At 38.1% G+C, this 288,358-nt stretch overlaps 11 protein-coding genes, 3 long non-coding RNA genes and 1 other non-coding gene across 23 annotated transcripts in view; 7 read left to right on the top strand and 8 right to left on the bottom strand.

Moving 5' to 3' along the window:
• Positions 1 to 49,873: 49,873 nt before the first annotated feature.
• On the bottom strand, positions 49,874 to 60,925 carry LOC105389366 (calpain-7). 2 transcript variants are annotated; one of them, XM_048622418.1, is made up of 16 exons: positions 60,631 to 60,925; positions 60,062 to 60,204; positions 59,652 to 59,787; positions 59,095 to 59,420; positions 58,733 to 58,909; positions 58,270 to 58,416; positions 57,746 to 57,973; positions 55,043 to 55,176; positions 54,265 to 54,375; positions 53,418 to 53,620; positions 52,964 to 53,058; positions 52,771 to 52,800; positions 51,956 to 52,030; positions 51,653 to 51,775; positions 51,296 to 51,396; positions 49,874 to 50,897 (listed from the first exon to the last, which is right to left on the bottom strand). In XM_048622418.1, the coding sequence occupies exons 1-16, from the start codon at positions 60,839 to 60,841 to the stop codon at positions 50,753 to 50,755; spliced, it is 2,385 nt and encodes a 794-aa protein (XP_048478375.1). In that variant the 5' UTR covers positions 60,842 to 60,925; the 3' UTR covers positions 49,874 to 50,752. The 2 variants fall into 2 exon arrangements, with proteins under 2 accessions (XP_048478375.1, XP_048478374.1); XM_048622417.1 differs by lacking the exons at positions 51,956 to 52,030; positions 52,771 to 52,800 and having other exon boundaries at positions 52,859 to 53,058; positions 60,631 to 60,924.
• A 262-nt stretch (positions 60,926 to 61,187) lies between these two features.
• On the top strand, positions 61,188 to 66,283 carry LOC105389365 (peroxisomal membrane protein PEX14). 2 transcript variants are annotated; one of them, XM_011560463.3, is made up of 5 exons: positions 61,188 to 61,351; positions 61,877 to 62,143; positions 64,316 to 64,539; positions 65,096 to 65,299; positions 65,592 to 66,283. In XM_011560463.3, the coding sequence occupies exons 1-5, from the start codon at positions 61,295 to 61,297 to the stop codon at positions 65,596 to 65,598; spliced, it is 759 nt and encodes a 252-aa protein (XP_011558765.3). In that variant the 5' UTR covers positions 61,188 to 61,294; the 3' UTR covers positions 65,599 to 66,283. The 2 variants fall into 2 exon arrangements, with proteins under 2 accessions (XP_011558765.3, XP_037971384.2); XM_038115456.2 differs by lacking the exon at positions 65,592 to 66,283 and having other exon boundaries at positions 65,096 to 65,303.
• A 2,679-nt stretch (positions 66,284 to 68,962) lies between these two features.
• Positions 68,963 to 72,872, bottom strand: LOC105389364. Its single transcript, XM_011560462.3, has 6 exons — positions 72,576 to 72,872; positions 72,108 to 72,327; positions 71,586 to 71,816; positions 71,071 to 71,400; positions 70,619 to 70,753; positions 68,963 to 70,433 (listed from the first exon to the last, which is right to left on the bottom strand). Exons 1-6 carry the CDS (start codon positions 72,684 to 72,686, stop codon positions 69,814 to 69,816), a joined length of 1,647 nt encoding a protein of 548 aa, XP_011558764.3. The 5' UTR covers positions 72,687 to 72,872; the 3' UTR covers positions 68,963 to 69,813.
• Positions 72,873 to 74,275: 1,403 nt separating this feature from the next.
• LOC105389362 (glycoprotein-N-acetylgalactosamine 3-beta-galactosyltransferase 1) lies at positions 74,276 to 84,888 on the top strand. The gene is made up of 8 exons (XM_048622422.1): positions 74,276 to 74,435; positions 76,452 to 76,649; positions 77,982 to 78,202; positions 78,754 to 78,892; positions 81,157 to 81,253; positions 81,910 to 82,036; positions 83,278 to 83,432; positions 83,754 to 84,888. The coding sequence occupies exons 2-8, from the start codon at positions 76,486 to 76,488 to the stop codon at positions 83,976 to 83,978; spliced, it is 1,128 nt and encodes a 375-aa protein (XP_048478379.1). The 5' UTR covers positions 74,276 to 74,435; positions 76,452 to 76,485; the 3' UTR covers positions 83,979 to 84,888.
• Positions 84,889 to 85,719: 831 nt separating this feature from the next.
• Positions 85,720 to 91,240, bottom strand: LOC119693040. Its single transcript, XR_007266527.1, has 2 exons — positions 90,625 to 91,240; positions 85,720 to 86,374 (listed from the first exon to the last, which is right to left on the bottom strand). It is a non-coding gene; the product is annotated as an uncharacterized LOC119693040 (transcript).
• A 1,692-nt stretch (positions 91,241 to 92,932) lies between these two features.
• On the top strand, positions 92,933 to 94,243 carry LOC125488841. Its single transcript, XR_007266529.1, has 2 exons — positions 92,933 to 93,626; positions 93,872 to 94,243. It is a non-coding gene; the product is annotated as an uncharacterized LOC125488841 (long non-coding RNA).
• Positions 94,244 to 97,324: 3,081 nt separating this feature from the next.
• Positions 97,325 to 97,773, top strand: LOC125488842. Its single transcript, XR_007266530.1, has 2 exons — positions 97,325 to 97,356; positions 97,626 to 97,773. It is a non-coding gene; the product is annotated as an uncharacterized LOC125488842 (long non-coding RNA).
• Positions 97,774 to 98,498: 725 nt separating this feature from the next.
• Positions 98,499 to 151,575, top strand: LOC105389374. 2 transcript variants are annotated; one of them, XM_048622419.1, is made up of 21 exons: positions 98,499 to 98,713; positions 99,136 to 99,262; positions 99,611 to 99,711; positions 104,694 to 104,865; positions 104,988 to 105,101; positions 105,407 to 105,506; positions 105,849 to 105,972; positions 106,376 to 106,492; positions 106,919 to 107,065; positions 107,517 to 107,612; positions 108,526 to 108,604; positions 108,738 to 108,780; positions 108,870 to 108,944; positions 109,244 to 109,355; positions 109,574 to 109,630; positions 109,780 to 110,148; positions 134,343 to 134,348; positions 138,777 to 138,841; positions 148,994 to 149,096; positions 149,441 to 149,649; positions 151,383 to 151,575. In XM_048622419.1, exons 1-21 carry the CDS (start codon positions 98,645 to 98,647, stop codon positions 151,480 to 151,482), a joined length of 2,385 nt encoding a protein of 794 aa, XP_048478376.1. In that variant the 5' UTR covers positions 98,499 to 98,644; the 3' UTR covers positions 151,483 to 151,575. The 2 variants fall into 2 exon arrangements, with proteins under 2 accessions (XP_048478376.1, XP_048478377.1); XM_048622420.1 differs by lacking the exon at positions 134,343 to 134,348 and having other exon boundaries at positions 138,774 to 138,841.
• On the bottom strand, positions 110,583 to 134,529 carry LOC105389361 (transforming growth factor beta-1-induced transcript 1 protein). Its single transcript, XM_048622424.1, has 6 exons — positions 134,382 to 134,529; positions 128,203 to 128,262; positions 124,722 to 124,895; positions 112,416 to 112,511; positions 111,686 to 111,820; positions 110,583 to 110,747 (listed from the first exon to the last, which is right to left on the bottom strand). The coding sequence occupies exons 1-6, from the start codon at positions 134,382 to 134,384 to the stop codon at positions 110,673 to 110,675; spliced, it is 543 nt and encodes a 180-aa protein (XP_048478381.1). The 5' UTR covers positions 134,385 to 134,529; the 3' UTR covers positions 110,583 to 110,672.
• Positions 151,576 to 151,764: 189 nt separating the features above from the next.
• Positions 151,765 to 167,588, bottom strand: LOC105397545 (cationic amino acid transporter 3). Of its 2 annotated transcripts, none has more exons than XM_048622416.1 (15): positions 167,450 to 167,588; positions 166,213 to 166,338; positions 165,606 to 165,757; positions 164,532 to 164,660; positions 163,143 to 163,298; positions 162,540 to 162,644; positions 161,932 to 162,089; positions 158,025 to 158,141; positions 157,566 to 157,663; positions 157,060 to 157,199; positions 156,570 to 156,672; positions 154,460 to 154,584; positions 154,023 to 154,165; positions 153,557 to 153,665; positions 151,765 to 153,474 (listed from the first exon to the last, which is right to left on the bottom strand). In XM_048622416.1, the coding sequence occupies exons 2-15, from the start codon at positions 166,305 to 166,307 to the stop codon at positions 151,889 to 151,891; spliced, it is 3,216 nt and encodes a 1,071-aa protein (XP_048478373.1). In that variant the 5' UTR covers positions 166,308 to 166,338; positions 167,450 to 167,588; the 3' UTR covers positions 151,765 to 151,888. The 2 variants fall into 2 exon arrangements, with proteins under 2 accessions (XP_048478373.1, XP_048478372.1); XM_048622415.1 differs by having other exon boundaries at positions 167,328 to 167,586.
• A 1,140-nt stretch (positions 167,589 to 168,728) lies between these two features.
• Positions 168,729 to 173,237, bottom strand: LOC125488839. Its single transcript, XM_048622423.1, has 2 exons — positions 172,339 to 173,237; positions 168,729 to 169,498 (listed from the first exon to the last, which is right to left on the bottom strand). The coding sequence occupies exons 1-2, from the start codon at positions 173,144 to 173,146 to the stop codon at positions 169,485 to 169,487; spliced, it is 822 nt and encodes a 273-aa protein (XP_048478380.1). The 5' UTR covers positions 173,147 to 173,237; the 3' UTR covers positions 168,729 to 169,484.
• Positions 173,238 to 174,982: 1,745 nt separating this feature from the next.
• LOC105389360 (cationic amino acid transporter 3) lies at positions 174,983 to 211,477 on the top strand. Its single transcript, XM_011560458.3, has 11 exons — positions 174,983 to 175,212; positions 187,414 to 187,645; positions 188,516 to 188,800; positions 193,596 to 193,700; positions 204,996 to 205,282; positions 206,441 to 206,678; positions 206,983 to 207,085; positions 207,417 to 207,568; positions 208,076 to 208,230; positions 210,688 to 210,796; positions 211,214 to 211,477. The coding sequence occupies exons 2-11, from the start codon at positions 187,414 to 187,416 to the stop codon at positions 211,330 to 211,332; spliced, it is 1,785 nt and encodes a 594-aa protein (XP_011558760.3). The 5' UTR covers positions 174,983 to 175,212; the 3' UTR covers positions 211,333 to 211,477.
• Positions 211,478 to 212,397: 920 nt separating this feature from the next.
• Positions 212,398 to 227,444, bottom strand: LOC105389359 (cationic amino acid transporter 2). The gene is made up of 15 exons (XM_048622421.1): positions 227,108 to 227,444; positions 223,988 to 224,236; positions 223,533 to 223,661; positions 221,762 to 221,917; positions 220,621 to 220,725; positions 220,052 to 220,058; positions 219,500 to 219,630; positions 218,850 to 218,998; positions 218,178 to 218,275; positions 216,535 to 216,674; positions 215,931 to 216,033; positions 215,446 to 215,594; positions 214,481 to 214,647; positions 213,922 to 214,030; positions 212,398 to 213,586 (listed from the first exon to the last, which is right to left on the bottom strand). Exons 1-15 carry the CDS (start codon positions 227,205 to 227,207, stop codon positions 213,447 to 213,449), a joined length of 1,932 nt encoding a protein of 643 aa, XP_048478378.1. The 5' UTR covers positions 227,208 to 227,444; the 3' UTR covers positions 212,398 to 213,446.
• Positions 227,445 to 257,282: 29,838 nt separating this feature from the next.
• LOC105389358 (unconventional myosin ID) overlaps positions 257,283 to 288,358 on the bottom strand; it is a 74,513-nt gene continuing 43,437 nt past the window's right edge. Inside the window, exons 9-19 of one of the 5 annotated variants that reach the window (XM_048622412.1) lie at positions 287,549 to 287,670; positions 286,948 to 287,098; positions 286,329 to 286,475; positions 285,171 to 285,397; positions 284,439 to 284,588; positions 283,862 to 284,033; positions 282,539 to 282,662; positions 281,799 to 282,056; positions 261,014 to 261,204; positions 260,607 to 260,752; positions 257,283 to 259,390 (exon numbers count right to left, since the gene is read on the bottom strand). In XM_048622412.1, coding sequence (XP_048478369.1) covers positions 259,216 to 259,390; positions 260,607 to 260,752; positions 261,014 to 261,204; positions 281,799 to 282,056; positions 282,539 to 282,662; positions 283,862 to 284,033; positions 284,439 to 284,588; positions 285,171 to 285,397; positions 286,329 to 286,475; positions 286,948 to 287,098; positions 287,549 to 287,670 — 1,863 coding nt within the window. In that variant the 3' untranslated portion in view covers positions 257,283 to 259,215. Of the gene's footprint in view, positions 259,391 to 260,606; positions 260,753 to 261,013; positions 261,205 to 261,251; positions 261,826 to 281,798; positions 282,060 to 282,538; positions 282,663 to 283,861; positions 284,034 to 284,438; positions 284,589 to 285,170; positions 285,398 to 286,328; positions 286,476 to 286,947; positions 287,099 to 287,548; positions 287,671 to 288,358 lie in introns of those variants that run through there. The other 4 variants (XM_048622411.1, XM_048622413.1, XM_048622414.1 and 1 more) reach the window with 4 other exon arrangements.
• LOC125488840 lies at positions 265,976 to 267,421 on the top strand. The gene is made up of 2 exons (XR_007266528.1): positions 265,976 to 266,553; positions 267,303 to 267,421. It is a non-coding gene; the product is annotated as an uncharacterized LOC125488840 (long non-coding RNA).

Genomic DNA, 288,358 nt, shown 5'->3' on the forward strand with positions numbered 1-288,358 from the left:
TTTGGTGTTATTTCGTGTTGGCATTTTGTGAGTGGAACTTTTTCATTGCCCGTGAGTGTATATACCTATTCATGAGGATCATCAAGACGAAAATACCCACTGAACAATTGGTGCCTTCCTCCTATGTATTGTGTCTACGCGTGCATTTATCCAAACAGCATACGTACCTACATAGTTGCAGACAGTCCCACAAGATAAGGCTTCGTTCCTCGAGGCCTTAGATTAAACATACGAACTAGATGGTTTGTCACATACAAAAACAAAGCAAAAAACAACAACTACAAACATTAAAGGTCAAGATGTTTTAAGTCCAACAAATTATAACCATTGTACCAATGAATAGTCACAAATCTTTTAACTGAACTAATGCAAAATAAGAGCTCAATGGTCGACATTGTGGCTGACGGCCGACTGGTGAGTGGTTAGTGGCCCTGACTGCTGAGCCGAAGGTCCCGGGTTCGATTCCCGGCTGGGACAGATATTTGTTTAAATACAGATATTTATACTCGGGTCTTGGGTGTTGATATTTATATTTAATATGTATTTGTGTGTATATATCTGCTGTCCGATACCCATAACACAGGCTCTGCCTAACTTGGGGTCGGATGGCCGCGTGTGAGATGTCCCCACTATTCTATTCTATTCTATTCTATTCTCATAGGGGGTAAAGTTCCTGTACGTGGCTCTCTCGAGTGGAACCTTTGTACATATCCCCTTGATTTCAGCTCAGCCAGCCTAGCTCCCGAGTAAACTGGAGTAGCAGGCCTGAGTGTGAGATGTCCCCACATATTTATTTATTTATTATTTGTCGTGACACTTATTTTGCACTAACACTCCATCTCGTTCGTATTAACAGATCGTTCCTCGAGGCACCTGATCGTTGCTGGAACACACACGAGCCGTTCCGGTGAGCCGTTACGGTTGGGGAGTTTTGTCAATTGCTTCTTCCTCACTTTATGCACACTCGATGTCTCTTTCGTTATGCGTAATTTATGTGACGATAAGACGTAGGTAGTTCCTAATTATAAAACTATTAAAGTTCTGTTCGCTTAGAAACCATAAAAAAGAAACGTTTTTCCGCAGGTTATAAATAATAATATGTGGGGACATCTCACACACGGCCATCCGACTCCAAGCTAGGCAGAACCTGTGTTATGGGTGTCGGACAGCTGATATATCTACACAAATACATAGATAGATAGATACTAAATATAAATATCAAGACCCAAGACCCGAGTACAAATACCTGTGTTTAAACAAATATTTGCCCCAGCCGGGAATCGAACCCGGGACCTTCGGCTCAGTAGTCAGGGTTACTAACCACTACGCCATTCGGGAATAACTAAGTTTTTCCACTATCTTATATTTTCTACAAACAAAATTAACGCAAAACTATATTTAATTATCTGTTGATGAGAATTTATTGCCTCAATGCTTAGCATAAACGATTTATTATCTGCATGTTTTTCAAACTAACTTGTCCGAGTTCTTTACACCCTCTTTGAATAAGGCAGCAACAGTACAGATCAGAACAAGATAACAACAGCCGTCCGGTTACAGTAGGCACAACCGGGCCGGTAGCTCGATCCACCCGGCCCGGACAAACAGCTGACCACAGCCCGGACAGAGCTGAGGCAGCAGTGATGACCCTGGCACAGTGAGGGTGGGGGAACAGTAGTGGTTGTTCATTTAAGTTTTAGATTCAATTTTGAGGCGCAAGAAGGATCCTCAAGTGACATAATTATACCTTTTCTTGCCCTGAAAAAATGTCTGACGAAGACAAATATCAAGTAAAAGTATAAATATCAATGTACTTTTGCATATAAAATGTGATGCATTAGAAGAATATTATGGAAGACATGTTTTGTATTTTTAATTTTAAACTAAACTGTCTAGCACTTTTGAAATTGATCCGCAAGACCGCAGCTTTTATACTGCAAAGAAAAATTAAGTTTTGTCTCAATCAATGCCTAAAATAATCCTCTACTGCACCTTAGCTGTGCCAGTGTTGCCATGTACTAGACAAATACACATAAAGGGGGATGCAGCGGTGATTAATCATGTCTTCATTCGGCGTGCGGTGGACACCAGAGAATGTTGTCTTCATCCTGTACTTACTGCGTTTGTTTACCTCGCGCACGAACTAGGGGTGTTCTATGATTGATATGTGTGTCTACAAGATTAATCCTATACTTATATCATAGCAATAAGACTGCCTTTTTTTGTACTATTTTATATACTTATAAGTTTTGAAATTGTAATGTTTTCTTTAATGGTTCAAAATAAAGAATATTCTATTCTATTCTATATTATAAACGTAACAGAAGTATGGTTGGATTGATGGATGTTTGAGGGTGTTACTTTATTATAAAACGGCTAGAGCAATTTGGCATGTAAGACGATATCCTGGATTAACCAATGCTACTTTATATTCCGTACTTACCTACCACGGGTTTTTTTTTATGGCGAAGCAAAACCGTGGATAACCTAGTTTGTAAACCTAGTATGTATAGTTTGTATACTAGTTTATATTTATTTATTTATTTATAGACACTTTATTGTATACACAAAACAAAGACAAAAACATGAAGACAGAAAAAGTAAGAAGTACACAAAGGCGGGCTTATTGCCAAGAAGCAATTTCTTCCAGCCAACCCTTATATTTAATACGTGCAGTCCTAATACAGCTACTGTATTATTCATTTAAAGCATAAACATATTTTATTCATTGAGTCAATAAAAACATCGATATTATTTAATGCTCTCCAAATTACATGTTTCATTGCATTTCCAATTGCATGAGTAGGGTTGAATAAATACAATTATACCTATTAGCTTGCTTACAGCTTCAATTAATTTTAATAAACTACTTGAAACAATAACAATCAAAGATTCATATCGGCTACAGAACTCTGTTAATCAAACGAATAAGTTAATTAAAAAAGGAAGTGGCTATATTTAGCTTCATTAATTTATTCATAGTTTAAGGGCGCGCTAACTAGTAATCTGTAAAACGTGTTTTCAAAAATTGCCAAGAAAATTTGTTCATCATACTAACTGCAATGTTTAGAACCTACATCCTAACCAGTTGTACCTAGAGTCTAGAGGTTAATTTAATGAAATAACTGCAAAAACTTTAAAAAAAAATTACTGTTACAATATTTACACTCAGAATCTACCAGGGATAATTTTTTTATTTAACTTTAAATACCTAGTTTCACGAGAAATGGTCATTAGTACAGGTTCAAGAGGGTTCCGCTCATCTGGCATAATCTTTGTTGACCAAAACTCATTTCGCATAACTCGTATGGTCTAAACTTTTTTGGCCGAACCATCACTTTGCCAAGACTTATGTGGCATAAGGCTCGTTTCGTCTAAAACTCTTAAGGCACAATCTTTAAACACCTAAGTTTCGTTTGCTCAAATTTATGTTCGTCTATACCTATGTATAATCTTGTTTCTCCTAATGTTATCTTAATAAATAATATATTAAGTATGTAGTAAATGTACAAATTGTGGTATTTTTCTCCTACATCCCGAAAATCACGATATTGTATGATAAAAAAATCGAAAGTTAACGACCAATATAATTATTACAAACCCCATGAGAGCGAAACCTAAAAATAGGTGCGACGACGAGCAAAGCGAGGAGGAGCGTGTTAGGTGCACATGTTCATCAAAATCAAAGCGGAGCGCAGCGAAGCGGAGCGGAGCGTTTTCCAAACAGCGGAAACAATACAAGGCACCAGTTTGCGCTATGTAGGGAGACGCTCCGTCAAAGTTAAAGCCAAACGAATATTATTACTTTGTATAAACCTATGCCATAGCATTATTAGGCTATTCAAGATTTGGCCATACCATTATTAGGCTAAACAATGTTATGCGAAATAACTTTTTACTAAACGAGATTTATGCCATACAATTTTCGGCGTAACGAGACTTTGACCAAACGTTACTATGCAATACGAGATTAGGCAAAAAAATCTTATGCCAAAAAAGGTAGAACCGGTTCAAGATCTAGCCACAAGACGGATGCTGTACCTAGATCAGTGGAGACTTCCGCCCGGATGTCCAATCACTCAGGCATTGTGCAGGAGTCCTATATAGTCTAGACTCTAGACTTGAAGCTAGTACATAGATATGTAGAAATGTAGCCTACTTTGTGCTCCCAAACAACTTATGTACTTACCAAAAGTGCAGTGATACCGTTATTACTGCTATTAAGATAGTATCTATGTTAAACCTTAAAATTGTGCTGTAAGTTTTCCTAAAATAAATAAATAAATAAATGTATACACGTAGCGTAGGTACCTATATACTTATATGTAGTACTCTGTGTAAAAAGCAGAGTGTATGTAAAGTGTGAAGGTGATAAAGGTGCAATTAAGCCACGCTCCGTCCTGAAATGTATTACGTTTGCACTTGACCAATCAGCAACCAATATCAAGATTCTGACCAATGGCGGCTCCATATTCGTCAAAATATGGATATCGGAATCAACCAATTACAAGCCAATATGCCTATCAGCTTACGCTTCACTTTTAGTGGAAAATGACATTCGGAGGTCTGCCTTGGATTTGATTTTGAATATGCTTCCACAGTTTATTTATTTGTATGATTGGTTCTTTACCTAAATCAGGACTGCCAATATAAACTGCAGTTGCAAGCAGGTATACTTCTTCAATGTAATATTATTTAATACAGGTCACATTTTTTATTACATGCCTCCCGGCCGTGTCCGCACCGCGAATATTTTTCCGCGCGGAATTAATTCGCAATTCTGTAACACATCGAATACTATAGGAGTATCCGCACTTGCGGAAAAAAAATCGCAAAACATGATAAATACACATGTTGTTTTTCTATCTGCATGTCTTATAATAATGTTTTGTGTTTTATGTAATCTAAAAAATTTATGTTATAAATCTTGCTGTGTAACCTGTGTATGTGTTGTGTTAAGTAAATAAATAACTTATCTATCTATCTATCTATCAAAATTCTCGCGGATCACGGAATTTAATTCGCGCGAATTAATTACGCGTTATGTCTGGTAAGTAAAGATGATTTTTCTTTGCAGTCGTCAAATATGTATGGGATTTTGAATGTCAAAAAACCAATAATATAATGGACTGAGTATAATGGCGGGACGTCATACACGTACGGTCTGCTGCATAAGTAGCTATACACTTTTGTTCCTTATCAAACTAGCTACATAACAAACTGTCAATGTTTTAATAGGCAGTTTGTGAGTTTTACAAGGTACAAAAGTGTACAGCTACTTATGCAGCTGACTGTACATTCGCGAACAGAAGCGCTTATTCGATTCTCATCGATTCATTTCAATCTGTGGCTCCCGATTCGTTGCGACTCGTTAAAGCTCTGTCCCGGCGGCCTCGTGATGTATTCAGATGGATTCAACTATTGAGTAATGTATTGCGGTTGGTTAAGGCGCAGCTCTTCTGGTTACGCATAAAAAATATTAAAACTAAGTTTAAGTAAATAAAATTTGGTACCCACAGTTTTATGCAATTATAGGTTGTTTTCTATTAAAAAAAACATAATAGGGAATATGCATGTGATTCAAATAAAGGTCAAATATTATTTTTAATAAACTTTTTTATTTCAGAATTTTGCCTCCATCAATATTTTTGATTATAATTAATTTTTGAGCAAGTAAAAATAGTTGAAAAGTACAAAAAAAAATTGGTAACTTTAAATTTTTGAAACGTGACGGATTTTCTTAGAGCGGATGTGACGATATGTCAATCTCAGAATAATCTACGCCCTTAGAACTGAGCGTCGGCGCGACTGGCGAGACTCATTATTCTGAGCCGTGAAACGAAATTAATGACGTCACACCTCTTTACACAAACTTTTGGTGGGCGTGTTGGTTATAAATTTTTAACTTTCTTTAAAATACCTTAAATTACTTTTTAGGCGTTGAATTTTTTTACTATAATAAAGCGATGTAAAACTATCCAATAAGAATATAAAAAAATACATGCATATTCCCTATTGCCCGACAGGGAGGGTGTAAACGTAAGCTAAAACTCATGGTCGTTTATTCAGTTCAAAACTTCGCTTTGCTTGCTCATATTTATGCCGAAACCTTTGTATAGCAATACGTAGCTCCTTCACCTATGTTTTTACATAAACAAATAACGCTTCCCCTTAAAACCTGTGGTAATGTCAATCTATTTGGTTTACTGAATTGTACTATATTCGCATTTACACACACGGGTGACATCAGCGAAATGAAATTCATTTTTGGCTAATGAAAAATATTGGAATTTTGACATCCCATTTGTTATTTTATTCAGCAGCCGCGGTCACCGCGAGCGGGACTTCATAATGCATTCATTTATTTAGAGGTTTGTTCATAAAATTGTGCTAATACATACAAAATAATGTCACGGTGTTCTAACTAATATTATGACCTAATGGTGTTGTGGTTAGTGACCCTGACTGCTATGCCGTAGGTCCCGGGTTCGATCCTCATTTGGGTTACTAGTTAAAAATATTATGTATCTATCTATGCATCAGATATTATTGCTATGTACGGTGGCCTGCGCCTATAAGTATACAGGCGGAGTTTTTAAAATAGCGATCCCTGATGATGAAGGGACCAGCTTCATCTGTTATAAATCCGGGGACGTGTTGTGTGCGATGTGTGTAGCAGTGGTGTTTATGTGGATGTGCTTGAGCAGCATGTGAGCTTGAGATCGCTATTTTAAAAACTCCGCCTGTATACTTTTAGGCGCAGGCCACCGTACATAATTTTTAAGTTCTATCTATATAGTAGACATTTAATAAAATTTTAAGATAAAAAAACCACTGTTAAAATAATCATTGTTTAGTATACTGAAAAATAAGCTCAGCTAGCACGGATTCAACCATCACTAGACTCGAATCAGTTCTTGCAAGAAGCTAGTACATCGTTCCTACCGCACTAGAGGTGAATACCAAACACACAGGTTGACGTATATCGAATCCGTATCCTTTAACAAAGTCAGAAGCCAACCCGGAACTTAGGAATAAGATGATCAACCCGATCGCTACGTGCCTCTTTGTATAGTGCTTTTAGCATTAAAGGCAAAGTCAAAGTCAAATGTTTTTATTCATTGTATAAATCTTCGATCATTATGTAAATATAAAATTTTCTGATGAACGTAAATTTTTACAAACTACTCTACGTTCGGATAAGGGGGGGCTCTTTAAGTCCACGTCATTGTACATTTACTCTTTGTAAATTGTGCTATAAAAGTATTAATCAATAAATAAATCGGAGACACAATTTTTAAGTTAAAATATTGTCTTGTACTGTCTTAATTAAATATTTTTTTGCTATTTCAAGGCTTTTTTTATTCACCTTTGGGAAGTCGTTTAAATTCGAAGCTCATGGGAATAGCAAAAGTTTGACATGCAAATATCTCCATTTCCCTTTTTAGATACTTTAATGTACAAAATATATTGGGTCAGTAAGGGTGTCAGACCCCTACCTATGTAATTAATTTAGATAAATTTGATATTGATAAGATGCAACCTCTCTACCTACACATAGGTTTAGTACAGGCAGTACAGGTTTGATAGTTTGTCGAAAACTATAAAAGTTAACGTTTCCTCGCATACTAAGTGGCTCATCTAATGGAAACTTTCATGAAACTTTTGACAGATAAGGTATGCAGATGACAGGAGAAAACGTAAACTTTATTCGTTTTCATAAATAGCAAAATCCGTACTAGAGGCCCTGTCGTACTTTGTGAATTTTCTATAACTATAATCTAAACAGCGGAATAATATAGAGAGGTTAGATATCTACATGGCAAAGTGTACGTAGATCACAGACCCATGAAGACATCCTCTATTTCAATGTTCCAGGCAACGGAGGCTAATTCATCATTTATGAAGTACGGGGAAAGATCAAAGATCAATTTTCTCCAATACATTATGTATGTCGGACGGGTTCATGTAAATAGATCGTGATTTATCATTTAGAACGCAGCTACTAAAGTATATAAAGCTCTTACGTTAACTGTGCAGGAATTTCTTCAGGTAAGTAAATATACAGGATGAGTCTTTCGTAGGTGCATATCCGGAAGTATGTTACAGAGCTCTTCATTCTGAACAACTTTAGTTATAATGACCTTGGGATATTCTCGAAAAAAAAAAGTTGCTTCCCCATACAAAAATTGGTTGTTTACGTGACACTGTGTATGGGGAGTACATATTTTTTTCGAGAATATCCCAGTTGTTCAGAATCAAGAGCTCTGTAACATACTTCCAGATATGCACCTACGAAAGAATCACCCTGTATATTGTGCAGAGAGTTTAGCTCACGTATCCAAAGTGAACCTTGCGACAAAAAATAAAAAATAACGTATAAATAATCGTTACTTTGTTTGTCTTCAGAATTAGGTAGGTACTTAATAGAACTAGCATTCCATTCGAATAGCAAAAGAAATCGTCAAGACGGGAAGACATTTCAATTAAAAAACTTTCAAGTCATAAATTAATAACGGTTGTGGAGGCCTCGAGGCCGAGAAGTGAAGTCGGCGTGAGGTCGGCCGGTGATCTATGGTCCAAACTTGGTCCAAACTTTCAATGGGAGATTTTCAACCATAGACAAAAAACGATTATAGATGACGCTAGTAAAACTTCATACTCAACAGCACTGCATTTTCTAGCCGACATGGATTCCAGTCTTTTCAGCCAATACATAAACCCGATTAATGTGAAATCAACCATATGCGATAACTAGCTGTTATAATTATTATGCATAATATTAAGTGTTAACTAGTTTAAGACAGCTTTGTACCATTTATGACATCTTCCGTCCCTTCAGAAGAATGCAGCTCATAAAAAACGACAGGCCGGATGCCATCTATCGGAAGATTGTGGAACTTTTAAACATCAAAAGAAAATCTCCCATTGTGCTGGAGTTGCGGGGAGGTCAGACTGAGGTTGGGCCCGCTGGAATCAAAAACTTATATAAATCATTTGCCAATAGTCATCCAACGATGGAACACTGACCTTTGATTGACCTCTAGTAAAGGCTTCAACTAAGTAAATTAAATACATTATACGAGAGTGACACTGTAGGTTTTTAGAACTAAACACTACACACACAAACCATTGTTTTTTTTAAACAATTGCATTTTGAAGAAACCATTTATTTTTTTATCAAATACTTACCCCCTTATTCATAGAGAAGTTACAGAACGTTTTAACTAATAAACTGTTTTGTCCCTCTCTGTCAAAGAACAAATTGTTCTTTGTCGGAGAGGGACAAAACAGTGTATTAGTTAAAACGTCTTGTAACTTTTCTATGAATAAGGGGGTTAGTTTGTATTTAGGTCTTAGTTCTAAAAAATGTTAGTGTCACAACAATAAAATAAAAAGTAGTGAGTTTACGTTCCTATAGGTGATAGAGATAATATGATTACACGATAACTTTTATTTTTACAGAAATACCTACTTCGTGAATGTCATTGAAAGAAATCAATAAGATCTATGACATAAAATTACAGAAAATTACTGGACCTTGAAATACAATTCACAAACTGACCATAATGATACCCATCGACTATCGAGACCAATTTACTATTGGGACATACTCTACAATACGTGGTAAGTATACATCAAAGTTGAAAATTATTTCCTTTGTTATTGTTGATACCAAGTTAATTGATGTAAAAACCTTCGCGCGCCTCTATTTAGGTTTCACATTGTCGTCACTTAGATTCGTTAGCACGGGGTGCAAGAAGCGCACGTCAAGAGGTGATAAAAATTATACAACGCGCTCAAGCTCAAGGCCGCGTGATATGAGTGAGCGCAATGCAAAAATTTACACGTCTTGATGTGCGCGTCTTGCGCCTCGTGCTAAGCTAGCAGTTCAAAACAAAAAACGAATCTAAGTGACGACAGTGTGAAACCTAAATAGAGGCGCGCGAAGGTTTTAACATCAATCGCGTGATATGAGTGAGCGCAATGCAAAAATTTACACGTCTTGATGTGCGCGTCTTGCGCCTCGTGCTAGTCCTTCTGTGCATATCTTCTATACATACCGAGATAGGTACACAAGCAATGCAAGCAACGTTCTAACACGCATAAACGCAACATACAACGTGTTTGCAGGACATATTCCTAATGATATGATTTAGTTATTGATCAAAACGATAAATAATGTAGACTGAGGGAGCTGGAGTTGAGTTGAGTTCTGATTAGAGTTGTAGTTGAAAACACGACTTTTGAGTATTATTAAGAACTGTTTATTGGTTTCACACACACACATATTATAGTTTGCAAAAGGATGGAAGAAGAGAAAGCAGGAAACGGAAAAATATATTATGTTTTTAAATATTAGTGTTGGTATTCCCAACAGTTATAATCTCCACGCTTGGCAAACGAATAGAAGTTATACTTACACACTAGCATTACCTTTAAAAATGCTATGTTCATCTCTCGCTTGCACAAATAGTAATAAAGTAAATATAGTGGGCGGCTCGTGCTCTATCACCCTGTGACGGCGACATTCGGAATTTATTAAATAAACTGCAGTGGCCCGCGCAGATAACACTGTGTGATGATGGCGACTGGTTTTTTCCAACGATATTTTATTCATTGGCACAATGGTTGTCATTAGATTGAACTTAAAACGGTTTGACAGTAAACAATAAGCGGATAGTTTAATTATTTTTTTATATTTGACATATCATCTTGTGCGTATAGTGCCACAAACTTATTTGTTTCGGTGACAGCTCACATAAATGTCTAATATTTCATAATTCTATAAGATTTTATACAATGCTCACATGAAACCGGAGCTGGTCGCCGTTGGTGAGGCAACAATCGAAGTTGTGCAAGAATATGTCTACCTCGGGCAGACTATTCGGCTAGGCAGAAGCAGCTTCGACAAGGAGGCTGCAAGGCGCATCCAACTGGGTTGGGCTGCATTCGGGAAACTTCGTCACATATTCTCCTCGGCCATTCCTCAGAGCCTGAAGACAAAAGTCTTCAACCAGTGCGTCCTGCCAGTGATGATGTATGGTGCAGAGACGTGGACACTGACGGTAGGACTGGTCCACCGATTTAAAGTCGCTCAGCGTGCTATGGAGAGAGCTATGCTTGGGGTTTCTCTGATGGATCGTATCAGAAATGAGGTTATCCGTCAGAGGACTAAGGTTACCGACATAGCTGTCAAAATATGCAAGCTGAAGTGGCAGTGGGCTGGTCATATCTGCCGAAGAACCGATAACCGTTGGGGTAGACGAGTTCTCGAGTGGCGACCACGAACAGGCAAACGCAGCGTGGGACGCCCTCCTGCCCGCTGGACTGACGACCTTAGGCGGGTGGCGGGTAGTGGTTGGATGAGGAAGGCCGAGGACCGAGTGTTGTGGCGCTCCTTGGGAGAGGCCTATGTCCAGCAGTGGATGATTATTGGCTGATGATGATAAGATTTTATGTTTGCTCGTATTGTTAATTCGCTCTTGCGGTGTTAATAAACCCATCTAATCTTTTATAATATACAATTCATTAGTAAGTAATGAGATATGGATCAATTTAGTTCGCTCTCACCGGAACAGATAAGTTTGTGGCACTGTATATCGTTAATCTAAGGTTTATATTATGACGGTAAAACATTGTGACATTTGATAGATTATTATGCTTACTATACCTCCAATCGGTGTTTCATCTACACTACTATTACTTACGTATTAATTGCTCTGCTAAAAAAAACGTTGCTTACTTTTATTCACAAAACGTAAAGTTAACCAAGAAAATAAGGAAACAAGTATTCTCGGTAACAGATGAAATGGAATTCACTTTCTGCCCGGAGTTATCGCTATCAAACAACTCCGCAGATGCAGCTGCAACATTTTTGTTTAGCGTGGACTTGGGTCTACTCTGACTTGAGACTTCTTCTCCTAAGACAGAAAGAGCCCCTTATCCGAACGGAGAGTAGTTTGTAAAAAATGACGTTCATCAGAAAAAACATACAAACATTTATTAAAAAGTATTAAAAACTTTGCATGGCTTGCTGCTTTGCTTTGTGTTGCTTCCCGGTGCTGAAATGGGCTGGGCTCTTTTTTATAAAGAGGCCCCTTCTAAATTTAGAACTCTCTGCTATGTTCCATTGAAACTTCAAACGTAAAAAAACTATCAAATAGAATTTTCGTTCACTAGTTAATGTTCCAATTTAAGTCTTTTAAATAAAGCTTTATTCGCTATAAAACCCGGAGTAAACCACTTTCAAAGTTTAAATATGTAGCAGAAACTGTAATTGTAGTTGTTGCCTGGAAACTGAAACGTAAAACTAAGTCAGGAAACTATGTATACAGGGTGTCGCATAATTTAAAGTAATCCCGTTTAGAGCTGAAATAAAAATATCGACGGTGGAAAGGCAGAATGTTTTATCCGCCACTTTTGGCGAATATGAGTTATATACACCGTTGGAATCGCCTGATTTTTCTCTTTCGAATGGTGCGGGTCTCGTTTCGATCTGAGCACTTTTTTGGCGCTTAAGACATCGGTGATTTTGGCAATCTTAATACTTTTTTCTTGTATTAAGAGCCACTTTTTTAGTCATTTGTATGTTCAAACATACATGATCGATAATAATGTTATATAAAACATTTTACCCTTACTAGAACAGTAAAACACTGTGACTAAATTCATTTTGAATGAATGTGAATTTGTATCATTAGTTACTTAAGCGACCTACCTGATTGCGAAATAAAACATAATGGATATAAAACTAAATGCCTTCTTGTCAAAAATAACATAAAAGCACTTAATATATTTTACGTAATTGTAATTTAAGCCTCACTGGCACTTAAACCATTTTACCGGTCAGTCTTACTCGCGGCGTTTGGCGGTTAATACAACTTTACCTAAATCTGTTTAATGGTACAATTGGCACTTAAGCTGTTTTTTGCGATTTGTAGATAATTGATATAAGTGATATAAAACAATACAAAAGAATCGCAATGAAGCGGTTTATGGTGTTTAAGCTGTTATTTATTATTATTATATCCAGAAGGATATTGCGTGAAAACGCCAATATATAAATAGGACCGGTTGGAAAGGTGTCGCTTCAGTACCTCGCCGGGACGTTTATTCGGAGAGGACGTGCGTCTATGCGACAGTTGGCGCCGCGTGCGCAGCGTAATTACGTAGGTACAAACTCAGATTCGTTCGCCAGTATAAAACTATAAATATTTTTTTATTATATCACCAGATAACTACATTAAATTATAATATCTATTATATTACGGTTCTAAATAATAGTGTTGCTATGATTAATATTTATTGAGTTATTAATAAAAATATGCACTTGGATCCTTTCTCCTAAATTGCTGTTTCTATGCAAGTAGGGAATTTTTACGTTTCTCTAAAATGATCAAACCAAATATTTATTTTTTATAAAATATTTTTTCTATGACAATATGGTTCTTCATGTAAATTATTTTAATGTATTAACATGACATTACTTTTTATACCAAATAAAAATTATATATCAAAAATAAACTTATTCTTAAATAATTTACCTATATCGAAATCTAGTCAGAAAAAGCATTTCTTGTCTATATAAAAATCCAACCGAAAATGTGTTCCCAAGCGCAAAACTCTGGATCAACTTAACCGATTTTGATAATTGTTAGGTAATTATACGAAATAGAAGACCACGTTTTAAGTGAGAATTTTCAGAATAAAATATTTTAACGAAAAGCAAACCTTATAGGAAAAAGTTGGACATGAATTAAATTAACTTTTACTCTAACTTCACTTCATCATCCTCCATCGCTGAAGAGTGCAATATCTGGCATCTCTTTTTATGCCTCCGTAGGAAATCCATCGTTCCCTGTTACTTTGCCACTCTTCAGCGATCGTATGGTCCGTATCAATTCGTCTTATTTGGGGGTTGGATATTTAAGCTTCTGTCAAGATGCAGGATAGTCATAAATCTCATCATTAAACATCATCACGACCCATTACGTCCCCACTGCTGGGGCACGGGTCTCCTTCCGTGCTTCCGTGCGGGTTGGTGGACTCCAACACAAGCAATCTTGTGCTGAGAGAGTTGTCGGGTAAGTGGGCAACCCAACTGTCAGACGTTTTTAAGCGGCCCGAAGGCCTCTGACTAGCCTTAGCGATCTGCCGATTTTATTAATCATAATGATTACGATTATGCATCAAGATACAAGATGATCCTGGTATATTTGCATCTGCATCCGACTCCTCAGGTGGTGGTTAGGATCATTAAAAACTTCGGCAATGTGGCCATACCATCTTGAAAGTCAAGCTTCCATAGTAATAAGGAGATATCCTGGGTTTTGTTGCAATGTTCTTCAAGATGCTTTGTATAGATCCTTCGTGTTTTCTATGGCAGCCGATGGTTGTGGTCTCATTTTTAGGGTTCCGTAGCCAAAATGGCAAAAACGGAACCCTTATAGTTTCGTCATGTCCGTCTGTCCGTCTGTCCGTCTGTCCGTCTGTCACAGCCGATTTACTCGGAAACTATAAGTACTACAGTGATGAAATTTGATGGGAATATGTGTTGTATGAACCGCTACAAAAATATGACACTAAATAGTAAAAAAAAGAATTGGGGGTGGGGCCCCCCATACATGTAACTGAGGGATGAAATTTTTTTTTTCGATGTACATACCCGTGTGGGGTATCAATGGAAAGGTCTTTTAAAATGATATAAAGTTTTCTAAAAAACATTTTTCTTAAAGTGAACGGTTTTTGAGATATCAGCTCTCAAAGTCGTAAAAAGTATGTCCCCCCCCCTCTATTTTTATAACTACGGGGTATAAAATTCTAAAAAAAATAGAGGTGATGCATGCTAATTAACTCTTTCAACGATTTTTGGTTTGATCAAAGTATCTCTTATAGTTTTTGAGATAGGTTGATTTAACTGTAATTTTGCTGCTACGGAACCCTTTGTGCGCGAGCCCGACTCGCACTTGGCCGGTTTTTTCGGACATAGAGTCACCCCTAGCAGCGTTTGTCTTTTTAAATTTCGTTTGATACCTATTAAGTTCACAAAGAAAATACTCGTACGCAAGTGCTTCTTTAGAATGGTCGTTTAGTTCGACGTTAAGTCTTTCTTGATGGTGGATCATATCCCATGTTTCTTTAGAGATACCATTCATTCTTTAAGTGTTCCTTGTACCTTATTATTTTTATTTTTTTTAAATAGTCTATTTATTTTCCCACTGCTGGGCAAAGACCTCCCCTTTAATTTTCCACTCATCCTGTGTGCCTTATTATTTCTTCGCAAATTTTTAACAACACGTCTTTGATGCCAGACCTTTGATCTTTGAATGAGACCTCGTCCAGACTTAGTAAATGGTATTTGTTGTCGATCTGGATACTAAGTTATCTTCTAACTTGTGGGTCCTGCAGCTTATTTACATGACACGACACCTTTGGCAGATCTTGTGGCCTGCTCCTAAACTCCCACTATCTTCAAGCAGATTTTTTGACATCAGCAACCCTCTTATTCCTAACATCTAGAAGTGTCTCCATTTTGGACTAATCGTCGGTCGATTTGGTTCTCGGTCCGGCTGTCGGGTGAGACCTAACTCACATTGTGATAGTCCTTTGGGGTTACCTCCACTAAACATTAGCCATTAACAATCCTAAAGCATCGTCGCTTGCTTATCAAATCTAGCGTATCTTGTATGAATCTGACAGATAGTTTAAAGCGAGGAAGGAAACCAGGAAACTGTGCACCTAATCAGAGTTGCACAGAGAGCTATGGAGCGATCCATGTTAAGCATTTTGCTTACAGACCGTATTCCCAGCGTGGTAATTCGCCAAAATCTTCGACGTCGGTATGCAGGTCACTGAACTGAAATGGGAGTCGGCAGAACACTTGGCTCGAAGGCAGGACGGAAGGTGGACAAAGGCGGTGACAGAATGGTGGCATAGAGACGGACGAAGAAATGTCGGTTGGATTATGATTATTAATTGATGAATAAGTAAACCTTATCACTTGGATCTCAATCTCAAAATGATTTCGTGGTGATATTATGAAATTTTTGTTTTCAATCTAGCTGACCCTTCTTACCTTTTATACCTTCCCTGGACTTCCACAAATATTTCTAGACCAAAATCGGTTCAACCGTTCTCGAGTTCTGAGGTCCAATTATAAGTTCATTTATTCTTTAAGTCATTCATCTTAGATATAAATTGCCTTAGTTTGGCGGTTAATTCATTCTTATGGAATGTTTAAAGTAACATAAATTATTATAAAACATTATACTGGTGTGATGGTTAAATCTCCTTGGTCTTTAAATTGTTTTTACTTGTATTTTATTAAAATGTTAATGTCGTTTAAGCCAATTTTACCTGACTGAGATTTCAGATGCCTATGTCTTATGTCCCTTATTACAGTAAATAGAATATGTACATTCATTTTATATACAGAATTACATAGAAAACTATTTCAATTTTACGTATTTTAATTTTCAAAGCCATAGCTAGAATAATTACAGAGATATGATTTTTTTTCGAAAATTTCAAACTTTAAATCGCTCTGGTGAACATTTTAGGTCATGGCGCTTCAAACATTCTGCCTTTCCACCGTCGATATTATAAAAAGATAAATCGTCATCGTTACCTATTGAGAAAATTTTGAAATTCGCGGTTTTTTTTTTGGTTCTCCTTACAAATTATATTGGTTGTGTCTTTTTAGCATGGGGACTAGGGAGTTTAATTTTTTTCGCGAATTTAGCTTTTTACTGTACAGTAAAAGTTACTTAGTATGACAATCTGTATTACCTACCTAACGGGATAATTTATTTATTTAATACTTTGTTGCACAAATATGAGATAAGTGTACAAAAGTGGACAATGTTAACTTATGGGACACCCTATAGATAGATATGTATCTCGGTACCGTTCGGATATAAAAACAATGTTATATAACTTAAAGAAAGAAAGAAAGAAAAAAGTTTATTGCTTGCGCAAATTGCATTGTGGCTGAATGGTGCAATAGTTACCTAAACGCAGTTTATACTGAAAATCTGGTTTTCAAATCCCGACCGGTACGACTGAACCAAATGCGATTTAACAATGCTTATGGTTATATCTATTTATATCGCCTATTAACAGCCGTGTTAGCTAATGATGATGCTTTATTTATTTAAAGATAAATTGGACCAAATGAGAATGGCCAAATCTGACCCGCTTTGCAGCCACTAACCAAACCTATTTTTTAACCGACTTCAAAAAAAGGAGGAGGTTCTCAATTCGTCGGGATCTTTTTTTTTTATATTTTTTTTTATGTATGTTCACCGATTACTCCGCCGTTTATGAACCGATTTTGAAAATTCTTTTTTTGTTGTATTGGGTTGAGCTCCCAGGTGGTCCCTTTTTTTTTCAGAATTTTATCTCACCCCCAAGGGTGGGTAAAGGGGTAAAAACAGGGTATGAATTTCCATTTTGGGCACATATTAACCGATTCTAATGAAATTAAGAACGTAAATATAGTTCTTATAACAAAAAAATATGATGGTGACCTTGAGCTGATCTGATGATGGAAACGGAAGGCAGTCAGGGGAACTCCTCAACGGTATATAGCAACTACTTCGTGTTTAGGCTTGAATGATTCGTATTGATTAGTAGGACTTTTTGGTATCATTTGCACCTTACTTTTGATTGAAAATTATTAAAATAAACTAAAAACTATTAAATAAAATAATAATTAAAAAAATTAAAAAACCGACTTCAAAAAACCACTAAAATGTAAGAAATAATTTAAGGTTTACACAAATTCTACTCGTATGAGACAGTACAAATATACCTAAGCAGGAACTGTTCTTTTTTGAAGTTGGTGCCATATTTCTTCAGATTACTTTGTCACCGCACCAACATCAAAAAAGAACAGTTCCTGCTTAGGTATATTTGTACTGTCTCATACGAGTAGAATTTGTGTAAACCTTAAATTATTTCTTACATTTTAGTGGTTTTTTGAAGTCGGTTTTTTAATTTTTTTAATTATTATTTTATATTCAATAATAAAATTGTTCTAAATGAGGAAAAAATATTTTTAAAAATCTAAACTACTCGTAAAAAACTTAGTATGAGAGAAACATCTAGTTAGTACAAAGACTTGATCTTTCAGCACCTATATATGCGTTCTCCCTTGCCTAATAATAATAAAATTTACACCAGGATATACTGTAGTCATGGGTCAGTATATGTTTCATCAATTTCTGCTCTGGCGGGTCATGGCGCCATAGAGAAATGGCTATTCTCCTTTATTAGAGTGTATAAGTTATAGTAGTTATATGAAACAATACAGCAATCGAATACTCAAGTCAGGTACAACTTTCACCTCCAGACAGAATAGAGCATAATTATTCAAAAAAGTCATAAATCAAATTTAAGTAACAGAATCTTTAAATCTATATTTATTAAGGTTTTATCTCTGAAATTAATTTCCAAGTCACAGAGACAAATTCTTACTTCATTAAAACAATAGACTCAAATGAACTTACGTAATCCTATTAAAATGTTAAGTAAAGTCAATAAGGCTAAGTTAAGTCGGAAAGTCGTCTCGAAATCCGGATCATAACATTCATAACGTCACATTATACACGAAGATTATACTAATTAGAGTCGAGACATTACACACGCACGTCCCCTGTATTACAAGGGAGAATTATCTTAATTGCTCACGAGATTTGGTTCAGAGTCGCACAAACATTAAGAAATGAGTTAGGAAAATTGTCTGAAGGATTTTTTGGGTAGGTATTTTACATTTTTCCGCTTTCTTTTTTCATTTACCGACAAACTATTGAATCACACTAAGGATGACTTGCACCAAACTTTTGAACGTGATTAAATCTATTGCTGGCAGCCTTGGCAATATTGTATAGTGTGGGAAAGACAGCAATAGATTTGATTACATTTAAATGTTTGGTGCAAATCACCTTAAACATAACAAACAGGGCCGCAAGTCTGCTAAATTTTATAGATGTGAATAGCATGTCCAAATATGTGGAAATGGCATATTTACTATTTAGATACAATTTAAATCAATAAATTTTAGTAGAATTGCGGAACAGTTGGCCCGAAATTCTACTAAAATTTCACTCAAAGGTCGAAGATCAAAGACTAAGAAGAAATCACAGACTATTATTGTAACGATACAAATGTATTGTACAATATCTTATAATGATTAAATCTTTTTCATGTTACGCTATCCAGACCGTAAAATTTAATTAGTAGTGCAGGTTGAGTGGCAGAAAATACTTTTAGCTTTAAGTCCACCTCATTGTACATTATAACTGTAGTAAATTGTGCAATATAGTATAAATAAATAAATTAAGTTGGTGCGTGCGGTAGGGGTCTATATCTCTATATCTCTTTTGCCGACTATTCCTACAGTGTAAGCCAGCTTTTCCCGCTACTGACAATATAATCAACAATAGATAGCCGTGCGCCCGCGAAGGTGTTATAGAATGCACAAAGTTGAGTGTGCAAAGCTTGATGAGAGTTTCTGCGAACAAATATGGCCGCTCGATCCCTGGGGGAAGCCCGAGGGACACACGAGAAATGCTCATTGCTCAGTCAGACTGAGTCTGTAGACTCCACACTCTACCCTGAGAATCACAAAGACACACCCTGTATATGCGTAAATGAACCAGCGGTTTCTACAGGAAAGGTATTGCAAAAAGGGTATAATGCTTTAGGTAAGTATGTAAATATCTAGCTAAATATAGGTAGGTATACCTATTTACAAAATAAACGAAAACATTTTGTTAATTTCGATTTCACAAGGAAGAAGGTATACTTACGTACTTTTGAGTGCAAAACAACATTGCCTTTATAGCACTTACACTTACCATAGAACATAATGGCACATCTATTCGTTCCTATTATATTCAATATGGCTATTCAATATTGCTAATGTGCGCGTAACAACGCAATTGCCTTACAAACGTTAAATATACTAAACGTTATATAATATAGGTATAGGTACAATATTATAGTTCTGAGTACAATTGTTGTTGTGCCTCAGTGTACAGTCAACAAAAATAAACTTATAACCTTCAGTTTAAACAGATCAACCACACAAGTCACGGCTGAAATTGAAATGAGTTTAGGATAAATTCTCGATACATTCTAAGTCTCTATCATTCGACAGTAGGTAGATTTTATTATTAAAATATAAGCGCTCGGGATGTATGTCTATCTCTTTTGCCAACTGTAGCTCCTAAACAGTCATTTCTATATCCGAACTGTACATAGTTTTAATTAGCATTATGTACCGTATTTTCAGTTCTATACATAAACACTTTGTTGTAAAACTGAGTTCTCTTGAACCTTAAAGACGGTGTGAGTTTTGTTAGTCATCAGACACGTTTGAATGATCTTGTAGACTGTTTGTTACTTATATGAAATGTTACTTATATGAACACAAATTAATAAACGCGAAGGAGTTTCTTAAAATATTGCGCTGAAATAGACATGACAACCATTTAGCGTTTGGTGAAATTTCCACCTCACAGTTATAAGACGTGTATGAGTTAATTAGTTAAATCGGTTACATCACATGACATCGTCGCGTATGTTATTATTATTTCTGTTACAATCCCCTACGCAGTATTAATAGTTTTTTTAAATAATAAGAACTCAAAGCAATTCAATCTTACTGTGGAAATGGATATCATACACATAGTGCCAACAGCGAAGACGCTCCAGATACAATATTATTTTTGCTTTGATTTTTTTACATGTTTTTTCATCTATAACTATAGTTATTTCTAAACTGACAGTGATGGCTACATAGTATATTATAGTAGCAGAAATTCTAATTTTAACGCCGTCATACTATAAATTTTGCTCATAAAGTCGAATTAGAATTTCTGCCTTCAGAATTAACATCAGTATGTAAGTATACTGTATTCATTCATATTTGGCACAAAAGGTAAACAATATTTTTAATCAAAATACCTACTATTAAATTTATTCCAATTGTATGTACAGTTACGATACAGTTTTACTAGTGCGGGGCCCGCTGTTAAAATGTAAATTGTGATATGTTTTGGTTCAATAAATATTTTTGAATTTTGATTTGAATGTATACACTTTACTATTCCTTTGCTACATGATTAGATACATTTAACTAACTTATAAAGTAATAATAGTAATAAAATACAAAATTTATCAAACATTTAACATACAATCCACCCTCGCTTCGTCATAAATAAAATACAAAAGAAATAAAACAAACAAACAAAACACAACTTACTTAGCTAAACCATAAACTATAAACCACCCCAGGACGCACCCGACTCAAAAGTCCCCATAACGCTAGCTGCGTTGCCGCGCTGCACGGCGAGGGAAATCCTCAGTGCCAGGTACGCCCCAGAGCGGTAGTCAAAGCCGCGGCTCCTTAAGCGTCGCCTAATCAAATTCAAATTCAAATTCAAAAGGTATTTATTTCCACTAAATGCACACCGAAATACAATAATACAAAATTAAATTAGGTTACTTAACTAATTAGTAATCTAGGCATATAGTGACAAAAGGAACAGTCTCAGACATGTTGCGAGTTGTGTAACAACAACACAACGCTGGTTTTCAGACTGCCCCTAATACTTAACTAATCTTAATTAAACTTAACTAAACTTAAAAGCTACTGGGTTTTTACTTTTTAATTAGAGTGGAGATCATGCATCAAAGAAACGATTAATGTTGTATAGTAATATAGTGTGTGTGTATTGGTACTGGTGGTATTGGTACAAACAATATTCAATACCATTCATTTATAAAAGCAGAAAAATAACTGTGTTCGAATCAAAGATAAACTATTATATTTATTGTGTTCTATGTATATTATTATCATTCATTATATATATATTACCAGAAAAAAAAAACATTTATAGATAAGTAAAATCTTGCTGTTGCTTCATTAGTAAGAAAGAACGTAATTTAGTTTTGAATGTGTTTGGGGATTTTATTTGTCTTAAGGGCGGAGGCAAATCATTCCATATTTTAGATGCTGCGTAACTGAAACTTCCTTTATATCCGACAGTTTTATGTACAGGTATTTTTAGTTTATTATTAAATCTGTTTCTTGTGTTATATAACAGAATATCACTTTTCCAAATAATTTTTTCGTAAAGATATTCCGGTACTTGCTTATGCACAACTTTATGCAATAGATTCGCCAAATGTAAATGACGTCGTGCTGTCATTTTAAGAATACCTTTTTCATTGAGGAATGGTGTAATATGTGCTCGCCTGGGTATTGTAAAACAGAAGCGGGCGCATGCATTTTGCACGCGTTGGATAGCTCGCTCTGTCTTAGAAAATAGTCTTGGCCCATACACGACATCCCCGAAATTGAACAGTGATAAAACTAGGGTTTCCGTTAGTGTAACTCGGACTTCCTCGGATAGAAATTCTCGATATCCATATAGTACTTTGAGTCTATAAAAAGCATTTCTAATCTTAGAGTTTACATGATCTATGAATCTTAATTCACTGTCCATAATTAGACCCAAGTTTCTAGCGGATTTTACCATATCTATATTTTTGTTATCAATTTTGAGAATAGGTATTTGTTTTGTGATTGCGCCAGATTGGTGTTTGGTACCTAGAACTAAAAATTTGGATTTTTCAGGATTAATTACGAGAGAATTATCTTTTGACCAACTTGTTATCACGTTGAGATCTTCATGAATTTTTTGTATATTTTCATCTATATGTAGCGGGGGAAAAGAGCGGTATATTTGGGTGTCGTCCGCGTATAGGTGCACTTTACAATTTTTAAGATGTTTAGGCAGATCAGCAGTATATATAATAAACAAAAGCGGACTTAAAATAGAACCCTGAGGACAGCCACGTGGTATGTCAAGGATTCTTGACTGTTTCATGTTTCCGTTCTCATCAACAGTTTCAACGTATTGTTGTCTATCATTTAAATATGACTGAAACCACGAGCAAGCTGTCTGTGATATACCGTAGTACCTCAGTTTTGCTAAAAGTAACTGCGTATTAAGGCAGTCAAATGCTCGGGAGAAATCTAGCAGCACAAGAATACTACCTTGGCCCTTATCCGAAGCTGTCAGAATGTCATCAGTGACGTGAGCCAGTGATGTGTCTGTTCCTCGTCCGCTGCGAAAGCCAGATTGCAAGATGGGAAGTATTTTCTCTTTCTCTAAATACTTAGTTAGCTGCACACTAACCACTCTTTCAATAATTTTTGAAAGTACTGGTAGTAAACTGATAGCTCTTAGGTCTTTGACCTGCTCCACTACGTTAGTTTTTGGCAAAGGTTTTACCTTAGCTAACTTCCACGATTTGGGAACGGTAGTTGTCTCTAAAGACTTATTAATTATTGATGTTATTATTGGCAATGTACAAGGGAGAGTCATGCGTATCATTTCTATAGATATTGTGTCAAATCCATAAGCGTTTGTACTAATTGAGTGAATGATTTTATTTACCAATTCCTCCGAACAGAAATCTTAATTAAATTCATTGTCCGTGTACCTATTTTGTGCATAATAAAGAAGATTATCCGAATGAGCATCTGAGATTCCAGGTATATCTAAAAAGAAGTTGTTTATGTCGTCCGGACAATTTAAATGCCTAGGTATGTTTGGCTGATCGGGTTTATGGGTTACCGATGAACGCTTTAAATACTTCCACATTTTTTGTGGTTTTTTGATATTTTTATTGACATAGTAATTGAAAAAAGCAGCTTTTTCTCTTTTCAAAGAGCTATTAACTAAGTTTTTTAGTTCTCTATAATATTGACGGTGGGTATCTAATTTAGTCTTATTAGCTCGCTTCAGTGCTTCATCCCGGTGTACCATCTCCCTGACGAACTGCCTCCCCTGTTCCCCCCAAACCCCAGTGGTCTCAATGGCAAGAGGCCCAAAAATATAGCCGCCCGCAATCAACTGGCCGTATTTGACGCACTTCTATCGTGCAGCCGCCTCGGCAGCCGCACCCACCGTGCCAGCAGTGTGCCCCACGTGGGACGGGGCAAATGTGCAGACGCATGTGGCGTCCCAGAGCAGGCACCGACCTTTCTCCCACGGTATCAAGGGGAGACCGTCCGGACGCCTCCCATCACTGCGACTCTAAACTAAACTAATTGTTCCTGTTTAACTATAATGTAAGCTAGGTATATATAAATGTGCATATGTGCTACTAAGCTATGATAAATTTGTTATGTAGTGCGACTCCTTACCCACAGTCAAACCATATTAACATTTGGTTTTGTGGGATGTATGTAATAGCATAAGTTGTTTTCTTTGAATAAAGATTGATTCTATTCTATTCTATTCTATTCTATTCTATCTCAACCCCGGCGGCTCACACGACTGCGGGCCGATGATGTATATTGTAGTAAACGACTACATACTAAATAGTTGTCTCGTCTTCTTGAATTACTTTATCTACTTACAAGATCATAAATACGATGCGGTTCACCTTTCGTTCCTTGTTTTATAAATGTGTAGGCAGTTCTATTTTGAGTACAGTTTTTTTTATAATTTATTACGAGGTAGACCACAAACACGCTAACGTATATTAAATAAATTAAGAGTAAGGTTATCTAGTGGAAAGTATAAAACATAGAACAATTTTGTACTAGGTATTTGAATTTTCCGATAGAAATATAAAAGCTTCCATATTGATAATGAGTGTATTAATTATGAATTACTTGACTATTTCTATTTTTCTGACTATTTCTCTGGTAGGGACTGCCTTTTTGTACTGTTTTTATTTACAAGTTTACTCTTTATTGTATTTCTTTAGTGCAATTAAAGAGTATTATAATTATTATTATTATTGTAGAAACTTTTGGTTATTATGAGTACATCATATTTATATCGTACTATTTGTAACATTATGTTGTACCTACTTTAGTTCGTGTATCCTGCATTTTTTATTCATTTATTAGCCCTATTAAACATCATTTAAGTTAGTCAAACACATCAAGTTACATATTATAAAAGTTTTGTTTTTATGTTTTCCCTAGCTATGTACATAATATTCACAGAATTACACACACTACGCCACCGGTTTAATAAGTTACTCTATGTACTACGCCGTCGCTGCTACGAGCTATCTACTACGCCGTGCCGTAGCAAATATTGCTACGAAGTGCTTGCTACGAAATGGTAAGGAAATTCCAATACTTTACTACGAAGAAATTGCATCGTATTATAATCAAAGTAGATATGTTTTAAAATATCTTCTTTGTAATAAAAGTATGATATAATTATCGTGTCAATGATGTTGATTCTGAAGGCAGAAATTCTAATTTTAACGCTGTCAAACTAAAAAAATTGCTAGCATAAAATGTCATTTACGGAAACAATCATAGAGTCGAATTTTAAACAAAGAAATTAAGGTATTGACGTCTCTAAATTTAAAATTTCCGCCTTCAGAATCGATATCATTGTTGCAATATAATTGTGTTGCGTTTCAGAATAAGTATCGCTGATTTGGGTCAGCCCGCAGCTGGTACAAATGAGATTTTTTTGTCATAAAAGGTTACGCTCTTTTTTAACGAAAATATTTTTTACGATAATGACTAAACGTAAGCTTTTCTTTTAACTTGCTACCGCATATAGATTCAGAAGTTTTATAACAAGCGCCCTTCATTTGTCTGCCAAACCGACTTTGTTACCAATTTGGTTTAAAATTTAAAACTTGTTGGCTTTTTAAACAAATTATTTTCAACAACTACTACATCATACTGTTATTTAAAATAAGGACACAAAACCCAAAATAAGTTACGTCTATACTGCTGAATATCTAACGGCATCATGCCAAACCAACCCCCAGGGGGGTTACAGAGATCATGGGTCTCCTGATAACAGTTAAGAAGTGCTTTGTTTTATAGTCACAACACTGCCAAAAATAATAATCATAAAAGATTTTATCAGTGTCATAGATATCACAATCTGCACAGTATTTGTTATTGTGCAATATAATTGACCGTTTCGATTCAAAACGCAATTCAATCTTATTGTACACACAATGAAATATATTGTAAATTGTTATTGTAGGTCTAGGGGCCGCCTTATATTCTACCCAGTTTCTAGCTATGCAACTTATGATGAAGCTATCACAAACGTCACATTCTCTTAATTACTGCCTCTCGCTAGCACTATAGATTGGCAAGTTGCTTGGCGACCCTCCTTGCGGGGTGACAGACGCGGAGGGGACGAGGTACCCAAGACGACAGCGGGTAGCGGGAGGGTAGCGGTGGAGGGGAACGCGTGCACTGCATGTCATTGTTACGGCAGTATCGGCCGCGCAGCCGAGGCGGCCACATGTCTTATATAGTCTGTCATAATTTGAGTGCGACCCACATGAGATCATTGATCCTGAGACCATTAGTCTTAGGATGAGTGTTGAGGCCTTTTTAATATTATCATTATATTATTATTAGGTATCTATAATTCGTCAACAAAATAACGTTAAAAACAACAAATCGTATAATGTCTCAATATAGGGGCTTCTTGTAGAACAGCGTACCGGATCAGTCATGCTACGCGGCTAAAGGTTGGTACTGCGCAGTCAGATACGAAAAAGTAAACAACAAAGACGAAGAGTCCATATGACAGTGCGTCAGTTGTCAGTTCTTGTAACTAGGAAAGCAACCAAAATTTATGTGATTTAATGAAAGTAATTAATGAGCAAAACACAGAAAAAAATTACAAAATTGATGAAATTTTGAAAGAAAATGGTCATATCGTGCTTCGCCTACCCCCATACCACCTGGAATTAAATCCTGTTGAACTTGTGTGGCGGTACGTGAAGGGCGAGCTCGCAAGAACGTCGATTGACTCTAACTTATATAAAGAGATAAAAGACTTTGAGTTGCTTTTCTCTAATTATTCGCCTGAAAAGTGGAGAAATTGTGACGACCATGTCATAAAAAATTAAGACGAATATTATAAATCTGATAGAGTATTTGACGATGTATTGGACAGGTATGTTATTGTTTATTTATAATTTAATGTAAATTAAACATAAAATATTATAGGTGTACACTGAACTAATATGACTGGCGTACTCTAGTACATTATACTTCAAAGTAGGTATAATGTTTTTTGGTTTTTGTCTTAGATTTATAATTGAAGTTAATGAAAACGATGATGAAGATGAGGATGACGACGACGATGAACAAGTTCAAACAGAGAGTGAACATGAAAGTGACATGGAAATTGATTTATAAAATAAAACACTTTTACATAAATAAATTCAAATTGGTAGATATTCTGAAGGTAAACATCCAAATTTTAATGCTGTCAAACTATAAATTTTAAGCTAAATATGACATTTACGGGAACACTCATAGAATAAAATTTTACTTACGTCAGAAATAGTTACAAGCTATCGCGAGATTAATCCGGGCACACTTTTCTACGTGTGTAGCATGTCGTGCTACCTCGCCCCCGCCACTTCTTTCACCCCGCAAGGAGGGTCGCCAAGTAACTTGCCACATTATAGATAAATGCCTGAACCTTTGTTTGCTTTCTATTGCTGTGTTTTAGTTAGTTTTATGACTCGTTTTGCACATTTTTATTGTTTATATAATGTTTTTTGGTTTTTGTCTTAGATTTATAATTGAAGTTAATGAAAACGATGATGAAGATGAGGATGACGACGACGATGAACAAGTTCAAACAGAGAGTGAACATGAAAGTGACATGGAAATTGATTTATAAAATAAAACACTTTTACATAAATAAATTCAAATTGGTAGATATTCTGAAGGTAAACATCCAAATTTTAATGCTGTCAAACTATAAATTTTAAGCTAAATATGACATTTACGGGAACACTCATAGAATAAAATTTTACTTACGTCAGAAATAGTTACAAGCTATCGCGAGATTAATCCGGGCACACTTTTCTACGTGTGTAGCATGTCGTGCTACCTCGCCCCCGCCACTTCTTTCACCCCGCAAGGAGGGTCGCCAAGTAACTTGCCACATTATAGATAAATGCCTGAACCTTTGTTTGCTTTCTATTGCTGTGTTTTAGTTAGTTTTATGACTCGTTTTGCACATTTTTATTGCACAAATTACATTATAGCAAACTCTGTTTTATTCAATGGGGGGAAATATTTTTAATTGACATATTTAGTGTACGCGTAAATAGAGATTAGAAAAAAATCCTTTTTTTGTTGAGAATCGGTTACATTTATGTTTATAAATGTAAAACCCGAAACACTTATGACGTGTGTTTCTATGCTATCGACAGACTGACAATCACCCTCCGCACTACCTCGACTCCTCCACACTAGTCGAGTCCCTCCACACACTCGTCGATCTCAGGCCTCATTCATTGGCTCAAGAAGCGTCGTTAGTGAGTGCAGAGGAAGTCGTACTGGTGCCTAGGAAATCACATGATTAAACTAGGATTACCGTAACGTTAGCTGCTAGAAGGCTGTTACCTACTTACGTATAACGCGGCAAGCTAAAAGTTAGATTTTTGATGTCGCAACTTTTTTAAACTTAAAGTAAAGTAAAGTAAAGTAAAGTATTGTTTATTTGCATGAATATAGGTGTTACATAAGATGTTACATTAAAATGTCAATAAATTAAAAATAAATCACTATATTCTACCATGCAGGCATGCAAATATTATTATCTAATTACAATTATGTCACTATCAGTATAAAATTAAGATCATCAAATATTATTTATTATATATTATATTATTTCTAGTCAAAATTGTCGTCTAGGAACTCTTGCAAACTATAGTAGCATTTGCCTATTAGTAATTTCCTTAATGTTAGTTTGTACAAATGTGTATTATCTATATTTCTAATGCATTTAGGTAGCTTATTATATATTTTCGGAGCCATACCAAATATGCTCTTGCTAAACAGGGTTGTTGAGCGGACCGGAGCACACAATTTAGTGTCTCTTTTACTTTTAAGTTTATTGAACAGGTTTAAATTAGACCTAACGAATACGGCAGTTTCAAAGATATAAAGTGATGGTAGGGTCAACACATTATATTTTTTAAAGTGTGGCACACAGCTGTCTGTTTGCTTTAGTTTACATATTGCCCTTATGCAACGTTTCTGCGCTTTAAATGCCATCTCTTTGTGAGTCGAGTTTCCCCAGAATATTATGCCATATCTTAGTGTAGAGGCCACAAATGCATGATATACTGCTAATAGGGCAGATAGACTGGCTATTTTAGCAAGCATGTATAGAGCATAGGAAAACTGACTAACTTTTTTGCAAATTTGTTCTATCTGTGGCTTCCATGTTAAATGAGCGTCAATGTTTAGTCCTAAGAATTTTGTTTCATTTACTTCGTTAATTTTTTCATTATTATATTGAATGTCAAGTTTCTTATGTATTTTATTGTAATTGTTGGTAAATGTCATAATATGTGTTTTACTAAGATTGATAACAAGATTATTATGTTCAAGCCAATCGATAATAGTTCGTAGAGAGTTATTTATTTCAGTTTCATAGTTGTTTGGGTTTTGACATTCAGCAATCAAGGTGCTGTCATCCGCAAATAGGACCATAGGATGTGACACTGATTTAGGTAGTTCATTTATATAAATGAGGAACAGTAATGGCCCTAATACACTACCTTGCGGTACACCATATTGCACTGTTCTAGGTTGTGAAGAATAATGAATTTCTGTTTTAGTTTTATGACATATTTTTGAGACCTGCGTTAGTTGTTGTCTGTTGTTTAGATAGCTTTTAATGAGTTCATGTGCATTACCTCGGATGCCATACATATAAAGCTTTTTCATTAGTATATTGTGGTCAACAAAGTCGAATGCTTTGGTCATATCCATATACATGGCCGTCACTGGGATTTTCTTATCTAAATTCGTTACTACTTTTACCAGAAAATCATATATAGCTAGGTCAATTGTCATATTTTGTCTAAAGCCCTTCTGTTCTTCAGTAAATAAATTCTTTTTCTCAAAGTATTGGTTTAGGTTCCTATAAATTACTTTTTCAAAAACTTTTGAGAGTATAGGTATTAACGCAACTGGTCTATAGAAATTCATGTTTTTCCGATCACTCTTCTTAAATACTGGCTTAATAATAGAGATTTAAAGCTTTTCTGGGAATATCCCCTTCTCGATAGAAAGGTTTATAAGGTAGCTTAAAACAGGCGATATGACTTCTGCTACATATTTTAATACCTTCGTGCAAATTTTGTCATGACCAGTGCTATTAGTATTTTTTAAGTACTTTATTATTAAATACACTTCATAAGGGGTGGTAGGATTCAAGAACAAAGAATTAGGATTAAAAGTGATTCCTACTGGGTTAATTTGATTAGTTTTCTTAGTACATTGTTGATTTACCTGATCAATGTAAAAATCATTGAAGGCTTGTGCAATCTCTTGTGGGTCAGTAATAAGGTGTTCGTCAATTTTAATTTGTTCAATGTAATTTTTATGGTTATTGTTATTATTATTTTTTGTGTTATCATTTATTATTTTCCATGTAGCTTTAGATTTGTTTGTTGATGTTTTTATATTGTAATCATTTTGTGATTTTTTAGTCATAGTAATAATTTTTTTAAGTCTTTTAGTGTAGTTTTTAAATATTTGTTTGTTTTCTTGACTGGGTGACTGTCTATATTGCCATAGTAGCTGTCTCTTTCTTTTAGTGCATAGTTTTATGCCCTTTGAGATCCATTGTGGTCGCCTATGGCTCGATATTTTTACTCTTATAGTCGGAAAACACAAATCATACAACATTTTAAATAAGTCATAAAACTCATTGAATGCAGCATTGACGTCATTGCTACTGTATATCTCACTAAAACTGAGCCTTGATAAGTGTTCCTTAAACTTATTCAGGTTATCAATATTGTAATCTTGTTTTTGAGAATACCAATAATTAAGGACAGAGTAGTTTCTGACAGGGCACCTCAGTATCTGTCCAGTATGATCCGAGAGTGCCAGTTCTACAACTTCACTCTTGCATCCCCTAATATTGTGTGCGAAGTTGTCCAAGCAAGTACCGCTGCTAATACGTGTGGGAGTATTGAAAGTTAGTTTTAAGTTGTAGCTCATTAAAAGATCTTCAAAGTCATTTGAAAATCTATTACTTTTTAGTCGGTCTATGTTAAAATCTCCACATATAATAGTTTGCCTTTTGCCGTAGCAGAGTTTCCTTAGTAGTTTGTCTAAATTTTTAAAGAAAATGTCATAAGTCTTAATGTCATATTTTGCTTTTCTGTATACACAAATTATATTTATGTTGTGTTCAGGGAGGGTAATTCCACAACATTCTATTGCATTTATAACATTACATTCGTCTAAATCAATAACCTTGAACTTATGACCATTTCTGACAAGAATAGCAGCTCCTCCACTTCGTGTATTCCTAACAGAATATGTTGCCAATTCGTAATTTATTACATTTAAAGAGTAAATATCAGATTCTATCATATTATGTTCCGTGATTCCTATTATGTCAATTACAGTTCCTTTATTACTTAGCTTCTCTAAATTTACAGTTAACAAGTCTGCTTTACTAATAAGTCCGTCAATATTTTGATGAAAGATATTTACATGCTTATTCACGAAAAAAGTCTTTCCGAATACAATTTTCATTTGCTACATCATTGAGAGAAACATTAGATACATTATTATTGTCATTCATTTCTGTCTGAACAGTATTACAAGTAAAATCTGTTTGAGTAAACTTGTCCTCGCTCTTACTACAATCATGGATCTGTTTTGCTTCCCCGACATATTCATCATATTTAATTCTATAGTTAATTCTTAATAAATCACGAAGAATCGATCGACATAAGAAAAGAGGACTTCTTTGAGTATTGTTCCTAAATTTTACATCCACAAACGTTGAATTAAGAAATTCATTCAAGACAAATTTGACTTCGTAATTTAGCTTGTCTTCATTTAAATGTCGGCTATATGCCACTTTCGGAATTATAACATTAGTATTCTGAACCTTACGTAGCCAAGTCCTAAGTTCAAAAAGAAATTCATTTGGGTTTCTGTCATTTGCCCCACATATTAATATTACGAAATCATTTTTAGATAGCTTCGCGATTTCTTCTATTTCAGCATTGACAACGTCAATTATCTTTGCTTGTGGCTTTAGTGAGCAAGTCACAAGAAAATCTTGGCCTAGAAGCTTTTGTAGTATCCCTTGTGTATGTCTACCCTGTTGGTCAGCTAGGATTATGACCTTGCGTTTAGGCTTTGTTTCCGCTGGACTATTCATTGTAATGTGTTCGCTATTCGATTCTGTTCTTGATTTTTTTGTATGTATTTCGCTATCATTTGTAGGTTTCGAGCAGCCCATTATCGCTTGAGAAGTCTGTGGTATCATAGTTCGTTCTGGTTTGCTTGTAGTCATATCGTCTTCTTGATGTACATTTATAGACATTGATGTACTCTGGTTAGGTAGGCAACGCTGTATCGGTGTGTCTCTGGAGGCGTCCAATAGGTGTCGCCGCCGTCTACTTCGCCGGGGTGTAGAATGTGGTAGTGTTTTCAATTTTACTTCTTTGTTATAATTTTTTGGAGTGTGTATCTTTGCTGGTGTCCCTGGATTTATCGTGACAATTTTTTTCAATACCTCAATTTCTCTATTTTTTTCTTCAAGTAGACTTTTCATACCATGATTTTCTAATAGTAATTATTCTATTTCCAAATTTGCGCTATCTAGGCTATGTTTTAATATTTTCATTTGCTCTTGTAGCTCATTTAATTGAGATGTATCCATCATGGCTGTTGGCAAGCTATGTGCGCTCGAGTCAAACATTGTTGAGTTCCATAATGTGTCATTGTGCATAGTAGAATTCATATCAGGATCAGAATTGGACTTTTGTATTTTATTTCTTATTGTTACGTTATCCATATTGTATTTAATTCTCAGAATAAGTCACACTCAATATTTTTTTTGTATTATATAGGTAGTATTCGTGGATTGGAACGTAACATAGCGTTTTTATCATTCGCCGATGTAGTGGGAGTTTTATTTCAATTTTATTTCTGGCAACACTGGACAGCTGTCAGTTTATGAACAGCTGATTGGCCTAGTTTGTTGCTTGTTTACCAAATAATTAATACAAATACCGTTTTTTGGCAGTTTATGCATTATTTAAATTCAAAAGCACCCATAATCGATAACAATGGGCCAAATTCGTGTACCTTAATTTCAAGATGTTGTCCAAAAACGAGATTGAATCTCAAGTGCACTTGTTGAACTTGTTGAGGTGAGGTTATATCTTGAACTATAATGTGGCAAGTTACTTGGCGACCCTCCTTGCGGGGTGAAAGAAGTGGCGGGGGCGAGGTAGCACGACATGCTACACACGTAGAAAAGTGTGCCCGGATTAATCTCGCGATAGCTTGTAACTATTTCTGACGTAAGTAAAATTTTATTCTATGAGTGTTCCCGTAAATGTCATATTTAGCTTAAAATTTATAGTTTGACAGCATTAAAATTTGGATGTTTACCTTCAGAATATCTACCTACCAATTTGAATTTATTTATGTAAAAGTGTTTTATTTTATAAATCAATTTCCATGTCACTTTCATGTTCACTCTCTGTTTGAACTTGTTCATCGTCGTCGTCATCCTCATCTTCATCATCGTTTTCATTAACTTCAATTATAAATCTAAGACAAAAACCAAAAAACATTATACCTACTATGTACTAGAGTACGCCAGTCATATTAGTTCAGTGTACACCTATAATATTTTATGTTTAATTTACATTAAATTATAAATAAACAATAACATACCTGTCCAATACATCGTCAAATACTCTATCAGATTTATAATAATTAATTTTTTCTTTCGTCTTTTCGTCTTAATTTTTTATGACATGGTCGTCACAATTTCTCCACTTTTCAGGCGAATAATTAGAGAAAAGCAACTCGTCTTTTATCTCTTTATCTAAGTTAGAGTCAATCGACGTTCTTGCGAGCTCGCCTTTCACGTACCGCCACACAAGTTCAATAGGATTTAATTCCGGGTGGTATGGGGGTAGGTGAAGCACGATATGACCATTTTCTTTCAAAATTTCATCAATTTTGTAATTTTTCTCTGTGTTTTGCTCATTAATTACTTTCATTAAATCACATAAATTTTGGTTACTTTCCTAGTTACAAGAACTGACAACTGACGCACTGTCATATGGACTCTTCGTCTTTGTTGTTTACTTTTTCGTATCTGACTGCGCAGTACCAACCTTTAGCCGCGTAGCATGACTGATCCGGTGTTCTACAAGAAGCCCCTATATTGAGACATTATACGATTTGTTGTTTTTAACGTTATTTTGTTGACGGATTATAGATACCTAATAATAATATAATGATAATATTAAAAAGGCCTCAACACTCATCCTAAGACTAATGGTCTCAGGATCAATGATCTCATGTGGGTCGCACTCAAATTATGACAGACTATATAAGACATGTGGCCGCCTCGGCTGCGCGGCCGAGACTGCCGTAACAATGACATGCAGTGCACGCGTTGCCCTTCCCCGCTACCCTCCCGCTACCCGCTGTCGTCCTGGGTACCTCGTCCCCTCCGCGTCTTTCACCCCGCAAGGAGGGTCGCCAAGCAACTTGCCAATCTATAGTTTATGTTTTGGTGGATACTAGGCACTGTTTAACTTATTTTATTTGATTTAATTATAGGAGCACTATTATTTCAATGTTTACAATCACACGGTAACGTTCCGATATCTACTTCTTTAGGAATATGGTAAGTTGCAGTAATACTGACCCATTGTTGAATCTGAACATTAAAAGATTAAAAACATAACTGTAGTCAGTACAACTACACAGTATTAATATAAATAAATAAAATATGCTTCCAGCAACAAAACCTATATAATAATATAATAATAATTCACTTACACATTGCAAAAGTTCCATTTACAAAAAGTTACACCCATTTTTTAAAACATTAAGCTAGTATGTTTAGGAGTAATTTGCTGCTATTATTCACTGGAACTTTTTCATTTCTCGTGAGTGTAATAATAATCAACAGTGGCCATCGCTAAATGCAGGCGTGAAATTGTCCAATATTCCAGTTTTAGACAATAGATGGCGGTGGCGGCGCAGAGTGCAGAATATTGCATTAGCGGAACCCGCCCCGCTCCTGCGGACATCGGGGCGACACGACAGGAGGAGGGTGACCACACTTTTACTCACTTAATAAAAAAGGTTGTCTTGAAAAAAATGCTTTTAGTGATAAGACCGTCTTTTTGTACTTACCTATGTGTTTGTACATGAGCTTTGTAAAACCTGTTCTTGTGTACAAATAAAGAATATTCTATCTATTTCTCTAAGAATATATTTTGGCATAAGAAGGTATTGCGCTTTGGAAAGAGAAGTAGGTCCAGTAGAAGTAGGTTAGATCCAGAATTAGTACCAAACTTCCCTTTTTCATAGAAAGCAGTAAGCACAGGCAGTAACAATGAGAGAGCATGAAACTTGTACATGTGGCGTTCCCGGAGCGTTGCACATAGGGAACACATAGATTAGTTTATCATTTCACGGTGACAAATCCTAGGCGTTAACTTTGACGTTCATAGATATACGGTATACGAGGCTATACTTGCGTTTTATTTCATCTAGCGATTATAGGATTCATCGGTTCCAGCAGTCTCAAACTATTCATCGTCAAGATTTGTCGATGATCACTCGATATGTCACATAATTTAGTTCAACAATAGGTATAAAAGCCATTCACATAATTGTATTCCGCGATCATGGTCGCCCGCAGCCGGTGGCGGCACTACAAATTGCAAATACCGGTTTAGCGCCAAGCTCTTTCACCCCGGAATTAGCCAACAATTTATGTTAATACTGCTCCAGACTCAAATTAATCTCAACCGTAATAGATCTTCGCATTTTATTAAACTTTCAAGAAGACTTTCTGTAGCGGGAAGTTTTATCATTAGCCTCTTCAAACGAATTATGACTACGGCCGGCACTAATTCTTGGTACTGTGGATTAGCTGCCACGCTTCAAATTGGTTTGCTTACCGTTTAATTTTGTAGACTGTCAAGTCAGGTCCTCCATTCAAGTGAGGGGGAGTTACTTTCTTTTTCCACTGTATCGGTCCTATTCTGAGAGCGTAGGTTTCAGACACAGTAAAGAACTCATCTGGTTTAGCCAACGATATTTTTATACGAACTAGATGGAGTGTCAGTGCCAGAGGAAAACATTTATTTATTTATTTTATTTATTTATATTTTGGCAACAAACAGTCATTTACAATAAATTTTACACATATATAGTGGTATTATTATAGACCTATAGTGCCGACAATAATCACAAACAATTGATTAACTTATAGCTAGTTGAAGTTGGGTGAGGTAGGTAACTACAGTCCATTAGCAGCCAGAGTACACTCGAGAGCAGCTAATCGAGTTCATACAGACTGATAATCATAAAAAGTATTTCGGCCGCCAAGCACACTCATACCGTCAACGAACTGCAGATATCTATGCGTTATTCATAATAGTAATAGGTATTATTATTACTTACAATATTTTGGTCAGTCTTGTTGAATGAGCGCAAGTGGTTAAGGTGATAAACAAGTTTTCATACTAAGTAGGTATTTATAAAGTTATTACAATAGGTAAGTAAATTATGTATTAAATAGGATATAAAAATGGGTATTTATACACGGCAAACTAGATTACCTGCCTATAATCCTAGCGTGAACAAACATGGGTTAGTAGTTGGTACCCAGTACCGAGTCACAATTAAGTGTTTGAGAATAATTATCATGATTCATCCTTATCACAAAGTCCCCTATATAATTATTAGATGTTTAAACCTGCCATAGGCATTACTAAATATATCAATATCGGATGTTACATCCATTAAGTTACAGAAATTGACATTATAAGTTTGTTGGCTCCTTATAAGAAAGCGGTTACGGGTATAGTTTTTGTTCGCATTAGGTGGCACAAACACATGTAGGTATTGATTATTTAGTTTAGCAACGCGAGAGGGGCGCGTTATGAATTTAGATTTCGAAATAAAGTTGATCTTTTGCAGTAGGTCTGGGCAGTCTATAGTATTGTTGAGAATTTTGTAAAGGTAACAGAGGTCAAAATAAGAGCGTCGCTTATACAGAGATGATAAGTTATAGTGTTTCAATGATTGCATATAGTCTGAAGAGTACTCATTACCCCTATGATTGAGTAGGTTAAGAAATTTCATTTGAACCTTTTCTATTCTGTCGATGTGTATTTGGTATACTGGACTCCAAATGACACATCCAAAGTCTCAGGGTATGTGTGTTCTTAAAAGGTTTACTAACTCTATTAATAAAACCAAGCATTTTAAACGACTGTGCTACGATTTTATCAATGTGAAGGTTGAAGGAGAGTTTGTCATCCATAACTATTCCTAGTTCTCGAATACTTTTCACTCGTATAAGAGAGTATTCATTAAGGCAATATCGGAAATGCATTGGCTTATTTTTACGAGTATAACTGATTATGAAACACTTTTCTATATTCAAGAATAAACATCTTTAGCACATCTACATATGTATGTGAGTGAAAACATATACACAGTATCCAGTGGACGAGCTTGGTGGGAAATAGTTGCAGTATTGGCGAATGATAAAATTTTGAGACAGATTAAACTTCATAAATCCTATATGTATAAGATACCTACCTACATACCCAATAAATAATTATTTTGATGCAATGTTAAAATCCATGTACAATGTACATAATGCATGTATGTTCTAGCTCATGTGTTTATGTAGATGTAAGTAAAAATGAGTCACATAATACATCACCCAGTTCTGTAAAGATCACGAATCGTTAGGCAAAGGCAGCACTTTATGCAAAGAACCCGTGGGGTTTCTACGGCAAACACTTAACAAACTTTGCAAAAAACATATTTTTAAATATGTTTATGAAATTTGCTGGGAAAATACCTAAGCTGACTGATGAGAAACTTTCGATACAATTTGAGCCCTTATACGTTACATAATAATATGCCGAGTTGCACAGATGAACATTAAACTAATGTCGTCGTTAAATGTATGTCTGTCTCTTTCTGTCCGTAACTTACCCTGTCAAAGCAAGGCAGCAATAGATTTAAAGCCGACATTAGTTTAAAGTTCCGTTGTGAAACTCAGCCAAACCACTAATCGACAAGCTAGGAAGACTGTAATTTTTTTCCCATTTCTTATCTTATAAGTAGGTACGTATTGTATTTTTTCTTATTCTTTGTTACAATGTACAATTGAGCAATTAGGGTATCAAGATGCGATAACAACATTTAATTCGATGTTTTTTACTGGTATCTTTGTAAACAATTCTAACAATGACAAAATCGTAAAACATTAACAACAAGAAAACTGTAAGTAATAATTTAAAAAGCAGCTACGAAACAAATAACAAAAATATCTAAGCAATTTATTAGCAAAGCTCCAACAAAAGATATCGACTTATACCATCAATAATCTTTAATCCCACAACAAAAGAATAAAACGACAATACAGGGTGCACCTTTATTGCGGTGTGGCGGAGAGACTGCATAAACCAGACCGCATGCATAAAATGACCTATCAACCTGTATTCAGTGTTGCTAGAAGATGCTTGACCGAAGTACTCATTGCTTGACGGAAGTATTTTTTAGATAATAATTACTTAAATTAAACTATATTCCTTGAGTAAGTACACTGTACCCCTTTTTATATCTCTAGTCCATTCATCCAAAGGTTGTCTGGAAGAGATCGCTATAAGCGATAGGACCGCCTTTTGTACCCTAGTTAAGTGTCTATGTAAAATTGTTAATTATTTCTTGGTGTACAAATAAAGAGTACTCTATCTATCTATCTATTTTTAACAAACTTTAGCAGAGTAGATAGAACTGCTAAAACTAAGCTGTACCTAAGAACCTACCGACTTACCTTCCGCTGAATCCTCCTTCGTTGATAAATTATTATTGGTCAAGTTAATAACTTAAATAAAATTAGGTTAATCTTTCTGAAAATATATTTCAGTTTGTAATAATCGCTTAAAATAACGTTATTGACAATAAAGAATGTACCTACACATGAGGTTATAATCCTTTATTTTGAAAAGACCTAGATTGGTATTTCCTCTCCGATCGTTTCCGAAATGGTTCATAATATTTTGAAACCAATAAAGAATTGACAAATCATTACATAGAAAAAAAAACAGTTTTTATTTTATTAAGAAAATAAATTTTAATTTTATTTTTTTTCAGATTTTCCGGCAGTTCCCTGCATCGTGGCAACTCAGCTCATATTGGGTCTTAGAAGAGCTTAGAGCCGCTTCCTCTTTTGCATTTCTTAAGCGTCTTAATGGCGGCGGGCACCGCAGACTTCGACTTTCGATCCCACTTTGATTGCAGTTTGTCTTCTGACAGTAATGAAAATGGTCTAGTTTCAGGGTCCCGGAGGGAGCTTTCAATGTTTTTTATTAATATTTATTAAGAAGGGCACTAGTGTAGAAATCAAACAAACGAACGAAATCTGTCATACAAGAATAGAATAGAATAGAATATTTTTTTATTGGACGTAAAATTTTACAATTATTTTTCCATTGACATAATATAATATTACTCTACCACCATTTTACAAAGGCTCCGTCATTAAGGAGGAAAGAAATGGCGAAAGGGTAATACAATGGGTACAGCATATCAGCATAGAGTTTTTCGATTTACCTAGTGACCCCCTGTAGCTGCTGTTGTAGCACGGTCCTATCGCGAAGTCAAAACGAAGTAACATTTACGAAGTAATTACTGTCAAATTCAATATAATTTGAATCTAATAATCGTTGTCAAAACAAGTTCGCGTTATGGATTTTGATTCCTGATGGGTAGACACTACTACTAAACTAACACAGGCTGTAGCCATCAAATCAGAATCTTAACGTGGAAGAACAAGAATGTTAACGTGATACTCGTAATAAAAACAATAACAAAATATGTCAAACATTCTTCGTTCTTTAATCTGTAACTATTAACGCTTCGCGTTTCCTACGCCATGGTTAGTCCTTGGCGTAGGAAACGCTTATAAATAAAAATTTAAACTTGGTCATATTTTAACACCTCTACTGCACTAACGATGAAGTTAAATTAAGGGTACAGAATTCAACATGATGTAAACCTTAATTACCAGCGTAAATAATAAAGCCCCACATAACCGTGGCCGGGAAAAGCTCGTTAGAAAGTGATTTTCATAGAAATGAATAGAATATTAGTTAATCCATTACACCGGGATCTCTACACCGCCACCGCAAGTGTGACGTCATCGCAGCGGCTGAGGCGGACCCGTGTGGAATAGCGGGTTGAACTGTTGTTGTTTATTAGATTTTTAACCCCCGACGAAAAAGAGGGGTTCTATAAGGTTAATATGTCTGTTTATCTGTGTTTGTGTATCTTTCTGTAATAGCGTAGCTCACAAGCGGTTGAACCGATTTTTAATTGGTTTTTTTAGGTCTTAGTTTATGTTTTGTGCTCTTATACTTAATAAAAATCGGCTAAGCCGTTCAAAAGCTATGCGACTTTTAGAATGTCGGGAGTTTTTTTAACGTTGGTTTGGTTAGGTTATACCTACCGCATGGTTCCTGTCAGCTCTGTTTTGCGTTCCGCTTAGTCTTCCGTAAGTTGAAATAAGTAAGATAAGTAGAAACCACCTTGTAACCAGCCTCACTGTAGCGACTAGTCTGGGCACCCTCAATAAACTCGGAACTAGTTCGCAAAGCAAGGACTTCCGATTTCGCACAGCGCATTCCTGTGATTATGTTACACAAACGTGAGCACAGCAGTATATATATATATATATCCTCCTAGCCGTATTCGGCCATGGCGACTGCGTTCAAACTCCGTGTTTTATAGTTGCTGAGGGTTCCGCTGGTGTGCCCTCAAGTGACTTATATAGCCAATCTTGGCTTGGAACGTTCGTGCACACTGGGCACACGTTAAGACACCGTTTACATAATTATAGTTTATGGCCGCTGGTGGTCGGGCCTTTAACTCGTCCCGTTTCGTATCGAGATCGAGTATCCTCTTGTCTTCAAAGTCGTTTGTCTTGACTTGGATTATTTGTCTCCACAGTGGACGATTTTGTGCCTGACTTTCCCATTGAGAGGTTTCGATATTGCACCTCTTCATGTGCCTCTTTTGGACATCTTTGTATCTTAGGAACTGGCCGCCTTGTTTCCGCTTGCCGTCCTGAAGCTCAGAGTAAAAGATGCGTTTGGCAATTCTCTCTTCACTCATCCGGGAGACATGTCCGCTCCATCTTAACTGTCGTCGCATAAGGTAAGCCTCTATTCCGCTGACCTTGGCTCGTCTCAGCACCTCCGTGTTGCGAACATAGTCCGACCACTTGATGTTCATAATCTGTCGTAGGCATCTAAGATGGAATTGGTCCAGCATACGGATGTGTTTTCGGTATGGGCACCACGTCTCTGACGAGTATAAAAGGTTTGGGAGAACGATCATAGGAGTAGGAACATACCGTCAATGGCCACCTGAATCAGCCCGAACTATCGCTTTGTAGCACAAGTTCGCGTCGTGGGTGCGTAGCTGAATTTCGATCGAAATTGAAAAGTCGGGAAGTAGAGGGTTTGAAGGCACATCAACCAATAATTTTGAATACACGCACGAGCAATGTAAACATTCCACCTTTCATCGACGTTTGATTGCGATTGAACGACACGAATTGATCGACCGATTGAAATAAAATAGGCAACTAGGTAAATTATGTACCTACTTACCTACCTATATTTGTAAAATTGGCATCATTTGTAATAAATACAAAAAACTTATGTAGAGTTTTAATGTAAAAACTCTATCTTCACGAACATTGTTTAAGAATGTACCTTAGTGTTAATAGATAGTCAAACAGGGGCGCACCCGGCCAGCGGCAAATAGATTAGACTAACCTATGTAGGCCTCGCCTGCCAATACGAAGATTGGCACATGAAGGGTAGCGCTGATTATATTATTTTTAGACGTTCACCCCTGCGTTCGCGTACAAAGTCAAGGTTAGCGTGAAGCGTCAGGTGGCGTAAACATCACCATCATCAGTAAATCATAAATGTTGGACTTAGGCCTCTTCTTTCAAACGAAATAATTCCTTACTAGCTGTTCCCGCGAACTTCGCTTCGCCTTAAAAAGTTTTCCCGTGGGAATTCCGGGATAAAAAGTAGCCTATGTTCTTTCTCAGGGTCTAGACCATATATATACCAAATTTCATTCAAATCCGTTCAGTAGTTTTGGCGTGAAAGAGTAGGTAACAGACAGACACAGTTACTTTCGCATTTATAATATTAGTTAGAATTAGAATTAATAGGATTGTTGAAACTTATAATTGTTGAAACATTCCGTCGTCGGTCGTCCTCTTAAAACCAAATTGACTGCCCTATCTGGATGTTTGTCTGTCGGTAATGTCTATTCCATCGTTTCTCCAATAGTCGTATCTTCGTCGTAGAATTAATTAAGAAACCCGCATATCTGCCTATCGCCTTGTGGGTAAAATTTGCTTACAATCAAGCTACTGAATACCAAAATAGTGTAAATAAAGCTCTTTGTACATATTCGTACAGTATGTAAATCACCTTGATGTCTTACTTACTTCGTGGCTTCGTTTCCACTATTATTCCATTTGAATTTTGCGTATAGTTATTTTGGTACTTAGTAGGTAGGTACTGTCGGAAATCGACAACGAGAATCCTAACTAATATTATAAATGCGAAAGTAACTGTGTCTGTCTGTCTGTCTGTCTGTCTGTTACTCTTTCACGTCAAAACTACTGAACGGATTTGAATGAAATTTGGTATACATACGGTCTAGACCCTGGGAAAGAACATAGGCTACTTTTTATCCCGGAATTCCCACGGGAAAACTTTTTAAGGCGAAGCGAAGCGCGCGGGAACAGCTAGTATTTTATAAAATCTAGTACGAAAAGCCTCCAGGAGTGATCCTAGAAAGTCAGCAGCAATTAGGTAGGTATTTGTCGCTAATCTAGAAGTCAACGATTGTAATCTACCTCGCTAATCCTATTCCTATCACCGCCGCGAAAATGCTAGACCAGTTTTAGACTAGTGTTTATCATTGACACGAGAAAAAGAGAATTTATCAGGTAGATCAGATACTTGCATGTATAGATATAGATGTTTACGGTCCACTGTATTTTTACATAGGAAACCCCTTTTAAATAATTTCAAAGAACACTACTGCGGACAAAGTTCACACAAAACTGTTCACTATTCAGCTTTATTAGGTGCACACATACATAACCTTATGTAAATTCTTAGGTACCAACCCAAATCTTATCGAACGAACAGCACACAGACAATGGATTGGAAATATGCAAATACAGAACAATGGAAGTGGCAACGTTGCATCACGACGGAGATCTAGATCCGCTTTAAGTAGGGGATTACTATTCATTAGCACAAAGCTCAGAGACGTATGTACATACGTAGGTACAAGGCAGAGAAGGGTTGCTCTAGATCATAGAAGTAAGTAAACTGATCACTAGTGCGGTAGGGTTAGTAGCGCTGTAGGTAAATTATTCGATGGCCATTATGTCGTCTTTTCAGATGTGTACAAATATACCTACTATATTATTATATTAAGATTAATACTACTTGTTATGCTTAATAAAAAGCCAACAAAGAGTTATACTTAGGTATTTTTAAACTCACCCCAAATGTCCGCTAGCACACTTTAACAGTCAAAACTTCTCATACACGCCACACTGCTGCTATAGTTTAGTCTGTATTGTACCTACATGAATCCGTATTCTCAATTTCTCACTGTCCGCACAAATAGTCACCAAACAAAATAATAAGTAGTCCACATGTATTTACACGCCGCACTTTACTTAATTTAAAATTGTATTATTCGGCAATCTTTAAAATTTTCAACATTTTCCGATGCTGCTAAAACCAGATCTTTCTTTGTTTCTTTTTTTTTCTTCCGCACCGCGACTACGTGACAAAGGTTTGTGGCTCATGCAGCCTGTATTCTCCATAATAGCAAAATATACATAATAGTATACCTACAAAATAAATACTTTTTATAGATGGTGATGTGAGACTGTGTAATGAATGTGCAGTTTTTATTGGTGTGTATCTGTGTGTGTGGCGGATAGGCCGAGCGCAACGAGGTAGAGTCGCGGCGGCGGCGCAGCAGGTTTTTAAACTTAGAACTAAGTGTTGTGTAAGCTGGATTGAACCCCGAGAGAAGAAACTTGGATTTGTATCAAAAGTATTCAGCTGTGAAGGTACTTTTATACAGGGTGATTGGTAAGTCAAACTTTATAAACAAATTAACTCTGAAACAGACTCTCAGCTACTGCAGAATGATTTGGACAACATAAACAACTGGTGCACCATTAACCGAATGAAATTGAATGCAAGCAAATGCTTCCATATAAAATTTACTCGCAAAAGACTCCCTTTGCTATCTAATTATACTCTGGATGCCACTGTTTTACAAGAAGTAAATACGATAAGGGATTTGGGCATCATTCTTGATTCGAAATTGAACTTTATCAGCCATATAGAGCATGTTGCTAAGTCAAGCAACAAAATGTTAGGCTTCATTAAGCGCATGGCTAAAGGATTTAAAAGGATTCAAAGTTTTAAAACACTTTACAATGCTTTAGTTCTATCACGTCTCGAGTACGGCTGCCAGATCTGGAACCCTTCATACCAGGTGCACATCGATCGACTAGAAAGAGTACAAAGATCATTCACTAGGTTTCTAGCATTTAAATCAAATAATTCTGATATTAATACTCGCTGCTCCTACGGGGATAGACTGAGCTACTTCAAAATGCATTCTCTTAAACATAGACGAGACTACCATGACCTTAACTGTCTGCATAAATTGCTGAGTGGTACTATGTCTGAGCCCAACTTACTGATGGAAATTAATTTCACAGTGCCCAAACATAATCAACGAAAGTGCAGGGAAACAAAAACATTTACTCCTTCTTTCTCTCGAACCCAACTTGGTAAATTTTCCCCGATAAACCGGTTTGAAAGGTGCTACAATGAGTTAGAATCGAAATATAACTTAGATATTTATAATGACTCCCCTATTGTTTGGAAGAAGAAACTGCTGCAACCATAATATCACCATTAATTTTCAAATAATAACTTATGCAACATAATTTTTCATATTTGATTTAATTTTAATTTTAATTTGATTTGATTTAATTTTATTTTAGACATTTTGTTTCTAAGACAGATTTTATTTGTATATATTCTTAATTTATTTTCAATTTCATGTGTGATTCATTTAAGTAATTTAGGTTTGTAAATATAGGTATATTATAATTCTATTGTAGGTACATGGCTTTAAATATTGTATATTTTAGTTTAGATTTTGCATGTTAATAATAATTTTATTTAAATTTTAAATTACTGTTTACGATAGTCCTTTTGAATGCTGTTGCACGCCTGTAATTGGTGCATAGATAGAATAATAATACCTTTAATTATGTCTTGATAATGTATGATCATATGTGCTGTTGGCGTGTCTATTTTTGTAAAATAAAAAATAAAAATAAAGTCGATGTATTCCTTTAAATGGGTTGTAGTCGAAGGCATTTCCAGTCAATTGAACCCCATAATGCATTATCCGAAAGTCAACCATTTCTAAGTTATTTAAGTTTTAAGTTTTTTAGGAATTTTGCCAAAATTTATGTTTAAAAGCAAAATATTTCAAAAACTAAGGATTTTTTAATTACTTTTTTGATTGTTTTGCATTGGTGACACCTAAGTCAACTAATTATAATCATTAAATGCGCAATATTTTAATTTAGACACAGTGCTTCAAAATAGTTGAAACGTTAAGAAAATGTTAAGAAAGGTGAAAACAAAAAAGCTAAATTAAAAAAGAATTTTATCTGACAATTTTTCAGGCACTACAGCTTAAAAACATAATCAATTTATAAGCTTTAAAATGACATATTCCAATCTAAAATCGATCAAGGTATGACCAAGTTATAGCCAAAAAAACCGCATAGGCGGACAAATCTCAGTAGGGAAACAATCAAGATTTTGTTCCAATTTTAAGGTAAAAAGTATTGTTACTGGACTTATATAGTGCGCTTCCTCAAATGCACACATCTAGGACAAGGTTGTTTCACCGAAATAATGCTTGTCCGACAACACGGTAAGTCGATTGTAATTTTCAATTATGATTGGTTAAACAAAATAATTCTTCACAACCCGGTTCCATAAAACTACTGTTCGACGACGGTTAATTCGCCGAAAACATGATTGGCCAATGCTACTTCACGTGACAATAGCACTGTTTGACAATTAGGGTGGGTTGCACCATTTAACTTTAACTATTACAAACGTCAAATCTCTTGAAGATTGATCTCTCTCGTCAAGGGATTTGACGTTTGTAATAGTTAAAGTTAAATGGTGCAACCCACCCTAATTGTCAAACAGTGCTATTGTCACGTGAAGTAGCATTGGCCAAATATTTTAGCTGAAAAGTTTCACCGAATAGTGTTATAGGAGATGCAATTTGGTGGTTAAACAATTTGACAAACTGGGCAGTCGAAAAAGCATTCTATCGTTGAACCTATCGTCATCGAAAAGTACTTTCGGCTAACCGTGTTATCGGACAAGCAATATTTCGGTGAAGCAACCTTGTAGTCGATCTGTGCTTTTGAGGAATCGCGCTACCGGAGAACAATAATTATTAGCAAACGGTTCGGAGCTTTAGAAAGTCCAGTTATAAGACATTTTACCTTAAAATTTAAACAAAATGTTGTTCGTTTCCCTACTGAGATTTGTCCGCCTATGCGGTTGTTTTGGCTATATCTTGGTCATACCTTAATTGATTTTAGATTGGAATATGTCATTTTAAAGCTTATAAATATATTATGTTTTTAAGCTGTAGTGCCTGAAAAATTTTCAGATAAAATTCTTTTTTAAATTAGCTTTTTTGTTTTCATCTTTCGTAACATTTTCTTAATGTTTCATCTATTTTGAAGCACTGTGTCTAAATTAAGTTAAATATTGCGCAATTAATGATTATGATTAGTTTACTAAGGTGTCACCAATGCGAAACAATCAAAAAGTTATTAAAAAAATCGTTAGTCTTTGAAATATTTTGCATTTAAACATACATTTTGGCTAAATTCTTTAAAAAACTTAAAACTTATATAACTCAGAAATGGTTGACTTTCGCATAATGCATTATGGGGTTTAATCGACTGGAAATGCCTTCGTCTACAACCCATTTAAAGGTATAAATCGACTTTCCAATCACCCTGTATGTATTTCAGTAAATTAATCAATGGTTTTAGTCTCATTCAAATAATATTTTTATGTAAGTACGTACAGTGAACCACTAGAACGAAAGTGACCATTTTAAAAAAACGTATTACTTTCGAAATGTATTCTTTGGTTTACGGAAGACGAAATGGCGCAATAATATTGCCTATATAGCAACACATGAGAACTGAAAAACAACAGTTTAGGCACATAAAAAGCCCCTAGAATATACATGAACCGAACTCCAACTGTCGATGCTAATAATTTTTTCATCCCTCCCAGTAATTTCAGCGAGCTTATCTACCTTCGATGGTTTCGTTTTTAATTTCCCCCCCTAATCCCTGATGTATCGCCCCTATCCACCTGAAACGATTGTTTGAGCCCAATTCACCCGTGAGACTTGCTACTCTTGAAACTAATAGGATACGAGTGTCAGGATATAGAATAGGCCCGCCCCCTATTACATTGGGACTAACATAACACTCTGGCGAAAAGTGGGTGCAGCAATGCACCTCTGCCTACCCTGCAAGGGAGTACATTAGTACAAGGCGTGAGTGCGTGATTTTTTTTTGTGTGTTTTTTTTTTGAGTGTCGGGAATCAGGATCGATTCAAGTGTCAAGACAAACATATCTGGTTTAATTGCATTTTTATATAGCTTATCAATAAATGTATTGTATTATAAATAAATAAAATAATAATAAATAATTAAAATAATGTAAACTGTAGTTAAGTACCTACTTACTTACCCCCGAATTTATAGAGCTTTTTACCTGACTGCCGAAGGAGGAGAATAATGTTTTTGTCACTTAAAAAAAGGTCTTCTTAGTTACTAAAAAAACGTGTGATATCGTTACTTACGAATTTCGAGTTTCTAGTCATTTATGTAAACCTTCTCTTAACTTAAAACACGGTCTTGAAGTTTGGGGATTACCTATAATTTAAATAATTATTTATAGGTACACAAGTTTTGTGGTAGTTAGGTAGGTATGTATAACGTGTATTGACCCGATACCTGAAGATAGGTTCGCCGTGGTTAGAGCAAACTAAACATACAGGACCTACTTATTTATAACAAATTACGGAAATTACTAGTTAAGAAAATTGCTGCATAATAAACAATTTTCATATTAGGATGTCGGCACTAGTTTCGAAAATCACATTCTTATATATTGAGATTAAAAATTGATTTGCGAGTACACCGTCAATGGATTTGTGAGTTCTGTGCAGAGCCGACTTAATTATTATTTTGCGCTTTTAATCCTGATGAGTTATGTGCTTATACGCTATAATGAGTAAATATTGGGCAACCAAATGAATATTTTAAATACTTACATAGGTAAGTAATAATTTTTATCTAACAACTATGTTTTACTGCGTTTTTTGAAAATAGTAGTCAGATAAAATGTCGTAAAGCCTAAAAATATAGTTATTATCCTTACTTCCTTACTAATATTATAAATGCGAAAGTAACTGTGTCTGTCTGTCTGTCTGTTACGCTTTCACGCCAAAACTACTGAACGGATTTGAATGAAATTTGGTATACATATGGTCTAGCTAGACCCTGGGAAAGAACATAGGCTACTTTTTATCCCGGAATTCCCACGGGAAAACTTTTTAAGGCGAAACGAAGCTCGCGGGAACAGCTATATGATATAAAAGCGGTGACCACTATCAGAACTTTGCAGATATTCTGCAAGGGACTGCTTACAAAAAACTATGTTTCAGAGCGCTCCTGCGCTAATCACAACTAATCTCTCGTTTACGTTAGGTTGAGGGACGTAGTAGGCAAGTGAATCGATTCAATTGAATTCGATTGATCTACACAAGCTGTTAGATACTCGTATAATAAGAAATAGATAATCCTAACTAATATTATAAATGCGAAAGTAACTGTGTCTGTCTGTCTGTTACTCTTTCACGCCAAAACTACTGAACGGATTTGAATGAAATTTGGTATACACATGTTCAAGACCCTGAGAAAGAACATAAGCTACGTTTTATCCCGGAATTCCCACGGGAAAACTTTTTAAGGCGAAGCGAAGCTCGCAGGAACAGCTAGTAAATAATAATATGATAGGCTCACGTACCTAGTCAGGTCGAACGTACAGGTCCCGGCGTGGGGGCCCCCTCGATGTAGAAATCCGAAGGAATCTTGATGTGCACTCACAAAATTCACTTGACTATTTATAGTAAACAAATATAATGGAGCTGGTGATTTGAACTGATATTTCCCAAATTCACAATTATTCCGATAATCGCGACCGCGCCGAATTACAAAAGCACAACAACCAGTCGAGACTGAAATCTTGCCTATGAAAATTTACCTTACAAAAGGAGTAGTTTGATTTCAATCTACCCACATAAAAATATTTAAAGTGTTCGACCGAACACAAGCCTTCGTAGCACATAGCACTTTTTAGCGCTAAGTACTACTACGGTATAAGCTCTGACCCTGCTTAGTTTTTTTTTTATATAATTTATTTCTACTTTTATGCCTCTACTGTGTTTTATATTCACTGATGAATGAATTACAGACCTATTAGGTAGAAAGATAAAAACTCTAAATTCCATAGCAAAATACTTTATTTATAAACATTTATCATAATTTAACTACGTTTATATTTCATTATAGATTTCAGATATATTATTATTATGAACAACACGCTATTATAACGAAGGATCACTTAAAAAGCTAGTAAATATCACAGTTAAATGCAAAACAACTCTTACATAATTTGACTGTAGAACATAGCAACTAAATCAAGAGCAAATCGCTAAAATATAGATTTTTCATATATAAATACAGATCTTTTGATACCAAATTAACAAAAATATTATTCTCAAACAACACTGACTCGAAGTTACATTAATTTTTAATATTTGTTCTACTGACACCGACATGATTAATTTGTAAATACATGGTTAATTCATTGTTTTTATGTTAGATTATTACTTTGTCACAAACAAATATATTTATATAATTAAACTATTGAAGTATCTCCACGAAGTGCACAGTTTTAAGATATTACAATAAGTATACATAATATTTCACTATGATTCATCAAACGGCGACTCTCTCCCCTGTAATATAACCTGTGTTTTCGTTGATAACGCTATACCAGCCATGATTCAAACCAATCTAATTTTTATTTTATTTTAAATATCATTGTAATTATCCATCGTATAACACAATTTCATAGTTTAATTCTCTATAATATGGATGTTAAGAGAATGCGTTTTTGATATACAAAATCCCATAGATATCGGATGACTGTAAAGGAAAACCCAGTTTATTGACCAGGCATAAGCGAACGTCAAAATCGCATTATCTCAACGGTATAAGTACAGTCAAAATGGCCGAAAAATCTAAAAATATCTTCATTTTTATCCGCACTATGTCAAACGATTCTTTGTCTTTCTTGGCCTTCTAGCGAAAGCTCTTGGCTAGTTGCTATGGTCCAACTTGACTGGACAGGTGGACCGCGCGGTGAGGAAGTATGGACCTTCCTGCCCTGGCGAGAAGGTTGAAACTGTCACGTTGTACTTTCCCGCTGGTAATGATGGCAGCTCTAGGACGACGAAGCCGGATCTATAAACGAAGTAAAGTTCACTATCTGTATAACCTAACCAACGTTAACAACCCCCGAAATTCAACACTAAAAGTTTCATAACTTTTGAATGGCCGAACCGATTTTGATAAAATATGGTTTAGAAAACTCCAGGTAACATCCTAAAAAACAAAATGAAAATCGGTTCAGCCGTTTGGGAGATAAACTACGACAGAGAGATACACACATACACAGACATGCTAAACTTATAACACCCATCTTATTACGTCGGTTGTTTAAAAATACAATTTGGCTTGCAATAAAATAAAATGAAAACTTTTTTTGATTTTCTATGATCAACAAAAAGAATTAAATGAATGAACGATTAAAATGACGACTGAATGAAAGCAAAGTGACATCACTAATATATCTCCAGTACCTGAAAGCGCCGCTAGTCTTGGTGTGGAAGGGCGCCGTCACGGTGGGGTCGTCCAGAGACGTTACACGGACGTCGAAGCCTAGCTGGTACTGCTTGGGGCCCTTGGAGGAGAACAGAGAAGATAATGACATTTATTTATTATACAATCATTTTCTTAACAACATTAAAGCTTGACTATTATTCATAATTTCTTTGATTATCAGCAGTGCCGAACTAAATTAGTGAACGGCATACCCGCAATGCGCGCAGTCTCATTTAGCTACCATCGACACGATTAAAAACTTTTTTTTATATGAGAAAGAAGAATACTTAATTTTAATGGCTTCTTCATTCATTCGTTCATTCGTTCACTCGTACCTTCAGCTCCAGCACGAGCCAGGCGGGCGCGGGCAGCGTGACTTCGTGCGACGGGTTCAGGTGGTACGTCTCCGGATGGTTCTCGCATCCGCCCGCCGTCCGGGACGTCCATTCGCCGCTCACCTAGTGTCAGAAAAATCAATATTTTTAAATTTAAATATAGAACGAATGTTCTCTTCTTTATGTATTCTGAATGGGATACAACAAGAGTGTAGAGCGTTGCTTCAGACGCCATCTTGTTTCAGATGTAATTGTTTGACATACAGCTGTGAGATTGAGAACGCTAGCGGGAAAATTACTCACAGTAGCACTATACGGGCAAGTCTTCGCCTCGTTAAGCGTGAACGGGCAAGTCGCATACGCCCGCAGCGTGTAATACGTAGGTGGTCTGAAAAGTTTCCAACCTCAACGTGAAGATGGCAGCTCACATCAATTAAAGTCAGGGAATGTAACAGTGCATCATTTGACAGCAACACTTCAAAATTTCAGCCATTTTTGACGCGTGTTTTTTATTTTACAGACGTTTGAGTGAGTCGATGTGAGCATTTCTGTGAAAATTGAAAAAAAACGAGTATCGAGCTGTCTTAAAATATTGGTTTTTGAAAGGGAATACCCCTACGCAAATCAAAGATGAGTTAGATTCTGTGTACTGGGACTCTTCACCGTCATTTACCACTGTAAAATTTTGGGCAGCCGAATTTAAACGTGGCTGTAAGAGCTTCGGAGATGATGAACGTTCGGGACGTCCAAAAACTGTAACTACTGACGATAACATCGCTAAAGTTCTCCAAATGGTGTTAGACGACCGCCGAATTAAAGTGAGAGAGATAGCAGAGGCAATGAAAATGTCCAGAAAACGTGTTTATCACATATTAAATCAAGATTTAGGCATGAGAAGGCTGTCCGCGTGTTGGCTGCCGCGTTTGCTAACGTCAGACCAACGACGTGTTCGAATGAACCTTTCCAATGCTCTGTTGGCGCAGTTTAGGCGCAATAAATCCGTGTTTTTGCGCCGCCTAATTACTGTTTTACAGGCTATGTAGAAGAATAAAAATAAATTTTAAGAAAAAAAAACTTGTATCTATGTTAGGTCGGAAACTTTTCAGACCACCCACGTATATCGTGCGACTCTTCTCGTACTGTGACACCTTGTTTCAGCTGCCATCATTTGACACATAGTGACATACAAACAGGCTTTATACTCACAGTGGCGCTATACGGGCAAGTCTTAGCCTCGTTAAGCGTGAACGGGCAAGTCGCGTACGCCCGCAGCGTGTAATATATCGTGCGACTCTTCTCGTACTGTGAGACGACTAGCGTGAAGCGGGTGGCGTCGGCGGCCGCCATCTTGCAGAGGTAGTGCGGGCTGTTGATGCGTACGCCTTCTATGTAGGGGGGAGGGTCGTCTGGAAAAACAGAAGTAAGTAAAGCTCTAGAATCTCTAGATGGTCTATCTAGTTTAGGGTCGGCTTAAAAAGTTTTCCTGTGAGAATTTCTGCTTAAAAAGTAGCTTATAATATATGATCAAGGGTGTCAGCTTTTCGAATACAAAATGTCAAAATCCGTTCGTTTTATACGTGAAGGAGTACCAAACATGTATCCAATATCCATCCATCCATAGTCACAAACTTTTGGTCGTGGCAAATATTGACTCTGGATATCCGCAATAAGTGGTTAATTAATTTAATTTCAAAATTATTTATATGCTTCAAAAAAAACTTAACACTGCAATTGGACAATCATTTCCACCTTTAATGATACTTACAAGGATAATACACTCGCTTCCCCTCGTTCTTATACACGAGCAGCGTGATAAACTCGCGGTTATTCCTGAAGTCGTCGATGTCCGTGATATGTCTCGTCAGTAGGAGCCATACGTCGCCCTTCTTCTGGACATTCAGCACGAATTGAGGGTTTTCCCCGATGTTGTAAGCGTCTTTCGCTGGGCCAATGCCGGCGTCCCATTGCCTGAAAATGAATGAGTGAGTGAGTTGATTGAATAAAACCCTCAACCTAAATCAATGAATGAACGATTGACGGACATATGGTATAACGTAGTACCTATTTAATTCAAATTCAGAACCTTCTATGAACTCATCACGACCCATTACGTCCCCACTGCTGGGGCACGGGTCTCCTTCCAATGATGGAAGGGTTTAGGCCTAGTCCACCACGCTGGCCAAGTGCGGGTTGGTGGACCCCAACACAAGCAAGCTTGTGCTGAGAGAGTTGTCGGGCAAGTGGGCAACCCGACTGTCAGATGTTTTCAAGCCGCCCGAAGGCCTCTGACTAGGCTTAACGACTGCTGCCGAAGCAGCAACCGGGACCCACGGCTTAACGTGCCGTCCGAAGCACGGAAGCGTCCAGAAAAGCACCACTTGAAATTGGTCACCCATCCAATGGCTGACCGTGTCAGTTGTTGCTTTACCTCAGCGATCAGTTACGATCACTGAGGCCCGCTCGACTACGGACGCTTCTACGGACGTTCTATGAACTAAAGTTCATTAAACACGCGTAACCTCGTAAGTATATCGATAGGTTATAATATTGTTTTGCTGACAGAAATTTTCCATGAGTACTACTTTCACTTATTGAATGAAATAAATACGCACTTGTGTAGGCAGTAGGTGTATGCAAACAGGGCCGGGTTCCAGTTCATGTAGAAGACGTCAAAGAACCGCAGTATACTGGCGTAGTCGATCCAGAACACACCGTTGTCGTATCTGTGAAGGAAGGGAAAGTTATTATCAAGTTGAACAAATTCATACACGCATGTTTCACACTAGCTCTTTGTCGCCCGTATTATTGTAATTTTATCAATTTAATTAAAAATGTCATGTGAAAGCAGTGTGTGTGTGTGTGTGTGTGTGTGTGTGTGTGTGTGTGTGTGTGTGTGTGTGTGTGCTCACTGCGCGGTGCTGTCGGGGTCGAAGTGGAGCTGCTGGCGCAGGGCGGCGGTCCAGTGTGTGTGTGTGTGTGTGTGTGTGTGTGTGTGTGTGTGTGTACTCACTGCGCGGCGCTGTCGGGGTCGTAGTGGAGCTGCTGGCGCAGGGCGGCGGTCCAGTGTGTGTGTGTGTGTGTGTGTGTGTGTGTGTGTGTGTGTGTGTGTGTACTCACTGCGCGGCGCTGTCGGGGTCGTAGTGGAGCTGCTGGCGCAGGGCGGCGGTCCAGTGTGTGTGTGTGTGTGTGTGTGTGTGTGTGTGTGTGTGTGTGTACTCACTGCGCGGCGCTGTCGGGGTCGTAGTGGAGCTGCTGGCGCAGGGCGGCGGTCCAGTGTGTGTGTGTGTACTCACTGCGCGGCGCTGTCGGGGTCGTAGTGGAGCTGCTGGCGCAGGGCGGCGGTCCAGTGTGTGTGTGTGTGTGTGTGTGTGTGTGTGAGTGTGTACTCACTGCGCGGCGCTGTCGGGGTCGTAGTGGAGCTGCTGGCGCAGGGCGGCGGTCCAGTGTGTCGTGTCCAGCTCCGAGTAATTGCCGCGCCAGCGCAGGTGCGACCACGGGTTCTTGAGCTTTAGGAGTTTTACACCCTGGAACAATAGCAAGGGGAATTTAATTTTGGTGGTTTTAAATCCGCACTGATTGAATCACAGTCATTGATTGAATGGTTGATCTTGAGACCTAATTAATTAAATTTCGACTAATTTCTCCATTCTATTAGCTTCCGCAGCAGCGACAAGACATCTTGCTTAAATTATGTAATTGTTGATTACCATATTTTTCATTAGACACTGAATGATAGACAGACTGCTAAACGCTACGCCTTTACATGGGTAATGGTTTAGTTCTATAAGTACTGAATGAATGAATGAATGAATTGATTGAACGAATGATTGTTAAACGACTGAATATCTGAGTTACTTACCTACTCTCTGAACGAGGGAATGCTAAGCGACTGCAAAACTGAACAAATTACACACTGACCGAATGAATGAACGAAAGCACTCACATGAATGAACGACCCTGGCGTCTAGCAGTGCGTACGCGTGTTGCGGCACCAGCCCGGTGCGGCCCGCCTCCGCCTCGGCCAGCTCGCCCGTGGCTATTGTAGCTAGGAGCTGTCCGTGTGCGAGCCCGCCCGGTTAGATGTGAATAGCGCTTCGGATGACATGACAACCGATATGAAGGCTAGCAATATACTAAGTAGGTTTAATAGACACATCTTTTTACAGCTAATAGTTTCTTCTACAAAGAGTGAATTATTGATTAATTGATTGAAAGAATCAGTGCTAAACGCAACTGAACGAAAAACTCACTAAACGAATGACAGCTAAGAGAATTTGTAACTGAACGGATTGCTAACTGAACGAATTGCTTACTGAACGGATTGCTAACTGAACGAATTGTTAATTGAACGAATTGCTAACTAAACGAATGAATGAATAAAATACGAACTTAACTATGGAGCAACATTACACGTATTAGCACACTGAAGGACCGATAAATGAATGAAAGCACTCACATGAACGACCCTGGCGTCTAGCAGCGCGTACGCGTGTTGCGGCACCAGCCCGGTGCGGCCCGCCTCCGCCTCGGCCAGCTCGCCCGTGGCTATTGTAGCTAGGAGCTGTCCGTGCGCGAGCCCGCCCGGTGTCGATGTGAATAGCGCTTCGAAACGACAACCGATATCAAGGCTATGAGTTCTATAAAGAGGGAATCCCCGAATGAATTGACTAAACGAATGACTGCTAAGCAAAAGGGCAACTGAACGAATGACATATAAGAAAATTCATAAATGAAAGAATTACTCACTGAACGAATGACAGCTAAGAGAATTCGTAAATGAACGAATTACTCACTAAACGAATGACAGCTAAGAGAATTCGTAAATGAACGAATTACTCACTGAACAAATGACAGATAAGAGAATTTGTAACTGAACGAATTGTTAACTGAACGGATTGCTAACTAAACGAATTGCTTACTAAACGAATTGCTAACTGAACGAATTGCTAACTAAACGAATTGCTAACTGAACGAATTGTTAATTAAACTAATTGCTAACTGTACGAATGAATGAATAAAAGACTGTATAACTGAACGAATTACACACTGAACGAATGAATGAATGAATGAAATTACTTACGTTAACGACCCTGGCGTCTAGCAGCGCGTACGCGTGTTGCGGCACCAGCCCGGTGCGGCCCGCCTCCGCCTCGGCCAGCTCGCCCGTGGCTATTGTAGCTAGGAGCTGTCCGTGTGCGAGCCCGCCCGGTGGCGATGTGAATAGCGCTTCGGGTAGATATAACCACCGATATATCCATGATAGAAATATACTAAGTAGGTTTAATAGACACATCTTTTCACGGCTAATAGTTTCTTGTATAAGGAGTGATTGATTGGTTAATTGATTGAAAGAATGAGTGCTAAACGCAACTGAACGAAAAACTCACTGAACGAATGACAGCTAAGAGAATTTGTAACTGAACGGAATGCTAACTGAACAAATTGCTAACTGAACGAATTGTTAATTGAACGAATTGCTAACTGAACGAATGAATGAATAAAAGATTGATACTAACGATGGCGCAACATTATACATATTATCACACGGATTAGCACAATGAAGTACCGATAAATGAATGAAGCACTCACATGAAAGACCCTGGCGTCTAGCAGCGCGTACGCGTGTTGCGGCACCAGCCCGGTGCGGCTGCCTCCGCCTCGGCCAGCTCGCCCGTGGCTATTGTAGCTAGGAGCTGTCCGTGTGCGAGCCCGCCCGGTGTCGATGTGAATAGCGCTTCGGACGATACGACAAGCGATATCAAGGCATCATAATATACCAGAGTCGTCTTTCTTCTTAATAACGATAGGTATATAACTAACTTTACTTGGCTAATCGTACTGTATTATAAGCAACGACGGATTACTCTCTGAACGATTGATTAATTAAACTAATGAATCTCTGAACGAATGATTCTCTGAACGAATGACTCTCTGAACGAATGACTCTCTGAACGAAATACTCTCTGAACGAATTACTCTCTGAGCGAATGATTCTTTTAACGATTGACTCTCTGAACAAATGACTCTCTGAACGAATGAACGCATAACTGAACGAATTACACACTGAACGAATGAATGAATGATAGCACTTACATGAACGACCCTGGCGTCTAGCAGCGCGTACGCGTGTTGCGGCACCAGCCCGGTGCGGCCCGCCTCCGCCTCGGCCAGCTCGCCCGTGGCTATTGTAGCTAGGAGCTGTCCGTCCGCTAGTCCTCCTGAGATCTTAGTGAATAGTGCTTCGGCGTTGAAGTCCGCTTCGTTGGGACGGATGGACTGGCGTTCGGGGATCCAGCCGGTCAGCGCGTGGAGGTCTATGTTCTGTGGATGTAGAATGTAAGGTTGGTAGATTTAAAAATGTTTAAAATTTGGAAATGATGTTGGGTTGTAATATTTTCTATTAGTGTCGGTGTCTAGAACAAGAACTAGACAGGTTTGCGATCGTCGTAGCTACAGGATGTTAAGGATGTAGTATGTATAATACGGTACAGTTTTGATTAGTCATTCGAGAAAGCTTCTTGGGTGAGCTTTCTTGTATCATTATAATAACAGAGACGTTTGTTGGCGGGTGATGATATAGGTGATGAAATCCAGAAAATAACAAAACTAATACTCACGCTATTTGATCCAGGAAAGTCATAACCGCCCATGACTTTCATGTATGCTTTTTCCAGAAGTGACACCCAAAACTCGTTCTTATTGCTCGAGAACGAACACAGCAGTCTCCCGTGACGGCTGTATGGCAGCAAGTCATCTATTATCACCTGCCAATAGAGCTCTTATTAGAAAAAAAGTTGCGTAAGTGGGAGTAGGATGGAGTAAAGTTACGATTAGAGTGAGATGGAATGAGTGCGTCTGTGCAATGTGTGATAAATATTAAAAGCTAATAAAACAACAATATAAAAATGCCAACTGTCATATAAATGGGAATACGGATTATAGACAGAATTATGATTAGAGTGAGACAGAATGAGAGCGTCCGCCGTTGCGGTTCTTTCACCAAGCGTTACCAACTTTTTTCTTTGTGACAATATAAGCACGAAAGTACAAAAGAAATACCTAACAAAAGACTATCATTACCTTTCTCCTAACGCCATTGATGTGCAATTTGATCATGTATTTTCCAAACGGGTTGAATATTGGTTGTTTGTTCTTGTTCTTTGGATAAATAATGGAAGTTATTAAGCTCTTCTTAAACTGTTTCTCATAGAGTGCGCTGACAGCAAGGGACGCCACAAACGAGCAGTCTGATACCACCTGGAAAATATAAACATAGTGAAAATTACACTTATGTACTTAATAATAAGAGAGTTACTGTATGGGTTGTAAACAAATATTTTGAGGGCAATAAAATATCACACCTATATGATTTGACCGATTCACAAAAAAGTATGCACATAAGGTTTAATTATTTTACAAGTACCAAAAGGATTTCAACTTACAGTTTGCTTTATACTAAAACAGTCAATATGATCCCCAACAATCAGTTTAGGGTCAGCTGAGATCTCATCAGGCCTCACCCACTGCTCAAACTCGGCCGATTGTTTCCCGGACAACTTCAGCTTACCATCCTTGTCATCGAACGGTATAGCATATTGGAACTTCTCTGACAAATCTATGTCCATGAATGGGACGAAACAGTTATTGTTAATCTTGGATGTTTGTAGTAAGACGGATTTTTCCTCATCTGTGTAGGATTGCTTGCCAGATGTCAGTTTGAGGTGGACACTTTCATTTCGGTTGAGCTGCGGTTTTGTTGGTGTTGTGGCTGTAATGCAAAAGGTTAGAGAATCATGAAAAAATCGCTTATTACTTTAAAAGAGTGAATATTATGCACAAACAGGGAATTAAAGCTGTATCTTTCAGTGTTTTTGTTACTGCATGAAGGTTTCTTGCATTATCTTATATTTTGTGTTTGGTATGTGCAGGCAGATGCTACAGTATTATTGTGTGTAGGTATAGAATATAATTGTCTAATTGGTTCAATTTAAAAGGTTACCTGGCCTACGGCTTGTGCTGTTGGCATTAAGACTCAGTGAACTCATTTTGTTAATCCTTTTTATTTCTTCAGCTCTGTCCAATGCTTTGGTTGCAATGTTTGTGATTTTGGATTTCATGTCTTGGTCATGTGCTTTCTGTAAAGATAATAAATAGTACTTAATATAAGATCAAGAGATAATAGGTGTAAGATCAGAAAATCAGAATTTGTATTCATAATTTGTAACTCCATCATCACCACCCTTTAACACAATAATCTAAGGGTTGCGTGAAGGATAGTCTATCTTACACCTGCATCATGAGAAAATGGCAGAACCAATTTGGATGAAATTAGGTACAAGAGAAGCTGGATTCATAAATAGCCTACTTTTCTAGGTGGTATACATTTTCAATGCATTCCTACAAACTCACCAAACTGACGGCCAGTTCCACAGCCTTAGTGTACAGTTGCAGCGCCAGGTCCTTCAGGCCCGCCTCGTCCGCATCCAGCGCCTGCTGCATCAGGAAGTAGCACTTCTGCATGCTCCTCTCACTCTCCGCTTGTTGGGCCATGTCTGTGACGTGATTTTTGTTTATTTATATTTTGTTAAGAAATACCTAGTTACATTGGAATTTATGTGAAGTCTTTATGGTGAAAAAAAGCAAATTACAAAAATGACACAGTAGAACTTAAACAGTATAAATTGTGGTCTTATTACTAACTGCAATGGCTACCAGGCAGCCCTAACAAGGAATAAAATATGGAATAGTGTGAAACAAGAAATTCACATAGATTTGACTAATATGTAATACCAGGCTTGGACACACAAGCCAATAAGAAACCTTGTCGAAGAGAAGTTTGTCATAGAAAGTCTATAGCATTTCAGTTTACAATCCATGCAAAAGATAATGAATAAGAAAGAAGACACAACAGGTGGAAGGATGACTCATACAAAAAAGTACTTTAAAGCTAGCGCAAACAGAAGCTAATCACGACCTACCTTTATTTTCCAACAAGCTGTTGGCCCTCTCGAGGTATTCACGCACTTTTACCCGGACCCCTTCCTGCTTCTCTGGCAGTAAGCGGTCTCGGGCTCTGTCCAGCAGGCGAGCAGCAGTTCGGTAGCATTCCACAGCATTATCAATCTGCCCTGTCTGGTCAAACTTTACTGCAAGGGAGGCAGCTTCAGTGGCTTGCGATAAATCATCCATTTCTATGGTTTCGGCACGTTTTTGATAGTTTTGTTAATATTTTTCTGATTCAATGTTGATCAAAACAACCCATTCCCAATAAAATCATTACTCTGTGTGTCGTTTTTTGTTCGTTCTGTGGCATTATGTGTCAGAACTGCCAATGTCCAACCCCGCAGAAGAAGATTTGTCATTGAAACATTCAAGGCTTTTTTACCTTGTTTACAATATTTTGTTCTGTGTTCCAATCCAATCTGTCAATGTCAGTATTGTCTTGGTATTGTCATTCATTGTCATTCATTCTCAAAATTCTCATTCTCACTCATTCATTCAATATTTTTTAATTTCGCCTGTTGGATGGATTTATTTTAATTTACTACTAATTAAAATAATAATTTACAACATCGAATAGCCGAGGAAACTTCATGATTGTGTGAATTTTGTGTAGTTACGTAGTGCACCCTTGATATTTAAATGGAAATGTCGACGGACGCCCTTTCTAAAGCTGGAAATGAAATCCGAGAGAACTTGGTAAGTAATTTCCCGTGTTTAAAGTTTAATTATTGTATGAATACAATAAGATTGATATTCCTTAGGTTTACTAGTACAACAACATTATGACTTTTATTTACTAACAATCAGCTAGTATCCTGTACCTCATTATCATTTATAAATTACCGATACTGATTCCCCACTCAGTGACCTTCGCTCATTGCCCCTCTTACTTTATTTCCGGGTTATCATCGAAGTTTTGTCATAAAGAGAAAAACTCCACTGACCCATACTAATTTAAAAACCTTTACTTTATGATGTGATGGTGTCATAATTATGCTTGTACATCTGCCTGTGGTATAAGGGCTACCAAACCTATATGAACTGATTGAAATGTATATTAGGTAGTTTTAAAAATTCATAGTTTTCTTACGTACCAGTTAAAAGTCCCATTTTGCCTATTTCATATTGGATTCCACTTATTGGACCATCCAATAAATAATTATCACACATTTTCGTAGATTAGAGCCAGAGTCCTATATTCATAGAACCTTTTATTTTCAGGTGACCACAGCTGTAAAATTCCTGAACAATCCAAACGTACAGAGATGCACTCTGGAGAGCAAAGAGAGATTCCTACGGAGCAAGGGCCTGACTGAACCTGAAATACAGAAAGCCATAGAAAAAGTTTCAGAAATGTTGTTGGACGTACCCACAATGACCTCTGAACTCATGTTCTTCCAACACTCCAGAAGATCTTGGTTTAAAGAACATATTCTTCCATTATTAGTTTATGGTGGATTTGCATATGGGGTGTTCTGGTTCTACAAGGTAAGGCTTTGTTTACATATCTATTACTTGACATAACGATATTAGAGTTGATTGAAAAAATACAAAGCAGCACATTTTATGGATTAATTATAAGCAGAACATCCTATAAATACTAAAGAAATGTTTGTGTGCCTACTTAGAGATATTGCTTATAAATTGCGATAAGGTATGGCCAGTTGCGGAAAGCTATAGATATCACATACAGTAGCATGAGAAAGGCCAATGTCCAGCAGTAGACTGCTCTAGGCTACTGATGATGATGATGCCCAGTTGTAAAACAATTCATCTGCTGTAGTGGTGTCTACTCATGTGTGCAATGTATTATTATGACATAACTTGTTCTGCCCATGGTCATCATAGTCATAATCTTGACTGGCACAGGTGTTTAAGGTTCAAAGATCAGTAAAGTTGGTGATAGTACCTACCAGTAAATAGATATTCATTATGTTAAATACAATGTAATCTTGCAAATACATGGCTAATACTAAAGTATCAATAAGTATGATTAAGTTGTAACAGTTATCAATCCTGGCAAGTGATAAGATTTAGTTGGTGGTTTAATATTATTTAACATGATAATACTGACTGGATATTGATATGGATAGCATGTTAAATAATATTCATGCATTATGTATTGTATATTATGGCCATTATAAGACATAAAATCACAGGATTCTGTACTGTACTGTCATTACCATTATACCTGCCATTATACTTTAGCCAGCATTAGAATAGCTAAACAATGCACATCTCTATCTAAATGCAGAGATGACCAAACAAAATGACCTTCTGACATCATGAGTGCATTGTAAAAAAGTTAGTTGAATCTATTTGCCGTTTTTAGTACATGAATAAACATTGTCTAACATTTACTTGTCATTGTAGGACTTTGTGCACTGTGCAGTCTTCACCAAAAAATGTTTTATTGGTATGACTGTGTAAGAACATAAGTAGCTTAATTTGACAATATTTATAATAGACAATAGCATTTGTTGATGAGATGACTAAACATTGACTATGTCTTGTTCTTATCAAGTATGTTCTTTGTAAAGGTTGTTCTTTGTGTAGGCTACAATTTCATATTATGTCCATTCACACAAAGAGTTATGTAACTCTGAATCACCTACTTTAACTACCTTCAAGCCTAGCCATGCAATCTGCAATCGGGTTCAATACACTTTTTGCTTATACATTAGGCAAGAAAATAACATACTTACCTATTGTACCCATGCATTGTTGATCGATTACGGTAGTTTTACAATTTGCCTTATTTAATTAAACTTTCTATTTACAAGCCATTGATCAATATTTTGAATTAACTATTCGCCATTTAACTAACTCATTTTTGTAGTTAGGCGTAGGTATATCGCATATCTCTCGTAAAATGTAGTAAGAACTTTGAAGGGTAAGAACTTTGAGGCTCTTAGATTGCATTAGAGTATATAATAATATTAAATCATTTGATATAACATAACTTTGTACATAAACAATCATATAAATATGCATGACAGAATCGTAAATTACCAGCACAACTCCATTATAAAGCCAGACCCTAATCTATTAGTAATTCTGTGCAAGTATAATTAATTACTATCAACTGGAGCGCGTGTGCGGATAGAATACAAGCTTACCTTTTGACCTATCATTCATGTCAATGACCGATATTTAGTCCAATAGATAATGATAACTAAGTAGTAAAATATTTATGAAATAGGTAGTTTTCTGCCAGTTTTTAAATGCTAATCACTGAATGTGACTTTTTGCGATTCTGAAAAGATTACCTGAAATATTTACCTAAGTCTTCTTCCTTGCCTTATACTTATTTAGGGTCGGCTTTGTTCATCGTGTCACGCCATTTTACCCTATCCTCTGTCATCTCCTCATTCACACCACACTCTCTCATATTTTCTTTCAATCAAGCCACGTCTTTCTTGGTCTTCCTCTCTTACGCCTTCCTACTGTGCCTAACGATACCTACCTAAAACTTTTGCAGGCTAAAGAGGGCATGGCCTTGATTTACGTCGTTTCTGGATCGAAATGACGAGTGATGTGGCTCTCTTTTGAATATTATAATACTTACCTTTTTTGTAACCCTGTAAACCGTATAGTCTACCAATACAAATAATAAATAGTTAATAGTATATGACTAAACGAGTCCATTCTCATTTCCAGAACGTGTTAAGAAGCATGCTATTCGTCGAGCAGCCCAAACGGAAAACCACAGCTGAATGTCTAGACGAGCTGCGAAAGTCGATGGACATTCTCAACTCTAACATCACGTCGTTAAGGTCGGAAATACAAACGAGCCACCAGAACAGCGAGGCGGCTGCTTTGAGGTCGCAAGTCGATGCTGTCAAGTGCGACATCGCTTCTGTGAAAGGGATTCTTTTGAATAGGTAAGATTTGGTTATTTAGCGTGGTATAACGACACCGGTGTATAAAGAAATTATAGACGAACTTATTGCTATCGTTCATATTGTTTATTTATTCACGGTTGTTATGGATTAACTTTTTCAGGAAATTAGAACAAAAGTTTTACTTATTATTACTTACTCATTGAGATAACAACTAGTTTGTTTTATCAGTTCTTTAGTAAACTAAAGAACTGATAATCTCCAATGGTAATTACTCGTATGAAATGCGAAACGCATTATTTGTGTTGTCCATAAATGATAAATAAATTTCACTGTGTAAATTCCAAAGTCTTGCTGTAAAAATGGCACTCCCGAGATAATTTCCTCGAGTACTCCTTCATTCTCCATAAGAAACCATTATAAAAAGTTCTCCTTCTTTTATTTTTATATTGATTTTGCGTCAAACAGTAGACACTGGCCATTTCAAGCTCTACTATTTTTATCTTATGATTTTTTATTAGTACGTGTACTATGAGCAGTTGTGTTCTGACTTTTGTTTCTTCAAGGTCTTCTAAACCCCTTTAAAACCCCATTCCAGAAACCAGTTCCCCTCGCTCAAGGCGCGAACAGAACCGCCCTCCATCCCGGCGTGGCAGCGCCAGGCGGAAGCCGCCACCTCCACCGACGCGGCTGAAGAGAAGAAAACCAAGCGAGGTCGCAGCCAGCGCTCCGAGTCAGCGGGGTCCAACTCTAGTGAAGGGGAGCAGGCCACGAAGAACAGTGACAGCAGCCTTGAGATCATGTAGGTATATACCTAGCAGCCATATTGGGTTATACAATCCAAAATGGCGGCTTAAAGAGCAAAATGTTAAAGAATCAATATTATAATAGCGGTTGATGGCTAACTAGGTGAATGTGAAACCGTCCGCCATTATTATCATGTTTCTTTATCTGTGCGCGTTTTAAGTTTTTTATTCACGAACTTTAAGACCACTCTTGCAATAGCAGTAGGTATTTTACATTATAGTATTTTAACCAAGTCTTACGCATGCATGACTCTATGAACTTAACATTTTGTTTCTTTTCCTTCACAGAACATGAAGCTCGCATCAAGGCTCTGGGTGATTTAGTCTAGTCTAGATAGATTTAGCTCATGTTGTTCCGATTGGTTGTTGCATTGTTTTAGCAAGTTTATACGAGGTAGGGCCTCGGGTTAAAAATTAACAAAGCAATAATAATCTAAATTCCCGTCTGAGAATTCTAAATTACATTTATTACACTGTGCTTGTTACTGAATATTTACAGAACTAAATCACTTTCAAGTAGTATTGAACTGGGGTAAATGGGGTCAAATGGTACACAAAAGATATGTTCAGAATGTGTTGGTATATGTAAAAATAATCTGTCCTCTGTACCATAATACATACTTACTTAAATTATGTAATAACTGCAGTTACATTTATTGATATTAATATGGGTATTGATTAATAGTGTGGGCTTCGCTTCGGTGGTAAATAGGCCGATTCTAATGCTGTAGTCAAAATTGAGGGTATCTGTCTAAAATATTTGGTCGACCCGCCGCTTTGTAGGGGGTGAATGAACTCATTTAAATAGTTCGCTTGAAAAATGCTTATTGCAATAGGCAAATGCATAATATAATAATAATTTTGAACTAAGTTACTACATGCCATTGCCTGAATAGGTACCCGTGTACCTTTTCTTAGTAATCAAATTAATGAAAAACAACCATCTACATATTATTAAGATACATTTAGTACCTGATAAATCTGATAATGTATGTTTGCAACAGTAAGAGACATTTATGACTGGAACGTTTTGAATTTATTGCAAGTGTTAAAGGTGCCAATAGGCGGAGGAAGACATGACGTTGCATCAGACGTATGGATTTCATTTGCCAGCTACAACTTCCTTGGCGACACGAGGTCGACTGCAATCAATGTTGTAGGCCGCCAATTGGCACCTTTATGTTGTACGATGCCACCGTGCCTGTAAACTACAATAAGATACAGTTTTGTATCGCTCCCCGGCTGACTTTGAAACACCAATGTACGACTTATGTGTATGAATTTATTAAAATATAAAGTTTAATTTAAAAACATATTCCAAAAGTTAAATGACAGTAGTGTAATTACTATGAATTAGTCTAATTAGGTATGGTTTTAATATATTTTTATTGTATAAAATTCGTGATGAATAAACCAATGATAAGATAGAATGGATTTTATTTTTCATCACTGATCCCGATTATATATTATACAGGGTGGCTCTGTGAGTCCTTGGTGCAAACAGGGTGATGGAGGATAACATTACCTTCAATTAATTCTTAAGCATGCATTCAACATCCCGTGGGAGTTCCGGGATAAAAAGGACTATAATATTATATTATGTTAATCCTTTTTCTTGTATAAGGTTTTTAGTACCGTATCTAAAGTACATGCTAATATAAAACACATGATCGGGCCTAGGATAGGGGATAAAATTAAACACTGTAAAGTAATAGTCATAGATTTTAATGTTATAAAAATACATCACAAGATTACAATACTTATATTGAGCTGATCGAAAGTCCTGTATAAGTTTTTTATGTAAAAAGTTTAGAACACACCAACTGGTTTTAGTATATTTTGAGATCAAAGGACACGTTAGTTCCACAAGTTATAAAATTTAGAAAGAAAGATAGTACAGTTTATTTCGTGCCGAAATTTAAATGTGGCGCACGAATATTTGTGTGAAAAAACAGCAAACATTTATTGTCGATAAAGAATAGAAAATAGTATGTGCTGATGATAGTAACAATTATTAGCTTACCTTAGTATTTAGAAGAACCAAGAAACATAGACACAAATATCTAAATACCGATAATAATATAGCTATTGATAACTCGTAATAACATTAAATTTAATATACAGTGAAACCAATTCGCTTCAAGTGTAGGCAAATTAAATGTAGCTGATTCCGATGTAAGTACATACATAATTTTAAAGTTAGAGCTGTCCTAACTCTTTCAATAATTACATGATCCTTTGTGATTATTCATTTAAAAAAAATTGCGGTGGGTGATATTTGTTTCATCGAGATTTTCACAGAACTAAATTTAAAATTTCTTTCAGAATTAGCCACACTGATTTATTCCTTTCTTTTTTAAACCATTTACATTTCATAACAATAATTAAATTTATATGGGGTACTGAATTTAAAGGGTAGAAGCTCAGACCATATTGAATAAGTATACCTATTTATTTATGTAAGTAATAACTAATAAATAATTAGATGATCTGAAATGACTGAATACGCAAATATTGCGGGTCTATAATTATTTTGTGCGATACAATGGAATGGATATATTTATGCAGTGTGCAGTTTAATCAGTGGACTTCACATCGCGTCGGTAAGACAATGTACCTGGCAACGGGTAGGACACTGATAAAAAGTTCACCCTTTATAATTGCGTGTAGCCCTTTATTACTCGTATTTATAAATGCTCACAGGTTAGGCGCAAATCATTTCTTTTTTAAATATTTAAAAAAATTAACAAGAACTTTGTACCAAGTGTCCATATAAGCTTCGCACTACCCTTTCCCTGCTATGAAATTATTTCGCAATTCGCAATGCATTGATGTCGATTTTGAAGGCACAAATTATAATTTAATTGCTGCCCAAAACTTATTCTTTGTTTAAAATTCGACTCTACCTGTACTACCACAAAAATCTTTAAACACTGTTTAACAAATGATTAAAACGTATAGTATGACATAACTTAAATTTAATTTTATGCCTCCTAAATCGCTATATCATCATAAAAGCTAAGCTATTTTTATCGACAAGCAACTTGTAAATATTTGTTAATTTGATCGCTACGGCTAGCTAAACAATGTTATTTGTTGGTCTGAGCACAGCTAACAACGTATTTAGTGAATAAACATATCGCTCGCTATATCATCATAAAAGCTAAGCTATTTTTATCGACAAGCAACTTTTAAATATTTGTTAATTTGATCGCTACGGCTAGCTAAACAATGTTATTTGTTGGTCTGAGCACAGCTAACAACGTATTTAGTGAATACACTTATTCTTTGAATAATATTCACCATTTTATGTATTCTGAGGCGGAATGCCACATGGTAATATTCAGTACCCTGCACTGGAAGATAGATAAAGTACATACAAGAAAACACTTAGTTTATTACAATTATAACCGTAAATATGTCCACAATTTAGTTTTATCGCGTCCTTAATTTGTTACCGTATAATATAGTAATTCCAAAAACTATTTTGCTCTAAAAATATTGTATTTCAGGCATGTGTTCTTTCTTCACAATCGATTTTGGCTCAATCAGATGATGAATAAGAGAAACCCATAAATATAAAAATATTGGGAGCGATTATGAAACAATTCAATTAATTTGTTGACTGCACTAAATTAATTAATTAATTTAGTGCAGTCAACAACTAAAATACTTTCTTCAGAATTTTTTGTTAAAGACAGTACAAAATTAATCTTTTTTGCTTTAGAATTGCTACCATCGCTTTCGTCTCCATTACGAATTTTCGAAATTTGACCAGTGAAGATTCACACCTCTTTAAAATATATATTCCACATTATTCCAATAACAAATATAGGTACGTACATAACTAACATAACCTATGATTAACAATATTCTAGTAAAGCGGCCACCTTGGAAACATGCCTGCATGTAGTGTAGTACCAAAACGGCAACTCTGCGATACTAATCACAATTTTATAATTATAATGTGTGTGTACGAGTTCACATCACAAATATTTGTCATAAAGAATCCATCAATCTTTGGATATTCGTACTATAGTCTATTCCGTAACATTGGTCGAACATCCTAGCCTAGTCCCCAAAATATCCCGAACACATTACCATCAGTTAAAACCTTATCCAACCTATAGCCTGTAGCCCAATCACGAAGAAACGGGCCGCGTTCCTTTCGTGATTAGGCTACTGAAAGTTCATAGCACAATCCACACAAGCAACAATAAATTGTAAATGACAGTAACAGGCGGAAGTAGTTTGTGTGTATTAAAGATTACAGAAAGCTATTTTCATTTCATCACTGTTCACGCTCAACAGCAACGGTTACAACAAATCTAAACGACTTACAACTTTGGCTACTAAAAAGATTTGTATGCCTACAGTCGGGCGAAAGAGCCTCAGTCAACGGTACACGAAAGATTAACCAAACGATTAGTCAATACTGACCTTGATATGTTGCCTTAAGACTCGTAACTCTTCAACCAGATCCAATAGCAGATTTCGTTAACACTTCGATTTAGAGCAGAACTTTCTTTTCGAACGGGCTCGTCTTCAATTTGTCGCATTTGATAACTACATCGTCCTGTTGTACGCTGAGCAACTTCTTAGCCCTCTTCAGATCCTCCAAAAAGCATTTCCCTTTATCAGACTTCATCATCAGGTGTTTCGGCGGCATATTCTTGGAGAGGAACGCGATCATTTTCTGCCAGTCTTTCAGCAGCACAAACTTCTTCTCCATTTTCGTCTCAATGGGTATACTCCCGTTTGAGTGTTCGAAGAAGACGTTGACCACATCTTTGCCGTTTCGGGAGCCGCGATTCATTTGCAAAAACGACAGGAGTAGTGCGTCGACGTCTCTATGCGGGCTTATGATTGGTTGGTCGTATATATTGTTGTAGATATTGGCTTCCTCAGCCGGGCCGACGATGTAGACTATATTGGAGGCGATATTGAAGGCTTCCTGGGCCCAGATGAAGGGGTCGGCGTGGGAGGTGGACGCGATGTCTCCGTCGTACATTATATCGAAGCCGTATTCCGCGCGGAGATACGCCACGAATGACGAGACGCATTCGGCGTGAAGCTTGTTCGTGGACGAGTAGATCACGAGTATCCGAGGTGGCGTTAGTAGTTCGTTGCCTAGAAAGTGGGTAAGAGAAGCTCAGTATGGTTATAATTGTGATATAAGATGACAACCAAATTAGTAAAAAAAAGGTAAGTAGCATCAATTCATCAGTAAACAGTATGATCTTACTATAAAACACAAACATGTATAAATTAAACAAAAGTGGTCCTAAAACCGAACCCTGTGGAACACCACTTACCGATAGCGAGCCTGTAGTCCTTGCACCAGTACCGCCTGATGAGTCGCAGTACGATGTAGTACGCGAACAGAGTGGCCACCACCAGCGCCGTCACGCTCGCGATGCAGATGTTCAGGGTTTGGTGCACTTCGTTGGCTGTAGGGGAATGATAATGTCAGATGTTTTGAGATTAAATACGTACATGGCGAGATACATAGTGGTCATGAATAAAAGACATTCAGTTGTAATTAGTTAGGTTTCTGGTGTGGAAAGTTGGAGGCTAATAGACAAGTGTGATGTGGAATACCTACATACCGATGACCTCAAATAGGTAGTGTTTGCATGATGAAGGTAGATTTCCATGTCATATACTATTGTTTGCCAACTAGCAAAAAAAACCACTTTAACTTGTGTTAGTTTTGACAAAAAGTAATCACCTACATTATACAAATTCCAATACATGTTGTACTTACTTATGGTAATCCTGGGGCTGTCTACCATTTGGCACTCCGTATCTCCTCTCAAGCACATATCATGAAGTGGCACCACAAGGAAATAGTAGGACCCAGGGCTTCTTAGCAGGCTGTACTCGTAGATGACCTCTGAAGTTGTATTCTTTAGTTTCACTGTTGAGTTCTTAACAATCTCTTCACCAAAGCCCTTGTCATGTTCTCTCATGACTTCGATGCGGTAAGCGCGTATTTTGATGTTCGTTGGCGGCGGTAGTATGTGTAGTTTCATTGTACTTGTGTGTATTTCGATGTAGACAAACGGTTTCCAGTCTTCTGTTTTCACCATCGGACCTAAAAGTGAGAGGTGTGAGGTTAATCAAGCAATTTGATCACAATTTAATAATGTAGGGCCTCTTAAAACCTCTAAACCTCTTAAATTAAGTAAGAACTCTTAAAAAACCTCTTGGAATTTTATTCTATCTTAACAACTCATTGCAGAGGAAGAATAATCTAACAAAACAGGTGAAAATACTCACTAAGCATAGCCGCAGAAGGTATGTTGAAGTAATACTGTCCGCGGTTGACAACCTGGTTGTCATCGGTGGCCTCAAAGTCCAGGATGTGGCTCTGGCCGCTGTAGTCGGCCATGGACCAGTAGCAGTCATAGTACAGCACCGACTGGTCATTGATGGTCACGTTCCTAGCTATGTTGATGTTTCTGCAATGGTTCCTTAGGTCCTTTCGCCGTTGGAAGCGAAATTTCATATCTAGAAAGATATTTTAACTAATGAATCAGTTGAATATGGTGAAATCAGATCACACACAATTAAAAAGTGCCATGGAGGTGATGCTAGCTTCTAAAAGGGTACAAATTTGGGGATATTAAGCCTGGACCCTTATGCTGGATGCTATCTTAATGTCTGGTAAAGTTTGCTTTCAGATTGCAAATACCTATTAATCTTATTTATTACAGTCATGTCCCTAAAGAATGGCAGATGATTTGTATGTAGAGATTAGTAGTAGTAAAGTAGTTCCTTATGTAGCAAATCAGCACTTACTCTTCCATTTGATATTACTGAAAGTAATGTTCAGCACTGTTAAGTTCTCTCTGCGGTTGTAGTTTGTTTCATAGAACAGGACGTATGGCTTGAGACTGACTCCACCGATTTGAGTGTTGGATGTGATAGGGCCAAAACTCATGTCTTTGCACACAGTGCTGTTGGGGGGAAAGGTCTTCACCACACATGATTCGGCATGACTTTCTTCATCTCCTATAATCTGCAGAAAAGTATGTAAAATATTATAATAAGGCATTGTTAGGTAAGTAGGTATTAGATCAAAATGATGTTTTGATTTGGTTTTAAACAAGGTTTTACTTGCGGCACCACTATGAAATGCATAATGTTATCTTGGAGACGGGCTTTGTCCATGAAAAGGCGATTTTAACAGTAAAATCAATAAGTTGTTGAATGCGTCATCAACATCTCATTATATAGAAATATCCAATAGTTGAATGAAATGTTTACCTGTGTACTGCAGCTACGGGTTTTTATAACAGAGGTATCACCACACAATCCATTATCACCAGAAACGATATTTAGAAAATAAAGAGCAAAATATGAAATTAACAATTTCATTTTAAAAACGACACACTGAAATCGAACTTCAAACTAAAATAACCCGTTCTTTTTAAACAAAGTATACTAGTATAAAACTACACATTTTGTTACGCATTTAGCGCATTTTTAGGAAAACTACGAGGAAACAAACACAATTTATTCAGAAATCGATTTGACAATATTTACAAAACCGTAAAAACAATATGGCCGTCGCTAAACACAGAATAAATATTGGATTGGTCTATGTTTAACAACGAAATATTCTTCTGAGGGTGTAGATGGGCTTACGCAGGAATAAGTACTTTGTAACGGGAAGGGCTCACGCGACTCAGCACGATTTACTTATTATGTTATTTATTCTTATCAATAATACTTATGGTCAATGCCGTAAGAAAGAGAGTTCTTCCATATTATTTTGATACAGTATTCTAAGCCCCAAGAATACTGTCAATCAAATGTCATTATTTAATACCCCATTTACACTCTCGCACGAGTGGCGAGGCGAGCGACAAGGCGAGGGGCGAGGCGCGAGTGTGAACAGACGCTCGTGGCTCGCCTCCTCGCTCGCCTCGCCACTCGCGGCGCTCGCGTCCGGAGCGGTTTTTGGGGCACGAGTCAAAGGAGCTCGCGTCGCACGCGAGCGGGTGTTTACACTCTCGCGTCCGCTTCATTCTGGCTTCTACATCGTGCCGCGCAGGTTGTGTTCGTCGTCGTATAATTATAAAGTAGTGTTTTTTCCTCAGTTGTATAATAGATTGGTCGCAAGACGAAACATTTAATTTCATATAAGTAAATATTTCAATAAAATAATACTAATAAAAAAACACTAAAACGTAAGAAATAAAAGCAGTACTTACCTGCTTAGATATATTAGTACTGTCACATAGAATAGGTCTAAACCATGTCTAAACCTTAAATTATTTCTTACGTTTTAGTGGTTTTTTGAAGTCGTTTTTTTATCATTATTTTATTTTAATACTTATTTATACTTAGTTTATTTGCAATAATTGACAATCAAAATAAAGAAGCAAATGATACCTATAAGTCCTACTAGTCAGTAGTAAGTAAACACGAAGTAGTTGCTATATACCTACCTACCGTTGAGAAGTTCCCTTGACTACCTTCCGTTTCCATCATCAGATCAGCTCAAGGTCACCATCATATTTTTTTTAATGTTAAAAATATAGGTATGTACCTATGTACTTTCTAAATTTCATTAACTACAATCGGTTAATAGGTACCCAACATGGAAATTCATAGCCTGTTTTTAACCCTTTACCCACCCTTGGAGGTGGAATCAAAATTTGAAAAAAATACATAAAAAAAAGAATTTTCAAAATCGGTCCATAAACGGCGAAGTAATCGGTGATCATACATAAATTCTTTATTGTTGCGGCTAAAACTTCGACGTTCTCCATCGTTGCTAGCTCAAAGACAACTGAACTCTGCACGAGAGTGTAAACACCCACTCGCGTCGCACGCGAGTGGGTGTTTACATTCGCGCCTCCGCACGAGTGACGAGGCGAGCGAGGAGGCGAGGGCCGAGGCGAGAGTGTAAATGGGGTATAAGACAACTTTTAATCTGTGATGTAAAGTAAACCACCACTGTCAAAAAATTTGCGAATTTGTGAGTTGTTTGTTGCAAAGTGTTTTATTTTTACTCTATTTAAATACGCATAAACCTTTATTGGTGAACTTTCTTGAATGGAGATAATTTAAACAGCCGCAATAGTTAGGGTTGACAAGCAATTTAAATCCGAAATGACTGTAAGTTACCTTAATTTTACTGTCTCTCTTCCACTGGATTGGTTTCTATTAACTAAACAACAACCTAACTACCGATATTCTTATCAGTTTCCTCCTGTTACACACTGTACCTAATCGGTTTCCTGTTTGATGTAATAATACAAAATTATATAGTCGTAGGCTAGTGGTTATGTTGAATACAATATTGGTTTTAGTTAATTTTACTCAGATTGTACTTACTTATTGAAAAAAAACAGAACAGCTTGAAAGTTTCAGGATTTTTTGGTTTTACTTGGAGATTTTTAAGGACTTAAAGGTAGAAATTACCTATCTCACAAAGTTTTAAAATTTAAAATAGTTTTTTACAGTTTGTTACTGCTCTGTCAGACAGACCATAGAAGTAAATTAACTAACTTTATAGATTAGCCGGCCCCGTATGATGTGCCTTAGTGCAACCAACTGTTTTCCCAAAAATAGTATATTTTTTTCCCCAAAAAGAGATTTATATGTTTGGCATAATGCCATTTGTGTCTGTGAGATATCAAGAAAGTTATATTCTACTTTGTAAAAGATGATGCAGAGGATCTCCCTCGCAGTGCAGTGAGGTAATGCTGCCAGCGTGATGGGAACCTTTGGGTTGGGTGCGTCCTGGGGCAGGCTATTTGTATAATATTTAATTATGTTTTTCTATGTCTTCTATGCAAAATAATCATTTAAATACTTATTTTTGACCAGCTTTCTAATAGTAAAATCTCTCTATCTCAATTGGGTATAATATACATAGGTATATGTGAAGGTAATAAACCATTCTTAAACCTACTTTGAGTAACATAATAAAAAATATTAAGTACTTAATAATGATTAAAAACTTTAACTAACCATGAATATTTGATCATCAAAATATTAAATGCAATCAATTATAATCTCTATTGTTTAGAACAATAAAAAAAAATCAGTTTAATTTTATTCCTATATTTATATAGCCACTCCATCTACTATTGTTTATAAAATCATAATTATCACTTAAATTTGAAATTAGTCACATTCACACTTAAAATTTCTTGAATACTATACAGCAAACTTGAATTTGAATGCCACGAGGCCATGAGACATCATGCCATTTATTATAAAATTTACACCCACACAATTTTCATCTCACCCCATGATTGTACCTACATTACTAGCACAAAAATATATTTGAAAGTGTTATATTATTTATATTAAATTGTAAAGAAAAAAAGGAACATTGGTCCTGTAACAAAAGTTGTTCAGGTGTGTCGAGTACATGGACCCGATTACAGCAAAGCCACTGATGAAATTTCACTCTGCATACATAGGAACCATACTTATATTACATTCAGGTTCCCAATAAGTATTGCCTTAAATTAAAATTAGTATATATGTAAGTATAGTATTCGCAATAAAGAACACCATTTCTTGTGGATTTTTTTAACAATCTTAGCAAATATCTGTGGTGTTGGTGAAGGTATTCAGCTTTTCTATTATCTTTATTCCAGCTGTTTAAATGTCCCTGTTTATTTAATGTAACCGCGATGTCTGCAAGTGTTTTAACATAGGAAGTATTTTTTAGGTACGTAAATATAGGAGGCAAATATCTGATGGACCAATATGCCCTAAAAATATGACATCTGTGTCCTAAAATTTATGAACTTTTAATCCTAATGCCAATGAAAAATGGGACACTATTAATCAGAAAACAACTGTTTAAACAAAAGCTACATTTACGTATTTGATTTACCTATTCAAAATGCGTAGTTTTACGTGAATAGAAATTTCAGTTAAGAGGGTCACTTCAGCTTTGCGGCTCCATATATCGGGCCGCTGAGCTAACCGCGACTCTATCCCTTCTACTTAGAGCCAGCCATACGTAACCTGAACAAGTCTTAAACATATCGCTCCATAAATTCAAAAACAGCTGCTGAACCAATACTAAAGATCGCGACCCATGATCAACAAACGTAGTAGGTAACTAGGTACATATTTACGTGCCTGAAAAAGATTTCGGTACTTCTTCAGTAGTGTACGTGCGTTCGCGACGCTAGCACGAGCCATGGCCGGGCGGGTGGCGTACACTCCGCTAGCGCAGGCCGACAGTCGGGTGGCGGGGCGGAAATTCGTGCTAACACTGGTTATCGGGATCTCGGCTGGATTCAGCTTCGCCTATATCCTACTAACGTCCACCGGCCTTAGGGGCCTGTCGCAGGCGCTGCCCAGGTAACCTAGGACCTAGATGTAGACCTAGGTCTTCGCATGGTTTGGTTGCATGCGCATGATTCACTTCACGTGTTTGTGCTAATTGACTGCGCTTTTGTGAGCTTTTTAGATTGTGCTTTGTGGTGTGTTGTTTTGTTTGTTTGTTTATCGTTTTTCAGAGATGCTGTATGTGCTTAATTAGGTACTTAATGGTTAAACTCGATTTTTTTAAATTTATTTTGGTCAGTATTTTGACTTTTTGGTAAGATACATGTATGAAACATGTTGGCTTTACTTTACCTATAGTCATGCTAATTTCATGAGTCCTAATTTTATTCATATAAGAACAAGAAAAAAATGTAACTACAACAATAATTGTATGAATGTGTAAAACCGATTTTCGGAATAACTGAAGGCATCTTGTCCAACATCATAAATCGGCCATCACGATATTATTATGAAGGTACCCAGTATGTTACTTTTCAATAATAAGGTAGGTAGGTATATGCCAAATTCCTTAACTAAATACCAAACTAACTATTAGCAAAAATATTTTTGCCTTCCAAAAACATAAACTTAGTAGGTAAGTAATAAGTATCTGTGATTTATAGTCACCTTGTTTTATGTATAAATAAGTAGGTCAGCAATGGTTCTTGATGTACTATTAGGTACTTAAATAAATTAAAAGTTTTTTTTTGTTTTTGCATTTCTTTTATATTAAGTATCCTTTATCGTTAAAATTGTTATAAAATATGTAAATGAAATCTTCGAACACTATATCTATGGTACCTATCGACAACGACTTTAAGTACCAAATTGTTATATCGTAACTATTCATTATTTAACGAGTTTATTTATCTTTCATTATAAACTTATCAATTAATGAGCTGCAAATGCCCCCCAACATTTTGTAGGTACCTAGAGCTTATTTGTCTCGTAGCAAACATTTAACTAGCAAATTCTTATCTACGTTGTACAGCATAGTTTTATTTTATGCTTACAATTTACAATCGAATTATCCCTTTGAGATTGGTTTTCTGGAAAGATAAGCACGTGATTTAAATGAAATAGCTAAGTAGATACTTTTTAATAGATAATTTTCTCTAAATATTTTGCTGCTTGTCTAAAATCCCGTCTATAGTTCATAGCCAGAGAATCGTGCGGCTTTTTCTGTTTACGCTTACAACTTTTAGAGCTAAAGGCAAAACGCAAAGTCATTATTACCGTGTCGCCCTATATTACCTACCATCATAAGGGACACCAGACAAAAACCTCCATCGATCCATAAAACCTACCAATGCATGCTCCACAAACCTCATCAGTACCATCCTAACCCATATCCTAATTTTTTAGACCAAGCGCGCAACAGAAGTTCATAAAAGTGGACACGCACAGCGCAGACGAGCCAGCTCACAAAGATGAGGACAGGTCGGTGGCAGACGCCCTGGCTCAGAGGGTCAGGGTGCTGTGCTGGGTGATGACGCATCCCAAGAACCACCAGGCTAAAGCGGCTCATGTTAAGGCGACTTGGGGGAAGCGGTGCAATATATTGCTGTTTATGAGCACAGAAGAAGGTAAGGGATTGTTCATATTAGCTTCTTCTTAGCTTGTCGGTGGCAAACACTAGAGCTGGTAAAGGGCTCGTCACCATGGTGTAAGGTTCCGTCCGATAAGTTTTGCAGTCCCTGACTCGCCAAGGTGCGGCTGAAGTATATAATGCTTCTCATTAATACAGGCTATTCTATAGCCTAGCTATGAGAGCAGACGCTACGGCAACAGTCTACCAATTATGTATTTTCATCCAAATCCTAGCCATAAGAACGTTACTGTAATCACTTTACTTCGAATAAATAAATTTATTATTATTATTATTTATTATTTATATAAGGTCAAGAGTCGATACGTCACTCAGAGAGGATTTTGTTGACATAACAAGAAGGTTGTTTAACTATCTAACATGGTGGTACTCCAGCCCACTAGGCCCAGGGTACCCAATAGGTTGTCGGTGATGGTTGGATTACAAATGCCGATGACAGCTTGTTCAATCAGATCTTCTACCCTGCCCTCTCCGACATCATACGACAATAAACTGTACCCACTGAATGAAATGAATTTTGTCTCCCAGACCCGTCGCTGCCCTCAATAAAGCTGCCAGTCCAAGAGGATCGCAACCACCTGTGGGCCAAGACCAAGGAGGCTTTCCGCTACGTGTACGAGCACCACCGCCGCGACGCCGACTGGTTCCTCAAGGCTGATGATGACACGTGAGTCACGGGCGCAGATTAACAATGTGCGAAGTAGATGGAGTGTCAGTGCAAAAACAAAGCAATAAAATTTACCGCGTTTTGTTTACTGTCGTTTTAAGTTCAAGCTAATGACTACCATTGTACCATATGAATAAAGTCGCAAATATTCAAACTGAACTCATTCAAAATAAGAGCTCAGATAGAAGTGGGATGTTATTTTGACGGGACGTTTCTTTTGCACTGACTCTCTATCTTTGTAGGTATATCGTTAATCTATAAGGTTACGGGTGTTACCGATGAATGTGTATTAGACTAGGCTTGTCAACTTATAGATAAGACATAAATACAACAGACATATACAAAAACGTTTATCTACGCAGAGTAAAATCGCCTAATCTTGACTGGCAAATCCAAAATCCAAAAATCTAAAGCATTAGAAGTTTTCGGTCACCTACTGTTTAAACTGAAACTGAAGAAACTAATTACAAACTTGGTAATTAAATTGAAAGCTAAATAAATGTATTGCCCTTTTATTTGTGTGATTTTAGACCGTGAAAATTTTGATTGTGTATTCAGGTGCTAACATTACAGTATAAATTATAAATATTTGACGCAAATATCGACAAATCTTTCAGTTCTTGCGCAGGAGTCGATTACAAAATCATTTTCAGTTAAGTATTCGGATGTTTTTGAATTATGGATGAGTTGAAAATGCTAACAAGCTCTCTTTGTTCTTCATCTCGAGAAAATAACTGATTCGATACCCACATTGTTTACGCATTTCAAATCGCCTTCGTCTGTCCTTCAGTGTAGCGAGCATAGGATTCGATACTATTTTCGAATCTACACGAAGAGTCACTTTTACCAAACGCTAAACGTAATTAAATCAAATTTTAAATACATTTTGTACTGACAGACGTATGACAGGCTACTAAATACGTTTAGCGTTTGGTGATGTTCCACCTAACATATGGAAAAAACAAATGTCACTTTTGGAACTAACTTTGCCTTACATTTTGACAGTGACAGTTGACGATACGCAACGTTAACGGAGGATCGAAACTTGTGCTCACGACTCAGGGGGTCACTCTACATTACGAAAAAAATTGTTTCGAAGCGCTGTGGCGCTAACCAAAAACAAAGCAAACAAACACTCACACCTTGTACTAATGTACTCCCTTGCGGGGTAGGCAGAGATGCATTGCTGCAGCTACTTTTCGCCAGTGTTATTTTAGTCCCAATGTAATAGGGGGCGCCCGCCATTTTACGGGCACATCCAAGACCAGAGAACAAATATCTGTGTTTAAACAAATATCTGCCCCAGCCGGGAATCGAACCCGGGACCTTCGGCTCAGTAGTCAGGGTCACTAACCACTACGCCATTCGGCTGTCTAACCATGACTCTATATGGATGTTCTAAACTTATAGTTTGCGTGTCAGCTTCCATTCGCTTGTCTTTTGTGAAGCTGAAGTAACCCAATAACCATGCTGTGACGTTAGACAAATCGACATAAGTTTGAATTTAGTGTGTATGTGTTACAAGGACTGATTGTTTGGAACTGAATGCGATAATTAATAATGGGGCAGTTTGACTGAAACAGAACTGAAAGCCTTGTCGAAATTAAGTAAATTAGGCATAAGTACGTAGGTAGGTTGTTTATCATTTTACGGAATAGTCGAATACATATTTTTGTAGAGAAATACAGAATAATTAACCTATCTACTGTATATATCTACGTTATTGTAAGGACAATGGACTTGTGTCAGTAACTGCCAGTTTCTATATCTCTATCTATCCATAACTGGTAGTTACTTTCATACGATTTTGACAGATTGATACTTTTGATAATGTCAAAATTGTATGAAAGTAACTACCAGTTATGGATAGATAGAGATATAGAAACTGGCAGTAAGATAGATGAGTTTGTTTGAGAAGTGTTGGCTGAAATTAAGTTTGTCTGGTGTTGGCACTTGTTTCTATGAAAAAATTGGGCTTATTGGACTAAGTTCCAATTTCTCCATTCTCGGTTAGAGCATAACCAGGGAGTAGAGGTTAACTTTTGACATATCTTTCGTGAATTTTATATGGAGATTAAGTTTAATTTATAAATCTCCATTATTGCCTGAGAAATTGGCACTTACTCATGCAGTTTAGTTAGCCAAGTCAGGGTTTAACGTAAAGGATAAACACACATACTCACAAACTTTGGCATTTATAATATTAGTATGATTATCTGTATTTTACTTGCTCACCAATAATAATATTATTGTTTACGTTGTAGATTCGTGGTGGTGGAGAACCTGCGCTACATGCTGTCTGCGTACAGCAGCAGCGACCTCATCTACTTCGGCTGCCGGTTCAAGCCCTTCTCACCACAGGTATATGAATACATAAAATAAATATGAGATTAATGTGAACAGTCAGTAGAAGAGATATATTATCCACCCCCAGTGCTTTCATTTTCATATTGTGAAGATATATGTGGTGGTTTGTAGGTGTAGGTATCCTAACTAATATTATAAATGCGAAAGTAACTGTGTCTGTCTGTCTGTCTGTTACTCTTTCACGCCAAAACTACTGAACGGATTTGAATGAAATTTGGTATAAGTACATGTGGTCTAGACACTGAGAAAGAACATAGGCTACTTTTTATCCCGGAATTCCCACGGGAAAACTTTATAAGGCGAAGCGAAGCTCGCGGGAACAGCTATATAGAATAAAGAGTTTTAATTTTATTCATTTCCTATTTCGTTGGATGATACATAACCAATCAATTATATTTATAAACAGGGAAACCCATGTGTTATTTTACAATGACGCGTTTGTTAGGCATGCGTCACTCGAGGAGGATTATTTTCTATTACTATATTCTGAGAGGGGGCGAAGTTCCTGTACCTACATGGCTCTCTCAACCTTGCTCAGCAAGCCTAAACTGTAGCAGCAAGAACAACAGCAAGTGTGTTGCAAAAGATGAGACTGGCGCTCTGTTTTCATTTCCATAAAAAAAACATATATTTCTTCCTCATCCCCCCAGGGCTACATGAGCGGCGGCGCGGGCTACGTCCTCAGCCGCGCGGCGCTGGACAGCTTCATCAACCGCGCGCTGCCGGCGCCCACCCTGTGCAAGAGCAGCGGCACGGGCGCGGAGGACGTCGAGATAGGTAAGAGAATATTCTATTTATTCTATTTTATTATCTGTGGGGGTGAAAGTACCTGCACCTGGCTCTCTCGAGTGGAAACTTTGTGTATATCCCCAAGGTCTAAACTGCCTTCCTAAGCTTGGACCATTTCCCACCATGCTGGTCCACTGCGGGTTGGTGGGTTCACATATCTAGATGTGCTTAATCTAGATATGCAGGTTTCCCCTCGATGTTTTCCTTCACCGTAAGAGCGATGGTATACATTGTACTTAAATTCAAAGAACTCGTTGGTATATAATATGTCAGCGCCGGGATTGGAACCCGCATCTCTTGCGCGAGGAGCGGGCGCTCACCCGACTGAGCTACCACCGCTCCAGGTGAGTGAATGAACGAATGAGTGAGTGATTGACATCGGATAGCAGCTTCATCAACAAGACACCTTCGCGGAGGACGTCGAGATAGGTGAGCAAATGAACGAATGAATAATGGAGTGACCTTACATACAACCAAGAAAAAAAGTCTTAGGAGTTTTAATTGTGTATATGTGTTTTATTTTAGCTGTACCTATTTCATCAAAATAAGTTCAGTTTATTGTCAGGCAACTTGATTTTATCAAAAAGTAGGTAGTAACTTTAACTATGATAGTAGGTAATTACAGAAAGTGCTTGTTATTTTTATCAAACTACAGCCTTAAAACGATCAATTAAGTTTAACGATACAATGAGATTTGGCTTTTATTGCTTCCATGATTGCTCTTATTCGTAAAATGTGGCGTAATACTAAGCTAAGTTTCTTCTTTATTTTTGTCAAGATTTGTCTTCCTTCATAATATCATACTACTTAAGAGGCCACAGGATGCACGAAAAGAGCCTCGTTGGATGACGTATCACTGGTTTCTTATAATAATAATAAATGCTAATCTAGAAAATAATAAAGAAAGAAACCTTAATCTAAGTTGCTCAGAGTTGCCAATCTTTTCACCACGAGGGTTAACCCTAGTCTATATTTTGTTACTTAATAATATAGCACTCATATAGCATGACCAGTGAGCCATATGACAGCTTATGTCAAACCGCTACATTTTGTGGGATTTTTTCCGTTTTCAAGGGGAAACGAACTTTATTTACCAGGCATAAGCATGTGTCAATAAAACTTCTTAGAACTCGTGCATATTTTACAAATTATAGCTTTTATTTTTTATATTTGACACCGCCAGGTGATAAGAATAAGAAGGCTAACAAATCGTATGCCATCTCTTTCAGGCAAGTGCCTGGACAAGATAGGAGTGAAGGCGATGGACTCTCGGGATTCGTTCGGCCGCGGCCGGTTCTTCCCGTTCCAAGTGAGGGACCATCTGTTCCCGAATAGGGACGACTCTTTCTGGTATAGGAAGTACATGTTCTACGTTAGCGATGAGGTGAGTTGAATTATGTGTATTATACAGGGTAAAGATGATAAGAGGTACTTAATAATATCAAAGAACTATCACTAGACTAAATAGATGCTGTTCAATCATCATCAGCCCGTAATCCTTCACTGCTGGAGATAGGTCTCTCTCAAAGACTTTGTCCTCGGCCTTCCTTATTCAGTCGCTACAGGTTGCTGAGTGAATTAAGATATTTAATTGTAACGAAAAATACCGCGCGACTAGTGGCGCCATCTGCAAAAGACTCTCCCAATATAACAAATTCCACCTGACTGCACATTAAATAATAACAACTTATCAACTAATTTCCAGGGCCTAGACTGCTGTTCGGACTACGCCGTCTCATTCCACTACGTGCCTCCGGAACAGATGTATGTCCTGGACTATCTCATATACCACCTGCGTCCCTACGGCATCAGCCACACGCACCGCGCCGCGTCAACCAACCTCCTTGATGTACAGGCTGAAAACAATAACTCCACAGACTTGAACAGAATAGAGGAAAAAATTAACACCATAGAGAATGATAAGAGATGAGGAATTTGGCGGGATTGGGTAAATTAGGTTATTATTGTAAATAGGTTAGGTTTGAAAGTTTTTTTTTGCGTGGATTGTCTGTATATTGGGGGTGATGATTTGAATAAGTATAGTGTTTGAGGCTTTTATTGACGAAAATGAGGCATTTCTTTTCGATTAGCTCAAAAAATTGGTTCCTTTTTAATTATCAATCTGATTAGCCCTTCCGATGTTGCCATTTAATAAAAATAATAATATGTAACACTGAGTGCAATATAGAAAGGCATTTATACAAAAATATACATAATTTTAAGTTGATTTAAGTAGGTAAGTACTTGTAAGTTTAATGTTAAGACATGTGATATGTATAGAATATATCTAAGGATAATTCTAAGTATCCCAAACACCAGCATTCTATTAAGATTACAAAAAAAAACATATTTTATTTCAATACAAATATACTTACTTAATTTATATGATATTCCAAAAGGAATAAATTCATGATAAAACAAAATGATCTGATCACAATAAATAGGCAAATGTTAGGTTTATCTTATATTTAGTTCTAGTCCATTTCTCATTTATGAAAAAATATCGTGCTCATAATAAAATAATTTTTTATAGGTTTTTTAATAAGTTAGGTAATTTTAGTTAAATTAATTACGTTATGTAATTTTTCTAGTCTTAAGTTAGCCAAAAATATATAATTTACCAAAAAACTAAGTAGAACGTCAAACCAAAGACAATGTAGTAAGTATACCTACTTTAAAAGTAGAGTAAATTATTGTTTAACAAAAACTATAGGTACTTGTGACTTGTGTATGTTTCGTAAAACCATGTAAAACTTTGTTATCTATAAACTATAGTTAAATTTTTTTTAAAAACTTTTAAACCTTTACTTATAACTTTATTATATTACTTGCTTGCTGGCCTTGGTCTTCTATTTTATGCTATACTAGCTGTTCCCCCGCGCTTCTTTTCGCCTTAAAAAGTTTTCCCGTGGGAATTCCGGGATAAAACGTAGCCTATGTTCTTTCCCAAGATCTAGACCATATGTATACCAAATTTCATTCAAATCCGTTCAGTAGTTTTAGCGTGAAAGAGTAACAGACAGACAGACACAGTTACTTTGGCCTGGGTCTCCTATTTACGCCGCAGGTCGCGTCCTGCGTCACGCCGTAGGCCGCGTCACGATGCTCACTATAGAAATGTACTGATGCGGTCTCCCTCACACGCTGACGTTTGGCGCGTAGATGTAGTGAGCATCGTGACGCGGCCTACGGCGTGACGCTGGATGCGACCTGCGGCGTAAATAGGAGACCCAGGCCTTTCGCATTTATAATATTAGTTAGGATGCGGCGTCAACTTTGGCGTAAATGTTTCGATCAACGTCTGGACGCCAGGAACAACATCAGCGGTCAATCATAAACTATACGCGAATGTCGACGTCCTATTCACAAAGTAGAAGTCAAACAGTGCTTGTGTGTGGTCGTGGGGTATTAAAATGGATATAAATTCAACACTTTTAAAGGCTGTTTCCAGATCTTGATTATGAAGCACTTAAAAGACAACAATACTTAATTGAATATTTACGTGTTAATCAAGAACAATTCAAACATATCGTAGAACTAGTGCGGGAATCTATAACAAAAAATGCCATCAAAAAGGCAGCCTAGGCCAATATCACCTAAAGAAAAAGTTGCTGTCACACTGAGTAAACAAGTAACCCTGTATTAGAGTAAAATAAACACACACGTAATTGTTTTTAGATACTCAACTTATAATACTTATACCAAACAGTCAAATTAAAAATCGAATATTAAATAATTATTTTGACCCTTTTCTCAAGTTAAAATAATCACTATCCCAAGCATGTTCAGGCATAGGAGTTCCTGTTGAAGACAGTTCTATTTCTATATCGGTTATTAACTGACAAACTTTTGCTCTAATGATAGCTTGTTCACGCGGCGGGAAAGTTTCTACCACTTCAGCCATTGACTCAAAAAACTTTTTGGTTGCCGACGGAGGTTGAACTTGCGGTTGTTTCTGTGTATTGTTTACAACGGTCTTTAGTAAATTTAGTCTTTGAGTTTCTTGTAATTTACTTTGCTTTCGTTTCTTGGATCTTGATGGATGGATGGCTGATGTGGATGGTCCTGGAGGTGGCTCATCAGTGTCATCTACGTTTACCTGTGCCGGTATGTTTTCGGCCTTAACCTCTGTAACAGTTGTCATCAAAATGTCTCCATCAAAATCAATGCCTGTCTGTGAATCATTTACGGCATCTGATAAGAATGACATCAGATTTATATATTGCCAAGTACAATTTAATCTTGCTGAACCTGTGCCGCTACCCTCTTTTATCTTTTTATTGTACTGGTCTCGAAGACTTTTCCACCTGGTTTTGCAATCTGCAACTAAACAGAATACTCATTATACATAAACATTACAGTTTTCTAGTTTGTTTCAAATCTTGGATGTTATCTATCTATGTATGTATTGTATTAAATCTATCGTCGAGTTAGCACCCATAACTGAAGTTGTATAATAATTTATTTTCCAGATATCTGGCCACTGGAGAATCACAACGATCACTAGCGTTCCAGTTCCGTATATCGCACAATTATTTATCATTGATCATCAAAACAACTTTGAAAGCAATGTGCTAAGTTCTTGTTCCTATATATTTGCCAAATCTTACAGCAGATATTTTAAAGCAATCAGCGGAAGGATTCCTTTCGAAATGGAATTTTCCATGCTGTGCAGCAATAGATGGTAAACATGTCCAAATAAGAAATATTCCTAATTCTGGATCTTTATACCATACCTAACTATAAGAATTATTTCTCTATTGTTCTGCTGGCAGTTACAGACCCAGACTGCAAATTCCTGTGCGTGGACTTTGGTTGGTATGGAAAAGAAAGTGATAATGGAATATTTGGCGAATCACACATAGGCCAGCAAGTACTCAATGGAACTTTTCCATTTCCACCAGACACTCGATTACCTGGCACGGATATATTTTTAAGTACCTCAATTTAGTGTTGGTGATGGTGGATTTAAGTTAATTCCACGTCTTATGAAACCTTTCTCAATTGCTCAGAGCATAGAAGATAGTGAGAAAAGACAATTTAACTACAGATTGAGCAGAGCTCGACGTAACTACTGTCGAAAGCGCGTTTGGCATTTTGGCTATTTTCAGAGTTTTTTTTTCACCAATACATTTGGACTCAGATACAATTGACTACCTTATATTGGCGGCATGTTGTCTGCATACCTAATACCTATGTTGATAAAAAACAAACGTGCATCTAGTAACAACTACAGCGACAGTGACTGACAGTAATTGTAGCATTACCATCTGAAAATATTCGACCACTCAGGCGAGCGGGGGGCACGGGCACTGACATTACGTCAGCAGTAAATACCTATTCGAAATGAACTGACTGAAGACATATATTTGCTCACCACAAGGACGGTTAACTTGGCAAAATAACTATTAAATAACAATATAATAGGGAATATGCACATATTTTTTATATTCTTATTAAATAGTTTTACATCGCTTTATTATAGTAAAAAAAAATCTACGCCAAAAAAGTAATTTCAGTAATTTTAAAGAGAGTTAAAAATTTATAACCGACTCGTCCACTATAGACGCCTAAAACTTTGTATGAAGAGGTGTGACGTCATCACGTTCGTTTCACAGCTCAGAATAATGACTCTCGCTAGTCGCGCCGACGCTGCGTGTTTTGAAACTATACAAGGCCAGAACGCACCCATAGTGTACTAGCACTGTATAGTTTCAAGTGAAAAAAATAAATATTTTACTTGAAAATATACACGATTTGTGCGTACTAATCACGTATACTTTCAAGTTGGGATTTACTGAATCGTACTTGAAACTATACATTGCTATTACGCATATTGCTTGATTGGCGTACTTGTCGATAAGACTAGCTTAATGACGCCGTCGGCAATATTAAAGTGCATTTAACAGCGCATCAAAATATTATAACCAACTAAAATAGTAAATTTTGATCAAATTTTAAATTTAATGGTTCAAAAAAATTAGGGTCATTTGGTGTTGACTTTTTGCTACTTGGACTTATTCATTGCTCGTGAGTGTAGTAGGTATGTAGTAGAGATGCCACGAATATTCGGCAACTATTCGGTATTCGGCCTATTCGGCCAGTTTTTTCTAGTGTTGCCACGAATAGTGAATTGGCCGAATACCGAATATTCGGCGACGCTGCCGGCCGAAGCGCCGAATATTCGGCCGCCGAATATTCGGCGCTACAACCTGTTTTTTTGTTCCTGGAACTGCTTTGAAGAAGTCGCTACAGATTATATGAGAAGTGCTAATTATTAGGAGGCCGAATGCTGTGGCAAACGAGTTGAATTTTTATTTGATAATAGTTCACCTTGATCGGATGGCCGATCCTTACAAGTGGTGGTCAGCAAACAAAAAACAATACCCAAACCTTTTGAAATTTGCAAAAACTTATCTTTCTTCACCTGGAAGTAGCGTTTATAGTGAGAGGTTATTTTCTGAGGATGGTTACAATGAAAAGATTGAAAAGCGCAATCGTGGGCTACCAAAAAATGCTGAAATGCTCGTTTTTATCCAGCACAACTTACTACTGAATAATTTTAAGTACTAAAATGTTGTGATTTGGAAATAAATACACAATTTTCATTAAAATAACAAGTCATTTTTTACATGATTTACTATTCGGTATTCGGCCCGAATAGTACGCACTATTCGGCCGAATACCGAATACTGAAAAAACTGGCCGAATAGGCCGAATATTCGTGGCATCTGTAGTTTTTTCACTATTCGGTATTCGGCCGAATAGTGCGTACTATTCGGGCCGAATACCGAATAGTAAATCATGTAAAAATTTACTTGTCATTTTAATCAAAATTGTGTATTTATTTCCAAATCACAACATTTTAGTACTTAAAATGAATCAGTAGTAAGTTGTGCTGGATAAAAACGAGCATTTCAGCATTTTTTGGTAGCCCACGATTCCGCTTTCCGCTCATAAAATAACCTCTCACTATAAACGCTTCTTCCAGGTGAAGAAAGATAAGTTTTTGCAAATTTCAAAAGGTTCGGGTATTGTTTTATGTTTGCTGACCACCACTTGTAAGGATCGGCCATCCGATCGAGGCGAACTATTATCAAATAAAAATTCAACTCGTTTGCCACAGCATTCTGCCTCCTAATAATCAGCATTTCTCATATGTACCTATAATCTGTAGCAACTTCTTCAAAGCAGTTCCAGGAACAAAAAAAACAGGTTGTAGCGCCGAATATTCGGCGGCCGAATATTCGGCGCTTCGGCCGGCAGCGTCGCCGAATATTCGGTATTCGGTATTCGGCCAATTCACTATTCGTGGCAACACTAGTATGTAGGTAGGTAGGACACACACACACAAACACATACACACACACATACATACACACACGCGCACACAGACACCCACACACTGGTTATAAAATTAATTTAAATTATTATTTGATTTTGTGTTCTATTTTTGTTTATTTACCAGTAAGGCCCTAATCTGGAAGAGAACTGTCTTCTGAAATACAGATTTATATCTAGTTCGGAAAACAGTGCTCAATATACCTACTTTGTACGTATGTTTTTGGTGAAATAAATAAATCTTTAAATCTTTTTTTTTTTAATCTTTTTTAAATAGACATATTTTTCATCAAGTTTTGAATTCACCGTAATTGTCTTTTATGAATTGTTCTACCTTCTTATGAGATAATTTTTACTATTAACAACAGTTTTACAGTTTAATATCAATTTACTTTTTAACTTACGGTGTAAACAAAAAACACGTTACGAAATTAATGCCAAGTGCGGAATGATGATGCAATGTTTAGAAAGCAATAGACTTATTACTATTTCGCATGAAAGAAAGAGAGAGCAACAAATTCAAAAGGGCTACCTGGTAACTAATCACGTATAGTTTCAAGTGCTCGCATTGCCGCTTGGCGCTTGAAAATATACAGTTTGTTGCAAAATTGCTATACTAAGCCGAAACCTACATGTGCAGCATGGTATATCTAAGCCTGAAACTGAAATCAGAATTCGAAAATTCGCAAAAAAAAAAAAAAAACATTTTCCATAGTAAAAAGTCACGTCACCAACAAAGTTTCTATGGAAAATGTTTTTTACACGATTAGTACGCAGTGGTAACTGCTGCAGTATATTTTCAAGCCATAATTTTGGCCCAACTTACTTGAAAATATACGCGATTAGTGCGTAATGGCCTTGTATACTTTCAAGTAAATCATGGCACCATTTTAATTTGAAAATATACGCGAGCAGTCCCAACCTCTGCGTTCTGGCCTTGTATAGTTTCAAAACACGCGCCGACGCTCAGTTCTATGGGCATAGATTATCCTGAGATTGACATGTAGTCACATCCGCTCTAAGAAAATCCGTCACGTTTCAAAGAATTAAATGTTACCGAAGTTTTTTTATACTTTTCAACAATTATTAAATTTACTCGCTCAAAAATGAATTGTACTTAATCAAAAATATTGATGGAGGCATAATTCTGAAATAACAAAGTTTATTAAAAACAAAATTTGACCTTTATTTGAATCACGTGCATATTCCCTATTGTAAAACATGTACAAACTTACCTGGCAATCCGACAATTTCGCTAATTTGCTCCCAACATTTGTGTTTATAAATATAATTTTTATATTCCTTGTCACTTTTATTGAACAGTGCATTATAACATTTAACTGATTCAATCAATAACTCATCCTTTTCTACATTAAAATTCGACATTTTGTACTGACGCCAAACACAACGTTCACGCTCCAATGCTTCGAAATGACTAGAGACGTGGTGACGTGGCGCACGGCGTATGGACGCAGCCTACGGCATTTACGCGCCAACGTCGCGTCGGCGTGTGAGTGAGGGAGACCGCATCAGTACATTTCTATAGTGAAGTGAGCATCGATCGTATCGACGCGGCCTACGGGGCGTGGCGCTGGATGCGACCTACGACGGCGTAAATGGCCGTGCGCCGCGTCTCTACTCTAGTCATTTCGTGATTTCGAAGCATTCGAGCATGAACGTTGTGTTTGGCGGCAGCGGCAGTACAAAATGCACGGCACCACACACAAGCACTGTTTGACTTCTACTTTGTGAATAGGACGTCGACATTCGCGTATAGTTTATGATTGACCGCTGACGTTGTTCCTGGCGTCCAGACGTTGATCGAAACGTTTACGCCAAAGTCGGACGCCGCATATAGCATACTCGTAAAATAGGAGACCAAGGCCTTAACTATGCCGATATTTTTTACCACATGACAACTTTCCCCAATAGAAATTTAAAATAATTTAGTTTATTTTGGTTTTTATTGTATGTATTGTATGCCTATGGACTTGTTTCCGGCAAATAAAATGATTTTAAAAAAACATCAAAGAAACAAACCGATTTCTTTATCACCCCTTTACTACGTACTAACTACGTTGGTTACTTTGATGTCTACGTAGGTAGAATCGTCGGATAGGACGAGGAGGCCATCATCAGGTAGAATATTGTGGTTTGTGTTCTCTTAACCTTTAACTGCCGACCTACCCGTCTCACAGACGGCCTCGTTTTTATTTTGGCAATATTTTTTCACCCGAAGCGTTACCAAGGTTCCGCCCCTCAGTACCCTCCTCCCCCCGCGTGATCTACTTGCTGTAGGCGTCCCGCTCACGGCGCGTGCACAGGTGCTTTATGCGGAGCTCGAGACGTCTCACAGACGTAAGTACGGTGTTTATGTTCCAAACTTGATACGTCTCTTGGTCGTCACCACGTTGTAAATGCATGTACTACCTTAGTGTCTTGAGGTCGTCACATCGTAATTAACATATGTTTTTTTCCTACGGAATGTCTGAAAGTGGTAGTTCAGGGTCAAAAAAGAGGACACTACCTAGTGATTATAACAATCAGGCAATTTATAATCATAGGAAACTGAGAGAAAGGAGACAGGACGTGCGAGGCGATGAAATATCAGACCACCGCGAGAACTACGTTGTTCCATTGAACCAGTTATTGGTCCTACAGATATGCCCTCACCGCCTCCTGCCCGAGCATAAGCTCAAGAATAGCTGAGTATTCGGAAGACCTGTGCAATTTGTCCAAGTCTACTAAAAAAAAGCACAAAAAAATCATGTTGTCTCTGGAAGAAACTCATGTGCCTTACATTTTGCCTACAAATATGCAATAGCTGCAAGCCATAAATATGCTAACTTGATTGAGTGTCAGTTTTTTATTTCGTTAAGTTTTTGTGCTGATTCTTTTTTATTTTACTTTATTAGTTATAAAAGAGTAAAATTATATAAAAAAATCTACTGATATGTGTATAAATAAAAAAATATATATGTCTAATAAAAGTTCCTAAAAATGTTCAAATAAAACTTGGGGTCTCATCAATACAGGCTGATTTCTTGTTAAATTAACTAATTGTTTTACTGACTATCCATATATTATAAGCCATTTAACTATAGTATTTTTATGGGTGGTTATAAATTAAATAAAACGAATACTTTATTTTTAAATGATTTTTCAAATATCTACGTCTCTCAGACGTAACCTCGTTGTTAGTGGCGCGTTTAGGCCACGTCGGCAGTTAAAGGTTAAGCATCACTTATACTTGTACTCTGTATATTATAACTGTATAAAAATGGCATATTTGCTGTTCATAAATACCTGCTAAATACAATGCATGATTAATGAAAATGTAATTAGCCAAAAAATAAGTTAAAAACTGTGAATAAAAAGTTGGTGGTAATAAAGGTGTTTTTTTTAAAGATCTTTTTGGTGGATAATAGAGTTCTGTTATTACTATCGGAGGTTGTTATTAATTCAGATTACAGATCACAGATCGACCACAAAGTAAGGCCTGAGGTCGATCTGTGACGTGCATGGACTTTGTATTATAACAGCACGGCTAGTATGGCCATAATAAGACAACATGTGAAGTGACTGATTAAATTGAGTCACTTTTTGATATCAGTCTTAAATGTTAGCATAGGGTGTACATGGGACTCGTTTTATTTATGTGATTTGGCATTAGTCCCAGTGACACTGTAACTTTTCTGCTCTGTGCAAATAAGTTTTTCAAATGTTATTTTTTTCCGAAAATCTCTCATTTGTGGTAGTTGTTTGTATTGTCTATGGTTTTTTGACAATTAAAATGTCACCAAACGTCAAACTTGAAGAAAATTTTGACTCTTTGGTGCTTTCGAGAGTTTCGAGTGTATTATTTTGGTAATATTACTTTGCTTTGCGCTACCCCATGGATTCATATTGCCTCATTAAACTACTTTATTGAGTTTCTTGGACATCGTCTCATCAAATGATATACGACCAAGCTTGCTCCCGACCAAGCACGCTCAGATTCCTTGGGAGCTCCTGCTATCGGCAGCCGTCGATGCATCGGATCCCTGAGACGAAGAACAAAAACAGCATGCCACCTGACTGATGACCCACCCACTGTCTACCCGGACCCAGGAGCTAGAAGGCCTTGAGAAAAAAGCCCGGGCAGGATCCTGACGGGCGCAGAATATCATCTACGATGCTTGTCCCACGGCCTGACTGAATAATATTTATATAATCAATGGAAGGAAAAAAACAGTAGGTAAGTGCCAGTACCTGTGACATGTTATTATAATTGGGCATATGCACACAAAACAACTCAAAAAACTTTTTTCACATGGCACTACTTGGTTGGCTAGGCCTAAACCCTTCCTTCATTGGAAGGAAACCCCTACCCCAGCAGTGGGGACGTGATGGGTTATGATTATGATGAAGAGGACAATAGGAGTCATAATATTAGTTCATAAGTATTACTAAAATCTAATGAAACATTTTTGTTTGTTACAGAACATTGAAATTGGCTTGTAGGCAAGACGGAAGATGGTCAAAACCGGTCAGAAATTGATGCCCTAGACACGGTTGGAGAGCTCTTGTTGGCAGAAACCACCTGAATGGTGAATGGTGGTGCTGAATGATGGTCAGATGACATTAGCAACCTTGTGGTGAAACAATGAACTGGAGCGGCACCGAACTGAAAAAGTTGAAAAACTTGGCATACATACTATGAGACCCATTTGATGACTGATATAAGCAAAGTTCAGACTGATTATTGTGATAGTTGATAACTAAGAATACCTAATATGCTTTTATGGTGTGTGAAATAGTATACTTTTTATAATTTATTAATTAAAAGTTTAATAAATGTTTTACTTACCTAAAGAAAATATTTCATTTTTATAACCATTTAAAATAGTTGTAAGTAAATGCTAGCATACCCACTTATTTTTTTATAGTTAGTGTGTAGTTGATAAATAATAAAGCCTGACTAGGGTTTGTCACTGTAGTGAAAGGATTAGTCGCTGACTACCCGGTGTGCCGGATGTATTCAATGTACAGTTTATATGATTTACACTTCATGAACTCCACATTTAGCATTCAAACTATTCAATTAGCCACTTCATCTCAGTTAGTGTGTTGTTCACGTGTTGTTGATAAATCATAAAGCCTGACTAGGGTTTGTCGCTGTGGTGGAGGATTAGAATGAGTCGCTGACTGCCCGGTGTGCCAGATGTATTCAATGTACAGTTTATATTATTTACATTTCGTGAACTCTATATTTAGCATTCAAACTATTCAATTAGCCACTTTATTACCTACATACTTTGACGTGAATAGGCAAACTTAAAGTATAAGTATGGGAGACAACTGAAAATCTGTGGTTTGTTCCTAAGGGCAAACATATGCGCTGAGTTGCTTCCCTTTTGGTCTGCTTCAACACACACTTTTCGCCTCTTAATTTAAGTGTACAAATGTTTAAGTGGAACAAATTAATGTCTATCTATCTAACTTATTAGCACATGTCAGCGACAGCATTTGCATCCACATCTCTTCCGTGAGGGGCGGGCGCTTACCCGTCTGAGCTAACACCGCTACATATACATAAGTAATATGATATATAATTTTAGTCAAATAAAAAGAGGATGTGTGTTTTGACAAATGTTGTTTTTAAAGCATTTTCAACGGGTTATTAGAGTCCCGGATCATCCTCCCTATAAGTATTATAGTAATTTTCCTTTCCTGCATCTCTTCTTGTAGAGCAAGGATGAAATTAACAAAAACTAAACAAATAATAATTTGTGTCACATGTTATCACCACCTTCGAATTTGAGTGATAAAATGCTACCTAAACAAATGTCAAACTGAGACATGTGCGGACAAATTGGTACAGTGCCACAAACTTATCTGTTCCGGTGAGAGCGAACTAAATTGATCCATATCTCATTACTTACTAATGAATTGTATATTATAAAAGATTAGATGGGTTTATTAACACCGCAAGAGCGAATTAACAATACGAGCTAACTTAAAATCTTATAGAATTAAGAAATATTAAACATTTATGTGAGCTGTCACCGGAACAGATAAGTTTGTGGCACTGTACACACATGTTAGGAAATAAGACAAATCTTCCAATCTCGCTGTCAAAATTGTAACTCACATCTTGTAGTGATTATTTCGTGTTGGCCATGTTAGCGTTTGTGAGGACAACTGGTATCACACAATTTGTTGCAACTAGCTGTCATTTATATCTTGTCGCAGCCATACTGTGCTACGCGTGCAGGACTGAGTACTGCCAAAATTTTAATTACTAATACCCCATTTACACTCTCGCACGAGTGGCGAGGCGAGCGACAAGGCGAGGGGCGAGGCGCGAGTGTGAACAGACGCTCGTGGCTCGCCTCCTCGCTCGCCTCGCCACTCGCGGCGCTCGCGTCCGGAGCGGTTTTTGGGGCACGAGTCAAAGGAGCTCGCGTCGAGCTCGCGTCGCACGCGAGCGGGTGTTTACACTCTCGCGTCCGCTTCATTCAGGCTTCTACATCGTGCCGCGCAGGTTGTGTTCGTCGTTGTATAATTATAACGTAGTGTTTTTTCCTCAGTTGTATAATGGATTGGTCGCAAGACGAAACATTTAATTTCATATAAGTAAATATTTCAATAAAATAATAATAATAAAAAAACACTAAAACGTAAGAAATAAAAGCAGTACTTACCTGCTTAGATATATTAGTACTGTCACATAGAATAGGTCTAAACCATGTCTAAACCTTAAATTATTTCTTACGTTTTAGTGGTTTTTTGAAGTCGTTTTTTTTATCATTATTTTATTTTATTACTTATTTATACTTAGTTTATTTGCAATAATTGACAATCAAAATTAAGAAGCAAATGATACCTATAAGTCCTACTAGTCAGTAGTAAACACGAAGTAGTTGCTATATACCTACCGTTGAGGAGTTCCCTTGACTACCTTCCGTTTCCATCATCAGATCAGCTCAAGGTCACCATCATATTTTTTATAATGTTAAAAATATAGGTAAGTACCTATGTACTTTCTAAATTTCATTAACTACAATCGGTTAATAGGTACCCAAAATGGAAATTCATAGCCTGTTCTTAACCCTTTACCCACCCTTGGAGGTGGAATCAAAATTTGAAAAAAATGGGACCACATGGGATCTCAACCCAATACATAAAAAAAAGAATTTTCAAAATCGGTCCATAAACGGCGAAGCAATCGGTGATCATACATAAATTCTTTATTGTTGCGGCTAAAACTTCGACGTCCTCCATCGTTGCTAGCTCAAAGACAACTGAACTCTGCACGAGAGTGTAAACACCCACTCGCGTCGCACGCGAGTGGGTGTTTACATTCGCGCCTCCGCACGAGTGACGAGGCGAGCGAGGAGGCGAGGGCCGAGGCGAGAGTGTAAATGGGGTATTAAACACATCGTAAGTTGTTGTAATAAGATTCAATTTGGCAATCAACGTTTCAAGAGCCAAAACGAGCCGAGCGAGATAGCTAGATTAGAGGCCGTTTGTCCCTTACTAACGCTTGCCATCCCAAAAAAAAACGTGATAGTTGGTAGAAAATATTTGATTTGATTTGAATTGAAAATGTTAGATTTTTATTTCAAACAATGATTTAATTATCATACAAACTCTGAGCATAACTTATAATTAAATAATAACTTTAAACTTACTAATAAGATTAAAGTTATTATTTAATAAGTTATTATTTTGTATCGTACCTCATAATAATTATGTTAAACCTGTCATTATTTCAAACACTTGGTAGTATTCTTTTTAGTACCTCATGCCAACCCTTTCATCTGTCATGGCGGTTTGTTTTGAATTTATTTGTTGTTGTCTTGTCATACCTAGTTATTTTTGCAAATTACTAAGTTTCATTGAAGAAATTGAGAAAAAGTGCTGCGTACAAGTTTGTAAAAATGAATCGTGTCGTGTGGTGGTTGCGGCATATTATTTCACAGGTAAGCCGAGAAAGGTAATATTAGATTTATAACAAATAGGGTAACCATGCGGTATGACAATCTATTGGGGCTACGAGCTACCACACAAAATAACAAAATTTTATTCGATTGTCCACGCATATCTCCGAAACTATTGCTCCGGATGCAACCATGTTATTAGGGTTCCATACCCAAAGGGTGCCAAAGGAACCCTATTACCTAGCTTCCACTGTCTGCCCGTCTGTCTTTCAATGTGCCATGACTAATTATATATTTTATTTCTTTGTCAGATTTCCCAAGAATGAAGATAAGAAAAAAATATGGCCAGCCATCCAGATGTTGTTCCGGTGTCACAATAGATCATCATCATCCAGTTCAATGTAATGAAGAACCACACATGAGTTCCAGTTGTGAAGGCATTAGCTAATTCATATTTAAATTTTAACATACCTATTCCATAATGGAAAATCTAATTCCTTAAAGAATTTAGGCAGTAAGATTTTACCTCCGGCAGAATTTTATAAAACAATATTGTTTAGCCATGTTTAGTAATAACAAAAATAATTTCAATAAATACAGTGTCTTTTATTTTAATTTGTCATAATCTACTATATCCCATTCCACGGGGAAAGACATTTGATAAGTCAAAGTCAATATATAAATACAAACAAAAATTAGCCTTATTCGAATGTAATAAGGGTTCTGTCAGATGTCTTTCCCCGTGGAATGGGATATAAACTATCGCCGTCCTTGATAATCACAAAATAATTTCATTTGTCATAGACAGCATCCCGAAGATATATATCTCCGATATATGCAACTCCGAAGAGTGACTAAGATTTTGTAGACCTACGGTAGCGATTGTTTAGTAGAATTATCCATAAATTGTCTACCTATAAAGCAAAAATTTTTTTTTTTTGCTCCCAATTTTTGATCACTGTAATAATTATATTACTACAACAAGTCCCCAAAGTCCCACGTAACACAAATTTCGTGGTCACCTTATTAGAAAGGGACAAACGGCCTCTTTACTACCCCTCCTGCTCGGCTCGCTTTTGGGTTCCGAGTACTCAGTCCTGTTATATATACAAAGTCCTTGGTGACGTGTGCCTGAAGTGGCTGGTTTCCTCTCCCGTTGTTAAATAATACTCTTTGGGTTGCCTAGCAACGGCATAGGCATAAAAACAAAACAAACGCCAAATTATATTTCGGTGGCAAAAGGATTTCAAAGATTTTTAACTTACGTCTGCTGATTATTTAATTTGGGAACATTTTACATATTTACCTAGGTACTTTAGTGAAGTTGAAGATGGAAGCCTGTGTAAGAGGATTCTCATTCATGCCGGATAGTCACGATGCGACGGCAGTGGATTTGCAGGTAAGAAAACTTTGAAACAGTAAATTATTAGTTATCCTCTTATCAAAGAGTAAAGGTAAGCAATAAATCTAATCAATCAGAATAGTCCACCCTTTCTACTTTTATTTGTAATATTTGTACAATAAATAGTTAAATAAAAAAAAATAAAAAATAGAATATGGAGCGATTTTGTCCACGACCATGACTTGACAATATATTTGAAGAAGAAAGAAAGAAAAATAATTCCTCTCTGATACCTATCTGCACTCATCTTCAGTAGTAAGGTGGAGTAGCAGGAGCGGGCGTGAAACGACAACTAGGTACCTGGCCTAATAGGCCTTGGGTCTGCGCCATGACTACATACATATCACAAAGCATTTGCTTTCTCCAGTTATAATATTCTAGTCTATGCATAATACTCCCATATATTCCTGGTCTCCTAGTACATCGAGGGCAGTGAGTTGGAGCGCGCGTGGAAGGCGACGCGACGGGAGAGAGTCAAGGCACAGGAGAAGAGGATATGGAGCGACTTCGTGAACGACCATGACTCTTCCACGGCTTTGTATAACAGTGAGTGTGGACAACTGTACCTACCTTACTTCAGATCTAAAATAACATCGGTTTCAATCCTCACACCACGTACCTACTTATCATAAATTAAATAATCTACTCGGATACCTGACTTACTTATAGGTACTTATATGCAGCTATATTGCAGCAGACTTTATACGAAGCCGTTAATGCTGGTGTCTAAGTGCTGGACCCATGCAGTGACTAGCTTGTAAATTTACCTACACCATGTTAATAGCAAGCCAGTGCTGACTGCCAGTCGTATTCGTGGCAACTAAACTAGACCTTTATTTCTTTCTATCTTAGATCAGAATAGGCAATAACAACATAGTATACCTACACTTCCAGACGACCCGTACCAGTTCCTGGAGCGGCTGCCCGAGGGCTCCCTGCGCGAGCTGATGGACGCGACGCTCGCGGAGATGCGGGCCGAGGCTGTGGAGACCACCGTGAGTGGATTAAGTAGATAATTATGTTATGGCTAGTGTTAGGTGTGCCAGGCGCGGATCCAGACCTCAAAATAGGTGATGGGCAAGTCTAAAAAAGTGGTTTTGCCTAGCCTTGATTAAGGTGCTGATAGCTGTTTTTTTTGTATTTTGGTAGTGATGATATACATCATATACTTACCCAAATGCAATTTTTGCATCTCAAACTTATGGATCAAAAATTGAAAAACTTTGAAAGTTTTTAATTATTTAACAATTTTTTCAGTTGTTGAAAATTTTGTTCGACAAATTTTTGTGTTACGACAAAAGTTACTATACAACGGGAAAAAATTCTCATTTAAACAAGGCTTATTTTATCTCCATAGGCCAAATAGTTTTTTTTTTATGATACCTACCTACAGCCTGTTCGGAACAAGATAGTTTTACTAAATACTTAATGACGGCGCAGCGTCTGCAAAATTGAATTTATTTAGCAGCGCATCAAATATGTATTGCCAGCTAAAATTGAGAATATTTTGATCAAATTCTAAATTTAAAACCAATTTTAAAATGTTAAAAAAATGGGTCATTCGGTGTCGACATTTTGTAGTTACGTGGTTTTTTTTTTAGTAATCGTGACTCTCGTGACAGTAGGAAGGCTAAAGTTTATAAGTTTATTTGTTTTACTATATCCATTATCTTTCACGAGAAATCGGATGTATAAATCTGACACTCTGAACCATGGACGTAGAAAATTAATAATAAATAGAAAGAAAAAAAGGAAAAATTTAAAAAGAAACTACTTCCATGGTCTGAACTTAAATTCAGGCTAGTTTTTATTGCGAAATTCCCAATAGGAAAAATTTTATGCACTTTTTGATCTCAAAGTCAAAGTCAAATGTTTTAATTCATCGTATAAATATAAAAAATTCTGATTAACGTCAATTTTTACAAAGTAGGTAGGGGAGACCGGGGACAAAAGTAACAGTTTGTAGATTCTGTCTGATTTCTCGTTATTAATAACATTTACGATAAAATAAATATAGTCACATAAAACTTTCGTATATAGTCTACAAATATCCATTATTACTTCACTTAATACATCTCGAATTTTAGCATTTCTCAAGCCTCAAAAAAAAGGGAAATCGTTACTTTCGACCCCATGGTCAGGACGAAAGTAACAAGGCATGGGTCGAAAGTAACAACCCATAAATTCTGCCCAATGTTATAAATACGATTCAAAAGAAAGAACAAAAAAACAATCAAATTATATAGTTAAGAAAACTTCCTAAAAACTATCGAAACTAAAAAAAAACTTATGACTTATTGACAAAACTAAAAAAAACTTCTTAATATAAACTGTAAATGAGATCCATCATTTAAACTGACTAACTGATAAGAAGTTGTTTTATTTGTGCCATAATATACAATATTATGACACAAATATCTAATCAAAACAAAATATAATCAAAATTTATAATGTGACATGGCAAACTTACGTAAGTAATTCGTTACTTTTGTCCTGCCGCGAGCTGTTACTTTTGTACCCATCCCCATTTTTGAAATATCAGGTGACATAACTTTAAAACAGCACGTGTTATTCGAAAACAATTTATGACATGCTACAGACAATCTTATAATTAATCAATGAACAAATAGTCATATGGTTCTTGGCATCTTAATTCTACGTAAACACTAAATGAATAAACACCAAAAAACTTACTTTTGGTCTATAAAATCACGAAATGCTCACTAAAAGAACCTTGCACCGCGGCACGGGCGCGGAAAATGGTATCATGCGCTAAGGCATTGGGGATGTCCACAGATTCTTTGTTACTTTCTACCCGCTGTTACTTTTGTCCCCGGTCTCCCCTACTCTCCGTTCGGATAAGGGGCTCTTTCTGTCTTAGGAGAAAAACGAAGGCAAGAAACTTCCCCAAGACTTAGATGCAATCGGGAATATATAGTTAGGTAATAATTTAAACAGTTAAATCCCATGAACTATCAAAAGTTATACAGGTGATGCTTCAAAAAAAACATTCTACATGATATGTTAAAAAGTCACGTTGACCAACAAAGTTTCTATGAAACTGATATTTTTTTCGCGAACTTTGATATTCTGATTTCATTTCAGGGCTTAGATATAACATGCTGCACACGTAGAGATTTCGGTTTAGTAGGTACTTATACCTTTTGGAACACCCTCGATAGACATAACTCGTATAATTTTGTTAGATATTTTGGTCCAGTGATTATTCGGGTAACTTTTTCTTTACTTAAATTAGCTTTAGTATTAATAACTACATCATAAAAACTATTTGGCTTATTAAGATCAAAATAGACTCATTGTATGCCATGACAGAAAACTTTACGGTTTTTGAATTCTTTAACAACTATCCGGAGGCATATTGAGGTAGAAAAAAAATAACACTAACCCGAAATCATCACCACCAGCATAATTATAAAAAACAGCCATACCTCCAAAGTGATAACAAACTAAATTCTGTGTAAAAAGTATCGGGATTAGATCAATAGTAATATTAAATTCCCATGGTGTGATACTGGCAAGTCATTTAGGTGATGGGCATGCCCACCTTGCCCATATGGGTGGATCCGCGCCTGAGGTGTGCTCAAGTAAGAGACACCGAAAACAAGCAAATCGTACGTTCATGCGAGCGTGGTGCTGGCGAATGATAGGTACTATATTTGCTTCGTCGTACCTATCTATAGCCGGCTAAACTTGTCTTGTTTGCATCTACGATGATATTGTCTTGATGATCGGAAAGTCGAGTTGCCCACTTACCCGACAACTTTAGTGCATTGTACTCATTCAAAAACGGCGATACGGCTCGCGACCTATCTCGTGAGTACAACTGTACAGCGAAAAGCTCGCTGCCGAGTCACCTCTGACTACCTTCGGGGATTTCGTCAGATCTATGTATGTATATGTCGCAGGCATCTGGTTTAATCTCCTTTTTGATTGAACCACTAGCCCGTTCATTAGATGGCGCTATTAAGTTGTGTGACTAAGGCCCGGGTCTCCTATTTACGCCGTAGGTCGTGTCCAGCGTCACGCCGTAGGCCGCGTCACGATGCTCACTACATCTACGCGCCAACGTCGGCGTGTGAGGGAGACCGCATCAGTACATTTCTTAAGGCCCGGGTCTCCTATTTACTCCGTAGGTCGCGTCAAGTGTCACCGCCGTAGGCCGCGTCGCGATGCTCATACATCTACGCGCCAAACGTCGGCGTGTGAGGGTGACCGCATCAGTACATTTCTATAGTGAGCATCGTGACGCGGCCTACGGCGTGACGCTGGACGCGACACACGGCGTAAATAGGAGACCAAGGCCTTAGGACAACTCGTCAAGTCGTTGATTGTAACGTCCGACGTCTTGACTGAACGTCATTCAGCGAAGTCGTTGAATGGGATATAGTATAGCAACTTTGTAATGTCCGGTTAGGGTGAACATGACCAGACAAGAGTCAACAAAAAGACTATGTTACAAAGCTCTTATCTCACAAATTAACTAAACAATAACAATAAACGTATCTTCATATTGTTGTTAATAGGGGAACCCGGGGTAAGACGGGGTCGCGAGGTAAGACGGGGCCACCCACAAATATGCAAAACTATACATCTTAGGAATCTGAGTAATAAGCCAATAGAAAGGCTTAAATGATTAACCTTTAGTGCGCCAGTGACTGCAGGTGTGAGCGCGTGCGTTTTTTGTGATAGCTCAATTGTTTGTTTTTGCGTAGTGGCCATGTTATTTTTGACCGGTAGAAACAACGTCACAACTCAGTAAGTAAAACAGTGGCATTTTTGGTAATTGTGTGTTTTAATTTAAGGTTTGGTACACTTTGTTTAGATATGTGCAAAATCACTCTAACATTGAAAGTTTTTTTTTTATGAATTATTTTTATCAAAAATATAACGTGGGGCAAGACGGGGTAATTTTGGAGGGGCAAGATGGTGTATGGATCAAGCTTGGTGAAGTTTTTTTTTTCTCCAACCCGATGTTTGACATTGGAGAAGGGCTCTAAAAGGGCTACAGGGAAGTTGGCTAAAACACAAAGCAGACACTGCCTACGAAAAGAATAACAACGAAGATAACTGTGTCTACCTCTGCTGTGAGGATATCAACAGTCCTACTTTAAATCTAAGGAAAACTGGGTCGGATGTCAAAGGTGCAGGCGTTGGGCTCACACTGCAGGTGCTGGTGTTGACGATAAAAACACAGAAGAAGTGTTGTTTGTATGTTTTGTGCCCCACATAGTATACTTACCCCATCTTACCCCGTACACGGGGCAAGATGGTTTATTTCCCATTTTTTACATTTCTTAAAATAAGTAAATTGTAATGATTACTTTTTTGGCAAAAGCTGTGCCAAAGTGTTCGTCATTAAGTTCCTAATGAGCCATAAATAATTGATAACGTTGTGGTTATAAATACCTGTTGTTTTTTTTAATTTTCCCTTAGCGACCCCGTCTTACCCCGGGTTCCCCTAATTATCCAGTTTCGCCACAATTTTTTCTTTGAAACTATCCGCCCGCGGCGTAATAATAGGTAAATCCATGTTGTCACACTGTTTTAACACAAATAACGCACTTTAAAGCTAATTTATTTGCAAAAAACTAACAATATAACTAGGTGCTTTTTGTGTCAGCTGTTAGCTGTTAGACGCCATATTTGTTTTATTCACCACCTGACTGATTTTAAGTCAGCTAACTAGTTGGACGTTTTGTGACGCTTGTACAATGAACGTTCGGCCTAGTCATACAACTGAATAGCGCCATCCAATGAACGGGCTAGTGGTTCAATCAAAAAGAAGATCAAACCAGATGCCTGCGACATATATATTGTCTTGCAGCTTGCAGGGGACACTACCAAGACTTTCGATGAAATGCTCAGTAGATACGTACTTAGTTATACTTATACATCCCACTCAGTATTTTTATTTTTCTGTTAGACATAACTAAATAGGTACCTAACTCTCCCTCAGGCTCAGTCAGAACCAGGCAGTGATCCTGAAGAGCAACAGAAGCAGGCATCGGACGCACCCCACAGCGCACACACCGTGACCTTTGCGGATTCGGACTTGGCTGCTGAGCGAGACGATGACGTCTTCCATCTCTTTCATGATGAGGATGATAATGATGATGGGCAGGTTTCTGGTAAAAACATTGGGATTTACGGCATGAAATTTAGCTTATGACTCCAAATCCATAAATATGTAGGTATCTTCAAATGGTATTCGGGAATACAATGACATAATAACAGCGCATACATTTTCTAGTTAGTGAAGAAAACGAAGAAGAGATGTTAGGCTCCAGTGACACTACCATGAGGAAACAGCAGCAGGAACCCTCGCATACTGCCACCGTCACTGCGAGCTCCGATAAACAGTCTAGTAAGTTACTTATCATCATCATCCTACAGTCTTCCACTTCAGGAGATGTAGAGCTGTTCGTAGGAACCCCACAACACTCTGTTGCCTGCATTGCTAGCGGCAACACAGTCGCGATACTTTAACTTGTTCATGTTTTCCACATCGAAAAATCGTCTACATCAGCGTTTATCAGTACCTAGGTACCTACTTCAATAAAGCTTACTGCCATCAGACTTAAAATTACCTAAGTGACTTTTTATATTTTTGTTTCGACTAATTAATTACTACAAACTAGGTAACTACTGATCTCTGGAAAACTTTAACAGGTAAATCTGAGAACGTTTGCGATACGGTCACCAACAGCATCTATTGTGCTAAAGTGAAAGAATTGAGAGGCAAGATCTGTGAAGAATTATTGAACATCAAGTAAGTAATAATATGCTTGTATATAGGTATCTATGAATATATTATATTTAAATACTTTAAGTATAGGTATGAAATAAACGCCATCCGACGACCTTAGACAAGTAGCCGGTTGTGGCTGGATGACGAAAGCCTTGGACAGAGTGTTGTGGCGCTCCTTACGAGAGGACTATGCCCAACACAGAACGATTATACGGGTTGATGATGATAATGAAAAGCCATAAGTATTAGTAAATTGACTACAACCTACAGGGTGGCTCATTACATGGCTGTAATATAGGGCCAGACAAATAGACAGAAGTACTATTTGTTTCGAATACTTACTTGGTGATGTATCCCTGACAGTTTGACGATGGAGAACAAGTTATACTCTCCTCTTGATGGTGAAGAGCTGAGCAAGAGTCAGAAGCGAGGCGCCGAGTTCTGTACGCGCTTCAACAGGATACACCTTTATCAGATTACTAGACAGGTATTTCTTTAAGTTTTTTTTTCTATTTACTTGTTTGGTAACTTTGCACGACATAACTTGATAAAATTGTGGTCAATGCCCAAGAGAGAATAATGTCAAATCAAAAAGTGTCCGTTGGTAAAGTTACGTGTTTTTTATGTGTAATTTTTGGCTCACCGATATGACATTTATGGCTTCTGCCTGGGCATCAGTGCGGAGCTAGGGAGCGGAGCGGAGAAATTGACCAATAAGATTGCATAAAAACTCCGCTCATGCAATTTGCTCCGCTCCGCTACCCCATGCCCCACTCCGCACTGGTGGACAGGCACCCTAAAACGGTGTCCTCAAAGGGGCAATGCCACCAGGTTTCTACCATTAATCAATTCCTGTCGTGAAGATCATTTACTTATCATATAAATTGCAGATAAACGACATAACCCGCAACAACAGCTCCAAGCTCCCGTTCGCGCGCCACACGCAGTTCCAAGCACAGATGGTGCGCGCCGTGTCTCTGCACCAGAACGTACTGCATGCGCTACATGTAAGTTACCTTTATAAAGATGGAAGAAACTTACTGCATGTCATGCTTTATGTGAGTTAATGTGAGTTAACCATGGCTGTTTGAAGTGTATGGGAGGCAAGAAGAGGAACGCCATTGGTGCTACGTTGTGCCGTTGGAGTGGAGATGAGAAAATTCAGGACTGTAGATATATGCGTTAGACCGCGCCAATATATCGTCAACTCATGAATGTTATTGTCATCTCCTTAGCGTGTCGGTGACAAATTCGAGACACTAGAGCGCGTTTAGCTACATATTTTAGCTAGATACATATACTCACGCCTGTCACCCAGAGGGGTACGCAGAGACTTTCGGTCTCCACTACAACATCCTCTATATCCACAAGTCTCTTCATACTTAATTTAAAAAATACATAACAATGTACATTTATTCTTCTTCCCCACCCAGGCCCTCCACAAGTACCTCACCGCCAACGCCATAGCTCGCGAGGTGTGCGCGTGCGCAACCGACCTGTGCGCGGCGCTGCGGGAGGGGGGCAGCGTCGCCGCTGCCGTGCCCGCGCCAGCAGGCTGCGCGGAGGAGCTGTATAGTGACGTAATATTAATAATATAGCCTTTATTTCCCTCGTAGGTTTACAAAACATGCATAATGATTACAATTCATAACTAATTAATAGGTACTTATGTGGTGTGTTTATTTATTTTATCCTTTCATCATCTTCATCACAACCCATTCCGTCCCTACTGCTGGAGCTCGGGTTTCCTTCCAATGTCCTAGTCCACCACAAACATATAAACAAAGGGTGGAATTAATGCTAAAAGCATTTTCTACCAGTCAACCTACAGGAAGTACAGTTTAAGTACCTAAGTATATGTTTGTGTTTTCATTTGTTTCTTATATTGGGTGTGGCTTGTGACTGTCGGTAGTGGAAGCTACACCGTCAAGAGCAGAGGAGTCCAAAAACGTTAGCGCTGTATAGAGAGATGGACAACACTATGACATTCGATACCTACATTCGTCACGCTCACAAAATTATTAATTTCAGAACATCGATACAACGAGCCAAATGCTGGAGAGTACGGTGAAGGCATACGAAGCGAAGGTGGATGAGTGTCTGTCCGAATACATGGCGCAAATTGCAGTAAGTCACACTTGTTTTATTTTAAAAATATCACGTTATTTGCACCGAATCTCTTAACTTTATGGGGTCCCAATATTTACTAGATCCACCTAGATCTAACAAACACAGCTCTGAGTTTAGTCTAATGCATTGTTGGGTTCCGCTCATCTGGCATAATCTTTATTGACCAAAACTCATTTCGCATAACTCGTATGGCCCAAACTTTTTTGGCCGAACCATCACTTTGCCAAGACTTATGTGGCATAAGGCTCGTTTCGTCTAAAACTCTTTAGGCACAATCTTTAAACACCTAAGTTTCGTTAGCTCAAAATTTATGTTCATCTATACCTATGTATAATCTTATTTCTCCTAATGTTATCTTAATAAATAATTTATTAAGTATGTAGTAAATGTACAAATTGTGGTATTTTTCTCCTACATCCCGAAAATCACGATATTGTATGATCAAAAAATCGAAAGTTAACGACCAATATAATTATTACAAACCCCATGAGATCGAAACCTAAAAATAGGTGCGACGACGAGCAAAGCGAGGAGGAGCGTGTTAGGTGCACATGTTCATCAAAACCAAAGCGGAGCGCAGCGAAGCGGAGCGGAGCGTTTTCCAAACAGCGGAAACAATACAAGGCACCAGTTTTCGCTATGTAGGGAGACGCTCCGTCAAAGTTAAAGCCAAACGAATATTATTACTTTGTATAAACCTATGCCATAGCATTATTAGGCTATTCAAGATTTGGCCATACCATTATTAGGCTAAACAATGTTATGCGAAATAACTTTTTACTAAACGAGATTTATGCCATACGATTTTCGGCGTAACGAGACTTTGACCAAACGTTACTATGCAATACGAGATTAGGCAAAAAAATCTTATGCCAAAAAAGGTAGAACCGCATTGTTACTTCGTTCGCAGGGATCACAGCCCTACACGTCCAATGTAAAAGCTAGACGTCATAAGAAAACGGAATCCATCGCTTCAGGACCGAGGTCAAGTAAGTAATTTCATTACCTGCCTTCTACTATTTAGGTAGATAGGAGCTAGGGTTACCATTACCATACCATTTAGTAGGTAAGTACCTACTATCTGAAAATCGAACGAGGCTAAAAGTGTAATTGTGTTTTCAGATTCAGGAAGCGCACGGCTTTCTATGTACACTACTAATAACTGGTGAGTTAACTCTTACTTTACTATTAGGTAGTAAATTCAGTAATAGTAAGTTATATTACCTACTTAATACATTGGGATATATTTCACAGTGATAAGAAGATTCTGTACCAGATCATGAAAAAGCATGAAAAACCGAAAGAACCGGAAAAAGTTAAGTCACCAAAGTGAGTATACAGTGCAGATACTTATACTTATTTATTTTGGTACCTAATCTGATATTCAGGAAGTTAACGTTAATTAAGACCCTTCTACTTAGGGAAAAAGGTACCTTAGTGGGTACACATAGGGATTTATAGTTACTTAGTAGCAAATAGTTAATAACCATTTTTTTCATTTGAACCATAGACAATAGTGACAAAATATATGTATATCTATATTTTTTGTTTCTTTTTCGACTCATTTCCCGCCAACCATTTTTCATTGATGACCATTTCTATATATTTCTATGGTTCTCCACACTCAGAAGCAGTCGTCGGCCGCTGATGCGCGCCCCCCCGCCGGCGCCCCGGCCGCGGCGCTCGCGGCCCCGCCCGCCGGATGGGGACATCGCCACCATGGTGGAGGCTTTCGACCCGGTGAGTTAGTGTAGCCTGAGATGGGTGAGGGATGTGCAGGATGAAATACCTACTGTAATATTTCTTGTAGGCATCCATTTCCGAAATACATAAGTACTTGTTATTATGGTTATAGGTCACGTTCCTTATAAAACGCCTGTCATTTTAAAATATTTTTGTATTGAGGGTTTTATTTTATAACAGTTAAGTATACTTTAAATAATATAATTTATTTTCAGTCTGTATCCAACTTGATGAGCAGAGAACCGAGCTTCTGTAACAATCTTGATAAAATGGTGAGTATCCGACCGTAAATAAATTACCTAATTACATAGTAAAGAATTAGGGAGATAGTACCTACCTATACAAAATTGGCGTAACAATTTAGGCAGCGATTATTTGATATTTATTCTTCCTCATATGTGTTTCTCTTTTCCACTCCCAGGCTAGCTCAAGACCAAAAGAGTCTCCAAATATGTCCCCAAGAAGAACCACTAATAATAGTCCAAGGAGGATGCATGCAGACTCCCCAGCAAGGAGGACCCAAACCAATACGCCGCGCAGGTCGCATGGCAACACACCAAGGATGCCACACGACGACCTTTCGCCAAAAAGTTCACACAACACTCCAAGGAGACTGACTAGTTCTGTTGCACCGAAAAATAAAAAGACCACAGACTCAAAGCAAAAAGTGTTACCTGACAAAGATAAAAATAAAGACTTGAAGATAAATCTTGCTGTGGAATGCGATTTAGAAAAATCGGATAATATTGAGAAAATTAAGAAAAAAGTCGACGTTGCCACGGATAAACGGGTAAGTGCATTTTTTATGAGTATACCTGCTTAAGAAGGTGGTATGCCCTACCTACCTAGTTATACTATAAGAGCGAGCGTGCTGGCTACATCAAATAATGGAATTTCAAAACAATAAATAATTTTATTGAAACAAAATATAAGAAAAGCATAAAATAACTTTCGTATTATGTAATAATACGATTAATTACACTTACTTTCATTTTGGTACATTAGGTATAATTAAGTTATAAATAGTTGCAAAAGCCCACAAAGCATTACATGCCAAAATATAGGGAATAAAATTTTATAAAAAATACTGTCTTCAAGAGCGCCTATCTACCTAGTTTCCCTCTCAATTAAAAATAAAAAGAATATTTTCAAAAATGGCGGCAGTGCGCTTGGCGCGAAATCTAGTCATTGGTCGTTGCTCGTGACATATTTATTTTTAATACAAAGGCACTGGATTATTGTGTAGAGGTGCTCGGTGGGCGCATAGTGTATAAATAAGTTTGTGATTGTATTTGCTTGTAGTTTGGTCTGGATTTAGGCGCATTTCCCGCACAGAGGCTTGTTGTCTTGCACTTGGAAGGTGGAGTCTGTCACTGGATTCCTGCATTTCTGTAAAAGGAAATAAGGTTTTGTTAATTTTCTATTCAAACAATTTAAATACGTTTTTAGGCGTCAATTGGGCCGGGGGTTGTCTAGATTTCATTAAATTATACCATCATCAGAAAGCATTCACGATGCTAACTCTACATCCAGAGTGAATATGGCATTGTTAGCCAACATTTTAAGGGTGGCAGGCTAATTAACATAATTGATGTAAAGTAACTTTGTAGCTGAAGCGGCCAACATCCTTTTAGGATTGACGATAATTATGGCCTTGCCATTTATTTATTTAATTACAAAAGTTTACAATATATTTTTCGCTTAACCTAGTGATACTGAAACTTGTTACAGTTTGTACGACCACTAGTCATTCCTCTATATTACAATGAATAGAAAAAATAACTTATTATTAGGTAGGTATACAAATCAATTCATAACGACATAAGGTACAGTCAGCTGATTCAACAGCCATACACTTCCGCACCCTGTAAAAACACCTACTAAACAAAAGGTCAATGTTTGAATGAATGAATAGGCAGTTAGTGAGTTTGACAAGGTTCAAAAGTGCACAGCTACTAAAGCAGCCGACTGTACGTCAGTAGCTGATTACTAATTTTATTGCATAAGTAAGATAGAACCTAGGAACAGATTTATAAATCTTAGGTAATATTTATTTTACAACGGTCATACTAGCAATTATTATGTGCAACCTCCATAGTAAAGATGATCTTTCAAATCTCCGTCTATGGTATATTCTATTCTTTGTTGACTCTATTTGGAACCTCTGTGCATGTGCCCAAGGTCTAAACTCCCTTCCTAAGCTTGGTCCATTTTCCACCACGCTGGTCCACTGGTTTGGTGGGTTCACACATCTAGACATGCAGGTTTCCTCACGATGTTTTCCTTCACCGTAATATCAATGGTATTCACACTAGAATCTAACTCACGTTGCACTTGAAGCAGTCGCGATGCCACTTCCCGTCCAGCGCGATGATGGCCTTGTCCGTGATTGGCTGGGCGCAGCCGGAGCAGCGCGCCGCGAACTTGTCTGCGTAGCACGCCGAGCAGTAGGGGCGCCCGGCCTGGGGACGGGGTGGATTTTAGGGTTTGGACTACTAGTCGTACGAATTAACTGTGCAGTCCTGACTGACAAAAACCAGTCATATTATTAACTATAGCTTTGGCGTACCCGGCGTGACCCCTGGTTCTTGTTGACCAGGTGCACAAGTAGTAGGTCATTCTTATTTTTAAGGTGTATACAGTGGGGGCGCCCGGCCTGGGGAAGGGTGGACTTTGAGGGTTTGGACGGAGGTCTGTTGGCTTTGCTTGGTATGGGGAATGGTAGACTTAGTTTAAGGGCTATAGGCTATAGGCTGGGCTCGATACATCTGCCTTCCATTCATAACTTGCCTTCAACATCTAACCTGAACTATAAAGCCATCATGCGTCTTGGAAACGTTGAGTTTGCTGCTCATCTAACGAGCTCTTTTCATTCCCAATTTTCTTAGGGTGAGGAAGTTCTGAGACTATAGATAGATAGAGGTATGGTGTTAATAATGGACGAATTTGCGCAGGAGTTGCTGAGTTGAGTTGTACGTAACACAAGAGCAACGAATGTTCCATCGCTCTCTTAACCCAATGGAACAATTGTGACATCAGCATTACGAGCTCTATTACCTGTTCCATAAAGCCACCTCCGCCCAGTTCCTTCTTGCAGCCTCCACACACGAAGTGGTTCGCGTGCCACGACACGCCCAGCGCCTGGATCACCCTCTGGAATAGACAAAACAAAACCTGTTATAGTATTGTCTGGAAGTGCCTGTGTCACAATGTCTGGAGGCAATCTGTGGCTATACCAAGAAAGCTGGCTTATCAGCGCTGGTTCGGAAATAGTACGAAACTGACAGATCGGCGCCGCCGCCGGTAACCAGCTTTATGCCTGGTTTCACCCTAGTCTGGAAGATCATTGACATTGTTATGATTATACCGGGTGATTAGAAAATCGATGTATTCCTTTAAATGGGTTATAGACGAAGGCATTTCCAGTCGATTTAACCCCATAATGCATTATCCGAAGGTCAACCATTTCTGAGTTATTTAAGTTTCAAGTTTTTTTAGGTTTTTGCCAAAATGTATGTTTTAAAACATTTTTTTTAGAATAATAACCATTTTTTTAATACTTTTTTGATTGTTTTGGATTAGTGACACCTTAGCCAACAAATTATAGTCATTAAATGCGCAAAATTTAACTTAATTTAGACACAGTGCTTCAAAATAGATGAAACATTAAGAAAATGTTACGAAAGGTAAAAACAAAAATGCTGAATTAAAAAAGAATTTTATCTGAAAAAAATTCAGGCACTACAGCTTAAAAACATAGTCAATTCATAAGCTTTAAAATGACATATGCCAATCTAAAATCGATTAAGGTATGACCAAGATATAGCCAAAACAACCACATATGCGGACAAATCTCAGTAGGCAAACGAACAAGATTTGTTCAAATTTTAAGGTAAAAGCTCTTATAACTGGACTTTGTAGAGCTCTGAACCTACTGAAAAGTACTTTAGGCTAACCGTGTTATCGGACAAGCATTATTTCGGTGAATCAACCTTATCGTCGATCTGTGCTTTTGAGGAACCGTCATCATCATCATTCTCATCGACCCATCACGTCCCCACTGCTAGGGCACGGGTCTCCTTCCAATGAAGGAAGCGTTTAGGCCTATTCCACCACGCTGGCCTAGTGCGGGTTTTGTGGACCCCAACACAAGCAAGCTTGTGCTGAGATTTGTCCGCCTATGTGGTTGTTTTGGCTATATCTTGGTCATACCTTAATCGATTTTAGATTGGCATATGTCATTTTAAAGCTTATAAATTGACTATGTTTTTAAGCTGTAGTGCCTGAAATTTTTGAAGATAAAATTCTTTTTTAATTCAGCATTTTTGTTTTTACCTTTCGTAACATTTTCTTAATGTTTCACCTATTTTGAAGCACTGTGTCTAAATTAAGTTAAATTTTGCGCATTTAATGATTATAATTAGTAGGTTAAGGTGTTACTAATCCAAAACAATCAAAAAAGTTAAAAAAAATGGTTATTATTTTAAAAAAATTGTTTTAAAACATAAATTTTGGCAAAAACCTAAAAAAACTTAAAACTTAAATAACTCAGAAATTGTTGACTTTCGGATAATGCATTATGGGGTTCAATCGACTGTAAATGCCTTAGTCTATAACCCATTTAAAGGAATACATCGACTTACCAATCACCCTGTATAACAGGGTGTTAATGATCTAACAGAGTATGGTGAAACCAGGGCTTAGCCAGCTTTCTTTCTTCATAGGGCTTGCTTGTTAGTTTCGCTCCACTTAGGGGTTGAGGTGTCGAATCTTCTACCAATAAAATAATCGCATTTGCAAGTCAGAATGATCCCTTGATTCACACTCTTTCGGCATACTATGCCACTTGCACTGTTGCAACAACCTGTTTACTTGTATAGTGGTGTACATTACGAGAAATTAGCAGAAATGTGCGAGAATTCATAGCTATTCCTCGTATAAGGAAGCTGTGTCATTATGTATGTATGAATGTAGTTGCGTGCCCATTGCTCTTGCTTGTAGCCTGTCAGTTGAATACGGTTGCCCTCAAAACAGACGAAATAACTAAATATTTTCTAAGAATAATCTAATACGGGACATGGTGAATTATTTTTATATCGTCCTACTTTTATTTACAGATTAAGAGATTAAGTACCTACTTTACCGTTATTACTTTGTAGGTAATTGATCGCTAAACGCTATCTAAGTAGTACATATATAAGTACTAAGGTACGCCTAATGCTGTCGCACCTATTTGTAGGTTCTTAAAAGTCGTGGTTTTATTAAAATGGTTACATACCACTATACCGGCAGATGGGTATAATCGTCTGCCGGCATAATGGAAACCTTTGAGGTTCCCTCTCCGTTGAGGCTTTCTAGAACGAGAGTAATCTTAACCATGTAGTTAATGCTCTCATTCGCACCATTTAAATCGATATTCGCAATCAAAGCCTTACTTGTTGTATGCTCATTATTACGCAATGTCTCTCCTTGACGTACTTATCGTAATCCGATGCTCATCCCTGGACTCAGTAGTGGACCGTGAGTCCATGTTCATAAGAGCTACCCTTGCTTGACGGAATACAAAGTTTCAAACAGTCGTCATGCAATCAGTATGCATAATGCAACGACATACAGTCGTGGTTAGTGCAGCAGGGGTCTGTAACTTAGTAATTCGTCAAGCGAGAATGGCTCTACTGAACTTTGACTCAGGAGGGTCAATCTACCTTACTAATTATTAAGTTTTAGAGCGCTGATACACCAACCATTACACTATCTCGTTGCATTATTAAACAAACCGATTGCATTACAGCCCTCAATCGTTCGTTTTCTGTGAATATAGAGGAGCCCTTCTGAACTATGACTCTGTGAGTTGTTTTTTTGCACAGTCGTTGTGCGGTGGCGGTGATGTCATTTGTGGTGCCCACGCCGCCTGATATCGTAAACGTTGTTGGTAGAATAGCGAAGCCACTGCTGCGTGGAGTATTCACAACATTTCAACAGTCGCTTCTTTGCGATGTTGTTCTTGTTCTCCTCCATTATAATATTCATCAGCATCAGCTAATGCTTGAAAACACTGTTAGACATAGGTCTCCTATCCTCATCCTACTACCTGTCTAAGTTACCACACACTATCCTAGCTGGCTGTAGGTTCATGTCACTTTTCATTTTCCTAAATCTATTTTAAACTAGGAAACTTCTTGTAACAGCTTCTATTAATCTTCTTCTAAATAATGTTATTCCCGCGAAAGCAGTGGCCCAGCTATGATACTCATGGCACAGACTGCCAAAACAATTGTGGGGGATTCGTCACCGCGGCCGCGGGTTACTCTACATTGACTAAATATTAAGTTTTTGGGAGCTGTCAAGCCATCCTCACCTATAACGCAACGAGATAGAGTCGCGGTTAGTGTTGTTAGCGTTTTCGTGAAGCTAGATGGATTGGGCTACTCACGAAATAGAGGAAATATTGTATGATGAGGTTCATTTAGCCGGTGGCTGTGGATATTATTGTGATAAATTGAGATTTGATTGATATTGCTGTCACTGGCTGGTGTAGCAGTTGGTAAAAAATCCCGGAATGATTCTATGTCTGGTTATTTATTTATTACTTAATTTAACCTCCGTAACAGTTTCTAAATGACAAGGTAAAAACGAGTATACAGTCTGGGGCAAAGAAACCTAACCCTTCCCAGAGTGATAATACTACGTCTACGTGAGAGACAACAACAACAGTTGACCATCAAACTCGCTCTGTATTAGAGTGTACACATTATTTATGGTCATGTAGTCCTCCTTTATTTAGGTACTATGGATACGCATTTTAATGATCCTTAAAGTCTACTTTCCATTATCTATGCTTACCAGGCCCTTTTATCATGATTGGCGATACCATCATATATTCATATATGATATGTTAATTCTGTTTTTAATCTTATATGGGCGGATGCCAAAAATAATGTGGGACCTACTCATTCGAATCGAGCTACAAAAAATATACTTAGGTACCCAGTTACTTATCACATTTTTTTCATGTCTACTTCCCACCTTTTTGAAATAGTCATTAGGCACGTGATAAGAATCTAAAGCTGGTTTGATTGTTTTAGGCGTTATTAATATCCATGTGGGTGTTTATTTAAGTTTGCTTTTATTTTATTTAACTAACAATGTTTGTCCTTCTGTTTTTCATAAATTAATATTAGAGTCCCCATAATTCCAATGCAATTACATATTACTTTTTACGGGTTTAGCATGTTATTTTAAAATAAATGCGTATGGCAGTTATAATTATAATGCATTGCTACTTACTGAAGTTACTGAACTAAACCTAACAGCTCGAATTACCAATTCAAACTAAAAAAGTAAATCTCATATCCATATTACTGAATTGTCAATTTTAAAGATTCCTAAAGTAACTTACTTTAGGAATCTTTAAAAGGTCTACACCAAGACGAGAGAATATGGATGGGAAGCGTGATACTCTCATAATCACAATAGCATGTACAACAACAATATAAATACATAAACAATAGTGTTAATGTTCACATGACGCACTCTACATAAGGCGCTGAACAATATTGAAAACAAACACTGAACATAAACGGTATTCTGCCATTTGCATGCAAATGATAATTATTATGTGCAACCACCGTTCTGTACAGATTAGCAATTACCAGGTACTAATATAACTTACATACTTTTATGTTTGTACATAAAGGTGCATGTTTGTTTTATAAATTAAAAAGAATGCCAGCATTCCTAAAAATAAATTTGGGTGAGACATTGCAAGATCATGCATAAAATCATAAAACAGTTTAAACTCATAAGTTACTTAATTTTATGTATTTTTACTGATCTAAATTTAAAGTTGTACATACCTAGGTACCATATAGGCCAGACGTAACATAATATTTTTATCATTAACTTTTAAATTAATTAAAATTGCATGATACACATAAGCCTGACCTCAGCTTTAATTAGCTCAATGCTTCTGTGTAATCTGGTTAAAGTGTCGCTCGCTTTATTTCCATTAAGTAAGTACTGTTGGAGCGAATGAAAAGTGCTTTATACTTAAATAAAAATAAAACAATTCACTAATGAAGTAACAATTAAGTAGAGTAGGCTTTAAAATGACCACACTTAGCAAAATATAAACAAATATAGTTACATACTCTCCAACATGTATTGTGGTCAACACTACTCAACACATTAGCTTAATTGCATAGTATACGTACATACCTACAGTGGGCACCTACCCCACTTAGTATAAATAAAAGTTCTGAAAACAAAAGACGGCTATGTCTATGTACCTTCTATATGCACCAATGCTTTTCTTAGGTATTATAGTCTACTGTTGGGGTCTCCTCCAAGACTTAAGGCGGAGTCCCACCTTTAACCCCGATCACCTTTTTTTCCTCGATTCGTTGCGAATCAGTACGGACGTGTCGTGTGCATAACAAATTATTAAATTCTTAAACTATTACCGACAGAGGAACTTAAACCTAAGTGCGCATAAATAAAATATATATTCAAACCGCAATCGTCTATACCGGCCACCATACTTCGTTGAGGATCGGACCCGTTCGACACTTCGGGTCACCGCGAGAGTCGACAATCCATCCATCCTCCTCGGCTGTCCGGCTCTAGCAACGCGACGCGCTGTCATAGAATAAAGGTCTACAGATTGGACACTCTTCCTGAGATGCTGCGGTCTCCAGGTAAACACCATGGTTCCAACCCGGAACTTGCGCGGACATCATGCAACCCAACGGAGGATTCCGGAAGCATCACACTACGTAAAAGAAAACGTGAAGAAGATTTCTCCGAATGTTTCAAGCAGTTTAGCGCGGAAATCTCGGCTACGCTTAGCACTTGGAAATTGGCATTCGAAAAAGAACTGTCACAAATAAATACTAACCTAAATAATATAATAAAAAGTGACCTGAAAAAGTTATCCGAAAACTCACTGGAAATGAAGGCAGAGATCTCTAATATTCGTAAGGAATACGCAGAAGTTAAGAGCTCCATAACCTCAATGAAATCTGATTTTAATTCGTTAAAAGGTGATGTTTCTGCGCTGCAGCACGCTACTCAATTTATAAGCGACCAGCACGATGATCTCAAGATTAAATTCGACAACCTCTCGGAAAGTACTAAAAAGATAGAAGGCATGGAAGCTGAGCTAGTAGAAGTGCGTAAGCAAAACCGCCAATTGAAGCAAGAGATGATTGAGAACGACCAAAGAGAGCGACAGTTAAATTTAGAAATAGTGGGATTGCCTGAGCTTAAAGAAGAAAACTTGAACGAAACTCTCATTAAAATCGCGAAGGAAGTAGGAATAACCTTACTGGACAGCGATATAGTTCATGTAAACAGAATTACTCCGAGAGCTAAGGTCCCTGGCCGCTCGAGAGTAATAATTGCCAAAATGAGGAACCGGTTACTAAAGGATAACATTATCTCTTCCGCGCGGAAATCTAGGCTTACTACACAATCTATGGGCCTAGGCGGAGAACCGAAGCCTGTATTCGTTAATGAACATTTATCAATGTATAACAAACAAATATTAAGGATGGCTAAAGACGCTGCTAGGATGAAAAATCATCAGTTCACGTGGACAAAAAATGGGAGGATATACGTGAGGAAGAACGATACATCTCCAGCCATAAGAATCATCACGGAAGACGACCTGAAAAAAATTATGTAAGGAACCTCGTTTTTCAATTAACCTGTACTTATTCTGTAATAGTGTCTTCATATAAATATTTACAGTATCATAAAAATACTCTGTCTCTGGTTGTTATTGTATGTCGCTTCTACATTAACGGTTCTAACTACTCTTTGATAAACATTCTTGTAATATATATTCGTAAAACTAATGTGCGAGCCAGCCCCCAATGTAAACGATTCGAACATCAATCATATTTACCCAATAAACTATATTTATACATATTATGTGTCTGCAATATTGTTTATATATATGCACTGTATATCGTATACTCATATCACTCACTGGAAAGCCCAAAATTACATACTTACGTGAACGTTGTTGTGGTGTTGTTGATGACCTAGATAAAAAAAAAAAAAAAAAAAAGAGTTCAAATTACAGTTTTATATTAATTATTATCTTTACGCGGAACTTCTAATATCATTCGTGTCTCAGCTTAAATCCGCACACTCATTTAGCGCACGCTTATTACTCATGTGTCGATGCATCACTAACTTATTTGTCGTAACTTTTGGCAATTACCCACTTTCAATATATTTTGTTTGCTATTTAGATATTGTCGTTTGTTTTTTATTTATAGATAATGCGATAGATGGATCTCAACCATAATGTCTGTTCCAAATAATCTAAGTGTTTATTACCAAAACACATGTGGGTTGAGAACGAAATGTTTACAGATAAGTCAAAGTATACTCTCTAATAATTACGATATTATTATAATAACAGAAAGCTGGCTTCATGAGGGCATCTTTGACGGCGAATTATGCGACAATAGGTACGACGTGTTTCGGAGGGATCGCGACCTAGCGGCATGCGGCAAAACAACGGGGGGCGGGGTGATGATACTTGTGAAGCAGGCGCTGGGGGCGGTGCGGCTCGCGCTCGGCGCCCCCCGCACCACCGAGATGTTGTCGGTGACGCTGCCGGCCCGCGCGCTCTCCGCCGCCTCCGACCTTCACATCTGTGCAGTGTACATACCACCCGAAGCCCGGCAAATACCGTTAGATATAGATAGCTTTATTGGGGAAATCTGTGGCATTTGCGAAAACGAACCACACCTTAATCACATAATTGTCGGCGACTTTAATTTGCCGTGTATCCGATGGGAGGCTACCACTCATGTACACCTTAAACAGGGTTCTATTGAGGTACAAAATGCCGCTATTAGCCTCGATTCTAAGCTTAATTTCTTGGGAATGACACAGTATAATAATATAAAAAATATCTCAAACAACACCTTGGATCTAGCGTTCTCAACGTTACCATTGGCGATCACTCGATGCGAATACCCACTCGTTAAGGAGGACCGTCACCATCCTGCGTTCACGTTTGAAGTTTTAGACTTAAAAATAACCCCCCTTAGGGAAGCGTTGACATCTAAACGCAACTATTTCCGCGGTGATTATATTAGCATGAATAGCGAGTTTAACGAAATCGACTGGAAAATAATATTAAGCGATTCCAACACGGTGGATGAGTGTGTCGATGCATTATACAGCGTAATAAACGAAATCATTAGTAAACACGTCCCCCTCGCAAAAAGATCTACAAGGCATAATTATCCATCCTGGTACAGTGATGCGCTTATAAAAATAATTAAAGAAAAGTCGAAAGCTCATGCACGATGGAAAAAACATAATAATTTGCTCGACTACGATGAATTTTCGTTACTAAGAACGAGACAGCGTCGTGTTCAAAATGAGTGTTATAAAAAATACATAAGTCGAATACAACAAATTGTAAAAGATCAGCCTAAAGCTTTTTGGTCCTACATAAAATCAATGCGTGGAGGCTCGAATTACCCCAAAATGCTAACTTACAATAATGACAAATTTACAGACGGCAAGGACATTTGTGATGCATTTAACAGCTACTTCTCGAGTGTATTTGGGGTCCCCTTAGGCGATGATATCCCGTCTCCGGAGTTTGAGGTCCACAGTGACTCGATATCGAGGCTATCGTTCTCTGCGTCAACAGTGGAGACATATCTTGGTGCTATCAATATAAACAAGGGTGCTGGAAGTGATGGCCTCCCACCCGTATTCTGGGTAAAATGCGCAGCTTCCCTTGCACCACCGATTGCCATAATTTTTAATAGGTCTCTTGTCGAAGGCACATTTCCATCTAAATGGAAAGAAGCAAACATAGTACCTATACATAAAAAGGGCACCAAAACACGAGTCGAACATTACAGGGGAATATCAATATTAAACATAGTCGGAAAGATATTTGAAAAAATGGTATATAATGGGATTTATACGCTCATTTCTCGACAGATACCTGAACAGCAGCATGGATTCCTGAGGAGAAGATCGACTGTTACTAACCTAGTTTGCTTCACGAAGTTCTTGTTGTGTAACATGGAACGCGGTGGGCAGGTTGACGTGATCTACACGGACTTCGAAAAAGCTTTCGACCGGGTGGATCACGCCATCCTGTTGCAGAAACTTCAGCAGCTAGGAATCCATGGTGACCTTCTTCGATGGGTCAAATCATATTTGTCAAATCGCTCGCAGGCTGTGGTACTGGGTGGCTACAGGTCAGATGTGGTTTCCATTCCAACAGGCGTACCCCAAGGTTCACATTTGGGTCCTTTATTCTATAATGCTTATATATATGATATAAATAAGGCCTTGGCCACATCTAATCACCTTCTATACGCAGACGATAAAAAGGTATATTTTAAAGTGCGAAATCAACAGGAATGTGATGCTGTTCAGGCAGATTTAAACTCGTTATGCGATTATTATGTCAGGAACAGAATCACTGTCAATGTCAGTAAATGCGCGTGTGTTAGTTTTACGCGGAAGCCCAAACCCATTCACTACCACTATAACTTCAACGGATCTGCAATACAAAGAGTAAATAATATTAGAGATCTCGGGGTATTAATGGACTCTAAATGTTTATTTTCTGACCACATTGACTACATCACTACCAAAGCATACAGAGGTCTTGGTTTTGTCATTCGTTCCTGCAAGCCTTTTACGGACATAAGTGCAATAAAATCCGTTTATTATGCATATGTCCGTAGCGTTTTAGAATATGCAAGCCCTGTTTGGTCTCCTAATTACTTGATATATAAACACCGATTAGAAAATATACAAAAAACTTTTATAAACCACCTAAACTACCGACAGCGCTACTCTGTAAATACATATTTGGATGGATGCCGTAAAAATAATATCCCTACGTTAGAAGAACGCCGTATTCTGTTGGATATGGGGTTCCTATACGATCTGATGCTCGGTCGCGTGGACTGCGGCTCGCTGGTGGGCTCGGTGACGTACCGCGCGCCGCGCCGCCGCACGCGCCACACGCCGCTGCTGCACGTGCCGCCGCATGCCACCAACTACGCCAGTAACGAGCCTCTCACGCGTGCAGCCGCCACATACAACAAGCTTTTCAGTGAGATAGATATGTTTCACAACTCAAAAGACACATTTAAAAGACTTATTATACACAAATTACTTAATACAATAAAATAATATTATTTTATTTTGCGACCTCTCTAAATAAATAATTGCAGTGATTTTCTTCAGCGTTCTTGGATTTGTATTAGGTATATACGTTTATTATGATATGTACGCGTATGTATGGTATATGTGTGTATGTGCATGAAAATATGTATTTTAGATTTATTTCGATGTAGTGTAACCTCAGTAACTGTTATCATCAATGGTAGATTCCTATTAAGTTCTTTCTAGCATTTTGTTTGTAAGTAGTATTAATTTCTTTGGTTAGATAGTTATAGTTATTTCTATTATTTACCTAGTTGAAATGCACTAAGTTAATTTAGGGATACCTGTTATTGGCCTTACTATTAAGATTTAAGTTTTGTTAAAATTATATTGTTACGCTGTTGGTGTTCTCAATAAACAATAAACAATAAACAATTAAATGTGTCACCAACTCTTGACGTTGTTTTACAATTTGGTGACAAACGCGGTTAGGTTCAGATAAATGTATTTGTCTTTTCATGAACAGTGTTAATTGCTGCTGTTAAGGTGCACGAAGAAACCTCCTGGAGTAACATATCACCTTGTAGCAAACTCTGTTCAGTCAGTGACTGACGCTATTCTGACCCGATTGCTCTCATGTATGTCACTAATATTAAGTATTATAAGAAGAAAATGGACTTTACTTCTGTCCTATATGCTCACTTTTCCAACCAAAATGAAGTCCCTGTTAAATTCCATTTGAACTGAAGTAATAAACGGCTCGTTATAAAACGCCGATCGTGTTTTGATGGCAAAGCAATTATGGTCCAATTAGACCGTCTTGATGTTTCATTCAAACTCGACAAATCGTAACCGATTGTAGTGGGCGCATAGATGGGAGAAATGAATCATTGAATGAGTTTTGACCAAAACAGCTCGGAAATGGTGATGAGATGGTAGCCATATTTGTAATAGCTACTATTGGGTTTATTACATCGGTAGTTCAATAAAGCCGTGTGCACAATAATGTAGGTAGAGCGAAAATCGGATGGCTCGCTTGCGAGGTGGCGACTCACTTCTGACTACCCTTTCAGTCCTGAGCATAATATATATAACTATGTATAGGTAGGTTTATAGGGTTCTCTTGGCCTTATGTTTTTTTTTTTCTAATACATAATACATAGTAGTAGGCATGCGAGCACATACATGACACCTTATCTACGTCCATTTCCTTATTAGCTTCTATTAATAAAGCAAATGTAATTATGAAAGTCCACATCATCATGGAACTATGACTAAACCTACGATCAATAAAATACAATTACTATTCCATGCTTGTACGATAAATATAAATTTAGCTTTATTTGCTATTGTATGATACTTAGTACCTACCTAATAATAAGCTGTCGAGTATTAGCTACAGAGGTAAAGATAGTAAGATCTGAAAAATGGCAGACGGATGGAAGGAAAGTGGTTCAAAAGGGTTCCTTTTTTTGCCTTTAAAGATACGGAACTCTAAAAATACAAATCTGTTGTTGATTCATTAAAATCTATGTATGCTTGCAAAACAATAGGATAACCTAATGCCATATTCATCTAGCGGAAAGATGAATCATCTTCAGTCAAAATAAAATCAATTGTTTTTTTGCCGCTATCGTATCGGCTGAGTCCAAGGTCAATGTTAATATATTGAGTTTACTATTTACGGAGGCATATCAGAGAGGACACAATCTGTTAGGAACACGTCATACTACTCATAATTGTTGTATCAAAATTAGTGCATCAATCATCAAACAGAATAAAAGCTAAGGAGCATGGCCTATCATGTTTTCTATGGCTATCTTCCAAAACTATGTTGAATTGGATCCATATTAATTGCTATTGCTGCTATTGCCTTATTAAAGGTTAAGTACTTAACTAAATATCAATGTAACTATAACTAACATTGTGAGAAAAAGTTATCACGTGAGTACAAATTAACAGCGGTACAACGAAAAGCGGGTGGTCAGCGTGGAAATGACCTCTTATATCCCATCGGACAGTAGTTAGCACTTTTCTATTCTGAAATGAAACGAAAAGTTCCTGTACTTGGTACGTGGCTCTCTCGAGTGGAACTTTTCTACATATCCCCTTAATTTCAGCTAAGCCAGCCTAGCTCCCGACTAAACTGTAGCAGCAAGCCTGGGTGTTGCAACGATGTAAGTAAAACCAACAAACCTCAGTAATGGGGTCCCCGCAGCCGTGGCAGCGCGGGCTGTGGTGCTCGGCGAAGCACCCGACGCAGTGGACGCCGCCGTCGTGCTGGTGGAACTTGGCGCCGTCGATGGGGCGTCGGCACGTGTTGCACACGAAGTGCTCTGGGTGCCACTTCTTGTTGAGCGCCGTCACGATCTGCGGGAGAGATGATTGTTACTTACTAGCAGTTTCCGCGAGCTTTGCTTCACCTTAGAAAGTTTTGCCGTAGGAATTCCGGGATAAAAAATTAATCCAGGGTGGCAGCTAACTCCTAAATTAACCAAATTTCGTTAAAATCGGTTTAGCCGTTTTGATGTGACGAAGTAACAAACATACATACTCACTAACTCTCGCCTTTATAATATTAGTAGGATTAAATTCTTTATTGCACCCTGGGTCGGTTGGGTCTGTATGGGTAAAAAAACAGGGTTGCTAATGTTATTTGTTCTGCTTCGTGCTAGCATTTTTGAAATTTCAGGAAAATGATGAACTTTTCCTTTCTCCGTCACTGCCACTTCTTGTTGAGAGCCGTCGTTAGGCCAGAGTAGAGTCGCTGAAGTTATTTGTTCAGTTTAGTTAGGATTTTCGAAATCCCCTTAAAAGTTAAAAAAATGGGTCTCATCCTGCCGTTATCAGCGACCATTCATATTTCAATTGGGTACATTTAAATTGTTATTTATTAAAACCAAGTTGGTTTAGTCCCGTTTGTGGGGTGGATACAGTTTTAAGAGAAGTCAGGTGTTACGATTACCAAGCACTTTTAAATGTAATATTTGGCGATAAACACGTCTTATTCCGATATGACGAAAATTTATGTACTTACAAACCTACTGTAAATGATATGGGACCAAGTACGCCTCCTTGAGGGGTTCTTCAGTCAATTTATTCTATAGATATCTGTTACTTGTTGTATCGGACAATTAAATTATTTTTCCCTTCATAAAGATTAATTTATTGTGATGGGTGATGATATCTTGATGGTCATGTATAAAATGACTAATGAAAGAGTACGTGTCACGCTGTCAAATGCCGTATTAAATTTTGTATTGAATTTTCCCCATATGGTAGATACACAATAGACATTAATCTCACTCGTTATGTGACCAGTCCCCGACTCTAACTACTTAATCGACTTCTTCATCGTAATGATTGTAATCTATTGTCTGGTTGGAGATATATTGCGTAACCTATACGCAGACCTATCATAGATAATAAGAAAGAAAGAAAGAAGAAAGAAAGATACATTTATTTGACACACTGAGACAGAATAATAAGACAAAAAAATAAAAAGAAACAACAACAAAATAAAGAGAATACTCAATAGAGAACAAACAAAACAAATAAAGGTTGCTGTCCAGAGTGTCAAAACGGCACCAGCTCAGCATATGCTGTGGACAGTGAGGCCACAGCGCTGGTTTTCAGCTGGCCCTTGAGTTGACCTCAGTCACGAACGCGAAGTTGGTATTATATATATTTATTATGATGGGTTGTGTTATGTGATGAGATGATAATTAAAGTTGTCGTCCCATTTAAAATGACACAGACTGAGGATTCATAGCAAAGTCTTCTAGTTTATTAATTGGTCTGTGTATACTATATGACACGTAGTTAATACTTTGTTTAGTAGGTATTTAACTGAACTTATGATTTAACTAGCATGTGTGTAAGAGACACTGATTCATGTTGTTATCAAGTTTGTCACAGCTGCAATTTGCTTGGGTGTGCCTGAGGACTCATCAATGAATGATGGGTTATCATTGGCTATTGTAATTATTATCGCAATGACATAATGAGCTTAGGCAGCTTAAACAACTGGACGTAAAGCTCATCAAAATAAATTTTAAGGTAAGTAGTTAAATTATAAATCAAGTAAGTAGACCCTTTTATTGCCTTTTTCATTAAATGCGTCAATTTGTCTATTTATAGACATAATTATGCTGTGCTATTTACAAATATCAATAGATATAGGTAATATCTAATCCTAGTTAATATTTTTATATGTGTTTTCCTTTCTGTTATCCAAAAATCCTTCAGCTTAGCGGCTGAAACAATTATCTATATCAATAAAGATAATGTATTTTTTCCTTTAACAGTTATTGGTCAATGTTATATACTATCTGATATAAATTAATGACATCCTGATATCATATCGACAGGAAAAATATTTCAGTGTTTCATCATCATTAGTTGGAAAGAAATTGAAATACGCCCGCTTTTCTTGAGCTCTATACATTAGGTAGGTTACCTATTTTCTTTAAGTATTGAAAAAACCTTTTATGATAGTATTTTTAATTAGTTTATTAACTACAGGAAAATAGTTCTTAGTATGTTTTATAATCTATGAAACAAATGTCTTTAGTTGTAACCACTTATGAATTTGTGGGCGTATTCCAATTTCAGTCGGTGTTTACAGTGTTATGTAATTTTATGTGCTTACATTGAATTGCTGTCACCTACCGCCTAGGTGAGTAAAATTATTTCAGACCTTTATCTTTTGATAAATTACATTATTAACATTTATTTATTGTGATTCTAGAGTGTCCGTTTGTTTTTCCTTCTTTCTTCTTTCTGTAGGAAAAATGTTCGTTCAACAGGGAAACCTTTTAAAAGGCCAAGCAAAACCCGGGTGCTGAAGCGAATGCATTTTCCTAATCTTTTGTTTTTATCTGCGTGTTACTAGCGTTCTGCATATCCATCCGTTCTTATCGTCGAACGAGTCGTAAAAATAATCCACTAACTGCGCATTTTGTTTGAATATCATAATATAATAATAATATGTGGGGACATCTCACACACGGCCATCCGACCCCAAGCTAGGCGGAACCTGTGTTATGGGTGTCGGGCAGCTGATATATCTACAAATCTACACAGATACATGCTAAATATAAATGCGACCCGAGTACAAATATCTGTCTTTAAACAAATATATGACCCAGCCGGGAATCGAACCCGGGACCTTCGGCATAGCAGCCAGGGTCACTAACCACTACACCATTCAGCCGTCGAATATTGCGGTATCGCGGTGCTAACTATGAATGTGTAGTACCTACTTTTGGGCTAAGAGTAACTCGCGGGTTAAATCTTTTGAGGTTTTCTTCTAATACCCATAAATTTGCCGTCTTCGTCAAAGAGGTGTCCACTCAGCTAATGCGACGCCTTTGAGAATTATTCTGAACTAGTTGTTCCCGCGAGCTTCGCTTCGCCTAAAAAAGTTTTCCTATGTTCTTTCTCAGGGTCTAGACCATCATGTATACTAAATTTCATTCAAATCCGTTCAGTAGTTTTGGCGTGAAAGAGAAACAGACAGACAGACAGACATACAGTTACTTTCGCATTTATAATAATAATAATAATATATTAATAATAGGTAAATCATTTATTTCAGACCATATATCCATATGTGGTTAGTACTCGTAACAATAATACATAATATATTAGTTAGGATAATAATTTGTATACTCACTCTGCCGCTGCTGATCGGCTCGTTACAGCCGCTGCATGTCTCTGGTTTGTCGTTGCTCGCCTGTAACAAATTACAATATTAATTATAAAGTATAAGTTAAGTATTTAATTTTTTTAATACTTTTATTGCACAATCTACCTAAGTAACAAAAACCCTCCCTATTTGTTTGTAAGATTTTTCATTTTCAGTTATTTACACAATTTGTCTCATTTTCAAAAAAAACACACACACACACACAATTTGTCTCATTTTCAACAGAGTTGAATAGTGCCTGTCCAACATAATATTACGTAGAGACCTAAGTTACTATAAAAAGTATGACATCATATCATTCACGAGTATGTATAGGTATGTATTGTATACCTACATAAGTACTTATGTATGTCGGGGGTTTGGTAACAGGAAGAGGTGGGCACGGGATCGTCAATAATGAGCTTGAACCTTATCGTAACGACATTAAGTTAATTTTAGCTTGTTTGGATTAAGCTGGCGATGTCGAAGTTCAAGGCTGAGAGGGAGTTTATAAATAGTGCGATTGTTCAGAAGTAATCCGGTCTAGACATCTTGTAGGGTCTAGCGCAGATTTTATCCCATTTCCTGTCTTTAGAATATTTATATGAATTATCATAAGTGCCATAAGTACCATCATATAATATATAATAATATCATAAGTACCTAATATCATAGAATAACGAGTAACTGTACTTGTTATTCTATGCTAATATAAAGTCACAACAATCTAACAATCTTAGAAAATGAGTTTTTTGGAATGGTAGTTACTGGACATTTTATTATGTCTATCTACTTAATTATCTTTCCGATAACAATGTGGCAAAATTTATCTCTTAACCTAAGGCTTGATCTTGTGTGGTGTGGACCCCTTTATAATTAATTCAGCCCATAAAATACTTCTACCGTACTTGCGTATCTTTTGTGTACCTCTATCTTCAATATACGAAAATGCAACTCTCAATCCATACCAGTCGTCAAACGAGCCGACAGCATTCAAATTAATGAAAGCAGGCGTATGGGTTGTGGAACGTGCCTTCATTGTTCTGAGGACATCGATCGGCTATCAGATGTTGATTTTTGGGGCTGCGATGCTTGTAAGGCGTGTCCCTGTTAGTCCTTGATGATTGGATAACTGTGCCAAAGGACGGGGTTCGAGTCCTTTTCAGCCACGAGGTCGGATGTGTCTGTGATTCAGATTATTAAATAATTTAATTGAATTAATTGTTTATTTATTGACCCAAACCACACTCTATGACTCATTGGTGGTCATTGTGGTGACCCAGGAGATATCGATATTTCATTAAATTAATAACCCACCAGTTTCGATTTCCAAAAACATTCGTTCATCCAAATTGTCTGGCACATAACCATAACATAGTTACTTCAATCGTGTTGCACTTATTAATTAATTCTCCAAGGGTATTAACGATGCCAATGGCATTTTATGATTGGGTTATTTTTATACTTTCTACACTTTTTTCGTCGTAAGTAAGTAGTTAATTTTTGTTTTGTATTGTCAATATACCTATCTGCTGCTATCCACTTTATTTTTCCAAGAAAATAAATAAAATACGAAAATAAAAGCTAGTCCGTAGTAAATTGCCGCGACTTTAAAGTATCAGTGTCAAGGTGAATCGTAGAGGTTGTCGCACATACCCGCTGTATCGCGGATAGCTGCCAAGTTTGGGACAACAATAGGGACATCGCATCGTCATCATAATCAGCGCGGTCCCTACTCACGGTCAAGTCAATCCTGCTCCTGTGCTTTTTTGACTAGAACACAAAAACACAGTTTTTTCTATACTTATTTATCTTATCTTATGTCATGTCCATTCGACAGATATGTACCTGACGTTCCGGGCACAGGATCTCAGCAATTTATGTCCAAAATCCTAACACCCCTATCAAATCTTTGTAGTCCTACCTGAAAAAAAAATGACTTTAATTTGTTTTCAAATTTGATCCGTTTTGTAGCATGTTTTACAGGCGAAGTATCTGATAGCAAGCAATCCTACTGTAAATGAAATGCACTTAAAATTCACAATCGTTTTCCTTATGGGACTTTAATAATGGGACAATCTGAACTATTACAGAGAGACAGTAGTAGGTAAAGCAGGAACCTTGTCTAGATAAAAAAATGCACATAACGTAACATAATCTCTGTCCACTCATCGCAAGATAAACAAACACATAAGACAGTTAAACTCATGTTTGCTTATGCAATTCATGCAGTTATTACTTATATTTATTACCTACTACCGGTCTCTATCTGTGGCGAAGGACAATGATGTAGGTACTAAGCACCTACAATTCTAGGTTTCTACCTGCGTTGTTTACAGCTGAAATATTCCCATAACATTAATTAAGGATAAGAAAAAATTATACATTATCGCCTCATATATTATTATTATCTAATCCTTCCTTCATTTCTATTGTGGATTAAGGGGTTATTATTAAATTAATGGTGGCTAAATTTTAACCACCTCACTTAAGTTTAGGAATATGCAAAATCGCATAATTTTTCGAGTCGAGAAAGGTCATTTTTTTTTTACTTATGTCGTCCTTTGCCTTCCTTTTTACTCGTCTATTTGTAATTGGTTTCTTGTTCGATCCAAAACAAGTATTGATTTTTAGTTGCATTTTTTTTTAGGTTCCGATCTTGCCTATATTTGTATGATCGGCGTCAGAACCTAAATAGTACTACGTAAATGTATAAGTATTGTTAATTCAAAGAGTGTAAAATGACTGGAATGGCCCTGGATTCATAAAGTGTACTTAGGTAATATATCTATGTACTTTCAGGTTTTGTTCTCCTTATTTTGTTCTTTGTTATTCTACGTACAGGGAAAAAAAAAGCGCAAAATACATAAATAAGTTTTAACATACATACATGGATAATCATTTTAACTATAATGGAATGGAAGTCTTTTTTTTATTATTAGTGAAGGACCAATTATTTTTGCTGAGAAGCGAGTTCGCATTTACGCTTCCTATATTGGGAGATTCTGTATTCATTATTTTTTTCCGGTCATTTACCCATTAGTCAGTATTCGTACCGTGTGAACAAAATAGAGTAAAGATAGGGTATGACTAACATAATAGGATGATCTGCCAGAACCAGAATACAGTAGACCTTTTTCTTGAAAGGATTTTCGGTGGAAATGCTTTTCCTCCAATGATTTTAATTGATGATGAAAGATTGAATTGATCAAATGATTTTAATTTTTTTACTTTACTATACAACTCACTGCATTGTAAAAAAAAACCGCGCAAAATATAGACTGCAATTTTGTTTATATGATTTTCAGTTCATGTCAAAGTCAAAGTCAAAGTCAAAATTTTTTATTCATCGTACAAATATAAAATTTTCTGATGAACGTCAATTTTTACAAATTACTCTCCGTTCGGATAAGGGGGGGCTCTTTCTGTCTCCTGTTTTTATATTTGTATAGAACTGGATTATTTCCTTATTGTAATGGCGAAGTTAGGTCGTTTTTCGAATATCGATACACCTAAGTATAGGTATAAGCTATAGGTGTTTCACATTTTCAGTAAGTATATTATTCGGCGTGATGCTATTTCAGTCCCGTGAAGACTCGCCGTGGACTCCGCGTAGAAATAGCCATTATGACATCACCATTGCAATAACCAGCCGTCGTGGAATTCCTCCAGAGAGTTTTATTGTTTTGTCATTATCCCGACTTTGTTTTTCACTCAGATAGACCTACATAAATATAAATGTGTATACTGCCTATACTTATAGGTCTATTTGAGCAAGGTCCGTGCCTTCTCCAGGTTTACGGATAGTTTCCGAGTGTTGCCATGAGTTACTGCTCTCTTTTGATGAAATGATAAATCCGATAAAAGAAAATTTATTATTCAGTCCGTGTTTTCAAATCAGTTCGTGCTTTAAATGCATAAGTCTTGTTTTTAAATTTACTCCAATACACTAGCGAACTATTCTCCACCGTACGTGAGGTCAAATATTAATGCTTCAACAACTTCCTACAAAGATCTTTTACTTAAAAGCCCTTTAATTACATTCCAACCTCTTTACAACTTATTTAATCTGTGACGTTACGCGGTAAAATGAGATTTCTCGGTACAATGATAATAATAACAAATAAATGCAATATTCGCTCGAAGGTCGCCCAAATAGCATGTTGTTGCAAATAGCTCGAGTATAAACAAACGAAGCCGATAGTAGCATGCAGATGTGAAGTTGTATCGGTACAGATTGACCAACATATCTTGGTTATAAACAGAAGCGCTCTTTCTGTTAGGGTGAAGCTTCAGGGACTTTCTTGGCGGCGTCTTCGTCGTTCCACTTTTGGGCGAAGACTTTTCTTACTTATCAAGCATCTATCGTCAACTTTCCATTCACCATTCCGTAAAAAAATATCAAGTAACTATCAATAATCAAAAGCTTTCTCGACATAATTGAGGCAGCAGTGTAATTTTTTGTTGTGAACGTTGAGGTAAGATTGAACGTAGAATACAAACGTAAGTAATTTTGTACAAACCCCAGAGCCGATTTTGAATTTTGGGCACTTTTATTAAGTAAGTAATTTATAAGTAGAAACGAGACAAAAAAAACAGTAACTCCGTATGTATTCTGGTATTACTACAGTTCCCATAATAGACACCATCGAGTGTTGTTGGCAAATCTTTACTCAATAGAATCGATACTATGTAATGAGGAACACATGATACCACACTGCATCTAACATTGCCCTACATACTGCACGATCGATCTCATCCATACGAGCCACTACATTTAGAATAATATTATTTATGTAGATCTAGATGCGTTTGTTTCTTCCGTCATATTTATCGGATTATGAGGAGTGTAGCTGTTTGTGTGCGTGTTGCAATAATGTAGGGTAGTCTTATTATTCCGGCATCATATGAGAAATGCCTATGTCCAGCTGTGGATGATTACAAGGTGATGATGATGATGATGATGAACCTCTACTTGTATCAACATCATCAGATTAACACCTGCCAAGTTTCGTTCGTAGTATATTATGGTATGTTCCAAACATTTCACTTCCTCATCCTGCCATGAGTATCAATCAGCTGTCTAAGGTCTTCCTTCTAGTCGAACTGAGGGGGTCCCACGATAGATTTATACTTATACACTCGCGAATGATATTGATAACGAAGTTAACCTTATCTCATACCTTTTCGATATGCATTTTGTATCGTAAGATAATATATGCTTGCTAATAAAATAAATATAAACGTACATTCAAATCAGAGTGCACAAAATTCATAAAACAAGAGCAACGAACAATTCTCACTGAAGGAAACACAATAAAACAACACTAATATACTGAAAGCTGAATGTAAACACCGAAAATGCACACTGAAATAGCACAACGGGTCGGACAGAGTAATGTGGACCTTATGAGATCGAGAATAGATCACAATTTTATAGTTTTGGAATGTGCAGTTAATATTTTTAATTGTGCTGCTGAAAGATGTGATTAATTTCCCTTGACCTTCAACTTGATTAATAAGTTTTTGATTACCAGAAGTGACCCTCATATGTCTGTTTAATGCTTTTATAAAAAGCTGTTTTTAAAGTTTTTCCAATTGTTTTTCTCCTTTTTTTTCTGATTATAGGTACCTGATGATTTGATTACACTGATGATATTCATTGATAAAAGCAGTTATGGAATCTGATTAGGTAAGCTATGCAGGAAAGTAGGCACCTACCACTTGCTATATATGAAATGGTGAATCTTTGAGAAAGTATCCAGTTTAAAAAAGTTTTTTTACGGAAAAATGATTTTCTAAAATATTAACTACAACACACTCGCATGTGTTTGCCAGGTATTCGTATTTTTTATTGTGTTTATCACAAATATATCTCATTTCATTTACAGTGCACTAAATGAATTTATTTAATTGCGAAATACCATATAACTGATTTTCCAGTCGCTTCGCTACAGATTTTTTTCAAAGGCACTTGGCTTCTAGCTTATGAAAAGTTATTGCTCTGGCTGAGCATTATCCTTAATGCAATTTAGATCCTTTTAAATTAACAATAGTGAGGAGAGCCGAAAAAAAATCTTCAATTTTGTAAAACCATCAACATTTTCCAGCAAGATCCAGCCAAGGAGGCTGAAAATATATTCAATAGAGAAAAAAAATAAACTCACCATAATGTCACGTAAATGCCGCGATACTTTTTAAAATTCGAACGCGTCCACACACCCGGTGTCACAACAAATGACTGGCAGCTAAGAACCGGCGCGAAATAACCGCGTGTTATCGTCGCATGACGTCATTTTGAACTTGGAACGCCAAACAGAGAGATATGGAGGCAGGTCGCCCGCCGTCGCACCTGGGAACACCTTGCCTGCTCATATGCTATGTTTTCCTGGTAGATGGTGAATCAATCAGTTTACTACTTTTTTGTTTTAAGTGGCACAAAAGTCACACATGCGGCTTATCTTTACTGGTTCCGTCATGCTCACATTTCTCCATGAAAAAAGCATATTTGAAATTAATAAGTTTAGGCTTTTAATACCTCAGTCTTAGCTGTGGTTTAGTGGGACTGGGAGCGGACTAAATTGATTGACTTTATCGTATCGTCTTGCGGTCCGCCAATAAATAATAATATATCGACGGTGGAAAGGCAAAATGGTTTAAGCGCCATGACATAAAATGTTCACCAGAGCGATTTAGAGTTTGAAATTTTCGAAAAAAAATCATATCTCTGTAATTATTCTAGCTATGGCTTTGAAAATTAAAATACGTTAAATTGAAATAGTTTTCTATGTTATTCTGTATATAAAATGAATGTACATATTATATTTACTGAAATAAGGGACATAAGACATAGGCATCTGAAATCTCAGTCAGGTAAAATTGGCTTAAACGACATTAACATTTTAATTAAATACAAGTAAAAACAATTTAAACACCAAGGAGATTTAACCATCACACCAGGATAATGTTTTATAATAATTTATGTTACTTTAAACATTCCATAAGAATGAATTAACCGCCAGACTAAGGCAATTTATATCTAAGATGAATGACTTAAAGAATAAATTAACTTATAATTGGACCTCAGAACTCGAGAACGGTTGAACCGATTTTGGTCTAGAAACATTTGTGGAAGTCCAGGGAAGGTATAAAAGGTAAGAAGGGTAGGGTAGGGTAGGGTAGGGTAGGGTAGGGTAGGGTAGGGTAGGGTAGGGTAGGGTAGGATAGGGTAGGGTAGGGTAAGAAGCCGGTACCTGCGGGCCAGCTAGATTGAAAACAAAAAATTCATAATATCTCACCAAGTCAAGCAAAAAAGCGGCATGGCCGTACCTTTTCTCGAAGCATTATTTTATTATAAACTTTATTAACATATTGTTCACCGCGAAATCACTTTGAGATTGAGATCCAAGTGATCAGCAGGTTTACTTATTCATTAATTAACAATCATAATCCAACCGACATTTCTTCGTCCGTCTCTATGCCACCATTCTGTCACCGCCTTTGTCCACCTTCCGTCCTGCCTTCGAGCCAAGTTTCCTGCCGACTCCAATTTCAGTTCCGTGACCTGCATACCGACGTCGAAGACTTTTGTCTTTTGGTGATTTACCACGCTGGGAATACGGTCTGTAAGCGAAATTCTTAACATGGATCGCTCCATAGCTCTCTGTGCAACTCTGATTCGGTGCACAGTTTCCTTGTGTCAGATGTCACATTCATACAAGATACGCTAGATTTGATAAGCAAGCGACGATGCTTTAGGATTGTTAATGGCTAAGTTTTAGTGGTGGTAACCCCAAAGTACTATCACAATGTGAGTTGGGTCTCACCCGACAGCCGGACCGAGAACCAAATCGACCGACGATTAGTCGAAAATGGAGACACTTCTGGATGTTAGGAATAAGAGGGTTGCTGATGTCAATAGTGATCACCACTTAGTCGATGGAAAAATGTGCTTGAAGATAGCGGGAGTTTAGGAGCAGGCCACAAGATCTGCCAAAGGTGTCGTGTAAATAAGCTGCAGGACCCACAAGTTAGAAGAAAACTTAGTATCCAGATCGGCAACAACTGGCATCAAAGACGTGTTGTTAAAAATTTGCGAAGAAATAATAAGGCACAAGGAACACTCAAAGAATGAATGGATGTCTAAAGAAACATGGGATATGATCAACCATCAAGGAAGACTTAACGTCGAACTAGACGACCATTCTAAAGAAGCACTTGCGTACGAGTATTTTCTTTGTGAACTTAATATCAAACGAAATTTATAAAAGGACAAACGCTGCTAGGGGTAACCCTATATCCAGCGATGGTCTCATCGGCTGCCATAGGAAATACAAAGCATCTTGAAGAACATTGCAACAAAACCCAGGATATCTCCTTGTTACTATGAAAGATTGACTTTCAAGATGGTATGGCCACATTGCCGAAGTTTTTAATGATCCTAACCACCACCTGGGGAGTTGGATGCAGATGCAAATATACCAGGAGCATCTTGTATCTTGATGCATAATCGTAATCATTATGATTAATAAAATCGGCAGGTCTTACAGGCTAGTCAGAGGCCTTCGGGTGGCTTGAAAACGTCTGACAGTTGGGTAGCCCACTTACCCGAAAACTCTCTCAGCACAAGATTGCTTGTGTTGGGGCCCAATAACCCGCGCTAGGCCAACGTGGTAGACTAGGCCTAAAACATTCCTTCATTGGAAGGAGACCCGTGCCCCAGGAGTGGGGACGTAATGGTTCGTGATGAGATTTATGACTATCCTGCATCTTGACAGAAATTTAAATATCCAACCCCCGAATAAGACGAATTGATACGGACCATACGATCGCTGAAGAGTGGCAAAGTACCAGGGAACGATGGATTTCCTACGGTGGCATAAAAAGCAGGATATATGCAATATACCAGATATTGCACTCTTCAGCGATGGAGGATGATGAAGTGAAGTTAGAGAAAAGTTAATTTAATTCATGTCCAACTTTTTCCTATAAGGTTTGCTTTTCGTTGAAATACTTTATTCTGAAAATTATGGGATACAAACAGGTCGTGGTACTCGTGGTCACTGGTCTTCTATTTCGTATAATTACCTAACAATTATCAAAATCGGTTAAGTTGATCCAGAGATTTGCGCTTGGGAACACATTTTCGGTTAGATTTTTATATAGATAAGAAATCCTGTTTCTGACTAGATTTCGATATAAATTATTTATGAATAAGTTTATTTATGATATATAATTATTATTTTGTATAAAAAGTAATGTCATGTTAATACAATACAGTAAATATTTTACATTAAGAACCATATTGTCATAGAAAAAATATTTTAATAAAAAATAAATATTTGGTTGGATCCTTTTAGAGAAACGTTAAAATTCCCTACTTGCATAGAAACAGCAATTTAGGCGAAAGGATCCAAGTGCATATTTATAACTCAATAAATATTAATTATAGCAACACTATTATTTAGAACCTGTGTAAAGAGTAATATAATAGATATCATAATTTAATGTAGTTATCGGTGATATAATCAAAAAATATTTACAGTTTTATACTGGCGAACGAATCTGAGTTTGTACCCACGTAATTACGCTGCGCACGCGGCGCCAACTGTCGCATAGACGCACGTCCTCTCCCAATGAACGTCCTGGCGGGGTGCTGAAGCGACACCTTTCCAACCGGTCCTATTTATATTATTGGCGTTTTCACACAATATCCTTCTGGATATAACAGCTTAAACACCATAGACCGCTTCATTGCGATTCTTTTGAATTGTTTTATATCACTTATATCAATTATCTACAAATCGCAAAAAGCTGCTTAAGTGCCAATTGTACCACTAAACAGATTTAGGTAAAGTTGTATTAACCGCCAAACGCCGCGAGTAAGGCTGACTGGTAAAATGGTTTAAGTGCCAGTATGGCTTCAAATTACAAAATTGTAAAACGTATTAAGTGATTTTATGTTATTTTTGACCAGAAGGCATTTTGTTTTATATCAATTACGCAATCAGGTAGGTCGCTTAAGTAACTAATGATACAAATTCACATTAGTTTAAAATGAATTAAGTCACAATGTTTTACTGTTTTAGTGAGGGTACAATGTTTTATATAACTTTAGTTTTGATCAAGTATGTTTGAACATACAAATGACTTAAAAAGTGGCTCTTAATACAAAAAAAAAGTATTAAGATTTCCAAAATCACCGTTGTCTTAAGCGCCAAAAAGTGCTCAGATCGAAACGAGACCCGCACCATTCGAAAGAGAAAAATCAGGCGATTCCAACGGTATATATAACTCATATTCGCCAAAAGTGGCGGATAATACATTTTGCCTTTCCACCGTCGATATGTAATACATAACTAATGTCTAATTTTATCATAATATAGGTAGTTAATTTTCTATTTTTTCTGTAAGCTCTGTAATCTATATAATATACGGCTGCCTTCAAAACCTTCAGCATCATAACTTGTCAAAATGTCCTGTGACGCGTGCGCTCAAAATGTATTTGCTACCTAACCCAATGTTAAATTTTCTTACCAATTTGAGGATTTTCTTTTCAGGCCGAAGAAGAAGATGAATTGCAAAGAAATGCGGAATCCAAGGGACACTGTAGCGGCGATGGTCCAGCGTATGTACATACATTAGTACTAATATTTATATCGCACCATAATCTATTAATATCCTACTAATATTATAAAGGCGAAAGTTTGTGAGTATGTGTATGTGTACAATGTTTGTTACTTCTTCACGTCAAAACGGCTGAACCGAATTAAATGATTTTTTTATATGGAGTTAGCTGATAACCTGGATATACACATAGGCTACTTTTTATCCCGGAATTTCCACAGGAAAACTTTTTAGGTGAAGCGAAGCTCGGGGGAACAGCTAGTTCCAGATACCTACTCATACTTACTCAATGGATATTATATTTTTTGTTCTAGTTGTTAGGTTATTAGTTAGTGAGTAATATAATTCCAAATAAAACCACAGCAATACCTAAAAAATAAGCACAGTGACGTCAGAAATTATAAAACCTGATCTCGTTAATATTAATTGGGGAATTATAAAACGAGCGAACAAAAAAAAACTTTGCGACTGATGATGACATACTGTTTTAATAACTTGAGCGGTATGAATTTGAGTAAGCGAAAACTTAACTAAACTGACGACGAATATTGATTTATAATAAAATCCAGAACGAGCTTACAAAAAGTGGACTGTGATAAATCCATTTCAGATATTAAAATTTTATCCGAGCGACTTAATTACTAAGTGAGCGACTGGAAATACAGAGAGGGCAACTTCAATATTAAGATATATTCGATTTTTCTAAGTGAGGTTATACTTAGCCAACTACTAAAAAGTTCACTTTGAGCAAAGTTTTGTATGCTGCTTTATAATTATTATTGGATACTGATATTCTATTTGAGGGCTTATGTATTTTATTTTGATACGCTTTTTAATGAAAACTACAGATTTTTAAATGCACTGGCAAAAAGGATCGTGCGACTGTCCTGAATTTTTCAATAGATATGTATGCAAACACGTTTTGGGGCTATCAATTCGGCTCAAACTAACAACACCACCACTGGAAGCAAAATTATACCCATTGGACAAAAAAGAAAACGAGGCCGGCCCAATAAGTCCAAGCCCGCACTTATTTACCAGTGACGCTGACGATGAGTAGTAGGGCTCCTCATACCTATCAATGTTTCTTAATATTAATAACAAGTTTTTTATTTAGTTGACTGAAGCGTCTTATTTAAATTTTTGTTTATTTTATTGAAATAAATGCATGCATATTACTTTATTTTTATGGAGTACCTACATTGTTTTATTTAATTACCCTTATATTTCAATAATAAAATTTCTCAACTAATAGAATAGTGTTTCTTCAAATAGTTATTTCATATTATTTTTATTTTTTAGATGTGACCTCATTATACTCTGCTCATTAGTGTATTTTTCAAAGTGGTTTTTGTATTCGAAACACTTCATTTAAGATAAAATGCCGCTCAGTATAAAAAATACATTTGCCAAATATTGAAAAAAATGCAGGACGTAACGTTGACACTCAAACAAATATTAGGTCGCTCAAATATTATGAAGCTGCTCATTTTGCATTTTAAGTAACTCAAATTAATGTTTGTAAGTTGCTGTTCTGTTGATTTCTCGTCACTCGCAGTCAGTCGCTCACTTAGTAATTCTATAACCCAAATTAATTAATTTTGACACTTAGAACTGTAATTTACAGTCACTCGTTTTATTGCTACCCATATTAATTTAGATAATTTTATAAGACAGTGTTGGAGAATGCAACATTTTGTTAGTACAGATTGACCAACGTATCTCTAACTGTTTTTTTCGAAGGACATTTATGTGAATATTTTTAATAGTATCTACATATATTTCACAGAAATCTCCATCCCACATATAGGTATTTATTTATTTATTACCATTGACACTTTAGTAATAAGTACTTACATTAAATACTTGGACCGAAGGCGGATATTTTTTTTTACCAAAGTATACATATAATAGGTAGGTAGGTACTTTATAATGCTTTCAATCAATTATTAATATTCAATCAATCCTAACTAATATTATAAATGCGAAAGTAACTGTGTCTGTCTGTCTGTCTGTCTGTCTGTCTGTCTGTCTGTTACTCTTTCACGCCAAAACTACTGAACGGATTTGAATGAAATTTGGTATACATATGGTATAGACCCTGGGAAAGAACATAGGGTACTTTTTATCCCGGAATTCCCACGGGAAAGCTTTTTAAGGCGAAGCGAAGCTCGCGGGAACAGCTAGTTATTAATATTTACTTAAATTTATTTCAATGCTATCACTATCAGTCTAAGTCGAGAAATATACAGACACTATATAGTGCCTCCTTTAGAGGGCAGAATTTTGCAGTCAGTATGTATATTGTATGAATGCCCACCCACTCACTCCCCCCATACAAGGTGTCCGCTGACTTACTAATCGGCGAAGATGAATAAAAACTCTACTGGTTGCCTAAATTAGGCTTTGACGAAAACGCGGGGGTTGGCCGGTGCGTGTTTTGAAACTATACAAGGCCAGAACGCAGAGGGTGGGACTGCTCGCGTATATTTTCAAATTAAAATGGTGCCATGATTTACTTGAAAGTATACAAGGCCATTACGCACTAATCGCGTATATTTTCAAGTAAGTTGGACCAAAATTATGGCTTGAAAATATACTGCAGCAGTTACCACTGCGTACTAATCGTGTATATTTTCAAGTGCCAAGCGGCAATGCGAGCACTTGAAACTATACGTGATTAGTTACCAGGTAGCCCTTTTTAATTGTTGCTCTCTCTTTCTTTCATGCGAAATAGTAATAAGTTTATTGCTTTCTATGCATTTCGTCATCATTCCGCACTTGGCATTGTTTTCGTAACGTGTTTTTTGTTTACATCGTACAGTTAAAAAGTAAATTGATTTAAATTAAACTGTAGAACTGATAATAGTGAAAATAATCTCAGAATAGGGTGTAGAACCATTCATAAAAGATAATTACGGTGAATTCAAAACTTGATGAAAAATATGTCTGTAATAAGTCTATAGGGTAATACCTACCTGCTACACTCATGAGCAATGAATAAGTCCAAGTAGCATAAAGTGAACACCAAATTACCCCAATTTTTTAAAACATTTAATTTAGAATTTGATAATCAGGAGCTATCGACACTGGACTTTTTTCATTGCTCGTGAGTTTAGTAAGTAGGTATTAATTACTCTTAATTCATATAAATAATAATATATTAGTATTCTTACTTGCAAGTAAGATTGCTATAAATATCAATTTATCAATCAAATACGAGCTTGTTCATCTTTGGGGCCGTCCATTAATCACGTGAGGCTCAAAGGGGGGGGGGAGGGGGTACTGAAAACCTCACGAAACATCACGAGGGGGAGGGGGGGGTTCTCGTTAGACATCACGTGTATTAATTTTTTGTCAAAAATTAGGTATTTTTGAACCGATATTTTGGACGGCGCAAAAATTTTAACGATTTGTAGTATGACCTATTTTTTTTCTAGTCAAAAATTGCCTTTACATGGACTTCCAAAAAAATACACGTGATCCAGGGGGGGGGGAGGGGGGGTTGGTCCCAAACCTCACCAAATATCACCAGGGGGGAGGGGGGGGTCAAAAAATGAGAAAAACGACCTCACGTGATTAATGGACGGCCCCTTTGTTTATTAACATTCTACTCGTATAGGTATGACAGGCAGAAGAAGTAAATTGTAGTCATGTACATTTACCGAAATAGTTAAGTAAATCAGAATGAGCATGTAGGTATAAATTATATGCGACAAGTATGCCAATCAAGCAATGTGCGTAATAGCAATGTATATTTTCAAGAACGATTCAATAAATCCCAACTTGAAAGTATACGCGATTAGTACGCACAAATCGTGTATATTTTCAAGTAAAATATTATTTTTTTTCACTTGAAACTATACAGTGCTAGTACACTATGGGTGCGTTCTGGCCTTGTATAGTTTCAAAACACGCTTGGCCGGTACCGTTTGGAGGCTGGTTTAGGTTCATTTTGATTCATTCATCATACGTTATAATATGTGCCTTTTCACCAGGAATGTGCTAGGCATTTGAAGCTATATTAGAATTAGATTATGTGAAAGAAATCCGTTCCCACCAGTGCTTTATGCTATGTTGACCAATAAAGAAGATTAGGTTACGTATTTCAAACGGGTTCATTGCACATCTCTGGTATATGGGATGCCCTTAAAAATACGCACGTTATTATCAATTACATTGCATACCATGCGTAGGTAGGTAGGTACTATCCGCATCCTATGGTATGCATGACCTAACAGCGCGTGTGACCTAGGGCTCTTATGTAGTGCCCTACCGAGAACAATGGGATAGGTCATCTGCTGTTTACGAGTTCCGATCATGCGACAGTACGTGTCTCGCTGTATCTACTAGTAATATTATAAACGTGAAAGTTTGTAGGTATGAATGCCGCATGTATCTCTTTCACGGGAAAACGGCTGGACCACTTTTTGTGAAATTAGGTACACACTGGATTGGCATACTTATAGGTCTGTGATTTTTTAACCAGCTTCGAATAAAAGTGGAGGTTCTTAATTCGTCTGTGTGTATTTTTTATGTAAGTGGGCAGTTCTTCTTTTTAACCTACATAACGGTGTCTCCATCAGTTGTGAAGAAAAAATCATGAGTTTTACAAATATTTATTTATTTATTTATATTTCAACTTGCATTGTACTAAAACCACAACGGCTGTGCACGTTTACAAAAATATAAATTTATATTTTTGTATTTAAAATTACGTTACAGAGTGGTAAATCCGCGTGACAGAGGTGTATTTCATGAGAATCTTGGCTGTCTCCCGCCACTTCATCCTGCGTATATTCCATAATGTTACAAAAAATATATATGACGACATAAAATATAAAAATTTATTTAATCTCCAGAAGATATATCCTATTTAGTAAAACAAAATATATATTTTTAAATTATTTCTGAAATATTTAAAAAAAAAATTGAAAATTTGTCTCTTACTACCTAATGTTTTAGTAGTTACACTCTGTCACGTAGGTTGCCATTTAAAATATTTGTTTGAGCCACTCGTCCTTATTGCCATCGATCAGAGATTAAGGTCTCCTTTTCCCCTTGGTAAGATTTCCCCTTTGAGATCCAGACACCGCGTATCGGCCACCGGCAAAGTGTGACAGGAGGTGCGTGTGTTTATTCGGCGACAGCTTCGTCACGTAGGTAATTGTTAAAATAAAATACAATTAAATTATTATTTTGTTATTTACTCATTGGTAATAACAATTACTTTGCAATCAACATGTGAATATTACACTTTATGTTACTGTTTAAATGCTAATCGACTTTGCAACACATTTTACCCCTCTGTCACACGACAAATCTGTCACATTCTTACCAAACACTCCAACCTGAGGATATTCATCTAAGAAAAATTTAAGAGAAACTACACGTTTTGGTTAAAGTACGAAGCGAAGGGAACGTCCAATACACTTGCGCTGCAGTAATAAAAAGTTTCGTTACTGAAAAAGGTAATTTCGTGCTATTGTTCTCAAGAACAGATGATGAATGTGGTAGACTGTTTAATATGGTGGAGAATGATTTATCGGATGTTTGATGATTACATAAAGTCCTTCCAGCTTCTAACGTAATTAAAAAAGGAAAAAGTATTTTTTTCAAGTTCTAAGAGCCACTGCTGTATTTTCAAAATATGGCTGGTTAAAACTTTAACAAATTACGTAATTTTTCATTATGTTACTTAAATTTTAGGTTGCGGAAAATATTATTTGTGCAGATAAACATTATTTCATGTAGTTGGAACAAATTTGTCTTTTAAGTTCCTGAAATACGGATATTTCACTCTCCAGAGGTTCTCAAGTGTGATTTCATTAGCTATAGTAATTATAAAGATATCTCCAGTTAATATTTTTTACTAAATTGAAACCATAATGATTTATTATGTAAGTTACTAAATTATTCTTTGTAAATAAAACTGTTTTATTCCAAAACGCTGCCTAATATTTAATAGAATAACAACTCTGTCACATCGTTTACCACCCTGTAACGATTGGTGTCTCCTGGTAGTCAACTTATTATTGGTCGTTTATATGTTATGTTATAAATAGTGCAACTTTGGAAAAATCATATTAAATTAAGTCATTCATGTTAACGTCTATGCTGTTAATTTTTTACTTTAATTAGAAGCGAAAAAATATTTATAGCAAAAACAAGCTTCATTTTAGCTGAAATTGTGACAGAGTGGTAATAACTACTTAATAAATATTTTGTTATTACTAAAAATCCATTCCTTCATATGTTTTCTAAAATGGTATTTTGTTTATGAACGTATCAAAAAAGTTTCATTTTAATCGACGAAGACTATTTCGTTAAAAAAAAATAAAAGATTCTGTGACGAAGGTGTAATTTTCTTTGCCTTATCCACGTATTATGTTCTGAAAATCTTGAAAAAATACTTAAACTTCACGGCCAACCACCTTTTTCGATAGAATAGAAATGTAGCTATCATAAAAATTATAAGAGTTCACCAAAAAGCTAAAGTTATTTTTTTCAAATTCGGGAAAATTTTTAATCCATTATGTAGGTTAAAAAGAAGAACTGCCCAAGTATGTTCACACCATCGAAGCAAAGATCTTTTTGAAATTTATTTTTATGAAAGCAGAATGTTCAGCGGAAAAGCTTTTAAGGCGAAGTGAAGCTCGCGGGAAAAGCTAGTTGGTGTATATTTTGATACTTATGTTAAATTAATAGGTAGGTAGAAGTACCTACATCCTTATTATAATGTACTCAACATGACTATTGATATCAGTATTGGTAATGCTGGATATCTTATCATTATCAATAGCTGTGTTGTAATTATTTTTATGTGATGCAAAATGTTTTGATGTTTTCTTGGAATCTTACCTAAATATTTGTAGCGTGACGTAAGTTATAAAGGAAGCAAAGGATATAATATATAGATTATACTCTGTCCATTATATTATTGGTTTTTTGGCATTCGAAATCCCATACATATTTGATAACTGCAAAGGAAAACCAACTTTTTTACCAGACATATGCCGAGTTGCAGAAAGGGACTTTAAGCTAATGTGGACATTTAATCTATGTCTGTCTGTTTCTGTCCGTATACTGTCAAAGCAAGGCAACAATACATTTAATGCCGACATTAACTTAAAGATGCTTTCTGCAACTCAGTGTTAAGGAAACGTCTAAAATACAATAACATAGTGGAAGCTCTTTAATGTCGGTCTAATAGCAGTCGCTTAATTATTATTTAGAATGATGTGTTCTGTTTTTTAACTACCCCATCTCACATTCATAAAACAATTTTTGCAAAAAAACCGCTCTGTAGATTTATGTAACCCATCATTGTTATGTAAGCTATCGTTTTTCAGTGAGATAAAATCAGTGAGCTTTAGCATGGATGCCCTGAGGGCTGAGGGTCACTTTTGCTTACGCAAAACTATGTTTAGGCTGCTGAGCTAACAACGACTCTATCTCGTTGTATTAAACAACCGATTGCGTGACAAGTCTTGCTAGTTTGTTTTTTGTAAAGCTAGAGTACCTACTCTCTTTTGCTGTGCCAAGCAGTGCTGGGTGCGACTCACTGTAGCAGTATCTATCTACAGGCTTTCATTAACACTCCGGATATAGATTGTGCAGGTCAAGGTTAATGGAGGGGTATATTTCTTGTTGTTTTTTGTTTTGTTTCTTAACGACTGAAGTTAACTGAAAATTAGACTTTGCGATAGTCGACCAGACAAGACAGTTTCGATGTAAGTTAAAAGTTAGCGTAGTTACCCAATAATAAATGCATGGGTTCACAATTGTAATATCTTGCAATGAGAGTGATAAAGATTTCAAAATCCTAACTACTTAATATTATAAATGCGAAAGTAACTGTGTCTGTCTGTCTGTTACTCTTTCACGCCAAAACTACTGAACGGATTTGAATGAAATTTGGTATACATATGGTCTAGACCCCGAAAAAGAACATAGGCTACTTTTTATCCCGGAATTCCCACGGGAAAACTTTTTAAGGCGAAGCGAAGCTCGCGGGAACAGCTAGTAGTAAATAAAAATAAGGTGTTGATTATTTTCAAAGTCTACACGAGCCTGTAGACGTTGTCCCCATAATATTCTCTTTCTTGTAGTAGGTATTATATCGAACTAGCTATTCCCGCGAACTTCGCTTCGCCTTAAAAAGTTGTCCCATGGGAATTCCGGGATAAAATTCAAATACGTTCAGTAGTTTTGGCGTCAAAGAGTAACAGACAGACACAGTTACATTCGCATTTATAATATTAGTTAGGAGGATTAGGTTTAGGATGGAAATGATGTGAGCTGTAAGCAGGGAATGATTTAAGTATGCGACGGTTGCATGCGTCCAAGAGAACACTCGTACGTGAAATAACCGTGAAATGAAAACTACAGACATTCTGTCCGAGGTCGGAGTCATTTAGAATACATTGTGCGAATCAGCCAGATGAGATTATCTTCTACACTGAAGACAATGAATGTCAAGATAAACACTCTATTTAAAAACTCATATGAAGGAATATGATGTCAAGCTAAAAGTATTTTTGCAATTTGTTTTTCTTATACAGGGTAAATGTTGACAGAAGGGCTAGTACGGGGCGCATTTAAGACGTGACAAGAGTTTTGCATCGCGCTCACTCACATCGCGCAGTCTCAAGAGCGAGCGCGACGGAGAACTTTTGTCACGTCTTATTAGCGCCCTGTGCTACATGGCCTGGTGACTGACTGGCCTATCACTAATAAAGACACCCTGTAGGTATAGGTACCTATTATATCCACCCTGTATATTCCTATGAAAAGGTCCTGTTATCTTGTTGTTGTACAATAATAAATTAAATACAATCCACATGATATTTTTTTGCCTATCAGTTGATGTCATGGTTTATAATTAAATCTAGTAAGTAAGTACCTATCTACTTATGCAGAATTATTAGTAATAGTAACACATATCTCAATGACAGTGCCGTAGGTACTTGGAGGGTATTTATTGATTAACTACAATAAAGTTACTCATCGGTATAAATGTATAATCACAATGAAAGATAAAAGTTATTAGAGCTAATTCAAAATTAGCAGGTGTTTGTACACACCGCACGTACTTAATGTACCTATCTGAGGATTCTGAGGTCTTACCTACTTACTTGTCATCATCTCTTCAGGTTTTAAAATGAGTTTTCCTGAAACCTGAAAGCATATAAGTATGTCTTGTAAAGTGAATGTCTATTAAGTGAGAAAAAAATGCATCATAGTGATTTTCTTACGATAAACCGTAAATACCACCATAGCAAAATCATAGCGTCATAGAAAAAAATCCGGCAGTGACCAAACTTACACTATGCTCTCTGATACCGCATGGGGTCAATATAAAAAGCATTTTTATGTTAAATGTCTAGACGGTAGCGTTCCCAGGGCGTCACACCGTTAATTAGATTTTATTATTGCTTAATGTATTGTGTACAGACAAGGTACATAAGGCAATGGTTTTATTATAATTTCTTATATTATCATTTAAAGGTCTTTATGGGGTGCAAGAAAGAAGACTCCTGAAGGGCTAGCACGGGGTCATTTAAAGCTGCGTACACACCGGGCCAACGAAGGCCAACGAACGTTTTTCGTTGACCTTCGTTGCTGCAATCTGCCCTGTATTATGTATGATAAATATCCATCGTTGGGATAACCGTTGGCGTTCGTTGGGCGTTCGTTGGCCCGGTGTGTACGCAGCTTAAGATGTGACAAAAGTTTTTAATCGCGCTCATGCACTCACATCGTCGCGCAGCCTCAAGAGCAACCGTGACGGAGAACTTTTGTCACGTCTTAATTGCGTCCCGTGCTAGCCCTTCTGGACTGACGTATCACCTGCTACTAATATACATTAAGCGCACCTTGAGCAGTCAGCGACTGCTGGCCATTCTTTCACCACCAAAATATGAATTATAAATTACTTTCCTGCTGTATAAAGATTGAGGCTTCTTGAAAATTACCTCATCGTAAATCCAACTAACACGTGTTAACCAACTTGCACTAGGCTAGCGTGGTGGCGGACTAAGTCTAAAACCCATCTTTCATTGGAAGGAGACCCTTGACTCAGCAGTCGGGTCGTGATGGGGTCGTTATGAAATGCTACTGAGTATATACTTACTACACACATTTGCTTCAGGGTGAAGACGGGAAGGTCACAAGGAGCCAGGAATGCCCAGCTGCTGTGCGTGAGAGCTAGCAGCCCGAGACAGGAGCACGGGGGCACCACGGAACTGCTCAAGGTATGTCCCATGGACCCCATGGTTATCATCATTTTCCCATCTAGCCTATCACAGTAATGTACAGACATTTAGCTAGCAAGCTTTGTGAATCCAACGCCCAAGGTTAACTGGAAGAGAATGCTTTTAGCATTAAGTTCGCCTATGTACAAATAAATTTATGTGCAATAAAGAATTTAATAATAATAATAATAATCCAAGGGTTGTCAGCCAACACTGTGCAAGTCGTTTCCTCACCTTTTACCGCATCATCAAGGATATAAGCACATAACCTCCTTATCCTAAGCTAACCCAGAACTCGGTAGAAAGTAATTTCCCTTCAAATCCAAATACCTTCCCTTACACAGATACTAGAGAAGACAATCCACCGCAAGAAGCCCAAGTCTGCCAACCCTGACCCACCTCACAACACGGACCGCTTCCACCTCAAGTTCCACGTCCCCGAGGCGGTGACCGCGGGGCTGCTGCGGCACCGCGCCAGCTTCCTCCAGCATATGCTGGCCAGCCCCCTGTATGCTAATAGCGTGCTGGGGAGACCCTGGGAGGTCATCGGCAGGTATGGTTGTCGTTATGTCTCTCTCCCACTCGTTACGACTCTCATATCTCGTGCGATAAAACCCATCGTAGCAGAGCACGGGCAGCTAAAGCTGGTCTCGAAAATGTTAGACAATGATTAAATACCTACTATAATGTGGCAAGTTACTTGGCGACCCTCCTTGCGGGGTGAAAGAAGTGGCGGGGGCGAGGTAGCACGACATGCTACACACGTAGAAAAGTCTGCCCGGATTAATCTCGCGATAGCTTGTAACTATTTCTGACGTAAGTAAAATTTTGTTCTATGAGTGTTCCCGTAAATGTCATATGTATTTAGCTTAAAATTTATAGTTTGACAGCATTAAAATTTGGATGTTTACCTTCAGAATATCTACCAATTTGAATTTATTTATGTAAAAGTGTTTTATTTTATAAATCAATTTCCATGTCACTTTCATGTTCACTCTCTGTTTGAACTTGTTCATCGTCGTCGTCATCCTCATCTTCATCATCGTTTTCATTAACTTCAATTATAAATCTAAGACAAAAACCAAAAAACATTGTATCTACTTTGTAGTATAAAGTACTAGAGTACGCCAGTCATATTAGTTCAGTGTACACCTATAATATTTTATGTTTAATTTACATTAAATTATAAATAAACAATAACATACCTGTCCAATACATCGTCAAATACTCTATCAGATTTATAATATTCGTCTTAATTTTTTATGACATGGTCGTCACAATTTCTCCACTTTTCAGGCGAATAATTAGAGAAAAGCAACTCTAAGTCTTTTATCTCTTTATCTAAGTTAGAGTCAATCGACGTTCTTGCGAGCTCGCCTTTCACGTACCGCCACACAAGTTCAATAGGATTTAATTCCGGGTGGTATGGGGGTAGGCGAAGCACGATATGACCATTTTTTTTCAAAATTTCACCAATTTTGTGATTTTTCTCTGTGTTTTGCTCATTAATTACTTTCATTAAATCACATAAATTTTGGTTGCTTTCCTAGTTACAAGAACTGACAACTGACGCACTGTCATATGGACTCTTCGTCTTTGTTGTTTACTTTTTCGTATCTGACTGCGCAGTACCAACCTTTAGCCGCGTAGCATGACTGATCCGGTACGCTGTTCTACAAGAAGGCTATATTGAGACATTATACGATTTGTTGTTTTTAACGTTATTTTGTTGACGAATTATAGATACCTAATAATAATATAACGATAATATTAAAAAGGCATCAACACTCATCCTAAGACTAATGGTCTCAGGATCAATGATCTCATGTGGGTCGCACTCAAATTATGACAGACTATATAAGACATGTGGCCGCCTCGGCTGCGCGGCCGAGACTGCCGTAACAATGACATGCAGTGCACGCGTTCCCCTCCACCGCTACCCCTCCCGCTACCCGCTGTCGTCTTGGGTACCTCGTCCCCTCCGCGTCTTTCACCCCTCAAGGAGGGTCGCCAAGCAACTTGCCAATCTATAGTAGTGTAGTAAGGGCTTGTCCACAAAACTGCGTTGGGACGTCGCATCGCCCTGAAAAACTGTCAAAACAGTCGCAGATTTTTACGATGTGACGTCGCAACGCAGTTTTGTGTATAAGCCATATGTAATTGTCTGGAAGAGATCGCTATAAGCGATAAGACCGCCTAAAATTGTCATGCAAAATTGTTGATTATTTCTTGGTGTACAAATAAAAAGTACCAGTCTTCAGTCTACAATACTGCATTGTATTTCAGTGTGTCTGATGAAATGGTGGATGAGCTGGTGCGGGGCTGCGTGCAGGACATGGAGATAAGAGGAGTCGTCGATGAAATGTTCAGGAGTGAGACCACGTGATAATATACTTATAGTTTTATATTTATTTTAATTTTATAATGCTTTATTTATTAGACTTGCCTATTTGATTTTAATAAATGATTTTTAAAAAGAGTTTTAGCTTTAATTTGTATAGTCTATCTATAGGAAGATTTCAGGTCTAAATTCAAAGTCAGGTTTCATAATAATAAATAAGTTGTATTACTTATTGCTTATTTATGTAAGTAAATAGTTATTTAACAAGTTTTTATTGTTCTTATACTTCAGTCTTAAACGACACAACTTACTGTTCCACACTTGGCACTAAATTCACAAATTCGTTTTCTTGAGTTCATTCATAAAATATATCAACCTACGAAGAACAATAAATATTTGGAAGACATATTAATTCATTGATAAATTCCACTAAAGCTATAAATACTTTAATTTATACGTTGTCATCTTTATGCAAACTTAATCTGAATGAATTTAACACTTCTCCAAATATTGCCTTCTGTCGTTTTAGGGTGTCGTTTTTCTCTATCTTTGGTATCTTCGGTGTGCTGTCTACGGAGGAAGTTTCTGTTTCATTTGTTTCTTCTGGTGTAGACAGGTTTGTATGCGATGTTTGCCTAAAAGGTTTCGGACCACCAGTTGCAAACAAATTTTCCAGTTTGGACTTCAAATCCTCTTTGCTTAAACTAGTATCTCTACCTTCTATTTCATCTTCTTCTTCTATATTTTCTGGTTCTTTTTCTCTAACGCTAACAGATTTTAAAGATGAATTATCTCTTGATAACAGTTCTTTTTTCAAGTCTGCAAATAAAAGCATAGGCGGTGGGGGTGGCGGCGATGTGTCGTCATTATTTGCTAGTTTCAAATCATTGTTTTTGGCCAAGTTTCCCACTGACAATGATCGCTTTAATGCTTCAGGTTTTTTCTCAATTACTTCCTCTGGGTTTAAAATTTTTGTTTGAAATATATTATTCAGTTTTGACATAAAGCTTTGCTGTCTTGCACTTCCAAACACAATGTTATCATCATTGGAGGCATTAGACGTGACACTTTCTCGCGGTGTGTTTTCTACTACATCATCTAATTTAGATTTATTAGGCCTACTCGCTATTGTATAAGACTTTTTAAATATAGGAGTTGCAAAATAGTTTTCATCCATTGGTGGTGGACTGGGGATCTTAGGTTCATCAGTAGTATCTTCAACAGAATCGTTTAAATTATTAAAATCAGTCGTATCAGAGTACCCTGACTCATCGGTGCCTGAATTCGATTCACTTTCGTTGAAACGTGTTACTTGTTCATGTTCATTTGACAACACATTTGTTTCATTTATTCCTTCTGGTTGGTTATGAATCTCATTTGTTGGTTGGTTCTCTTCATTCGGATCAAGGTTTTGGTCCTCTTCATTCAAAGTTTTCTCTAAAACTATATTTTCCATACTATTTGATTCCTCAGATACAATTGGCATATCTTCTCTATGTACTTGTGCAATCACGTCATATTTAGATAGACCAGTGATACTCAACGACGCTTCTGATCCCGCATCTGACAATTCACTATACGATTTGTTGTACAGAATCACAGTATCGCTTGGAACATTTGGTTCCGGTAGAGCAACTATGTTATCTTCCGAGGTTATAGATTTGACTTCTCCATACGCATCTTCTTCAGCTTGCAACACTTGGTCCAGCAGGTCTATGATCTTTGCTTCTTTCTCTTCGTAATGATCTATTACAGCTTGTTGCACAATTATTTCTTCCGTTAAAAATTGTACTGTGTTTATTTTATCTATGTTTGTAATTTTATCCTGCGTAGGGGGTGGTGGTGAAGGTGTTTGCGCTTTTTCTTCCATTTGTTTCCTTTCCATAGTGCCGGATGGCGTGGGGGGCTCGATAACTATTTGTAACTTGTGTTTTCCGTTCTTCTCCGCGTGAGGGTTGCTTGCTGAATTGACGTCATTATCCGGGTTGGACTGTCGTAGACTATAACACCAAACACTTGTGAAGTAAATTGGTAAACCTGGAAAGAATATGTTATTTTATCATTATTAATTGTTATAGTTAGGTATATATTTTAATGAAGGCCGTTAGCAATAACTTACCAATGAGAATCCAGATGAGAACCCTTATCCACGTTTGCGGGGAGACGTGCATCATGAGGTGAATGTCGATGTAGATGCTTAGACACGGGATCAACGGGACCAGCGGGGTCTGGGAAAGAACAATAAATTACTTAGTGCGTAGGTACTTGTGGACAGTTATTAAAAATATGTACTTACATACTTGCAGGCCGAATAGTAAGCAGATATTATTCACTATCCATACATTAATTGCAACACTAGCGCTACCCTATCCTCTGCTAAAAGTTTCTCAAATCGTATACGAATGCAGACCACAGGATCACAAATTATAATATTATAATGGCCGTAATTTTCTCAATATTGTTTCGTCAATTTGTGATCCGTACAGATTTTTGCCAACTTTTGCAGCTGAAATGAATGCTTCATTGGAAAGAGACCCGTCCCCCAGCAGTGGGGACGTGTTGGGTCGTGATGATGAATTACTTACCTTGAAGGCGAGTTCCTCCTTGGCGGTGGGCTGCAGGCTGATGACCAGCACCAGCGCTACTGCCACCACGTTGAGCGTCACGAGGGGGACGAGGGGCGCGTCCAGGTGCAGCCCCACTAGCGCCGCCGCTATCGATACGACCACTGAAATGTAATGCTGCTGGTTATTGGTGGGAATCTGAATGTCTGTTCATGATGCGGCTGGGCTAATGCTGCTGAATTTTCGCATGGAAGTCATAAATTCGATCTTGGATTGTGATAAGTAGCTAGTTTGTTTAACGTGGTTTAATCCAGATTATACCGTGGATGAATCGCGCGCGTCTTCCGTAACATATGCTAGGTATGCTACTAACACAAAAGAATAAAAGCCTTCTAATATTTACCAAACAAAAGTTATTTGTTAGTACTTGATTAGACTGATATGTGTTGATTTCTTACCAAACAGAAAGGTAGTAACGTTGACAATATTCGAGCTGAGACTGGAGGCGTTGTGTCTCTCCCCGCAGCCGAACAGCTGCCTCAGGAGCCCCGCCTGTGAAGCCGGCTTGATTGGGGACGCGTATCTGTAACATACAGGGTAGACAGTTGTCAGTCACAAAACCGCGTGTTTTGAAACTATACAAGGCCAGAACGCACCCATAGTGTACTAGCACTGTATAGTTTCAAGTGAAAAATTATAATATTTTACTTGAAAATATACACGATTTGTGCGTACTAATCGCGTATACTTTCAAGTTGGGATTTACTGAATCGTTCTTGAAAATATACATTGCTATTACACATTGCTTGATTGGCGTACTTGTCGCATATAATTTATACCAACATGCTGATTCTGATATACTTAACTATCTCGGTAAATGTGTAAATGTCTCGGTACATGACTACAATTTACTTGTTCTGCCTGTCATACCTATAGAATGTTAATAAATAAAGATGAACAAGCTCTAATTTGACTGATAAATAATTGATATTTACAGCAATCATACTTGCAAGTAAGAATACTGATATCTTAATATTTATATGAATTAAGAGTAATTACTACTACCTACTACACTCACGAGAAATGAAAAAGTTCCAGTGACCATAGCTCCTGAACGGAAAAGACTAGCTTAACGGCGCCGTCGGCAATATTATACTCGTACAGTATATTACATTTAACAGCGCATCAAAATATTATTATAACCAACTAAAAACCGGCCAAGTGCGATTCGGGCTCGCGCACAAAGGGTTCCGTAGCAGCAAATATAATATTACAGTTAAATCAACCTATCTCAAAAACTATAAGAGATACTTTGATCAAACCAAAAATCGTTGAAAGAGTTAATTAGCATGCATCACCTCTATTTTTTTTAGAATTTTATACCCCGTAGTTATAAAAATAGAGGGGGGGGGACATACTTTTTACGACTTTGAGAGCTGATATCTCAAAAACCGTTCACTTTAAGAAAAATGTTTTTTAGAAAACTTTATATCATTTTAAAAGACCTTTCCATTGATACCCCACACGGGTATGTACATCGAAAAAAAAAAATTCATCCCTCAGTTACATGTATGGGGGGCCCCACCCCCAATTCTTTTTTTTACTATTTAGTGTCATATTTTTGTAGCGGTTCATACAACACATATTCCCATCAAATTTCATCACTGTAGTACTTATAGTTTCCGAGTAAATCGGCTGTGAAAGACGGACAGACGGACAGACGGACAGACGGACATGACGAAACTATAAGGGTTCCGTTTTTGCCATTTTGGCTACGGAACCCTAAAAACGTAAATTTTGATCAAATTCTAAATTAAATGTTTTAAAAATTTGGGGTCGTTTGCTGTTGACATTTTGCAACTTGGGCTTATTGATTGCTCGTGATTGTATTACCCTATAGACCTATTAGAGACATATTTTTTATCAAGTTTAGGGCAGCCTACCCTATCTATCTATGGGTATTCAATATAAAAACCTACTACCTGGTAACTAATCACGTATAGTTTCAAGTGCATTGCCGCTTGGCACTTGAAAATATACACGATTAGTACGCAGTGGCAACTGCTGCAGTATATTTTCAAGCCATAATTTTGGCCCAACTTACTTGAAAATATACGCGATTAGTGCGTAGTGGCCTTGTATACTTTCAAGTAAATCATGGCACCATTTTAATTTGAAACTATACGTGAGCAGTCCCACCCTCTGCGTTCTGGCCTTGTATAGTTTCAAAACACGCCACAAAACCAATCAATCTTTGATTGGGGATGAGTACCTATCTGGAAGATATATTCAGTTTTCAGTCACTAACCAGTCTGAAGATAAATAAAATACCGATCCATGATCGATGGGCTAAATAAGTTCTCAAAGGAGACCACATAGAGGCAAGAATAACGTGGGACGCCCTTCGGCCTTCTGGACCGACGGCCTTAGACAGGCTGCTGATAGCGGCTGGTAGAGAAAGCCCAGGGATAGAGGTGTTATGGCGCTCCTTGTCCTATGCCTAGCAGTAGACGATCACGGGCTGATTTTGACGGTATATAAGTAGAATTAAATATATGTAATAATAACCTGAGCGCGATGACGCAGGCGGCCACGAACGTGTAGGACATGAGCGTGCCCACACACAGCATCATGATCAGCTGTGTCAGCTCCATCGTCGACGATAGGAACGCTAAAAGAAACACAGTTAATAGCTTTATTATTGTCGGATTAATTACACAGGGTGGATGAGGTACATACAGAGCAATCGATGATGCTATAGTCTAGTCATTTTTGCGCCAGCGTCCCGCGTTGCGAACTTTAAGGGTCGAGGTACCCAAAATGTCAGCTGACGGAGTAGTAGTGAAGAACTGCTTGTATTGTAATTATTATTCTATCAGTCTCTGTTCATTGGTAGACAAGGAAATACAATGATAGTACCCACTGATACAAACAGTTTATTACGCAGTTTATTATAAGAGAAATAAGCTTAATAATAATATGTGTAAGCTTATTTCTCCAGTCTAATTATGTTAGGCTTTGTAGCCATTGACGGTAACGATGGTGAAGATGTGCATACCAATGAGAGCGACAGAGAGCAGCGTGGCCGCAACGGGCGACTGCCCGCGGGTGCTGACGTGCGCCAGGCAGCGGCACATGAGCCCGTCCGACGCCATCGCGTACAGCAGCCGCGGCATCGGGATCAGAGAGCCGAATAGACTGGGGATAGAGATTATTGGACAAATAGTTAGTTATACACATACAGAGAAGCGGAGGTTGAAAAAGATAACATTAGGAGATATAAAGGGACTGTATAAAGAAAACGCATTGATTTCATATTTGTTTTATTGCAATAATCATGGTTACAAATAAACTAGGCCTATGAGACGCCATCCCATACGATGCCATGTTGGACAGCACGGCTTTGACTGCAAGTCATTATCAGCCAACTAGGTAACACTGCATTAAGGCTTCGCCCAAAAGAGGGCCACATCATTGCTATAGGCTTATACTCTTACCCTACTTTTACCTGTCCAAAGACGCCACTCGAGAACTGTTCTAGAACTGGTAAACTAGTAAAATTACCTGGCCAGCATGCCGAAGACAGCCCCCACGGCGACGACCCAGCGCGCCCAGTCCCAGCCCACCGCCTCGAACACGAACGCCACCGCTGACATGCGCTCCTGAAACACATGAAATAGATCTCGTTAGATGTCTGACGGTATCCAGAAGAAGAGGGTATTTTAACAACTATGTCGTTGTCTCTATAACATATTTTTTCTAGGTAAGTGTAACTAAACCTAATTTTACTAGTTTCTTGTGCACTGTTTCGCGAGCTGATACCAATGTTATTTTCTATAACTCAATGAATGAGCCTCAATGTATTACTCACATTCGTAGATCAAAAATAATGAAATTAAAAGTCGGCAGGAGGCTGGAATAACGCATAGCCGCTTAGCTCCAATCTTATACTGAGCGCGGTGGCAATGTTAAATTTTATCAGCGTTCGGCAGTCTCTTACTACACCAGCCAACAGCAACCTACCAGCAGATAATAGGGCAGCATCATGGTGACGACGGCGGCGACGGCGCAGTACGCCAGCGCCACCACCGCCAGCACCGCCAGGATCGACACCGGGATCGAGCGCCGCGGCTGACGCACCTGTGAAGTTGACAAACAGTCGCATTAGAGCATATCGCACATGACAATCCGAACCGTCATATCTTGAAAAACGTAGTTTCGAGATATCGCGTTTTGAAAGTTTGGTGTCTCATAATTTAAAGAATAATAAATAAAATAAATATATTTCTTTTGTGATTGGTAGATTAACTCTTTGGCAATAAAAACATATAGTTCAATTGAGCCTAAGTCATTTCATTTTATATCTACAAGTGTTTTTCTGAGGCGGTCCGAAGATAATACGATCTTGCCTGTCAAAATTTACGATTTTCATATTTATGACTGTATAGCCGGTTTTTTTTGCTTACATACTTGCTGGTAATTTGTCATATATCGAGATAATACATACGGTTTATCTACTTTTAGGGAAAATGAAATAATACAAAGCGTTTGATATATTTTTTTTCTATGGAAAATCGGTCCTTTTATTGATTAAACACGAATTTTAAAAACGAGAAATCTCACTTTTAGAACAATATTTGATATTTTTAGACTTAATTACAAAAAAAACAGCATTTAAACCTTTGATTATCTAAATTTTACTATGTACTCTTTCAATGAAATTATTAGGAACTTAATAGAGTGCATAGTTTCTTAAGCCGTAGCGAAGAATGATACAAAAACAATTTTATTATTTATTGCTTTCCATAATAGATAATTACAAACTATGAGAGCAAATTGTGAGTAACATTTCGTCAGAATAACAGGCCCTCACCAAGCGTATAAAGAAGCTGATACGAAAAGACCTTCGTTGCTACAATACACTAGTTATCATACGAAGTATCATACGAAGACACTGGCCGAACACCATCACCAATATCGAGCTATGGAAGGTTACAAACCAAAAGCCTATAGACATAGACGTCCAGGAGCGAAAATGGCGATGGCTGGGCCACACACTAAGAAGACCTGATGATCATATCCCGAAAGTGGCCCTCCAATGGAAACCCCAGGGCGGTTCAAGGCGACCCGGTCGACCAGCTCATTCCTGGAAGCGATCCATATTCAGCGAGGCCCAAGAGAAAGGGAAGTCGTGGCCAGAGCTCAACTTGCTGGCCCACGACAGAAAAGGATGGAAGCGCCTGGTGTCAGCCCCAGACTCCTCGGAGGAGAAGCGGGATTGAAGAAGAAGAAGAAGCATGGGAGAACCACCAGACTGAGGACAAGATTTGAATAGCCCTTGCGCAGCTATAAATCAAAAATAATCCTGGTGCAGACAGCATTACCTCATAGCTTCTGAAACCTGGAGGTATTACTAGTCTCGAAGCCTCGGACAGCTCGAGAAGTAGTGCAAGACGGTTGCTTGTACTGGTATAACACCGGAGGCATCGTACGAGAGTGTCGTGGTATTTTTTCAACAATGGTAACCGTTCTAAGGAACTTTAAATTAAAACCGTTCTAAGGAACTATAGACCGAGGCTATATAAGTGAGATTTATGTACGTTCTCAATAATTATTTAGAACCGTTTCACTAATTAGTTTGCCGAGTTCCAGCCCCCAGAACATGCTAGATTTCGAAAATTCTTAATCACCATAGATCATCAAACAGTAAGGCTAGAAATAGTGCTCGACCGATGGTCAGCGCTGACCGTCGCTTGAAGTAGCTATATCTATGTAAGTCTATGAGTGCAGCTACGCTGACGGTACGCGCGTGATTTCGTGTGGCACGTTGGTGCAGCCGTTGGTCGGGCTCGTCGGTCAGCGTATGTCTATGAGTTTGGGACGCGTTCAGCGCTTCACTGACGGAGCGACCGACCGCGTGACCGACCGCATGGATTCAACATGTATCGCAGTTTGCCGTCAGTGAAGCACTGAATGCTTTTTGCCACCGACGCAACGGTAAGCGCTGACATTCAGATGGTACGGTCAGGACGTACCGTCGGTCAAGCACTATTTCCAACCTCAGGCAGATTATACAGAAGGCCAAAGATTACAATTAAACTTGGTGGCCTTGGTTGACCAGCAAAAGCTTTGGATATTTCATCGAGACGTGGACACTTCTGGAAATCTTGCAGAGATGTCAAATTGAATGTCGCTATATCGATGTGTTGAGGTATCTGTAAAACGCCGCTACTGGCATAGCATCGACTGTGTGCTTGTCTAGGACCACAAATCAAGACTGAATTGCAAAGAGTAGTTCAACAGAGGGATTTAATATCGTCAAAACTGAACAGAAGTGCACTGTAATATGTATTAAAGAAATAAGTCTTATTTAATTGAATGCTCACATTAAACCAAATCCGGTGGTAGTTGCATGGGAAGCCCAAGATCAAAGTTGCTCAGGAATTTGTCTAACTTGGGCAGACTATTAAACTAGGCAGAAGACAAGCATACTATAAGTTGACCTGCATACGGCAAACTTCGTCACACATTCACCTTGAGGCCGTTTCTAGAGTCTGAACTCAAAGGTCTTCAATCAGTGCACCCTGCCAGTGCTGACGTCTGGTTCAGAAACGGCTGTGACTGTTGGACTCCCCAACGGATTAAAGTCGCTTATCGAGCAATAGAAACAGCTATGCTCGGCGTTTCTCTGAAGAACTACATCAGAAATACGGTAATTCGTAAGAGATCTCAACCAAGCTTTTAAAATCTACCTCAAGCTGAAATGCCAGTGGGCCAAACATTTAAAGCAAACATCAGACTTCAGAACTGCTATGGGCGTGCTCGCAATGTTGCTGTTGTTGCTCTGGAAGGTTCGGAGAACTTGGACAGAGTCACTATTTCTTCGACGGGTTTATACGTAAGTAGGGTCAACCAAATCATCGTCAAAGTCTTTGTCTGGAGTCTTAGGTTCCTTAGCTGCAATACCCTTCAGGTTCCAAGCCTTTTGTTCGGAGGAATTGCCGTCATAACTAGTTTAGCAGCACGTTTATGTAGCTTCATGATGTTACTACAACTCAAATATTCCATGAATAATTACATTAAAAACCGTACAAACCGTATTATTTCTTTTATGACATAGAAAAATTATTGATTTAACTGGACAAACAGTAATCTTGACGAATCCCATAGCTAAACCGTCACATAAAAACATACAACATTCAAATTAGCAAAAATTCAATAATAAAACAGGCAAGATAGTATTATCTAGAAATAATACAATAAAAATTCTACGTGTGAAACAAGCAAAATAGTATTATTTACATTATAATACGTTTTGATTCATCACATTTTGCGTATTTCGTAACTACACTTGTCTTAACTTAAGATAAAACGACCGGAGCCCGCGCTTCTGACATGGTCAGCGTATTAAACTAAAATATGACTGTTTGTTCATCGACAATGCGTGTGCATCACAACAGGCTAGACAGTCGTATAGGTCCATATCTCGGCCCAGAGATGAGCTACAGATATGACTGTTTTACCAGATTGTAGAGAATCATCTGTAGAATGCAAAAATGTAATAAAAAAAATTTGCGATTTTGCAAGATATGACGGTTCGGATTGTCATGTGCGATATATATTTTAGTAATTTTTACGCGCGTATAATCTGAAAGAGCATGTAGGCGTGTATAGGGGCGCATAAGCCTAACTCGTGTGAGCTTTGACGCGCTTGTATACTTCAAACCTGGTTATTTTTATCGTGGTATAGCACACTGTCAATTTAAAGGATCGCGCAGACGTTAGAATAAGATCGTCGAAGCTCTAAGGCATAAGGAATTCGGAATATGGATTCAGGGATTTCTTTCTTATTGGGACATTTCTTCTGGGTTCGTTCATACACCGCTAAATGGCAAAGGCAATAATGGCCCGGGAATTTCCCAACACAAACCTCTTCCCCAGTAAAGCTGATGCTGTCAAAGCCCACGAAGCCGTAGAAGCACAACGCGGCGCCCTTCACCGCGCCCCACACGCCGTACGGGAAGAACCCTCCGGTGCCGAACCCCGCCGGGACCTTCTCAGCAGGAATGCTCCAGTTGGCTGGGTCCACTGGAAGAGAAGAAAATATTAGGCTTGTAAGGAGGCTAAGAGGGTAGAGCGAGGAAGGATTGAAAGGAGAGTTATAAATAAGGAGGCTGGAAGGCAAATAGGACTGACCTCACGGCAAGGGTTATCGATGTAGATGAACTCGTTTGATGTGTGTTCCACCAATCAAAACGTCATAATAATGGCGCGAATTCAACTGGCACGCAGAACGGGTCCGTTATCGATGTCGATAAACTCGTTTGATGTGCGGTCCACCAATCACAACGTCACATGTATGGTGAATCGCGGTATAATTACGTAGATAACGTAAATTGCGGACCCGTGCAGCAGAAACTGGGTTGCGATGCATTTGGAAAAATTCTTTCAAGATTCTACATACGGAAGCAATGGCTCATGAGAGTCATGAGCTACCCTATGCCTATTAAATACGTATTAAAATTATCTGATAAGTACCTTTAAACGCGCCTGCGACGAGGATGAATGCGATGACCGCCATGTTGATGATCGTGAACACGTTGTTCACAATCGACGACTGCTTCACGCCGACACACACTATGCCTGCGACGGAAATAACATGGGGATGAGCAGAGGATATTGAGGCATTCCATGCAAAAATGTGCATTTCGGTTATAGTATTTATTTACAGGCAGGCAGCAGCAGTGTCATGATTGTCATACATTGTTTAGACTGCTGATATGTGTATCAAGTTCCAAAACGTTTTGTCGTGCTGCCTAAAGTCATACATACATACGAGTCAATATAAGTATTTACCACCCATAAACTAAAAGTTAGTTTTGACCATTTCGCGGGCGCAATGTCGGTCGGGCCATAGGGCAGTCTACACATACTATGGGCTATCTTTTTCTTCCTAGCCTTTTCCTTATTTAGTGTCGTATCCTCTGTCATATCGTCATTCACTCCACACTCTCTCATATCTTCTTTCATACAATCAAGCCACGTCTTTCTTGGTCTTCCTCTCTTACGCCTTCCTTCAGGTCTCATTTCTAATGGGCTATCTATCCTTGTATCCTTCTACAGACTCCTTCTTCTTCTTACCTCCCAACAGCACGACGATGATGAACGCCAGCACGTCGAAGTAGTCGGCCAAGTAGGGCACGGCCATCGGAAGCGCGGCGCGGCCCCACGCCGACATGGCCTTCCCGGAGAGGTTGTCCACGTGCATGCTGAGACCGCGCGCCACGCTCGCTGCTCCTGCGTTTAGGATGAAATACTTTGAAAGAGAGTTACTTTAGAAAGATAGGTTAGCATTGCATGAAAAGAGGCCTGAATCATCTCTATGGATAATAAAAAATAAAATATTGATTTCTGGCACCTAAAATACAAATGTATTCGGAATTATATTTAGTTGTTAAGTATACCTACTCTACACATAGCAGCTTCCCGGACTGAAGAGTCTAGTATCGGTAGTCTTGGCGTATAATGGTAGGTAGGTATTAGTTTTTATTATATGAGGTATATTCGATACATCATCTTCATCTTGGTGTATTTTATGGAGTTGCTTTTTCTTATCGTGTCGGTAAGGAACACAAGAGCTAGGCAAAACTAGTCAGATAGGATTAGCCAGTGAGGTTAGCGTCAGTCTCTGACTGTCCAGGGTACATCGGATATACTTATAACATGATTAACCGGTGACAAATCACTCGGGCATACCCCTTTCGTCCACCCGGGAATTCTTAAAGAAACAAATAACCCTTTTCGTCCTCCCCACATGAGCACAATTGTTTCAGCTCTTCGCGTAGCACAGAGCTGGAGTAGAGCCGTCGGAGCTGCATACTAACTAGGTCTACTAACCCAGCATGCACTCCAGTACTCCGCGTAACAGACCACTGGAATAGAGGCCTCGGAGCTGCCTACTAACTAGGCCTACTAACCCAGCATGCACTCCAGTACTCCGCGTAACAGACCACTGGAATAGAGGCCTCGGAGCTGCCTACTAACTAGGCCTACTAACCCAGCATGCACTCCAGTACTCTGCGTAGCAGAGGCCTGGAGTAGAGGGGTTGCAGCTGCCTACTAACAGTAGTAATCCTTTTCGTCCTCCCCACATGCTCTCCGTGTAGCAGAGATCTGGAATAGTGGCATCGGAGCTGCAAACTAGGCCTACTAACCCAGCATGCACTCCAGTACTCCGCGTAGTACAGCCCTGGAATAGAGAGGTGTAGGAGCTGCATACTAACTAGGCCTACTAACCCAGCATGCACTTCAGTACTCTGCGTAACACAGCTCTGGAATAGAGGCCTCGGAGCTGCATACTATCTAGGCGTACTAACCCAGCATGCACTCCAGTACTCCGCGTAGCAGAGCCCTGGAATAGAGGCCTTGGAGCTGCATACTAACAGTAGTAACCCTTTTCGTCCTCCCCACATGCTCTCCGTGTAGCAGAGATCTAGGCCTCGGAGCTGCATAGTAACTAGGCGTACTAACCCAGCATGCACTCCAGCACCACGTTCCAGCCGATGACGAAGGCGGCCAGCTCGCCCACCGCCACGTACGTGTAGATGTAGGACGAGCCGGCCCGCGGGATGCGCGACCCGAACTCCGCGTAGCAGAGACCTGGAACACAGGACGGTGTAGGAGATGTATAAAGGTTTAGAATTTGGAGAACTGAGGGTGCATACGTGGGCAAATTTATTCAGATATCCAAGGTTGTGGAAAAAAATGCGCCCGTTTGGCAGCCCAACAGAATTTCTGCTGGGCAGAATTTCGGCGACCGAAATTACGCGACTCACTCACAAAATTACGCTCGTGTGGCCTCACCCTTCTACTTATTAGACAGACCGAGACCGAAAAACTTTAACTTGACAATTTATTTTAGGGCTAATTTTTCAATAGTCAGATAAATGCTATCTGACGTATCTGACGAATTAAATTGTTGCTGTCACTGTCTAAGGGCTGATTTTTCAATGGTCAGATAAATGTTATCTGAGGAATAAATTTGATGCTGCCACTGTCATATACAAATATTCAGATGCGACAATATGAGAATTATTCCCCAGATAACTTTTATCTGGCTATTGCAAAATCAGGCCTTAAAATAATAAGTAAGTACTATGGATCCCTCCATAGTTTTCTTTTGTGACAGAGGCATACAATTTAGTTTCTCTACTATGAGTGGTTTAACAAGTAATTTTTTTACGTTTGTAACGGACACTTTGTACAGTAAATTCAATGATTCTGAGGGGGTCACGTTTCCTTGTTAGACTGTGCAATCTGTGCATTGGCTATGTTAGCTACACAAGGGCACGCCAACGAAGCCTGTGTATTCTGCGTAACCATCAGCAGTCGCCGTAGCCGCATCGACATGAATGACATTATCATCATCAAGCTGTCTACTAAAACTAAAACCCTTACTCTTCGTCGTCAAGTTCGCCGTTAGCTCCCATATTTTGTTCCATTTGTAGCTTGTTCCATTATTTAGTAGCATATAGTTAGTCACTCTGAGAGGAGTCAGATTTCCCAGACACTGGTCTTTAACTACAGTAACTAAGACGTTCTTACCAGCGAACAAGCTAGCCACGGCGGCTATCAGAAACGACACGACGACGGCGGGCCCGGCCACGTCCGCCGCCACGGAGCCCACCAGCACGTACACGCCCACGCCCAGCGTGCTGCCCAGCCCGAGGGCGGTCAGGTCCCATGTGTTTAGACATCTGCGGGGGGAGGGGTTGTTAGAGAGAGATGGAAAAGTTGTGATGGTGATTTGGATAGTAAATGTGTGAGATTAAGTGGTAGTAGGCGGGTTCTCTGTTGAAGAGGTAATTAACATTGGGGAGTTAGGTAATTTGGGGTAGACGAGTTATTAAGTGGACAACTGGACACCCACCCGGCGTACCCTGGGCAGTGACTGATAGCTAATATGACTGGTTAATTCTTTCAGTCAGCTATGCTATAGTGTTTGCCACCGACAAAATGAAGGCCACGAGTTGATCTGATAACCTTTCACAGGTTGGCTTATACTGGCAATGGTGGTTGAGGAAAGCCTGGGACGAAGTTCTGTGGTGCTGCTACGCCTATTTTCAACAATCAACAGTGGAAGATAGCCAGCTAATGAAACTAAAACTAATGAAATAAAACAGAAACTACAAGGAATATTTAGGTACAGAACCTGTTAAGCGGCGTTTCGTCCAGCTGCTCCTGTCCTCCGAAGTCGCGGCGGCGCATGACCTGGCGCCACAGGGCCCGCAGCATGGGGGCTGACATCGCCCACCATCCGCTCTCTCCAGCTACGACCCTAGGAATAGACACGTGAGAGATGTATACAGGTGTAGAATTTAGAGATCTCAGGGTGCATATGTGGGAAAATTTATTCTACTCCAAGGTTGTTGTCAAAAATATTTTTACAGACTAAAAAACAGCAGCATGGGAGCCGACATCCCCGACTATCCGCTCTCCGGGGGATGGGGAGACACTTGAATAGCGTGAACGTTAGGTTCAGTGCCCTGTACAGAAACATGATCCCTCTTAGGCTGTTTTTAACAGCATGCGGATTTATGCCGCCATTTTTCCGCGTCTCACGTGCCTATTCGTAATTCGTATTCTGTCATACCTACGTATGACCGCGTGCGGGGCAATCCCGCATGCGTGATGAATAACGCACGCTGTTAAACAGCCTAGAGTGGCGTAGCTACTGAAAGAGGGTCAGTTTTCTTTGCAGCCTACTATAACTTCTGGTGGAATGTCTTTCATAGCGCATTGAATGTGCCTGGAAATATTTATTAAATCTGTTAAGTATATTTCCACATACGTTTCATAAAATATTTCTATTTCATTCGGAAACGGTCCTATTGATGTTTTGATTTACTGAACACTTTGTTTTGATTCTTGCTATCGGTTCGGTCACGTGATTCTCGGTGATTCATTTATGAGAAAATGACTCTATTTGAGTCGGTACATTATAACTACAGAGTAGAGACAACAGGAATGTGAAGATTAAATCATATTTATCTAATATGATTCTCATGATGTTGTAACTATCTACCTACGAGTATGTGTTAAAAAGTTTTTTTAATTAAAAGCTAGGTTCAATTATAAAAAGAGTAACTAAGTTCATGTCCATGTCCATGAATCTATAGTTTGATATTTCTAAATCACAAAAATGTCTACCCAGCGCGGAGATATGCACCAAGTCCTTCCGTGATACAGGTCCATATCCAATAGCAGGACTTATATTCGGTCGCGTGCATCCTCAGATCACAATAACTATGAATCATTACGACAAACCTGTAATCCCGAATCCAAACCTACACACTCGCACTCACACAACACATTCCACTGACACAATTACAGGTTAAAAATAACCAAAAATTCACTGAAAACATGCAGTATCACATAGTTCTCTTCACCTGTGAAGAAACTCGACGAAGATAACAGAATCACAGATAAGATATCTCTTAGAGGCTCTGAACAGAGCAACGCAGAATATCTTTAATCTCTAAAAGACTACACAATAGCTTCGGTAAAGGGAGACTGGCTGCTACAGTTTGTCTTATCTGATAATGTGTTTGCATCATTTGATTACTATTTACCTATTATCATTTGATTAGCTATCACGGAATTCATGATCCGATTCAATTTCTGATTATTTCTCGATGGAATACCTAGCAGTCTTAGCGTCAAGTGGTCTGAAGTAGGTGAGAATACTGAGAATGCATAGTGCAAGAATAGGTAGGTACTTTTACTGTAGAGGATGAAAATGTTATCGCCTATCGAGGCATATACTGGGTGGAGTGAAATTTTATTAGTCATCTAACAGTAGGTAGGTCAAAATTGAGATTGTATATGTATAACCTGCCTTTGCTAGGCTCATGTGATTCATCTAGTCAATCTGTCCTGACCTACCCAACTTATGGAACATGGATCATTTTATTTAGAAGGACTTCATAAGTGATTTTCATACTATTTACGTAGTATCCAATCTTAAAATTCAGAATTTAATAACGCAAATTGCTGGGCTCTGTCAAATTGAACTCTGGGTGGTGAAGTGAAAGTTCTGTCGTCTACCATAAAGACAGAAAACCTAATCCTAATTAATTGCAATTAAAGGAAATCCTCAGCAAGATACACGCCACACTTATTACATCACTTCACAATTCGGAGTGGTTAGCATTTTAAGGTCAGCATAATCTTGCTGATAAAGGATTACATCATTGCTAAACTACAAGCCGTATACTTTGCCACGTTACTAAGTTCAGGCGCATTCTATAATAGTTCTAGTTGCTCTATTGTTTTTAACATGGCAGTAGTTACCTACCTACCTTATGATTTTATTGGCGTGTTAGGGAACCGCGAAATTTTGATTTATTGGCATTGACGAGTAGGGCAACTGACTGAATAGAGAAAATAACGTAATATGGCGGAAAATTGTACATCAGCTAAGCTTACGGACGTCAATCTGGAAACATCGTAATTCGTAAGCCGCTGCTGACGATCATATCTTATTCTAATCTAGATTACGTAGGCGTCTAGATACAAAATATGCAACCAATGAGCCATAAAGGAAAAGCGCGGACATGAACTTGGGCGGTCCTTCAACGATAAGATATCTATCTATTATATTTGTAAGTAAATTATCGAATTACAACACAGAGATACAACGATACGTGTCGTTTATTGGAAAACAGACTGCCTACCCACACATACAAATATCACATCCCTCCACCTATAATTAACAAAATGACTTAAACTTCTTATAAGTACATCAAAAAAACATAACCATGCGTATATAATATAAATAGACAATCTATAATAGAAATGGACAAAAAAGTATATACCTACATATAATAGTTATTAATCTATCATTACAACTTATAATTAATATTTAGATTTCGAGTTGACCTAATTGGGTAACGACGGTCATCATGACTTTCACTCCCATCTTGGGGTTGTGGTTGAGGTGATCTAGGAGTATCTAGTAGGGCAGGTTCCGACGCCTGGTCGGGCTGCTGCCGGGCGGGCGGCGGCGATGGCGGCGCGCTGCTCCCGGCGGCGGCGGCGGCGGCGGCGGCGGCGGCGGCGGCGGGCGCGCCTGGCCGCGGCGCTGCTGCCGAGCACTCCCCGCGGTCGTCGCGGCTGCTGCTGGCTTGACTCTCTCCACCCTCATTTACGAGAACGTCCATACAGTGTTCCGATACTATCGGGATTTCACCCACATATTCCGATTCGTTAGACCGGTCGTTACCTTTATACATTAATAATTGGTCTACGTGTTTTCTTAAATGTAACTGTAGATGTGGCACAAATACTTTATACATTCTATTCCCGATAGCCTCATTTATGATACCCTTCACCCAGGTATGTTTGGTGCCATTGTTATAAAATGATTTTATTAAAACTGTATCTCCATCAGTGAACTTTATCTGTCTTTTCCCGCCAAATTGATTACATTGTGAGATCTGTTTTTTTAACACATTACTTTTGGCTTCGGCGACTGATGTTGATGAGTCACACTCGCGGGCCGATGGTGGCGGCGGCTGAGCATCATTAGAGTTAGTGACGTCACTGCCGATTTGCAACAAATCGAGCTTCGATCGTAAACACCTACCCATTAATAATTGCGCCGGCGTAAAACCTGTTGTGCAATGTACAGAGTTCCTGTAGTCGAACAAAAATTTATTGAGTTTAATGTGAAACTTATTCATGTTTGAACTTTCTGACAGTATAATAGTTTTAATACCCTTTTTAACGGTTTTTACACTGTTTTCAGCCTGACCGTTAGATGCCGGGTGATATGGTGCTATCGTTAAATGTTTTATACCATTGCTTTGGCAAAAATTCTCGAATTGGGCCGAACAAAAATTTGACGCATTGTCCGTAACCAAAGTACGCGGCAATCCAAATGTACTAAATGCACAGGTTAATTTAACAATTACACTCATGGAATCCGTCTGTGACATAGCATAACACTCAACCCACTTGGAGTGCGCATCCACTAATATTAGGAAGTTTCTCCCGGCGACGGTGCCCATGTCGAGGTGCACGCGCTCCCAGGGCCGCGCGGGGTAAGGCCACGGAGCGAGCGGCGCCATAGGCGGAGCGGTTCTTAACGTGTTACAAATGTTACACGAACCTATCTTTTCTTCTATGTGTTTGTCTATTTTAGGCCACCACATACGCTTGCGGGCTTCTGCCTTTGTTTTAACTACACCTAAATGAGAATTGTGTAGTTCTTGTAAGAGCTGTTCCCTGTAAACTGATGGGATTAATAGTTTATGGCCTCGTAAAATGCAACCTTTTTCTAAAGCCAATTCAAAACGGCAGAGAAAATATGGCTTCAGATCCGGATCAGATTCTTTTTTTGGAAAACCATTTTGTAAATAGTACACGATTTTCTTTAAATGTTGATCTTTCAGTGTTTCTTTTTTAATGTCTTCAATTGTTAACGGTTTCAAATCAGACAAAAAATTTACGTATACTGATTCATCTTCAAAACTTACACCCTGAAATTGTTTGTCAGATATTTTTCTTTGTTTTACTGCTCGAGACAAAAAATCCGCAGTATTATTTTCACTCTTAATATATTCAATATTAAAGTTGTACGCAGATAAAAATAATGCGTAACGCTGCAGCCTATTTGCAGCCATTTCGGGAACCCCCTTTTTGCTCCCGAAGATTGACACAAGCGGTTTATGATCCGTTCTAAGGATAAATGGAGTTGATCGGCCATACAGATAGTAATGAAATTTTTTAATTCCAAAAATGATAGAAGTTGCCTCCTTCTGTATCTGTGCGTAGTTACGTTCGCTCGGTGAGAGTGAGCGACTCGCGTAGGCGACGGCGCGCTCGGAGCCGTCGGGCTGGGTCTGGGACAGCACGGCGCCGAGCCCCGCCGGGCCCGCGTCCACCGTGAGGATCGTCGGGTACTCGGGGTTGTAATGCGCCAGGACACGATCGGAAACTAACTCATCTTTAATTCTGTTGAAAGCAATTATATGCTCTTGCCCCCAATGCCACTTAACGTCTTTCTTAAGCAACGCATTCAAAGGATGCAAAATACTAGATGCATTTGGAATAAACGATCTGTAGTAGTTCAACATTCCTAAGAATGATTTTAGTTCAGAAACGTTCTTGGGAAAATTTGTATTTAATATAGCTTCAACCTTAGTTTTAGACTTGTGTAACCCGTTTTTGTCTATTATAAAACCTAAATATTCTACTGAATCTTGGAAAAGTTCACATTTTTCTGACTTTAAACAAAAACCTACATCTCTAAACCTACTAAGCACTTGTTCCAGTCTTTCCATGTGCATTTCTTGATTAGGGGCCGTAATTAACACGTCATCTAAGAATATACACGTTCCGGGAATGTCAGAAAGCAACTTTTCCATTGTTTGCTGAAAAATACTCGGTGCGCTCGACAATCCAAACACAAGTCTCGTAAACCGGAAAAGGCCTTTGTGTGTGTTTATGCACGTTAAATTTTTCGATGACTCATCTAGGACCAGCTGATTATAGGCTCGGGAAAGATCTAATTTAGAAAATTTTTCACCCCCGTGTAACCTAGCAAATAAATCTTCAATCCTGGGCAAGGGGTAATTATCAACAAATAAAATTTTATTCAGTGTTACAGAATAATCCCCGCATATCCTAATGTTGCCGTCGGACCGTAAGACAGGTACGATAGGCGTTGCTATGTCAGAATGTTCTATTTTTTCTAAAATTCCTAATGACAACAACCTGTCTAACTCCTTTTCCACTTTAGGTTTTAAAGCTAACGGTACAGGCCTAGGTTTAAAAAACCTTAATTGTGCTTCATTGTTTACTTTTAAATGAATTTGATATTTGTTAAAGCAACCTAATTCATTACAAAATACGTCCGAATACTTCTGTTGTAATTGACTTATGGCATTACACTCTTGTGACTTAGATACATTATTACATGCCGAGCTGCATAAGCGCAGTTTAAAACTGGAAATAAAATCCCGACCTAGCAACGGTTTTTGTTCAGTACTTGTTTGTATAATGAACATTTTAATTTTGCAGCACCTATCCTCATATTTAATAGGTAATAGTACAAAACCTAACGGTATCATTTGACTGCCATTGTAACAATTTAATTTAACGGAAGACTTTTGTATCGGGTTATGTGAAAACATTTTATAATACATATCAGCTGGTAAAACTGATACGGCGCTCCCGCTATCTATCTCGCATAAAACCTGTTTTGAGTCGATCGAAACTATTTGTTGCATCGGCCTACTGCTATCACAGTCAATACTAAATAAGTTGTAAATACCTTCGTATATGTCATCATCATCATCAGTCGCCGGAGTCAAGTAGAAATTTTTCCTAACTTTACACATCCGGCTCAAATGCCCTTTTCGGTTGCACTTTTTACAAGGTAGATTTATGAACTTGCACTGTTCTTTTGTGTGGTTTTTATATCCACAAACACTACACTTTTTGGACACACTCGCGGATGGGGCGGCGGCGGCGGCTGCGGCGGGCGCGCTCACCGCGAACACGTCGGCGGCGCGCGCCGGGCTGCCGGCCCGCAGCGCCAGGCGCGCGCACCGCACTCCCTGCGCCAGCTCCAGCGCCTTCTCCAGCGTCAGCACGCCCACGTCCTCCGCGAACAGCTTCTCCTTCTCCTTCGAGTTCTCGAGTCCGAGAACAAATCTGTCACGAAGTGCAGTGTCCAGCTCGGTAGCTTTAAAGCCACAGAACTGTGCCAAGCTACGCACTCGCGCTGCCCACTCTGCCAAGTCCTCGCCAGGTCGTTGCTCCGCTTTGTGGAACATGTAACGCTCTGCGAAAGTACATTTCTTTGAACGAAAATGTACATCCAGTTTCTCAACGAGCGTCTTGAGTTCCAGCTCATCCAACTCCGTCGGGAATGCCAGGTCTCTAGCCACGCGGTATGTTTCCTCCACCAGCGATGTCAGCAGTATAGCTCGTCTTCTGGTACCTGCTTTGTCAGTGACGTCCGTTAGGTCATTCGCCATACAAAACTGGTTGAAGCGGCTTTTAAAAATACTCCAATCATGCGCACGATGGTCGAAAGTGAGGTTATTTCCGAAAATCATGTTATTCGTTGCACTCATTGTTATTTCAACAATATTACTTTATAATACCACTTATTACACGCTGTAGTTTCGAATTCGTCGCCAATATTATATTTGTAAGTAAATTATCGAATTACAACACAGAGATACAACGATACGTGTCGTTTATTGGAAAACAGACTGCCTACCCACACATACAAATATCACACTATCACAAGGTGCAAATTGGCGGCGGATGACATGATGTCGTCGAGCGTCTGTCCCTCCATATGAATATAGAAAGAGAAAAGACTTTGCGATATAAGTCGTCCTCTGCTGCAGCCACTGAGTTCTCAATGGCTGCAATATCATGTCGTCCACTGATAAATATCACCTTCAGTCAGTTGTCTAAGCCTTCAGTTCTGTTCTCTCTAGCTACGCTAGACTTACTACGCGTACCACCGGTGTCGTAGCAGGGGGGTTACTATGGTTTACGAAAAACTAAGTTTCGAACCGCTGCCTTTTCTCGCCCTCATTCGTTTGTTCTATGAAAAGCTAGCTATAGAGAGTATAGAGTATAACCCTCGAAGCTCGTAGTAGTGGGAGAAATCCTAGGAAGTCTATGCCTATACTTCCTATCGATGACGATTATATTCTTCCTTGGCACTGGCACTGCTGTCTGTTACCTACAGTAATATTATTTGAGTGTTATAGTGATATAGTGTTATCTTACTTACCTCTTGTATTTTAGCTTCCAGATTTCGAAGCATTCATTAAACTTAAAAACTAAGCATAATATTTTGCTCAACCTTCCTCAGGATTTTCATGGAAATAGGTTAATCTCTTAATTCTGTATCTTCTTATTCAAAGAGGAAACTTGGAGATAAGTTACTAAAAAGATAATCTTAACCTCGGCGGAGATATTTTATTGTGACAGTGACATTGAATTGAAAAATGCGCAAATCCGCGATAACTTTGAGTTTTTCGTGAAAAAATCGTATCTATGGGCGATCAGCTGGTCTTAAATTTCATTCTTCTGAAAGATGAAAAGATTTATTTCTTAGAAAAGTTTTGTTCAGAGTTTCCATCACTGATACGGTTCCAAAATAGAATACTTATAGGTACAGGACGCCTTCTGGAACTTGTTGGACGACCTTAGGTAGGTACTGTAGGAAGTCCGAAGATTGACCAGCTCGCACCTTATGGGGTTGTCGAACTCTAGTGAACGTATTATGTCAGTAGGTCAGTTGATGAGGGCCCAAGTGTTTCTTACCATGTCAGCTGCGTTTCTAATATGCCTTACCCTATACAGTCAGCGACTGATGCTAACCATCATCATCGTCATCAGCTATTAATCATCCACTGCTGGACTTAGGCCACTCCCAAGGAGCACCACAACACTCGATCCTCGGCCTTCCTCATCCAGCCACTACTTGATGCTAATCTGACTGGTTATATAATCCTTTCACATAACTTTTCCACGGTGACAAACACATAGTCCAGAAGGGCTAGTACGCGGCACCCAAGACACCGTGACAAAAGTTTTGCATCGCGCGCACTCACATCGCGCAGCCTCAAGAGCGAGCGCGACGGAGTACTTTTGTCACGTCTTAATAGCGCCCCGTGCTACAGGGGCATGCAGGTTCAGTAACGGTCAACGATACGCTCCGCACGATATGCCGAAGGATAATCCATTGAGTTCTGTGACATCAGTTCTGTCTCCGTAATTTATAGAAAACTTGCTTAATCGAAGAGATCCAGGTCGCAAGAATACACATTACTATTAGGTACCCTGAGGGTATTTAATGATAACAATGACAAAGCATAGCGTGACAAACTGACAAGTTGGCAACCTCATTGATGGATTTAATTGTATAGTTGTATACCCTCGAATATACGCGCGGCCAATCAGTCGTCGCGGAGGGTCAGTGCGGCGCAGGCGCAACGCTCGGTCGGTCGTTCCTATTTCAAAATTAAACAAACATGGCAGTCGCGCGCGTAAATTAAATTGCCGTTGCGTTTGTTTTTTGGTTTTGATTTTTTAATTGATTTGTTGTGGAAAATATTGTTTGGTGAATTGAAAGTGTTTGTTCCGGATTTGATTTGATTTGTGCCACCTTGTGAATGTGAGTTTTCTAGTAACATTGCAGATTTATTTATTTGATTCTGGTAGTGGGTTTGCTCACTCATTTTACGGTGGATACTGCAAACCTCGTCATCATCATCACAACACATCACGTTCCTACTGCTGGGCAAGGGTCTTCTTCCAATGAAGCAAGGGTTTTTTATTGGTAACCTAAACGAACCAACGATAAAAATCCCCGTTTTTGAACACTAAAAGTAGCACAACTTATGAACGGCTAATGCGATTTTGATAAAATATGGCTAGGAACACTCGGGGTAACAGTACCAATCACCCGAAAAACAAATCAAAAATAGGGTCATCTTAATCAATCGTTTGGGATCTATCATCTACGCTACCACAGACATACACACACGCAGATACACAGTCTAGTTAAACTTAGGACACCACTTTTTCTGGGTCTCCCTGGAGTTTAAAATAAGGCTATTGGTATACGAGTACCTATTGGTATTCAGGTTTAGGGTACCATCTGTTGTCTGTAAATAAATAGTAGGTAATAATTAATACGATGAGGTAGGTGAAAAGTAGTTGCAAAAGGAAGCAACTGTGTAAACATTTCATCAATTTGCGAGACTGTCAACGTCAGATAACTACTTAATTAGCCAATTTGAAAATTAATTTCAGAAACATACCTACCTGAAATCTAGACTGAAAAACACCGGTTTGCGTTGACATGACACGAATTTTACCAATAGTTTTGTAGAAAAAATAAACTACTTCTTAGTTACCGTTAAACTACAGTTCTTATGTTAAATAGTAGCTTATAGGATATTTATTTTCTACTGTAAAAGCCTAGAGCATGCAAAATTAGTTAGATTTACAATTTGCATAAAACAATAGGTACTTACTTAGTAATTTATTCGGAACAAGTAAGTAATTAAAAGAAATACTCGGTTCAATATGTTTTAGTACTTAGTAAGGAACCACTTGTTAGATTGCGGTGTGTAATTAACTATTGTTTATACAAGAAATATCTTATTATTAGCCAATTAAATATTTTTCTTTACCTAAAGGTTGTTGAAGGCTTTCGTTTCTTGCTCTCTGCAGTTCGCTAACACATTATAATTATAAATCTTCATACTTTTCAGCCTGAAAGACTTTTTAATATGTTATGTTCTGACCGTAAATACAGTGTGTTAAAAAAGGTACCTACATAATTTACTACGGGAGAAATGGGACTCGCGAAAAAAAAAATATTGTAGGAAATCTGTTGGGACTTTTGTCAAATAGTCATCAAAATTTCGAAACATGGTAAGACCAAAAGTTGACCAGTTATAAAAAAAACATTGTAAAAATCACCACATCTGGTTGTTTACTTTCCTTGACTTTGGTACTAAACCTCACTACTTCAAGTGTAGAGGAAAACGCCTTGGTCATGGCAGCACACGCCTCGTGCCCTGAAGGTTGTAGGGGCTACTTTGTGGCTATTAGTTATACTCCTCCCAAACATCCACCTATATCGGTATCTTACGACTCACATCAAACGGATTTTCTTAAATGTATGGAGAAACAACGTCGCGGCGGCGGCGGCGTCGGCAATGCCGATGAAGTGGAGATGTGTGAGTTTCTATACCGTCCGTTGCGTTTGCGTACGATGATGAAAGGTGGACGAAGGTAGTCAAACTATAGGATCGTTTAGGAATTAAACGGAAAAGACTAACTTAATTACGCCATCGGCAATATTGAAGGAGGTACCTTCATTTACAGCGATCAGAACAGTACCAACTTCGTAGTGGCATGTTGGCCTCGCTTCGAGCTTTCAGCTCTGGGGGGCACTCAGTAAGACGAAAAGCTAAGTTTCGGAGCAACGACTCACTCTATCTCGTTGTAATAAACGTGCCGATTGTATGACAGCTCTCGTTCGTTCGTTTTTCGTCAGTATAATATTACTAGCTGTTCCCGCGAGCTTCGCTTCGCCTTAAAAAGTTTTCCCGTGGGAATTCCGGGATAAAAAGTAGCCTATGTTCTTTCCCAGGGTCTAGACCGTATGTATACCAAATTTCATTCAAATCCGTTCAGTAGTTTTGGCGTGAAAGAGTAACAGACAGACAGACAGACAGACAGACAGACAGACAGACAGACAGACAGACAGACAGACAGACACAGTTACTTTCGCATTTATAATATTAGTTAGGATTAGTTAGGATACTGTATGTAGAGTAACCCTCCTGTGCAGAGGGTCATGTCGTGATCGTTATATAAAATAAGTAGAACTTATAAAATAAGTAGATTTTTTATCAGTGATCATATCAAAGAAAAGTAACTAACAAAAAATCCAGTGCTAGATAACACAGAATGCGATACACACAAAAAGTGGGTGCCTACTTACATAACATAAGTAAGTACATATACATAAAATATAAACAAGGATAAGCAAAAGTTGAAGAAAGTAATTTTCTCCATTTAGCAAGCCAAGGTACTTTCACTCTCTTGCTCCTAGTGGAAAACACATCACATAATCTATTGCAACATGGATCCGACTACATATTTTAAAATTTAGCGTGAGTCCTATGACGGCATGTTCACTAGTAAAAGTACACCTTTATTTAATAAAAACTTTAGTGAATAGTTACATACTGAGGAAACGGCATGAATAAAGAGCAAGGCCGATTGAAACCAACTTTAATGAACCAATTGATCCATATGCACCGGTTTATTGACGTATAAACGACATTTTATTTATTTTTCAATAAGACTCACGTGAGTAAGTTCTTAATTATTATCTTGCTAGGTCTTCTTTTAGTGGTTTCATGCTATGCATTTTTTTAAGCGCATAATAGCCTCGTATGGTTCGCCTTCGTACCTACTTACTTACTCGGACGAGAGTTAGCGCGATTGATACTGAAACGACACCTTATTAATGCCCCTCTCCAAAGACCGTAAACGCGCCGAAAAATAGGAAAATAGGCTGAAAATACGTTAGTTCTTCCAATGTCGTCATCAATAAGATACCCTAGTTACTAATAAGTCTTTTGGGGTCCTTCTGTTACGCCAGTTCAGTTTAAATTTACAAGAAAATTCACTTACGCTAGTGCGCTAGTATTGATATCCTAGATTCTAGATCCTTCGGCAGCCTCAGAGCTAATCCTCTGCCTGTTTAGCGATGCAACTTTCGCTGCACCTTCCTGCTTCGCAACTTTATTGCAAAATGCGTGCATATACCTACTTAGGTATAACACATAAGTATAAAATGCGCATAGGTATATCTAGCAATCTAGAATCTAGAATGTTCCGAAAGATACTCAAATGTTAGTGAAACTTTATCATCTAGCCTGCTGGGCTTACGCAGTTCTGAAATACAATATCAGTAATTAATTTAACATTAGAAAGAAAGAAAATAAATTTATTTCACACACACTAACAACACACAGAAACAACACAAAAATAAAATAAAACAAATAATAAAAAGCTTAAAGTAAAGAGTAATGAGCAAGGGTGTTGCTTCCCGGTGCTGAAACGGGTTCTAGCTCAGCTTGGTGCTATGGTAAGCCTGGTTTTCAGCTAGAACCCTGGGACATGAACCAACCCATGAACATTACTTATAAGTAAGTACTTTCTTACATTGATAAGTAACTTACGCTATACTTAGTAGGTAGGTATCTAGCATGGTTCTAGAACTTAGGTTGTTAATAAAAATGCATATAGATATACATATAGATATACATTTAAACAACTAGTTTTAACCTAGTAAAGTACCTAGGTAAGTATATACACATAATATATTTTTTACATTGACTAAACTTTATCGTTATTTACATTGCTATTACATTAGAAGATATTTATTACAACACTGATTAAAATATAAGCTGACCTAACATATACCTACACCAAGAAACACGAAATACCTACACATACGGGTAACCGGAATCCTTAGCTAATAATTTTATCTGTGTCGTATCTGCAAATATAATTTATTATGCAATTTAAACTTTGGTAATGGTGATCCTTCAGCACAAGCTTGCTTGTGTTGGGTCCACCAACCCGCACTAGGCCAGCGTGGTGGACTAGGCCTAAAACCCTCCCTTCATTGGAAGGAGTCCCGTGCCCCAGCAGTGGGGACGTGATGTATAATATGCGCTGTGTGTGGTGATGAATGATGATCTTTAATTCCTTGACCGGTGTAACCCTTAACATTGTCACACCTTCTATTCTATTCTGGTAGGGGGTGAAGTTCCTGTACGTGGCTCTCTCGAGTGGAACCTTTGTACATATCCCCTTGATTTCAGCTCAGCCAGCCTTGCTCCCGAGTAAACTGGAGTAGCAAGCCTTATTATTATTATTTTATTCTTTTATTTCACAATATGCTAATGTAATTAGGTACAATCAGGCGGACTTAATGCTAAAAGCACGGTAATAGTGAGTTAATAATTTAAGTAAAAGCCGGTTTCAATATTCTATTTAAATTAATAAGTACTTAAGTAGATAGGGCACGAAATAACGAATAAGTATCTAAAAGTAGGCCTAGGTAGATACATAATATTATGTTCTGGCACAGACCTACTGAATGGTTAAAAAAACAAATTTTAGAAAGGCTATGAATCGATCCTTTCCTAGCATTTGAAACATCTACAATACGCCTGAATCATCTAGAAAAACTTAAGAAACTCAAAAAAGTGTTGAAGGTAGATTGGCGGGACTTTGAGATAAGTAATTAACACGTTCACGTTACGTCTTTTATTCCAGTACTTACCTATAACTACCTACTTACAACAAGTAATAGATAGGTACTTTATAATGATCTTTATAACGACCTCAATATTTACAGCCTTGAATCGAAGTGGCTGCTAGACCATTACAAATTACAATCTTATAAAATACCAAAGTATTATAGTTATTTTATTATTAAATTAATTATTTTGTGTAAGTATTCCATTTAACTAGGGACCATAGAAGTAATAAACTGACCCAAAATGCAAGTTAAGGCCATTGAGTGTAGGTAAAATAATTATTAGTTCAGTGGTTAAGGCCCGCTTCTTAGCAATGCATGTTTCAAGTTACAAAAAGTAATAGTTTTCAGTAGTTCTCACGGCCATTTAAAAATAAACAGAAACGGTTCAAATAGGCTCGACAGATCTCTCCTTGGAAAGTCTGGTAACTCACATGTGTTATGAAAAGAAATGCTAAACAATTTATTCAGGTCTAGTTATATAAAAAATATAAGTATAAAACCCTAACCATAACAGAAAATAACTTTTTTGCAGGCAGCATAAAAAAGGTACACTACTCACCGCAAGAGTCCCTAAGTACTTAATTATGTCATCCTAAGTATATACCTCTCCTCGCTACACACAACTTACCTATTAACTTACTAACTTTATACAAATGCAGATTATTTTTACAGCGGATTTTCATAACAAAAAATAAAGGGGCATGCCCATTATTATGCTGCATTTTTTCATACTTGGCATAAAAGGATAACCATCTTAGTAAGTACCTATGTCTTTTTATTAATTAAAATATTAAACAAAACAAAACTTCTTAGTTACGAAAGCAAAGCATTTTTGCTAGTAAGCATTGAATTGCTTCTTATTAGATATGTATTATTTTAAAACCTAGTTTTTAAATAAATTCAAATAAAAAGACAAACTAAGATTGTTTACCTTCTATGCCAAGGATGAATGGACGCATCACGCAGTCTAGAGTGTAGATGAAAACACTGTTGTTGTGCAATTGTTCCGGCTGCTTGTTATTCTGTCGAGGCACTTTCACCGCTAGGCCCTGGCAATAACCTCCTTTTTAGGAATGCCACTTCCTTGACGCGTGACGTCACAAGGTAGCCACCATATTGTTATGATACTTTTGTAGGTACTTATTAAGCGGACTAAGGTCAAACATTCTAAATTACTGGTTCCTACATTTTGGGCCGTATAGATGGTGCGGGTGACACCTGTCAGACAGGAACATTTTAGGTAGAGTGCCACAAACTTATCTGTTCCGGTGACAGCTCACATAAATGTCTAATATTTCTTAATTCTATAAGATTTTAAGTTTGCTTGTATTGTTAATTCGCTCTTGCGGTGTTAATAAACCCATCTAATCTTTTACAATATACAATTCATTAGTAAGTAATGAGATATGGATCAATTTAGTTCGCTCTCACCGGAACAGATAAGTTTGTCGCACTATACTACATATATATTATGATGACATGTGTCACCCGCACCATACTACGGTGCGAATTTGAAACAAAAACACAACACAACAGTAATACAATATAAATAATAATAAATAAATAAATAGTCATTTATTTCAGGTAATGCAGGACCCATATTGTCTTAAAAGTAGCTACAAATAAAAATCTAAAATCTACGTCTAACGTCTTACAATAATAACTGTTAATAGGGTTATACTAGTTATTAAAGACAGTCATTTGCGATTCGCGTCCTGATGAACAGATATCCAATGCTTGTAAAAACAATAGCGAGCTTTGCTTCGCCTTAAAAGGATTTTCGGTAATAAAGCAGCCTATGAGCTAGTTCAGGGCACATCATGTTCCAGGTGTCAGCTTCCTAAATAGGGCCTGCCTAATTTTTTTAAAACGTATTCTGCTTGTGATATCTCCAACCCGCCTACCAAGCTTTGGAGATTATGGAAATAACCTTGCTGTCTTGGAGGAGGCTCATGTCCTACACTGGTTTTCTTACAACCTGTCATATAAACTGCTGGTTTTAGGAAGTTGCATTGCTTAAAAGGTGGAGGCAGAATTTGCATAAGTAACTAAGATGTGTGTTAAGGTTGACTTCTTATTGTGTTTTATACTAATAAAGAACGGAAAGGTCAAGATTACCTACCAAAACAACTTGGATCAAAGGATCAATAAAATAATACGTCCGTTGCACAATAAACTGTCCAAATAAGGAAAGAGGTTCGCCTAGTGCTAAAAGTTTTCCGAGATTTATAATGATTATTTTATTAATTTTGCAATAATGTTAATATACGGGTTGTTGCAAGAAGTAGATAAGTACGTCGGTAATCCGAAAGCTAGTTACACGGCTTGTCATACTGTCGACGCAATGCCAAAAGTTGTTTACGATATCCCCTTTCGGCTTATTTTAACGATATGCGAACTAGAGTATCACGTACAAAACAGAGCTAAAAACTGTGAACATTTTGTTTAAGATAAGGTTTAAGTTTAACCTAATGCAGCCATTGTACCAATGAATAAAGTCACTATCACTAATCTTCTGGCCGAATCTAGTGCGTATTAAAATATCGTTGCTTTTCAGATTACATATTGTCAACCGATTAGGTAATATTATATTCTACTGATGGACCTAGACCTAGGCCACACGCCACACCCAAGGAGTGCCTTAATAAGTACTAAGTCCTAGGTCGTCCTCATACTAGGGCATGCAATACCGTAATACCGGTATTGGTAATACCGGGATCCCGGACAAAATCCACGCTTTTTTCAATACCGGTATTGAAAGTTAATACCGGTATTGAAGTAATACCGGAATCGGACATTTTTTAGGCTATAAATCAAGCGATTAAGATATAGTTAGCCTTGTGCTCCTATATACTAGGAAAGTGCACTTGTTTTCAACCGTTACATGCGGTTTTTGGCCTTTGGAAACCTACTTGTTGTCCATGCGTTCTAAAATTTTAACTCTAATACTCAATTCTCGTAAAAAATATTACATAATACAAAATTTTATTGCTTTTTCTTGTTGTATTTGGCCCTATACGACCTTTTAACAAAATATATGCCATTTATAATAAGGGAGTCTAATACCGGTATTAATACCGGGATCCCGGTATTGAGTTCTAATACCGGAACTCAATACCGGTATTGAAAATATTACCGGTATTGCATGCCCTACCTCATACACGCACTATCGGTTACACGTTTAAGGTTGTCAGTCTAGCAATTTTAATTGCTTGTTTTTTTTATTACTATGTAGTTTTATAATTTACAGCAGATATAAGTCAAAATCCTTCTGAGCTGATGAGTAAACAATTTCTCCTTACGTTAAACAATGATGTTTGATTGTGGAACTTATCTCAATTTCATTCTCATATTATTCTTTAGATAATTATCAGTAGTAGGTACCTAGGTGCGTAATTGTTTGGATGTGATGTGGGTCTCTGCATACCTATCTGCTTATTTGCAGATTCGAGCACTTAGGTGCTTTATTGTAATAATTAGGTAAGTAGGTACATTTGACCTGCATGGTATGTATACCTAATTGAATATCAACTCGATGTCTCTATGCGTTCTCGAGATAAAGGGTCTTGAGTAGACAAGACTACTCTGACAGACAAACGAACAGACAGACAATAAAGTTATCCAACAAAGAAAATCGAGGTTGAACGGAACCCTTAAAATATACGTATAATCATCTACCTACCAACTTAAATGTTCTGCCAAAAATTGACCAATTTTATCGCCAATAAAGTAAATAAAAAACATTTTATTGAATAAGAAAATGAAAGAAACAAGTTCTGAAACGACTTTAGCTGCATCTTGGATACAAAATTAAATAAAACTGTCTTGGTCGTTCACCTTTTAATAACTATATTCTCTCTCAGGCTACCAACAAAATACTAACATAATAAAGTGTAACCATTTAGGGATCAATTAAGTAGAGGTAATTATACCTATGTCTAATTTGTCTGTGTCAACATTTAATACGTAGCTAGTTAGGTACCTACTTGCTTTGTGTATATTAGAAAAAATTGTCTCACTTTAGGATTGCCTGCCAGATAAAGCTGCTTGTACATTATGGGAATGCACACTTAATTCTAATTAAGTATACTTATAGACAAAAGTAGAATAAAAAAAATTAGAGGAAAATTTATAAAAACTGATACGTATGGTATACGTGAGGTTGTTTATATTAATTAGTGTTAAGTATGACAGACAAAATAAAAAAAATCCAAAGTAAATAATAATATAATCTCAAAGAACAATTTGTTTCTTGATAGAGACAGAGCACAGTTCAATATCTAAAACGTCCTATAAGTTTTCTTTGAATAAGGGAGTTTGTATTTATCTCTATTTTAAAACGTTAGACATAAACTTTCATGGAAAATCAGCGCCTCTTCAGTACAAGTGTGCATTGAGCTGAAATCAGTTGAAACAAGGATTAGTGCCCTATCAGTCACGCTGTACAGTGTGTGTAGTGTATAGACACAAGTGCAAATAAACAATAAAGATATTAATATGACAAGACAAGATTTCATTTTGTTACCGTCACTGTTTGGTTCACTGTCATTGCGTGATTTTATACTTTTGTGCGCGAGTGTCTTAAAGTAAATTTATAATTTTAATTTAAATAACAGGTTTTGTTCTATCAGGTTTGTATATTTTTTAATAAAAAGTTAAAATAGTGACGATTTATAATAAATTAATAAATGCGTTTATAAAAATAAAATTAATTATTTAGGTGCGGAAAAAAATAAAAGACCTTGTCTCTAAAGAAAAGAAAAGCATCTAGCATGTATTTCGATAAAAAATATACTTTTAACACTTTTTTAAACAGTCTGTAGGTATTTATAAATGTTTCAATGGTTGTGTCATTAACTCATTAAAACATGTATTTAACATACAATATTAAGAAGGAAACTTAAGTGATATAAATAACTTATGAATTCGTTATGAAGTTATTGGTACTTTAAGAACATGTTAATTCTTTTATTGCCGCCAACACGGATGCATTAAACCCAGTCACTAGAAACCTATTGTTACCTGTCGATTTTCATACAAAATAACTCCCAGTGTTTTCCCATACACGATTAGTGCTCGCAAATTGGACGATTACTGTATCAAGTCGCATCCACCGGATGTCATAATAGCACGCACGGTTTGAAAACTAATCTAATTTGTATTTTATTAGATCCGCCATGCCAAATTAGTCTTCTATTAAGTACTCACAATGACCGTGATTCGTCACAATGCGTCACAAAGTCACAAAGCGTCACTCGTCACGGCTTGACCCGTGCCAGGTGACTGCTCCTGAAGGCCAAAGGCACTGAACACTGAAAAAGCCTGAATGCTGTGTGCAAAGACTACAATATGCCCGTGTGGATGACCGCGTTATAATGTCACTGATTTTAACCTGTTTTCAATGCAAAAATTATGCATCGTGAACATAAATATTGAAATGTTTTAAGAATACATTTTGTTCAATTCACTATTTCTCTTCAAGATAACATATTAAACCAAAAAAAAATGTGAACACCCAACATTGCTTTTTCTACCTCTATGCAACTATGTTTATAAATGAAAATGACGTGTAGGTACTTATTCGTCATCATCAGCCAGTCATCATCGACTGCTGACCTAAGTAGACACTCTGTCCCCGACATGTATTTAAATAATATTATATTGTAGCAGGTAAAGAAACATTCGGCTAAATATTTATTTATGCATTAATAGTTTTGTTTTTTTCCTCGTGTTCTCACGATAATAAGCATATCTAAATCCTCGAATCATCGGCTTGTAAAATGAACAAACGCCAGTAATTTAATTATTTAGTAAAGCTAACATACTACACACAATAGGTACCTACTAACATAAGGTACCTAAATGGTTATTTAAGATAATTATATTTGGATACCAAACCGTCTCTATACTGAAAAACAGCCCATGGTGCTTGTGTAGTGTCTGTACATAGATTTACAGGAAATCTCATTCACAATTGCCAAACGAATTTGTCTACTTAACTCCTCACACACCCAGTGGCGGATATACAAATTTGCCGCCCGTAGGCCATTAAATTTTTGCCGCCCCTACTGACTTTTGAAATTCAATAGTTAAATCCTGTTATTAGATGATCGTGAACTTAATTATATATTTATGTCATTGACTAGATTATTTTTGCAACCCGCTATGTACTGAAAGTTTAATTTTGATATAAACAGGTTTATATATATAGACTGTTGTATAGACAAAAAAAAACCCGACTTTAAAGCGCTTTAAAGACTTAAAACCTCAGCTCATTCTCTAACCCTAACAACTCTTACCAAACATTGTTTTTGTTAAATATGTTTATTGCACTTAACAGTTTAAAAACAATACAAACAATTTCTATTAAAATATGTAACAATTAGTTAATGGTGACAGAAAATAAGTTCAAATAATTTTACACTACTTATTTTCTTCGGCGATTTTAATTTTGCAAAATTATAAATTAAGTACCTATACTGTCATATCAAAACTTTTTCATGAGTTCTGACTATGCACAAAATAGATAATTAAGCCTTTCTTGTCTTAAAGTAGGTCTTAGATAGTATTTACCCCGTTTTAAGCAAGAAAAATTGTCACCGGTGTGCACAGTGTCATGCGAAATGCTATATCAGTTTTGATAAATATGCTCCAAATTATGTTTTTGCAGTAAAAAAGATAGACTTTGTAATAATCCAGAATCTGGTTTTATAGAAATTCTTTCAGAAGAAACGTGTCATTGAAAGTGTAGGCATTCCTTAACTAAATCAGATTCTAAATTATTAGGATATTTTTTTTCAACGTAATGGCTTTTTCCGTTAGGGTCGATGGTGACAATTCACTCATTTTAGTTGTAAAAGAAAACTTCTCGTTTAACTCGTGTGGTAGGCCTTTTGCCATTTCTCTAACTCGGATACGAGCCGATCTTCATGGTAATAAAACAATATTAGGTACACGAAGTTGTGGAGAGATGGTGCTCGTGCTAGGCTCCGAAGATCCTGTGTTACGAGTTTTTTATTTTATGTTTATTGAAACGCTATTAGAATATTTTAAATTTTATGGTCACATAAATACAAAATTATACCTCAGTATAATATATTACAGTGCGTTTATTAATCGTTTATTTATATATGGACTATGTACAGTTGTACAAGTACAATTATAAAAAAAACTGTTTAAAAAATTTTGCTAAATTTGCCGCCCCTCGAAATCTGCCGCCCTAGGCACTGGCCTTTTTGGCCTATAGGTAAATCCGCCACTGCACACACCCCAAGAAATCAGAGACAATGAAAAATCTATTGACTCTGGTTTACCAATGGGTCACCGGCAGAGATATGTGTCACCGGGATGTAAGCGGTTAAAAGAAGTTAGGGGCAGAGAAACCTGACCCCTCTCAGAAGCATTGTTACTATGAGAGAGGGGGTCAGGTTTCTCTGTACATGACCGTCCCTACGGTCTCTACTTTAAATAAATACATAAACCACCCTCAATCTAACCTCCCAACTCCGCCCCCAGATGTCGTGCGCGCGCATCTACGGCGTCCTGCGGCGCTGCAAAACCCTCGACCCTGGCGACGGGTCCACACAGCTGGACCGCTGCCTCGGGCTGTTGGACCTGACGGCGCTGGGCGTGGGCAGCACCCTCGGGCTGGGGGTGTATGTGTTAGCTGGAGCCGTCGCCAAGACCGTGGCGGGGCCGGCCGTGACCATCAGCTTCTTGGTTGCAGCTATCGCGTCTGCGTTTGCCGGTGAGATTGTGTTTTGTTTTGCATCCAGTTGCGTGTTTTAGGAGAGACCTACGAGCTACGTCAGTGGACTGGTATAGGCTGATGATGATAATGTTTCGCTGTCATCATTCCCTTGTTTCTATCATTACATCTACTTTATTTACTTCTGGTTATATACGGTACTTAAATATATGAGTATAGGTACAGTACATAATTGTATTTATTACTCTGAGTAATTAGCAACATTAACTAACGTATACTGAAACTAAACTTAATCTATGTAGGTACATTGAGTATTTCAGTAATTACCATAAGAATTCTATTCAACTCATTTTACTCAAAAATATGGCTACCTATTTTTCTTGTAATGATAATTAGTGACTGAAAAGGAATTCCTAATAATTTTGTTGGTTCTCCACTTCTGGAAATTTGCGACGTATGTTATTCAGATTTGCATAAATATGATACAAAAATAATATACTAAGATTTTGAAAAGACTTTTATATTACCTACGTAAGTACTTCATTATTCTCCTGAAATACCAATAAGTACGCCTTAAGTACAAGTAGATTAGCTGCAAACATGAATACTTATATCCTTGTTTCCCCGTCTTTTCCATTCATTATAGGCTCGTTTTATCTTCGGAAGACCTATTCCAATTTGGTACTTGTAATTCATAAGTGACATCTTTTATGAATCAATTAAGTACTCATTAAGTAGGTAGGTAGATACTTATTAATCTTATTATACTCTCCATCACAGCTCCATTTCCCTAACCACTTCTTCTTAGAGCTGGTTTGTCACCGGAGAGACAATATTAGCCAGCATCGGTCGCTGCTGACTGCCCCCAAAACCCTGACACGACATGACAACTACTCTTTCTTCTTCCAGGCTTATGCTACGCGGAATTCGCGGCGCGCGTCCCTAAAGCCGGGTCAGCATACGTCTACAGCTACGTCAGCGTGGGAGAGTTCATCGCCTTCACCATTGGCTGGAACCTCATCCTGGAGTACGTGATTGGCACAGCCAGCGTGGCGAAAGGAATGGCCAATTACATCGATAGCCTGTTCAATAATACCATGGCAAAGACCATGACGGAGTATGCCCCGATTGATGTGGGGTTTCTGGCGGAGTATCCGGATTTTTTCGCGTTCGCGCTCGTGTTTCTGATTACAAGTGAGTTGGTTTTTATATCTAGTTCAAGAAATGAGTACTGCTTAAGGGTCTGCAATAGGGAATCGAGGGTTGGCATTGTCATAGAATTATATAGTAAATGATGCTCTACAGCCTTGAAAAAAATCACACAGGTAGCCGAAGAGTCTAGCTAGGTGCTGAATCATTCGAATTTAAGTAAATGCTTATGGATAACTGTAAATTAATTTCAGAAAACCAGTAAATCACACTCCCGTATTGTAACAACTGTGTCGTAATTATCAAGAATTTTCATATGATTCTTATTAAATTATAAAGATAAATGCTTGGACTAGGCGATAAATACCTTGTTTTTAAATAAACACACACCTATTTTGTGTAAATTAATAACAAACTTGGGCAATTTTTTTCCCTCAAATCTTCATACAAATATCTATGGCGGCTTTCTGTGTTATAAAATCATAAACACAAGCGACGTTTGACTCAGTCGGCCGCTGGCCTCCAAAGAAGGGTCACGTCGGTTTAGGCAGCACTGACAGCTCGCGATCTTTTCGTGTACAGATACAAAATCACTGCACATTGGTTGTCATTGCACTTTTTCAACTTTTATGACACCAACATAATTTGATTTGAAATTGAGGAAGCATAATTCTTACACTATATTCAATACATTAAATTAAATTAGATAGTGGGCAATGTTCTCGCGTGACATTACAGTCTCGTAAAGGTCCGATGAGGAGCAGGAATATAGCGAATGGATCTAAGTGATGACAATACGTAGGAACATTAGGTTAGGATTCATCAAAAACACAGTCTCATGGTACTGGTTGAGGAATGGTCTCGTGAGGATCTGATGAGGGCAGTAACAAGGTGGTGACTGAATTTTATTTCAAAGATGTTAATAGCTAAAAGCATCGAGTTTGGGCTATTAAGTATGTTTTTCAGAGAGACAGAAAGATATTTTAGGTTTCCTCTGGATTAGTTAGGTTTACTGGGTTTACTAAATTCATTCGTAACGTAAAATTGATAATGACGGAATTTCTTCTATAGACAGTAGTTACTAAAAAAACCAACGATAGATGGCGTAATTTGCAGAAGTACCTATCTAGTCACCCTGTCACGGGGTGACTTCGGTTGGTAACTCAGAAAAAATACTATATGTTATTGCATCAATAATAAAAAAATCAAGAAAATATTCAAAGTTTCCATCCTCGCACACAAATCACAAACTCATGCCCTGTTCTAGGAGCAGGGTCTACCCTAGTGCATTTTCATGACCACTTTTCGGTTCTACCTTTTTTGGCCCAAGATTTATTTGCCTAATCTCGTATTGCATAGTAACGTTTGGTCAAAGTCTCGTTTCGCCGAAAATCGTATGGCATAAATCTCGATTAGTAAAAAGTTATTTCGCATTATCTTGTTTAGCCTAATAATGGTATGGCCAAATCTTGAATAGCCTAATAATAGGTTTATACAAAGTAATAATATTTGTTTGGCTTTAACTTTGACGGAGCGTCTCTCTATAGCGCAAACTGGTGCCTTGTATTGTTTCCGCTGTTTGAAAAACGCTCCGCTCCGCTTCGCTGCGCTCCGCTTTGGTTTTGATGAACATGTGCACCTAACACGCTCCTCCTCGCTTTGCTCGTCGTCGCACCTATCTTTAGGTTTCGATCTCATGGGGTTTGTAATAATTATTGTTTGTGTATTATAAATGTATGTTGTATTGCTCGTTAACTTTCGATTTTTTAATCATTCAATATCGTGATTATCGGGATGAGAAAAAATACCACAATTTGTACATTTACTACATACTTTATATATAATTTATTAAGATAACATTAGGAGAAACAAGATTATACATAGGTATAGACGAACATACATTTGAGCAAACGAAACTTAGGTGTTTAAAGATTGTGCCTAAAGAGTTTTAGACGAAACGAGCCTTATGCCACATAATTCTTGGCAAAGTGATGGTTCGGCCAAAAAAGTTTAGACCATACGAGTTATGCGAAATGAGTTTTGGTCAATAAAGATTATGCGAGATGAGGGGAACCGCCACTTTTCACTTGTGTCCCACCGGTTTCTGTGCTCAGCGGAATAGCACCATTAACCATTATTATTCTGAGATATCATCACTTCTTATTCTGAGTTACCCAACATAAAAACACGCCATCTATTGAAATCATTTTTTAATTAGGATTTTTCTATGGTGTGGTCCCCAAATTTAAGGGTAAAAGCAAAATAATTATATTTTAACCTTTTTTTATACCTATTATATTAAAAGACCAATTCAACGATACCCTACCTACACCATCAAAATAACCGGAAAAAATATCAGCCCCAATTTACTTGTATGGGAGAGGGAGTACCCCATTATTTTTTTGGGGTACTCCCCATATCTATGCGAAATATCAGCTTGATATCTTTACCCGTTTCTGAGAAAAAGGGCGGTGACAGACAGTCAGTCAGACAGACGGACAACAAAGAGATCTTATAACGGTTGCTTTTTTTCCTTTTGAGGTACGAAACCCTAAAAATAAGAAAAAATATTATTCTGCTACCAAAAAATATACTTACAAACATACAATCGAAAAATATTACCCTCCTCCTTCGGCAGTCGGGTAAAAACAAGTGAGACAGGGGGTCATTCTGAACTTTTGTTCTACGAGTTTTAAAAATGAACAAAAAAAAACCTTTTTCATAGAAACTATGATGACACGTGACTTTTTACCATGGAAAACGAATATATTTTTTTTCGCGAATTTGCAAAACTCGTAGAACAAAAGTTGTTCAGAATGACCCCTTGAGTTGAGTCATCCCCTTTCGGCTTAGTATACCCTTAGTATCTACACTTTAATACCTGTAGTTACCTTTCTACAAGTAAGTAAATACTACATTTGTTTAGAAAGCTAATCGGGTTCCGAGTATGGAGAAAAGTGGCACCCCTAATAATTTCTACTCTTTCCTGGTGCTTACCAGTGTAATTAAAAATTATACTTACCCTCAAATCACTACTTGAAAATAATTGTCAATAAAGTTGGCGAGTAAAAGTTTATGACCCACTGTGCAAACTTACATGTGTGCGTGTCACTGCGTGTGCTGTGTGAAGAGCATTGAAAACCCAAATTTGGCGGGGCACGTCACCCTGTACGGGCCCTTATGTGGCTTAGGCCGTATATAGGAAGAAAGCTGGCTATACTACCACCGATCTGTCAGTTTCATTATTTTGCCGGACTCATGGAAATTATACTTCCATGGCAGGATATAATGGTCTTGCCATGGAAGTAGAATTTCCATCCATAGAAAAAGCGATCGGCGATAGCAACCTGCTTCCTTTCTGTAAACCGCCCTTATTAATAAAATACACTGCAAACTGAAACGTAACGTAAAATTGTAATCAAAAATCAAAATCAAAAATATTTATTGCAGTACCATAAATTTCAAAAATATGAGTTGGCTGGGGCCTTCTTTTAAGTAAGAAATACCTGTACCAGAAGACCCCGCTCCTTAACATCCATCGCGTAATGGTAAAATAATAATATATTTAACTTATGGATAATTGGATAATACTAACGATCTAATTTTTTTACAAAATTACCTTAGTACCTTATATTAATGCATTACTTATAAATGAATAGGTTGATTTATATTTGTTGTTAACATAATTATATAATTTTATTAGCATGCAAAATTAATTAACTAATTACCTAACGTAGATTAAAAAAATATAAAATGTTGGTTGTTTATGGTATGTATGCAATGCATGCATGCATGCGTATGTTGTGTTTGTGTGTGTGTTTGTGTGTGTGTGTGTGTGTGTGTGTGTGTGTGTGTGTGTGTGTGTGTGTGTGTGTGTGTGTGTGTGTGTGTGTGTGTGTGTGTGTGTGTGTGTGTGTGTGTGTTTGTGTGTATGTGAATGAATGTGTGAGTGTTTGGAGACATGAGTAAAACCTGTTTTTTATTGTATTAGTGATTCCGTTTCGTCATATGTTTTGGGTTGTAACCAGAATTTAACTAGTTTTTTACAGTCTGAATAAAGTGTTTTATAAATATTTTGACTTTTATTTGCTAAATTGTAATCGCCCTAGAAATACGTGATGTAATTTTTCTTCAGCTAGTTATTGTCGTGAAACAGACAATTATTATCTATGCATTCTGTAGGTAGAGAATACCTACCTATTAGATTCTCATCAGAAAGTCATCAGACTAACACATTCATAGGAAACACGATAAAATCTCTAACAATCAGATTGTTACAAAAGAAACTATACAAAGTGTAGACACATTGTTGTCCTCGCTAGCCACTTGAGGAACGATAGACCGGCGCAGGCGCAACACGTGTCGTTTAAGTGGCGACTCGCCGGCGATTCGATTCGAAGCAAGTGGCTTCAGATTATCAGATATGAATATGAAAGATATTGTCTTGTCATGTTCGCCTACGAGAGATTACACTGTAATCCTCCACGCTTTGATGTAGGTTCAAGTGGCTTGCTTATTATTGTTCTACGAAGTTACCTTATCCAAGTTACTCGATAGCATAGACTAATAGTGTATTAGATATTATGTAATATGTCGATAGGTTTTTCAGAATTACGAGTTTTTTTATATTTTGCTTCCGCATAGCTCTGCTGGACGTCTAATTTAGGGGAAGCGTGTTCAATCACAAGTACCTAGCGAAATTAGGCCTGCAGGTTTCTTTTGAATGTTATTCTTTACCATCATGGCAAAGTAGGAACACCCAAATCTCCATAATATTATATGGCAACTATTACTCGCTGTATCAACCCCACAATTAATCTATCTGTCTCTTTCCCCCCAGTCCTGCTGAGCATAGGAGTGAGCGAGTCGACGAAGCTGAACAACGTGTTCACCATCCTCAACATGCTGACCGTGGTCGTGGTCGTCATCGCCGGCGCCACCAAGTGTAAGTTTGGACTTTATTACTATGCATGTAAGAATGGAATTGCCATGGTGAGAAATTATTGTTCAGCTCTACTGTAAAGACATGCTAAGAATAAGTGTGAAATTAAACGCTTGTTGGTCGAGTTGATGCATCGTTATAGTAACTAAATCACATCATTATATTTCTGGCTGCTTGTCCACCAGAGCGGAGCAGTGTGCGAGGTAAGAATTGTCAAATAGCATGTAATGAATTTTATGGTGGTGGACAGGTATCCTTACATTAAGCATTATGGCATATTATTGACTGATAAAAAGTGTAATTATGCGTTACTGCTTACCTTACCCAAGATATGTAATTATGTAGTTACCTATCTCATATTTCACCATGTGTGGGGTTAATATCCCACACTGTAGTAGATGTTGTAGATGTTATAAGGGTTGTTCTCAGTAGAAAGATGAATCACTGGACTATAACTTTATTTATATGTTCACACGGTAAAGGTTACGTGGCAACTGGCGCTCCGTAATAATGACGTATATAATTTGCTTACTTCTACTCAATAATGTTATTGCTAATGTTAATGTAATTATGATCTTATTACTATGTATATAAGAATAATAAATGTACGATAGGTATCTACTCGTACATGCTGCGAAGGGCCACAAAATTTAAACAATCAAGTAAATAATGTAAGAAGCGATTGACATAAGAAAATATAAGCACTTAAGATATTATATGTTAAAATTAATATTAGGTATTGAATATGTTTGTTTCTGACGCGTGGCTCCCGAAGAGAAGGTGGTCATCTCGATGTCGGTGTTGGTGGTGGGCGGGCGCGCGGCTCGCGGCGCTACCGCCCGTCGCCGCCGTCTGTGCGCGAGCGCGCACGCTCCCGCCGCCGCCAGCGCCGCTGCCCCCGCCAGGGCTAAGTACGACACTGCGTACTGATGAATGTCATGTGTTGATATCTCTCCAGTAGTCTCACTGCTCTCCTTTAGCTTTTCAATCTGATTCTTGATTTTGATAAGGTCATTTATGTTTGATCTCTGCTCGATTTTTAAGGGTGAGTGCTTCGGGTCTTGTTTTATGGTTATATTATTGATATCTCCCTCGATAGTTGGTACATCTATGTTTGGGTTTATGTTGATTCGACCTTGATAAAACATCTTTGTATAAAATGTTGCTTGACCGTGTTTTATGACGCATCCTTGATCGGCCTTTATAATGCCTGCCGAGTGCGTTGACCGTGAAATCATATGGTCTTGACAAATTACTCTGAGTAAGCATTCTGTGCAGCAAAAGTAGAGCCATGTGTTATCTCTGTGCAACCCGATCCATTTGTTAGTGCACGCTTCCTCGGTGTATGAGCAGCTCGTCGTCGATACATTAGTGAGGAGGCTTATCTCGCACGGGGCATCGTTGTTTCTCATGTTTAGTGTTGGTTTGTTCAAATTGCAAATTAAGCTGAGTGGGTCCATTTTGATACACATAGATAAATCCGTGTCTGATAGTACCATGTAGATTTCTTTCCTCATGTTTATTGCGATGTAATCGATCTCTGATTGTACTGTAAACGTTTTGTTATTATGAATGAGCGGTATTGGTATCGGTTTATATATGTTGAATTGGTTATCACTGGTTAAGGGTAAACTCAGCTCAATTATGAAGTAGTTCTCCTCTATACTCCAACGTACTTTCAGTAGCTTGTATATATTTACGAGTTGATCTTGAATATCGTTAACTGGCAATGATAAATGTTTGGGAATCCTTGTAGATATGGTATTCAGTTGCTGAAGTAGTTGTTCTTGTGGTATCAGTCTCGCGTCGATTCGCCCGTGATGAATATTTGTAGCTGTGTCTAGGAGCATTTGCTGAATATTTTTAATTTTTGTTATGATGATATTCGCTGACAAGGCTACTATATTGAAATAGCTCATGTTTTCTTCCTGGTTTATTCTGTTTTGTAATTCATCTATGTAATGATTTGTTATGTTTAGGTGATCTTGTATCAGTTGAAATTGCTTATTCATGGTTTCTTCATTACGTTGTAAGATATTGTTGTGAGCTTCTATGATTGATGTTTGGTTTTGGATTAATTTAAGTAAATGATGCTCGTTGTTCTGTAATATTTCGATGTCCTGTTTGTACTGGACTGCGAATCTCTGGTCGAGGACACCGAACAGGGTGTTAGCCACGTACCCCACTCCGTCAATCAGTCCCCTGGGCACTCTTCTCGGCGCCATTGAATGTTGTGAATGCAGCACATAGTTATTCCGCTCTATCTCCTCGATTTCTTGTTTCAGTTCCGTGGTTATAGCATCACATATTTTGTTGTAGGCGAATTCTTGGCATCTGTTATCGACGTGATCGACGAGTAATTTTATGTTTGTGACGCCTAGCCAGTATGACGTCATGTTGTAGTATGTAATAATTTTCCACGTGTCTTGTATACTTTGTAGTTGCCCGAGGTTGTCAAAGTATATTGGTTTGTTGTCTTTGAATTGAGACACGCTGATGAAGTCGTTGGCCTGAGTGGCTGGTTGAAATAGTGTCAGCAAGGTGATGAAGACACACAGTAGGCTGGAAATTTTCTTTTGTGGTTTTTGTTGTTTTTGTTGCCTACTAGTTTCTGTTTCTTCATTTACTTTTTCTTCTTGTTGTGTTTTTGGGAGAAACACTAACTTATTTATAGGTCTTTGTATTAGTCGATTCCCCTTTGTTTTCAGTGTAACCACTCTAACCAGGTGGTCCCTTCCTGGATGCACTTCCTCTACTCTCCCTAGAGCCCATCTTGTTGGTGGTTGTAAGTCGTCCTTGATTAGGACAACATCTCCAACGGATATGTTTTCTGTTTTTCTATGCCATTTACTTCTCTGTTGTAATTCTTGTAGATAGTCAAGTGACCATTTCTTCCAAAACTGTTGGTGCATTTGTTGTAGTAATTTCCATCTGTTGCGTAGGCTTATTTGTTCATCTTGCATATTTTCCTCTGGTAGTGAAACTATGGGTCTTCCAATTAAGAAATGACCAGGTGTTAGACACTCAATGTTCTCAATATCTTCAGTGAGCGGCCAGAGGGGGCGTGAGTTCAGGCACGCTTCAATCTGAGTGAGTAAGGTCAGGAACTCTTCATATGTTAATTTTTGCTCACCGAGGACTCGCTTTAGGTGGTATTTCATCATCCGGACTGCAGACTCCCAGATCCCACCCGCATTTGGCCAACTGGGCGCGTTAAAATGCCATTGTATTCCCATTTGGGTGTAATGTTCTTGGCATGTGTCATTGTTCATTGTTCCGGTTTGTTTTAATTCTTTCCGTAGAATTCTGTCACTTCCGAGGAAGTTACTTCCACAATCACTGTATAAATGGCCGACGTTGCCTCTTCTATTAATTAGGCGTCTCAAGGCCAGCAGGAAGGTGGGGGTCGACAGGTCCGATGCTAATTCTAGGTGGACAGCTTTGGTGGCCATACACACGAATATAACAATATAGCCCTTGCTGGTCTTCACTCCCCTTCCCTTGTTTACCTTCACATCAACGTGGCCGGTATAGTCTACCCCCGTATGATAGAAGGGTGGCGATGGAGTTGTTCTTGCGCGGGGTAAATCTCCCATCAACTGTTCCTGTGTTCGATTTTTGTATCTGATACACTTGACACATTTTTGCAGGTTCTGTTTGACTTTGTTAACTCCGCCAATGATCCAGTATTTTTGACGAAGTGTTGTTAAGGTGAGTCTCGCCCCTCCGTGTAATGTTGTTATATGAGCCTCGTCAATTAAGAGGCTTGTTAATCGGCTTGTTGGGGGTATAATTGCAGGATGTTTTGCCTCTTCCGACAGGTATGAGTTGTTTAATCTCCCTCCAACCCGTAGAATTTGATCTTTGTCGAGGTATGGACTCAGTTTTAATAGAGCACTTTTTTGACTCACCCTATTTTTGTTGTTTAAGTCATTTATTTCTTGACTATAATGTTCGTGTTGAGTTTGTTTAAGTATCGTCGCGCGCGCAGCTCTTATCTGTTCTAGCGTCAGCGGTTTGCCGCGCGGTTGCTGTCCTCGGGCGATTGTTATGAAACGCAATACCTGCGCTAGTGTTCTCACCGCCTTTGTGAGTGTTCCGCTATCGTTTAATAGCTTTGTTATTATATTTATGTCTTGTTTTTTAACTGCGACGATGTTCACTCTCGCTTCTATGTTTGTTTTGTATGTCTCGGGCTGTTTATTAGGGGTTGTTTCGGTGTTAAATATGCACTGGGGCCCCTTCCACCATAATTTGAATCCTTTTAATTGACTCGGAAGCAGCCCACGACTCGCGCAATCGGCCGGGTTGTACTCGGACTTGATATGTTTCCATTTTTCAGCTGACACGACGGTTAGGATTTGTTGAACTCTGTTTGATACGTAGCTATTCCAGCGATGTACGTCACCGTTGAGCCATCCAAGTACAACCATTGAATCCGTCCAGGCTGTTACCTTGACTTGTTGTTTCAGGGACTGTTCAATTTTGTTTATCAGTTTAGCCAATAGATGAGCACTGCATAACTCTAATCTAGGCAATGTTTGTGGTTTTTTGCATGGAGTGACCTTTGTTTTGGCGGCCACTATGTTAAGTTGCGGCTCTCCTGGCTTATCGCGTGTCACGCTGTAGACCACGCAGGCGTAGGCCTTCTCTGATGAGTCGCAGAATGCGAACAGTTCCATCTCCGAGTTTTCGGTGTATCCCAGCCATCTCTTTATCGCAAATTGATGCATGTTTGCTAGTTCTGTTCTTAGAGTAGACCATTCTCTTTGCGTTTCGTCGGGTAGTTCACTGTCCCATCCCAGTTGGAGCTTCCAGAGTTTTTGAAATAGTATTTTGGATTTAATCGTTATAGGCGACAGCCAGCCTAATGGGTCGTACAAGGTCGATATCTCGCTGAGGACTTGTCGTTTTGTTGTTGTTTTTGTTGGTTTATTTGTAATTGTTGGTGAGAAAATAAATTCATCACTGTTCGGGTCCCATCCAAGGCCCAATGTTTTTGATGTTTGTGCCTCCGTAAAGTTGAAGTTTCGAGGGTTTCTCTGGCTGTCAGGAAGGTCATTTACGAGGCTGGGCTCATTGCTAGCCCATTTTCTAAGGTTGAATCCTCCTCGTTCTAGTAGTTGTATGAGTTCGTTTCTCGTCTGGCGAGCTTCTGAAACGGAATGCTCTCCAAATATTGCGTCATCCATAAAGAAATTGTTCAGAAGTACAGGTTTTGCCTTTGGGAAGTCATCTCCGTCGTCTTCCGCCAGCTGTTTCAGGGTTCTAAGTGCTAAATATGGGGCTGCTCTTGTTCCATAGGCAACACTGGTAAGTTGGAACTCCTGGAGTGGTTCGTTGGGGGAGTCTCTCCATACGATCTTCTGTAATGGTTGGTCTTCTGGATGCATGGCTATGAATCTATACATCTTCTCTATGTCGGCTGTGAAGACAAAACGGTACTGTCTCCATTGCAATAAGATGGTCTGCATGTCTGCTTGTAGATTAGGCCCCCCTTCCATTAGATCGTTGAGACTCTGCTTAGAGCTAGTTTTGGCTGAACCATTAAAAACTACCCTTAGCTTGGTTGTTACAGCGTTCTCTCGTGTTACTCCATGATGGGGCATGAAGTATTCTAAATTGTTTCTGTTAGATGGTATCATGTGACCCATGTCCTGGTATTCTTTCATGAACTCCTTGTATTGTTGTGAAAAATTGGCGTTTAACCGCAGTCTACGTTCAAGCTGTTTAAACTGGGCTACCGCCTGAGGCTTTGATGTTCCAATGTTCTCCTCATATCCAGCTTTCATGGGTAGCCGTACTTGGTATCGGCCGTCTGTTAGCCTTGTCGTTGTTTTGTTATAGAAAGTTTCGCAGGAATTTACTGTTTCTTGTTGTGAGTCATCGTGAATCTCTTCCTGCTCCCAAAATTTTGCCAACTCCTCGATATTGGTGATTGTTACATGGCATTGATAGGATTTATGTTGCCCACAGATGATCCACCCAAGATGTGTCTGTTGGGCAATTATGTTGGACTTGTTTGTTTTCAGCAGACCTTCCATTACAATTTCAGAGTAAATATCTGCTCCCAACAGCATGTCAATGTTGTCAGATATGTTGAATTTGGGGTCCGCCAGCTGAATGTGTTCTAAATGTTTGAATATTTGTCGGTCAATTGTTTTGTTTGGTAGCTTTTTTGTTAGCGTATTCATTATTAAGGCTTCTGTTTTAAATGTATATTCGCTGTTGATTGCCTTGCAGGATAAGTTGACCATACCCTTGCTTTTGTTTGATGTTGAGGCTCCGATGCCCGATATGACAGCCTCCAACTTCTCTCTCTTAAGCTGAAGTCGCTGGGCGGCATCCTCTGTTATTAGGGAGATTTGGGAGCCTTGGTCAATTAGAGCTCGCAGTGTATAGTAAGAACCAGTGGATGATTTAACTTCGATTCTGGCTGTTGCTAACAAAACTTCATTTTGTTCATCATTCCACAGATGTGTACTAACGCGTTGACCTCGACTCGACACCGCATTCCTGCTATCCATTGCTTCGTGTAAAAGGGTGTTATGTGGCCTGTTGCACTGCTTGCATTTTTGCTTTGATGTGCACTCTTTTCCATGGTGACTGAATAAACAGTTGTTACAAATACCTAATTGCACAACTGTTCGGCGGCGTTCGTTTGGTGTCATATTCAAGAATTCTGAGCAATTGTACAGTCCGTGTTGTTTGTTGCACCGCGGGCAAGTTATCGCAGCCACAGCGTAATGGAATGCTCTTTGACCGCTTCCGTAGCTTGAATGTTGAGTGTTAGAGTTATTTTTGTTATCAGTGGAATATTTTCTAATTGAAGGAGGAGATTTGTTGTGCTTCTGTTGATAGTTTCGGGATTGTTTTACGCTCGATTCCATTGCTGCAAATTTATTTTCCAGATATCCCAAAAACTCGCTTAATTTAGGTATTTCTCGGGGGTTGTTTAGGGACTCGATAAAATCTTGAGCTGTTTCACAGTCGAGTTTCTGCAGTAGTATATGTACTAGAAGAGGATCCCAGCTTGAGGTCTCAATGTTCAAATTTGTTATTGCATTCAGGTTTTCGAGAGTTGTATCATGCATTCGTTTGATTTGAAATGACGATGCTTGTTGGATGGAAGGTTGATTGAGCAGCTCATTAGCATGGTAGGAGAATAGCATCCTGTTGTTATCATATCGCTGCTGCAGGATACTCCAGCAGGTCTCATAGTTACTGGCACTGATTGGTAGATGCTGCACTAGTCGCTCTGCTTCACCTCTTAACTTGGACTTGAGGTGCTGCATCTTCTGGGCACTCGAAATAAAGGAATTGCAGTGTACTGTTTCCATAAAAAGGTCTTTAAAAGTGGTCCATTGAGAATAGTGACCACTAAAAATTGGTAATTCTATTTTTGGTGCCGATTTTTCTTGATGATGGTGAGCCCATATTTTTTGATTGATTGCTGTTTTTGTTTGTTCGTATTGAATTTCTAAGCTGTTATACTCCTCTTCGTAGGTCGTCATGTTCTCGATTATATTGTCCAATTTCCAATACATCCTGTCAACGTTCTCCCATCGCTGGGAAATTGTTCTTATTTTGTCTTCCAGCTGCCATTTTTCTGTTATTTGTTCGATGTTCATGTTGCGAATAGACCTCTCAAATGCCTTTATATAAGATCGGTGTTCGTTTAGCATGTTTTGCGTGTTGTTATCGTATGTTTCCGAACTCAACCCTCCAAAATTGTTATATTTATCAAACTGTACCTCAGGTGTTCCAAAAGTCTGCTCCTTTGGGTCACTTTTGTTTTGTTCCTGTACTCTGGAACCACTCGCCAATGCTTGCTCCACATCAACCTGTAGCTTGGGTTTTTCCATGCGTACACTTTGCTCCAGCTGTCGCCTGGATGACAGCATCAAGTCTCTTGTTTCGTTGTACAGCACTTGCACTTTTTCAAACACTCGGCCCTCATAATACTGGCCTGTTTTCTCCTGCCCTGTTAGTTCCAGACGCGTATTGTTTGTTTCGAATAATTTCCAATAGCTTTCCAGCTGATGAAGACGCTCTTCATGGTAGTCAGCAGTTTTTCTTGCTTTCGGATCTTTCTTGAAGTTAATGTTAATTTTCTTGATTTTCTCCACAATCTCACTTTGTTGTTGTAGAATATCGGCGTAGCTCGACATGTTGTTGAAATGTTGTTGTATATTGACTGTTGTTCAATGTTTCTGTTAATGTTGTGAGTTGCTCACGGTCCAGGTTCTGATCAGACTGTTGATGTTCTGTTCTGTGTTGCCGCAGGCACTGGTCGTATCAGGAATTCACTATTCAGCCACGTTATGTGCGCACTCTCAATCTAGCCGGGGAGGTCCGCTGGTGGAAGGCCGACTAAACCGATTCGCTAACGCAGAAAAACAGCAAAAATCCCGACACAACTTCTTCGAAGGACCAAAAATGTGGGGTTAATATCCCACACTGTAGTAGATGTTGTAGATGTTATAAGGGTTGTTCTCAGTAGAAAGATGAATCACTGGACTATAACTTTATTTATATGTTCACACGGTAAAGGTTACGTGGCAACTGGCGCTCCGTAATAATGACGTATATAATTTGCTTACTTCTACTCAATAATGTTATTGCTAATGTTAATGTAATTATGATCTTATTACTATGTATATAAGAATAATAAATGTACGATAGGTATCTACTCGTACACCATGTTTCTCCTTAGCACATGTCGTTTAGAGTGGCTGATATAATTCCCCTCAAACGCTTATTTTAGAATGTATACTTAACTATAATTCCTACTGAACAATAACTAATTTATTTTATCATGACACTATTCACACTATGTATTGCATTAGTTACGTACTGAAATACACAACTAACTGCTGATTAATAATCTAAATGCCTACTGCTACTACAGTATGGTTAGGTGATATATACGTATATGTACCTATGTGAAACACAGGGGCTCCCATATGATCCCTTGCACTTTTAGATACGACCGGCACACAGTGGCGGATTTACCTATAGGCCAAAAAGGCCAGTGCCTAGGGCGGCAGATTGAGGGGGGCGGCAAATTTGGCAAATAAGTAGTTTTTTTTTATTATTAATTATACGTGTATCATCTGTACCATCCATGTATAAATTACTATTATAAAAAACGAAAACGATTAATAAACGCCTTGTAATATTTCGATAAAACCGGATCCTGGATTACATACATATCTATCTTTGCTACTGCGAAAACAGAATTTGGAGCATATTATTATTTATCCAAACTTGGATAGCACTTCGCATAGCACACCGCTGCCCCCCTACTCTTGAAAGGCAATGTATTGCGTCTGTCTTGCGTTGGCAACATTTAGATTTTGGCCAAAAAAAGTATTTTTTGGCGTTTTTGAAAAATAACTTCTAAATTGTATGCATTATATTCTTGTTTCTAGGTTCTTAAAATAGGCATTACCTAGCCCGTTACATAAGTATTTTTAGTCTTTATTGTAAAAACGCTTTTGAAGAGAAGTTATGATTTTTTAAATGTTGACAACGAAAGACAGACGCAATACATTGCCTTTCAAGAGTAGGGAGGGCTGAACGAATGAACCGATTTCAATTTAGTTTTTTTTTGTATCACATGTGTTCTACGGGAGAGTTTTCTTAGACGCGTGTTTTGAAACTATACAAGGCCAGAACTCAGAGGTTGGGACTGCTCGCGTATATATTTTCAAATTAAAATGGTGCTATGATTTACTTGAAAGTATACAAGGCCATTACGCACTAATCGCGTATATTTCAAGTAAGTTCGGCCAAAATTATGGCTTGAAAATATACTGCAGCAGTTACCACTGCGTACTAATCGTGTATATTTTCAAGTGCCAAGCGGCCATGCAAGCACTTGAAACTATACGTGATTAGTTACCAGGTAGTTATTTTGAATTGTTGCTCTCTCTTTCTTTCATGCGAAATAGTAATAAGTCTATTGCTTTCTAAACATTGCATCATCATTCCGCACTTGACATTGTTTTCGTAACGTGTTTTTTGTTTACATCGTACTGTTAAAAAGTTAATTGATTTAAATTAAACTGTAGAACTGTTCTAAATAGTAAAAAATATCTCTGAAGAGGGTGTAGAACAATTCATAAAAGACAATTACGTTGATTTCAAAACTTGATGAAAAATACGTCAGTAATAGGTCTATAGGGTAATTAAAACCTTCTACACTCACGAGCAATGAATAAGTCCAAGTAGCAAAAAGTCAACACCAAATAACCCCAATTTTTTAAAACATTAATTTAATTTAGAATTTGATCAAAATTTACGTTTTTAGTTGGTTTTAATAACATTTTGATGCACTGTTAAATGTAATTTAATATTGCCGACGGCGGCGGCGTCATTTAGCTAGTCTTTTCCGTTCAGGAGCTATCGTCACTGGAACTTTTTCATTGCTCGTGAGTGTAGTAGGTATTACTCTTAATTCATATAAATAATAAGATATTAGTATTCTAACTTGTAAGTATGATTGCTATAAATATCAATTTATCAATCAAATTAGAGCTTGTTCATCTTTATTTATTAACATTCTATAGGTATGACAGGCAGAACAAGTAAATTGTAGTCATGTACATTTACCAAAATAGTTAAGTAATTCAGAATCAGCATGTAGGTATAAATCATATGCGACAAGTACCTACGCCAATCAAGCAATGTGCGTAATAGCAATGTATATTTTCAAGAACGATTCAGTAAATCCCAAATTGAAAGTATACGCGATTAGTACGCACAAATCGTGTATATTTTCAAGTAAATTTTTTTTTTTTTTCACTTGATACTATACAGTGCTAGTACACTATGGGTGCGTTCTGGCCTTGTATAGTTTCAAAACACGCTTCTTAGACAATAAGTTTGCTGAAAATCGATTTTTAAAAGTTACAGATATTTTACGCTGTAAAGTCTTTTTACGGGTTTTTTACTTGCCTGTTAAATTAAACTTTTTAGGTTAACATTAAACTCTTCAGTACATAGCGGGTTGCAAAAATAATCTAATTAAATGACAGAAATATGATTAAGTTCACAATCGTACTAATAACGGAATGAAACTAACGTATTGAATTTCAAAAGTCAGTAGGGGCGGCAAAATATGAATGGCCTACGGGCGGCAAATTTGTAAATCCGCCACTGCCGGCACACCCGAGCAGTCAGTGACTGTCAATAATCTAATTGATTAACGCAAGTCTACCTGTAGTTTCTGCCATCGACACGCTAAGAAGAAACTAAATTCCCAACTAAACAAAACCTCTCTCACCCCCTCAGGCGACCCAGCGAACTGGCGCATCGACGTCTCCGAAATCCCCCCAGAGTACCAGGGCGCAGCTGGTGCGGGAGGGTTCATGCCGTGGGGGCTGGCCGGGGTCATGGCAGGCGCCGCTAAATGCTTCTTCGGCTTCGTGGGCTTCGACTGCGTGGCCACCACGGGAGAGGAAGCCAAGAACCCCAAGAGGGATATTCCGCTGTCGATTGTGGTCTCGTTGATCGTGATCTTTGCGTCGTATTTTAGTATTGCGACGGTGTTGACCATGATGTGGCCGTATTATCTGCAGGTGAGGTTCTTGACTTGATTTGACGAAAAAGGTGTCGTCAGGTTTCTGATGGTTTAAAAATATGATGAAACATCCTTTATGCATTGCACGAGTGTTGTTAGGTGTCTCTTGTCGTAGTTTTTTCCCCTCCGCGGTATTAACGATCAACTGAAATAAATTGCTCTCAATAAAAATACAATGTATCTTAATGTGTGTGCACTAAAGGATGTTTTGCTAAGGTGTTAAATTTGTGCATTATTTTATTGTGAGTGGGATGTGGATGTTATAGCATTCTTGTGTCAATCGGCACTTTGCATAGCATTGTTTATACACATAAATCACTTCTTTGTCACTATGGACTCTTGAATTAATGGACTCTTGCATCAATTGATACATTCATCACTCTATTGTAAAACTTCAATTCCTAATCAATTAGTGAAACGATGCACCTGCTCATATTTAATTATTTCATCGCTCACGACCTAAGTGATATAAAATGTCTTTATTGAAATACCTATTCTGGACCGATTATCACCAGAAACACAAGAGTTGACATTGATATCGATTCTGAAGGCGGAAATTTTAAATTTAGAGACGTCAAAACCTTAATTTCTTTGTTTAAAATTCGACTCTATGATTGTTTCCGTAAATGTCATTTTATGCTAGCAATTTTTTTAGTTTGACAGCCTTAAAATTAGAATTTCTGCCTTCAGAATCAACATCATTGACTATTCAACCGTGTCTAAGTAGTTTCTATAACTAACTAGGACCGCGAAACGCGCCTTATCTTACTTAGTAACAAAACAAAGCAGACTGTGTAAAGCTACGTTATAGAAATTGATAGTCAGAAAACTCAGAAAGAATGCACAATGCCACAAAACGTCTTGAGAGTACCAATCAATCGTAGCCCATAGGCCTAAGGAGAGTTACAAATACCTACACTCAGTACCCGAGTACTGAGTGTTGTAACGTCTTTCTTACCTATCCATAGCAACTGCCGTCTACTAATTTCGTCGGTCCAGCACATTGGAAGACATCCCGCGCTTCATTTTTCAACAACACTACCCCCGCTACCCCATATTCTACCTTCTCTGCCTGCATCTGGCTCACCCGTTTACCCCCCTTTATAAACATCCCCTTAAACCCCAACCTTTCTAACCAACCACCCCCGTATTCCAGGACGCAGACGCACCATTCCCCCACGTTTTCACCGAGGTAGGCATGCCCGTGATCAAGTGGCTGGTGACCATCGGCGCCATCTTTGCTCTCTGCACGAGTCTGCTGGGCGCCATGTTCCCTCTGCCGCGGGTGCTGTACGCCATGGGCACGGATGGAGTGCTATTTAGACCTCTGGCGAAGATTAACAAGAAGTCGCAGACGCCTATTCTGGCGACGATCTTGTCGGGGTTGTTTTCTGGTGAGTTGTTTGTTTTTAATAAACAATGGGTGAGTACTCAAGATTGAAATTCTGCACGGAAACGGCCACGTGCTTTCATAATAATTTTTACTGCATAAATTTTCCCCGCGGTTACGTTAAACATAGTTAAACCGTGAGCACTACAACACACATTTATCCATAACGTCTGTAATCGATTTTGGTTTTGGTGACTGATGTGATGATCTATCTCAATTAAGGATCTTTATGCAATCTTTCTAGCCAGTAACTTCTAATATCTTCTCTCTTTTGCACTTTGTTCAATGTCGATGTATTATACTTCCAGCGGTGATGGCGACGATCTTCAACCTGAACCAGCTGATCGACATGATGTCCATCGGCACGCTGCTCGCCTACACCATCGTGGCCACCAGCGTGCTCATACTGCGGTAACCACCAGCTTTAGTACATATACCTCCTTCATCATCAGCCAATAGTAATCCATTGGTCGACATAGGCATTTACAAAGAAGCACCACAACACTCTTTCCACGGTCTTCCCACCAGTACCGGCCTTCGACGATTCAGGGAGCTGAAGGGCTTAAAACTGTCTAAAATATTACGTAGGTAAATTAAATAATCCCGAGTAACTGAACTCACTGAGTGCACTGAAGGGTTTTACATCTCTATATCTAAGTAAATATCTATATACTTCATAACTGTGCATCCTGCAGGGCTAGAATTCATATTATTATGATAAAATGTCTTGTCACACCCACAGATACGAGGAGGAGTCCCCGCTGCCCCCGTCGGAGCTGAAGCCGCGCTCGCTGTCGGCGGCCGCGCTGCTGCAGCAGACGCTCAACCTGCTGGGCCTGAAGCAGCCCACCGCGCTGTCCAGCAATATAGCTAAGGCTACCATTGCTATTGTTTGTAAGTGTTCTTTGATGTCAGTGAATAACCGTGCTATGGTCGATGTAGACTTCTATCAAGCGCTAGCTATAATAAATTGGATCATTTAGGGTGCAGACCTTGCGGATCTACATTAGTTTGTTACTGATCTCCATTCGAAAAAATGATTTTTCGCCAGATAAGTATGTCTGGCTAACTTGCCTCTTTAGGTTTTTGATTTTCTCAGTCCCATTTATTATGGAAAAGAAAAGTCTCTAAAAGAAAGAGTTTTAAGGAAGGTATTGAAGATTACGACAACCCTAGGTGTGTTCAATCACAAGGTCACAAAACATAATTATAAGCGTAACGTACAAGGATCGCTTTTTCTTTCTTCTCAACTAGGCGTTCGCAAGCTCGCGACAGAAGAAAAGAAATGCGATCCGTCTAATCAACTTATCGGTTGACCACCTGCTCTCCCATTTAACGCTAGCCTTTTCCCTTCCAACCACCTCACTCTTTACATAATCTCCACCCTTCACTCCCCCACAGTCGTGCTAGCCCTAGCCACCTGCTCGCTCATGACGTTCACGGGCAGCAGCGGCGTGATCTCCGCGGCTCTAGCAGCTCTGGGAGCGCTGCTGCTGGCTTCCCTCGTGGTGCTGTACCGGCAGCCGAGGCAGGACACCAAGCATCTGTCTTTCACGGTAAGTTTTTTTATGTATCCTGTGTAGAGCCCCGTCCCAACGGCTGAAGGAAGAACATGATCGGGAACGGTGGTCAGTTTATAAGGAGGCCTTTGCCCAGTAGTGGGACAAAATAAAGTACCTACGGTATTACTTAGCATACAGGATGTTGTAACGTTGGAGACATACATGTCTTTAATTAAACGTATCTTAACTTAAAACTTTTTTTTTTTTCATTTTAACACTTAACTACGTAATAAATAAAATAAAACATTAATTAAATCAAATAACTAAAACTAAATAACATTTTAAAACATAACTTCTTTTAAAGTACATTCGCACTCAAAATACTGAAACGTAATCTGTAGTCATAAACAGTTTATGGTAGAAATTTAGTTTCATAAACCTGCCCACATTTTAATATTGGTAGAAATTTATTGTTCATAACCTTGTATTATTTTTAACATTCCGTGACATCGTGACACTTTCAACGGCTGTCGCCGCTCGCTAGCCATTCATTAGCTTTGCCATCACTGGACTCGAACGTACGCTTGCGCATCTAAATAATAATTGCTTTCGCACATATCATTGCGACTTAAAAGTAAATTTTTAAATAGATAGTGCACCTTAAGTGTCCTAACCGTTCCGGGTCCGCTATACAAGGCGCTGCTGGCTCTGTGTACCTGTGTTTTACATAAATCCTCAAACCCCCATATTGGGGTTTCAGTACGGGATTTAGAAGACCTAGGCTTCTCGCTTGGCTACCTACTGCTGCCTACCCTCTGCTTCGCTTCCGCTTCGGACCTACAGCTTAGCACGGTGACCTACAACCCTGCCCGTGGCTGACGACCTGTTCCACCGGCATCTGACCATCCAGGGGAGTGCTTGAACTACGCAGTGAAATCAGATACTAGGCCGACACACCACGACCCGTTCTACCGACTTAGGTGGCCTGCGGCCATCAATAAATTTATTTTCGTTGGACCTACCTACCTCTTTCATTTACCTCCCAGTAGGGACGATAGGTAAACAGGTAGGGAACGTCACACTGGCGCCCCACGTTGGGCGCCAGTGTGACCCCCCGGTCTTACGGACGTTGGGCGCCAGTGTGAGAAAGAGGTAGGTAGGTCCAACGAAAATAAATTTATTGATGGCCGCAGGCCACCTAAGTCGGTAGAACGGGTCGTGGTGTGTCGGCCTAGTATCTGATTTCACTGCGTAGTTCAAGCACTCCCCTGGATGGTCAGATGCCGGTGGAACAGGTCGTCAGCCACGGGCAGGGTTGTAGGTCACCGTGCTAAGCTGTAGGTCCGAAGCGGAAGCGAAGCAGAGGGTAGGCAGCAGTAGGTAGCCAAGCGAGAAGCCTAGGTCTTCTAAATCCCGTACTGAAACCCCAATATGGGGGTTTGAGGATTTATGTAAAACACAGGTACACAGAGCCAGCAGCGCCTTGTATAGCGGACCCGGAACGGTTAGGACACTTAAGGTGCACTATCTATTTAAAAATTTACTTTTAAGTCGCAATGATATGTGCGAAAGCAATTATTATTTAGATGCGCAAGCGTACGTTCGAGTCCAGTGATGGCAAAGCTAATGAATGGCTAGCGAGCGGCGACAGCCGTTGAAAGTGTCACGATGTCACGGAATGTTAAAAATAATACAAGGTTATGAACAATAAATTTCTACCAATATTAAAATGTGGGCAGGTTTATGAAACTAAATTTCTACCATAAACTGTTTATGACTACAGATTACGTTTCAGTATTTTGAGTGCGAATGTACTTTAAAAGAAGTTATGTTTTAAAATGTTATTTAGTTTTAGTTATTTGATTTAATTAATGTTTTATTTTATTTATTACGTAGTTAAGTGTTAAAATGAAAAAAAAAAAGTTTTAAGTTAAGATACGTTTAATTAAAGACATGTACGTCTACAACGTTACAATGTCACATGATGATTTATGATGTCATCCGAAATAACTTGTAACCCCATTCTAAAACAGTCACCCCTTTTTGGCTTATTTTGCAATTGTGAAGTGAGACAAAAGCTTATGCCGCACTCGGTTTTTAGCTCTTTGGTTTTACGATGAGCAAGCGAGGCATTATGTTTTCGGACATCATGTTGCAAAATATGCCCCTCTTTTGCATATCGGTGGCAAACACTAGAGCTGGTCTATGCTGGGTTTGTCACCATCACCATCATTCGCTGATTGTCAAGGGCGCGTCGAACTTACTAACTGTACAAACTTAGTAATAATTACAAGATTCGTACAGTAGACAAGTACGTCACTACGTCACTACTGTCACTTATTTATTTATTAACAAAAGCCCTCACTAACAGATGAAGATGGAAGCGATTCCCAAGAAACCAAATAGCTTATTCTTAGCCTATCGGTGACGTATACAAGAGCTAAACGTGGTGGAAGGTCTAATGGTCTACTTAAAGTCCCCAATCCTAAAATAGCATCATTTCCTCATCAGGTTCCGCTAGTCCCGCTGGTGCCGTTCCTGTCGGTGTGCATGAACGTGTACCTCATGGTGCAGCTGGACTACCAGACCTGGGTGCGCTTCATCATCTGGCTCGTCTGCGGTGAGTACGGTCATGTGCAGAGAAACCTGACCCCACTCTCTTAGTAAGAATGCAGCTGAGAGGGGTCAGATTTCTCTGCCTTATACAAGACACTTAGAATCAGCGAAATGCGAACTCACAGCCAGTGCAAGGTCACGCTCTCTCTTATGTAATACCTTCAAGTGTGAGGGTGACAACATTGCAGTTATGTGTTCAAGCATTATTGGCTACCCATCATGATCATTAGCGTAGCGACACATTAACCTTTCCCCAAGGAATGCCAGCGTACTATCTGGCTAATATCGTTGCTCCAGCGGACTCGTTTTCTATTATTTATCCTATTTAGCCTATTCGTGGTATCTACTCTTACTTGTCCAACCCGCCCTCTGCCGGCCATGCCCTATCCTCAACATAAACATGTTGTTATTTAATCCGCAGGTTACCTAATATACTTCGGCTATGGAGTACGAAACAGCTCATTAAATGAGAACAACAAACCAGTGACAGAAGTGCCCGAGAAGAAACTTAACAAAAATGAGTTTACGACGAAATTCTAGACAAAAATGAAGTCATGTGATTGTGTGTATGACTATAAACTAGAGAAGCAGAGATGCTATGAAATATCTTTCCTTTTCACAAGCATTGAGAGTGAACGAAATAGAACGTTGTATCAAGTTATGAAATATCAAGGACTGCCATAGATAAAAATAGCACAACAGTGATTTCCTACTTACATAAGACAAAGCCATAATGTAGTATGCCATAAAGATAGACTAAATAACCCATTATACAAGTAGGTATCTAAAGCATTAACTGACTTTAAATTTTAATGATAATAATTAGCAATCCATAAAATAACAATTTGCCTCAACTTTACAGATAAATTGAGCCATTTTCATTAGGCTAGAACGCATAATTTTACTTACAATGAACCTTATTATTAGGCAGGTAAGACATAAATTGTGTCCGTCCTTAAACATTTTATTTTAGTATGTAGTTGTAAGTGTGGATAGTTTAAATAAATCGGTTAACATTCCACAAGCTTCCTAGACCATGCCATGAGATTTATGTTAGTATGAATAAGTGGCCTTTATGATGTATGTAAATAATTTTATTTAAAATGTAAGGATAGCCGCCAATATTATCTAGAAATCCGTTTGGCAGTCGGATTCACACAGCGACATCTATTGTGTTGAAAACAGAAATAAATCAATAAGTGAAACAGGGGTAATTATATTTCTATAAATTAATAAAATCGATAGATTAGATTTTATATTATTTGTCGGCCAAGCCGTTTTTGTGTGTCTATTTTTTGTTATTTATGATTTTGTGACTTTTTAGGTGTTAGACAATATTGACTACTTGTCTAGTTTTAGACAATATTGACTCTGAATGTTGTGATAATATGTGTGATTAATTTATTAGTTTTAACGATAGATTTGCTTGTGATTTTAATTGTTATGTTTATAATCTGTGATTATGTAAGGGATGGTCGAATGAACAATTAAACTTTAAATGATGTAAAACAAAGTTTTTTTTCTAAAGTACGTGTTTATTTTATGTCAAAATACTTATTTGTTACAATATAATAAGTACGTTGTTCCTAAATACTAATTATACTAATCCCTAAGGCATAAACCACTAGATCATAAAACACTAAATCTAAATAAATAACCAGGCAACATGATTTTTAAATAATTTCCAGATCTAAAAATAGTTTCTAAATTAATAAATAAGTACCATAAGTATACACTTTAAATATTGATTGGAATAAATACATGGTTCGGTTTATTAAAACATATTTTACCAATGGCTCGAGATTCACCTTTATAAAGCCTAGGGTTATTTTTATTAAAAAAAAGTGGCAGCGCTCAAAACAATACTCTATGTCTTTGGATATAAGAGTCAGCCTCAAGGAGCCAAATGCAATGCGTTATTTTCAGTAAAACTTACGTAGCTGTTTCACAGCGGTGGACTAATCTAAATACTGAATAATATTTATAAACATATTTATCTAATAACTATAAAAAATTAGATATATTTTATGATACATATTCACTTATACACAAACATATGGATTTATTGTCGATTGATTTAGTTCACTTGTTTTGTATACTGTTTTTTTTGTAATACTGTACTGCAATGAAAAGGTATATTAAGTACAATTACCATCATGGATGCTTAAAAACTGCGTCTAAACTGTTTCAAAAACCACGCCTAATGTTGTATATTAATACTAAGTAACTTTTTACCGACACTTCGTCAAATACCTAAAGTTAAATTATGACAACAACTTAAACAAAATGCATGTCAATCATACATATCAATATAAATACAATAACTTAACATAAATATCAACCAAACCTACTCTTTTAAAACAACCAAAAAAACACAGCCGAAAATCTTATACTTACTAAATCTGTGATAAACAAGTTCGGTTATTGTTTATCAAAGTAGGTACCTACTAAATACTTGAAATAAACGATACAACAGTACTACTAGGACTCACACATTCCTCTCCAATCACAAACAAACTTTTATCCTTATCTTCCTTCCCATTGGTCAATACCGCCGCGCCATTTTCACTCCTATCTCTTTCCCTCCTCTTAGTACCTTTATCTCCGAAGCTGTTGCTATCTCTCTCCCTCGCGCTACGTCTGTCTCTCTCCTGTCAGCCGAGCGTCTGTGCTATGTTGTGTTGCAGCAAGGCTGTTTGACTGTCGTTGTGTAAGTCGGCTAGTTGAAGAGAATCGGCGTTCCGACGTCGCTCGGAGCTGTGCCATGCGCCGTAGGTTATGTAGATTAGGAGACCTAAGGGGGATTAGAATGATGAGTTAATGTAGACGATTTTCAAGGCCTAAAATTAATTATTAGTTTATTTTAGTATTAGGCCTATAATTAGTGTAAATATAAAATCTAAGTCTAAGGCGCGAATTACACAGAAAAGGCATAAGGCGAAGGCGCGGCGCAGGCACCTTGTCGCTTCAAAACGTTTCAATAAAAAATTTAGGTAGGCCAGCCGTGGGTCTAGTGCTTTCAAAACTCAAGCTTTACAAGCTTTAAGAGCTACGCCGGTTACTTTAGTTCCTTTACTACCTATCTCATTATGCCATTTGGGTACAAGGTTTATTTACATCACAACTTACCGGCAGCGATCCAGACCCCGAATCGAACCCAGGTCATGTAGTCGAGGTTCAGCATGAGGTACACGTTAATGAGGATGCTCAGGCCGGGCAACCACGGCACGAATGGCACCTGGAATAAGGGACATTGTTGAATGACGAACTTAACACGTGAAACACGACATACATGGACTAAACCAAAATTTATAACAACATGTACAAAAGATTCGTTTCATAATTTTCATATTCGTTGGTCATTTTCTGACTGGCAGCATTTTTTTTCTGTGGTACATATACCTAGGAGTAGGAGTCACTGGTGAAAGGTAAAATAGTAAAAAAATATTTAACATACAAGCTGTTTTAAATAACTGTTTCGACTATCATATTATTCATCAGTACATTTGTAAACAGTCAATGCAGTCATTAAAAAGTCAGTCAATGATTTTAATGACTGCATTGACTGTTTTGTACTACACTACACCCAGCCGGTAGTTACTCTGAATCTAGGATTACGCCGGGCCAACCAGGTAGCACATAGATTAAAAGCTTTCGGTAACATACGCTCAGGAAACAAAATACTCACAGAGAAAGCGAGTTTCTTCTCGGACACGGGTTGCCTGGCTATAGCCACCAGCGTCAGCAGCACCAGCACGGATCCCACGACCAGCACGGCGGTCACCGAGCTGGGTAGTGTCGTGATGTCCACGCCGTGAGCGTTCACGTTGTACATTAGTAGGAGGCACCAGGCTCCTGCGGGGAGGATGTTGTTTAGATACTTTTATCATCATCACCTTCACTATCACTGCATAGTATAAGGCAAACGGATTTTGATATGGGGTTTCAAAAATATAGAGCGATCTAAGGGGGAGGTTTAAAACGTGTGACGCGGGTAATGGCCGCCATTATAAATTTTATTTTTGCGCGTTACAGTAACAGGGTAGGGTACAGAGTATGCAATTGGCACTATTTGAGAAGAAAACACTTAAATAATGTTTTGTCATCTAGAAAAGTCTATGATAACAATTTTTTTTTCCATTCCTATCTACATTATTAGAGGCGATGACAAATGGTTTTATGTAAGTAATACCTATGTACATAAATCCTGGTTAGAAAAGGACAGATATACCACTCACCATAAAGCGTGACAAGCACAGTGACAAGGAAGGAGCTCAGACGTGTCGGCGCCTTGTGGTTGTCCAGATTGAACAGTTGTCTCAGCGCCGCCCGAGCGGAGAGGCTGAGCGAGCGACATCAGCGAGTAATCATTTATTGCCAAAAATAGGCCCTTTCATTTACTTTTGGTAACAGTAATATATCAAGCTCTCGTCTCGAAACATTAAATCCTCTATTTTATTCTATTCTATTCTAAATCGCGTGATATCTTGATCAAATTGAGCTGAACTGAACTTTGCCGGTATGTTTCTAAGGGAAAGTTTTTCGTTTTGACAGAATCAGTGGGTAAACTTGTCGAGAGTATAAATTTTGATCTGAAAAACCGTATTATTTCGGAGTACTGCTTAGTTAGATAGAACGGAACAGACAACTCACCATAAAGCGTGACAAGCACAGTGACAAGGAACGAGCTCAGACGAGTCGGCGCCTTGTGGTTGTCCAGATTGAACAGTTGCCTCAGCGCAGACCTGAAGGAGAGGTTCAGCTGCTCGCGCGGCCCGTGCGTGGATTGCGTGCGTTCGTATCTGGAAGATTAATGTTAGTCTATACAGTATTTGAGAAATTACATTAAAGTACCCCTGACTCCCCAAGCATGCATCCCTAAAAATGAATTGAATAAACTAATTTTCAAAAATTAGCTAATCATAATAATATGCTCAATCGCCAGTAGGCACTGTCGGTTGCGCCATTCGTCTGTAAAAGCTACCTTTTTCAATTTGTAGCTATTTTGAAACGTCTAATGCGATTAGACATAATCGAAGGTGTTGCCAAAGTTCCGCTGCTTTTCATCCCCATAACAAAGAGATAATAACATTTCAACCAAAATAATTATTAAGGTTGAAACTGTTGAAAGTATTTACCTGAGCAAGAGCACGCAAGAGGCGACCATAGAGTAGGCGAGCAGAGTGCCGATAGACATCATGTGGATCAGCTGTTCCAGCTCAAACACCATCGCCAGAGTACCTACCAATAACAGACACATACATTATGGTCTATAAGACTCGGGAAATGCTAACCCTGCAGTCCATAAATTATGGTTTTCTTTTTTGGTATCCCTAAAACTAGGAAAAAAATCGTATCGCCAAATACGTCAATCGAATCCCAATCTTTAAAAAAATTTAACTATTAGAAAACATGAAATATTTACTTAAAACTGTTTTGTAGGTACACCTTTGGTATTTTTAAGCGATAAAATATTTACTTACTATGTTATATTTTCTAGGATTCGCTTAAATTAAAATCATGAAGCCATGCGCAATTTATGCTTGAGAACAAGATGCCGGTAAACGTCAGAGAACGCTCAGTCCATAGACAAGACATGTCATAGACAACTTTCTTCTATTCTGTGTTATTCCTCGAGATGAGAGTGCGGCCACAAAGCTGTTGTGAATAATTCCTTCTAACAGTATGAAGACGAATCGGCATGAAATGCGGTGGTCATTTTCAGACTCTTAATTTCCTTACCAGTAAACAGCCCAGCCACCATGGTCCCCACTATCGGCGTCTGAAACCGCTCCGACACGCGTCCCATGCACTGGTACAGTAGCCCGTCTGAAGACATGGCGTAGATGATGCGGGGCAGAGGGAATACCGCGCCTAGGAGGCTGGGGATAAGGGTGAGGTTAGTTTCATAGACGTAACACAATGATCATACTTAGAAGTTGAAAAAATATTTAACGGGAACACCCAAATATTCCGAAAAACATTTTTCCGAATTTGATAACCCCGAATATGTAATTTACGAAATATTGCAATACCGATTTTTTTAAATACCGAATTATAATAATCACGAAAATTATAATTTCGAATATTATAATCACGAATATTGTTATTACGATTGTTAAATATTCGAATGTTAAAAAATACGATTACTTTAATATACGAAAAATAAAATACCGATTTATTATAATCACGAAAAAGTCAAATCCCGATCGGAAATATGATAATTCGTGATTTTGACAAAAAAAACATAAACGTCTTTAAAACTTTAGAACCAAAACCAAAAGATAGGTGCGACGACGAGCAAAGCGAGGAGGAGCGTGTTAGGTGCACATAGATATCGAAAAACAAAGCGGAGCGCAGCGAAGCGGAGCGGAGCGTTTCAAATATAGAGCAAAACAATTGCTAGGATTGTTATGGTGTTTAAACTTAAAAACCTTAGGACCTAAACCTAAAGATAGGTGCGACGACGAGCAAAGCGAGGAGGAGCGTGTTAGGTTCACATAGATATCGAAAAACAAAGCGGAGCGCAGCGAAGCGGAGCGGAGCGTTTCAAATTTAGAGCAAAACAATTGCTAGGATTTTTATGGTGTTTAAACTTAAAAACCTTAGGACCTAAACCTAAAGATAGGTGCGACGACGAGCAAAGCGAGGAGGAGCGTGTTAGGTGCACATAGATATCGAAAAACAAAGCGGAGCGGAGCGAAGCGGAGCGGAGCGTTTCACATAATATAGCTTAAAAAATATTGTTTTTATACGCATTATGCTGCATTATTCATATAACCATTTCTTGTTAACTAAGAAACATTCGGGAATTTGTATTTTCGGAATATTAAAACTTCGGGATTCGTAATTTTAACAATTCGATATAATAAAAAATCGTACTTTTGAAACATCGAAATAATAATATTCGGAAAATTGACTTTCGTCATTTTAATAAAGGTGTTGTTTGAAATTTCGTTTATAAACTATTCGTGATTTTCGATATTCGGAAACTTAAAATTCGGGATTGTGAATTATTCGGAACTATGAAATTCGAAATCTGAAAAATCGTTATTTTCATATTCGTAAAAAAGTAATTCGGAATTATGTAGTGTACCCATATTTAACAATGCGTCTAGCCTGAATCAAGTTAAAATCCAGCAAATAATGTACAATACAAGAGCTGAGTTAGACCGAAGCCATGGCTTCGGGTCAGTTGCCTTTGGCAAGGCCCTCTGTACCTCTAACACAACACAAACAAGTAGTGACAGAATATAATTTTCTGTCAGTAAAATTGATACGACAAACGTAAAAATTTGTTTTTTGTCAGGCATTCCTAATATGTACTTTAAAAGTATTTTTTTATTTTTATTTTATGTTTATTCAGGAAAAGTAGGTCTTATTACCTAGAGCACAGCGCGCAGATTGCTCCCACGCTGACGGCGTACTTGGCCCAGGGCCAGCCCAGCTGGTCGTACACGTAGGGGAACGGAGCCTTCTCGTCCTGAAAACAAACATGGAGGTTTACAATATTTTGTTTGTTTTAATAGGTTATTTTCAAGGTTTTAAAGGTTTGTAGAGGCGTAGCTCCCAAACGGCTGGATCGATTTTCGTTTTTGTTTTTTTGGATCATAGACAATGTTAGCCCGCGTGTTCTCAACCATGTTTTATCAAAATCCGTTCAGCCATTCTAAAGTTATGCGACTTTTAGTGTTGAATTTTGGGGACTTTTAACGTTGGTTAGGTTATGTCTGATTTATGTTGTGTTCACACGCACACACACGCACTCACGCCTTGTACTAATGTACTCCCTTGCGGGGTAGGCAGAGGTGCATTGCTGCACCCACTTTTCGCCAGAGTGTTATGTTAGTCCCAATGTAATAGGGGGCGGGCCTATTGCCATTTTACGGGCACATCCAAGACCCGAGAACAAATATCTGTGTTTAAACAAATATCTGCCCCAGCCGGGAATCGAACCAGGGACCATCGGCTCAGTAGTCAGGGTCACTAACCACTACGCCATTCGGTCGTCCTGTCGTTGTGTTCAATAGAGTATTATTATACTCTATGGTACAGACCTGCATGTAGTAGGGCATGACGAGGGTCAACACACACGACACTCCGCAGTAGGCGAGGAACACCACGAGCAGGGAGGTCACCACCGCGAAGGGGATGCTCTTCTGAGGGCGCCGCGCTTCTTCACCGGCGGTGGCTACGCAGTCGAAGCCTGCGGAGAGGGAGTGGTCGGGTAATGGGAATTGTTAATGGTCGTTAAAGAAATCGAACGAGGTTTAATACATCATACAAATATTGAGTGCTAAATACCGACCGACCGTACAGCACATCTACGAGTAGATTCATCTTTCAATATGCATGTATGCGCAATTTATACAGGAACAATGTTGTAAGCCAAAGGGTACTCATGAGCTGATTCTGTAAAACTTTTTGACTTTTAATATAATAGAACAACGCGGGCTCAGGAATTATTAAGTCGTAAACCAAAAGAGCAGATTAATATTTATCATTGTAGTGCCGAAAGTGAATACCGGTGTAGCCCTAAATTAAATACACTTCAATTTACTTAAAGAAAATTTTAGGCGATGCAAAATGTTGCGCGAAGACGTGGCCGCGGGATAAGTCAAAAGTAACAATTACGATACAATCTTTACCACAAGACAACTTTACAATAGTACTTTGGATTGTTATACAGATTTACGTGAAGACTAACCAATAAACCCGTAGAAGCAGACGGCGGCCCCCTTGATGATGCCGGCGACGCCGTAGGGCGCGAACCCGCCCGAGCCGAAGCTCTTCGGTCCACCTTGAGGAACTTCTGAGGCAGGGATACGCCAGTTCTTTATGCTAGATGGCGCCACTACTTCACCACATTATACTGGATTAACTAGCCGAAAGGACTTTTGTTCATACATTGTCTAACCACAAAAACTTAGACAGTATTTAACAGGTGTTCAGCGCTGTCAAACGCCTACAAAATCTGTCAAATTTGGTTTTAAACACTTTTTAAACGGTTTTTAAAGTTTTTTGTGGTAGCGTAGTAAGTTCCGTCCAGCGTTCGGCACGCGTGGTTTTCACTGAAATGTGTGCATTCCTGGTGTCTAGTATAATAGACGTAAGTTATGTCTACTTACCAATGAACCCGTAGAAGCACACGGCGGCCCCCTTGATGATGCCGGCGACGCCGTAGGGAGCGAACCCGCCCGAGCCGAAGCTCTTGGGACCCCCCTGCGGGACTTCTGAGGCAGGGATACGCCAGTTCTTGGTGTCCGCTGGAACGGGTGATAGATGAGTTATTTCTTCGACTCAAAATAATGACAATCAACAAATAATTGTAAAATTTTAAGTTGAATAAATGTTATTCTATTCTATTCTTAGTTTTGTTGGTCGTTGCTTAATTTATGGTGACAATATTTTAATAATGAAATACCATGAGCGATTGTCCGTTCTTTGTATCAGCTACAAGGGGGTGATAAGTGAATTATTTCATATAGTTTTGTTGGATAATTTATGGTGACAAATATTGCTAAGAAAAAAATAAATTGTAATGTATGTTGTCAGTTTTTCAAACTTTTAACTCAAGAACGGCTGAATCGATTTGGCTGAAAATTGGTAGAAAGGAAGCTAAGAACCAGGTGAAGGATATAGGATTTTTTATTTCAGAAGTCCCACGGGAAAACTTTTCAAGAAGAAGGCGAGCTTGCGGGCAACAGCTACTTTATTGATTAATATAAATAGTCTATAAGTAACCAAAATTGGTAAATAGTTATATAAATTACTGTCTGCAAGAATCTTATATGCTGGTGATGATGATGATATTGATGAGGCGCATACCCTTGAAGCAGCCGGAGATGATGACGAAGAGCACGACGCACAGGTTGACGCCGGTGCAGAAGTTGTTGAACCGCGTCGACTCCTTCACGCCGAACGCCAGCGCCACTGCGGGGGAAATGGGAAACTTTTACAAATACAAATAAGTTTATTTACCATAAAAACGCAGTACATAAATACCTAATTAATTGAGTAAATTTAGCAAATAAATAAATAATTTCTATTCTATTCTAAATAACTTAATGGGCAGTAAGGGACCGAGGCGATATTATTCTTGGTCAGGATAAGTCACGATTTCAATAGGACAGGAGAGCTATGCTAGCTTGAATTCTTAGATACTCACTCGCTTTACGAGCACTAGTGGCGACCTCTATGTCAGACAGATCGTATAGACGGCAGCTAACAGCAAGACGAAGCTACATCGCGGTATAATGATCTTGTCAAAATGGCAGCGTTAAAACTGGCTGCTAGGGGATTCTCAAAACTCATCGTGGCCTCATAGTTGCTAATACATGGCAGCATACGGTGAGAGGAAGCTTAACTAGTGGCGGCCTCTGTAGTAGTACGAGACTACCAGGTGACAGATAGTGCCAATAGATGGCAGCACTTGCATAGACGAAGCTACATCGCGATCACGGCCACTAATTAAAAATGGCTGCTAGGGAATCCTGTAAGAAACTCATCGTTGCCTCATCATTGACTCATCGTGGACTCACCGGAGAAGGCCATGATGACGGCGAAGGCTCAGACGTCGGGGTAGGCGGCGAGGTGCGGCGAGTGCAGCGGCAGCGCGGGGGGGGGCGGACATCGCCTTGTGCAGGAGAGTAGCGCCGGCACTAGTGGCCATGAGACTACAAGATGACGGATAGTGACAATAGATGGCAGCACATGGTAAGAGGAAGCTTCAAAGGCACTAGTGGCGCCTTCTACAAAAGACTACGCTAAAGACTACGAGGTGACAGACATTGCCAATAGATGGCAGCACACGCGAAGACGAAGCTACATCGCGGTATAATGTTCTCGTCAAAATTGCTGCGTATTTGAAACTTGCTGCTAGAGGATCCTTTAAGAAACCCATCGTTGCCTCATCGTCGCACTCTCGTTGAGCTTTAAGAAACTCATCGTCGCCTCATCGTTGACTCACCGGAGAAGGCCATGATGACGGCGAAGGCGAAGACGTCGGGGTAGGCGGCGAGGTGCGGCGAGTGCAGCGGCAGCGCGGCGCGGAGCGGGCCGGATATCGCCTTGTCTAGTAGCGAGTCTAGGTACTCGCTCAGGGCTTTGGTGACGCTTGCTGAGCCTGTGGAAGATAAATGGCTTTACATAAAAGGTAACACAGATACCTAGTCCTATATGTCTAACTACAGAATAAGATTAAACTAGGATTTAGGCCCACACTCTACCAATGCGGAGCTGTCCAAAGCGGCGATGAAGCGGTGAACAGTACCAAAATCGTAAGTCACTAGGCCACATAATATATTATCTGCTTCTAAAGCGCTACCCATAACACACTATCTATCCCCCTTATTCATAGAAAAGTTACAAAACGTTTTAACTAATAAACTGTTTTGTCCCTCTCCGACACGGAACAATTTGTTCTTTGACAGAGAGGGACAAAACAGTTTATTAGTTAAAACGTCTTGTAACTTCTCTATGAATAAGGGGGTATATCTTTGTGATTTAGGTACATAACATAAGTAAGACACGCCATTTACCACATGCGTAAAATTTTGTGGTAAGGACGTATGCGATATAATTAAATTACAATAGAAAATACATTTCAACTCTTATTACAAGGTTATGTCAACTTATGTCTGTCTGTCCTACATTCTATGTAGATAGGTATATAGATAGACCAATATTTAATTTGATTTGAAGATAGGCCACGTAGATTCACATCGGAATCGAGATAGGTTATAGGTACGTGAGCTACGTTTCGTGAGTTTCTGAGAATAGTGGAGATATCCATATATGCAAATGACCTATGATCAATAGGCATAAGATTGCAGTGAAGCCCTCCTATTCTAGGAAATGTTATTGTTACAGATTCAACCGCCCCAATTGGAATAGATATAAAATAATAGGGAATTTGATGTCAGAAACTATTAAAGAGACAACCACGTGTAAGTTAAAATAATATGGTAATGTTACCAGTTATAACAGTGTCTTCTTCACGCAAAAAATTGAGTGATTATTAGATACCTATTGAATATTTCATATGTTAATAGCTTAATATAGTATGTAATAATTTGTTGTAATACATCCCGACTGCTTTACTATTATAAACAATCGACCCAATTGCTTCTGTCTACCTACTGCAAACTCAGCATTTCCAAGGTGTTATATAATTCGTACTACATTTTGCTGCGTGGCAAACTCGTATCTACACACAACTGCTAACTTTGAGGCTTGATTTATTACGAATTCACTATCAATATAAATAAGTATAAATGATATAAATAGAAACGCTGAATGGACATAACCGAATATCAGCGTAATCGCAGCGACTGGCATTACGATCTTCGCACAAAATAGAGCCTTGTATAGTAGATGTTCTAAAATCAAGGCTACCACAGCGGCCGCTAGGACGTCGTCGATAAACTCGTTTAATGCGCGTTCCACCAATCACAGCGCCGTATTTATGGCGAATCGCGATATAGTGACATTGGTCTATGTCGATAACGAACCCTTGTAGCTGCAGCAGCTGGATTAGATACGCTTGCGTTAAGTGTAATGAGAAGAAAAACGCATAGCTAATTCCAGATGTCGCCACTGTCGAGTAGGCCCGATTCCCCAGTTCTAATTGGTTGGTTCAGTCGCAATTTTTTCTCCCCAATAATGTAATTGGTCAGAACCTGAAAGGCCCACTCGATAGTGCTGACAAAATTTAACTTGGTTTTCTTCCCCATTCTCACCTATGATATACTCCAGTATGAGGTTCCAGCCGATGATGAAGGCGATGAACTCGCCGACGCACACGTAGCTGTACACGTACGCCGAGCCCGCCTTCGGGACGCGCGCGCCGAACTCCGCGTAGCACAGACCTGCGAAAATGTGTCTTTAGTGAAGAGCAGATGCTTTTTAGGTCGCTCTCGAGGTTCGGGGTATAGGGTGTTGGAGGGATATGCCATTGGTGCACGCTATGCCACTCGGCCGTTAATTTATAGTATATTGCAACAAGGGCGAGTTTCTAAACCGCTTTTATCATTTGTTCATAAATGTAGATGGCTGGCATTTTAACCAAGATATGTGATTTTTTATCGTGAATCCAGAAACCTGTGTAGTAATTACTGCATCAAGACCTTTCAAAATGCAAAGGTATCAAAATCACAGTTACATCCATTTACCTAAATAAAACAATTCCACTCACCAGCCATAACACTAGCGACCGCAGCCAGCAAAAACGACAATATCACTGCCGGGCCCGCATAGTTCTTTGCCACGTCTCCAGCCAGCACATACACTCCCACTCCGAGGGTGCTGCCTACACCGAGGGCGGTCAGGTCCAGTGCAGAGAGCACCCGGGCCAGGCGCCCGACGCCCTCCTCGGCTGCCTTGCGCCGGCTGAGCGTTCGATATGTGAGCGAGAGAGCGCGGGATGCGCCGCCTCGGATGCCACCTGCGGGTTGGGTGGGTTGAGAAAGGAGTCCTTCTTTCTACTTCAAAGAAAAAGAGTTCGAAAGGAGAGTAGTAGCTTGTAATATAGAAGTAGACAAAAATTTCTATGATGATTAAAAGGATTTGAGTTTGAGTTCAGATTGTAATTGTCAACTGCTGGATAGGGTTCTAAACAGTGGGGTAAATGAGTTCTAGAGTGGAGACCACAAACAGGCAAGTATAGGATCACAGCTGGCTTCTTGACTGAAAACCTAAGACAGGCAGTAGGTGGACGAGGAAGGCCGAGGCTAACTAAGCATGCGATAAATATTGTGTTAAAGAAAAAAAAACCTCAGTAACAAAAGATTAAACCACCATATTTAAAATGATCACATACACAGAACACCATTTTTCAGATTTACAAAGTATTCCTTCACCATTTTAGGTCTCAACTGTATGGAGTCCTCGCTAACACTGTAGGCATTGTTCATCATAAGCCTGTAATAAGATCCAACACTACAATATTGATTGAAGCAATCAATTTAATTGTTTTAACAGACACAGCATCAATTGATGAATGTCAAGTGAATCTGTTGTCGGGCAAATCTTTTATAGGACATTCACTTGAGATCATGTTACATGCCAATTTTGGTGGATTTTTTGGGTATAGTTAAGATTTGAAAATAATAGGAAAATTAACATAATTTTCTATTATTTATGGTGTTTGTAGTCCCTGCACCGGGCTTACCTAAATGGAATAGTACAACCATAATGGGTTCCGCTCATCTCGCATAATCTTTATTGACCAAAACTCATTTCGCATAACTCGTATGGTCTAAACTTTTTTGGCCGAACCATCGCTTTGCCAAGACTTATGTGGCATAAGGCTCGTTTCGTCTAAAACTCTTTAGGCACAATCTTGAAACACCTAAGTTTCGTTTGCTCAAATTTATGTTCGTCTATACCTATGTATAATCTTGTTTCTCGTAATGTTATCTTAATAAATAATATATTAAGTATGTAGTAAATGTACAAATTGTGGTATTTTTCTCCTACACCCCGAAAATCACGATATTGTATGATCAAAAAATCGAAAGTTAACGACCAATATAGGTAATTATTACAAACCCCATGAGATCGAAACCTAAAAATAGGTGCGACGACGAGCAAAGCGAGGAGGAGCGTGTTAGGTGCACATGTTCATCAAAACCAAAGCGGAGCGCAGCGAAGCGGAGCGTTTTCCAAACAGCGGAAACAATACAAGGCACCAGTTTGCGCTATGTAGGGAGACGCTCCGTCAAAGTTAAAGCCAAACGAATATTATTACTTTGTATAAACCTAATAAACCTATGCCATAGCATTATTAGGCTATTCAAGATTTGGCCATACCATTATTAGGCTAAACAATGTTAAGCGAAATAACTTTTTACTAAACGAGATTTATGCCATACGATTTTCGGCGCAACGAGACTTTGACCAAACGTTACTATGCAATACGAGATTAGGCAAATAAATCTTATGCCAAAAAAGGTAGAACCAACCATAATTATCTTTAAGGTCTCCCTATCTTTATTACCTTGGACTATGCCACTAAGCTAGTCCACTGTGTGATACTGTATCACCAATACAATACTACAATAAACTGTTTGTACAAAAGTAAAACTTTCAATAAGAGCTGATTGAATTTGATTGATTCAGTGGTAAAAAATATATTGGATACTTAGGGCGGCTTGCGTAACGTATGATAATTGTGTTTAAGGGTAAAATAAACACATTTAAGTTGTTAAATGCAATTAACGTCTTGCATAGCAAAAATTTTGTTCTTAAATACGTTTATCGAAGTGTCAAAGTTAAATACCCAAAATTGGCTGTTTAGCGCCGCTAAATACGTTTAGTGGCATTGTATCTGTCAAAAACGGCGGCATTGAAGCATGTCGTACCTATACCTAGTACCATTACAATTCCTAATTTTGGACCATTTCCCACCACGCTGGTCCACTGAGGGTTGGTGTGTTCACATATCAAGATATGCTTAATCTAGATATGTAGGTTTCCTCGCGATGTTTTCCTTCATTCATGGTATTGCTTGATATTGGTGAGTTACTTTTTCCACTCATACTTACTTTGAGTTTTATCACAAACTGAAATGAAATTCCAACATCTGTAGGTATGCTAACGCAACGCTTTCATAGGAGAACAGAACTAGAGGGGATATGGAGAGGACAGAGGAGTTACAGAAGAGGGAGAAATCAATTCAATTCTTATGTTGTACAGATCTTGGCATTGTTATTGTTTGTGTAGTGTCAAGTGTCACTTAGTGACAGTGTCAGTAAAATTTTGACGGCATTTGTTTCTGTTCACGCATTTTTCTAGCCGTAAACATTTAAAAACTTAAAAGTTTAGATGAAAATATGCATAGAATGAAACGTAACACATGCTAAATACGTTTAGCTAAATTACAACTTCAAATGAGCCGTGCAAGACAATACAAATTGTGTTTAGTATAAATACGTTTATTGAGATAAATGCGTTTAGCTAACTAAAATTAAAATATCTTTAAATAGGAAGTCACGCAAGCCACCCTTAATGTGATTGAACTAATGAATAAGTCTACTATGTGGTTAACTTACTATAATAGAGAAATCAGACATGTTAAGGTTTAATTAGGCATGGTATTAAGCATTTTCTGAATAATATTATTAAAAAAATGTTAGACAAATAAAATTGCTAACCCCAGGCTCAGGAGACCCAGGGGGAAACATGCTATTTTTCCGAACCATAATTATCATGAGCAAACATACACTCCACTCTTAGAGCACCACTCTCCTCAGCCTTCCTCATCTACAGCCAGCATACGTGTCCAAGGTCGATATCACACGTTGCTGTAACTCACCCTCCACGAAGGCCTGTCGCACGGAGTACGAGCCTCCATCTCCACGGCCCTTCACACTCTCGTAGTGCACAAACCCATTACTTTCATCAGGAAAAGTCATTATTGTAATAGGACACCGCACCGCCTAACCTATTTTAGAAACCACTGAATTTTCGGCACAAAATTCTGTGCTCAAACACGAGTGAAGGGGGTATTTATGATGAACGTCGACATAGTCTGGATATTAGCTGTAAACTCATACTTTCTAAGTTATAAAATGAAAGAAAATAAAACTATTTCACGCGCAAAAAACACACGAAACATGAAACTTTTGTAAACTAAACGTCACTGCACTGACACTGACAGTTGACACACAGGTGAGATGACTGTCAGAAGAAGAATAGTGATGTGATATAAACTGAAGGTATTTTTAGTTTAGGTTTAGTATTTTACGTTCTTCGAAAAAAGGTAACGAATTTGTGTCATTTTACTTACTTTTTTTTCTATCTAGGTACAGAATTAAATTTGAGAGTAAATGTAGGTTGTCAGATCAAGATTCTATTTCTTCTATTTAAATCACGAAATCTTAAGGTACCTAGGTACTTAGGTACTTATATTTTTGAAGGAAAGTTATTCAGTTTGACCAGAAGATAAATCATTCATTAGTACAACAGTATTTTTTTCAGAAATAGTTATGTATGTCATTTGTATCCTGTCATATGCATGTAGTAGTATGTACCTAGGTACATTTACATACACTGGGACTTATATTTATTGATAAATCTATACAAAAGGTTTACTAGATATCATGTTTAGAATCACATCATCAGATTTATTGCAGCGTATTGGTACATAATTATTCTTTATACATAAGAACTTGAATACAAAATAATAATTATCTATTATGTTACATCCCTATAACTGTCAAACGAAGCAATATTTGCGTCAAGTTACATCATTCGGCTGCGTTCAAATATTTTGTTTGTACCGACCTTGGTAGAATCATTTTACTATGTTTCATGAAGTACTTTCTAAAGTAGCCGGTAGCGGTCAGTAGGAGTTGGAAGTGGAAGGCCGAAGAGCGAGGAGATAGTTTTGGTAGAAGACGGTCGAATGGCGTAGTGGTTAGTGGCCGTGACTGCTATGCCGAAGGTCCCGGGTTCGATTCCCGGCTGGGGCAAATATTTGTTTAAAGACAGATATTTGTACTCGGGTCTTGGGTGTTGATATTTATATTTAGTATCTATCCATCTATGTATTTGTGTAGATATATCAGCTGCCCGATACCCATAACACAGGTTCTGCCTAGCTTGGGGTCGGATGGCCGTGTGTGAGATGTCCCCACATATTATTATTATTTATTCATTATTTATTTATTTATATATATTTTGGGTGCTCTATGACCAACGGCTATGGAGTCAAGTGGCCTACGAGGAAATCGTCTGGTATCCAGCTCTACAGCCAGGTGACCCGATGACCTTAGACCAGTGTAGTGGCTAAATGAGGATAAGGCCGAGGACAGAGTGTTACGGCGCTTGGGAGCCAGCTGCCAGCAGCAGACGAATATGGACTAATGATGATTAAATAATTTAGTTTTAGCTTACCTGTATCCATATTTGTGACTATAAACACTTCACTTGACTATCATATCTTACGAACACGAATCACAATTTCCACAGCTTTGAGATTGCAATCACAAAATGCCTAACTGAACATCAATAGGACACTAAGCGCCAGCTAGGTACATTAAATATAAACAATAGTTTCTGCGCAACCACATTCTGCTAGGTCATCGATTTCGGATACTTACCTAATTTGATTAGATGCCATCTAGCACTTGTTCTAGGGCACCTAATAAGGAAGTCTGTAGTTTGGCGCCACTACGTCACTATAAAGGCGCCACCAATAAGTCATGTTTAGCATTACAGAATCATGTTGCCAGAGAATGACAACGCTAACTTTGAAACAAGTAAAATTGAAATATTATTTGGTTAGTGAGTAGGTCACATCTGTCGAAGAACCGATAACCGATGGGGTAAACGTGTTCTGGAATTTGTACCGCGACTAGGCAAACGTAGTGTGGGACTCCCTCCGGCTAGATGGCGTGACTACTTGTGAAAGGTGGATGGTTATGATTGGATGCGGAAAGCTATATAACGCATCCAGTGGCGTGCTTTGGGAGGGGCCTACGTCCAACAGTGGACTGCTATAGACTGATGATTTGGGCAGGTGTAAATGAATTAAAAAGTGTGAGACCATATCAGTGGCTGTAAAAAAATTAAGTAGGTAGGTAAGTAAGTATATATTAAGAAGTTAGCTTTGGCGGTTCCTGTTATTGTCGTCATAAAGATCTAATAATAATGCTACGTATTAGGTATGGTCTGACGTTGTGCTGCGTATGTCAAAGGAAAACAATCATCGTCAGCTAATAATCTCTTTATTTATTTAAAAATATCTAATGATATGGCGTAAGAATTTATAATAATTGATCTATAAGTACCTACCGATTTTGATTGCTATCAGCATAATTGAATTTTCTACTAAATTACTATTTTGATTAATTATTATAATACAACGTTCAGTAGGTAAGTAATTTAAAAAAGGGCTTAACAATAGGTACTACCTATCTATCTACGAAATCGATTTATATCTTAGCAAATTTAATGTCTATAAATGCTATAAAGTTCAAATAATTTAAATAACGAACTATTTACCTAACACAGTTCAAAGTAATTATCTATTATCTGTGAGGATATAGGTAAGTACGTAAAACATAGCATGATGTTCTAAACCGTTAACCATTTTTCAGTCAAAATGTCGTTAGTTTCATAAAATATCTGTAATAAGTAGGTATTGTATTGTAAAGTATGGAAAATCCTCAATTTGTAGTTCTGAAGGAACAGAGCTTGAAGTAGCACATGTAGCCGGAACCTGAAACAAATTAAAACATACAGATAAATATTTAAAATCATACATAGGCATCCTTGACTTGAGTCCATTTTCGAGTGACGTATTAACTTACAAAGTCTTACATATATAAATCTTGTATTTTGTAAGTTGCACAATGAAATTAGGTGATTCATAACTCTTCTAACTGGTTAATCTACCAACCCTAATTCAGAAGTAGCCCTTCTGAATTAGGGTAGTTGGCAAGACAAAAGTTTTTCAGAACAGCGTCGTTTGGCGTCTCGAGAGCGAGCGCGACGGAAAACTTTTATCACGTTATGACATCCTTGCGTGCGCATTTGTGGTCACGCTAAGAGGAAATAATTATAGCTATTTGTATTTATCACCAAACGCTAAGAACAACAATGCTCAACTCACTAGGCCTCCCCTTCTTGGTCTTCCACCTGGGCTGCTTGTTAGGGCCGGCGGGCGCGCGCTTGCCCTGCAGGGTCTGGAAGAACCGCTCGAACCCCGGCATGGACTTCAGGTCCAGCAGCGGGGCGCGCTTGTGAGGGAGCAGCGGCTGGGAGGGCGCGTCCCAGGGGGTCCTGCATGTTGATAGGGTGTAAGGCTTATTTATTTATTTATTATACATAGTTTATTGTATACAGAACATAGCTACAAAAAAGTAAAAGACAGTAGGTACCCAAAGGCTGGGTGGTATTCTTTTTTATAATGCATGTGATGTTCAGTTGGAAGGATTTGAATTTGGGCCGAGTGTCATTTTTTGGTCTAATGCCTCTTTAAAGGTAGAGGCTGGGCCAATATAGGCTAACCATACGACAGAGTGCGACATACTTTATGTTTAATTATGCAACACAAATAAGTTACAAGTAACTAAATGAGAAAATGAAGACATTATCTTTTCTAAATTGTTCTTTTAACAATCATCATCTCTTCGGTTCTGATAAGTAAGTACACATTATTTCTACAGAAAGTTCAACAATCATTACATGACACTCCTGAAACGTAATAAACTTATTACGTTTCAAGAATAATTTACAAGTTAAACGAACAATTTAGAAAAGATAATGTCTTCATTTTCTCATTTTACATTGAATAGATAGTTCGATGTGACAAGCGATTACAGCCCTTAGGGCGTCTTGCATAACAAAGTTAATCAAAATTAAATCTATGACCTCTTGCTCTGACATTATACTGTCAGAGCAAGAGACAAACTATTTAATTTTATTTAACTTTGTTATGCAAGTCACCCTAAATATCGTACAATGACAGTTCCGCTATGGAATAACTTGAATTAAATGTGAGACAAAGAAGGTTTAGCAGCCTTATTTTACCATTAAAGTTGCAGTTACCTACTTAGCCGTGGGCTAATTCTGTACTGGACAGGGGTTTCAACCTTTTGATACTTTCGTAATGAATTTTGGGATATTTTTAGAAGAAACTTTGTTCCTCCTTAGACATTTTGCATAAACAATCCAATTTAATATTTATTTGCTGAACCATTTATTTGCGGAAGGGTTGAAATGGTGAGTAGGGTAAGTTATTATCAAATACCTATACCCTACCTACTTACGAAAACAATATAAAATGCCACCCTTGAATAATATTATGCTCATAATAAACTATGTGTGTTACTTCCATTACTCCCATTTCATTCCACAATTTACCAATCACAGCCCTACATTCTTACTTAAATTCGGCTTAATTGTATTGTACGCTATCATTTGTTTTCTGACAGTAAAGGTGCCATGCACCAAAGTGTTAAATCTAGATTAAGGGCCACTTGCACCAAACCATAATCACAATCTAGATTTTATATGTTGGTGCAAGGTGCCCTTAGATATCTATTTATTATATCTCTCTAGAGTCTCTAGACTCTCTACTGACCTGTACCCCTGTTCCTCATGAGCCGACGCCGCCAGGAGTCGCTCCAGCAGCGGGGCCCAGCCGCCGGGCTCCTGCGGCGCTGCTGCGTGCACCACCTCGTTGTCTTCCTGTAATATATAAACACTCACACCTTGTACTAATGTAATCCCTTGCTGGGTAGGCAGAGTTGCATTGCTGCACCCACTTTTCGCCAGAGTGTTATGTTAGTCCCAATGTAATAGGGGGCGGGCCTCTGTGATCTAGTGGTAGAAGCTTCGCTTCATGCCCCAGAGGTCCCGGGTTCGATTCCCGGGTGAAACCATCAATTTGTGTTTCTAAATTGTGGTTCTAAGTTTGGTTAGGACATAGAAGGCTGATCACCTGATGTCCGAAACAGTGAAACGATCCATGCTGTCGGATGGGCATGTAAAGCAGTCGGCCCTGCGCCTAGCTCTCTCCAGTCGTGTCGGTCAATCCGTCCCACTGGGCTAAGAGAGTGATGGAACAGAGAGTGCTCCTGTGTACTGCGCACACACTTGGGCACTATAATCTACTCCTGCGTAGATGGCTGATCTCAAATGAGATTGGCCGCCGTAGTCGAAATTCGGCTAGGGGGACATTATTATTATTATTAATAGGGGGCGGGCCTATTGCCATTTTAGGGGCACATCCAAGACCCGAGAACAAATATCTGTGTTTAAACAAATGTCTGCCCCAGCCGGGAATCGAACCCGGGACCTTCGGCTCAGTCGTCAGGGTCACTAACCACTACGCCATTCGGTCGTCTTCCTGTAATAATTGATATGTTTTTACCGCTGACGGAAAAGAGGGATGTTATCAGTTTAACGTGCTTGTGGTAACGTTGTTTCCAAACGGGTGAACGCCCTCAACTGATTTTCATTATGTTTTTAGGGCTGTAGGGAATGTTAGCCTGAGTGTTCTTAGCCATGTTTCATTAAAATCGGTTCAGCAGTTCAAAAGTTATGCTCTTTTAGTGTTGAATGTCGGGGGGTTTGAACGTTGGTTAGGTTATTACAATGTTCCTACCTATACGGATACTTCTGTGGTCTTTGCAATAAAAATACCTACTATAGATAAAAACCTACATTGAAGAAAGATTCAAACTGTATGAACATTGTTGTAATGCGGTGAATTCTATTGTAACTGACTCTCTTTGGCACGTGTTTGTAAGGCAGTATTGTTTTTACAACCTGGTTGATTTGAACTAGCTTTCAGGTTTATTGGATCAAATAAAGCTAGAATGCAACTCTTGCCTTTCCTGACTCAAACAAGCTGATAAGTTTGTGTAGAGGGATCACACATTACTGCGTATAAACGTATGTATCTACCTAATCAAATGTAGCTATATTTTATATTGTCACACATAAAATAATACGTATCATTAATTAAACCTGAAGCCAACACACTTGTGTAAGAGTAAACTTAATCGTAGGAGTAAACTAATTGCTATTTCTAATGAGCTACTTAAGCTTAACTGCACAGGGTAGAAAATAGCTTGTCATCAAAAACTGGAGCTCACAAAGTAAAGCCGGGTTCACATTTGTATCATTTCCCCGTATCGTGGCCTCGGCGCGTGTTTGACGTTGACATCAGCAAAATCAAAATAAGACTAGCTATTATATTCAAACATAGTACACAAGTAGATTGTATAGGTAGCAGTTAAAAGTAGCATGGGATAACTTCCGTTCTACTGAACCATCGAGATTTTATGTAGCCATGTAAATGTAAGCGTCCACCTATCGGTATCTTAAGTATCCCATCAAACGGATTGTTAGAAATTTATAGAGAAACGGTGTCGGCAATGCCGATGAAGTGGACGCACTTTCTGTACAAAGAATACCGACTGCGAAGTGTCCGGTTCGTACGAGCCGGTGGTCGCTAACCTTCATATAAAGTTACCTGATACCACACGTCATTGAGGTCCGGATCAGGCTCCAGGTCGGAGCAGGCCGCCTTATAATAATTATATACTATGGTAACAATAAAAAAAGTTTTCAAAATCAAAATCAAATCAAAAATCAAAATAAATTTATTTGTCAAAAGCACAGGTGAGTACATTTTAAATACAGGATCTTATTTATAGTGAAGGTTCATGCTATGCTTTACCCAAGGGGCGTACAAAAATTCGAGAGTTCACACACCATGCATAAAAAAAGAAAAGAAAATTAATAACAATCTAAAGCAGTGTAGCTATAATTTACAATAAATGTCACGAGATATAATCAATAGCAGTCAATATAAAAAAATAATAATAATTAAATCATATAATGTCATAATTAATTAATAAGCTATATTAATACAATATGTCATAATATTTATTGATAAATCAATCAAACCTTTAAAATGTTTGGTCTGAGAGAAATTCGTGAATATTATAATAACATTTATCTATAAGGAACTTCTTTAGTTTAGCCTTGTATAAATGAGATTGAAATTCTTTTAGGGCTTGTGGAATTTTATTATATATAAGAGGAGCCATATTTATGATATTTTTTCTCATTAGTGCTGTTTTGCAACTTGGTAATGAGAGTTGATTAATGTACGGTGAACGAAGAGGTACATTGCGCATTCGTGCATTGGATTTTTTTGAAAATAAATAAAGATTACTATGCACAAAGACACCTATTTCATAAATGTATATGCATGGTAATGGCATCAACTTCAGTTTTTTAAAGTAGGGTGCACAACTATCAGTGTTCTTTAGATTACACATAGCCCTAATACATCTCTTTTGTGCTTTGAAGATTTGTACGTTATTGCTACAATTTCCCCAAAATATTATTCCGTATTTAAGTGCAGATGATACAAAACCATGGTATGAAGTTACCACTGCATCCAAATTAACTTCCTTTCTGAGTTGATGGAGTGCATAGGCTGATCGACTAAGTTTTTTTAGAAGTTCTTCAGTATGTGGTTTCCACGTTATTTTACTGTCTATCACCAAGCCCAAGAATTTGGTTGATGATACTTCTTCAATGACATTATTCTCATAGGCTATTCTTATTTGGGGCGGTTTTGATCTTTGGCAAAAGTGAATAATTTTAGTTTTGTCAACATTTATTTGTAGATTATTGTCTTTTAGCCATTTTATAACGTCTATTAATGTTTTGTTAATGTCATTTTCATATTCATCAAAATTATTACATTTAATTATGGCTGTGCTGTCATCTGCAAATAGTATGAGAGGTTGTGTTATATGTCTCGGAAGATCATTGATATATATTAAAAATAGAAGTGGTCCCAGTACACTGCCTTGGGGTACTCCATATTTAACTTTTTTAGGATTGGACGAGTAAGTATTAACATATCCGGTTTTTAAATCTATGTTTGATATTTCTGTTATCTGCTAATTCATAGTTAGCGTGGCACATAAGGCACTGAACCTTCCACCTTAGCCACCTGTCCATAATAAAGTTACCTGATACCACACGTCATTGAGGTCCGGAGCGGGCTCGAGGTCGGAGTAGGCCGCCGCCACCCCGCACAGCAGCACCGCGCAGGCGCCTGCCGACAGCCAGCAGGGAGACATCTCCTGGAGGTGGAACACTGGTCAGTGTTGTGAGGGGAGCAGGGGACTGGTCATCATGATAGAATACAATATAATATAGCTTTATTGAACACCACATAAATCAGACATAAAAAAACATACTCATAGACCAATGTACAATAGGCGGCCTTATCGCTAAGAGCGATCTCTTATAGGCAACCTTTATATTGCGGAAACAAATAATCATGAGAAACACGTGTAGAGTCCTCTTGCTTGAGGAAATACAGTCTTGCCAAAATATCGTTTAGTTTTCACAATAATGTATAGGGGAGGGTCAGATATCTGCATGGGTGACTGTAATAACCTATCCTCCAGGTCTAGAGTATCTATGAGGGGACTGATCAGTCTCATGAGGGTTAGTCTACTGTGGATAACGTGATGACGGTAGGTACAAAGATGCTTGCTAGACGAAATACGAAGTCTAACAAAAAAAAAATTCGTTTCCGTAGCACTTATATACTTACTGAGTTTCTAGGTATAGGATATCTAAAGATCTATAATGCGTTATTCATTCAAGTTGAGCCATAACTCCAATTTGAATTATAATAATAATGTTATACATCTCCTAAATGAACAAGATCCCAACAAGTTCATAACATTTGAATAAGGGTTCTCCCACATTACAATTTGGGATGCCTAAATAAACTTTGACTAAGATGCGTGATGGTTTAGATACTTGCAGGTCTTCAGCTCAAGATACTGAGCGACTAATTACTTAAACAAATATCTAAGTATTCCTTGCTTTAAAATATCCTCCTGGCCGAATTTCGCCCACGCCACGGCCCATCTCATCGAGATTTGCTATTAACGCGCATTTTTGTCCCAGTAGCTGTAATCTTCCTTTTTGTAACACCCTGTTTGAAGTAGCCTTAAATTATGAGAGTGCTTTTGTGCACTTTGCAGGCATCTGCGCCCCTAGTCTGCATACCTAGCACGGGCTGCAAGACGCGCAAAACAAACCGTGAAAAAAAAACCTCTTTCAATAATCTTTGACAAAATTAGCCCGAGAATTAAATTTGAAAATTATTTTACAGAAATATATTAAAATAAAATGTAGGTACTTCAGTAGTACAAATGGGTCGGGAATAGAACTTTAGACCTTGTCCGCTTTAGCCAGTAATCTTTCCGCTGAACCACCCGGTCTTAAATTAATTAACACTATAATTGCCCGCCTGGAAAATTCTTATTTCAATATTGACGTAATTATTTCAAGCGAAGCTTACTTTTGATTGAAAAGATGAAATATTATGTACTTATTTATATACACTCACGGGCAATGAAAAGGTTCCACTGAGAAAAGCAGGAAATTATGCTTAAACGGAAAAGGCTAGCTTAATGAGGCCTTTTGCAACATTGAAGTAGGTACATTTAAAAGAACATCAGGTTAACTAAAAACGGTAATATTTTGTTCAAATCCTAATCCTAATCCTAACTAATATTATAAATGCGAAAGTAACTGTGTCTGTCTGTCTGTCTGTCTGTGACGGAACGTATTTGAATGAAATTTGGTATGCATATAGTCTAGACTACTCTAGACCCTAAAAAAGAATTCCCGTTCTTCTCCTTAGACAGAAAGAGCCCCCCCTTATCCGAACGGAGAGTAATTTGTAAAAATTGACGTTCATCAGAAAATTTTATATTTGTACGATGAATAAAAAATTTTGACTTTGACTTTGACTTTGAAAGAACATAGGCTACTTTTTATCCCGGAATTCCCACACAACAGCTATTATAATTTATAATACCTATAAAAGTTTGAAGAAATTGGGTTTGTTTGGCATCGGCATTTCGTGAGTGGAACTTTTTCATTGCCCGTGAGTGTACCTATTATGTATAGGTATTCAAATAATTAATTGTGACGAAGGCTAAAATAATATTTGTTATTGTGTGCCTTGCCTAAACTACAGTTGCCCGAGCACAGGATTCGAAACCTCCGTTTACGTTGCGTATCGTCAAATGTCACTGTCAAAATGTAAGGCAAATTTGTTAGTTCCAAAAGTGGCATTTGTTTTTTCCATGTTAGGTGGAATTTCACCAAACGCTAAACGTATTTAGTAGCCTGTCATACGTCTGTCAGTTAGTACAAAATGTATTTAAAATTTGATTTAAATACATTTAGCGTTTGGTAAAAGCGATCCTTCGTGTAGATTCGAAAATAGTATCGAATCCTATGCTCGGATTAAATTAACGTAACGTAATGTGACGTAACTATGGCTAGGCAAGTTACGTAATTTGAGCAAGCATTTATATTTAGCACGATCATATTTAGCGAGTAAATAATCCTAGTAAATATATCTAGGGGTATAGTAATTTATTTGAAGCCGATCACATGGATATGGACTTTAAGATTAAAAAATATTTAATTATTGCAGGACATTTTAGTAGCTATGTCGGCTACAAATACATGCATTCGAGTCGATCACAAATTTTATGTACACATCTGGAGGGTTCGCATTATGCTCTCATTACTTTTAATGCATCAAGATAGAGTCATGGTTAGTACAGAACTCGGAAGCTTAGGAAAAACGAAGTTTAGTGCCAATTTCTCCATAGTCGGTTAGAGCATAACCAGGCATCAAACAGGCACAGATGTGTCAAAAGTCAACCACTTAGTGCTAATTTCTCCATAGTACGTACATAGGTTATCTAATCGACCGGGATTGGTTCATCAATTATACGTCATCTCCATATAAAATTCATGACAGATGTGTCAAAAGTCAACCACTACTCCCTGGTTATGCTCTAACCGACTATGGAGAAATTGGCACAGTAAAAACGAAGTTTAGGATAGCTACTGCGCTAACCAAGACTATCTCGTTGCATGACGGCTCCCGTTCGTTCGTTTTTCGTAAACTACAGTGACCCCTTGGAGGGCTATTGCGACGGCTGACACTGTGGGACATACCAGATGTTATCATGACAATCCGTGTCGTTAGCGGTGGACGCAAATAACACAATTATATTTACTTTTACCATTGTGTTTTCCTTTTTCTCTAGAAGTAACTATTTCTGATTCAACTTAGGTACATACAATACAAGTAGCACTTTCTGGATTAAAATCTATAAGTAGTGCTTTCTCGTGCCTTATCGTCTGCGTCTGTGGGCTTTAATATAGTATTTTACTTTTTAAGTGTGGATTTCATAATTGTGTTAGTGCTAAAAAAGATATACCTGAATGTTACAGAATATGTTATTTATGATCACAAACGCTCATAACTTTATTAGTTTATTTCCAAATATAAAAAAAGTTTCAGGATGCCCCACCATAGACTAATTAGTCTATGCCCCCACGAATTAACCCCTTTCGGCTTACTATAACACTTTGAAACACCCTGTACACCCCGATCGCTAACACACATTGATGATTATTATTACACACGCACTCACGCCATGTACTAATGTACTTACTCCCTTGCGGGGTAGGCACAGGTGCATTGCTGCACCCACTTTTCGCCAGAGTGTTATGTTAGTCCCAATGTAATAGGGGGCGGGCCTATTGCCATTTTACGGGCACATCCATGACCCGAGAACAAATATCTGTGTTTAAACAAATATCTGCCCCAGCCGGGAATCGAACCCGGGACCATCGGCTCAGTAGTCAGGTCACTAACCACTACGCCATTCGGTCGTCGATTATTATTACTGCTAATAAATAGCTTTTCAAAAGCCATTACAAGGCATACATTGCAGCGGTGTGAAAATTTCTCATGCATACAAAACGGCAGTTTAGCTCTCAAGGAAATTGAAATAGACCCCTTCAAACGATTATATTTCTACTTACTTTAGGTAATACATAGGTAATTGTTCACCATAATCGGCAGTCTATATTTTGAGAGATAGGATAGTAGACAGAAGTTGGCTATTTTAATAATAACTTAAGTAAAATGATATTGGAAATTGCTGAAAAATCCTCCATCCATACTGAAAGTTCATAAATATGGTGAAGCAGCCTTAAATTTGGTAAATGTCATTAAAAAAGCCATAGTTTAGGCAAGATCAGATATTTTCGTGGTACACTGTACGGTGGCCTGCGCCTAAAAGTATACAGGCGAAGTTTTTAAAATAGCGATCCCTGATGATCAAGGGACCAGCTACATCTGCTCTAAATCCGGGGACGTGTTGTGTGTGATGTGTGTAGCAGTGGTGTTTATGTGGATGTGCTTGAGCAGCATGTGAGCTTGAGATCGCTATTTTAAAAACTCCGCCTGTATACTTTTAGGCGCAGGCCACCGTACATACCTAAGTACAAGTATATCTATGTATACCTAAGAATTATTTTTTCGTTCGTACTTAAGTATAAGTATGTAGCTATTCTTAAAATAAAGTATCAATCTGTTGTTTGTAAGTCAATTTTAAATTTATCCTTTCAGCGGATATTACGTGAACAAAACTTTAATGAGTTTCTTGTCAAAGAAAACAGACTAGACTTTCTTGAGTGTTTACTTTTAGCCTTCAATCTACAGAGACGGATGATGATGTATGTATGGAGGTGTGAAGATATAAATAGCCCAATGTAACTATATTCCAATAATACACAACAAACATTACAATTCTGAGCCATTTAAATGGTCCATATGGATGGCTCAGTATGGATAGGTACTACTTATACATAAAGGCACACGAAAAAGGCTCACCCGGTACGTGAGAATAAAATACTAACTTATAAATAAAAAACCACAAATCTTATTCCCTTTTAATTCTCCAGAGAGAACCAAAGATGGCATCAATAGATTAAAAATAGGATTATGATACATATTTTGCAAGTGAGTCGGAATGGCTTGATAGATCAAAGGGAATTCAACGAATAGAAAGACCTGACTTGACCCTTGGATCAGCCCTTAGCTCAGTCACGTTTTAGAATACATTTTATTGAGTATGCATGAATAGTATGCCGAAGACAATTTCTCAAAGCATCGCTGAAAATATATACCTGATTACGTAGTAACTAAGTGCGAGTATATCATTGGTCTAAATCTTAATTTGGGTTAAATAAACATGGTCTATTTTTGATTCAGCTTCATAAGGTGCTAGCTAAGACATTTTAAGTTACCGAAATGCTCATTCACTGAGTTTATTTTCGGGAAATAACTAATAACTAATTATCATATTGAAACTAATGGTGACTTAAATACGTTTAAATGCACTAAGCACTAAGACTGGGTAGAGTAGACTTACTATACTTGAATTCCATTACGATCACCGGATGTTTAAAAAAATAAGAGTACATTAACAAGAAGGACGGCGGGGGTTTGGTTGTCGCTATTGACAAAAAAATTACAGCTTTTCGGCATTTCGATCTAGAAGATATAACTAAAGAGGAACTATTTATAAGTATACCCCTGAGTAACTCTAATACTTTAATGTTATGCATAACATATATACCCCCCAAAACTATTAAAACTACTTACGATTCCCACTTTGAAAAGCTACAACGCCTATTTTTAAATTATCCTACTTATACCTTCTGTGCCATAGGAGACTACAATATACCTGATTTAACATGGACCCCCCACTCCACTGGAAACCATTTGGTACCGAACACTAAAACCGATCTCCATAAATCACTAGAAAATACTATTTGTCTAATGCAACTACAACAATACAATAACATCTACAACAACAACAATCGCTTGTTAGACCTCATGTTCTCTAATTGTGGAAGTTGCGTTTGCTCTCCACCATACATTGAACTGTCACGGCCTAACTATCAACACCACCCGCCGTTAATGTTCCGCCTCGAAAAAACTAAGCCGGTAAAACAAATTCAACCAAAAAAAATTGACAAATTTAATTTCAATAAATGTGACTATAACTCAATCAACTCCGATCTATCATTAATAGATTGGGATAAAATTTTAAAACATAAAAACGTATGCGACAGTGTGTCTATTTTCTATGAAGTCTTAATGGAAATTATTTATAAACATGTACCTCTACATAAAACAAAGTCACGAAAATTTCCATCATGGTTTTCTAAAGCATTATCCGGCACCTTATTACGTAAAAAAACAGTGTGGAAAAAGTGGAAAATCTACCAAAATCTATCCGACTATAGAGAATTCTCACTTCTCCGCGAAAGAGCCAAACAACTTTTAAAACAGGACTTTAGTTCATATATCTCTAAAACTGAGTGTAATATTTCGCAAAATATAAAATATTTCTAGAAATATGTTTCTTCTTTGAAAAAAAATGAATCTGGATACCCATCTAAAATGACACTAGAGAACAGAACATCTGAAAGCCCATCTGAAATAGCGGACATGTTTAAGGGCCCGTACAGGGTGACGTGCCCCGCCAAATTTGGGTTTTCAATGCTCTTCACACAGCACACGCAGTGACACGCACACATGTAAGTTTGCACAGTGGGTCATAAACTTTTACTCGCCAACTTTATTGACAATTATTTTCAAGTAGTGATTTGAGGGTAAGTATAATTTTTAATTACACTGGTAAGCACCAGGAAAGAGTAGAAATTAATAGGGGTGCCACTTTTATCCATACTTGGAACCCGATTAGCTTTCTAAACAAATGTAGTATTTACTTACTTGTAGAAAGGTAACTACAGGTATTAAAGTGTAGATACTAAGGGTATACTAAGCCGAAAGGGGATGACTCAACTCAAGGGGTCATTCTGAACAACTTTTGTTCTACGAGTTTTGCAAATTCGCGAAAAAAAATATTCGTTTTCCATGGTAAAAAGTCACGTGTCATCAAAGTTTCTATGAAAAAGGTTTTTTTTTTTGTTAATTTTTAAAACTCGTAGAACAAAAGTTCAGAATGACCCCCTGTCTCACTTGTTTTTACCCGACTGCCGAAGGAGGAGGGTAATATTTTTCGATTGTATGTTTGTATGTTTGTAAGTATATTTTTTGGTAGCAGAATAATATTTTTTCTTATTTTTAGGGTTTCGTACCTCAAAAGGTAAAAAAGCAACCGTTATAAGATCTCTTTGTTGTCCGTCTGTCTGACTGACTGTCTGTCACCGCCCTTTTTCTCAGAAACGGGTCAAGATATCAAGCTGATATTTCGCATAGATATGGGGAGTACCCCAAAAAAATATTGGGGTACTCCCTCTCCCATACAAGTAAATTGGGGCTGATATTTTTTCCGGTTATTTTGATGGTGTAGGTAGGGTATCGTTGAATTGGTCTTTTAATATAATAGGTATAAAAAAAGGTTAAAATATAATTATTTTGCTTTTACCCTTAAATTTGGGGACCACACCATAGACAAATCCTAATTAAAAAATGATTTCAATAGATGGCGTGTTTTTATGTTGGGTAACTCAGAATAAGAAGTGATGATATCTCAGAATAATAATGGTTAATGGTGCTATTCCGCTGAGCACCGAAACCGGTGGGAAACAAGTGAAAAGTGGCGGTTCCCCTCATCTCGCATAATCTTTATTGACCAAAACTCATTTCGCATAACTCGTATGGTCTAAACTTTTTTAGCCGAACCATCACTTTGCCAAGAATTATGTGGCATAAGGCTCGTTTCGTCTAAAACTCTTTAGGCACAATCTTTAAACACCTAAGTTTCGTTTGCTCAAATGTATGTTCGTCTGTACTGTACCTATGTATAATCTTGTTTCTCCTAATGTTATCTTAATAAATAATATATTAAGTAGGTATGTAGTAAATGACGACAAAGGAGATCACAGTCTCGAAATTAAATGCCGAATCGAACAAGCTCGTAGCGCCTTCCGAAAAATGGAAAAAGTCCTCTGTGACCGTAACCTGAACCTCAATCTACGCACGCGTATAGCAAAATGCTACGTATTCTCCGTCCTTCTATATGGAGCTGAAGCCTGGACACTCACCGAGAGAATGGCCAAGCGCCTTGAAGCGTTTGAGATGTGGGTTTACCGGAGAATGCTCAAAATATCGTGGGTCCAGAAGGTTCGGAATGTAACAGTCCTTCAAAGATTAAATAAAAAAGGCACAGAGGTACTGAATACCATAAAAAGACGCAAGCTGGAATACTTCGGCCACATAATGCGAAACCCCAAGTACGAACTCCTCCAAGTAATAACACAGGGGAAAATACAAGGCAGGAGGAGGCCTGGGCGGCCAATGACATCATGGCTGCAAAATCTACGCCAGTGGTTCCAGCTGAGCACTGGAGAATTGTTCCGTGCGGCGGCCTCCAAGACGGAAATCAGCAGGATGATTGCCAACCTTCGATAGGAGACGGCACCAGAAGAAGAATGTAGTAAATGTACAATTTGTGGTATTTTTTCTCATACATCCCGAAAATCACGATATTGAATGATTAAAAAATCGAAAGTTAACGAGCAATACAACATACATTTATAATACACATACAACAATTATTACAAACCCCATGAGATCGAAACCTAAAGATAGGTGCGACGACGAGCAAAGCGAGGAGGAGCGTGTTAGGTGCACATGTTCATCAAAACCAAAGTTTTCCAAACAGCGGAAACAATACAAGGCACCAGTTTGCGCTATAGAGAGACGCTCCGTCAAAGTTAAAGCCAAACAAATATTATTACTTTGTATAAACCTATTATTAGGCTATTCAAGATTTGGCCATACCATTATTAGGCTAAACAAGATAATGCGAAATAACTTTTTACTAATCGAGATTTATGCCATACGATTTAGGGCGCGAGTTTGTGATTTGTGTGCAAGGATGGAAACTTTGAATATTTTCTTGATTTTTTTATTATTGATGCAATAACATATAGTATTTTTTCTGAGTTACCAACCGAAGTCACCCCGTGACAGGGTGACTAGATAGGTACTTCTGCAAATTACGCCATATATCGTTGGTTTTTTTAGTAACTACTGTCTATAGAAGAAATTCCGTCATTATCAATTTTACGTTACGAATGAATTTAGTAAACCCAGAAAGGATAGTAAACCTAACTAATCCAGAGGAAACCTAAAATATCTTTCTGTCTCTCTGAAAAACATACTTAATGGCCCAAACTCGATGCTTTTAGCTATTAACATCTTTGAAATAAAATTCAGTCACCACCTTGTTACTGCCCTCATGAGACCCTCACGAGACCATTCCTCAACCAGTACCATGAGACTGTGTTTTTGATGAATCCTAACCTAATGTTCCTACGTATTGTCATCACTTAGATCCATTCGCTATATTCCTGCTCCTCATCGGACCTTTACGAGACTGTAATGTCACGCGAGAACATTGCCCACTATCTAATTTAATTTAATGCATTGAATATAGTGTAAGAATTATGCTTCCTCAATTTTAAATCAAATTATGTTGGTGTCATAAAAGTTGAAAAAGTGCAATGACAACCAATGTGCAGTGATTTTGTATCTGTATACGAAAAGATCGCGAGCTGTCAGTGCTGCCTAAACCGACGTGACCCTTCTTTGGAGGCCACCGGCCAACTGAGTCAAACGTCGCTTGTGTTTATGATTTTATAACACAGAAAGCCGCCATAGATATTTGTATGAAGATTTGAGGGAAAAAAATTGCCCAAGTTTGTTATTAATTTACACAAAATAGGTGTGTGTTTATTTAAAAACAAGGTATTTAGCGCCTAGTCCAAGCATTTATCTTTATAATTTAATAAGAATCATATGAAAATTCTCGATAATTACGACACAGTTGTTACAATACGGGAGTGTGATTTACTGGTTTTTCTTGATATTCTGAAATTAATTTACAGTTATCCATAAGCTTTTACTTAAATTCGAATGATTCAGCACCTAGCTAGACTCTTCGGCTACCTGTGTGATTTTTTTCAAGGCTGTAGAGCATCATTTACTATATAATTCTATGACAATGCCAACCCTCGATTCCCTATTGCAGACCCTTAATCAATTCTTTAGCTCCGTCTTTGAACCGAACGGTTCCAATCCAAATGACATTGATGACTTTTATGCAAGTTCGGAAGCTGAAAGCATTTCTGATTTATATATTAGTAAAACCCGAATTAAAAAAAGCCTCTTGATTCTCGACGAAAGGCAAGTTCTGCAACTACTCTATCATAAATGTCTACGCTCCAACAGAGATGTCAGAAGACAGTAAAAAGGACGAGTTCTATGACCATCTAGAAGAGACATATGATCAACTACCGAGTTTTGATGCAAAACTATTGATTGGAGATTTTAACGCACAAGTGGGAAGAGAAGCAGCTTTCATGCCTACTATTGGAAAACACAGCAAGCATGCCACAACAAACGACAATGGTCTGAGACTGATATCATTTGCAACAGCAAGGGCGCTAGTAATCAAGAGCACAATGTTCCCTCATAAAGATATCCACAAAGGTACCTGGAAGTCACCTGATGGAAAAACAGTGAACCAGATCGATCATGCCGTGATAGATGACAGACACAAAAGCACCATACAGGATGTGCGTTCGTACAGAGAAGGTTCGTGTTGGAGGAGAACTGACGGATGAGTTCGCGGTGGTCACCGGTCTAAAGCAGGGGGATGCCCTATCGCCTATGCTTTTCAACCTAGCCTTGGAGCATGTTCTCAGAGGAGTTTTAGAACTTGACTTCGGGCTACAACTCAATAGAAAGCACAAGGTGGTTGGCTATGCCGATGACCTAGCGGTGCTGGGCAAAACAGCTGAAGAGGTTCGGAAAGCTGCGAAACTGGTTTAAGAATAAACCGCGGAAAATCCGAATATCTCCACATGAAGCGCTACAAGGACAAGTCCGTTCGCAGACAAGACCTGCATGTTGGAGATGTGACGTACAAAGGGGTCTCCCGGTTTAAATACCTAGGTTGCACTGTCACGGATACGAACACTCGCGACGAGGAAATCGATACCCGCATCCAAAGCTTCCTGCGCTGCAGTGCCGCTTTGCATAAAGTGTTGACGTCTAGGCTTCTGAGCAGAAACACCAAACTCAGAATTTACAAAACGGTAATAAGACCGATACTGATGTACGGGTGTGAGGCCTGGACGTTAACGCAGAAAGAAGAGAGCAAACTGCTGGTGGCGGAACGGAAGATCCTAAGGAAGATCTTTGGCCCAAGACAGAGACCCGATGGAAGCTGGAGAGTCCTGAAAAACGCCGAACTGGAAGATCTGATGGCGGGGGCTAACATAGTGGGAGAAACAAAAGCCCACAGACTTCGCTGGCTAGGCCATCTCCAGAGAATGGGAGAAGATCGTAGCGCAAAAAGAGCCTACATGGGCCGTCCGACGGGGCGCCGACCGGTGGGCCGGCCCAGGTACCGCTGGAGTGACGCGGTGGAGGCGGACCTGCGCGAGCTACAAGTCGTTGACTGGCGGGAGACTGCACTGGACCGTCAGAAGTGGCGATCTCTTGTATCGGAGGCCAAGACTCACTTTGGGTCGCTGAGCCAGCGGAGTAAGTGAGTAAGTAAGATTCTCGACGTATCTAAAGGGCCCGGTCCCGACAAAGTAGGTCCAATCTTTCTAAAAAATACAGCCGAACACTTAGTAGAACCACTTTATATCATATTTAATCGTAGTATACAAGAAGGTTGTTTCCCCGACTGCTGGAAACTAGCATATGTAACACCGCTACACAAATCTGGCTCTAGGAACAACATAATGTATTACAGACCCATATCTGTCCTTTCTGTGATACCTAAGATTTTCGAATCACTTGTTCATGAATCTCTTTACATGCAAGTAAGGTGCAATATTGCTAAAGAACAGCACGGATTCATGAAAAACAAGTCAACAATAACCAACCTAACTCTATACTCGAACTTTCTGTTTAAGGCCATGGATGAGGGAGTTCAAGTAGACGTGATCTACACCGATTTCCAAAAAGCCTTTGACAAAGTGGATCATGTTTTATTGCTTGAACAGTTAGCATATAATGGCATAAATGGAAACCTTCTTAAGTGGTTCGGGTCTTATCTACGGGACAGATTCCAGATAGTTACAATTAATGGATATCATTCTGAAAAAAAACTAGTATCATCTGGTGTAGTTCAAGGCTCAATACTAGGTCCCCTTCAGTACACACTTTTTATTAATAGAATTAGTCATTGTTTCGAACATTGTCAAATATTAATGTTTGCCGACGACTTAAAAATTTTCAAAAAAATTTACTGTGAAGAAGATTGTACTTTATTACAACAAGATCTAAAAAGATTCCACGAGTTCTGCCTAGCCAACAAACTACAGCTTGCTCATAGTAAGTGCAAACAAATTACTTTTACGCGCAATAGAAATAGGATACTCCAATCATACAATATTGGTGGTCAAGAACTAGAGAGGGTTTCCAGTATTCGAGATTTGGGCGTACTTTTCGACGAAAAACTCGTTTTCGACGAGCACATAGAGAAAATTTGTACGAAAGCTTACCAGATGCTCGGCTTCATACTGCGTGTTAGTAAATGTTTCAATAACAAACTTACTTACATGACTCTCTACAAAACGTTAGTGAGATCTCAACTGGAGTATGCTTCCATTATATGGAACCCTTTCTATGCCGTCTACATAAACAAACTAGAAAGTATACAAAAAAAAGCCCTCAAATCGATCCATTACCGACTTACTCGGTCCAAAATGAGCTATGAAAACCTGATGTCTCTATATAATATACCTAGTTTAGCTTCTAGACGTGTAATAGCAGATGAATTAATTTTATATAATATTTGCAACAACCATTACGATTGTTCAGAACTGGTAAATGAAATTAACTACCTAGCTCCCCATACAACAACGCCACGCCGTCCTTGTAAATTATTCTATGTGTCTCGAGCACGCACTAATTCTGGTCTTCGAGCACCCATACATCGAATATGTCAATCACATAACGAGAGGTTCCTGTCGATAGACATATTTAAGAACAAAAATACTATGTTTAAAAAGGAAATATCCAAGCATATATTGTTAAGTTAAGGATATGTTAGTTATAATATACTCATAATTATTTTTATTTTTTGGTATCACGAACTTTTTTCAATATAAATATGTGTCTTAGTGGTAAACGTTTAGGGTAATAAGCTTACTATGTATTACTTGTTTTTAATTTATGTTTTGTAAAGTTTATTACTGTTGTTTGTTCTAATAAAGAAAATAAAAAAATAAAAAAATAAAAATTAATATTATTATAATAAAATTAGTAGGTAGATTGACTTCATTAACCCTGTTCTAAAACAAAAATTGTATCCATTTGAACTGAAAAACTTTTCTTTACCGTTACCAGCTGTGCTACGATGCCGCTACGAGTGCTACGACGACGAGCTACGCACTTCGTAGCTAACGCGCTACGGCAGTGCTACGACGGTGGATTTGTGCTGAATAGGTGTACAAATACAGTACAAAAAAAAAACAAACACGTACTCACGCCTTGTACTAATGTTTTCCCTTGCGGGGTAGGCAGAGGTGCATTGCTGCACCCACTTTTCGCCAGAGTGTTATGTTAGTCCCAATGTAATAGGGGGCGGGCCTATTGCCTATTTTACGGGCACAAACAAGACCCCAGAACAATACAATACAATACAATACTCTTTATTTGCACCAATATAGAACAGCATACAAAATAAAACTTAAAAATAAAAACAGTACAAAAAGGCGGCCTTATTGCTTATAGCAATCTCTACCAGACAACCTTTGGATAGAAGAGAGTTATAAAAAAAAAATAGGATTAGAGGTAGCTGAGGTGCAAGTGTACTTAAAATAAATGAGAATATACGCCATGGTGGCCTAACGGATAAGGTCTTATTCTCTCATTCAAATCGTGGCAATTATCCATGAATTCTGTTCTGTACTTAATTGAAGTGCCTACCACGTGCTCTCACAATGAAGTAAATATAAAATATACCCTGTCTAAATTACGACGAAATGGCTCGGGACAAATGTACTGCAAGCATGTAGAATAATAGGATTTTAAAAACTTATTTTAAAAATAGTACCTAAATTAAAGGGCCACAAAAACTTAGACAGTATTTAACAGGTGTTTAACGCTGTCAAACGCCTACAAAATCTGTCAAATTTCGTTTTAAACACTAGTTAAACAGTGTTTAATGTTTTTGTGGTAGTACCGAAAGTGTTTGCGATGGGTGGCATACTATCTCTTTTGCTGACGGTTGCCATGAATGTATAGATTTCTAATAATAATAAGTATATAAATAAGTACAGCAGCATATAAAGTTACTTACTATTGTAATAAAAATACTATGTTTCAATACATACATGACACGATTTGTAAAAAAACTTGTTAGGTAATTAGAATGTAGTAGTAACTCATGATTTTTTTTTTAAACATTATAGTTATTTTAAATTTGAACACAATAATTTACGTTTTTAGTTGTTTTAGTAATGCGCTGGTACTTATACCAATATTGCAGAAGCTAGTGTTTTCCGTTTAGGACAAACATTGTGCTGTGTCATTGGAACTTTTTCATTCATTACAAGTGGGACTGGACTGAGGACAGTTTCTCTTCATTGCCTACTCTTGACATAACTCGTGGATTCAGTAGATACTGTATCTTAGCTGATGATATTGCGATTCATAAAAGTTGTTTGTTTTACGATAGCATTACCACTCTTTTGTGAGAGATCTAGGTGCAGATACTAACATCCCACAGAAAATATAATAAGTATAATAGATTACCGCTCTTTTTTGTTTGCATAAGATAAGTGAGTGTCATATAATTATTTCAGGAGCCTATAAGTTTTTTAATAACCTGTTGCTTCGAGATCGGTGCATATCTAAACTACGACAACGTCAGGTAGACACACAAAAAAAATACACTCGCCTTTAAAACACCTAAACATTTAACTTTACGTGTAGTACTTACAAGAAATATGGCGGCGTGCACACGGGACCACTCGCGGGTGAGACCTCCGGAGCTGACTGCGGGCGGGCGCGAGGGCGGCGCGCTTATATCAGCCTCCAACCGCCTGATTCTGGACGTGTAACTAGAGCCCTTTGCAGGTTCTGCCGCCTCATAGTCGTGTCAAATCTGATGATGATGATAGACTCATCAAGGTCTATATCAAGGTCAGATTAATGGGATGCATTCATGGGCATGTCTCATTCGTCAGATTCATGAACATGTCATATTCGTCAGATTAATAAGCGAAGGAAAAGGCATACACTTCAAGCAAAAGTGGCACCTTGATGTACTTATGTGTCTGAAATTGGGACAATGTAAGTAGCCCATGCTATGGCTCTATTATTATTTTTAATAATAGAAAAACATATAAGTACTGACTAACATTACTTAACTATTATTTTGAAAGGATTGACCTTATTGAATATTAATACAATTCACAAACAAAAATAACAACTCACTTCACGTGATATGAATTATATTTCTATGAATGTGATTTTATCTTTAACACCATGTCAACAGGCCAAGTACCTGCGAATCGACAAAATTGGCTGTTTTGAAGTTTACAAACTTACCATTTATTTAGGTAGTTCCTTACCTACTTATATTTTGTAAGCAAATTGATTTACTTCAGAACTAATTGGGATTGTTATGGTTTAAATTTCAACTACCTAAATATCTTAACATGTAAGAACCTTCCACAAATGCACGATTCCTTCACAGACAGATGGACAAAACTGTTTCACTAAGCGTTCTTTTTTTAAAAACGGCGTCGTTCCAGTGCCGACTATTACTCAGCGCCACAACAAGTCTTGTTTAAATAAAATTAATATAGGTAATAACATATGATTACAATATGTAATCCTTGGGTTGAAAGCTAACTAGTAATTCCCTGAAATATCCAGAATAGTCTGGGCGCGTGGGCGGCTGCCTCGTGTAATGTAATGCACTTTTAGACTTTCAGACCTCAGCTTCTATTAGATGTACTAGTTTGCAGAGGATCCGGCTAGAAAATGTGTTTGTGATGTTTCACTTACCTATAAGTACACGAACATCCATATTTTATATCATATATGAGTAAGAAATAGTGATAAGGCTGTCAATTGTATGTACATTGTTATAGGACTTAATTAAGTAAGTCAAATATAATTTTATGGTTTAAAACAGTTATATAATTAGAAAGAAGGATTCTTGTAGAGCCCCGTAAACCGATACATATTTTTAGATGCGGTTCGTTTCATGAGATTTGATCGAAAGTCTACTCGTACAATTTATAAAAATTGGCTGTTCTGAGCTTATTCTTCACTATCGTCAATGATGTTATAAGCTATGAACAAGAAATCTTCCTTTTACACCACGTTCAAAAATAAATATGAAGCTATTTCACTTTTGGTAAAAGCTTCTAATGTTAATTATAATAAGCAGCTTGAATGAAATCGTTTACTGAACGCGGGGAAGTACTTTCAGCTTATTTTTTATTTCTCCATTAAATTGGACATTATAAATTAGACTATACTCTGTCCATTATATTATTGGTTTTTTGACATTCGGAATCCCATACATATTTGATGACTGCAAAGGAAAACCAACTTTACTTACCAGACATAAGGAAACGTCAAAAATTCAATAACATAGTGGAAGCTCTATAGTCAGATAATTGTTAATAAATACTCCTTACCATAAACAAGGGTACTTTCCAATTGTAAAATCAAAAACATATAAATTTTTGATGTGGGCACGATATAGAAGCTGTAATTGGTTGTTTTTGTAGTTTGATCTGGATTTCTGTAATAAAAAAGAACACAAGTATTCCTTGAATGTTGTTTTGTAATGGAGCTATTTCTTTTACTCCTAGTCAATTAAGTAAAATCCTGCCGTCAAGGACTCGGTTTATAGTAAGATTATCCATTTTATGTGTACTGAGTAGTGGGTGTAACACGGTCAGTTAGGTATATCTTCTATCTTCTGAACTGAATCAGACAATCACAAGACAATTTATTCAGTTATTTCACAAACAAGTTATTTCGAGGGTGAATCAGCGTGATTTAGGCACCTCCTTAAGTACCAAGTCAGTTTATTTTAATTCAATAGGTATATGTTTAGTACAATGGGGTAGGTTACATTTATTTTTATGACGAACGAGGCGCATTTTACACGGGTTTTCTATTTCTAGGTGGACAAAGGTCAAGTGTATGCGAAGTTACAAATATAACTTACAGAACTTTATGATACTGTTATACTGTTCACGGCTGATGCGCATTAATAATTTCATAAAGGTATTACCTACCGTATTATAATGTATAAATTGTATAATGTCTTCATTCGTCAGTTATTACCTACATATTACATTAAGTCCTTTATGACCAGAAAATTGGACTATCTACATTTAAGAATTAGAGTGAATAGAATTTTCATATATTCAGGTAAGTACCTATCTGACGTAACGGCATGTTCACATAAGGCATACTTGGTTCTACCTTTTTTGGCATAAGATTTATTTGCCTAATCTCGTATTGCATAGTAACGTTTGGTCAAAGTCTCGTTACGCCGAAAATCGTATGGCATAAATCTCGTTTAGTAAAAAGTTATTACGCATAACATTGTTTAGCCTAATAATGGTATGGCCAAATCTTGAATAGCCTAATAATGCTATGGCATAGGTTTATTAGGTTTATACAAAGTAATAATATTCGTTTGGCTTTAACTTTGACGGAGCGTCTCCCTACATAGCGCAAACTGGTGCCTTGTATTGTTTCCGCTGTTTGGAAAACGCTCCGCTCCGCTTCGCTGCGCTCCGCTTTGATTTTGATGAACATGTGCACCTAACACGCTCCTCCTCGCTTTGCTCGTCGTCGCACCTATTTTTAGGTTTCGATCTCATGGGGTTTGTAATAATTATATTGGTCGTTAACTTTCGATTTTTTGATCATACAATATCGTGATTTTCGGGATGTAGGAGAAAAATACCACAATTTGTACATTTACTACATACTTAATATATTATTTATTAAGATAACATTACGAGAAACAAGATTATACATAGGTATAGACGAACATAAATTTGAGCAATCGAAAGTTAGGTGTTTAAAGATTGTGCCTAAAGAGTTTTAGACGAAACGAGCCTTATGCCACATAAGTCTTGGCAAAGTGATGGTTCGGCCAAAAAAGTTTAGACCATACGAGTTATGCGAAATGAGTTTTGGTCAATAAAGATTATGCGAGATGAGCGGAACTCGGCATACTTACATAATTCATAAAAAAACACGATTGTATTTAAGTATGTATAAATATATCCTAATCAGGTAAGTACCTATAATGTATCCCGTGTGAAAGCGGAAAAACTTCCTTCCTTTAATCCTTTCCTTCAATTATGAAATAGGATAGTAGGTATATACCTAATTCATTTGTTAGATACCTAGTTACCTAGTCGTAAATTCAAGATGGATAAATAATTATTTCAACTTATACAACCTCTCTAGCCGGTCAAACCTTTGTATTAAATGATTCCCAAAGTGAGATATATTACAGGAACCACTTGATGTAATAAGGAAACGGATCCACACCCGAACAAATGTCCCGATGGACCAGTCACGTGCATTCTTCTACCACTATTATTTACTTAAGGGTGCCCGCACACGAGCGACCGTCTACGGCTGGCGGACTCTTTATAGGTACTTACCGATTTATATTTTAGATGTTAGTTATTTTGTCTTTGCTTTGTACAAAATGACAAAGGTTGTTGTGGTCGGAAGTTCGTGCTTTTAAGTAGATAAGTTGTTAAATAAAACAAATACTTAAACAAAATAGAGCAAGTTTCTGTACTTTCCTAGTCCTCTACATCGGCAGATAACACGACGACCGACTTGATGTAGGGGACTAAGAGAAATAGTGCAATGCACACGTCCTACAAAAATTCGGTTATAAATACCTAGTAGGTATGTTAAATTAGAAAAAAAAACCGGCCAATTAGTTATTAGTCCTACAGTCCTATGAAAGTCGGTCGTATGCGGCCAACCTAAAGGTACGGATAACAGAATAGATAAGTAACCCCTCCACCGCAAACACTTTTTACATTGTGATCTACCTGTAATGTGGTTGCCTGGTAGAAAATGCTCTTAGCAGAAAGCCCACCTTTTATGCATTTAATAAAATAAATAAAACAATGTGATACAATAATTGTGTTAATTTAATAGAGCTTTTGGTATCGATTTAATATTCTCCAACACTTTTATCTTTCATCTGTGACTTGGATCAAACGGTGCTGCTTTCACCACAAGAGACACACAAAAAATATTATAAACGTAATTACCTACGCATTATGATACAACCGCGGTAGTTATAATTAGGTAGTAATTTATGAATATTGCTATACTTATAGTATACATATTTATTAATAAGTAAGTTATTTTTCCTCATTTGTAGATTTATGTAGAAGTAGAAGGACGTTTCCTCTTCGCTCGGGAACATTATTAATTTCCATAAAACATTGAAGAGAAGTTCTAGAAAAATATTGAACTTAGTACTCGCTACGAGTCTAGTTAGATTGAAACATAAAACTAATGCGTATAAGAACAAATAAAATCGATAGGTACATAAATGCTTACCTTTTTTAACCGACTTCAAAAAAAGGAGGAGGTTCTCAATTCGTCGGGATCTTTTTTTTTTTTTTTTTATATTTTTTTTTATGTATGTTCACCGATTACTCCGCCGTTTATGAACCGATTTTGAAAATTCTTTTTTTGTTGTATTGGGTTGAGCTTCCAGGTGGTCCCATTTTTTTTTCAGAATTTTATCTCACCCCCAAGGGTGGGTAAAGGGGTAAAAACAGGGTATGAATTTCAATTTTGGGCACATATTAACCGATTCTAATGAAATTAAGAACGTAAATATAGTTCTTATAACAAAAAAATATGATGGTGACCTTGAGCTGATCTGATGATGGAAACGGAAGGCAGTCAGGGGAACTCCTCAACGGTATATAGCAACTACTTCGTGTTTAGGCTTGAATGATTCGTATTGATTAGTAGGACATTTTGGTATCATTTGCACCTTACTTTTGATTGAAAATTATTACAAATAAACTAAAAACTATTAAATAAAATAATAATTAAAAAAATTAAAAAACCGACTTCAAAAAACCACTAAAATGTAAGAAATAATTTAAGGTTTACACAAATTCTACTCGTATGAGACAGTACAAATATACCTAAGCAGGAACTGTTCTTTTTTGAAGTTGGTGCCATATTTCTTCAGATTACTTTGTCACCGCACCAACATCAAAAAAGAACAGTTCCTGCTTAGGTATATTTGTACTGTCTCATACGAGTAGAATTTGTGTAAACCTTAAATTATTTCTTACATTTTAGTGGTTTTTTGAAGTCGGTTTTTTAATTTTTTTTTATTATTATATAATACTATCTGTTCCCGCGAGCTTCGCTCCGCCTTAAAAAGTTTTCCCGTAGGAATTCCGGGATAAAAAGTAGCCTACCTATGTTCTTTCTCAGGGTCTATGCCATATTATTATGTATACCAAGTTTCATTCAAATCCGTTTAGTAGTTTTGGCGTGAAAGAGTAACAGATGGACAGACACAGTTACATTCGCATTTATAATATTAGGAAGGATTAGGATTTAGGGTGTCGGTCGTGAGCGCCCGCCGCTTCGTTAAAATTCTGAGATGTTCTTCTTAGCATGTCCACTTTTACCTACCAAGTACCTCGATTCAGCTAAGATGCTTCCTGTGGCGTTATTTTTTATTTATTTAATACTGTATTGCACAAATATATCAAGCGTTTTGAGTTTTACAGTTTTAGATATTATATCGAATGGAACCTTTGTGCATATACCTAAGGTAGGTATAAACTGCTTTCCTAAGCTTGGACCATTTGATTTCCCACCACGCTGGTCCACTGCGGGTTGGTGGTTTTAGGTACATATCTAGCTGTGCTAAATCTAGATTTGCAGTTTTACACACGATGTTTTCCTTCACCGTAAGAGCGATGGTACTTATACCATAGAATAACGAGTACTAGTACTACTACTACTGTACTTGTTATTCTATGCTTATACATTGTACTTAAATTCTAAAGAACTCTTAGGTACATGTCAACGCCAGGGTTCGAACCCGCATCTCTGGCACGAAAACCGGGTGTTTACCGGACTAAGCTACCACCGCTCTTGTCACAGGAATCAAAGGTATTATATATTTATATTTAGTATGTATCTATCTATGTATTTGTGTAGATATATCAGCTGTCCGACACCCATAACACAGGTTCTGCCTAGCTTTTCATTCAAAGGTTAACTTTAAAGCTCATACGTAAGGCCCCTCTAGTGTTAACAACCTGGAACGATTCCGTTGCGTACAAACGACGCCATTATTAGAAGTTAAATTAGATTAGCGGCCGCGTAATGTGAAATCAATCTTGGAGTAAACACCTCGCCAATTAAATTCCAAAGTGAATTGATGAAAATAATTACGCTAACTCTTAGCTCCTTAGTAGGTGTTTACATATTAATTGCTAATTGTAGCTAAAAATATGTTCGTTTTATTTGCATTTGAACTTAAAGGTTTATGTACGGTCAGTAAGCACCTACAAAATATAATTACATAATGTATTATGGACTGAAAAAACATCTTCTACTTCTATATCGGTATTACATTTAAGGATTAAAAAAAAAAAAAAAAAACACGCACTCACGCCTTGTACTAATGTACTCCCTTGCGGGGTAGGCAGAGGTGCATCGCTGCACCCACTTTTCGCCAGAGTGTTATGTTAGTCCCAATGTAATAGGGGGCGGGCCTATTGCCATTTTACGGGCACATCCAAGACCTGAGAACAAATATCTGTGTTTAAACAAATATCTGCCCCAGCCGGGAATCGAACCCGGGACCATCGGCTCAGTAGTCAGGGTCACTAACCACTACGCCATTCGGTCGTCTTTAAGTATTTAAGGATTACTTAGTGTAATTATTGTCACGTGTAACAAGTGTAGTAAAATTATGACGGTGGAATATTTTTCTAATATTATATATAGGAAAACCATATTGTGAAATAAAAACAAATTGTATTCGTACAATCCTGTATTCAATACAAATCATGGCACCGTTTCAAGGCACAGACAGAATCCCTCGGTCCTAGTTTTTTACAACTAACATACTAATAACAAATTAATAAATGGTTACATCTATATACATATCACTATTACTAGATATTAGCACTCAACGATAAGTGGTCGTTGTTAAAAATAAAACAAATTGACTATTTATGAATCGACAATTTACGTTTTCGAATATAAAAAAAATATCCTAGAACAATTTGTAATAAGTAGCAATTTTTTTTCAAATATTTTATTACTTACATGCAATAGTTGTTGCTATAAACATGGCGTATTATACATTTCTTGTCAAAGGTTGTTGGTATGTATTAACTTGTTTAATTTTTTTACAAAATGTGTTGTACTACTGACGTTTAAAACGTTTTTGGGAATTGTCGTACTTTATCGATTCATAAAAGCATATAAAACATTCTTAATACTGATCTTAACTAAATAAATATAAAAATAATCACTGCTTCATTTTGTACGTAACGGATATTTCATCATCACATGGAAAAGTAATAGGGTGTAAAAACGTAAATGGAAAATTAGTTAAAAATATTAAATTTATTAAAAAACATATTGAAATTTGAATTTATTAAATGCGATATCATCATCATTATTATTATTGGTGATTTCATAATATAATAACATACCAATTAAATTATGTACATATACAATGTGATGTATTTCACAAGAGGTTTTAAAAATAAACCAATTTAATGCCAAAATAACAAATTGACAAATAAAAATACTTAAAAAAATATAACGGAAACAAAACCAAGATTTATCTCTCACTCTAAACACTAAGATATAATACTATCAATAAGTTAATTACTTAAACAGCATTATTTTCCAAATTTGACCAGCAATCCATACGATAGTTACTGTATCGGCTGAACCGTTTTTAATGAAACATAGATATCTTCGGATATATATAACCTTCGATCACGTCATTTATCGAACGAAATCCGAATCAAATTAATCCCTCAGTTTGATGCCACAAATTACAATATATTTGTATTGAATTTATAACACCTTACTAAAAAGTAAGACTTTACAACATTGCTTAAAGTAGGTAAATATGTAGGCACTATTACTAGGCACATAGTTAAGTAGAAAATAATAACTTTCATTTTATTAATATATTAATTTCAAAATGCAAATCTACAATCTTACAGTCTTAAAGTTTTAAGTAAATACAATTTCAAATGCAAATTGAAATATTCTATGCTTTAATTGGTAGGGGCTGATTTTTCAATAAAATATTTCATAATACATGTATTAAGAATTGACAACATTAAAATTGTTCACTCAACAAAATCATCTAACTATTGAAAAATCCGCCCTTAAAATATGAGTAGGAATACCGTATATACAAATAGTTTTTATGTCTGTTTGTAAGATATTATTATTTTATTTTATGTATGAACTCATTTATGTCGATTCTGAAGGCACAAAATCTTAATTTCTTTGTTTAAAACTCGACTCTATGAGTGTTTATTAGCATCTCATTTGTAAATGGCAAAATTTATAGTTTGACAGCATTCAAATTAGAATTTGTGTATCTACTTCATTGTTGCTGCGAGTTTCACTTCACCTTCAAACTTTTTCCCGTGAAAAAGTTTATTTACGTAAGTATATCTTTTTCAATTCTAAAAACTACATCTTTTTAAATCTGGACCCCCTTATCCATAAAAAGTTAGTGGATGCTTTAGCTATTGAACTGTTTTGTCCCTCTCTGTCAAAGAACAAATTGTTCTCTGTCAGAGAGTGACAGAACAGTTCCATAGCTAAAGTGTCCAGTAACTTTTTTATGAATAAGGGGGTTATACTATACAACTAACCTTATTACAGGTTTCGTCAACCGCTCTACTCTGTTCCACCACCATTCTCTACCCTCTCTACGCAGTAGCCGAGTGTGGGTGGTAAGTGATGACGTTGTGTTGGTGCGTAAAGGGCGTCCCACCGGCAGGCTCGACGGACGCGGGGAGCTGTAGTGCGCGGGCGCGGCCTCCCAGCGTGCAGCGGGTGCTGACTCCTGACTCTACTTCCACGGGCAGGGAGGCGTTTGTTAATCTGTGGGGAGGTGTTTTGGTTAGTTATGAATCTACACTAATATTTGATTGTTATAGTATAATAGGCTCCGAAACTACTTCTCCGATTACAGAAAATATTCATAATTATCATCAGGTCCAGGTATCCCTAATCAGGGACATCGGGCTCGTAGAGAGAGATGCCCACTCAGTCCGGGTCCTGTGCTACGCCTCGTGTCATCCTATGCCGAGGGCAGATATATGTCCTGCACAACAGAGCGACGCCATTGTGGTTCTTTGCCATCCTTTACCGAAATAACCTACCGAAACCTCGTTTATACAAGCAACATTTTGGTCCTTCGAGCCGGACTTTATGAGCATCAATTGTTCAGCAATTTTCATGGCCAAAGTTGATTAAAATCGCAACAGCTGTACAATGTACAATCAACAGAGCGACGCCATTGTGGTTCTTGGCCATCCTCCTCCTTTTTAATTCATCACGTATGTATAATCGTTTGCAATAGAATCCAACAATCATGTAAACAAACCAAATTGTCACGATTACTCCGTAATCACATACATTTGACGAGCAATTATGAACATAGTCTGATTTCAACGAACGCACCATTGTTTTCACATTATCTTCAACACGGTTTAACTTGTATTTATAAGTTAAATTTGTTAAAACATTTGCAACGTAAAAAATTCGAAGTATTTGACAAGCTGTCATCTTAGTTTTTTACTCATCGAACTCTATAAGTCATTGAAAAGTTAGTGTTGTTTGTAATCTGAAGTTATCTTTTATTTTTAATTTACTAAATTATTTTAATTTAATATTATTTGAATACAATAAAAAAAATATTTCAAGAGCTTAATATAATTAACCAAAACGAAAAAAGGAAGAGGAAGAAATGAAAAAGCTCGACGGCATTTTAGACACGGCAAGCGATGACACAGTGGTTCCATTTATAATTACGGTCACCGGCGACACTTCTGATAGTGATGATGACGAAGACGAAGATTTAAATTTGTTTTAATAAACACTTTTTTATATATAATCAGTTTTATTTTATAGTCTATGGCTTATATATTCAATCTAATTAGAACACTATGACATCACTATGGGCATAAACAATACGCTGTCAACGTCAGCCCGCCATATTTGTTTACATGATTGTTGGATTCTATTGCAAACGATTATATAAAGCTACACATTTAGGAGATATTTCGTCTCTGTGTTGGTGTGTGTCTCTACTCACGCGGTGTATCTGTTGGTCAGCACGCCGACTAGCTCGCCCACCAAGTCGTCTTGTCCCACCAGACCCACCACGAGGTCGTTCTTGGCTCGAGGCACGGAGATCACCACCAGTTGAGCGTCTGATGACATTATGCGGATTGCGCCGATCTGTGGGAGACAAAGTGTGTTAGATTTTGAGCTATATTCTGAGGAAGTAAGTGTTTTCCTAAATACTGCAATATTTTCGTCCTTCGAGCCGGACATTATTTTAGCGCTGTTCTGCGGCCGCTACACGTGTCCGTTATTTACGTCGATAATCTTTTTTAATGCGCATTCCATCAAACACAGCGCCGTAGCTGCAATTTCCCATGACCAAACATCGTTTAAATTCGCACCAGCTGTACTGTAGTGATCAACACCTCTACATACCTCAGTAATCTCCGTAGGCTTCTTCAGCGGCTTGAACGTCACATCATCGAGCTTGTACAGCAGCGAGTCGGTGACGAGCACGCACCGCGCCGCCAGCTTGTTGTGTTTGTTGAACTTGTGCACGCGGCACGAGAAGAGGGGGACGATGTTGTGCGTCCTTTGGAGGGAGGATAGGGCGGCTCTGTATGTCGCTGTGGGGAGAATTTTTAGATTTTAAGATTTATAGCAACATGTACATAACAATCTAGACTTAGGGTCGTTTTGTGTACCAAATATTAATAGCAAGATCATAAACCCGAATGGCCGGAATCATCAGAAGCCAATAATTGTCTACTGCTGGACATTGGCCTCTTACAAAGAGCGTTAGGAAAGCCTTGTTGTGTTTGTTGAACTTGTGCACGCGACACGAGAATAGGGGGACGATGTTGTGGGTCCGTTGGAGGGAGGATAGGGCGGCCCGGTAGGTTGCTGTAGGTAAAGATTTAGGTTAGATTGACTGTGACTCATATTTAAGATCGTTAAACTTTGCTGCTAATTGGTAGGGAGGTAGCTAAGAACCCAGAAGAAGGACATATTATTATAATACTTTTTATTCCGAAATTCCCACGGGTAAACTTTTTAAGGCGAAGCGGAGCTCGTGGGCTACGGCTAGCTATTTCTTAAACCCAATGTGGCCATAGCTCGACATTGGCCTCTCCCAAAGAGCGTTAGAAAGGCCTTGTTGTGTTTGTTGAACTTGTGCACGCGACACGAGAATAGGGGGACGATGTTGTGGGTCCGTTGGAGGGAGGATAGGGCGGCTCTGTAGGTCGCTGTGAGTAGAGTTTTAAGATAAAGCAACATGTACATAATAATCTAGACTTAGGGTCGTTTTTTGTGCCAGATTTCAATAGCAAGATCTTAAACCCGAGTGGCCAGAATCATCAGAAGCCAATAACAGTTTACTGCTGGAAATTGGCCTCTCCCAAAGAGCGTTAGAAAGGCCTTGTTGTGTTTGTTGAACTTGTGCACGCGACACGAGAATAGGGGGACGATGTTGTGGGTCCGTTGGAGGGATGATAGCGCGGCCCGGTAGGTTGCTGTGGGTAGAATTTTAAGATAAAGCAAAATATACATAATAATCTAGACTTATTGTAATACCAAGATCATAAACTCGAAGGGCCATAATCATCAGAAGCCAATAATGGTATGTTACTGGACATTAGCCTCTCCCAAAGAGCGTTAGAAAAGCGTGGTGGTTGTGTTTGTTGAACTTGTGCACTCGACACTCGACAGAATAGAGGCATGACATTGTGGGTCCGTTGGAGGGGGGATAGAGCGGCCCGGTAGGTTGCTGTAGGTAAAGGTTGAGGTTAGAGTGATTGTGACACGCATGTATCATAGTCTAGGTAGACTAATAAAGTGAACTTAAATGTTCAATGTCTTTTTCTAGTTATGTCTTCTATAACTACACGTGAGTAGAAATTATTTTCCGTGTTTCCTGGATTATCATTGTACAGGCACTTGACTAACGGCTTTTACTCCCTGTCCTTTATCTATTCCACCATATCATCCGATTTGCCTGTCCACCATATTATCAAGGTACAATCAGTAAAGGCGACCTGTTTGCCACATGATTCGCTGTAATTATAGCTATAGATCGCATACAGTGGCGTGATTTGGGAGGAGCCTACGTCCAGCAGTGGTCTGCTATAAGCTGATGAAAATTAAGATGTTAATAGCAGCGTTTTACCTGAAATAAAACGCATATTAAAGTACTTACCTAACTGGAAGCTTTATTAATGAGAGAGCATTTCCGTTTCCGTCGAAGACTATCCAGTAACCTTCCTCTTTGTGTGTCAATTCCGGTGCTCAGTGGCGCCACCTGGCGGTCGTGCGGTGCAACTTTACTTCGTAAGTTGCTCACCGCGCCCTTCCCTTATTGGCTCGAATTCACCAGGCAGAAATGACTTAAAGCTTCCAGTTAGGTAAGTACTTTAATATGCGTTTTATTTCAGGTAAAACGCTGCTATTAAATTACTTGACCGTCACTGGAAGCTTTATTAATGAGACCTGTTTGTTATCGCCTGGTGACGCCACTGCTTCTGTAATTGAGATCGCCAATATGACTAAACATATTAAAAGACAATGTATTATTAGCATTTTTCTCTTTATTTAAGAATCATATAATCAAGGTAGGTACAAGGCCTGTGATTAGATATAAAATAATGTTATGTTAGGAACACTTATTAATTAAACTACAGTAATGAACTATAATCATTATTTAAATTAACAATTAGTTAACATCAAGAATCAATAGGATTAAATAATCGTGTGACACTACTAGACTGATTATTACAATTCATTCTTATTTCACGTCTGTAAAACTTCCTAAAAGTATTGGCTGACCTCCAGTTACCGCGAGCCAGAATATCATCAATATGTTGATTTTCAAACCAACTCTTAGAAGCTACTGCAGATCTAACACTTCCTGGGCTAGCTTCAATATCGGCTTCCTTAAATATAGTTTTAACCCATCCTGCGATCACTGTACGTGAAGCTGGTTTTGCCACCCCCCTTACAGTAATGAAAAGATTATCAGTTCCTGATACTTCACGTCGCTCCTGCAATAACGTGATAGTCCTATCTATCCAAAAGGGGGGATTCAGATTTAAATTATTTTCGTTGACTAGTAACTTCCAGCCGGACTGACTATAGTTACTGTTGTCGGTCTTTGAACCAAATTGTGGCCAAAATATTACAAATTGATCCGATTTTACATAATGATCCAAATCAACTGCAAGTAACGTTAAATCATGAATACGCCTACCGGAGCATAGCAAAAGGAGTATAGCCGTATGACGGGATACTTGAAAAGTATTATTTTGGTCAATTGCGTAGTTAGATATAAAGGAAATTAATTTGCTTACGTCCCAAATTGGTGATTTATTATTTACCTTCGGATTTTTTAGAGCAATTGATTTTAGCACGTGTTTTACTAACACATGCGAACTTAAAACACTCGATATTTCGGTATTGCAAAGGGTGGAAACCACGGATTTATGCAAAAGAATTGTATTGTAAGACAGTCTATTAACTAAATATAAATCGGATAAGAACTGTGCCAATTCTGAACCTGTAGGGTTTTTTGCATCCAACTGTTTTCTACTACACCAAGTTACCCACCTCTTCCAAGCGATTTGGTAAGTTTTTAAAGTTGACTGCCGCCATGAGTCCTTCAAAAGTGATAATTGATCAGTGTTCCATGACTCTATCGCCTGGGACCACCCCCACATCTCCACACCTCTAGAACAATCTCGTCTACTTGCGGGGGAGCGAGGCCTGTCGAGGTGTCTACTAGGTGTTTCTGTAGGTTCTTCAGAGTCATTGGGGCAGATAGGGCTCTGGCTCTTAGATCTGCTCGCCAGAACACTTTCTCCCACCGGGGTGCAACTATTAAGTATACTCCTGTTGAGTGATTCAGGTGCATCAGTACTTTTGGGATCAAGAACGGTGGTGGGAAAATCCACGCAAGCTGGTAATGCCAGGTCACGCTGAACGCATCGTGAAGAAGGGCTTGGTGATCTGTAAGATCTCGAGTTGCATAATTGCAGACTACGTGCGCGGTGGCTGAGGCGAACAGGTCGATCACTGGAGTTCCCCATTTTGAAAATATGGTCTGCATACACGCTGGCAAAAGATGCCACTCCGGGAGTAGTTTGTGTCGCGACAGACTGTCGGCATTGCTGTTGTATCTGCCTGGTAGATAGTGTATGCTGAACACTATCTGGTAATGGTCTAGCAAGCTCAGGATTTGATAAGTCAATTCCATTAGAGGTGGTGATTTGGTGCCTCCCTCTTTCTTTAAATGAGCGACTGCGGTTTTGTTGTCGCATTGAATTAATAACGACCTGCCGGAAATTGTGTGGGCTTGACTCTGAAGGGCATACAGAATTGCAAGCATCTCTTTTTGGTTGCAGTGCAACTTTTGGTCCTGAAGAGACCAAGTTCCCGATAGGGCTAGGTGGTTTAGTTGGGCGCCCCAGGCCTCGTCCGAGGCATCCGTGGTCAGGAAGTTTACCGGAGGTGGTTGATGCAATAGAGACGACATTTGGCAATTCTGTATCCACCACTTTAGTTCTGCGATGACATCTACAGTTAGTGTGTAAGTTTTTGTCGAGTTGGGCGGTATGGTATTTAGGAACATTATTAAGTGTCGATGATTTAGACGACCCCGTGGTACGACAAAACTGGCGAAGTTCAGTAACCCCACTATTTTCTGGACGTCTTTTATGTTTACTGTGTCTTGATCGAGAACACGACTGATCTATTGTCTCATGGAAACAATCTTTTCCTGTGGCAACGATTTGTGATTTTCCCAAGGTGCCCATAGAATACCTAGGTATATTATACTCTTTTGAGGCTGGAGAACTGACTTCTCGAAATTTATTACCCATCCTAACGTCTGTAATGTATGTACTGTTAGTCGAACATGTTCCTGAAGTATATCTATATCCTGATGTACGATCAAATAGTCGTCCAGCAGCCTTACTCCCAGCGATGAGTGGCTGAATCGATTTCACAAATATCGCTAATTTCTTACTCCCACCGCACATTTTTGCGGCTCATTGTGTTATGACGTCACGCAAACCGTTCAGTGAAAATTATAGCGTTACTAAGCCAGAAATTCGCACCACGAGCTCTTCACACAGACTAGATTATAATGTCAAAATTGCACTGAGCCGCCCCTTTGAAAAAAGTTCCTATTCTTGCAACGCAAAGCCATTACAATGGCTAATTTTCCTATTTTTGTAAGAAAAACAGCCTGTAATTATACCTACAAAGTGATGTGAAAGTAGTTACTGAGGATACGTGAGGATTGCAAACCAGTCTCCCTGGATATTCAAAGGAGTTGACGGACAATTTGATTTAAGACTTTAGCTCCATGAAACTAGCTGATTTTAGCGTAACAAATACAAATAAGGTGAGTATCCACGAACATAATAGAGGTACATGTGAAAGTTTCTTCAACTAAAGGCGGTGATCTATTCGCGAGCAAAACCTCGACAAGCCAACAAGCAACAATCTATACCGTCGCCTCGCCAGTGGATGACCGCCTTAACACTCATGTTCTTAAGGCATGAAGAAGAAGCCTTAAAGGAAATATCCTTCAAAACAAAGACAAACCTTATTTTACCATTGTTGTAGTCCTATGGCACCCCAGAGGTGTCATAACATCTGCCACCTATCTTTGTTTAACCACCTATGTTTGGTCTCGCTCCAGCCAAGTCCAGTGGCTAACAATATATACCTACTAATAATAATAATAAGATAAACCTTCCTATACTATCATAATGTCTGTAACCTAAACCCCATGATACTAACCAGAATTTTGGTATTTGTAGGTTTTTACTGCGTTGCAACTGGCTCCAGACTGGAATTTATAACCAAGACTAAATATTCAAGTGCCTATCTGAAGTACTTAACAACAAGTTGTATTAAGATCTTATGAAGTTAATACCTACATAAGAAACTAAATTGGCATATCATTCTGCTACTGAGTAAGTCACTTGAGCTGATTTCAATTTTCTTATTTGTAGCAAAAAAACCCTAGCACTTACACTTTAATTTTATGATGCACTGACAGTATGAAAAATAATTTACTTGGCTTGCTTATCTAGATTCTATATCTATAAAATATTATTTGATTCATCTGTTTTCTAAGTGCCTTAGGATTAAACTGTAGTGCTGCGGTGGGTATCTTTTGTAGTAAAAAAATATACCTATGCTGCCTCAATCTCCGCCTACTACAAAAACAAGACTATCTATTCTTGGACCAACAGAACGCCTATCTCAGCTATTGGAACACCCAGGCTTGCTGCTCCATTTTACTTGAGAGCTAGGCTGGCTGAGCTAAAATTAAGGGGATATGTACAAAGGTTCCACTCAAGAGAGCCACGTACAGGAGCTTCACCACCTCTCAGAATAGAATAGAAAATCTACTAAATAAAGTTGTATCAATACCTTGATAGTGCAGTCAACAATAGATATTTATGCCACCCCAGTAACAAAAATTTGATCCTCATGGGTGGAATAATAATATTTTATCTATACTTACTAACTTAAGTGTTACTTACCTTAATATTAGTTATCATTATTTTCCATGTTACATAAATATTACCTATCAGTGGTCATAATATCTAAGGGCTTGCGTTGGGGTGGCATACATATCTCTTTGGTTGACTGTACAATATATTATTATTATATCCTAACCTATAGAATTACTATTAATCTATTAATCTTATTTCAGATAATCAAGAAGCAGTTTTTTAGCTAATAGAAGAGAACCTTATGCTTGATATTTCAGAACACTAATAATAATTGTGATGTGATTTAATATGATACTTAATAAACACAAAATACAGCAAAGCCATGTTTCATTTCATTATTTACCTGTTGATGTTGCACTTGACTAAGAGGTCATTCATGATCCTATTGATTTATAAAGGCTTGATAGGAAGTATTCCTTCTTAAGAGTCCGGCAATGATAACATTGCAACATGGAAGAATTGTATAAGTATGTAACATTGTAAGTTGTACTTTTAATATATGGATACCTTACCTGTTGCAATGTTATACCCTTGCTATTTCACCAACTGAGCAGAGTGGCAAGACAGTACTCTTCGATCTTAAACCATTCCGTGGATCACAATTTAACAAGAGTGCTCAGCGGAGGACACTGTCTCGGGCCGCTCTACTTGGTGGTGTAATCAGGGTGTTAGCATTATCTGCTTTATGAAGATTAGGTAGACACATTTTTAGGGTTCCGTAGCCAAAATGGCAAAAACGGAACCCTTATAGTTTCGTCATGTCCGTCTGTCCGTCTGTCCGTCTGTCACAGCCGATTTACTCGGAAACTATAAGTACTACAGTGATGAAATTTGATGGGAATATGTGTTGTATGAACCGCTACAAAAATATGACACTAAATAGTAAAAAAAAGAATTGGGGGTGGGGCCCCCCATACATGTAACTGAGGGATGAATTTTTTTTTTTCGATGTACATACCCGTGTGGGGTATCAATGGAAAGGTCTTTTAAAATGATATAAAGTTTTCTAAAAAACATTTTTCTTAAAGTGAACGGTTTTTGAGATATCAGCTCTCAAAGTCGTAAAAAGTATGTCCCCCCCCCTCTATTTTTATAACTACGGGGTATAAAATTCTAAAAAAAATAGAGGTGATGCATGCTAATTAACTCTTTCAACGATTTTTGGTTTGATCAAAGTATCTCTTATAGTTTTTGAGATAGGTTGATTTAACTGTAATTTTGGTTAAGTTATTGTGCTTACTACGGAACCAAAAAAAAAAAAGTGTCAAGGAACATTGTGCTCTCAAATCTGTTTTGTTTTATTTTACTAAATACGAGTGTTTTGTGACTAAAACCATCTAAAAACATTAGATAACGCCAAGGATATTGCTACATAGTGTTATCTCAGTGCAAAACACAATATTTCAGTGAAATTCTAGCAGTGCATTCGTCATACCTACCCTCCAAAATTTTTTCCAACAACTTTTTCCGAAAATTTAACGATTTCTTCCCTATTATGAACAGTGTAACCTAGATTACTTGTTACCTAATGCCAGCTAATAGCAATAACTTGCCGGGCATGGAAAACCAGGTGCCCGTGCAAGATAAACCCACTGGTTCGCCAAACAACAACAAAGGATCTCCAAAGAAACTTGTACAACAAGTATTCCACCCAGGCCTTTTCATGAGCAATAAAAAGAATGATAACCCTCCTACTGCTACATCCAGTGTTCCATGGCAGAGAATACCTGAGCAGCGGAAAAGAATTATCTCACCAACATCTCAGACCCCCACTGCAAAAATTCTCAAACAAACAAACAAACGTCAGCCAAACCCAGTAAACAACAGTTACTCCAAAGAGACAACCACAAACAACAGCTTCACAGGATTGGAGATTGATGTGGAGGAACTCAACGGGAATACCTCAAACAATAACACTACACCGCGAATATCAAAGCCGCCACCAATCATCCTGTATGGAATTGAGGATCTGAAAAAACTCACAGAACTTATAGAACAAGCCATTAGCAAGGATACTTATTCTTACAAAGTCATCTCAAAAAATGAACTCAGAATATCAAGCAGGTCAGTTGAAACTTACAAGCTGCTTATTGAACATATTAGAGGTGCCGGGCTGATTGGCCACACTTTCACTAGGAAAGAGGAACGAGCTTACAGAATCGTTATTAAGAACCTGCATCACACTACACCTAAAGAGGCAATTATAGAGAGCATAGAGTCAACAGGAAATAAGGTGCGAGGTGAGATTGTATTTGCCAAGCGCAGAGGCACGAAGGAACCATTGGACACATTCTTTGTCAACATTGAGCCCTCAGTCAACAACAAAAATGTTAAAACTATCAAGTATATCTACAATCAAAAAGTATCAATAGAGGACCCTAGAAAGACAACATCTATCCCCCAATGCATGAGATGTCAACAGTACGGCCATACCAAAAACAACTGTATGAGACCATTCCGCTGTGTGAAATGTGCAGGAGGACACAAAACTTCCGAGTGTACCAAGACTGATAGAAACTCACCGGCCACATGTGCCCTTTGTCTAGGAAACCATCCATCCATCAAGAAATGCTAGCTAGGAAGAAAAACAAAAAACAATTTGTGACAAAAAAAGACAAAGTTAACTACATAAAGTCAAATGATACCCAAACACACACACAACATGATGATCAAGTAACCAAGGGGCAACCTAGTCTGCAAGCGTTCCCTAATAACAATCATGGCCGCATGCTGTACTCCAATGTGCTTAAAAACATCAGATACTCTAATGATGATCATCATCAGCCAACACAATCATACAACAAACCACAAATAAACATAACCCGTGAAGAAACTCCCACCACTAACATTATAGAACGAATGGAATCTCTTATATTAAAGCAATCAGAAGAACTAAGATCAATGTTACAACAGATTGGCAACTTAATAGGCCTAGTCACAATGCTTATTAGTAAAAGTCAACCATAACTATAATTTGAGAATAGCCACCTGGAATGTTAATGGGTTGGCAGCTAGAAAACACGAACTAGAACTTATGATAAAATCTAACAAGCTAGATGTATTACTACTATCAGAGACACATTTAACTGATAGTAACAGCTTCAATCTGAATGGATTCTCTTGCTATGTCACCAACCACCCTGATATGACTGGCCACGCTGGGACGGCTGTTATTATCAAGAACAGCATTCAACATCATGAGCTACCAGAATTCAGACGTGACTATCTGCAGGCAACCTCTATTTCCATAGATGACTGGCAAGGTCCGCTTATATTATCCTCAATCTACTGTCCTCCAAAACATATTATAAAAGAAGATATGTTTGGCCAATATTTCAAAAAGCTGGGAGGCAGATTCATAATGGGAGGTGATCCTAATGCAAAACATACTTCATGGGGATCCAGAGTCATAGTAACCAGAGGACGTGAACTAAAAAAGTGCATTGAAAACCATCAGTTACGTGCTATTTCTACTGGAGAACCTACATACTGGCCAACCGATATTAACAAACTGCCAGACTTATTAGATTTTTACATTACAAAGGGAATATCAAACCTCTATCACAGTGTAGAGTCATGCTTAGATGGATCATCAGATCATACACCAGTATTGATGACAGTAAGCACCACAATTATCCATAGGCCTATACCATGCACCCTTTACAATAAGAAAACTGATTGGAATGCATTTCAAGATCATATTGAAGACAAGATAAATCTCCGTATCCCGCTTAAAACCGAAGAGGACGTAGACAGAGCATTGGATGACTTTATAAAGCTTGTTCAAGAAGCGGCATGGAAATCAACTCCTAGCTTGCCTAGAGAATCCAAAGGTAACCTCTCAGTAGAGCTTCGAAATAAAGTGGAAGAAAAGAGAAGATTGAGAAGAAGGTGGCAGCAAAGCCGGCACCCATTTGACAAGTCCTTGTTTTATAAAGCAAAAAAACAACTCAAAAAGTACATCCATGACTTGCAGAATGAAACTCTTCAGGATAGACTAGAAAAAAGTGATGCTAATAGAAATGATGAGCACTCATTATGGAAACTCACTAAATTTCTCAGCCAACCACAAAAACATGTGCCACCCTTAAAACGCCCGGATGCCACATGGGCAAGAAGTGCGAAGGAGAAAGCAGACGTGTTTGCTGATTTTCTACAAAACGTATTTAAAACAAATGAGTCAAACGACCTGTCAACTGAAGAAGAAATAAAGGAGTTCCTACAGAGCCCGCAACAAATGTCCTTGCCAATAAAACCAGTCTCCCCAAAAGAAGTTGCAAGACAGATCAAAGCCCTAGAAAATCTTAAGGCCCCTGGGTTCGACCTTATTACTGCAGAAATCCTAAAGAAGATAACACCTAAAGGAATAACACTAATAACAATAATATTTAACGCCATGCTAAGATTGCAGTATTTCCCACCATTGTTAAAAGTGTCACAAATCATCCTTGTCCACAAAAATGGAAAACCACCAAATGAAGTCCCATCATACCGGCCAATTAGTCTCCTGCCTATTCTATCGAAACTGTTTGAAAAACTTCTCCTGAGTAGACTTAAACCACTACTATTTCAAGAAAATATCATTCCCGACCACCAATTCGGATTTAGACCTCACCATTCTACCATTGAACAGGTACATAGAGTTGTGCACGAAATAAGACAAACATTCGAAAAGAAAGAAAGAGTGCTCCGCTGTGTTCCTGGACATACAACAAGCATTCGACCGTGTCTGGCACGCAGGCCTTCTCTACAAAATTAAGAAGGCACTCCCAAACACAGTCTACATGTTAATCAACTCATACTTGAACAACCGCCTCTTCCAAGTAAAATTTGGCGAGGAATGCTCCGCATTGCGCGAGATTGAAGCTGGCGTCCCACAGGGCTCTGTCCTTGGCCCGGTCCTATACACAATATTCACCGCTGATATTCCGCAGTCTGAAGATATCCTGTGTGCCACCTACGCGGACGATACCGCATGTTTAGCCAGCAGCCCAAATCCTGTCATAGCATCAGAAAAGCTACAAACTCACCTGAATAAAATAGATCAATGGCTGGACAAATGGCGCATCAAAGCAAGCCCAAGCAAATCTGTACACATCACTTTCACACTGCGCAGAGGTGACTGCCCACCTGTGACAATGAAAGGGGAAATCCTGCCACACAAGGCCAGTGTCAAATACTTGGGATGCCACCTGGATCGTGGTCTCTACTGGAAGACGCATATCCTTGCAAAAAGAGACGCTCTGAAAATCCGATACAGAAACTTGCACTGGATGCTAAATAGGACCTCAAGACTGTCCCTCTCAAACAAAATTCTTGTCTACAACAGTGTACTCAAGCCAATCTGGACTTATGCAAGCGAACTCTGGGGGTCCGCCTGCGCAAGTAACATACAAATCATACAAAGATTTCAAAATAAAGTGCTCAGAAACATATGTGCTGCTCCATGGTTTACAAAAAATGAAGAAATCCATGAGTACCTGGAAGTGACAACAGTAAAAGAGGAGATCGAAAATCGTATAAAAAGCTACAAAGCCCGCCTTGAAAGGCACATAAACCCACTGGCAATAGAACTTTTAAACACAGAAAAAGATGTTGTACGCTTGAAGCGTCCTAACTTGCTCAACATTAAGTGATACTCGCATATTTAAAGTGAAGGTGTTGTCAGTGGACAACTCTTCCCCATCGTCATGAAGTCATCACATCTGATAAAGGCTTAAACAAGCTGATGGCAGATATGCATTAAGAAAAAAAAAAAAAAAAAAAAAATCCGCCTTGATTTAAAACTTTCACAAGATATTTCCTTGGCTATACGGTGACACGCAACGTCTACTTCTTCTTTCTGTAAACAATGATTGATAGTTTAATATCTATAATAACTTTGTAACAAATTATCGTAATATTTTATCGGTCTATTTTATAAATCGAGTCGATCTGAGTCTGCAACTTAACCACTCCATCAGAATACTATACTTACGTAATATTATTATGTATTTAGTGCACAAATATCTATTTAAATAAGGAAATTCCATTTGTAATTTTGTTTTATCATTGTTATTGTATGTTGTATGAATGAATTTCACAGGTTCACAGAGTAATTTGATTTTTAGTTTGAATGCGTTCAAAAGCCCCTAATTTCAAATTTTAACGTTTACAACGTTAAGTTTTTGTGAATAATAAGTAAAAAATGGCATGAGTGATGACTTTAAACTAGTGTTTAATAAGTATTTTAATTAATATTTTACTAACATTGAAAAAATAAAAACATAATATGGACTGATGATTACCGGATTTCTTATTTCAAGCTTCGCTAGTACTTCGAACGCACACCAATTTTTTCCTTGTCAGAGCGAGAAAAAACACAAGATCTTATACAATTTTATAGAGCGACATCTCTTTCTTTCACCTCTATTGAAATACGATCGCAACATCGGCCTGATATCGGCTTACTTCGGCTACCGTTTCAAAAATAATCACTAGTCGTTTCTTGATATATTTTCTACGTTGTCCCTGGTCCGCGGCTCAGTCAAAACCGAGGTGGTGGTACCAACTGAATCGGCCTAAATTTTTGAACTGAGTTTTAATTGTTTTTTTTGGATAGCAACTATTAATCGCTGGGAGTAAGGCTGCAGGAATACTAATATCCTGACGTTCCACTTGTCTCGCAACATTTGGGCGACCCAGTTTGATAGGATTGAAAAAGTTTTGGGAGCCGTGCTCAGACCGAACGGTAAGGAGGTCATCTCTAACAGTTCTTGATTGTATATTAGGCGAAGAAAGCGCCTCTGTGACTTCGTGACTTTCAGATGGAAGTATGCTTGGGAAAGGTCGATCTTGCAAAGCCAGTCTTGGGGTTGTAGAAAGTCTGGGACGCGATACATGTTTATCAAATGAAAGGGTTCTGTCATGACGTAGTAATTCAGAGCTTTGAGATTGAAAATGGGGCGGGCTGATCCGTCCGCCTTCGGTACCAGAAACATGGGGGATATGAAACTTGGGGACGGTTGAGCTATTTTTAAAATGCCCTGCGATTTCATTTTTTCCACGACTGCAGACATTTCGTTCGAGACAGGTGTGTGAAATGGACCTTTGTTTACATTTGGAAAAATTAACGGAGGCTTTTGCCAAAACGGTATGCGATACCCCTGGATCAATTTCAAAATAATCGTTGGTGCTCCCATTAGTTGCCACTGATTTTGGTATTGTGCTAACTGACCTGCTTGGAATGGAGCTGAGTCATTGTTTATACCCCCTATGTCTTGTCTTGTTTCCCCTTTGGGTACTCTGTCTTCCCCTAGAACTCCCACTATCGGGCCGCGAGCCTCGATTTTGAAAGGGCGCTCTTGAATATGATAAAAAAAAAATAATAAAATAAAATAAATCTTTATTTCTATAACAATGTTTGGGCAAATTAATCAGTAATAAATGGAATCACCTTTTAAGCATGAAATGGAATGTGTGTGTGTGTGTGTGTGTGTGTGTGTGTGTGTGTGTGTGTGTGTGTGTGTGTGTGTGTGTGTGTGTGTGTGTGTGTGTGTGTGTGTGTGTGTGTGTGTGTGTGTGTGTGTGTGTGTGTGTGTGTGTGTGTGTGTGTGTGTGTGTGTGTGTGTGTGTGTGTGTGTGTGTGTGTGTGTGTGTGTGTGTGTGTGTGTGTGTGTGTGTGTGTGTGTGTGTGTGTGTGTGTGTGTGTGTGTGTGTGTGTGTGTGTGTGTGTGTGTGTGTGTGTGTGTGTGTGTGTGTGTGTGTGTGTGTGTGTGTGTGGTTGTGTGTCCGAGTGATATATGTAAATTATATGATTTGATTATAATTATAATTCATTGTATGCTTATTAACATTGACTCCGTGGTTTCGTAAGTTAGCGGCTGTAGCCAGTTTGAGATAGTTTTTTTGCATTCATATGTGTGCTTGCTATAAATATCAAGTTCTTTATTTAATTTATTGTATAAAATTGCTGAGCGTTTACAGTATTGTATGCTAGCAAACTTAGTTTTAGTGTTGGGAAGTGAAGCTGCTTTGTGTGTTATTATTCTTTTATATATTTTACTGTCGAAATGAAGGTGTTTATGCTTTTTTAAAATAATTTGTAATATGTACAGTTTTCTCACTGATAAAAGCTTGCTTATCTGATAGAGGCGTGTTGTGGGAAAACGATATTTTTTAGAGTACATCACCTTTATTAAAGCGCGTTGGGCTCGTTCTACTTCTATGAATCGAGTTTTTGCTGCACCTCCCCATATTGGAATACAATAACCCAATATAGACTGCACCAAAGCGACATACATTTCATTTAAAAGGTTTCTTGATGAGTCATGGTGATCGGACAGCTTCCGCGGAAGAATATGTCGCAAGGATTTGAAAATCCAGATAAGCTTTCTGACCCTACTAGAAACTTGTTCAATATGCGAGTACCATGTTAAGTGCTGGTCAATTATGACACCAAGATATTTAGTTTGGGTGACTTTATCAATACTAGAGCAGTTACAATTATTAAACTTATTGTTGCACGTATGAATTTTAATACTGAAGTTGTTGTTGGGTTGTTTATTTTTGTAGATGGAGTAACAGATGAAATTAGTTTTGGTGGTATTCAATGTAAGTAAATTATTGTTCAGCCAGATAGCTACTTTAGCCAGACCTTGTTCAGCATCAATCTTTACAGAATCCCAAGATCCTCCAGTAAAAACAATAGCCGTGTCGTCTGCGTATGAGAAAATATTGGCTTTATATAGTTTTAAGTTGCATAGATCATTAATATAAATTAAAAACAATGTAGGACCGAGAACACTGCCTTGCGGAACTCCGTAAGATATGTCCGCATCATCACTGGTATGTTGACCTAGCTTTACTTTTTGTTTCCGGTCCATAAGGTAGCTTTTGAAAAGAGACAGGGCAGTTTCTCGTATTCCAATTCTTTCCAATTTACATACAAGAATAGGGAAAGAGACAGTATCAAAGGCTTTTTTGAGGTCAATAAATACTGATAGACATCTATTACCTTTATCCAGTTGTTCAGTTACAAGTGTTGTTAAAGCCGTTACTGCGTCTTCAGTTGATGCGCCTTGCCTGAAGCCAAATTGAGAAGGCGATATTATGTTGAACTTATTTAGATAATTTAGGAGACGACCATTAACCATTTTTTCTAGAATTTTTGAGATAGCTGACAATACCGAGATTGGCCTGTAATTGCTAACATCGTCTCTTTCCCCACCCTTGTAAACTGGGGTAATAATAGATGCCTTAAGGGCAGTTGGGAAAATACCTGTCCTAAAGCAGATATTACCTAAGTGGGTTATGACAGGAACAACTTCATGTCTAGCTAGTTTCAGAAAACAGATTGGTATATTATCCCAACCCGGAGCACTGTCCGATCTAAGACTCATTAATATGTTGTCAACTTCATTGCAGTCGGCGTCCAGGAGTACAAGTGAGTTAGGTTGTATAGGAAGGCTGTGTAGGTAGTCAGCGCTAGGCAAACAAGGCTGGATTTTATTGGCAAGCTCTTTACCGATGTTCGCAAAAAAGGTGTTAGTTAAGTTGCAGGCTTCAGTGGGAGATGATTTTGAATTAATTAGTTCAGTATCATTGTTCCTAATTTTGTTTGTATATGTAAGATTTTTTATGTTCTTCCATAGGAGTTTATTGTTTGTAACTGATTTAGCTACTAGATTCCTCTCATACTTTCTTTTAAGTTTTTTAATCAGGTTGTTGCAAAAATTTCTATAGCGGGTGTACGTTATTTTTAGGACTTCATTGTAAGGATCCTTTCTAATATTTTTTTGTAAATTGTTACGATTATTTATACAACGCAAGATACCAGTAGTAATCCACGGTTTTATTATGCGTTTACTTTTCGGAATAGTTGTAGTGGTTGTATTTTCTGTTAAGGATTCAGTAAGTTTGCTAATCAGAGACTCTGTCACAACATTAGGGTCGTCGCAGAAAAGGAATTCTGACAGTTTGGTATTTTGTAAATATTTTAGAGCATCTTCATAATTGGTTTTTGTTTTTATTTTTGATATTTTTATATTAGGTTTAAGTTTAGATAGGCAAAGAAAAGTGGTCAAATGATCTGTGATACTAGTTTGTAGAACTGCTATAAATGCGGTATTCTTTTTTGGATTGATCTTCAACATAAAATGATCTAAGCAGTTTCTTATTCTAGTGGGAAAGGTATGACCTGTGAGTATACCAAGTACTGATAACATATTCAGATAATATATTCTATTGCTGTGTTCATATGACGTTTCTATAGGTTTAGGTATGATATTTATGTTTATGTCTCCCGCTACAATGATATTTTTTTGCCGGCTAATAGTTTCTATGTGTGAGCTTAGCGAGTTAATAAAACTTTCCGCGTTTGTGACCGACGGAGAGCGGTAAATGCATAAAATAGTATTATTTAAGACATCCACTTGGAGACAGGACGCCTGAGTGAGTTTAATTTCTTTTACCTGGTGTTGAAGTGTATTTTTGACATAAATAACTACGCCATCATTCTGATTCCGTTGGCATGTTGTCTGGTAAGAACTATAGTTATTTAGTGTAGGTATGGGTTTGTTAGGCGAAAGTCTACATTCCGTTAATATTAAGATGTCTGTCTCAAAGATGATGCTAGAGAGTGTAAGAGTGAAATCGTCAAAGTTACGGTATATGCTCCTTATATTTTGAGATATAATGGTGAAGTCATTTCGTTTAATAGATATGTGATTAGTAAGCTCTGAGCAGTTACATTCTATCTCTATCAATCTAATAAAAAAATTAAAAAAACAATATGAACGTGACCTTCTTGAAAAATCTAAATCAAATAATAAATCATTGTGGAATTGCATAAACAATATTACCCAGCGGAAAGATAAGAAAAGTACTAATATGGACCTCCTTAATCTTAAAGATACTCCCATAAAATCTGCGGAATATATTAATAATCATTTTAACAAAATAGGTAAATCTTTAGCTGAGGAAAATATTCGAAATACAGTTACTTCTGATGATAGCCAGTGTCTTGAGTCCCTCCCTTCACAGGTAAATTCAATTGGTATAATAGAACCACATTTTCTTGAAGTGGAATCAATAATTAATCATCTTAAATCGGAGTCAGCCCCAGGACATGATAACATCCCTACTAAATTCATTAAAATTGCCAAACCTCTTCTTCTACCTATATTAACACATCTTAGTGTAATCATTTTTGAGCAGGGCGTATTTCCCGTAGTTCTAAAACGCTCAATTATACACCCTGTTTTTAAATGCGGAGCTAGAAATGACATTAATAATTACCGACCAATTTCCGTACTACCAGTTATCTCCAAAATTATTGAAAAATTGATTAATAACCGTTTATTAAAATTTCTTAACTCTTATAATTTACTCTCTAAATCACAATACGGCTTCCGTACGGGGATGAGTACTGAAGATGCTATATTAGATTTAACGACTGACATTACTAAACACTTAGATGACAAAAGGAAAACATTATGTATATTTTTAGATCTTAAAAAAGCATTCGACACAGTCTCCATTTCTACTCTCAAAATTAAACTAGAAAAAATAGGTATAAGAGGAATATTCCTTAATCTACTAACTGATTATTTACAAGATCGTAAACAAGCTGTTAAACTGGACAGAAATACTATTAGTGATACTATCCCTTCTTCCGACTTTGGTGTTCCACAGGGTAGTGTCCTGGGGCCTACTCTTTTTTTGATCTATATAAATGATCTCACTGATCTCCAATTACCTAATGGGCGTGTTTTCTCATATGCCGATGATACAGCATTATTGTTTCACGATACAAATTGGCAGACTGTATATTCAAAAGCAGAGCAAGGGCTCACTAAAGTTATAAAATGGTTGAAAACTCATTCCCTTTCACTTAACACTAGTAAAACAAACTACATAGCATTTTCAATCCGTGTTAGTACTCAACCAGCTGCAGATTTCAAAATAATCGCACACTCATGTTCATCAAATGTATGCGCCTGTCCTCAAATTAATAAAGTTACTTGTACTAAATACCTCGGCGTCATAATTGACCAAAACCTATCTTGGTACCCCCATCTAGAACTTGTTGCTAAAAGAACAAGGAAGCTCATATGGATCATGAAACAACTTCGCGATATAACGAATAAAGAACTTATAATCTATATTTACAAAACTCTGGTCCAATCAATAATGTTGTACTGCATAACAATTTGGGGCGGGACTTATAAAACAAAATTTATAATAATAGAACGTGCTCAGCGGTCTATCTTAAAAGTTATTCTACGTAAAAAAATATGCTACAGTACTGAAAAGTTATATAAGGATGCAGATGTTCTTACTGTGAGACAATTATACCTATCACAATGTATTCTAAAGGTACATAAGACCCTACCGGTAGACTTAAAAACTTTAAATAAACGTAAGACTCATTCTGTAATTAAACAAAATTCGTGTAATACAGTATTCAGCTCGATGCAATTCTACACTCAATCTACCTCTATCTACAATAAAGTTAACAAAATTTTAAACATATATGGCGTAAGCTACCTCGAATGCAAAAAAATTGTAACAAACTGGCTTAAATTACAAGACTACAACAAAACTGAAGAAATTTTATAACTTAAAAAAAAAAACTTGGATTTTCCATTAACTTAATTATTAGGACAAACATATCAGAGCATTATAGGTATTATAGTTATTATAAAGTTTTTCGGGTGATTGTTTTAATACTCAAATATTAAAGTAATTCTTTGTTTTCTTTTTTTTTGTATACCTGCATACTACAGTTGCAAGCATTACGTTGAGCAGTATGCAGATTTTATGTTTATGATTCAATATCTACATCTAAGCATAATTTTTTATACCTACATTACATCCTAAGTTTATAATATATACCTATGATCACATTTTGCAAATAGATACAATGAATAAAATAAATTGTATATAAATTTATACAAACAAATAAAAATGTTCTGGCCTATTTCTTGATTTATGTATAAGAAAAGTAATAACGCTAGTTTATTATTATACTTTACAGTTAGTGATTACACCAGATTAAAGAGGGGACTCTTCTACTACAGGTTTTGTCAAACTTACAAGAAGAGTTCCAAAACGCATGATATATTTTGTAAAGATAATAAAGAATTTTGAATTTTGAATTTTTGAATTCTACCGAGCGGGCTACTTCTATTCTGTCTATTTCATTGGCAGCTTCTAACGACGCCATAATTGATTAATTGTAGTATTATGATAGTTATTGAATCACAGGGTGATATAGGTAACACGACAGCAGTTAACGAACAACTGAGAACTTGCATCAACTTAATAAAATCACCCCTTATTATATGAAGCGGCGGTTTCAAACTAGTTTTCACGTTACAATGATTGCATATTATTAAAATATCGATATGCATACATTTTTTTATTTGGTTTTGTGAGTAGATGTGTGTATAATAATATATTATGTAGTACAAGTCAGAATAAGTTATGGGAGTGCTTGGTGGTGATTCGAGTGTATGTGTAGAATATAATATTATAGGTATATAGATATTTAGAGATAAGCTAAACAGTATTACTTGGCTGAGTCACATTTCATTGCAGAGTTGATGCACCTGTGCCTCACTTTTAATAGTAATAACTGGCGAGTTTTCGTCCTTCCTCACGTAGACTCGGCCGTATGAAGTCCAGCAGAACTTGTAGGTTTTAAAAATAAAAGCTATAAAAATATGAGCTATTATCGACCCTTAGTTGTTGAGTTCTTTGCGTGGGGGCACTAGATTTGTATCCACCCCGCGAGGGTGGGTTGTAAGATGGCCCAGACACATAATGTGGCTCTTGAAAGCCATGAGCTCCACGCGATGGAACTGCTTGTCTCCGGGTCGCCTGCCCCCGCGAGGGGCGGCTGTTACCCTGACTTGATTTTTGGGCTTGTTGTTCTGACCTCGGTGGCCAGAATGCCTTGCGGACCCCACCAGCCTTTTCTAACGCAGCGGTGAAAGATTCAGACTCAAACAAGTATGTGGAAGACGGTGGTATCCTAGAAAGGGTGGCTTTGACTAACGGGTCCCGAACCTGAGTGGTAATAGCGTCTCGACGCATCTCTATGCTTTCTGCCCGGTGACCGCAGACTAATTGTAATAAGTCTGATGTAATTTTATGGAAACTGCCACTTTGGAACAACTCATCAATCTTATTATTTAGAGTATCAAACGTTATACCATCATTATCTTTTGCCCAGGTTAAAATATTACGTAAGTTTTCTTGTAATGCCTCTTTTTGCTTTAGTACGCAGTAAGTGATGGCAGCATAGGCCTTCTCTGTATTTGCTTGATTACGCAAGGTATCATACATTTTCACCTCCTCGTTTGTTTCGAGGTCTATGAAGCCTGGAGTATGATTATAAGTCTTCTGCGTGTCGGCGTACCTAACCTCTGACCAAGCAGTGCTACCAAGGCGCTGGACATCAGAAAGCATCTTTAGAAAAACGTCAGGTGTTTTTGGAATGGAAGGTTCTTTTAATTTAGTTTCCAGACTAAAAGTGAAATCTTTCGTCAGTTTAGGACTTTCCTCTCGTTGGTCGAGGTCTTGTGGACCTGCAACGCTATCATAAAGATGCCCGCTAACTCCAGAGCATACTGATGTTGCGTCATTGTCCTGCATGCCGTCACACGGCAAGTCGGTATTGCCAGAAGGAGTAATATATTTGCGAAGCTCACCCAGTTCCTTGAACAGCTGATCCATCCTTTGATCAGTACGACTCTCGTGCTTACTCTTCTTACGGCGGTGCCGGCGGGAGCGCTTGCTGCGTTTCGCAGACGAGCACGTGTCGCTGGAGCTGGACGAGCAGCTGCTGGAGCTGCTGCTGCTGCTGACGCGGCGACGGCGGCGGCGGCGGCGCGGGGGGGTGCCTCCGTCCCGGTCTGGCACAGGGACCGACCCATGACTCGGGCCCGGCACAGGCTCCATATTAGGTACTACTGCAATAATAACACCGGTACACAACTAATCTTAACTAAACTTTTACCTCAAACATGAGGGTAGGATGATTTTAACGAAAAACAAAATTAAAATATCTTTAAAAAAAAAAAAAATAAAAAAAAATATTAAAAGGTTACTTACATGTAGGTGCTACACTTACACTTTTAAATTTTGTTCTAACTTTTTCAACACTGAATTTAAAATATATTTTTTAAATTTAATATTTAAACGGTCGCAGAGACAGTCTGCTGCGCACGATGTTGCCTCGACGGAGTTTAAAACGCCAATGAGGGAAGGGCGCGGTGAGCAACTTACGAAGTAAAGTTGCACCGCACGACCGCCAGGTGGCGCCACTGAGCACCGGAATTGACACACAAAGAGGAAGGTTACTGGATAGTCTTCGACGGAAACGGAAATGCTCTCTCATTAATAAAGCTTCCAGTGACGGTCAAGTAATTTAATTAATAATATATCTTACCTGCTTTACTATTATAGCTGTCTTGTGCGAGGTAGTCCCCGAGCCACTGCCGCCGCGCGCCCCACTCGCGCCGCCGCCCCTTCAGGGCACTCGCCGCGCAGATCTTCATCTTTAGTTGTGGCCACTGTTGGAGGTTATAGGTTTATAATGTCATCAAAGATTTTGAAAGAAACAGAGAGATGGTTCAAGAGAAAGGCGGTAAGTGGTCAGGGTGCAACCGGGGTTATACATATACCATCAGAAATAATGAGAGGTACAGGTCCTTAGACTGACTGACCCCATTTGGTGCACGCTCTGTCTGCTTTTCATTTGTTTCAGACGCGCTATGCCGTTCGTTTTCTATTCATCTATTACGGCATTGCGGCGTTCGGAATAATCTGTTTTTCACAGCTAGCCCTCTATCTACATATATTTTATCATACCTGATCCCTAGGTATAGGCTTCAGTGTGAGGTAAGCCCTCCACCGCCGGTAGGCGGGCGGCAGGCAGGCGACGCGCGCGCCGCGCGGCGGGGCCGCCCAGTGGCGGATGAGGCCGCGGTTGCACGACTACTCTGACCCGCGATCTTATAGTGCAATATTCGCTGTTTTTGTCTGTTACCTTACTATCGCGATCTTATAATGCAATGTTCGTGGTTTTTGTCTATTACCTTTCATTAACCGGCTTTAATACAGCAAGATGAGCGACGTGATCGATGCACGCTAAGCCACTCGGTCGCTATTCGTCTATTGCGCTATTTCTGATCTCTTTTCTTTCGCTTATACATATAGCTATCAAATACAAAAAAATACAAAATTTCTTTATTGGTAACAAATTTCTTTATAGCTATCTCCTGTCTTATATCGTACCTGATCCCTAGGTATAGGCTTGAGCGTGAGGTAAGCCCTCCACCGTCGGTAGGCGGGCGGCAGGCAGGCGACGCGCGCGCCGCGCGGCGGGGGCGGCCAGTGGCGGATGAGGCCGCGGTTGCGGGACAACTCTAACCCGCGATCTTATAGTGCAATGAACGTGGTTTTGTCTATTACATGGTTATTTAATTCGGCTTTTTGATGATGCGCGGGCAGTATACAACAAGAAAAGGACGCCATAGAAGCGCGCTAGCCGCTGGATCGCCATTGCGGTTCAAAATGATCCTTTTTACATAGCAAAATCACAGCTTATATAGCTACATATCTATATTACCTTTCAGTTTACTCTCGCTTTAATACACAAGACAACAAGCGTGCGTCGCTATTCGTCTATTGCGCTATTTCCGCGTTCCGAATGACCTCTGATCTCCTTTCTTTCGCTTATATAGCTATCTACATGTCTCATATGACATACCTGATCCCTCGGTATAGGCTTGAGCGTGAGGTAAGCCCTCCAGCGTCGGTAGGCGGGCGGCAGGCAGGCGACGCGCGCGCCGCGCGGCGGGGGCGGCCAGTGCCGGATGAGGCCGCGGTTGCGGGCTAGTTCGGTTTGTAGCTCGGCGATGTAGCGGCGGCTGCGGTAGCGTCTGCGGAAGGGAAGAAGACGTTAGTGAAAATATTATGTTTTTAATTAAGACCGGTTGGCGCGCAATGCGAATAAACGGAGCGTGGGACTCCCTCCGGCCCGCTGACCGACGCGAATACAGCGATCTTTTAATACCATTTAGTCGGTAAATGCTTGATGACAGAGTGTGTGGGACTGACCAGTAGTGCTAGTGAACGATTACGATCTCACCCCTTAGCATGAATTTTCATCGTGAACGTGAAGTAAAATTACGCGATGAATTTTGTAGGAAAATTTTAGTTCTGCTACCGATTGCCAGGGGCGCTGTTCATATTTTCATACAAAATTACTTTATATTTTAAGCGGGTTTTTATATTTTAAGCGGAATTCACACCCGATTGCATACCTACGTAGCTACAATACCAACCTCCAAGCATGGAAGATGCGCAATGCGGCCTTCATCTTCCGATACCGCTGCCTCGCCAGCGCGCCTCGCCACAGCTTCTGCAGCAGCACCACTATCGAGGGGATCAGCTCGGCCCGGGCTGTCTCGAGCTGGTGCACCGTTTTAGCGCTCCTGTGGACAGGTGGGGTAGGGATTAGTGGGGGATTTGGTGTGGTATTTCAGGTAAAATCAATTTATATATTTCAGTGGTGCAAACGTATCATGGCTTAGATAGCCTGGTAGGTTAAATAATAGTATTTATTTTGAATGAGAGGGGCCAAAGGTTGACTGTTGGCGATCCTTGGTAAAGGCCATCGCATGACGATTATTGGGTGATAATGATCAGATTCAAGGTTTAGTAACTTATTCGCCAGGGCTACACTCACACATCATTTTATTAATTTCATTATAATAAACAGAGCCATAGGTCACGTGTACTTGCAGCATCTTGCAGCGTCAGTAAGTTGTTTCAATTCTGTATGAAACGACTTACTGTCTTTCTTCTTCTATTGAAACAACATAATTACCTGATAAACAGCTTAGTATGTCCGGCCTGGAAATCCGTGACCGCCAAATCTCGTAACAACACCAAGACAGCCTCCTTATCACTAGTCCCTCTGTAATTCGGCCACGTGTACTGAGACAGCATCTTGTAGCGACAGCAAGTCGCTTACTGTCTTGCTTCTTCTACTGAAAGCGGCTTCTTATAATTACCTGATAAACAGCTTCGTATGTCCGGCCTGGAAGTCAGTAACCGCCAAATCTCTCAACAACACCAGCACAGCCTCCTTATCACTAGTCCCTCTATAATTCGGCCACGTGTACTGAGACAGCATCTTGTAGCGGCGCAGGAAGCGGTCGTAGCGCTGCCGGGAAGCGAACCCGGCGCGTCGCACACGCACGTTCTCGACCAGGCCGAGGTAGGACACTTGGTGGCGGACCTGGGGAGAGGAATATCAGGTTATTATTTTTTTATTAAACAGAAATAAGAGCAGGAGCTTTTAGCGATAAACATGTGACTGTCAGGTATTTAACGCGAAGGTGGCTTCGTTTTAGGAGCTTATCGTTTACACTGTCACAGTGACGTTTCGTTCGACTTTGCACTGTCACTGTCGCCGTTGCAGTCTAGCAACAGCCGAAATGTTTCGTTCTACCAAAAGTTGCTGTCGCTGCATTAGTGTTGGCGGCAGTTTACATTAGAGCCTGGCCACAAAACTGCGTTGCCTCGTCGCATCACAAAAATCTGCAACTATTTTGGAAGTTATCCTGTAAAAATTCTAAAAAGTGCGACAGTAATCATACTGTCGCACTTTTTAGCGATGCGATGCGACGTCGCAGTGTTGGACAGTGGCCCTTATAGAGTATAATTCTCACCAACTGGTCATTTCAGCTATTAGGCGCCTGCCTCGGGTTGGGCTTGACGCATCGCACGTAGAAGGGCTCCTTGCTGAGCAGCCCCCGCATCAGCGACTGCATCGAGTCGCTACACAACGAGCCTCCTCGAGTGACGCATTTTTACCATCATTATAAGAAGAAAACCGGATAATTATTCCACTTCTTACAAAAAATGGCTGTGTCAATAACTACTTTTTGACAGAAGTGGGACAATTCTGACGTACGTAGGAACTTTATGGATAAATGCGTAAGCATCGAAAGGTTCTGGTAACTTATGCTATGGTGGCTTCGTTTTAGGAGCGCATCGTTGCATGTCGCACTGACCTGTCACAGTGACGTGTCGTTCGATGAAAAACTACTGTGGCAGTCGCCGTTTTAGTCTAGCAACAGCCAAAATGTTTCGCTCTACCAAAAGTTACTGTGGCTACATTAGAGTTGGCGGCAGTCAAAATTGAGCCTACAAGGTATAATTCTCACCAGCTGCTCATCCCAGCTATTCGGCGCCTGCCTCGGGTTGGGCTTGACGCAGCGCACGTAGAAGGGCTCCTTGCTGAGCAGCCCCTGCACCAGCGCCTGCATCGAGTTGCGGAACAGGGTCGCGGCTGATGGTGGACGTTTGGAGGTCTGTGGAGTAATTAATAAATAAATTAGGTTATTTTATCGGAGGACAAGAATCGCTTTGTATCGCTGAGCCAGCGGAGTAAGTAAGTATTGCCGGTACTATACATAGTCAAGAGTTACTGACCTAACAAAGATGTAGCCTGACTACCAGGAGTTTTTTACGTACACCAAATTACCCCTATTTTTATGAAGTAAAACGTTTTGTGTTGGTATTGTCCTGATGTGCCGTCTGCAATATTAAATGTACTTGAATATTGTAGACGGCGTCAGTAAGCTAGTCTTTTCCGTTTTAGAGTAATTTAGTGCTATGGTGACAGGAACTCTTGTGAGTGTATTACCGCTCTGAGTTTTACAGAACCTCATATCATCATATATGCGAAAGCAAATTCATTGAATTTACTAAATGGAGGGTAATACGGGATGCTATTGGGATCCATAATATATGTATGAACTTTTTCATTGCTGGTCATTATACCTTCTGTATAGTGGTGCCGCCCTCCGGCCACATGTCCTTCAGTGAAGCATTAGTGGACGAGTGCAGCAGCCGCTTCAGGTCCTGCCAGAGAGAGTCCTGGTTCTTGTCCATGAAGTTTGTGATTGCGTAGGTCACTTCGCCTGCGTAGTGGCTGTGGGGGAAGAAAATAACATTTTGTTAGCACTACGTCGAAAATTTCCACTTCCAGAAAGGATTAATAAAGAGCACTTACAGCGAACGCCAGCAAGGCAGTTATTGCTGGTCGGTAAATATGTAGAAAAATTATAATCCCCTTCAAATAAAAATGAAAATTAAAGGTCCGGACTGCGCCGTTTGCTATTGCTACTGTGGTGAAAGTATTAGCCAGTCAGGTTAGTTCTCGGACTGCCCCACCTGCGTCGGACGTATATAAGGTACACTTGATATATCACTCAGGAAACTAATTTCATAAAGACATTAATCATTCGTTCAAATAGCCAAATTTTGGCCCACTCACGTAAATTAATCTGAAAGTTATTTGTATACAAAAGCAAATCAAATCCAAATATTGATTTGTAAATATGTGTGGAAAAGAAGTAAAATAAATAAATGGGGTACTGACGTGATTCTAAAGTCGACCCCGTGCTGCAGTTTCTTATCCGTCGGCGCGAGTTGTCTCGACGTGTAGTGCTTGTGTCCGCTGAGACGCTTGTCCATCGCCTCTAGCAGCTGTCTGTCAGATATCTAGAACGATAATTAAGTCATGGTTATACAGGCTGTTGGTAAATTGGTGGTGTAAGTGGAAAGGTGTGGTTATCGTTCTGAATAAGTTTAGTTTTAGGACTTAGGTTTACGTGAAAATAATAATACTTTAGTAATTTTTACTTTTTTTTTGGGGGTAGGAGCAAAAAAAAGGAACAATTAAGATAAGAAACTCTTTTAATTAATAATAATATTCATAGTTTATTTACACTTTTTGTGGCATATTTACTATTGGGATATGTGCAAAATTGACCAATAATTGTTATCTGCACGAACCTGCACCTCTATGCCGCAGTAAACACTTCTGTCTAACTGGCCCTACCCACTGTTAACACCACTGCATAACACAAACTTAAGAATGGCCACTGCTAAGGACATCCTGGAGAAGCAGATGAGCATTGAGTCCTCAATCACATCCCGGCTCAATGACTTCGAGAAGAGGCTCACTGCATCCACTGCTTCCGCTGACAAGACGACTGATCTCGGGGCCCTGGCCAAGGACTTCGCTTTGTTCAAGGAGATGGTTGTGGGTGTCCTACGCCTTCTGCAAGACCAAGTGGCCAGCCTGACAGGACGGGTCGAGGAGATGGACCGCCACAGTCGGCTTAATGCCCTATTGTTCACCGGCGTAGAAGAGCAGGATGGAGAGGACCCGGCAGCAGTCATCACA

This window comes from Plutella xylostella, chromosome 8 (genome assembly GCF_932276165.1).
Source record: "Plutella xylostella chromosome 8, ilPluXylo3.1, whole genome shotgun sequence".
NCBI lineage: Eukaryota > Metazoa > Arthropoda > Insecta > Lepidoptera > Plutellidae > Plutella > Plutella xylostella.

Excerpts from the sequence above, each read along its gene's own strand:
- LOC105389366 (XM_048622418.1), bottom strand. The coding sequence starts at position 60,841 with ATGGATGATTTATCGCAAGCCACTGAAGCTGCCTCCCTTGCAGTAAAG. Across the intron at positions 59,788-60,061 it reads TGGAACTGGCCGTCAGTTTG|AAAGCACATGACCAAGACAT; the intron begins GTGAGTTTGTAG and ends TTATCTTTACAG. Across the intron at positions 54,376-55,042 it reads GACCCCGACAGCGCCGCGCA|ATACGACAACGGTGTGTTCT; the intron begins GTGAGTACACAC and ends CTTCCTTCACAG.
- LOC105389365 (XM_011560463.3), top strand. The coding sequence starts at position 61,295 with ATGGAAATGTCGACGGACGCCCTTTCTAAAGCTGGAAATGAAATCCGA. Across the intron at positions 62,144-64,315 it reads GGGTGTTCTGGTTCTACAAG|AACGTGTTAAGAAGCATGCT; the intron begins GTAAGGCTTTGT and ends TCTCATTTCCAG. Across the intron at positions 64,540-65,095 it reads AAAGGGATTCTTTTGAATAG|AAACCAGTTCCCCTCGCTCA; the intron begins GTAAGATTTGGT and ends ACCCCATTCCAG.
- LOC105389364 (XM_011560462.3), bottom strand. The coding sequence starts at position 72,686 with ATGAAATTGTTAATTTCATATTTTGCTCTTTATTTTCTAAATATCGTT. Across the intron at positions 71,817-72,107 it reads CAGTAATATCAAATGGAAGA|ATATGAAATTTCGCTTCCAA; the intron begins GTAAGTGCTGAT and ends ATATCTTTCTAG. Across the intron at positions 70,754-71,070 it reads CAGCCCCAGGATTACCATAA|CCAACGAAGTGCACCAAACC; the intron begins GTAAGTACAACA and ends ATTCCCCTACAG.
- LOC105389362 (XM_048622422.1), top strand. The coding sequence starts at position 76,486 with ATGGCCGGGCGGGTGGCGTACACTCCGCTAGCGCAGGCCGACAGTCGG. Across the intron at positions 76,650-77,981 it reads CTGTCGCAGGCGCTGCCCAG|ACCAAGCGCGCAACAGAAGT; the intron begins GTAACCTAGGAC and ends CTAATTTTTTAG. Across the intron at positions 82,037-83,277 it reads CGCGGAGGACGTCGAGATAG|GCAAGTGCCTGGACAAGATA; the intron begins GTAAGAGAATAT and ends CATCTCTTTCAG.
- LOC105389374 (XM_048622419.1), top strand. The coding sequence starts at position 98,645 with ATGGAAGCCTGTGTAAGAGGATTCTCATTCATGCCGGATAGTCACGAT. Across the intron at positions 98,714-99,135 it reads CGACGGCAGTGGATTTGCAG|TACATCGAGGGCAGTGAGTT; the intron begins GTAAGAAAACTT and ends CTGGTCTCCTAG. Across the intron at positions 149,097-149,440 it reads GCACCACGGAACTGCTCAAG|ATACTAGAGAAGACAATCCA; the intron begins GTATGTCCCATG and ends TCCCTTACACAG.
- LOC105389361 (XM_048622424.1), bottom strand. Across the intron at positions 112,512-124,721 it reads GCGGGGACCCCATTACTGAG|AGGGTGATCCAGGCGCTGGG; the intron begins GTTTGTTGGTTT and ends TGTCTATTCCAG. Across the intron at positions 111,821-112,415 it reads GAGGTGGCTTTATGGAACAG|GCCGGGCGCCCCTACTGCTC; the intron begins GTAATAGAGCTC and ends CCCCGTCCCCAG.
- LOC105397545 (XM_048622416.1), bottom strand. The coding sequence starts at position 166,307 with ATGTCAGCCCCCATGCTGCGGGCCCTGTGGCGCCAGGTCATGCGCCGC. Across the intron at positions 157,200-157,565 it reads GTCTTCGGCATGCTGGCCAG|TCTATTCGGCTCTCTGATCC; the intron begins GTAATTTTACTA and ends CTCTATCCCCAG. Across the intron at positions 154,585-156,569 it reads GCCTGCGTCATCGCGCTCAG|ATACGCGTCCCCAATCAAGC; the intron begins GTTATTATTACA and ends TGTATGTTACAG.
- LOC125488839 (XM_048622423.1), bottom strand. The coding sequence starts at position 173,146 with ATGAGTGCAACGAATAACATGATTTTCGGAAATAACCTCACTTTCGAC.
- LOC105389360 (XM_011560458.3), top strand. The coding sequence starts at position 187,414 with ATGTCGTGCGCGCGCATCTACGGCGTCCTGCGGCGCTGCAAAACCCTC. Across the intron at positions 187,646-188,515 it reads TATCGCGTCTGCGTTTGCCG|GCTTATGCTACGCGGAATTC; the intron begins GTGAGATTGTGT and ends TTCTTCTTCCAG. Across the intron at positions 205,283-206,440 it reads TGTGGCCGTATTATCTGCAG|GACGCAGACGCACCATTCCC; the intron begins GTGAGGTTCTTG and ends CCCGTATTCCAG.
- LOC105389359 (XM_048622421.1), bottom strand. The coding sequence starts at position 227,207 with ATGACTTTTCCTGATGAAAGTAATGGGTTTGTGCACTACGAGAGTGTG. Across the intron at positions 215,595-215,930 it reads TCTTGCGTGCTCTTGCTCAG|ATACGAACGCACGCAATCCA; the intron begins GTAAATACTTTC and ends TTAATCTTCCAG. Across the intron at positions 214,031-214,480 it reads AGAAGAAACTCGCTTTCTCT|GTGCCATTCGTGCCGTGGTT; the intron begins GTGAGTATTTTG and ends CCCTTATTCCAG.